Consider the following 252,890-nt stretch of genomic DNA (forward strand, 5'->3'; position numbering starts at 1 on the left):
TCACTGAGAGCCGTGCACAGCAGGGACGGGACAGGGCCAACGGGGATGCTCTAGGGGCGGGGTGGGAGGATGCGTGGCGGGGGTGGGAGTTGGGGTCCACTCCAGGCAGAGTGGGAGGAGAGACCCATCTCCATGTATTGCTGGAGCAGGACCCCCGGCTCTGAATATTAACTCGCCACCCATGGTGCCTGGCACACTTCTGGGTTCAGGGCGCGGGGCCCCTTTAGACGCGGGGCCCCATTCGGGGGAATCAGGTGAATCAGCCTAAGGCTGGCCCTGTATGGGGCTTCTACCTTGTAGCATCCTAGACGCCAGCCTTCAGCCCAAATGTCTACACCCCAATTAAATAACCCCTTAGCCTGTGAGCCTGATTCTATTGGCATGAGCCAGCCAGGATTTGTAATTGCAGTTGATATACCCATTGTGCCTAAGTGCACAGTGCTGGCCTGTCCACAGCATTGGCAAGAACTGCCCCTCCCCCCCCCCCCCCCCCCCCCACACACACACACTACAACCACACTCAGGATCTCTTTTCAGACAGAGTTATAGTTTCCAAACATTGCAAAGCACTTGACAAACTCAGGTCACCAGTCCACCCTGGGCTACAGCCTCCTAGAGATTTTACCCTTCTCCTGTCTTTCCGTAAGACTCTTCCTTGCTCTTTTAGCAGGATTCCCTCTTCTCTCAGCATCCTGCTGCTTCTCCTCCTCCTTCCTTTCTGACATCCCTGGTCCCTCCTCAGTTGCACCCGATTAATAAATGGGCTGGTTGGGCCCAGAACTCGGGCCCTAAAATGGGCACACCGCCATGTGAGGCCAAGTCACCTTGGAAAATGGGACTTAGGCTCCTAAATCACTCAGATGCTTGAAAATATGGCCCTGTATCTCGGGGTGAAGCACTGATCTGAGCAGCAGAGCTGGCTTAAGAAAAGGGCTTCTGGGACTGCAGTCCACTAACCCAGGCTAAAGGAGTCCCTGCAAAGAGATCTCCAAGCTGCTAAATGCCTGTTGCCCAAATCCCCTTTTGCAGAGCCCTGGGCTGAAGGTATTAAAGACCCTGTGTTATCTGGCCTTGCCTGGTTGGGGAAGGAGAGAGAGCTCCATGCATTGCCATTCCCCTTGCTTGGCTAGAGCCACATTGCTGCTTTGTCCCTGTGCTGCCCTTGCCTCTAGCCTCCACCCCTGCAGCTCTGATTGGCCAGGAATTCCAGCCAATGGGAGCTGTGGGGAGCAGTGCCTGCAGGCAAGCGCAGGACAACACAGCCCAAGCTGAGCCACCTGCTTCCTCACCCATCAAAGAAGAGCAGCCCTGGGTAAACATCCTGGACCACAAACTCCTGCCCTGGCCCAGATCCCCTTCCTGCGCCCTAAATCCCTAACTTTCTCTTAGACTCCACATCCCAACCCTGAGCCTGTTCCAGACCCCACATCCCTCCCTAACCACCTGATATGAGTCCTCTCCTGTACTCCAAACCCCTTGGCCCCAGCTTGGAGCCCCATTCTGTACCTCAAATGCCTCATCCCAGCCCCACCCAAGAGCCTGCACCCTCAATCAACATCTTCACCCTCTCCCACAGCCCTTCCTGCAATCTGAACCCTTCATTTTTGGTCCCATCGCAGAGCGTAGGCAACCCCACAAAATCTAATAGCACCTCCTCCCCCCGCCCGAGCTCCTACAAGAGTCAGTCTTGCTGGTCAGTCTATTGGTTCATTTTATTCCATTTGTCATTGATGTTTGATGAATAAATTAATAAATCCCTTGCAAGACTAAATCAGTGCATAGCCCCCAATTAGTTCAAAGAACATTTTTCCCCTCTGCAAAGAAGCACCAATAAAAATAGTGAAATTGGGCTGACAGGAGTTTAATGATTAACTGAATCAAGTGCAGTTTGACCACACTGGCGAGAAGAGGGCAGTAGGTATCTTCAGGATTGCTATAAAGGCTTGGGAATTTCTTGAAACTAGACTTCCTCCATTGTTTGTTTGTCATATGCTCCTGAAACAGAGTAACACTGCTACAGAAATTAGCCAGTCCACAGACACCAGAAAAAGAAAAATCTGCAAACAAGTAAGGACAAATGAATGCATTAATGTACTTATCTTAGAGCCTGGAGAGCTACCTCTGTACCTTAACCTGGTAGCCTCGCCATATAAAGTTGCATAATAAACATTTAACTTGGTGAATACTTGGTAATATAGTTGTTTAAAATTAATACAACTATACGTTTGAAGTTTGATTAATGAAATGTTATTTAAAGTTTTCATGAGTATAGAATAATACTGTAAATAACTAACTTGAAAGCACTATTTGTGAAGTTTGATATAGTTAAAAGCAATTTTACCAGCCTCGTAAAGCATATGGGGTATCCTTGCTGAGTGTCCTTAGCTGACAGGCTAGGATCTTAGAAGGAAATTCTGCCTTCAGAACTACAGTATCTGCTCTTGTCTAGGAATATATGAAGGGATCAGATGTAGGAGTTATGGAAAATCTGGTATATAATTGCAGTCAGTCTGCCAAGTCAGGAAGTAGAAGATTGAAATCCTGTGATTCAGGCAGTAGAAATGACTGTTTCATTGTGGTGAGGGCCCCTTGTGCGTAGTGTTGAGTGACAAAGCAATGCTCATTTTCCACTCTGTCCCACATGGGGGAAGAGGGTGACTAGCAGGCTTTAGACAGCAGCCAGGTCTGACTGCTTTCGGTGGGCAAAACGAGGGAGAACAAAATATTGTTGGGAACTGAATTTCACTCAATGACAAGAGGAGCTTTGTGAATCATTTCAATGCTAATAAGAAAGGGTGCTCACTTTTTTTCTGTGCTCCTGTTTGCATGGTTTCCTGGATCTTGAACAAAACTAAATTTTCCCACGGCTGTATCTCATTATGAAGCTACAGGAGGCAAAATATAGAATAATTAATCTGGGATAGATGGATGGGATCACTTGAAATTGCCCTGTTCTGTTCATTCTCTCTGAAGAACTGGCACAAGTCACTGTGGGTATGTCTACACTACAGCGCTAATTTGAACTTAGTTCGAATTAGTTAATTCGAACTAAGCTAATTTGAATTAGCGCATCTAGACTTAAAAACTAGTTCGAATTAGCGTTTTGCTAATTCGAACTAGCGCGTCCACACTGATTGGACGCTGCGACGCACTTAAGGGCAGCTGAAACCGGTTCTGGCAGGGCATCGGGTCAGTAGTTGCTTTGTGTGGCTGCTGTCTGAGGCTATCTGAGGCTCGTGCTTAAAGGGACCCCCCTGAACAGCCAGTTCTCAGCTTTTCCGCTTGCTTGCCTACCTCGCCGAGGGACAGCAAAGCGTTTTTCTCTGTGCCTGTCTGTGTCGGTGGTTCCCTTTGGGGACACTGCCACAGTTGGCAACATGGAGCCAGAGCTCGCCCTGGACTTTCTGGTGCAGTTTTTGGACTTGCTGCTGCAAGCCTGCCAGCAATGGCTCGAGGGGCCGTGGAGGAGCCACAGCAGCACCCAGACGCCAGTGTGCCCTGCTGCATCTGGCATCTGGACACCAGCAGCGACTGGTGGGACCGCATCGTGTTGGAGCGCTGGGGAGACAGACAGTGGACCCAGAACTTCAGGATGAGGAGGGACACCTTCCTGGAGCTTTGCGAGTGGCTCATCCCTGCTCTGCAGTGATGGGACACTCGCATGAGGCCCGCCATCACCCTCCAGAAGCGTGTGGCCATCGCCCTCTGGAAGCTCTCCACGCCGGACAGCTACCGATCCATCGGGAACCAGTTCGGCGTGGGGAGATCCACCCTCGGAGCAGTGCTCATGCAGGTACAGCACTCACCAGCCACTGGGCCGGGGGGGGAGGAGGGCTGCAAGGAGGGGATGGGCCGCCCCAGGGAAAATGGGGTGGAGGGAGGAGGAGAAAGTGCCCCGCACTGGAGGGGTCGGTCTGTCCCGGCCATACTACATGAGGGGTTGCTTCTGGGAGTGGGGCGCGGGGCAGTGTCAGGGCACGAACACTCCCAGCCACCCGGGCGCCCCAGTGATTTGCGGTTTGCTGTGTCCCTCTGCAGGTGATCAAGGCCATCAACTGGGAGCTGCTCTGCAAGGTGGTCCGCCTCGCCGACCCGGACGCCGTCATCCGTGGGTTTGGCGCCCTCGGCTTCCCCAACTGCGGGGAGGGGGGGCATTGATGGGACACACAACCCCATCCGGGCCCTGGAATACCAGGCCTCCCAGTACGTCAACCGCAAGAGGTACTCCTCCATCCTCCTGCAGGCCGTGTGTGACCACCAGGGCCAGTTCATGGACATTAATGTGGGCTGGTTCGGCAAGGCATATGACGCATGGGTGTACCGGAACTCCTCTGTGAGCCAGAGGCTGCAGGCCGGGACCTTCTTCCCTGACCACCACATCAGGGTCGGGGACGTAGACATGCCCGTTGCCTGGTGGGGGATGCAGCCTACCCCTTACAGCCCTGGCTCATGAAGCCATACACGGGGCACCTCAACTCCTCCTGCCAGGCCTTCAATTCCAGCCTCACCAGGGCCCACATCGTGGTGGAGGGGGCCTTCGGACGATTGAAAGCACGATTTAGGTGCCTCCTCACCCGCATCGACCTTGCCAAGTATGTGGTGGCAGCATGTTGTGTGCGGCACAATTTGTGCAAGAGGAAGGGGGAGGCTTTCCTGCCAGCCTGGATTTCTGAGGCTGAGTGCATGGCTGACCACTACGCTCAGCCCCGCACTGCCGCCATCCGGGAAGCCCAGCGGGGGGACGTCCGGATCCAGGAAGCCCTGCGGGAGAGCTTCCAAGTGGAGGAGGAGGACTGAACTCTTCCTGCATGCCCCACTGGGGCCTTCTTCCACCCTCCCCCCTTCCCCTTCCTAACCCACCTTCCTAATGTCAAATAAAGACACCTGTTTTGCCAACAAAAATCTCTTTTTATTTTACATAACTGGGGTGGGGGGAGGGAGGAGTGAAGGTGGGAGAGGGGAGGGGAAACCTGGGAGGAGGGAGCTGGAAGGGGGTGGAAGGGGAGGAAGGGAAGGGAAAGCTCAGGCTTGGGGGTCCTGCTGGCTCTCCCATCTCACAGCACTGTGGGTGCAGGGGCGTCGGGGGGAGTGGGTATGGCGGGTGGGACAGGAGGGACAGGGGGTGCGGAGGAAGCAGGAGGGGGAGGAGGGGTGGGAGGAGGAGCTGGGACGGCCGCAGGGGTCGGTGCAGGAGGAGGCAGGAACCTGTCCACCAGGGTCTGGAGGTGGCCTCTGAGGGCACAGCCCTGCTCCTCCAGTGCCTCCAAACTCCGCTGCCGCAGCCGCAGGTCCTCCCGGACCCAGTGGTCCTGGGTGCGGAGCTGGTGCTCCAGGAACTGTAGGTGCCGCCGCTGGTACTCCTCCTGGTTCCTGGCGTGCCTGCTGGCCCGGATGCGGGTGGCTGTTTGCAGGTAGGGTGGTGTGCCCTGAAGTCCCAGGTGCTGCGGCTGTGGTGAAACAAGAGCAGCGGTCAATTCTCCCTGGGGACAAGGTGGGTGAAACCCAGCCCCCCTCTGCAAGGCCATGGACCCTGCATAACACCCAGCTGCTGCTCCATGGTGGGCAAGGCCCAGGCGCACGGTCCCTGGGCTCCCTCTCTCCCCATCCCCCCATGCACATAAGGGGAGCATGATAGTACTCACATGTGGAGGCCTCCCCAGCCTCAGACGACACAGGCCTCAGGGGTCCTGGGCAGGCTCCCTTCAGGCTCCTGGCTCTCGGCATCCTCCTCCTCCTCCTCGGTGTCAGGGACGGGGCCCTCTGCCCTGGGGTCGATCACCACCCGGGGGACATGGACGGCTGAGCCCCCAGGATGCGGTCCAGGGTCTCAAAGCAGGGGCAGGCCTCTGGGTCGGCCCCTTGCTGGCAGGCCCTGGAGTAGGACTACCGCAGGTCCTTAATTTTGCAGGGGCCCTGCTCCCGGGTCTGCAGGTGGCCTCTGGCGGCCAGGCTGTCAGCCATGTGGACCACGTTCCTCTGGCCACGTTCCTGTGGCTAGTGCGGAGATCGTGGACATTGGAGGCTTCCCCCCAAACCTCGATGAGTTCCACGATCTCCGCACTTGACCAGGCGGGCGCCTGCCTCTTGCAGCCCCGAGCAGGCTCCTGTGAGCCACCAGCCTGGTCCCGGGAAGAGGCGGAGGGCTGGGTGGCAGCGGGTGGCTGGCTCATCCTGTGCCAGGTGCAGGGTCTGCTGGCTGGGTGCTGGCAGGCTTGCACCTGGCACGGGCACCGTAGCCAGACCGTGCCCCTTTAAGGGCTCTGGCGCCAGGAGGGGGGCATATGAGTTTTCCTGGTTTGGCCAGAGTGGCCACCAGGGCAAGCTGGGAAGGGCTAGCCTCCCACTGGTTCGAATTAAGTGGCTACACAGCCCTTAATTCAAACTACTTAATTCTAACTAGGCATTAGTCCTCGTAGAATGAGGTTTACCTAGTTTGAATTAAGCGCTCCGCTAGTTCGAATTAAGTTCGAACTAGCGGTTTGTATGTGTAGCACCTAGCAAAGTTAATTCGAACTAACGGCTGTTAGTTCAAATTAACTTTGTAGTGTAGACATACCCTGTCAGAAGGTGGGATACTGGGCTAGATGAACCATTGGTCTGACCCAGTATAACCATTTTTACTGTTTGTCAAGATGACTAACCAAAGAATATAAAGATCACCACTAGAATTAAGTACCAAGTAAAAGAGGAAGAGGGTTAGAATCTGTTTGATAACTTTCATTGCATCAGTCTGTTTAAATGTACAAAGGCTATCAGAGACAAAGAGCAAGTGGTTTGTAGCTATAGCCAGTTGGATCAAATTTTGGCTTGCAGCACCAATGTAATTTGAACAAAATGGTTTGTATGGCTCAGGTGTGACACACTAACCAAAGAAAAAGCAGAGCAGACTGCTTTCAAAAAATACATCTTTTAATGGTACTGCAAACATAAAAGCAAAATAGGCAAATTGGAATGTTTGCTTTGGGGATAGGCGATGTACCCAGTTGGTGTCTTGCAGACAAGGAGAGGTTTGGGTTGATTTTAATCTATGGGATATGTCAATTGTATATTGGAACACTCATAAACAGAATAACAAGAAGTTTGGGTCAAACTCTCAAGTATAGATGCCTAAAGTTAGGCATTTTCAAATTTCAATTTTCAAAATGCCTAGGATATTGTGGAGCCTAAATCCCACTAAAAGTGAGACTTGATCTTCCAAGTGACTTAAAGACTTTTGAAAATTTTGCCCTACATCTCCATGTTGGCATCTTGCTAACTTCCAGAAACACTCAGAATAGATCTTCACAGGATGATGTAGCTGAGTTTCCCCCTCTGCCTTATATATGTGCAAAAGTTATAAAATGAGTATTCAGAATTAACTTCCATGTCGAACAGTACCACATTTGTATACATTTCCATGCATGCCTAGTTCAAAAAAGAAAAAAAAAAAAAGGGGGGGGGGGAAGCAGAGAGGCAAGAATAAACCAGAATGGCTAAATGGGGAGGGTTTTTTTAAGAAACCAAATAGATATTTTTGAAAAATGGAAATCCAACCCTAGTAAAGCCAATAAAAAGTAGCATAAACTACAGCAGGTAATATGTATAAAGGAAATCAGGACTATGTACGGGTAAGAGGAATTGAAGAGCAGAAAGCTAACAGTACAACATATATAGCAAGAAGTACTTATAGCGGAAGAAGGAAGTCCACAAGATACTCTATGGGACCTCTGAACCACAAGGGAGGAAGTACATAATATGAGACCTTTGTTGCAAAGCTAAATTATTAATTTGCATCACTTTTCACCACAGAAGAGATTGATGAGCTGCTTACTATAATGGAATGTTACACTGTATTATATAGTTCAGTCAGTAGGTGGTGATGTGTATAAATGAGGTTTTTTAAGCTAACTTTAGCCATACCTGTCAGAGCATTAATGGATCTGATAGTGAAGACATCTGGTTTGTATTTTTTTGACAAGTAATCTCTATATTCAGTCTGTATCTGATTTAAAAGCCTGACTTGCTAGTAGTAACCCTGCATCCAACCACATACAAGAAGTGCATGACATGGTGTCAAAGTGCCAAAGGAGAACAAACAGGTTGCAAGATCTCATCAACATGCCACTTTTCAATGCCCCAGAGAACTTCAACTTCGATAAACCTTAACAATGGACAATCCGGAAACAGTATTTAGCAAGATTTTGACCTGTTACAAAGCTCCACCAAGAAACTTGAGATGTTCAGGTGCTGGGATTTTGTGATACCCAAGAATAACCAAATGATACTGGGCAGAATCAAGGGTCTTCAATACTTCATTCCATTCAATTCAACAAGACTTTATTCAATGTGCACAAAGAGAGAGCCCCTGCTACAAAAATCAGCCAGAGTCCCTTGAACAAAGAGAGAGCCCCTCCTTGTTATTTTATAGCACATGGCAATTATATAACAAGTTACATAACACAAACCTCTGGCCAATCATATTTAATATTTCCAAATATGGATTTGTTCATCACATGCTTATACTTCTCCACTCCACATGTTGAGCTCATCCCCCTCCCCTTGGCCTTTCCTAGAATGTTCCTAGTGTGGTGAGCCACAGCACGCTTCTTTATGCATACATACCTTCTAAATCACAGTTTGTTTAAAGTGAACACAAGCATACCCTTCACAGGTTTCTCCTTTAATTTATACTATGAGGAAATAGACAGGTTTAAACCCTTTGTCATTATTGAAGAAAATCACAAATATATCTATGGTATGATATCTATGAAATTATTTCAGAATAACATGAGTTATTTTTAAATAAGCGTGCAGTGTAGACATAGCTAGAGAGAACAATAACATGACTTAGCTCTCCCCCTAATACTTTGAATCCAAGAGGCTCCAGGCACTTTGAAGTCATGGGATTTTTCTCTCTTATCTGTATAGCCTTCTCTTTTCTCACTCTTGTTGCACTCCTTCCTTGGCTTCCTCGATACTCTCAGCTCTCTCTCTATTGTCCATATGTCTTAAAGCAGTGTCTTAATGAGTCAGGACTCCTGGATTCTGTTTTTAGCTGCACTGTTGCCCCTCTCTATCACTTTGTCTTCAGCACCTGCTAGATGGTTGTAGTGATACTGGTCCACCCTTAGCAAAGAGCTTTGATGTCCTATGATGGGACAAAGCTGCAAGAAGAGCAGGTTAGATCAGCATTTAAGAACCCATTATTCGAATACATCAGAGTGTCTCATTATCTGACCCATCTCTCCTGGTGGCATGTGCTGATGTTCTCTAGTCCTTGCTTCTTCCCAAAGCCATATGAGGGGATGAATCCCTGCACCTATGTTTCATAGAACCTGTAAAGCTCCTCAGGAGTATCCCCTCCATTCTCAACCCCCTTTAACAAGCATTTACAATTACAAGAGCCAAACTTACCCTGTGGACTGAAGGTCCCAGCCATGTGCAGATAATAAAAAATCCATCTCCTAAAGGATTCACCCTGGGTTCCTGGAGGAGCCCACCTCTGTTCATCTTATGTTCATTCTGCTTTGAATCCATTCTTCATTTCCTTCCCTATCAAACTGCTGCCAGGCCAGTAATGGGTGAAGAGATCCTTTTCTATGCCACATCCATCTCACAAGTGGTGAGGGTGAAGTGACAAAACTGCAGGTGGCTGCTTAGAAATCTTTGGAGAGAAAGAGAGTTCATGACCAATGCACACTGGGAAACTCACCAGCCTTTTGAAACCATTTTCATTCTCAGGGACTCATTAAGGATTGGACTCACTCAGCTGGTCCATCCATGGGAGTGGGTGGTGAGTTTTATTCAAATTGGTTTTTGAAAAGAATATTTCATGCCCTTCAAGATAGAGCTGGTCCCCATCCAGCTGTATCAGTGGGAACCACTTTGAATGACAGTCAATGAAAATGAATTCAGTAAATGGCCAATTTCCTTGTGCAGTTGAGCCTGTAAATGTATTTATTTATTGAAATCATTACTCCCTATATTGGCCCTTTTGGATCTGTATACACTGCAACAGAAGACCTAAGACTAGCCCAGGATAGCTAACTCAGGCGCATAGGTCTGGACCATTTAGGGCTATAAAATTTCACTGCAGACACATGGAATCATGTTGGAGTCCAGCTTTGAGCTTCCATGAAGGCAAGAAGTTCAAACTTGAGGCTTAAAGTAACAAGAACCTGAGGGAAGAATTTCCAGGTACAATGGAGGTGTTAGGAGAGCAAGGTAGATGATATTACTGGACAGATGTGATCCAGGTCCTATTAGATTTTTCTCCACAGAAACTCTCATCTCACCCTATCTTGATAACTGCCTTTGGATGGACTGAGAAAGGAGTGCAATGAGAAGATAGATCCAAAGTTGTTGCAGGAGTCAGCCGTTCAGGTATTTGTGTTTCCTTTTATCACACACACAGTGGGGCTATGATGAGAGAGTTCTATGTATGTGTATATATAAGTAGCAAATGGATAAAGTGACAGTAGATAATACTTCAAAGAATGTAGAGGAGCTCCTCTGTTTTTTCTAGAATTATTAAAACTTCTTGTGCCCTCTAAATGGCTTTCTTTGTGTATGTCTTTACATTTTCTTTTAAGCAAAAGGTATGGTATGGCCAAGTGGGTATTGATTCTATTTAGAACAGTATGAGAACATCACTTATGCCATTCAGTAATCTGACACCTCTTCAGACCACTTCTCATGCAGACCTAAACTGTCCAGCTGTCAACACAAGATCGAAATATAACAGGAAGCCCAGCAAAATGTCACACGGAACATTTCTTGACATGTGAAGTTCAAGCTCACTCTTGTTTGAAGTTGCAAGTGAGAAACGTTTTGAATGACTTTCAACATTTCTCAGCTGCCACCTTTCCTCTGAGTCACAAACCCTCATAGACTCCAAATCCACACTTTCCCATGATAGAATTTCCTTGCCTAACATATGAATAACAAGATTATAATCTTTGATTTAAAATGCAGGCAGAAGTTGTACTGCTATAAGAGTGCGCCTGTTGTTCTGATGGGCGAGAGCTCTCATGTTGACATAATAAAATCAGCAGCAGTAGCTATATCAGTGAGAAAATTAATTCCAGAAAAACTTTTGTTGCTCAGCGGTGTGAAAAAACACTCCCTGAGAAAAGTAAATGCTAGTGTAGACATGGTGCTAAGTGGGCCTATTGGTTTGGTCACTGCTGGAAAATGAGAACACTTCACACACAGGAAAAATCAGGTGATATGCCACCAGCAAAGTGTGTGCTCACAGGGATGCAGGAAGTACAATCAATTTCTTTTTCCCATTCAAACAAAATGCAAAGCAAATTGTCAATAAGTGTGTGTGCTCTGAATATTTATACTTGAAAACATACTTGGAGTTGATCATGAAAAAAAGGGTGTAGAACACAGGTGAGCAAGCTGTGGGCTACAGGCAGCCCATAGGGGTTTCACCTGTGGCCTGCACACCCCCTACCTAGCCCTCTCTCCCTTACACCTCTCATGCACTGGGGCACCAGAGGCCCACACTTGCTCCTCTTCCCCCTCCCTCCCTGCACTTTCGGAGCACCATGAATCCCCTGATGTGTGGCTGTTTGAGTTCTGGGGAGGACAGAGAAGAGCAGCAACAGAGCGTGAATCAGCTGATTCGTGGTGCTCTGAAAAGTGGTGAGAGGGAGGGGAAGGAGTAGAAAGTGCGGGGCTCTAGTCCTTCAGTGTGTGAGAGGCACATGGCGGAAGGGAGCAGAAAGGGAGTGCCCAGGCTGCAGGTAGAACCCCAGTCAGCTGCAGGTGGCAGATTGCCCACCGCTGGCAATCATGTGGCCCGCTGACATGAAGGAAGGCCACTCATGCAGCCTACTCATTGGTCTAGGTTGCCCATCACTGGTGTAGAGCTTCCATACATCAGCTGGAGGAGAGGAGGCATTAGCCTATATGTTTCATTAGCCTCGCTGGGAGAACAGATTTGCAACTATCTGACACTTTAAAAAGCACAAGATTGGGTAAAGTTTGTATTTTTTTTCAAGTGTTCAACAGTGTTTTAGATGGGCCCCATGTCTATCTAGACTGATCTAGCAATATCCTAAAGCAGAGCATGAACTCCATCGGAAGCAGGGAACTTGCCATCACCCTTCCTTCACTCTGGTGGTGGAATTTTAACAAGGGGTTGGAGCCGCTCCATGCCACTGCATCACTATTTGCTGCTCTTTCTTGTGAATTAAGAGTGACTTTTTTTTATTGAGTCTATATGTTTCAGAAGTTCTGTTGTTTATCCTGAATTAACATATACACCTCTTCCTCCATGCACACACATTAATAAGGGTATGTCTACACTACAAAGTTAGTTCGAACTAACTTAGTTCGAATTAGTTAATTCGAACTAAGCTAGTTCGAACTAACGCGTCTAGAACTAAAAACTAGTTCGAACTAGCGTTTTGCTAGTTCGAACTAGCAAGTCCACATTGAGTGGACTCTGAACAGGGCTTAAGGATGGCCGGAAGCAGTGCCGGCAGGGCATAAAAGGAGGACTTAGAGCATGGAGATGCTGTCTCAGGCTAGCCGAGGGCTGCGCTTAAAGGGTCCCGACCCCCACCCCGGACACACAGTTCTAAGGGGTGCCCCGCTTGCAAAGAAGTTCTGGCTTGGAGTGCCCTGAGTGCCCACACTGGGCACATCACGCCACTCGGCCATCAGCCCAGCTGCACTTGCCGCTGGCTGCCATCTGGGGAGAGGGAGTAATTGGGGGGCTGCAGGAGAGCTTCCACCCCCAGAAGCCCGCAGAGCCAGCCCAGTCCTCCCCATCGGGGGCTCATACCCCATTCCTCCCTCACCTCCTTCCACTTACCCTTCCTTAGCCCCCCTTCTTATTGATGTACAAAATAAAGATAACGTTTCTTCCAACATTGACTCTGTCTTTATTGAAAAAAAACTGGGGGAGACTGGGAAAAGGAGGTGGGAGAGGGGAAGAGAAAGGCTGGGAGAGGGGAGGGCAACTAACATGATCAGGGGTTGGGAACAGGTCCCAGATGAAGAGAGGCTACAGAGACTGGGACTGTTCAGCTTAGAAAAGAGGAGACGGAGGGGGGACAGGATAGTGGTCTCTAAAAGAAGGGGTTGGGTGGAGAGGGTGCATTCAGAAAAGTTCTTCCTGAGTTCCCATAAAGAAGGACTAGAGGACACCAAAGGAAAGGAATGGGTAGCAGGCTTCAAACTAGTAAGAGAAAGTTGTTCTTCTTGACAAAGCAAATAGTTAACCTGTGGAACTCCTTGCTGCAGGAGGCTGTGAAGGCTACAACTAGAACAGAGTTTAAAGGGAAGTGAGATAAAGTGATGGAGGTTGGGTCCATGGAGTCCTATTAGCCAGAGGGTAGGAGTGGTGTCCCTGCCCAAAGTTTGTGGAAGGCTGGAGAGGGATGGCGCGAGACAAATGGCTTGGTCATTGTCTTCGGTCCATCCCCTCCAGGGTCCCTAGGGTTGGCCTCTGTCGGCAGACAGGCTACTGGGCTAGATGGACCTTTGGTCTGACCCAGGACGGCCATTGTAAGCTCAGGGCTCAGTGTCGGGGGTCTCAGTGGACCCCCTTGATTTTCATGCACACCTGGTCCTGGGTGGCCAGGCTGGCAGCTCTCCTGCCCTAGACGGCCACTTTCCTGTGCCTAGTGCGGAGATCGTGGACGAGGTCCACGATGTCCGCACTAGCCCAGGAAGGTGCCCGCCTCTTGCGGTCCAGGGCAAGCTCCCGGGAGCCGCCAGCCTGGTCCCGGCAAGAGGGGGTGGGCTGGGGGGCATCGGGTGGGTGGCTCTGTGCCGTGCCAGGTGCAGGGTCTGCTAGCTGGGTGCTGGCAGGCTTGCACCTGGCACGGGCACCGTAGCCAGCCCGTGCCCCTTTAAGGGGTCCGGGGCCGGGAGGGGGGCATAGAGTTTCCCTGGTGTTGGCCAGAGTGGCCACCAGGGAAACCTGGGGAGGGCTAGCCTCCCACTAGTTCGAACTAAAGGGCTACACAGCCCTTAGTTCGAACTAGCTAGTTCGAACTAGGCGTTAGTCCTCGTAAAATGAGGTTTTCCTAGTTCGAACTAAGCGCTCCGCTAGTTCGATTCAAATTCGAACTAGCGGAGCGCTAGTGTAGCACCTATTAAAGTTAGTTCGAACTAACGTCCGTTAGTTCGAACTAACTTTGTAGTGTAGACATACCCTAAGATCGCCTTTATCAGTCTCCTGGGGTATGTCTACACTACCCTCCTAGTTCGAACTAGGAGGGTAATGTAGGCATACCGCACTTGCAAATGAAGCCTGGGATTTTAATTTCCCGGGCTTCATTTGCATAAGCGGGGAGCCGCCATTTTTAAAACCCCGCTGGTTCGAACCCCGTGCAGCGCGGCTACACAGGGCACGAACTACCGTTACTCCTCATTTCATGAGGAGTAACGGTAGTTCGAACTAGGAAGCCTAGTTCGAACTACCTAGTTCGTGCCCCGTGTAGCCGCGCTGCACGGGGTTCGAACCAGCGGGGTTTTAAAAATGGCGGCTCCCCGCTTATGCGAATGAAGCCCGGGAAATTCAAATCCCGGGCTTCATGTGCAAGTGCGGTATGCCTACATTACCCCGCTAGTTCAAACTAGCGGGGTAGTGTAGACATACCCCTGTTTTCTAACACTTCTCTAGATTAAATTTTAATAGTGGTGAACATTTTGAAAAGTGACTAAATACCTGATCATATCCTCTAATCCATCAGACCATTGATCCTCTTTTCCCAGAATGGCTTTCTACTGGATACAGCACCTAGAATTCTGGATTTTTGTCATTCTCCTTATTGTTTAGTATCTTGTCACTTCTTCTGGCACGATCCTTTTTTCCTTCAGTATTCTTTCTCCTCCTAGGAAATTTATATTTAATGCTGGCATCTGGTCTCTCATCCATCTTCCTTTGTATTCACAAAGACAAAGATTTCATTTAATTATTTAGTGCTTTATCCCTTGTCAAGCTTGCTGGAGGTATGAAATAGGGCTGTACAGCATGTATTCAGCTGGGTATGTATCAGTCCTAGGACCAATCCTGTTCAACTTATTCATAAATGATCTGGAGAAAGGGGTAAGCAGTGAGGTAGTAAAGTTTGCGGATGATACTAAACTGTTTAAGATAGTGAAGACAAAAGCAGACTGTGAAGAATTTCAAAAAGATCTCACCAAACTGAGTGATTGGGCAACAAAATGGCAAATGAAATTTAATGTGGATAAGTGTAAAGTAATGCACGTTGGAAAAAATAACCCCAACTATACATATAGTATGATGGGGGCTAATTTGGCTACGACAAATCAGGAAAGAGATCTTGGAGTTATCGTGGATAGTTCTCTGAAAACTTCCGCACAGTGTGCAGTGATGGTCAAAAAGGCAAATAGGATGTTAGGAATTACAGTAAACTTCCGATAATCCGGCACCTTTAGGACCCAGGGGGTGCCGGATTATCAGATATGATGGGCTATCGGAAGAGGGGGCTATGAGGAGTCCGGGGGGGGATGCCACACCAGATCCCTCATAGCCCCCCCCCCCCTTCTGATAGTCCGGTACTGCCCCAGGCATCCCAGATTCAGCCGCTGCTGGTCAGTTTCAGCAGCGGCTGAATCCGGGAGGCCTGGGGCAGAGCAGCTGAGGTGCTGCCGGGTTGGCCCCATAGTGCTGCTCCTCGGTGCTGCGGGGCCAACCCGGCAGCTCCCCATTTGCTTTGCCCCAGGCGTCCTCAAGTCAGCCGCTGCTGAAACTGATCAGTGTCTGACTCCAGGAAGCCCAGGGCAAAGCAGCTCTGCCCCGGGCTTCCTGGAGTCAGTTGCTGATCAGTTTCAGTAGAGGCTGACTTGGGGACGCCTGGGGCAGAGCAGCTGGGGTGCTGCCAAGTTGGTCCCGCGCCATCCCTCGGTGCAGAGGGTTGGGGGTTGGTCCCACAGCCCCAAGGGGCAGCACTATGGGCCAAATCAGCATCATCCCAGCTGCTCTGCCCCTGGCTTCACCGATTCAGCTGCTGGTCAGTTTCAGCAGTGGTTGAATTGGGGAAGCCAGGCGCAGAGCAGCTCCAATTGTCCGGCAGCCAGAGCACTTCCGGGTTCCTGATGGTGCCGGACCATCAGGAGTGCCAGAGCATTGGATGCCGGACCAATGGAGTTTTACTGTATTAAGAAAGGGATAGAAAATAAGACACAGAATATCTTACTGCCCCTGTATAAAACTATGGTACGCCCACATCTTGAATACTGTGTACAGATGTGGTCTCCTCACCTCAAAAAAGATATTTTAGCCTTAGAAAGGGTTCAGAAAAGGGCAACTAAAATGATTAGGGGTTTGGAATGGGTCCCATATGAAGAGAGGTTAAAGTGACTGGGACTTTTCGGTTTAGAAAAGAGGAGACTGAGGGGGGATATGATAGAGGTCTATAAAATCATGAGTGATGTGGAAAGGGTGAATAAAGAAAAGTTATGTATTAGTTCCCAATAGAAGAACTAGAGGACACCAACTGAAATTAATGTGTAGCAGGTTTAAAACTAATAAAAGAAAGTTCTTCTTCACACAGAGTGTAGTTAACCTGTGGAACTCCTTGCCAGAGGAGGCTGTGAAGGCTAGGACTATAACAGAGTTTAAAGAGAAGCTAGATAATTTCATGGAGGCTAGGTCCATAAAAGGCTATTAACCAGGGGATAGAAATGGTGTCCCTGGCCTCTGTTTGTCAGAGGCTGGAGAAGGATGGCAGGAGACAAATCGCTTGATCATTGTCTTTGGTCCACCCCCTCTGGAGCACCTGGCACTGGCCACTGTCGGCAAACAGGCTACTGGGTTAGATGGACCTTTGGTCTGACCCAGAACAGCCATTCTTTTGTTCTTATGTTCCTGTTAAACATCTGCCACAAACTACTACTCCAGCTTTACTCAAAGCCCATTATCTGCCTGTTGCTAGCTTCACAAGTGCCCTGAAACCTCACTGCATTCCTGATAGGGAACATGACAGCAATAATGGCACTAGAAAGTGATGCAATCCTTCATCATCCATTGTGAAATCCTCAGCCAGGCAGTCAGTTTCACTTTCTTGCCCAAGGTTGCTTGGGTGGCTCTCTCTCAGGGATCTCAGTAAAAAACTACTAAAATAATGAATGGGTCAATCAATTCCTATTGGTTTGGAGGCACTTTATGAAACAAGAAACATCTGCCTTATAATTTTCTCTTTTCCTGAAAACGAGTTTCTAGAATTAACAGAGCAATAAATGAACACATGTTGAGTTAGAGATCCATCCACCATAGCAATGGTCTCTAACCTTTTTAACCACAAGATCACTTTTTCAATTTAAGTGCAATGTAAGATCTACCTCTAACACAAATACCCTTGCCCCACTTCCTTCCCCCCTTCTTTGAGGCCCCGCACCTGCTCCACCCCTTCCCTGAGGCTTTACCCTGATCACTACATCCCCCTTCCTCCCGCATCCTCACTCACTTTCACCAGGCGCAGGTAGAGGGCTGAGGCGCAAGCTCTGGTCTTGGGCCAAGGAGTTTGGAGTTAGGGAAGGGCTCTGGGCTTAGCCCAAAGCTAGGGGATTGAAGTCCAGAGCGGGCTTCAGGGTGCAAGCTCTGGGAAGGAGTTTGGGTGTAGGGGGATTTACATCTGTGGCAGGAGGTTGGGTGTAGAAGAAGGTTCAGGGCTGGGACAGGAGTTCAGAAAGCAGGATTTGGCTGGGCATCGTTTAACTGAGATGGGTTCTGGGTGGTGGAGCCAGTGGTGTTAAGGCAGCTTATTCCTGAAAGCAACTGGCAGGTACAGCAGTGGCTCCATGACAGCATTTGCTGCCCATCATCTACAGGCACTGATCCCACAGCTTCTACTGGCCACAGTTCCCCATTACTGATCAATGGGAGCTGCAGGAGTGGTGTCTGCAGGCAAGGACAGCATGTGGAGAACCCCAGCACTGCCTTTCTCAGGGACTGCAGGGATATGCCAGCTGCATCCAGGAACAGCAATTACTGCAGCCACGACAGGTTAGGCATGTTAGAACTCCCTACTCAAAGAATTAAATGTAAGCATAAGAGAGAAATGAAAATTAGGAAATGCACAGACCCGTCAGAAACCAAAACTAACCCACTTTTCAAGCAGTAAAAGAAGTATCAACAACCCCCCATGTATGTGTTGGGTCAGGAGATGAGAGTGAAGGACAATGCGTGAAGGACAAAGACACAGTGTATGAGAGTGACAGATTTGAATTGCCAAGCTCCCTCCATCCCTCTCTCTGTGTGGAGATAGGGTACACAAGTGGGGGGCAGGGGGGTGGAGGGACAGCCTGATATAAGCTCCACCCCTCCTCTCTGTGCCACACACTGCACAGCAAGCAGAAGGTTCCTAGAGGGTCAGCTCCAAGGCAGAGGACAGGAGCAGCATGACAGTGCATGAAGGGGCAACTGAAGTGCCAACACTTGGAAGCCTCCTGATCACACTAGTCAGGATCACCTGTCAGAGGCTTCCAGATCTACCGGTAGATTCCGACCTACTGGTTCATGACCACTGCACTATAGTAACTCAAGTGGTCTGGCTCACTGACTGATTTAAGGACTGATCTAGAACTCTATACATGACAGTTTAGTGTTATACTAAAAGACTTCCCTGACGTTGCTCTGGTCCTTCAGGGCAGGGGGCTGGCAGTGTGGAGGGTGCAGAAGTCAAGGCAAAGGGTTGGTTATGTGGGGGCTCAGGGCAGGGAATAGGGGTGCAGGAGTCAGGGCAGGGAGGTGGGGGAACTCGGGACAGAGAGCTGCGAGGGAGGAATCAGGGAAGGGTGTGGGGGTACAGGAGTCAGGGAAGGGGGTGAGCACTCAGGCCTGAGGGCTCTGGCAGGGGGTGGGGGAGGTCTCACCAGGTCCATCTGTGGCAGTGTGGATGGCACTGTAACTGTCAGCCATCTCTACAGCCCAGCCCCTGGTGTGATTCTTGGGGGAGGGAGCAAGGCTGTGAAGCCTGGCCCCCTGTGGTGCTCCTCATGGCTGCCGCCTGGTGCCCCCACACCGATTTGGCTGTGGCCAAGGCCCAGGGGGAGGAGGGGTTTGAGGCAGGAGGCCCACTTACCTGGGCCAGTGGCTAGCAGCATAGAAAATCCTAGGCCCAACTGGCCACTTTCTTCCAGGTGAGCCCCCCAATGGCAGTTTAGTTGTCCCCGTGCTCACTGCTCCCCAATGGTCGCTCTGCAGTATAACTGTCCTTCCTGTCAGCCCCCTCCATTTCTGTGTCATGGAAAACAATCCCATTCCAGGCACATCCTGTTTTCCTGGCACAACCAAACCCTTACCTTACATTAAGTTAGGATACAAGGAAGCTGCATATCAATTTTAGTGGTTCTAGCTCTTACTATTTACAAGGAGTTCTTGAACAGATAGACTCACAGGTGGATAGACTGACCTACAGTCAGACATTCTCTAATATCTATCTATCTATCTATCTATCTATCTATCTATCTATCTATCTATCTATCTATCTATCTATCTATCTATCTATCTATCTATCTATCTATCTATCTATCTATCTACACATATAGATGAAGAGAGTTATTATTCAGACTTCAGTGGGCCTTAGATCATCAATGACAGGAAAGTTATTTCTATCCCAAAAGCTACAAACACATAATTTGATACATGTAAAAACTGATTATGTGGTTGTTCATATCTTTTTTTAAAAAAAAAGACAGATCAAATTGCAGAAAAGATCTGAGAAAACATGTATTCTGTTAGCTAGTTCTTCCTTTTATTTCTTTTTCAGTTCCACTATTATTCAGTATTGTGAGGAGGAATGTACTAGTCAGACCAATAATTATCCCAGAGCAGTTTGAGGTTAAATGACTTTTGGATTAAACAGTAAAGCAATCATTTGCTAATGTGTCTGCCTTTCATATGGCTCCTTGCACAAGGAGAAAAAAATAGTTCTTGTTAAAACATGTTCTTTGATCAGAGGTTCCATTTGCGCAACATTAGCGACATTTAAAGAACACAACGTTCAATCATTCTCCATTACACTGCATGTCTTAAAATAGAACCCATGATTATCCTTGCTTAGAATTAAACTTACTATATGAACCCTCATGGTATTTTTTTTATTATTACCTGTTTTTAATCATTCCCACAAAGAATCTAAGAATTTTGGGAGGAAATTTTCAAAGGAACAAATAGGCATTCCTTTGTGCACCTCTTTACACCTAACCCATTTGCAGTGTGCAACAAGAAGTTTTATTGATCCTACCAAAATTGAGTGCCATCTCCTGGTATCTTGCTGATTAACTATTGACATGTATACAGATGCCTTTTATAATATAAGGCACTCAACTCCTATTAAAAATCAATGCCGTAACTGGCTTTTGTGCGGTTGAAAAGCTGCCTTTGGTCATTAAACTTTAAATTTCAACAACAAACAGTTAAGTTTCAGATGATCAGATATTAAGTATGAAATATGGAGAAAGGGTATGTGGGAAGAGAGGGATAGGGAAGCATCTATGTAAGAAAAATCCCCAAATATAGGAAAATCCCTATAAAATCAGGACATATGGGTACCCTCATTGTTATCACTTAAAAATGAAACCAACAGTTCCAATAATTTTAATGTTTTGGTGATATGAGCAAATATGGTATCTGTTTGCTTTCTCTGTGCTTATTACTTATGGATAATTTAGCCTGTTGTTCAGGTCTTTCTGTTTTCTCTTGCTTGCTCCCAGCACCAAGGTGTTGCCTTTGTTTTCCCTTTTCAAAGAGCTAAATGCAGGCTAAATGCTGCACAATATTTTTTAAGTATTTATTTTATTGCCATATCTATTGGACCACAAAGTATAAACATGTGATTATAATGTACAATATTTACTTCTTATGATTTGATGTTTAACAAGACGATCATATGTAATAAAATTAATTTTGTTGTCAAATTCCAGGTCATCATCATCTCTTTATTTTTTCTTTGTGACACTGAGAATTATAAATGGGACTTATGCTCAGCAGAACTGTGCAAATAACGGATTTTTTTTAATTCTCTGGACAATGCATACATACAAAATTTGGGATGACCCAAAACAAAAAATGTTTTGAATTTTTTGACAAATCAAAACGGAAAAAAAGTGCCCACTCATTTTGGTTGCTTGACATCAGATACCTAACCTCGGAAAGAGGATATATACACCATCTCATTTACCTCAACATGTGACCAATCTCTTCCTTAACTTCTGGTTACCTGTCTATCTTATCTAACCTATTGCCAGGGCACGACAAAGCGCTGTTTCTACTCACTGGAGGAGAGTAGATTTCAGCCGGTCGCCCCATTCACCGGTGGCACGTGCATGAGCAATGTGGGTCTAGCACATGCACGGTGCAGGGCTGGCAAGTAGATTGCACCGCCATTTGTCAAGTCCTGACTATTGCCATATACAAAGTGCTTGTCACTGTGGGTATGTCTACACTATAAAGTTAATTCGAACTAACAGCTGTTAGTTTGAATTAACTTTAATAGAGGCTATACATACAAACAGCTAGTTCGAATTTAAATCGAGCAAGCGGAGCGCTTAATTCGAACTAGGTAAACCTCATTCTACGAGGACTAACGCCTAGTTAGAATTAAGTAGTTTGAATTAAGGGCTGTGTAGCCACTTAATTCGAACTAGTGAGAGGCTAGCCCTCCCCAGCTTGCCCTGGTGGCCATTCTGAGCCAAACCAGGGATACTTTTCTGCCCTCCTCCTGACCCCGGAGCCCTTAAAGGGGCACGGTTTAGCTACAGTGCTGGTGCCAGTTGCAAGCCTGCCAGCACCCATCCAAAAGACCCTGCACCTGGCACGGCATGAGCCAGCCACCCACTGCCACCCAGCCCTCCGCCTCTTCCCGGGACCAGACTGGCAGCTCACAGGAGCCTGCCCAGGGCCACAAGAGGCAGGCGCCCGCCTGGTCTAGTGCGGAGATCGTGGACTTCATTGAGGTTTGGGGGGAGACCTCCGCACTATGCACAGGAATGCAGCTGTCTAGGGCAGAATAGCTGCCAGCCTGGCCACCAAAGGCCACATGCGAACCCAGGAGCAGGTTTGCATGAAAATCAAGTTGGTCCAGTGAGACCCCCGACCCTGAGCTTAGAACATAAGAACGGCCGTACTGGGTCAGACCTCAGGTCCATCTAGCCCAGTAGCCTGTCTAGCCCAGTAGCCTGTCTATAATATGCAGTATTGACTGTAATAGTAATCAGGTAGCTATTAGTTAGTGGAAGGACCATACTTAATCTGACTGACTAGAAAAGTAGAGGATGTCTGAGAGAAACAACTGAAATGCTTATACAGTGAAAGCTTTGTTATCCGGCACTCATGGGGAATGCTGGTTGCCAGTTAATTGAATGAGCCAGATACTCAAGCAAAGGGTTAGGCAGCTTGAGGCAGGCTGAGGGAGAAGGAGGCGCCTGATGATGTTGTCAGCCGGCAGCGCCTCAATGCTGGTTAACAAAGTTTTCTGGTTAACGAAGCGCAGGATAACAAAACTTTCACTTGAATATAAGAAGTCAGCACTAAAATGGAGGATCTGGAACTGCTGATGCAAGATGTCAGTCTGAACGCAAAAAAGGCCCTATGAACTCATCATTTTGATGCCAAAAGCCTGGCATAAACACCTTGGCTATGTCTAGACTTGCATGATTTTCCGCAAATGCTTTTAACGGAAAAGTTTTCCATTAAAATATTTGTGGAAAAGAGCATCTAGATTGGCACGGATGCTTTTCCATGAAAGCACTTTTTGTGGAAAAGCGTCCGTGCCAATCTAGCTGCGCTTTTCCGCAAAAAAGCCCTGATTGCCATTTTCGTGATCGGGGCTTTTTTGCGCAAAACAAATCTGAGCTGTCTACACTGGCCCTTTTGTGCAAAATGGGGGATGTGGAGAGCAAGGTAAGGCTTCTTAAAATTTATTTAGTGTATTTTGTTAATATTTGTTTTTAAAGAACATGTAATTCTCATGGAGATGAGAGTAGGATACACTTGAGTAAATAAAAAAGTACAACTTCATGTTCATTTACAATTGCGCTGCGGTCATGGTTATTGATGCTGCAAGTCACATGTGGAAATCAATTGCTATTGCAGATTCTTTATCTGATATCTGTGTCCTCAGATTCTTTTCTAGTCAATGCATTGAGGAGAGTTTATATGTGCTCTGCCGAGGATGCATTTTAATCCCTGATAAGATAGCATGTTTTGGACGTTAGAAGGCTTTGTTTACCTTTTATTCTATTAAAGGTTTTCTACCCGGCAAGTGTAACTTCCTTTTGCCCAAAAGATCCTTACTCATGCTTCCTTGAACTAACACCTCTGAGGTTATACTCCTGTCATGTAATGAAAGTCTTCCATGTGATACCACTACAGGGGCGGCAGGTTTGTATAATTTTTGGTGGTGTCCAGAATGAGTCTAGTTCCCCACCCCACCCTCCGCCCATCCTGTAAGCCGATATATATTTTATTAAATAATGTAAAAATGGACTGGAAACCATAAGCCTTTAACAGTTTCCTTTTATTGCACAATATCACTATTGTAAGAAAAAATTATTTAACTAAGAATATCAACATTATTGATACTCACTATATGGAAACAACCAAGCACTTTTTGATCAATAACCCTCAAAAGCAAATACTTTCTAAAATTAAAACAAATATAGCCCCTTCTTTTGCAGTGTTCTTCAGGCCCCCACTCTTCTGGGAGCTGTAGGAGGTGGTTTTTCCATATATAACAGATTTTGGAACAATATTTTGTATAACATTTATAATGCAGTCGTTGGAGAAAATTGGTTTTACTAAGTTTTTTTATTGCACTAAATGACAAAGATTGAGTGGGGTCTGGGTGCAGATATTCTTATCTATACCTTTTTTATAAAAAACCAGCAAAACGCTCCCTGAGTATAAGTTAGCGAATTTGGCATGGTTTTTCTTACATAAGAGTTTTGCTATGGCTTGTAGATTGCATGTTGGAATAAGTGCATGTTGGAATAAGATTGAAATATTTATTAAGAACTCCTTGTTCATTTTTTCACTTCTCGTAAATACCTTGACCTCCCATCTTTCTGCTGTTGGGTGAATTATATTATCTACCGCAGCATTTCCCAAACTATGGGTCTGGAAGAAAAAATGAGATGAAATATTTTCAGTAATCATGAGGCTAGAGTTGACCCTGTTTTAACAATAACAATTAGCTGATTCTCCCCCCCCCCTCCGAAATCTAATCAGTTGTGCTCAATTAATGAGTGTAAATCAAAATAATTTGGAGTCCTCAGCAGATTTACTCCATGTATACATTCATTTAAATAAGCAGGACTTGGCCCTGTGTTTATATTTAAGGAAATAAATATTGTCCATAATTGACTCTTTCTATCTCTTTTTGTTCCTTACTCTTTCACAGAATCTCTTTTGTTTACTAGATCTCCCAAAGTTCTTTTACATGAAATAAAGTAACTTTCTTCTGCTTACAGTGATGTCTAATTGATCATGAAAATAATGTCACCATACCATTGTGCCTGCATGGATGTTTCATAATGATGTCTATATTCAAACCAAGGATTTTGTAAAATATTGTCAGGTGATTTTGTAACGCAGTGGATTGGTCAAAATCTTATAATGTACTGGCTTGGTTTTGTTCTAGTGATGCATAGACATTTTTCAAGGTTTTTAATAGTCTTATAACTTTCTCCCTATTTTGTAATAAAGCAATCACTGACACCTCGTGTCAGTTTGATAACTGGCATTAATATGTACATTTCTGAGTGTGAAGGTATTAGCCAGGGCTTCAGTTATTGAGATTTTAAGTTCACTAAGAAAAAGTTCAAAGTTGACTTTGTACAATAATCTTTATTTGAATTAGACCTACTTTAAAACACAAAGACTACTTTTTTCTGATGCTTGCTTTAAAAAAAAAAAAAAAAGAAGAAGAAGAAGCAGCAGCAGCCCTGGCAGCCCAAGCTCCCCTTCAGTTTCTCTTCAACCGCTCTTGGGGTTGGCGATGGAGCTCTGATCTCTCTCATCTCTGGCATTTTGTCTCTTCACACATACTTGTTACTTAATTGCCTTTTTCTTCTGGGCTATTGCCCTTAATTGACTACTACTTACAACATCAAAGAATGAACAGTAAGAATCAGAAAGAACAGATTGTCCTACCCTCAGCCTGCACAGACTGCTCCAGGCAGAACCGGGCGGGAGAGACCCAGCTCCAAATATTGCTGGAGCAGGGCCCCGGCTCTGAATATTGCTGGAGCACGGACACCACGAGCCCATATATCTCACTGCCCATGATACCACAGGACATGCTCAGATCAGGCCCACGAATGTGAGGGAAGGGGGCAACTGCCCTGGGACCTGGTGATTCTAAAGGGCCTGAAGATCCTGGCTGCCATGGTACTGCGGCAGCTGGAGCCCTTGGCCCTTTAAATCATCACCAAAGCACTGCACAGTGCACTCCAGGCAGCACTAAGGTCTGGGAGGCTGGCGTGGCATGCTCCAGGCAGTGCCAAGGGCTGACTGCCTCCAGCCCTGCCCCTTCCGCCCAAAGCGCTGCCCCTTCTGGGAGCATGTTTTCTCTCCCACCCCCTCAGATGGATTGTCTTTCAGCAATGCTATTGCCTCTTCCTCAGACACAGCACTTCTCCTAATACATTAGCAAACCGAAAAGGCCCACTCAGGACAGTGCAAGGTCAATAAATGCCTTGGTGTCGTCATTTTCTGGGGATAGCACCACTTCTTGTCAGAAGAGAAATCTAACTCTGAGTGTGCAATAATGTGCTCAAACTGCTTCTGTTAGATGTGAAGGGTATTTACTCAAACTGATCCTGAACTTGGAACCTTTTAAGATTACCTGTCACTTCTCACACTCTCATAGTTTGTATTTCGAAACAGGTTGGGTTTTTTTAATAAAAGTGAGCTGTGCAATCAATGTGTGATGATGTCATACGCAGTTTTTCTGGTGAAATAGCCAATATTGCTAGGGTGACTTGAATGAACTCACACTGCTGTAGTACTCATAGCAGAACTGATGCATTGTAATAAAAAAGTCAGTTCCCTTTGATGGTGGCTACCACAGCAAAACTTTATTAAGCAACCTTAGTTACATGGACTATCAACAGCTGGGGAGGAGAGTTAAAAAGGGTGAAGTGAGCAAGGGAAGAGCTGTACATCTAAGAAGAGGCATTAAAATGATAAGGGAACTAAACTGGAGTTTGAGTTTAAATTACCAGTGTGGCCATGCTTACATCTTTTGATTTAGTCTTCTTTCACTGTGTTATTTAGTTGCCCTTTGTTCATCTAACTTATTGCACCTCCAATTCTCCTCATCCTGTCTTCTCTCTGGAGATTAATGTAATATTTCAGTTCTGTACCTGACGGTTGATATCCATTTCTTCAGTTCACAAGGCAAGCTAAAGGGATCTAGCGAAAATAAAAAAAAAAATCAAAATAACATTTTTTGGTGTTATTGGAGCACTTCCAATGATTAAAACAAAAATTGCTTTAATACCCCAATTTTAGTTTCACCTTTTATGGAGTTTGTTTATCTTTTAGAACTCAGGCAGCTAACACAGTCACATTAGACTGGCCTGCCTTTCTATTTTTGCTTCAGAGAGCTTTCTTTTTTTTTCTTCTTCTCATGCATGTAATACAAGGTTGTTGCATTTGATTTGTTATCTCTTTAAGGGCACATCTACAGTGCAGCGTTATTTCAAAATAACAAGGGGTATGTCTACACTACCACCCTAGTTCGAACTAGGGTGGTAATGTAGGCAACCGGAGTTGCATATGAAGCCCGGGATTTGAATTTCCCGGGCTTCATTTGCATAAAGCCGGGCGCCACCATTTTTAAATGTCCGCTAGTGCGGACTCCGTGCCGCGTGTAGCCGCGCGGCACGGAGTGCGCACTAGCGGACATTTAAACGAGGAGTAACAGTAGTTCAGACTAGGAAGCCTAGTCCGAACTGCCTAGTCCGTGCCGTGTGTAGCTGCGCGGCACGGAGTCCACACTAGCGGACATTTAAAAATGGCGGCGCCCGGCTTTATGCAAATGAAGCCTGGGAAATTCAAATCCCGGGCTTCATTTGCAACTCTGGTTGCCTACATTACCACCCTAGTTCGAACTAGGGTGGTAGTGTAGACATACCCAAGGTGACTATCTACACAGGAAGACCATTATTTCAAAATTACACTCTTCTTATTGCGGAATAATAAACCCTTATTTCACGAGAAATAACACCTCTTTTGAAATAGCTATTTTGAAATACAGTGTGTGTGGAGGAGCAGCTGTGGTTATTTCGAAATAATTGGCCTCCAGGGCTTCTCACAACTGCCCTGGTGACCACTCTGTCCACGCCCCTCAGAACTCTATTGCTTCCCTTCCCCTGCAGCCTTTAAAGCTGCTGCCACAGGGGAAAGTGCTTGTGGCACAACACAGGCCCTGTTAGCCCTGTGCCACACAGCAGTACCCTGCTCTGCCTTCCCTGCTGCCATGGAAGCCCCCAACACTCCCACTAAGCCCCCCACAGCTGCAATCCAGTCAGCTCTGATGAGGAGGGCCCCTTTCTGGTCTGCTGCGGAGATCCTGGATCTCATTGAGATCTGGGAAGAGAAGGCAAACCTCCTGGATCTCTATACCAGACACAAGAACGCAGATGTCTATGGCTGGATGACTGCAAGCCTGGGTCAGAAGGGCCACATGCACACCCAGAAGCATGTGCCCATGAAAATAAAGGAACTGAGGCAGGCCTACACCAAGGCCAGGGAGCAGAGTTCCCACTCAGGGATGGCAACCCAGTCGTGCTGCTACTTTGACCAGGTGTAGCGCATCCTGGGAAGGGGGTGAGTCTCTTCCCCCACAACCATTGTTGACTCTGGTCTGGAGATGCCTTTTGTCAGCCTCATGAGATGGGGTGGCCCTGTGGATGAGGAGGAGAAGGAGGAGGAAGACATGGAGGAGGAGGAGGCCAGCACTGACACCATGCCCACCAGCCAGGAGCTCATCCTGTCCCTGGAGCTGTGCCCTCCCTTACCAGGATGTCACCCAGGATTCAGACAAATCCAGGGAAGGCCCATCAGGTGAGTTCCATTACTTTCCCTAGTCACACAAATTGGGGGGGGGGGGGGGGGTGAGGGGCTGCACGGTCCTCACTCGGCCTTCTTGGCCTGGGGATCACACAGCTGCCCATGTATGTGGGTGCACATGGACTGCCAGTCCAGAGAAGACAGCCACACAAGGGTGCTACAAAGGAACCTTGCACTCCTGCTCACAGGGTATCTGGAGAGGACTGCCTTACTCCCAGCTCCATGGTGGGAGTCTTCTTCCCACCACAAGCCACCATGAAGGAGGATGGGGTCATGGATGCACACGGCACAGACATATGCCTGTGCTCTTGTGGCAGCATCCACTCCTTGTTGAGTGTGGCGAGGTGAAGGACACCGACACCCTGGGGGAGTGGAGGGAGGAAGTGGAGGGCATCCCAGCAGCACCTTCCCTGGCAAGCAGTGTCTGCCACTCTCTCACACCTCCCCCACCACCTTTGCTCGCTCTCCTCCAGCAGGCAGGGATAGAAGTTCTCTTTCTCCGGGACACTGCCACTGCCAGACACAGCGTGTTTACAGCATGGACGGATGCTGAGCTGCCCCTTCACCCCCCTCCTGCCAGCAAGCTCCCGGCCTGGCCAGCACATTCCCATAGCTGCTTGTCCCCGGAACATGGGGGTAGTGAGGCTTCCCCCAGGGACAACAGTGCCGCTTCAGGAAGGGGCCTGCTGTGTAGGGCACAGATGGCCTTGCTCTAAGCACATTGCCTTCATCTTCGGAAAAGAATGCTTTTTTTATTTGCTCTGCGGGGGAGGGGGGGGCAGGTGGAATGGGTGGGCAGGAGAAGGGAAGGGTGGGGAGGAAAGGTGCACAGGGGTAATGCAGAGTCCCTTGTGGGGATGCTCAGAGAAGAGTGTCACAGCTGACCTTGGCTGACACTCTCCCTCAGGGCCTCCTGGATGCACACAGCCTCCTGATGGGCGTGCCGGATAGCAGCAGCTCAGCCTGTGCTCCCAATCTGGCAGGAACATCTCCCCCTTGTTTTCACACGGGTTGTGCAGGATACAGCAGGCCGCCACCACCTGGGGATGTTCTGCTTACTGAGGTCCAGGCAGATGAGGAGACAGTGGAACTTCCCTTTCAAATGGCCAACAGAGCCCTCTACCGTGATGCAGGCCCTGCTGAGCCTGCTGTTGAAACATTTCTTGGTGGGGTCCAGGTGTCCCATATAGGGCTTTATCAGCTACGAGAGCAAAGGGTGAGCTGTGTCCCCCATGATCCACATTGGCATGTCTACCTCCCCAACCCTGATGTCGTGGTCAGGGAAAAAAGTGCTGGTGTGCATCTTCTGGAACAGGCTGAAGTTCTTGAAGACATGGGTGTCATGTGCCTTCCCTGACCACCCGACACTAATGTTGGCGAAGTGGCCCCGATGGTCCAGGGAGGGTCTGCAGCACCATTGAAAAGTAACCCTTCCAGATGATGTAATCAAAGGCCCAGTGGTCGAGGGCCCGGCTGAGGATTTGCGTGCCGTCAGTGCTCCCCCTCCTGCCCTAGTTGGGGAAGCCCATGGCAGCAAAGCTGACAATGATCGAGTCCATGTTGCCCAGGATGACAGCCCTGCACAGCAGGATGGTGTTGATAGCTCTCACCACTTGTAGAAGGAGACAAAGAGAGAATGACAGGGTTTCTAGAGCCCTCAGGAATTCCCCTTTCCACTACAGGAGCAACCTCAACTTGCCCCATTCCCAGCAGGGCTTTGTGAAGGCAGGATTGCAAAACCTCTAGGGATGGAGAATCCACTCCACCTTCCATAGGCAACCCCATTCCAGTAGTTCACCACCCTCCTAGGACAATAGTAAGAGAGTCAAAGCTGCAGGAGCACAGCCCCAACAGTCAATCTCCCCATGCCAAACTGGTTCCCAATGGAGAGGTAGCTGTCCGATGTGGTGAGCTCCCATATAGCAATGGTGACCTGCTTCTGGAGTGGGATGGTGGGTCACATGGGGGTGTCCTGTTGCTGGAGGGCAAAGGCAAGCCACTTGAACAGCTCTAGGAAAGTATCCCATTGGTGGTCGTCCCACTGCTCCCTGATGATCCGGTCCCACCACTCGGAACTGGTGTCCTGGTGCCCAGAAGGGGTGGTGCACAGTGTTCAGGGGAGGATGGGAAGGACTGTGCTGCATGAGTAGCACGTGGAGAGAGATGAGGGGATGCCCCACCGTGAACTGTGGGTCCTGGTTCTGCAGTGCCACTTGGGCAGCCTGCAGTAACTGCACCAGGAGGTGCAGCAGGAGGTTTAAGAGCCAGCAACTGCTTTGCAGCAGGTCCTGCTCCATGGCAGAAATGCTGTGGCATTCGCAAGGCCAACTAGAGGACAGTGCAAAGGGTTTGCTGGCCTTCAAGGAGGTAGGCAATGGAGAGAGACTGAGACATGGCTATAGAAGGGAGCCCCTTTAAGCATGAGCCTCAGCCTCATGAAGCAGCTCCAGGAAGTGATTACTGTCCTGATGCCCTGCCCAGGGTGCTTCCAGTAGAGTTAAATGCGATTCAGGCTCCAGGCAGTGTGTATGCACTATTTCGATATAGCTCTGCATGTTTTTGATGGGGATTTGTAGTGTGGATGCGCTATTTCAAAATAGCTATTTCGGGAGTTATTTTTCCAAAATAGCTTATTTCAAAATAAGCAGGTAGTGTAGGCATACCTTGAGGCTATGTCTACACTGCCCAATTATTTTGGAATAAACTATTCCAGAAAAAATAATCTGAAATAGCTTATTTTGAAATAGCACATATACACTACATGGAAGCCTGGAAATTAGTCCAAGGCAGGCTCCCCTAATGTGGATGCACTATCTCGATTTAGAGCCCCAGGAAGCACTGGGGAGTAATTATTTTAAATGGCTTGGGGGAGGAGCTATTTTGAAATAGCAGCAGTGAAGCATCCACACTACTGCTATTGTGAAATAGCTATTTCGGAAGAGGTGTTATTCCTTATGGAAAGAAGTTTACAAATGCCGAAATAAGCTGCCCGTTATTTTGAAATTATTTTGAAATAACGGGCTAGCCGTGTAGATGCTCACATAGTTATTCCAGAATAACGGACTTATTCCGAAATAGCGCTGCTGTGTAGACGTACTGTAAGAGAGCAGTTAAGTCCAGAACAAAATACTGTTTCCAATGAATTTAAAGAAAACATTTTGAAAACACTGAGGCTACGTCTACATTGGCAACATGCTGCCTGTCTACACTGACAGGAAGTTCTTGTGCAAGAACACTGACGTTCTAATGTGTGAAATCAGTGCTTCTTGCGCAAGTACTATGATGCTCCTGCTCAGGAAGAAGCCCTCTTGCGCAACTGTTGTTGCACAAGAGGCCAGTGTAGACAGGCAACATGAATTTCTTGCACAAGAAAGCCCGATTGCTAAAATGGCCATCGGAGCTTTCTTGTGCAAAAGAGTGTCTACACTGGCACGGATGCTTTTGCGCAAAAGCACATGCCAGTGTAGACGCTCTCTTGCGCAAATACTTTAACACAAAAACACTTGCGTTAAAAGTATTTGTGCAAAATCTTGCCAATGTAGACGTAGCCTGACTGTTTGTTGGACCAAGTTCTTTGCAACTATAATTCTATTGATTGTCTATCATCTAAATTTTTTTTAGTCTTTAAGGTGCTACTAGACTATTTGTTGTTTTTTAAGTTTTTCTTGTTACAGACTAGCTCAGCTACGCCTCTGAATCTATTGATTTTAGAACTGGATTGCTCTGAACAACTCCTCAAACAATAGGCATGTGAGTGCCTGGGTCCCTGAATGCATGTGATTTTGCAATGGTAAGATTACGATCATATTCCAAGAACTGAAAAAAAACAAAACAAATCAGATTCCAAAATAAAGTCAAACACAGGTGTCAGCAAAATCCTGGTCCCTGTTTGTACATGTATGTTTGTGTTTTAAATAAAAGCATTTTTCATCATTGGCTGTGTCCTCATTAAGCTACAGACATGGACATGAAATCACAGTTTAAAAAGTGTGATCAACTCTTTAAACAATTTTTAACTCGTTTTAAGAGTAATGACTGTAAAATGGAAGTGATGCTGTTGACTTTAGTACAGACTTGTTTGTAGTAGCTCCAGTACAATGGGCTTGAATATAACAATGGCTGTGAGGGGTCCATTGCCTTTTTGAAAGCAAACTATAAAGAAACTTTGAATGACAATTCCCTGTATTCCTCTAAGGAACAGAGCATTACAGAAAATAAGTCTGTAGAAATATAAAGGGGTGTTTTTTTATTTTAATAAATATTTTTGCATGTTGAAAACATGTTAGAGCTTCAAAAATGTATTCAACACACATCTTAAGGTTAATGTAACATCATAGTAATTCCATGTGTGTATAGCTTTATTATCCTGTGTAATTCTCTATCTTTGGCTACCTGGCCTTGAAAAAGGGTATTGATGTATTCTTCAAAACCTCTCTCTCTCTCTCTTACATTAGCATTGCTTCCATGATCGGGGTAATTATTATAGAAAATTTCATGTGTGATAACATTTATTTAAAGAGTGCTAGTAGGGTAACAAATCATGACCATGCCTCATCTAGTACCAAATCCAGTCAACAGTTGTTGCTCAGCTGAATGGGTCTGCTTTGTAGATAGTTCCCCCCTCCCCAAATATATTGAGGATGAAGTGTGGGAGAAGTAGGAGGGGGAGATGCTGCTGCTGAGTGTAAAATGCAAAGCACTTGGCTCTGATAGGCTAAACAGAAGTGGATACTTTGCCTATATAAATGGACAACAGCATCCTCTGTGCTTTAGAACTGTCACAGAGGAGCAAAGAAAGAGGGGGAGAGAGAGAGAGAGAGCAGAGAAGAAAGAATCTCACCAGCTGGCTGTAAGTAACATTCTTTTTCCTTATAGTTTCATGGTTACTAAATCCAAGAAGATAAATGCTTGGATTTATGCAACAGTTTGTTACTTCACAGTGAAGTTTGGTTAATTAATTTTAAACATCCAGCCTATTTTATTTTGGAAACGCAAAAGAAATTTGCATTTTCTAAAATCTCAGTGTGGTCAGTTTAGCGTATGCTTCTTATTTTGTATTTATTTGTGCTCGGATAGAAGAATCCCAGTGTTTTGGTTTACGCACGTGTGTATGTGACAGCTTTAGAGAAAAAATAATAGGCTGACAATCCAACTGCCACAGTGCTGGACAACCACATAGAACTTTAAAAATAAAACAGAGGTTTCTCTTCTGTATTGTCTTAATAAGAAAAATTCAATTTTATTTCTATCTGTGACATTCTATCTGTGAACCTATCGGCCAGAGAAACCAGTAGGGGTTTTTTTTTTTTAGTGGAAAATTAGTACATTGCAAAAGCTGTGCAACTCAGAATGAAAGCTAAATGAGGTAACTTTGTATACTGACAAGGAAAATGAAAAGTACTAAGCAGTGAAAAGTAGGAACTACCTTATTCATGCATAATTCTTGTTAAAGATAATGGGTGCAGAAGCAATTCAGGATCAGATCTGCGGCGTTGACTGTAAATTTAAACATCTAATAAAGGGCCTTCTGCAGGTCTTAGAGAACACTGACTTCAGTGGGAATTTTGCCCCTAAGAGAAGACTGCAAATCAAAGTATAACCTTCCTGCCATTAAATTCAGTGGCTAACATCCCAACAATGACTCCAATGGGGCTATATGCGGAGCTCAAGACTTAAATTTACATCAGATTTTGCCACAATTGGGTAGATAATTAGATAATAAATGCATAAAGTTATCACAATACTTTGAACCTTTGCTGTCCTCGGTTGATGAAATGTGCATACTGTTTTAGGTGTCTAATCAATAGAGTTTTCTGTTTAATGTTGTTTGGGGAGGACTTCCCCCCAAATAATATACAAATACATGTATATATGTCTCCTATATGCATTTAATAATATGCATTCAGTTATTGATGTTAGGTGGTGGTGGTCATTTTGCTTTGTGCTTCAGATTGGGTCTGTTGAATTAGAGACCAAGTAGATGTCCATACAGTTAGAAAGCATTGAATAATTAGTGATTAAAAACCTCCATATTCTTTATCTCTCTAGTATCTATTCTTTCTTTCTGGTCAGAAATTTCCTGGCACTTATTAATAAACTACAAGAGATTAAAAAAAACAACCCTTATCAACCAGAAACAGAATTTTAAAGAAACCACAGAACTATTGTTGATAACTTGTCGTTGTGTACATAAAAATAGCAGGCATATGGTATCTGGAAGCAAACTGATGCAATAATAATTAGAAGCAATAATTTACGTATATAAAAAGTGAATGGTGCTCTTTTTACTGATTTTTTTAAAGGGAAACCAAAACAAATTGTGAATGAACTTCACATAGTACATACAATCTAGGGACTAGACATTTTTTTCCTGCAGTTTCATACATCTGTCATTAAAATAAAATGTAGATTTGTTGTAATGTTCTAGTTATAAAGCAGACAGATACAGCTTGATCAAGGAGGCAAAAGGCAATAATGGCAAATGTATACTACAACATAATATCTAATGATAGACTCATGAGAAATGTAAAAACCAAAGCACTTTAATTTTTATATGTATATATAATGTCAGTGCATGCAGTGACTGACCTTTTTTCTATGTAGGGTACAGTGTCATTGTAGCCCTGTTGATCCCAGGATATTACAGAAGTACAAATTGGGGGAGGTGATGTCTTTTCTTGGACCAAATTCTGTTTGCAAGCAGAGCAAACATTCATGCTTACACAGAGCTCTTTTTCAGATGTCCAGCCACCTAACGTGATTTAAGAGCGTGAGTGCCAAGCTCAGGGCCGACTGTTAGGTAGCAGGAGACAATCCCTAAATTGATTGTGAGCTCCGCATTTGGTTACTTGCACCAAGTACATAACATCGGCACTATCATAGAATCATAGAATCATAGGACTGGAAGGGACCTCGAGAGGTCATCGAGTCCAGCCCCCTGCCCTCAAGGCAGGACCAAGCTCTGTCTAGACCATCCCTGACAGATGTCTATCTAACCTGTTCTTAAATATCTCCAGAGAGGGAGATTCCACCACCTCCCTTGGCAATTTATTCCAATATTTGACCACCCTGACAGTTAGGAATTTTTTATTTAGGAATAACAGCCTAAATGTCGAATCACAGTTCCGTTGGTGACTCTGATCTCTCTCACTACCAGGTGAGCATACCTTTGTGAGAGACGGTCCCTTCCATCAAGAATCACAACAACATTCAGTTACACCCAGTCCGAAAGCACGAGTCATTTATCCTAGGTCAATTGCACCTTGACAGCAAAGACAATGCTTTGTAGCCACTATGAAGATGTATTAAAAAGGAAAATGAAACGAGTTATTTCTAAATAGTTATTTAAAGCAGGTAAACATATGTACATAATAATGCAAAATAATAAACAAGCTCTATATGACTTGTAGGGTCTGTCTAGGTTATACACTGGGAAGCCTCTTGCTCATGCCTAGTAAATCTTGCCCCCACCCGCCCTGCAAAATCCAAGCAGCATAGAGATACTGTTCTTTCTTGTGCCCACTGAAGTCAATAACAAGTCCATTGTCTCAAGTGGAACATGGTTGGGCCCCAACAGCAGATGGTATATGCCGGTGACATCACTGTACACAAATTAAGCTCCGGTAGAACAGTTTGCTAATATTGCTCTGTGAGGGGTATTCTGCCATGAAGGGCTGTAGTGCCTAGTTGTCAGACTTTCCCACCACCTCGCTTGGCTCTTTAAGGGTTCAAAAGGGTTGAGACCTAAATATCCTGGGAATGAATGGTGACTGGGAAAGGAATCTAGAAGGCTGTACCCCCAAGGGTCCAAAACCTAGCAGAGAAGCCACTGGCAAGACCTGTTGGGAAAGGGTTGGGAGAAGGGGAGGAGCGTAAAGACTTTCTTCTCCATCACTGCAGACAGCTTGCTGAACCCTCCACAATGGGAAGCTGAGTGGGAAGTGTATTCAGCTGCTGGGAGCTAACAAAATCTTTGCATCTGATTTCTGTATGTTAAGGGACCTGAAATACAACCCAATTCCCAGAAAGAGGACTGAGGGGGAATTCCTGTCTACAGAGGCAATCTGCTGATTATTTTAAGACAAAGGTCAGAGAACTATTAGCAAGCAGTTCAGTCCAGAAATATTAGTGAGGAATGAATATATCAGGAATGATTGTAATTAGAATATAGTTCAGAGATATGTGGCTATTTTCTAAGGACATTTTGCAAGAACAATTGAAAAGAATCATGCAGATAACTCTCAGAATTAAAAAAAAAAGCAGCTCATGCAGAACTTACAGGCTATGTTTACACTTGCAGCTTCTTGTGCAAGTACAGCCGTTCTTGCGCAAGAATCTGCAGAGCATCCACACTGCCCACCTGCTCTTGCGCAAGGAAATTTACAGTACGGCGTGGTAAGAGAGGGCTCCTTGCGCAAGAGTTACGCTCTTTTTTTATCATGTGTAAGCCCTCTTGCGCAGGGGCTCTTGCGCAAGAGGGCAGTGTGGATGCTTGGCAGGGATTTGTTATGCAAGAAAGTCCTATGGCTAAAATGGCCATCATCGCTTTCTTGCAGAAGACAGCGTCCGCACTGCCATGGGAGCGCTTGCACAAAAGCACAGCGCGCACATGGCAGTGTGGACGTTTTCTTGCACAAGACTTCTTGCACAAGAACCCTTGCGCAAGATGTTCTTGTGCAAGAAACCGCCAGTGGAGACATAGCCACAGTGAAGAAAGATGTTCCCTCAGGACCGAACATTACAGATGATGAGAGCTTCATGAGAAGCATAGGGTAGCATGGACATGACAGAGGTTGGGAGTACTTGAATATCTCCCAACAGCAATTGCACAGGACCGAGCCTTTATTGCTTGTGACCCGAGTAAAAAGAGGGCAGTGTCAGACACAACAAAAAGGACCTGTGTTTGTGAAATTTCCAGCCAAATGATGAAAACTCGAGCCCCAGAACTGCAAGCCATGTGCATTAGGAAGTCCTTTTGGCTTAAAAAATGTGGAAACCATTACTAAAACTTTAAATTTTGGAGTCCTTTTCTATCTTTTTGATTCTGAACTCTGTTGCTTCTGAGATAAGACATGCTTCCACACTTCTCACCAATTCATATCCTATGTATTGAAGCAGTTTTGTGGAAAAGGTTTGTTCTCTTTTGATTGTGGTGTTGAATCCAGAGTACTTTTTGTGTGAGATATCTAGTGCCACTCAGGTAGCTATATCTAAGAGCAAAGTTAATATACTCTAGAGGTGAAATCCTGGCCCCATTGAAATTGACAACAAAACCCCCAATGAGGTCAGGATTTCATCCTAAATCATTATCTTCATTTTAGTAGAAGTGGGCCCCAAGTACAGAGTTTGGATCAGCAATTGGATCCAAGCCTTGCCAAAGTTTGAATCTAATGTCCTACTGATTATTTTGAAATAAGTGTCCTGAACAAAACTAATATTATTAACATAAATGAGAATTAATTCGATCATTAATTCAATAATCTCATATAGAATCGAAAAAGGTGTAGAGATATCTTTGAATGTCAAAGATGTCAGAAAATCCTTTTATAAAGAAAAATTATTTGCAAGATATCACACATTAATAACTATAGTACAGTATTAACATAACTGGTAACAAAAGAAAATATCAAGTTATTTGAGTACACATAGAATGTTGTTGTATTTATGCCTTTTAACTTTCATTTTGGGAAAGACAATGTCATGTGAAAAAAAAAAAGTGTTTTAACCCCACTTTACATTTGTTTGTTACTAAGAAAAAGCAGAAGAATGGAGAACTTGTGACAGATGTTTGTTTAGCCACATATAAATAGTTCACTGAACATATAGATGTTGAATGAAATGTTAAACTGAATGAATCCACATTTAAAAGAACACAAGAAATAATAATGGTCAGTGGTGAATAGTTGTATTCGTACAGGGCTTGATTCTGAAGTTCTTACTCAGATTAGTTGATAAGGACACCCTGACCTTTAAGGGCAAAAACGCTGTGGGGAGCACAGGGCTGGAGGGGACTCAAGCAGTCCCCTGCTGTCCCCATGCTTCCCATGGCATTTCAATGCAGCAGTGCCGCATGGAGCCCAGGATCAGTCGGGGACTCTGAGTCCTCAGCTGACCCTGGGCTTCATGCACCACAGCCACTTTGAAATGCTGTGTGCAGCCTGGGACTTTCAAGGCAGCAGTGACACGTGAAGCCTACGGTCTAGCCCCGGGCTCCATGCTGCTTTGAAGCATCCCCTCTGTTTCCCCCCTCCTTGCTAGAGGAGCACATGGGGGTGGGGAGGAAGGAGTGACTAATCGACTAGTGTGTTGACTATCCGAAAAGCATTTGCTTATCTGATAGTCAACTAGTGGCTCATATCTTTATGAGAGACAATGCTTGCTGTGATGCTACTGAGACCACAGTTGCTGAATCAATAGAGCAGTGGTCCCCAACCTTTGGGGGCTGCTGGGTGCCTGGGGGCGGAGCCACTCATGTGCTGCACGTCTGGGGGCGGGGCCACCCATGCACTGTGCACCCGGTGCAGGGGCTGCCATGTGTCGCGTGCCCGGGGTTAGCATCGCGTGTGCCCAGATTATTCCGCAGGCACACATAAATGCCCCAGCGGGCGCCATGGCACCCACAGGCACTACGTTGGGGACCACTGCAATAGAGTCTACCTCTTTTCAAGATTTCAGCCAATTACGAACAACCAACACAGATAGTTTATATCTAAGTAAGTTTTTTGCATTTGATGCTCAGATTTTTCCTAATTTAGGTTAATCTCTTATAAAGCTAATACCTGACTCTGTGTGATTGAAGCATGGTAGTCACTTGTTTTCACAGTGCATACTTGTGTTTCACCAACCAGCTCCACTCTAGTTATAGAGAAACAACTTTGTGAATACGAACGCGTGATTATAAAGAACTTTGAGAGCACTGAGCAGTGTACAATGAGGTTGACCCAGCAATGTCTGAGAACTCAAAACATACATAGACACTGCATCAGTGAATATGTCATGTGAAAAAATTACAGAATCAGACTCTCTCTTACTATAGCTGATTATTAGCATTATTTATTACAGATCATTATTATTAATTATAAAAATAAACTGTTGTAGTGTCTAGAATTTCTATTAAGACTCAGGGTACAATGGTACTATATGTTACACACACACACACAATGGAAAAGTGGCTCCTCTCCTTAAGGAGTTTAAAATGAGCTGTATGACACGAGACAACAAGTAGATATAACACAGATGGAGGAAGGGAACATAACACTAAAATCATTGTGGTGATTGTGATAAGCACAACACCCTCTCAGTGTAGCCATCGTCTTTTAATATGACCCTCTATCCTATACTTTGTATAACACTGTAACTGAAAGGATGATGTCTTTATGTCATTGGTAACGGGGATTGAACTTCTGTGACCTTGGATCTTAATGCATTAGCCTGCACTGCTTAAGCTAAAAGAGAGAGCTTTGTTAATCCAGGCAGTTAGCAGGCTGGGCAAATCTCTCTGTGTTCCTGCAGATTCAGGGGGACAGAATGCTGTGCTGAATGGGTGTGGATTATAGATGCATACCAGTAAACCAAGATTTTTCCATTGAGGCCAGTTCTTATTGTTTAGACACCTGTATAAGTGGCCAATTTAAGAGATTCTTTAAAAAACAACTTCTTTTTGTTCCCTAGGTTTGTTGACTCTTCAGTTGGCATGGATACCACAGAGTTCCGAAAGAGAGGGAAAGAGATGGTGGACTACATTGCAGATTACTATGAGCAGCTAGAAAAGAGACAGGTCTATCCTAATGTGGAACCGGGATACCTGAGACCCCTCATTCCAGACTCTGCACCTCAGGAACCTGAGAGCTTTGAGGATGTCTTTAAAGACGTTGAAAGGATAATTATGCCAGGGGTAAGAACATCTGGAAAGCAGAGTTATAACACATTATAAAGCCCATGGGTGAAATCTGGCCACAGTGAACTCAATGGCAAAACTCCCATTGACTTTGTAAGGCCAGGATTACACCTTAGCTTTCTAAGCATAGATATGACAACCCATGTGACACAGAACATTATTCTATTCTAATTAGAAATTTTCAGTCCCATATTTATACTTAAAATGGGCCTATTCTTGGGATTAATCTCCATGACCCTAGATGAGACTGCATGTTTCATCACTTTCGTTTTTATGTGACCTAAAGTTGATATGCTTTCTACTCATAAAGAACAGATATTTTATAAACCAGGATTGTTGTCCCCAACATGCAGTGCATAAAACACTGGTTTGAATTTCTTGTTTAAATGTTAAGACTTTCATGTGGCTTTTCTTTTTATCACTAGTTGACTAGAAAAGATTTTTCCACCTATCTGGTCTGTTAACTTACTCCCATAAATAGTGGCATTTTTAATGTCTTGGAACACATGAGGTCCCTATCTAAATATTCTCTTCTAGATCAGAATTTAAACTGTAATGCAAGACCTAGCAATTGTCAGTGACGCAACTAACTCCCTGACTTCCTTTTGCTATTATCCCAGTTAGGATTGGCGATCATTGGTCTTTCAAATTTGAGTTTGTTTCTCAAGGTCTCTGGGCAGGTTCAAAGGTGAGTGAGTGGTTATCAAACACTAAGAACTTGGCTACACTAGAGCTTTTTCAATGGCACAGCTGCCTTGAGGTAGGCTTTTTAATGTAGCCACTGTAAGTTGATGAGAGAGGGTTCACCCTTTGGTGTAACTGCTCCAGCCCCTGCAAGTAGGAGTGGCTCCGTCAATGAGAAAAGCTCTGCCAATAACATAGTACTGTGCGCACCAATGTCAGCGTAACTTGTATCACTCAGGGGAGGAGTTTATTAATACCCTTTTGTTACATAAATTATATTGATATAAGCTGTAGTGTAGACATAGCCTTAAACATGGATTTCCCCTTACTTATGCCATTACACAGGAAGTGAACTGGGGTTGCTTCTGAACCATGCATAGCCTCTTTTGTGGTAGACAAAGTTCTTGTGAAAATTACAATGCTAAACATGGAACCAGTGTAGTGTAAACTTGATTAATCTGTATATTCTTGTGATAAATTTGATCCCTTTTCATCTGCCAATGTAAATATTTGCCCATTTTATATGCTTTATCTTAACTGGTTGCTGTGGCGCAATCCTTGGTTTCCTTTCCTATGCAAAATTTCAACTGAACTCAGAGGGAGTCTTTCCATTAAGTTCAGTGATCAAGACCTAAACTCAGCTGAGATGACCATAGCAAAAGCACTGACTAAGAGAATACTGGCCAAGATGTGGAACCATAGCTCACCATTACCAATGTTGACTGGTCTTTATATGCACCCATATTGAGCAATGAGGTCATGTGGGTGTTTAGGATTAATCCTATATATGTTCTGTGGGGCAAATGCTCAGCTGGTGTGAATAGTCACCATTGATTTGAATGCCAATGGCACTAGCTGTGGCTCTGTCACAGATGATTTTACATAATTAATGACATTTAGGACTGTTCTGAAACAGGAATTTCCATTCCATGAAAAATTTTGAGATTAAAAAAAACTGTTTATTTTCCAGTTTGGAACACAACAACAATCTTTGACATTTTCTGCAAAAAGGAATTTTCTGAAAACATTACTTTGGGTCATTCAGAATGCTAAGTTTTGATAAAGATTTCATTCTGACTTTCAAATTTATTAAAAAAATTAATTTGAATAGCATCATCTAAACACTTAGGAAATGTCATCAAAATCAATATGCTCCTGAAGAAATGACTTTTTCAGATTGAAGAACCCATTTCATAGAATCATAGAATAATAGGACTGGAAGGGACCTCGAGAGGTCATCGAGTCCAGCCCCCCACCCTCAAGGCAGGATCAAGCTCCGTCTACACCATCCCTGACAGATGTCTATCTAACCTGTTCTTAAATATCTCCAGAGAGGGAGATTCCACCACCTCCCTTGGCAATTTATTCCAATATTTGACCACCCTGACAGTTAGGAATTTTTTCCTAATGTCCAATCTAAACCTCCCCTGCTGCACTTTAAGCCCATTACTCCTTGTCCTGTCCTCAGAAACCAAGAGGAACAAATTTTCTCCTTCCTCCTTGTGACACCCTTTTAGATATTTGAAAACCGCTATCATGTCCCCCCTTAATCTTCTTTTTTCCAAACTAAACAAGCCCAGTTCATGAAGCCTGGCTTCATAGGTCATGTTCTCTAAACCTTTAATCATTCTTGTCGCTCTTCTCTGTACCCTTTCCAATTTCTCCACATCTTTCTTGAAATGTGGCGCCCAGAACTGGACACAGTACTCCAGCTGAGGCCTAACTAGTGCAGAGTAGAGCGGCAGAATGACTTCACGAGTTTTGCTTACAACACACCTGTTGATACAACCTAGAATCATATTTGCTTTTTTTGCAACAGCATCACACTGTTGACTCATATTCAACTTGTGGTCCACTATGACCCCTAGATCCCTTTCCGTCATGCTCCTTCCTAGACAGTCGCTTCCCATCTTGTATGTATGGAACTGATTGTTCCTTCCTAAGTGGAGCACTTTGCATTTCTCTTTATTAAACCTCATCCTGTTTACCTCTGACCATTTCTCTAACTTGCTAAGGTCATTTTGAATTATGTCCCTATCCTCCAAAGAAGTTGCAACCCCACCCAGTTTGGTATCATCTGCAAACTTAATAAGCGTACTCTCTATCCCAATATCTACATCATTGATGAAGATATTGAACAGTAAGGGTCCCAAAACAGACCCTTGAGGAACTCCACTTGTTATCCCTTTCCAGCAGGATTTAGAACTGTTAACAACAACTCTCTGACTACGGTTATCCAGCCAATTATGCACCCACCTTATCGTGGCCCTATCTAAGTTATATTTGCCTAGTTTATCAATAAGAATATCATGCGAGACCGTATCAAATGCCTTACTAAAGTCTAGGTATATGACATCCACCGCTTCTCCCTTATCTACAAGGCTCGTTATCTTATCAAAGAAAGCTATCAGATTAGTTTGGCATGACTTGTTCTTCACAAATCCATGCTGGCTATTCCCTATCACTTTATTACCTTCCAAGTGTTTGCATATGATTTCCTTAATTACCTGCTCCATTATCTTCCCTGGGACAGACGGTAAACTGACCAGTCTGTAGTTTCCTGGGTTGTTCTTATTCCCCTTTTTATAGATGGGCACAATATTTGCCCTTTTCCAGTCTTCTGGAATCTCCCCTGTCTGCCATGATTTTTCAAAGATCATAGCTAAAGGCTCAGATACCTCCTCTATCAGCTCCTTGAGTATCCTGGGATGCATTTCATGAAATGTTAATGTTGTTTTTATCACACAAATGCTAGAAAGTCCTGAATAAAGTTTTCCATAGATCAAATTACAGAATAGTAGAAATTGCCTGCACCTTTTTTAAAGACAGAGACATATGTAACATTGTTTATACTCTGGGAAGGTTTGTATCAGTTTATATTTGGTTTTATGATTCTTTTTCATGTGAAGGGAGATAATTTTTATCTTATTTCCCTCCTCTTCTCAGTCCTTCTCTGCCCCAAAATCACTGAAACAGCTTGCAAGAATACTTGGATTATAAATGGTATTTTCCAAGGATAGCACTCAACACACCTTTCAAATCAGTATATATTCATTTTATCCTTGGGGAATTGAGGCACAGAAAAGTAAAATGATGAGGCTGAGGTCACACAATGGGTCAGTGGCAGAGTTAAAAGTGGAACCCAACTGCCCTCACTCACAGTCCCATGAGATAGCCACCATAAGGATAAGACAACTGTATTTTGATGGGTCTCTGTGGAGATCCCTGCCATACAGGCTTTCCCTAGGCAGACACATGGAAATAATGTCCCCTCTGAAGACTTCAGAACAGCAAGAATCAATGGCAGCAGTATCTACTCCTCTCAGCCTCCACACAACAGAACAGTAGCCTTCTGTCAATGAGGGCTAAAGCTTTTTGGAGGAACACTCTTAGATTAGTTAAATTGGAGAGGCAGTTTCAATGGAGTTTTCACTATATGAACATGGCTATTTCTTCCACTTAAAACAAACCCTTCCCTTTGTCGTGACCAAAATGTTGAAGTTCAATAGTAGGTACACCCACACAACAAACAAGGGTTTTAACTTTCCTTGTAGAAAAGATCTTTTGCTGAAGAAAACACATAATGGAAAAACTTGGCAGGGGATAAGGGAAATCTAACAAATATCTCTCATTGGTGTCGATTTAGTGTTGTTGTACCCAAGGCATTGTAGCAATGTTCTTTCCTCAACCCCTCTGTCACGGTTATCTAGCACTATGAGGCTGACAGTAAAACAAACACCAGCTCTACCACATTTTGTGTGATAGCTGCATATTTACTGTGTCAATAACCCTGTGGCAACTTTCATGGCCACCTTTTCCAGGGGTAGCAGCTCCACTGAGGTCTGAACTATTGTCCTTTTTCTTTTTCCTGTGTGGTGCAGTTAAAATCTACTGTGTTTCATCAAGTAAATGGCTCGCAGCTAGTAGGCAGTTTAACTTGATTAACCCAAGATGAATGTCACATCGTTTTAAGGATCACACAGGATTATAGCTCTGGTGATACGCACTTGCATTGCTGGCTGATTATGAATGTCACCATGAATCTGTGCATATGGTTCTGAGATTGGTGTCTGTGGAAGTTTTTTTTAGGAAGGAGTGAGCCTTTCACTGGAGTTTCTATGGCATCCATTCTTCATATGATTCTTTCAGTTTGTAAAAATGTGTGCAAACCACTAGAAAAGAACTTAGTTCAATGCTACACAGAGCTCCTGGGTGTTTTCATGGAAAAGGCTGCAAATGAGCAAAGCAGTTTTGCACATCTCAAATATTTTTGGGAAGGTTTGTGATTCAAGCCCACTCTGGTCCCTCTAAAGACCCTAATCTTACCCATGATGAACTAGAACCTAGGTATTAAGATTTCTATTTTTTTTAATTATTAGATCCTGGAATATTTCAGTGTGTACTGTATATTTAATTAAAGATGTATCTCCTATTGGAAAGGGGTTAGGTGACATCATTGGTCTTTTCTTCTTTAAGTAAGCATATCTATGGCCTGTTGCACAGCTCTTTATCCTTTTTCACAAACCTCCTCCCATGTAGCTGTCAAATTGTATTTTGGGGCATTAATACCCACAAGGTATTGCCAAGGCTATTTCAAAGGTGGGGAATGAAAGGACTAATAGATGGCACCAGGCAACAAGGCACTGTTTTCAAGCGGTAAATGTGGAAAGTACTGCAAGCATATGTTGTGAATGTTCTAAGTGATCACTGTCAGAAAGGCAAAATCCCATCCTTTGCAACAGGTGAGACTAAAAACTTCAGAAAAGGCCACTGACTTTGGATGCTCCAGTTTTACACAACCTGGGTCTCCACCTATAAGCACCCCCAACTCTAACTGAAATTGAAGGAATTCTTAAACACAACTCTATATTATTATTAACTGAAAAGTCAGGCCATAACTCGCTTCGTCACATTTGGGTGCCCATGTGTGACAATGTTTTCAATGACCCTAACGCCTCACAAATTCAGCCAGCTCTTGTCCACCCATGATCATGTCATTAATGACAGGCTGGAGGACTTGGCTGAAGGAAAATGAGATTACACTTCAGATACAGTGAATATTGGAATACTCAAAAGGATCAAGCAAAGGGATTATGGGAAGGGTGAGTCTCTGTTCCCACCATCTCCTGTCTCTGAAATAGAGCCCAGACTTTTTCTGGGAGATCAGGAGTACTTACCAATATTCCCAAAAAACATCCCAGGAAAATATTACAGTACTTACAAAGCACATTAGACTTTGGAATTGCACCTTATGCATGTGTAATTTGAACCTAATATGATTTACAATAGTAGTTCCTTACATCAGATAGATTATTTTAGGAATTCTAGCAGAGTTTTTATAGTGCTGACATAAGTTAATTGTTAATACTGTTACTACAAATTGATATGCTATTGTTTCCATAAACAGCATTGGCTTCTGAGAATGTATATGTTCTGGCAATTGTACAATTAACTTGATTCTGGACTGCAGTTTATTATATTGAGGTATAGTATGTATGCGACCTCAAGAGTTGCTTAATTTTATAGCGAGAAACTGTAGTGCCAGATTTGAAGTTTGAAATGTTTGAGTTTTTATTAGTAACTTTAAGGTTTGGGGGGAGAGTTTTATGGACAGAAACAAATGAAAGAGAATTTTTGCTGCTTAGATTTATACTGGTGCTAACTAGAAACATTACTGATAATCTCAGCAAGGATATCAGGTAATTAATTAACATATAGTATTAATTTTCTCTCACCCCTATGAAGGAGAGCTGAGTCACATTGCTGGGACGGTGTGGGAAATCTCTCATTGCTACTGCTTGTGCTGTTCCTGCCCCATGCTTATAGAAAAGACATCCATTTTCAGGAGCTTTCAGAGGCACTAAATTCACTTGAGATTTTTCTTTCTAAATTAAGGGAGGAGGGAGATTTAAAAAAAAAAAAAGATACGAAAAATCAAACCCTTCTTTTCTAACAGCTGGGAAGGGTGAGGTCCTAGAAGACTGGAGAAGGGCAAGCATAGTACCTATTGTAACGGCGCGATGGGGTTCCCCCATCTCCTGCACCCCAAAATGGCACAAACAGACTGCACCAGCTGGTGTAATGGAGGTTGTTTATTGCCTCTCCAGGATACAGCACAGCACAGATGTAATCTGGTCACAGAGCTGGGCTAAGATGCCTCAGGCCCCCTTGAGATGGGGGAGACTGGGCCCCTAAACTCCAGTCCCTTTCCCTAGGCTGTCTCCTCCATGCTTCCAGCCAACAACTCACTAACCCTCTTCCAGCCCTGCCCCCCAGCCAGGGCAGCATCCACCTTCCTTTGTTCCTCTCCATGGGGGGTGTCTGGTTCAACAAGTTTGGCATTACCTTTGCATAGTGAGGTTTTCCCTGCTGGGTCTTGCTCCAGACAGCAGGGGTCACCACAGCCCAGCAAGTACCCCCACTACGTCACACCTATCTTTGGAAAAAGGAACTCAAAAGACCTGGGAAATTATAAATGAGTCAGCCTAACTGCAGTACCTGGAATGGTACTGTAACAAATTATTAAATAATTTGTAATCACTGATGATCTCGTATAAGATTTTCAGTGTTCTTGCGGAAATACTATGCTGCTCCTGTTCGGGCAAAAGCCCTCTTGCGCAAAAGCATTTGCACAAGAGGGCCAGTGTAGGCAATGCGGTATTGTTTTGCGCAAAAAAGCCCCGATCGCGAAAATGGCGATCGGGGCTTTCTTGCGCAAAACCACGTCTAGATTGGCATGGACACTTTTCCGCAAAAAGTGCTTTTGCGTAAAAGCGTCCGGGCCAATCTAGGTCCTCTTTTCCACAAATATTTTTAACGGAAAAGTTTTCCGTTAAAAGCATTTGCAGAAAATCATGCCAGTCTAGATGTAGCCTAAGAGTGTAAAATTTTATGTATCTCTCTGCAGTCTTTGTGTGTTTAAGAAGGATTCACCAATTATTCTCTGTCTAGCATGGCTGACAGTCTGTTAGTCAGGACCTTCCACAGAAGTATGAGATGATGGTTTCCCTTGTTGTCTTAGGTGAAGGTTAAAGATATACTCTCTATGTGTCCCTTATACTCCAAAGAATTGTCTTTGTTCTCAAGTTACAAAGGTCTCCTGAAGATTCAGTCTTCAGCATCTTCATGGGATGTAGGAGCCTGTTAATTCTCTCTCTCAAGTTCAGGCTCAAGACAATCCCTGCTAGTTTAGCTTGATAGCTTTGTTTATGGCTAATATGTATACTGAGGTAAATACCCATTCCTTTGTCTAGCGCAGACCTGTCCTGTCATATTGCCTTTGCCTTGCCTAGGCTGCCTTAGTGTTAAATATTTTCTGATAACATTCTACAGAGGAAATACATAACTTCACGTATAAGGTTATCACCTGCATTTTATAATGCTGTTAATGACCAAAGTGTTATTTGTTTTCAAGTGATACCTTACAAGCACATCATGTAGAAACAACATTGAAATCATGTGGAAGGTTTTAATACAGAAATGCTTAGAAGCACATCTCACCCCATACACAATTGCTGTAGGATCAAGCCCTAGCTGAAGAATATGCAAGTAGGTCAGAACCCTTCTGTCTAGACAAGGCATCAGCCACAATATTTTCTTTCCATTTAATAGGTACAATCTCCTTGACATACTCTTGGAGTATGATATTCTAGTACAACAGCTCACAGTTAATGCCTTTGGTTCTGTGTACTCAGGCCAGGGGTGAAAGTAGACACCAGAACTTACTGGTGTGCTCTGCACCGGGCCTGGTGTCCTTAACAAGGAGGCAAGGGTGGCTCTAGACACCTCCCCCCCCAAAAAAGGGTGTGGTCTTGGGCAGAAGGGGAAGGTCAGGTGCAGAACCCCCCAGCCAGTACTTCATGGCCAGTGGCTGGGAGCTCTGAGGCTCTGGTGGCAATTAGAAGGGCCCAGGGGTCAGAGTCCTTTTAAATTACCCTTTTAAATCGATGGGCAAGTGCTCCTTTTGCTACCTCACATCAGCAGTCCAAATGGTAGGGTCTGGCAGTAACTTTGCTGCCTGGGCAAAAGGGGCAGCAAAGCGCTGCCACAGAGGCGCAGCCACACCCTGCTGGCAGGGCCACTGTCATAGGGGGAGCAAGAAGTCTCTGTCATAGGGGGAGCACAGACAGGTCCTGCAGCCCGTTCTTTCCCGTGCACCGCACTGGCCCACACTAGCTCACTTCTATCTCTGACTCAGACTAAAGGGGAATGATCAGCCCTATCTTTGTAACAAATTTTCTGTTACAAAGATAGGGCTGTAATGGACTGCCCATACTATGGCATAAAAAGATAGGGATGTAACTATGTCCATGTATGGCATTACATTCCACACAAGCTCATCTGAAGAAATGGGTTTTGCTCATGAAGGCTCATGATATGATACATATATTTTCGTTAGTCTCTAAAGCAGGGGTGGGGAACCTCAGGCCCAATGCAGCCCCTGGCTTGCCTGGATCCTGCACCTGAGGCTCATGGTCCCCCCCACTATTGAGAAGCCTGTGCTTGGTATTCCAGCCTCCCGCTGCCCCACTCTGGAGCTGGAAGAACCCAAAATCTACTAAGCTGGGCCCCCTTAGGCTTTGTTGTGCAAGGAGAGTATGGGGAGTGTTTTCTTTCTCCTCAATCAGGAGCCACGTCAGTGAGGGTATGGCTTCCTCCCTTCTCACTTGTGTGTGGCCCCTGACTGATTTTTCTATGGGCCAGTGGCCACCAACCCAACAAAGGTTCCCCACCTCTGCTCTAAGGTGCCGTAGGACTACTCATTATTCCTTTTCTACCACAAAGTAGTTCTGCTCTGTGTGTGTCCATTTCTCACTTAAGAAAGCAATGGTGTGTTTTGTTACTTCCCGCAACCTGATTTCATTAAAACATCACTTAGCCCAATGGCTGATGCATCTCCATAGAGTTCATACTCTTTGTCAAAATCTGACCTGGCCAGCAGAGTCTTTCAGATAAAATTTTCTTGATCTGAACTTGACACATATAACCTTAAAAAAAAAAGACTCGGAGGAGGAGGGAAATTTGATAATTCTTCAAATATGTTAAGAGCTGTTATAAAGAGCATGTTGATGAATTGGTTTCCATATCCACTGGATGTAGGAAAAGAAGTAATGTGCTTAATCTGCAGTAAGAAAGATGTAGGTTAGATATTAGGAAAAACTAAACTTTCTATCTATAAGCATAACTCTGGCACAGGTGTCCAAGGGGGTGTGTGGAATACCCATCACTGGGATTTTTTAAAACAGGACAGATAAATACCTGTCAGGGATGCTCTAGGTTTACTTGGTCCTGCTTCAGTGCAAGGGGCTGGCTTTTCAAGGTCTCTTCCATTCCTAAATTTCTATCATTCTATGAGTTCAGGTCTCTGAAGTTTAATCCCCATGGTCTTTCATAATCTTTAGCATTTACTGAAAATAGGACAGCTCGCTAGATATCTGGATGTGCCATTATGGCAATTAACATTGGCATTTATTGTCCAACACAGGTGACCCACTGGCAAAGTCCATACTTTTTTGCCTACTTCCCTACAGCCAGTTCCTTCCCAGCTCTTCTTGCTGATATACTGTGTGGTGGCATAGGATGCATTGGCTTCTCCTGGGTAAGTGGATCATGGTAGATGTTGCTATGCATCTCAAAGAACTGTCTTGCAAAGATCGAAGGAATGTGAATAATTTTATTTGGGGTAAGCAGTCAGCCTGGAAGTCAATGGGGCTATGCACTGGGGTTAGGTTAAATTACTCATGAGCATAAATAAATAAATACTAACTATGGAATGACTCTGATAATGACAACCTGCCACCATGAAAACTTTCTATCCAAAAGATGGATGGGTTGGTAGTTATAGGAGGGGGAAAACAATCCACTCTCATTTCCTGAAAGGACACTGACAGTTACAACAGTGAGTTCTCTTACGATCAGGATAAAAACACGTTGTTGCTATATTAAAGCAAAAGGGGACCCAGACTAATTAATTAATAGGAGAAAAGAGTGAAATGACTGTACAGAAAATCCTCTCAGATTCACAATGTAAACAAAAATATTTTTCTTCTAATCTCTTTCATGTATCATCATTGTAGGTGTCACAACTAAGAATTAAAAAAAAAAACCCAAGCTGTTAAGCAAAGTTATTTTTAAACTAAGTGTCCTCCAAAACTATATTTTATTCTGAAGACAAATTTTCCAAGCAGAGTAGATAGAGGGAAATACAGGCTTCCGTGTTAAAATAAAATCATATCTCCATGGATTGCGAATGGTTTATATAGCCTTTCAACTCTAGATCACTTGCTTGAATGCAGCCGAAACCAGGCAGGGACTGGAAGTTGTTATTGGCAAAATGGTTGTTTACTGGCTTACCAAGAGTTGATGAATTCATTCATTTCTATGGGGACCATATTTCCTTCTGCTAAGTATGGGACACCTGCTGAATATGGGATACCTCATAAAATTATTTGTATTCAAGCGAGTTCAATGTCAATCAATCAGAAATATGTAGTACAAACATTCAAATTAATATCAAGTTGATTTAGCCCCACTGAGAAGAAATAGCTGGAATATTTTAATTTACTTTCTTATGTTTGCATGAGGAGAGGTGACAAATACAGGCACACACACTTCCATAACATGAGGATGGGGGTGACCAATTGACCTGACCCAGCCTTCCCTGCCCTGTGCTGTCTGTGGGCTCTGCTAATTAGCTGGGTGGCATTTGAATCTCTTTAGGGTGGTCGCCCAAGTGCTCAACTTATGGAGGTTCCTGCATAAACCCTGGTTCCACAAGCCAACTCTGAGGGTTCCAGAAACATCCCCTCAGAAATTAGTGCTTGGCAACTGTTGATCAATGTTAAATGTTAACAATCAAACCTTTGCGCTTGGTTTATTCCCTTTATTTCATTTCCCACTTTAGGCTGCAAGTCCAGCTTGCACAGAGCTGGAGACAGTCATGATGGATTGGTTGGGAAAGATGATTAATTTGCCTGAAGCGTTTTTAGCTGGGAAGAATGGAGAAGGTGGAGGAGTCATTCAGGTAGGATGGAATGAGAAAACAGACTGTGCAGTGAATGTACAGGTCCTCATTGTTTCAAACCAAAGCATTCATGATGGAAAGAGTGAAATATTCCCACTTTGTGGAACTCCTTCAGATTCAGAAAATGACAAACTATAAGAATGAGCATAAGCCTTTATTTAACATAGCAGTACAATATAGTGAACTATGTGAGTCATATTGTCACTGTTGACTACATGTGGTGCATACGCATGAAGAGTACGTCCACATTGCTGTGGGAGATGTAACTCCCAACTCAGGTGGGTGCACACACGCTTGCTCTGCTAGCTAAAAATGGCAGTGTGGCCATGGCAGTACAGTGACAGCTTGGGCTAGATGCCTGAATACAAATGTCGGATCTCAGATGAGATTGTACATGAATAGCTATCCTGTCACTGCAGTCACACTGTTATGTTTTGTTTTGCTTTTGTTTTAGTGCACTAGTTTGATCAGAGCTAGTCTATGTACACCCATCCAAGAAGGGCATTATACCTCCTGGCTGCCGTATGGATGTGCCCTAGGAACTGATGATTTTAGGATACAGAGTACAGAGTGGACAGGTACACAAGGAAAGGAAGGGGACCTGACTTTTACACTCTTATACAATCTGGTGTTTTCTCATTATCAAGTGTTACCTTTGAACTATACAGCTGTAAAGATTTTTCTTTGTTATGGATTCTATATTTGCACCCTTAACTCCATCTTGTAAGAGGGTTTCTTTTAAGCTGAGACTTTCCTTTATTGTGCTTTATTGTTTTTATTAAACTGTAGCTCAGTGACACCCTATATATATTTCCTAGCTTGGAAACTCTGCTCTGGTCAGTCCTAGAGTTGCTACCTTTCGTTCAAGTGAACATCAAAGCAAAAACTATCCTCAGCCCTCTTTGTCTAGCAATTCTCACTCTTTGCACTAAGTCCTTACCATGTGAAAGGTGACAACATGAGGGTATGAAGTTAGCTCTCCCCATTGCAGTGTTCTCTTTTCCTTCTAGCTGTATATCCTTTCTGATCAGTGACTTCACATTCATGGGGAAACTGAGGCTGAGGGATTAAATGCATAACTTGGTGAAGGGGGAGGCAGTGTGGTTTAGCAGACTGTATATTGAACTGGGAGTTTTAACCAGCCTCTCTCTCTCTCACTGACTTGGGCAAGTCACTTAATCTGCCTGAGTCTCAGTTTTCCCTTCTGTACATTGTATCTGTAAATTTACCTGCTGCAGCAGGCTTTTGAGACAGAATTAATATTTCTACTGAACTTTGAGATCCTTTAGTAAAAGATGCTGTATAAATCTAAGTAATATTTGAATTACACAGTGTGGTGAAGTGGTAACAAAACTCAGACGTCCCTGTTTCCCATCCTTCTCCATCCATTAGAGCAAACACTTCTTCTTTGATGTATATACTCTCCTACAAGATCTGACATATGAAGAAGGATGGTTGGGTCATTAAGGAAGTGAACTGGGATGCAAGAAATTTAGGTTCACTTCCTGTCTCTGACACAGATTCCCTGGATGACCTGGTACAAATTACTTAGGGTATTGCTGTAATGGAGGTAGACTTACTTGCACTAACATGCTAAAACAGCAGTGTAGCTGTGGCAGAATAGGTAGGTGCCAAAATACTCTTCTTGGGTTACACATGGAAATGTAATTAGCCTGTTCACTGCAGCAGCCTCACTTCTATTTTTTAGCATGCTAGCTTGATCAGAGCAAGCATGGCTATCTCTACCTGATCTGAAAATTACCTCTTCAGCTCCAGTGTAGAAATGGTCTTAGCTTCTCTGTGCCTCCCTTTTGTCATCTGTGGGGAAAAAAAAAGGATTCTAGCACTTCAACTCACAGGATACAGCAGCTCCGATATGGGCACTAGCAAACCAACATCCAAGTGATATGAGATTCCTAATGTACAGACAAACTACTTTTAATAACTGACTACAATCCCAGCATATCAAAAGGAAGCAGTTTTCATTGTAACTAAAGAAAAAATGTAAAAAGGAATTTCTTTATCAATTTATTTTTTTGAGATGATATTGCAGTGGGGAAGGGGCAGTAGCCTTTTTCAAAAGAATGAAAAACCCAGGGGCTTTTTGCTTTAGTTTTTAATTCTCCTCTCTCTCAAATACTTCATTCCATCTGACACAGGCTGTCCAGGAACAATCTACTCTGGCATAAGTTCCCACATGTATGCCTGAAAATTAATGTTTACTGCATGAGGTTAGTGTATGGTTAAAAATGTTGCACTGGAAATCTAGCTTCAGTGGAAAGACTTGTACTTCTCCATAATAACCCATATTTTAATCACTTTTTCCATGATTTAAAAATACTCAGCCACCTCTGAGGGAAATTGTGGCTTTTTTGTTGGTGATGATTTTAAATGATAGTGAAATAAGTGCAAGTGAATGCTGATAACTCGTCAGCTCTGGAGGCACACTGATTACAACACTGTGGATAGAGCTGGTTTGGTGTCTTATTTGAAATGTTTTTGAAAGAAATATGATTTCAGCATAATCAAATTTTTTCATGTATGCTTTGTGTCTCTAAGGGGCTTCTCTGTGGGCTGAACTCTGGCTGGACTACATATCCCATGATTCAATGAAATCTTGCCTTCTAGTTGCACAGTCTTGGTCCATCATAGTAGTCATGTGATCCAAAGTACATTATGGGATGCAGTCTGGCCAAGGGATATGGCCCACAGAGGAGAATGGAAGCCTGAGGCACTTGAACTATACTGTCTGTGAAGCACTGAGTCAACTCAAGAGGGACACAGACGACTGTCAAACCAGTATGAAATTAAATCATGTTTTGGTTCAGTCCAACAAACTGGAATAAGTGATTTTGATCCAAGAAGGCTGAAATGTTTTATTTTGGCAGGAAATGTCAAAACAATGTTTTGAATTGAAAATTTCTGGCACTTTTTATTCCCCTTATGCAAGAAAATGAAATATTTATGACTAAAATGAAACAGTTTATCATTAGATCCTAAAAGATATAATGAAATTAAATAATCCACTTAGCAGACTAAAGCTCTAGTGCACCAAAAGGCAAAAATCTATTAAAAAGTTGACCAGCTAAATGAAGGTCAATTGCATTTCCCATGTAACAAACAGAACAAGATTCCGACAGCAGTGAATGCCTCTTCTAGGGAAAGGCCTGCTAGTTTGTATGTGTATGTAACGATATATTGTGTTTCAGAAGCTTCTCCATTCATGCTTGTTTTCACTTCAAGCTCACAAGGTCTTCTCAGTCAAAAATGTATCAAACACAACTACTTAAAGAGAGTCGAGAATTTTGGCTTGGCTTTGTTCAACTTGCTTACACCAGTGTAAATTCAGAGTTATTCCATTCCAACCCCAATGCTGTTAGCTGTGCTAGGAATATTTACATTAGGTTGACTTTGGGTTTTGCATGTATGTGAAACCAACCTTTTTTTTTATGGGTCTCAACAGCATTGATTTTGTTCTGACGACAGCAGGCAATTATGCCTCTTGTTTATCAGCAGGAAATGGCACCCTTCCCAACTGACAATGCTTGATGGCCTGTAATTTTGTAAGATACCAATGATCGTTCAAATTTGGGAATCGAAAGTGAGCTCCGTGCTGCCGCTTGAGATGAGGCAATTTCTGTTGCTGATCCTCTCGCTCTTGAAACAGTAACGATAAAAGTAAGAAGGGTTTGGCAAAGATAACATAAATGTGAGGCTGCCAATCATTCCAAAGGCAAACATTAAATACCTACTGCCGTGTTATATAAACTGGGGCTGTGAAAACTGGCTGTTAATTACATTTGAAAGCCCACATCAATAAAAAGCACTTTCTTGTTGTGTACCAGGTGACACTTGAAAAAGCCAAAAGATGAAAGAAAATTTCATCCCAGGGCTCTGCTGAACATGAGCATCAGCTCTCGCCAATATTTCTTTTGCATCTTGAGCCTGCTCACCATGGCAACCTTTGTTTGCCTGCAGTAAAAGGGAAGGTATCATCACTGTTCACTTAGCATAGAGCACAGCTTTAAAGAAAAGAAAGTACTTTAAACAAGAGCAAGAATAGAAAGCAACCTTTTCACCAGAGCGTGTGTGAATGTGCAACATATGCAACTCAGTTTTGACTTCTGTATAAACAGATGGAAACTTCATTTCCTTTGTGTTCTACAAGGGGTTTCTTCTACAAGGAGAAGAATTTTAATTCTGAAAATAAACAGAGCCCCCAAATAAAAAAAACCTCAATCCACAGTCCTTGGCCAGGCAAAGCAAACCCATAGTTCATGAGTTTACTAGCAACAATCCAAGGAACTTGAGAACAAAGGGAATATTTTTCACAATTGTTGGTAAAAGATTTACGAGCAAAGTGAATGTTAGTTACGCAACCCAGGTTTTGCCAAGCATGAATTTAATTATGAAAAGTGACTATTAGCTAGTTATAAATAGGCTTGGCAAATTTCAATTGTTGGTCTTTTTGTAATTTCAGTGGACAATATTGTTTATTTGTAATAATTTTTTAAATTTAAACTATTTCATTTTTCAGAGTTTATGGAGATTTATGGGGGACGTTAAACCACAGAGGAGTTTAGCAATTATTTCATGACAGTAGTTTGTGATTCAAAAAGTTATTGCTTTCTAATGGTTAAAACACAAATTATCAACATATTATGTGAAAATATACATCATATGTGAAAATATACAAAGTACATAACCTTAAATCATCCTTTAAGTTCTCACACAGCCTCTATCTAGTTGTAAATTTCTGTTCTTGATAGAAATATTTGGGTATGTATGTGTGTGCATATGCATACACAAGTGGTGAAATTAATGTTTACCAACACTTACTGATAAACATAAAATCCTTCTGTGCCCAGTAATAAAATGTATGTAGCGAAACCAGAGTATATTTTAGGATCTCTCTGTTTTAGATATTTATATGACCACTAGCATATTATTGTAGTTCCTTGCAGCCTTTATTATAGTTAACCTCTCAGCACCCCCATTTTACATATGAGAACTGAGGCAAAGAGAAACTAAGTGACTTGCTCAAGTTCACACAGTCATTCTCAGGTTAGATCAGGACTTGTACCTAGGTTGCCAAATCTCCAGCGACTGCTTTAATCATTGGAGCAAGTTCTTATCCATTTTATTGAAGGGGGAAATTGAGGCATAGAGAGGCAAAGGCCAACCCTGCTGTGCTGCACCCACGTTTCAAAATATCCATCTAAGTGACCAAAGATAATGCAAGTGTGGAGTTGAGCCAGGGCTTGAAGCCAGGTTTTTTATGCCTGATTCTGTACTGTTGTTACCACATTGTGCAGAAAACATTGTAATACACTATGGTAAGGTTGTGGGTTTGGAAAATAACGTAAAAACAGGGTAATAGAAAACTGCACATATATCGGGCAACATTGCCTTCTAAAAGCATGTGCCCATTAAACAGGTCAGCCAGTCACATTCTTTGCAAAGGTTTTATATTGATTTTTTAAATTATTTTCTTTTCATAGGGTAGGTATTGTTGATGTTATATGACATTAGGCAAGTCTGCTTGACCTCTTGTCATTGACTAGCTAAAGGTCTGAATTGTCAAACTCTTGCTGACCAGAGCACATTTTACACTCATAAGGAAGTCCCACTTCCTTCTGGCCCACGAAAGCTCATCATCTAATAAACCATCTTGTTAGTCTTTAAAGTGCTATATAGTCCTGTATTTTGTTTCAGCTACACCAGACTAACACTGCTACATTTCTATCACTATTGTGAATATGGTGGGACTTCTCCATCAGTGACTCTGCTCCACAGAGAGGAACGAGTTAATGCATTTCATTGGCATGGCAGCGACCATCACCTTTGCTTTGACAAACATATGCCTTTTGGGAGACTGGTAAGAGAACCAGGCATAAACAGAGAAGGAAGCATGGTTCAACAATTAGGGCAGGTGGGGCTGGTGGAGGGGAACCATACTTTAGAATGAAGAGCAAAGGTCTATTCTGGTATATCTGAGGGTGCAGAAAGATGCCTTAGAATCCTTCATTGGGGAGGCAAGCTACCAGTGGGATTGGGCTCATGAAAGGAGGGTCCTCTATTAGACTAATTAGTTGAGTTTAGCCTCAAAATGGCTGTTATGACTGTACTTTTAATGTAACCCTTTGTTTCCAATATTTCTGATGACTGTCATGTGAATTTCTATTATTTGCTAAATATACTTGTGCTTGCCTTCTCTATAAACAAATCTCCATGCTGTGAGTTGGGTGGAGTTGTGTTCAAAGGTGAAAGTAGCAAGCTGTGGAGTACTACTCATTTGGGGGCAGCAGGTCTGGTAATTATGTGGAGTGGCCAGTGGATAAGGGGCTGGACACTGCAGGCAGTAGCTTAGAGGACTCACTGTCTGGAATGCACCAATTGCTAGGTTGGAACAGTAGAGCCCACCTGGACTGAATGCATGTGTTGCCAGTGCCCGAGAGAGCCAGAGAGCTGACTCCTGGGAGGTACAGACAAGGCATCTCACACTAAAAGCAGCTGGAGCAAGGCATCTCACGGCCCTCAGTGTCTAGGAAGCAACACAGGCAAACTTTGCTCAGATGAATAGTCTGATTGACTGTTCATTTTTGGGAAAGCTGAAATAAGAGCAAGCACTAGGCATAAGCAGACTAAGCAATTGGTTAAGGCCCCCAGCAGCTCAAGCCCCTCCCCCTTTCACTTTTTATTATGAGTTGGGGGGGCGGGATGAGGGCAGAAATAATCTTGCGTAGGGCCCCCAACGGGCTAGCACTGCCTCTGTCTGGAATTGCTTTCATGAATAAGGATTTACTGATGTGTAAGAGTCACAGGCTCAAGTCTCAGAGGGGTAGCCGTGTTAGTCTGAATCTGCAAAAGCGACGAGGAGTCCTGTGGCACCTTATAGACTAACTGAAGTGTAGGAGCATAAGCTTTCGTGGGCAAAGACTTCGTCTTTGCCCACGAAAACTTATGCTCCTACACTTCAGTTAGTCTATAAGGTGCCACAGGACTCCTCGTCGCTTTAGGCTCAAGTCTATATTCAAGAAAGAAAATAGCTTCACAAATGTGTAAATATATGATGTGTTAATTAGCACACTATTTAAGTTTATTTAGCTATTTCTTGAAGCAACTGTACTCGCTGAGAGGATATCTGTGGACAGAACATTCCCAAGGCAACCACTCTGGTTACAATTGACCTTAAAACTATTCCTTGAGCACAAACTTTACAGAACTTCTAAACTTGAGAAAATGTGTTTACAAATTGATGGTAACCAAGAGAAAAAAATGTCAGCATGTTTCTAGTTGCTGTGGGAGGGAAATAATCACACAGCAACCAGTTTCTTCTCCTATGTTTTCTAACTAATAAATTTTTGGCTCCCCCAAACATCTCTCAATAGTCATAAAACATCCAAGGAAAGAACAAAAGCTGCATTACTTATTGTGAATCTAGTTTTTAAGTATCTATTGATGATTCTGTGTTTCATGTGTGCACTTTAGTTAAAGGATGATTATCAAATCATTAGTGAACATTGAATCAGAGTTTTATGCTAGGTTCTCGTCTGGTCAATATATGGCTTATAACAATAAATTTCTTGTCCCAAGAAATTATAATAATTAATAACAGATGATGCCACAGTTTTCATAGTGTTCCACAGAAGTAAGAGATGTGGCCCAGTTTCTGATCTCAGTTACACACATGTAACTCCAAAACAACTTAATGGAAATCAAGTTACTTTGCAGTTATGCTGATGTAATGGAGACGATCAATATCTGGTCTCTGTCCTGAACAGGGACACTTTTCCTGCGATCAGATCCTTGTGCCTACATGGTCACTGATGTCATTGGAGATCTACAAAGGTGCAGGGGTTTGCTTGTAAAGAGGTAGTCCCAAAATCGGAGCCTAAATCACCCAGACATAGAAAACAAAGAGACAAGATAAACTAAAATGTGAGGAAAGGAGGGGCAAAGGTTAAAATAAATAGAGATTTATAACGTGGTCACATATCATTTCTTAAGCATAATATACAGTTTTTCTGTCCCTGTCTTAGGTGCACATTTGTGTCCATCCTGTATCAATGCTTCTTACCATGCACATGGAAACAGTCATATAAGAGTTCTCAAATGATTCCATATTTTACTACTTATTGTTGCATAGCTTTCACTTGGGGCAGATTTTTACCATGAAACATTTTGTTTCTGAGTAATTCTCCTTAAAGTAACAGGTAGCATTGGTTACAAGGGGACCTCTCCCTCTTCAAGCTTCCTTCACTATGTCCCATGCAGTGTCTTCTCTGCACCACAGGGTAGTGCCAGCGAGGCTACCTTGGTTTCCCTGCTTGCTGCCAGAACAAAGACAATCAGACGTGTCCGATCAGAAAACCCAGAACTAACAGAGGCAGACATCATGAACAGGCTGATGGCCTACGCATCTGATCAGGTGAGTGCATCTAAAGTGGCATTGGGGACTATGAGAGTTTTCTCTACTTGAAAAATGTAGTCACCCTGCTATACAGATTACTCAGATTGTAAACTGTTTGGAGTAGGGATTGTCTTTTCATCCCAGTTTTGTACAGCACCTTGCACATTGGTGTCTAGGTTAATAATTTCAGTTCGTACATGCTACCACAATACAAACACTAAATAATAGCAACAGGTTAAAGCACTGCTACTGATTAACAGCCCAATGTTGCCTCCTGATCTCACACTATTTTATTTTAGTCTGCAAAGAATCTCACTGAAGTGAATGGATATATTGTTTGTGATATAAGGTGTTAATCAAAATGAGTAAATGTGGGCCAATAAACTAACTGACTTGAATGTTGACATACAAAAAGATGCACTCCATGAATTATGAACAAACCAGGCTTAGTCCCTGAAAAACTGCAGTCGGTTTAGAAAATAAACCCACTAAAATCTAAGTGTATCAAGCTAAGTTTGCCCAAGATAATCCTATTTTCTTTCTGCAAGCAGTATTAGCACATTTACTTAAACTGAGTTCTCAGCATGGCCAGGATCATGAAAAGCTTCTACCATGCATGAAAGCAAACTTTGTTCTTCCGGTTCAGCCATGCTTGCATTTTAATAACTGCTAATCCTAACAAAGAAGGCCAAACAATGTTACCTCTCCCAATAAATATGACATTTTACTATCTAAATGTCAGTGAGATAGGAGGAATGCTCCCACTACTTGATATTTAATTTGATCTAATCCACTAGTTACACCACATTAAAATGGCCAGACGTCAGGTTTCACTGTATTTTACCTTTACTGTATATTAAGAGATAAACTAATTAAAAAAGGGCACCTGCTTTTGTTGGGAATGGGGAGTATGGTGCAGAGGCCACATGCGAGAACAGTTGGGATATGAGAAGCGGGGAAGGATCGTGACGATTTTTAAAAGCCAAGATACACGTGGTCCTTTTTTTCTTGGGGCTTTAGCGTGTGTGCTGTGCAGATTGCAGACACAGATCCCTAGGTCTCATATACTAATATGCAGAGCCCCACTGTGTGTGTCTTTCTTTTTTTGTTATGAATGGCTGATCTGAAATGGAGACTGACAGTCCTCTGTGCCTGCTGAAGGTCAGGGGATTTTCTGTCTTGCAGAAGGATTCGCCTTAAGACATTGCTGACCTTTCAAAGCAGATCATAGGAGCTACTTCCACATTAAGAATAAACCTGTGTGACCCATGGCTCAGTAATCCAAAAGGAATGAAAAGCTAAAAAAGACTCCAGGGAGGGGGACAATGCATATGTAGACAAACACTGTGTAAGATGGGAATGGAGGGGGACAAAGACCATGTCAACTGCAACCCTGTACAAAATTTTTCACATCTTATCAAACCCACTGTTCTCCAAGAAAATTCCATTGCAGAAATAAGACCACTGCAATAAATGGAAATTTGCCATTTACATGATAAATGTAGGATGTGGACCACAGGAAAAATACTGGGAAATGAATATTGTTACAGCAGGATTTGTAACTATAATGGCTATATAGTTGGGGTAAATTAAGACCTGGTGTAAGAGCACAACTCTCAGCAACTGGATAGTTTAGAATGGACAATCTCAATTCCATTACATTGCGGTTCTCATCAAATATTATGTGTGGTTTCTTAGAATTAAAAACAGCTTTCTGTAGATGGTTCATGTTTTAAGACTCACCCATTTAATTGCAGGCCCATTCATCAGTGGAAAGGGCAGGATTAATTGGCGGAGTGAAGATTAAAAATATCCCTTCAGATGATAAATTTGCTGTTTGCGGATCAGCCCTAGAGAAAGTTTTGCAGGAAGACAGAGCTGCTGGCCTTATCCCATTCTTTGTAAGTACTGGCTTTAACAATGCTGTAGGAACATATAGATCTGCATACTAGTTAGAACAGGAGAGATTATTCCATGAATATTCTGCACTTTACGTGAATTTTGCATAAAGTCTCTCTCTTCTTTTTTAATGGGTGCAAGGGACAGGGGAGAAGAAAAGAAACTAAGGCTATTTCTACACTGCACACTTAATTTTGGAATAAGCTGTGCCAGAAGAAATATTCCGAAATAGCTTATTTCGAAATAGTGCGTCTACACAGCAAATGCCCATTGAAATAGCACCGAGCTATTTTGAAATAGAGTGTCCACTCTCATTGGATGCTGAATTGCATTTAAGGCCACCCAGGCATCAGGACAGCAGTTACTTCCTGGATCTGCTGCTGGAGGCTATCTGAGGCTCAAAATTAAGGGATGCCGCTGTACATCCCTGTCTCAGGTTCTTCCCCTTTGCCTATCTCCTCCAGGAACTGCAAAGCCTTTTTCTCTGCCTGATGTGGTTGCCCTTGAAGAAACCTCAGCTCTCTAGCCATGGAGCCAGACCTTCCTTACAGCAGTTAACAGCTCTTACAGGCTGTGCTGCACCTCCTGCAGCACTTTCAGCGGGTTGCCTTCCAGGCCCTGCAGGAACACAATGCCCACTCAGGCTAGGTCTACACTACAGCTTTTTTTGGAAAAAGCTACGCAAAATGCGTGTGGACAGAGTGGCTAGCAGGGCATGTGTGGGAAGGGCTGGAGGCCAATTATTTAAAAAAAAACTCCAGCCGCCTGTCTACACACACATTATTCCAAACTAGCTATTTCAGAAAAGGTGTTATTCTTCATAGAGAGAGGGTTACAGAATCTGGAATAAGGCACTTGTTACTTCAAAATAACGGGCGTGCTGTGCAGATGCTTGCAAAGTTATTTTGAATAATGTCTGTTATTCTGAAATAATGCTGCTGTGTAGACATGCCCTAACTGGATTCCCTAGGCACTATGGAGGGTTAGGAGACATTTCTTTGCCTTGATAGCAACTTGTGTGTATTGTGGATTCCCAAATAGAGACCATGTATTTGAATAAAAGTATAGCAGACAGAGACGATGCATTTAAAGGGGAGGAAAGGGAAATATTATATTAGATGGGTGGATTGATGTGGATGAGTATCTTGATTTCCTCCTGTTCTGAAATATTATGTTATAATCTTTTACACTGAATTTCCAAACTGCAATTGTCACTAATGTGAGTATTTCTTTTTGAGTTTATGGAGTGCATGTAGGTGTATGTAAAAAAAAAAAAAAAAATCAACACCTGAAATGACACAACGTCAAACTTAAATATCAACAAACAGCCAAAACCTTTACACTCAATGCTACTTTAACAAATAAATAAGTTTCATGGTATTTCCTGAATATCAGCAAGGTGAGGCTATTTCATATAAGGGTGGAAGAGACTGTATCATTTTTCAACAAGATGACAAATGTCAATAATGAGCTGCAAGTCACGTTATTTATTTTAACTTTATTTTCCTTTCCTATGAGAATCCATGTATTATGAAAAGTGTTCATACTACATATCCTTTCAGATTGTGTACAGTTGTCTTTCTAAAGTGTAGACACTTGGAGTGACTAATGAAAAATGCCACCTTCTTATTCATAGAATCTGTTCCTTCCGTGAATTCAGAATATGATGTGGTCACTTAGAACTGCAATAAGTTTTTAGAGCATTTTTTCTTTTGTTGGCCCTGAAGAGTTAATACCATTGAGATCGTAAATTGTAGTTTATTATGTGCATCAACAAAATTGTCTGCTATTTTCCAATAATTTACACCTGTGCAAATCAGCTGAAGACAATGGAGTTGCACCTGTGTATAAGAGAGTGTAAAATGGCCAAGAGAACTTTTATCAGCAGTGATGAGAATGAAGGGGAAAACCCAACTTGGCTCTCCATGTTGAGTTGACAGTTAGAAAAAGCCTTGTCTTGTCATTTAAAGGAATGTTATATGGAAATTATTGGAAGACTGCAGGTGTACAAGTTCAAAATACCATTTTTTACAGAGCTTCTGTTCAGAGGAATCTTATTTGATTCCGAGTACTTTGTACTTTGTCTTCCCTGTTAATTTGAAGAATTTTTTTAAATATGTCATTTAGTTTCTAAATGCCATTATCAAGCGTGATTGAGGAACTTAGGCCTCATTGAAAGTCAGTCTGATGTTGCTTTTGAAAACTGGACTTAAACTTAAATCACTAGACTATGATTTTATGGTGTGTTAAAAGATCATGGCCTGACCATGACAGATATTTCCCAAGTATAGGGAGATGCAGTTTTCCTGCCTTGGAGAAAAGAAATTGAATAATCTTGGAATGATCAAGTGAACTCCACCAATTGCCTTCCAGTAGAAATAAGACTATTTCCCAAAATGAAGGAGGTACTGCTAAAGCTGCTTACATGAGTGTACAAGTGCCACAGAGCCTGCTGCTGAAGAAAAGCATTTGTAATGGAGATCTCTGTTTCCTCTCCTGGGGTAAATACTGTACAGCAAGTCATATAAGCAGCTTTAACATACAGTGTGAAAGTTTGATTTAACCATTACGTGAAGCTGTTCTGTTTTTCTTTAACACCATGCCTTAGTGTTTTGTTTCTGCATTTCGTACGCACCATGCAATTCTGCATCATCCCTCCATGTGCAATCAAAATATTGAGTTGGTTTGTTGCTCAGTCCTCATCTACACAGACACAATGTAACTCTCCTCATAAATATTCACCATCTATTAATTTTGCAGCTGTGGAAAAAGGAAATCAAATAAGCTGTTTACAGATTCAGTGACACTATTACAAAAGGATGCCTTTTGTTTTAACTGTATGTTGTCTCCACTGTTTGCTTTGCTATGCAAAGCAAGCCTTGACAGGAAGCATGGTCTCAGCCTGACCCAGTGACAGCCCTTCCATTTATCTATATATATAAAACATCTCAGCGAGGATTAGATGAGATCTCATTACTCTTATTGCTGGCCTCCTATCTGAAAAGATGTGCTCATTCTCTCTCATATTGAGCATTAGCCCATGTGCTGTGTTGGTGCTCCCTTTTCTGCTCTTCCGGTTCTTTTGTTCTTGAGTAATCTGGGGCTATTTTATCTTTGTCACAGGAACAAAATATACATTTTATTAAGGAACACACCATTTTATTGCTCACCTTTTTTTACTGAGCTTTCTCTCAAGAGAGAGATGCCGCATTAGAGCAGAAAGCTCAGCAAAAGAATCTGTGACTGAAAAGAGTTTGATACAACATATCCATCCTTCTCTGTCTCTAATGACAAGCAGATAGCACACAGCTGCACCAATTGAGCTGTGCCACTGTAAGAGCGCTCGTATAGCCGCATTATGCTGATGGGAGAGAGCTCTCTCGTTGACATAAAACAAGTTCACCACAACATGGTAGTTATGTTGGCACAGAATGTCTCTCGCTGACATAGCACCATGCATGCAAATGTTTATGCTGGCATAAGTCACTTGAGATGTGTTTTCTTCACACACATTCCAGGAGTGACAAAAATTTTGCTGATATAGTGCCAGTGTAGCCATGGATCTGAGTTGTCTCCAAGTTCATGAAGTCTCTTCAGCAAAAATGATTTAATAGGTACTATGGAAGAGGGAAAAAAGAACAACCTTGTGTTGCATGGGCCAGATTCTCCCCTCAAATGTATATGTAAAAATCACAAATAACTCCATTACAATTAATACAAATATGCCAGTGTAAGTGAAGGGGGATTCAGGCTCGTGTGTTTTCTGAGCCTGATGAGAAACAGGAGATCTAATAAAAATAACGTGGTAGCAATGTTACAGCTTTTTCAAATAAATAAGGTTTGGTTACTAGATCATAAACACACACACACACACACACACACACACACACACACACATACACACACTTTGAATTTATATCCACCCACTGGTGTTTTTTAGCACTACCAATGTATTTATTGGTGCAGTTAGCCCAAACTATAGTAAAAGTTTGGAGCAAGTCTAGCGCTCTAGTTTTTATGTGTCTTTTCCATGTGCAAAGCTGTGTATATTTCCATTACAAAAGGTGTTTGCCAAAATCAAAGCACAGCTACAGTTCAACATAGGAAAACAGTTGAATTTCACAGGCTATCGACAAATAATGGGTCAGACGCCATGAGATGCTGAGTAACTCCTGAGAGGAACTGAAGTGGGCAGGAGTAGAAGGTCCTCAGCACCTTGGAGCAAGCTGCAAACTTGGCCAATATGCTAGGATACCCAGCTCTGCAGTAGCGCCCCAGTTTATTAAGGCAGTTTAGTGCATGCTGAGATCCCATTGAATTGGTTAGGACTTAAGCACACGGTGAATGTTAGGTGCTTTGTCTTAGGCTCTTAAACTGAGACAAATGTACCTAAAATAAAGTGTCTGAGTGCTGATATGTGTGTCCAAATGTACAACATGATATATCAATTTAGGCTCTAACAAATTAGAAAATAGGAGTCCATTGCATAAAAAACTATTTTTGCATAGGTGTGTATAAGTAATCTGTGTGTATATTGGCTTTCATAAGCCAGTACAGATACATGGAGCAGTAAGAGTGTAAGTTACAATATACTTCAAAGAGTTAATGAGGTGTGTAGTGCTGCTGCAATACAATCAGCTTCCTGTTGACTAAAGGCCCAGCAGAGACTCTCTGTAACTCTAGCAGAAACAGCTCTTCTGAGTGATGATTTACAGGATATACACAAGCAGATAGTTGGCATCTGGACTGCTTTGGGTGGTGATTGTATCAGAGCTAGATTGCTGGAAGCGACCGCTTTCTGGTGAGTTGCAAAATGGAGGTCCTGACTGCAAATGACCATCAAAACTTATAGATTTCACAAGTGTAAAGATGCTAATGCAGTGCCCTGACTATATTCTAGTTTGTCTAGTTGAATTCCTCCTGCAATTTCAGTTGGATAAGACTTCTGTTCAGAAGGTGGCATTGCAATGTGCTACATTGCACTCCAGAAGTGGCTGCACTACAAAGACAGGCACCGTTATTCTAATTAACTATTTCATTAATACAGACCCCAGTATGGTGAGCATGGTATGGAGAGTAAGCAGAGATAGATAGTGAAATTAATAGCGCTCTAATTTGGCAACTACATAGCAGTGATTCTGAATGGAATGTATAATATCCTGAGGATTTTTGGTTTTTAAATAGGTCTTTTGCAATAAAAGGACAAGATGAGCATCCAAAACTGTGTTAGGTCCAAATCACCTCATGGACTCACCTCACTCTTTTAGAATTTTAGAAGCTGGGAAAAACGAGGCTGAATTTAGCTCAGTGTGCATTGTTCATGTGTTATCATGAATAAATATGACACCTATCTGGAGATCACTGATAATCCAGTTATAAAGTATGTCACATGCTTTAGTATATTTAAATTAAATGTGCTTTCTTGGTGGTTGCTGTTGTTATTATTATATCAATTGCATCAACCAATAATCTCACTACTTCAATGCCTCTGCAGGTTCTGTATGATAATCCCTATTCCTTTACTGAGTCTCATGAAATTTACATCACATTTATAGAAGTTAGCAGCTGCTAGTGGTTGGCAGAGCAATCTGCCTCGTGCATCACTGGAACACTATCTCCTGAAAGTTGTGGAAGGAATACTTCCTGAGGTTTATAATCCAAACCTACAGGACATTATAAATATCTGTGCAGGGTCAGGTCGTGTGCTTGGAGAAATGATACATGAGGTGAGTGACGCAGGCATTTGGCTGCTTCTCATCCAGAGCAAGAGCTATGTTACATTTACATAACATGATCTGAAAACGCCTTGGGCTCTCCGGATCTGTCAGTTCCATTTCTGAGATGCAGCCTGCCCCCTGCACAAATGGGATTATGCTGTTGTAATATGGGTTACAAATTGGGTTAGAGTGATTGTTTAGTCCTGATGCACAGTAATGAGAGCCCTGAAGAAAGCAGATGCTAGGTTAAGTGGTTTCTGGGAATTAATGCAGGTGGCTTTGGGGTTCCTGCACCTACAGAAAAGACAATGAAATTATTTAAACAGCTGAGCCATTTTTTATAGAGCAAGCCATTATTCCAACAAGTGAGCATATATATTGAATGTATACAGTCTCTGATTATAATGGCACATTCCTTAAAGTGATTATAGAGAGTGTGTTTGTAGCTTAGTGTAATCGTATTACGGTGCTGACATAAGTATACCGTATCTTTCAGCGGGGCTGAACTGAGCTCTGCAATTATCTTACTTACCTTTATTGTCCCTCACTAACCACTGACACCTGCACTGCACCCTTTTGGTAAAGGCTAATAACTTAATTATAATACATCTGTACAAAGTAAACAGAGTTATGGTTGTGTGTCACAGTTAGCACTTCCTGACTTAGGTCCATTAGCTGTGTAACTTTATCACGGCAATCATTGTTCTTTATAGCCAACTTTTGTATATGCACTGACACGGCCCCATTTTCAAAAGGGTGCTTTCTCTTTTTAAGGACCAATTTGCAGCTGCACAATTCACATCCCTATTTTTGTACCTACAGTTCAACTGAAGGTGCTGTTCTCATACCTGCACCTTTTTTTTGACTATGGGAGTAAATCAAATACCCAGAAATGCATGTACTCCAGTTCATTTTCAGTTCATCTGTGAGTACAAGATCTGGGTACATACTACCCCAGTATAAAAGAGACCAAGACTCAACCCTTTCTTAAAATGAACCCCATAATTCCTAAAGGCAGGAGTTCATACCTGAGGTGCTTCAACCTAAAGAGGGGCTGTAAATAGGGGAAATAATACTGCAACTACCCTCTCTTTCACATATTTCTGAATGGGAGGGAAACTCAGGCTAGTCCCAATATAGAAAGGGGATGGTGATATGGATAAGGCTAAGAACTCTTACTTCTGATACACCATAGTATCTCAGGGTATCAATAAATCCCCATACCAATGTGTTTGCCACATCCTTTGTTTTCAGAATTTCACTTGTTTCTGAACAAGGATCGCAGTAGTTATACTGAAAACACCTTTTAGATCAGCCTTGCCAAATTTTAATCATCCCTTTGCCTCTGGCAATTTTTTTAGCATTGGCTAAAATATTAATATCCTTAGAATTGTCATTGTCATCATGATCAGATTGAGTTTTATGCCCTGTCTGGTGATTTGTCATGCTATTATAAGGCTGAATGAAGTCATACAAAGGCAGGCTATGGTCCTCTGAGACTTTTAGAGAACTGTTTTACCCCCATATAATTAGGTTAGCCATCACCAGGATACCTTCCTTAAAACATAAACACAAAAAATCTCATACCAGCAGGAATGAACATTAAAGTTATTGTTGGAGATGCATATAATATAGATGCAGATGTGCTTTGAGAGGGCTATTGCCATGTGTTTTTAAAAGCCTACTTATAACATAGTATTTGCTCTCCTTATGTTCAAGCTTTGATAAGCAGTGCGATAGTTTTTACAATTGACATTTAAAGTTTTGTTGCTGGCCTCTGAGGCTATGTTTATACTGCACACTTATTTTGAAATAACTCAGGTTATTTTAAAATAACAGAGTGCGAATCTACACAGGAAGCCTGTTATTTCAAAATAATTTCAAAATAACAGGCTTCTTACCACAACATCTATAACCCTCATTTCCTGCTGTGTAGACAGCGCCAACAGCCGAGTTAAGCTACTTCAACTTCAGCTATGTAATTAACATTTCTGAATTTGCATATCTTTACTCGAAAAGCTTGCCAGCTGTCTACACTGGCCGCTTGAATTTCCACAAGAACACTGACGATCTCATGTAAGAAATTAGTGCTTCTTGCAGAAATACTATGCTGCTCCCGTTCGGGGAAAAGTCCTTTTACGCAAAAGCTTTTGCGCAAAATGGCCAGTGTAGACAGCTCAGATTTGTTTTGCACAAAAAAGCCCCGATCGTGAAAATGGTGATCAGGGCTTTTTTGCGCAAAAGCGCGTCTAGATTGGCCACGGATGCTTTTCCGCAAAAAGTTCTTTTGCGGAAAAGTGTCCGTGCCAATCTAGACGCACGTCTCTGCAAATGCTTTTAACGGAAAACTTTTCCGTTACAAGCATTTGCAGAAAATCAAGCCAGTCTAGACATAGCCTAAATGTTTTAGAAGGTCACATCAGATTAACACCCAAAATGTTAGGTTGTTGTTGTTTTTTTTAATCAGTTCCTAGTCTGCATCTATATGTCTGTTATTCCCAAAGTGGATTCCTAGGTAATGATTAAATATGTATGTTCTATTGATATATATTTATTTATTAGAGCACATACACATTAAAAACTATGATTACGTGTTGGCAAATGTGTGAGGGCATAAATTGATGTAATATATGAACCAAGGCAAGCCAGAAGTACGAGGTTGTAGAAGGGAATCAGTCCATCATAAGAAGGATGACCTTTGGCTCAAGGCACTGGACTGGTAATCAATTTATTTGGATTCAGTCCCTGGCCCTGCCATAGACGTCTTCAGAGAACTAGGAATAAATAATAGTTTAGGCCTCAATTCTCCAGCTACAAAGTAGGACTAATACCTGTAATAGTTCCTTTGTCTAGAATTTATACTTAGACTGAAAACTCTCCATTACACAGACTGTCTCTCATCATGTGTGTGTATATACAGCACCAAGCAGAAAGGGGCCCTCATTTTCATTGGGGTTTCTATATGTTTATACAGATAAAAATAACAGTAGCTTGCACTCTGTAGCTTGCACTCTCCTATCAGTTGCTTTCTCTTCTATAACTCCACATTTTCACCTCTCTCAGGGTAAGATACGACAACTTACATTCACCCACTTATATCTTCTTGCTAATGTGAAACTTCCTCCATTATTTACATCACATCTGCATTTGACCCATTGTGTTCACAGCAGACAGTTCATATATCAGTAGGGAAGAATCGGGGAAGCTGATTTTAAGTGTTCAGAATGACCTGAAAGAGAAAAGCCCCTAAAAAATCTCCAGCCTTTGATAGCACTGATAACTTTTCCTGGAACCACATTCTGAGCTCAGTTATACTGTCATAAATGAGAATTAATGTAATTGATGTTAGTAGAACTATTAGAGATTGACAGCTGTGTAACTGAATTTAGTGTTTGGAGATATACAATATGTGGAATTCTTAATGCAAACCCTCACTAACTTTGGAACAGTCTCACATCCAGAATGGCACATTACAATTAAGTTGTTGGGTAGCTATTGATTAGAAGGGTACAATTATATATGGGTATTCAGATTACCTAAATTACCTGAATTCTATATATTCCCTGAGGTCTTTGTGGCTTGCTGTGTCTCAGTTGGTAATTGGCTTTGCTGGAAATTTGATTTTAAAGTTTTGACTTTTTTTTTCCCCTCCTCAGTTTTGTGCAACACTCGGAACCACACCTTGTTGCTCCTTCGACAATCTGTTAGAACTGGGTCCTATTTGTAAGTCTCTCTCTGCTGTTTTTCTCTAAATTTAAGTATAGGTTATGGCCTCTTGCTGATTCATTTTCTGGGTGTTATGTAGTATCAGTGTACAAATGTAATAATTCTGTCAATAAATCTTTTACTTGCAATTGTTTTCAAAAATTTCTTCAAACAGCAAACTTTCATTTTCAAGCCAGATCGCTAAAGGGTAAGCTTCAAAGATTTTTTTTTTTAAACTCTCTTTTCTGGCAACCTATTTTAGGACTACAGAATGCTTATGGGCTTGCCTTTTTGGATCCTTTCTTTGATCTGTTCTGAATGGGTCAGAAAACTTCCACCTAAAGAAGATGAAAAAAGCTGAATGTTGTGTCCTTCTTTGAGCTCCTCTGCCATTTTGCATCAGGCAGGACACATGTGAATTAGGTGATACACAATGATAGATTTAAGTAGCAGGTTGCAACTTTATTAACTTATCACTGTTATCAGTCTTGTATCCAATATATGAGGTATTTACATGAGCCCAATGCAGGATTACGGGGTTCCCACCATATAGCCAATAACTAGGAGTGGAGTTTTTTCACTCCTTTACTGATCCCGACTACTGTTTCTTAGGCTGGGAGGCAGATCTAGGGGCTCTTCACATCTTCTGGGCTGGGTGATTCAGGGGGAGTAGAGGAGCAGATGCACCATCCTGTCCATATTTCTCACAGGAGGAGTGGGCAGGAAGAGGAAGTGGAGTTTTTCTTGGCTGGGATCTTTCCTACCTCCTCCCCTCCTCTAAGCATGGTGAAGGGAGAGGAAAGAGTCCATCAGCTTCTAGCTGCATAGAAGTTGGAGCGTCTCACATCGTCTCAAGACAGGTTCCAACACCCTCTGAAATCCCTTTACTCGTGATAAAATCTTGAAAGTTGGCAATACTGGATTAATGAATGGGGGGAGGATCAAGGAGCCTCTTGACTCTCATCTTCTTCTGCCTGGCCACAAGGGATAGAGAGCTCACAGAGGAGAAGCCATCCCTGCATTCTTCCAGTGTGTGCCTCACCCCCTTTTCCTTGGGTCCACTCAAGTTTTCCACCATTCAACAGTGTGGATAGAATTTGTCCTCTCTTTGCTTCTTATGGAAACAAAAGAACTAAGAAGCAAAGGGGGAAAAGTATTTTCCTCGCCACCCCTCCCATTTACGCAATAGGGGCTAGAACAGGAGAGTTGCACTGACTAGATTATATCATTGACTGCAATGATAACGTTACCTGACACATTATGGAAAGCTTTGGCCTGGAAAAGTGTTTGATAAACATGTGCTCACTGCATGATCAGAGTGACATGCAGGTATAGATTGCATCTGGAGTAGCAATATATTTAGAATAAACATTTGGTAGTTATACAAAACATGACCTGCATATGGTGTTTGCTGCAATTTTCATTTAACTATTTTGGGCATCCACAAAGAAGAGTTTGGGGCACAAGGATATTGTATGAAAAACCAGAACTTTTGTCTAGTTAAAACTAGGATGAGATCTGATATGTTGTGAATTGATGCCAGGGCAAAACAAAAAATGCATGTTGCCCTGTTTTGAACCCTGTGTTGTAATAATTTGTTTCTGTGTATACAGTACACACAGGCTTTAGTGCTTCAATCTGTTCCTAATCCTGTTCCCCTGGGCTGGTTGTCATCATTTGCTTAGCAGCTAGTAATAAGTATAGTGTTCAGGAAGTAGCTTTCAGACTCAATATCATAAAATAGGGACATATCATATTGAGGTAGAACAACCTATGAAAGTGGGGCTTGTTTCACTTTTGGTGAAAGTGCCTTTGTGCAGAAGTGGTCAGCACAAGACTAATGTGCTGCTTCAATCAACATCACCCTCAACATACATATGTATAAGTCGTAAAATGAGGGACATACCTAAAGCCAGGTAAATTCAGTAATTCAGGCAAAACAGCAATAATAACCTCGAGCATTTATTCAAATAAAAGCTGAGAATTCCTTTTGATGGGATACATATTTTTATGTTTTTACAAAGATTTATGCAAATGAATTTTAGTTCACAAGAAACCAAGCACTTCTGTAATTAATCTTTGCACATGAATGCTGATTTAAACCCTGGAATTAAGTTTTGGACCTTCCTGCTCCATGTCTCTCTCCCTATCTCTCTGGGTATGTCTACACTGCATTCCTCTTTCAAGAGACAACATTGAAACAAACCAACCAAAATCAGTCACAACAGCCACCAAATACTTCTGGTGCACTTTTTACATTATCTATCAATCTATTTATCTCTCTCTCTCACACACACACACACACACACACACACACACACACACACACACACACACACACACAGGGTATGTCTATACTGCATTCCTCTTTCAAGAGAGGAATGCAAATGCAGGCGAGCAAAATTGCAAAGGAAGCACGGATTTGAATTTCCCGTGCTTCATTTGCATAATGGCGTCCAAGCGCTTTTTTGAAATACCCTATTTTGAAAGAATAAACGGAGTCTAGATGGGGTTATTTCAAGAAAAAAACTCTTCTTTCGAAATAACCCTTAAGCCTCATTTTATAAGGAGTAAGGGTTATTTCAAAAGAAGGGTTTTCTTCTGAAATAACCGCATCTACACAGCATTTCTTTTTTTGAAATATAGTATTTCAAAATAGTGCCCGGATGTGATTATGCAAATGAAGCGTGAGAAATTCAAATCCGCGCTTCATTTGCAATTTTGCTCGCCTGCATTTGCATTCCTCTGTTGAAAGAGGAATGCAGTATAGACATACAGTGTGTGTGTGTGTGTGTGTGTGTGTGTGTGTGTGTGTGTGTGTGTGTGTGTGTGTGTGTGTGATAAATAGATTGATAGATAATGTAAAAAGTGCACCAGAAGTATTTGGTGGCTGTTGTGACTGATTTTGGTTCGTTTGTTTCAATGTTGTCCAGTTAGCATCCAGAAATACTACCATGTGACTTACCATCTACAATCAGTTGCATAGGGTAAACAGTGAGATCCATACGCTGAAATAAAAACAACTGATTGAATAATTCAAGGTAACAGATGTGTAATACATCAATTTTTTCTCATGGTTTAATGTCCCAAAATGAATTGGCTGTTGTAAATAGTTTGTTCACTCTAAGACCCTAGAAACTCATGTTGTATAAGAATGGATCATTTAGAGTTCTCTCCATTGCTATAAGGGGCCAGCAAAGTTTTAAAAAAAAAGAATTGAGAGCTTTCTTTATAGAAATTAACTCGTCACTAGATGTTTTTCAAGAAATATATATTTTTAGCATCCTGAACTGATCATAAATTAAGATTTTGTACTGAAAGTTTGTAGTAAATATAACTTGGAGTGTTTAAGGGCTCAATCCTGTTAAGAGAATTGTGGAACTGGGAAGGATCCCTGAGTATGAATTGTTTAGCAGAAGAGAGGTCTATGTCAGCTGATCACCTAGACCTCTGGCCTAGCTGAATTGATAAAATATGAATGACAAAGACTGGGAACCTCTTCAGTAACTTGGTCTAATGCAAATTAAGAAAGTGATATAATGAATAATTCTCTATTTATTTAATTTTCTTCATTTTTTCAGGCAACAAGGAGAACATCTGGATGCATATTGATGCCGCATATGCAGGGAGTGCTTTCGTCTGCCCTGAATTCCGACATCTTCTCAATGGAGTGGAGGTTTGTGATGCTCTCCAAGGGTACCCAGGGTTGTGTGGCACCTCACCATTACCTTCCCTTCATGTGAAGCAGTCTTGTCTGTGTCTGCCATGGATCACTTCCCTGAAACCAGCAGCCTCTGGCAGTACAAGCATTGCTTTCCCAGTCCCTTCAGGCTTCTCTCTCTCTATGCAGGGAGTGATAAGCACACACCAATCCTGGAATACTCAGATAGTTCCTTGAAGTTTCCAGACCCTCACAATATTGCCAGGGCTGCTGTTCCTGAAGGAGAGTACATACCAACTTGTAAGATTTATCGTAGGACCATCAATTTGCTTAACATCATGGAATTAGGGGTGGGAGGTGTACGTGTGAATATACACATATATAGTGAAAACAAGAATAAGTGTATTGTCAAAGAATAGCGATTAATGGAATAGTGAGAGAGATTATCTAAATCAACTGGTAAAAGCTGGGTGCAAGCAAACAATAAGCATTTTAATATGGCTAAGTGTAAATGTTTACATCTGGGAACAAAGGATGTAGGGGACTCTATCCTGGGAAGCAGTGACTCTGAAAAAGATTTGGGGGTTGATAATCAGCTGACCATGTGTGTGAACATGCCATTGTGATTCTGTGACCAAAAATGACAGCCTGGGATGCATAAACAGGGGGATTGCCATATGAGCAGAAAAGTTCTTTTTACCTCTGTATGTGGTACTGGTGTCATTGCTGCCAGAATGCTATAGTCTGTGTCCATTTCTGGTGTCCACAATTTAAGGAGGACATTCATAAGTTGAACCGAACTCCAAGAAGAGTCATGAGAATTATTTGGGAGAAGTTTTATGCTTGTGCTATATAGGTGGTCAGAGTAGATGATCACAGTGGTCCCTTCTGGCCTTACACACTTTGGCTATTGGAAACAAATGGTTACATGCAAAACAGAATCATAACATGCTTTCTAGACACTAAACTTGATTAACAGTTACTTTCACCTAAAAACATTTATCTCATCCAATGTTCTCTCTAGCATACACCCCTTTTCAATAAGAGTCCCTCCTCCTCTTCTCCCCATCCAGTATACTCAAATCTTTTATAGGAACCTCAACATAAGATTCTCTGGTCCTTTTGTATTTACTATCTTGTTGCTTCTATCTTACAAGCCTTTATTTGCATTCAGTTCAGACTGGAGATAGGAGACCCACTGTAAACAAAACAATTCTCAATTTATATGTAAACGGGGGAGTGGCATCCCAGTCTGACAGCAGTTTTTCACTCTTCCTTGTATCTAATACCTTGGTACAAACTTTAAGAACATGTTTACAGTGTATGTCCATAAATCCTTACATAGTATCTGTACATATACTGCATAATGATATTGACCAATGTGACACCAGGATAGTGATACTGACATTGAAATGCTGAGGGAGATTAGAGAGGCTGCCAAAATAAAGAACTCTATAATAATGGGGGATTTTAATTATCCCCATATTGAATGGATACATGTCACCTCAGGAAGAGAAGCAGAGAGAAAATTTCTCAATGGCTTAAATGACTGCTTCTTGGAGCTGCTGGTGCAGGAACCCATAAGGGGAGAGACAATTCTCGATTTAGTCCTGAGTGGAGCGCAGGATCAGGTCCAGGATATAACCGTTACAGGACCGCTTGGGAATAGTGACCATAATATAATAACATTCAACATTCCTGTGGTGGGAAGAACACCTCAGCAGTCCAGCACCCTGGCATTTAATTTCAAAAAGGGGAATTACACAAAAATGAGGTTAGTTAAACAGAAATTAAAAGGCACAGTGACTAGAGCCAAATCCCTGAAAGCTGCATGGAAACTTTTTAAAGACACCATAATAGAGGCCCAACTTAAAGGTATACCCCAAATTAAAAAACATAGCAAGAGAACTAAAAAAGAGTCACCGTGGCTTAACCACCATGTAAAAGAAGCAGTGAGGGACAAAAAGGTATCTTTTAAGAAGTGGAAGTCCAATCCTAGTGAGATAAATAGAAAGGAACATAAACACTGTCAAATCAAGTGTAAAAATGTAATAAGAAAAGCAAAAAAAGATTTTGAGGAACATCTAGCCAAAAACTCAAAAAGAAATAACAAAATGTTTTTAAGTACATTAGAAGCAGGAAGCCTGCTAAAAAACCTGTGGGTCCCTAGATGATGGAGCTATAAAAGGAGCAATCAAGGACGATAAAGCCATTGCGGAGAAACTAAATGATTTCTTTGCTTCAGTCTTCACGGCTGAGGATGTTGGGGAGATTCCTGAATCTGCACCGTCCTTTGTGGGTGATGAATCTGAGGAACTGTCCCGGATTGAAGTGTCATTAAAGGAGGTTTTGGAACAAATAGAAAAACTTAATGTTAACAAATCTCCGGGACCGGATGGCATTCATCCAACGGTTCTAAAAGAACTCAAATGGGAAATTGCTGAGCTATTATCCGTGGTTTGTAACCTATCCTTTAAATTGGCTTCCGTACCTAATGACTGGAAGGTAGCCAACGTGACACCAATATTTAAAAAGGGCTCTAGAGGCGATCCTGGCAATTACAGACTGGTAAGTCTAACTTCAGTACCGGGCAAATTAGTCGAAACAATAGTAAAGAATAAAATTGTGAATCATGTAGAAGAACATAAATTGTTGGGCAAAAGTCAACATGGTTTCTGTAAAGGGAAATCCTGTCTTACTAATCTGTTAGAGTTCTTTGAAGGAGTTAACAAACATGCGGACAAGGGGGATCCAGTAGATATAGTATACTTGGATTTTCAGAAAGCCTTTGACAAGGTCCCTCACCAAAGGCTCTTGTGTAAATTACATGGCCATAGGATAAGGGGGAAGGTCCTTTCTTGGATTGAGAACTGGTTAAAAGACAGGAAACAAAGGGTAGGAATAAATGGTAAATTTTCAGATTGGAGAGGGGTAACTAGTGGTGTACCCCAAGGGTCAGTCCTGGGACCAATCCTTTTCAACTTATTCATAAATGATCTGGAGAAAGGGGTAAGCAGTGAGGTAGTAAAGTTTGCAGATGATACAAAACTGTTTAGGATAGTCAAGACAGAAGCAGACTGTGAGGGACTCCAAGAAGATCTCACCAAACTGAATGACTGGGCAACAAAATGGCAAATGAAATTTAATGTGGATAAGTGTAAAGTAACGCACATTGGGAAAAATAACCCCAACTATACGTACAGTAGGATGGGGGCTAATTTGGCTACAACAAATCAGGAAAGAGATCTTGGAGTTATCGTGGACAGTTCTCTGAGAACTTCCACGCAGTGTGCAGCGGCGGTCAAAAAGGCAAATAGGATGCTAGGAATTATTAGGAAAGGGATAGAAAATAAGACCCACAATATCTTACTGCCCCTGTATAAAACTATGGTATGCCCACATCTTGAATACTGTGTACAGATGTGGTCTCCTCACCTCAAAAAAGATGTTTTGGCCTTGGAAAGGGTTCAGGAAAGGGCAACTAAAATGATTAGGAGTTTGGAACAGGTCCCATATGAGGAGAGGTTAAAGCGTCTGGGACTTTTCAGTTTAGAAAAGAGGAGACTGAGGGGGGATATGATAGAGGTCTATAAAATCATGAGTGGTGTGGAGAGGGCTGATGAAGAAAAATTATTTATTAGTTCCCTAAATAGAAGAACTAGAGGACACCAAATGAAATTAATGGAGAGCAGGTTTAAAACTAATAAAAGAAAGTTCTTCTTCACACAGCGTGTAGTCAACCTGTGGAACTCCTTGCCAGAGGAGGCTGTGAAGGCTAGGACTATAATAGAGTTTAAAGAGGAGCTAGATAATTTCATGGAGGCTAGGTCCATAAAAGGCTATTAACCAGGGGATAAAATGGTGTCGTTGGCCTCTGTGTGTCAGAGGCTGGAGAGGGATGGCAGGAGACAAATTGCTTGATCATTGTTTTTGGTTCACCCTCTCTGGGGCACCTGGTGCTGGCCACTGTCGGCAGACAGGATATTGGGCTAGATGGACCTTTGGTCTGACCCAGTACGGCCGTTCTTATGTTCTTATGATTTGTACATTTCACAATAACATTGATAACTAGTGTTACACCGTCTTTCATTTCAAACCACGTATAACATTCGTTAGTGAACTAGAATGTACATCGCAGAATCAGGAGAGTACTGTAAACTCCCCCTCCCCCACATACATTCTTGTCAGTTGACACTAAGAGGTTCTTGGGTCAAAACCAACAAGGAGAAGCTCCATGGATTCTTAAACCTCTGCTTTCCTCTGACTGTACCCAGAGCTATATCAGTATTCCACACTTCTGTACAATGTATGGATAGTGATGCATAGAAACCAAACTTTGTATAAATCTGGTCATCTGAGCAAACTTATTTCCTTACTGTGGTCCTGAGCACATCCCTCTGGTACTGTGAAAAAGTACAGGAAGAGGAGGCATTGATCTGTGTATTTTATCATAAGCCCTTGCACCCAGCCAGCCCAGTCCCTCTCCCCTTCCCAAAATGACCCCCAAATCAGGTGAAAAGATTTTAAGAGGACTTCCTTTAAATTCCAAGAAGGGCAGGATTATATCAAAATGTTGGATTTTTGATTCGGTCTTCTATTCAGTCAGTTGTTAAATTCGATCCAGATCCAAATTTCCCCTAAAGTTTGGGGAGAGGGCTTTGTGTCCAGTGTTTTAGTTTGGGCCCCTTTTAATCACCATTCAACACATTTGTGCTACAAGCTAAGCTACCAAAGGCAGCAACCTAAACCCACTTCGTAACTGTGATTCTAGGCATATTAGTGAGGAATGTGATAAGGCAACATTAAAAGATGTGAGAACCATAGATTCACTTTTGATATGCTCCTCTTGGGAATCTATCCTCACAGCTGCTTTTAGACCATTAATTGTGTGCAAAAATGGGGACTTGAAGACAGACAAAATTGTTCCACGAAGAAGCAAAAATTAGCTTTGACAACTCACACAATTTTATCATATCAAAAGTGGTTTTAATTTATAATAGTTACTATGTCAGGTAAAACCATTTCTACCATCTTTACACTAGAGTAGATAGAATACCAGTGTATATATAAACGTTTGCCGTTCAGAGCACCTAAGTAACATCAATTTAACCAAGCCTGAGAAAGGGGGACTTTTGCTTAAATATTTATATGTGTTGTTTAACATTTACAAATATAACCACTACTTCCTTATCTGTTTTGAAAGCAAGACATAGAAGTGTTACTATATGCCTCCTAAGGGACATATAATGCCAGGCTGTGGCTGTGTCTACAACTGACTGGGTTTAATATTTGAAAATGAGTCAGTTGAAATTTTCTTCCAATAACTCTCAGGGTTTTTTTTTCCTTTCCTCTCACTGAGTCACTTGACACTCAGTTGCTTAGATAAGGGTACTGCAATTTCCTGATGCTTCCCTCACAGTGTCAGATAAGTCCTTGTCTCCACAGTCAATGGAGAAAATATCACTGTTTGGTAAAGAAAGAAATTTAAACAGAGCAGCTTTGATGGACAGAGTAATAAAAAGAGGAGGAAAAATCTAACAAATGAAACATTTCTCTCGTATACTGTTTTTTTATCAGCAAATAAAGCTTGCTGTAATTTCCTGTGTGGGTTTTATTAATTATTTTTATTGGTTCCTAGAGGAAATGAATCAACATCCATAGCACAGACAGCATCTGTCAGTGTAGCAACTATTCAACAGCTATGAATAGATTCCCTACCTCAGATACTAGAAGGATAAAAAACCTCCTCCAATGTGGGCAACCATTTCCCTTTCACTAAAGATATGGAAGTGAATGAGAAACCAGTGTGAAAAGATAGCTATTAGGTGAAGACTGGTGCTTCAAGATCCCCAGTTCTTTGTGTCCCTGATGTTCAAAATCAATGGCCACCATAGGACCTAAAGGAGAAGATTTTCAACACAAATGTCCTTCATACCTTCAACAGTTTGGGAAGCTACCTTGAATAAATGTACAGTAATGCAAAGTTGATGGTGTTTAATTTAATGTACAGGACCTCCCTGCATTACAACGGCCCGAGTTGCAACCCCCTGCACTTATGACCATTTTTTGTAAGTGCAGAAGGGACTGAAAACCTCTGACTTACGTCCTCAGCCCGCATTTACGACAACACCCGGCGCCTATCGTAAATGCGGGTTTGAGTTACGATGCTCCTGACGTGCGACGCTTCTCCGGGAACCAATTGTGTCGCAAGTCAGGGGCCGCCTGTGTAACCAGGAGTGCGGTGTAGCACTTGTTAAAAGTTGTATCTAAATTTAGTTCAGATGAGAAATGACTTTTAGACTAAATGAAAAAGATTTTAGGGAGAAATGATTTTTGACCAGCTCTAATTCTCTGCCTAGAATTACTGAAACACAGCTCCATATCAAAATCTATTGCCTCTGTATGTGCATGCACATATAAAGTGTATGTACATATTAATAGCATTAATTTCTCACTCTATGAAATAGTGAAATCTGGGAACCTCTGAATAGAAAATGGAATAAAAAACAAAATGTGGGATGTCTTTTGTTTACATTGAGATGGAGATGTTTATATATTATATATATTAAAGTTCAATAAAAGCTATATAAAGAGCACATTATCAATGACACAAGTGAAACATTCAAGATTTAGGAGATGCCATAAGTTAGGTTGTCCAAGCAGAGCCATCTCTAGGGTATAGCAAATCAGTGACTGCTTTGGGATACCCATTTTGGGGGCCCCCACAGGCCAGTGAAATTGGTTGCATGGTTGGCCTCAGAATTATTTGTCACTTCTGCCCTGTGTTCAAGCACCTTGAATTCTGCTCCCTCATGTGTATGCAGAATAGCTGTGAAGAAGCAAAGTGTACTTAAACCTGTGTACTTTGAGCATTCATATAGTCCTGTTGACATCTGAAGACTTACATGAGGCTTAGATGATAAATATTCCTTTTGCTGGTCCTCTGTGCAGGGTGAATTTCACCCTGCGTGCACATGTAACTGTAACTGTAACCGGGCGCATTTAAACTTGGGACCTCTGGAGCTTAGTGTGTAGAGCCTCTACTGCTTGAGCTAAAAGACAGCTGGCTCTTAGCTTAGGCTATAGAGCTCTCTTGATCTTATCTCTTGCTATAAGTGATCTAAGTGCCACTACATGGGACAGTGAACCACACTAGGTGTATGAGTTACATAACCATCATTTACGTTAGATGGAATTACATTGTTATCTTTAAATCCCCAATTCAGGAAAACATCCCTTTTGTTTTAGTGCTTTCCTGAATCTTGGTGCAATTGGGGAAGCTGACAGTGCTTTTATAAGTTAAGGCTTTGAAACTTTTTTTTTCTAATTCTTCCTTTTTTTTTTTTTTTTTTAAACCCTGTCAGTTTGCAGATTCATTTAACTTTAACCCTCACAAATGGCTCCTAGTGAATTTTGACTGCTCTGCTATGTGGTAAGTAGCACAGGATGTGTAAAGTTGTCAGAAATAATGAACTTCAGGGTGAAGCACACTCTTTCTAAATACATATTCCCTTTGTCACATAGAAATATGTAGTTTTGTCTAGTGTTTGCCTGATGTGAATGATTCACAGTAGCATGAAAAATTGTTTGACTGAGGTGGTAGAAAACCAGAGACAAGTCTGAGCCCTGATGTTTGGAACTAGACATGAAAATTCAGGAGATATAGCAAAGAAATGAGTTGTACCTTACACCAAACTTCTTTCTCTATTTTGATAAGGTTTCTCTGAGTCTTGATTGCAGACTTTAAAAGTCTTTGTTTATAGAGACTGGTCTTTTGGTAGATTCAGAGCAGGACAATTTAAAAAAAGCCTTTGTAAATGTTTTTCAATTATTTTCATCATTCATGTGTGAGGATCGAGACTGCATTTTGTATTCTAGGACGCAACATGGAGAAACAAACCTGTAGGTATATCATGTTCACAAACCAAAAGGGCCTAATGAAAACAATCATCATCACAAGAAAAATAATACAAAATTTCCATAGCTGAAAATTCCATAGCTAAGACTTAGGCTATGTCTACACTACAAAGAAAAGTCAGAAAAAGAAACTCAAAATTGTGAACTGCAATTTGCGATCTTTTTCTGCTTTTCTTCCAAAAGAGGCCTACACAGGGCCAAATGTTGGGGGAAAACCCTCTTTCAGAACATCCTTTCTTCCTTGTTAAATGAGGTTTACAGGGATGCCGACAAAACACGTCTGCCCTGTTTTCGAAAGATCCGCGTCTAGACTGCGGTTTCAAATTCGAAATAGTTCTTTTTTGAAAGAGCACTATTATGTGATTATGCAAATGAAGCACAGGATATTTAAACTTCGGCTTCATTTGCAATTGTGAAATGTCCAATTTACATCCCTCTGTCGAAAGAGGGATGTAGTCTAGACACACCCTAGGACCTCCATTATGCACAGTGCTGTGCAAATGAGCAAAAGCTCAATCTGTTTCTAGTGTTCTGATTCTGCCTCATCTATTAGTGGTGGTCACATCTCAGTAAAGAGTATTTTGTGGTGTAACCAAACCCCTAGAGGGTAATTATCTTACAATGAGATGTGTGTCTCTGTAGCCATTAAGAAGAAGGGTAGGATTCTTTTTCTAGCTTCCTCCTCAACTCCCTTTCATGCTTCTTAGAACCAAGTTACAGCCGTTAATGGAAGTGATGAAATAAATCATCATATCTTTATTGTGGCTTTCTCTCTCAATTCACTTCTCATCAATCAGTGGGCCTCATATGGCAACACAAAATGGTAATAAGAAACTCAGTAGCCATTCATGAGCAGTGAAGGTAAACTCTTTGAAAGGAAAGGTTGTGTAAGTCACCAAATAGCTACCAAATGGTGCAATTTCCAGACATTTTAGAATCTGAATTTGCTCTTGATTGCACTGACCTAAATCGATGGCATTATACATGGGTGGTGGGTGAACCTAGGGCTGGGGGAGGCAAGCTCCCAACCCTGCCCTCCTACCCGAGTCCCCACCTCTGCTGCCTTGTTTGAGCCAAGGATCCCTCCCACTTTTAGGGGCAGGCCACCCCTCCCCTAGCTTTCTTAACCCTGGTTAGAGAACAGTATGGGGAAGACAGAGGGACATGCGGCCCCAGACCAAGCACAGACAAAGCAGCCCCAGCATACCCCAGAGCATGAGGAGGGTGGATCCCCGGCCCTGGAAAGTGCATGGCAGGCAGCCCCATGACCTCAGAGTATGGGCAGTGCCCAACCCCAGCCTCCCCAGCCCCAGGAGGGCTGGTGGCATGGCCCCTAACCTCTGCAGCACTGAAGCCCAGACAACCCTGGGAAACTGGGAGAGATGGGCTGAAGAGAGGCAGGAGCTGGGAAAGGAATGTGGGCTGACAGTTTGGGAAGGCATTGTCTTCTCCTACCTCTTATACCTGCTGCTCATGGAGTTTAATGTAAAACTGAGGTAAACTGGAGGAGACTCAAGCGCTTAGGAAGAGATTTTCAAAGTCACAAACAGCAGTGAGACCCCCCATATTCATTGGTGTCTTGAAAAATCTCCCCCTGAATTCATTCCCTTCATAATTCTGTGATGCCACGTTAAAAGCATACAAAAAGAATTACAAAGCTTTTTTTATTGTATTGCTCCTATTCTTCTAAAACCCAGACATTTAAAAATCTGTGTACAGGCAGTCCCCGAGTTACGCGGATCCGACTTATGTCGGATCCACAGTTACGAACGGGGATTTTCTCGCCCCGGAAGACTGGAGCGGCGGGATGCCTGGTCCCGCCGCCCGTCTCCTCTGGGGTGAGAAAAGCTGCTCCCCGTCTCCCTGGTCTGCTCTATTCAGAGGAATGTGTATTGTTCACTTGGGGTTATGAAGTTTTAATGTGCAAATCTCAGCCAGTTTATATACATTACAATGAGTCTATTAGTGTGATATCGCATCTCTAGAAAAACTTCAGCCCCCATAAGGTATCAAAGGAAATTTCTAAAATATGTATAGAGGCCTTAAATCAGGCAATAATATGTACAAATAAAGGTAAGGACATGACTTATATCCACAAATGTATTCGCTGGTAGAAGCTAAAATCCATTTTGGGGAAGTTTAACTATTCAGGGTAAAATATAAACCTTGGTGTGTGCAGATGCAGCTCTATTGATTTATTTTTTAGGATTTTCTTGGGATATTCAATTTTTTTACATAAAGCCCTCTCAAATACATGGTTTCTTATTGTCAGCTAGAATCTTTGAGACTTTTACCTGGGAAAAATTGTATCCCATAGGTAGGCAATAATTTTTGATGAAGGCCACTCCAAGGTTTTGGTAAGTGGTCCAGGGCTGCACTTTTCTATGGATAGGGTACAGGGTCTGGGACAGGGTTTGGGTGCAGAAGGGAGCTTGAGGTCGGTGATTTCAGTGCAGGAGAAGGTGCGGGTCCAAGAGGGGGTTTGGATAAAGGCTGAGGTCATGACCTAGGGCAGGGAATTGGGTGCACAGTCTAGGATGAGGTATTGGTGCAGGAGAGAATTTTGGCTTGAAGGAAGGGTATAGGAGGGGGTACAGGGTCTGGGAGGGAGATATGACCTGGGGCAATGGGTACACAGGGCTTGGGTGGTGACCTGAGGTAGGAGGGGGTGATCACCCAGGGCAGGGCATTGTGGTGCAGGATTGGGTGGGATGTCAAAGACAGGCTCTGGAAGGGAGACACTTACTGAGGTGGCTCTCAGCCAGCAGCTCATCAGGACCCTCAGGCGGACTACCTGCCTGCCACAACCCCAGGCCAATCAAAGCATCTGGCTGCTCCATGTGCCTCTCTGCACCACATGCCCCTTATGAGAGAGGAGGCTTAATGTGCTGCCTCTACCCCCAGTACAATCTCTCAGCTTCCCGGTGTGTGGCACAGAGAGGCACATGGAGCAGCCAGTCACTTTGAGCAGCTTGGGGCTGCTCTGTACCTGAGGGTCCAGGCAGAAAGGGCCACAGGCTGGATTCAAAGGCTTGGCAGGTTGGCCTTCAGGCTGTATCTTTCCCCATCCCTGCAATCCCTTTTACAAACAATAAAATCAGAACTTGTTGGGCTCACCAACACAATAGGTGGTACCAGTCCATATAGCCACTTGTGAGCTAATGAGAGTGGGAGCTGAAAACATTTAGTACTTTTTAGTAGTAATTGCTATATCATACCAAATGTTTAATCAGATTTCCTGTCTCTGATATTGATCAATACAGGATGTTGCAACAGAAGGAGTGGACTTCTAATTCTAGTAGTTCATTGCCTTGTACTTCTATAATATGGTAGCAGTTTCCTCCAGTCCCCACATGACTCATGTAAATAATTAAGTAGGTGTGTAACTTGGTGCACAAGTCCCATTGATTTCAACTGCAGCTAATGCAGTTAAAATTATGCATGCTGCTTGTCTCCCTATATATAAGGAACAAATGTTATTTTTTGGAATATGATACTAAGTGCACATAGAGTGTTTCTCACACATACACACACATGCATACAAAGAGTAAGATACTGGAAATTAGATGTATAAGGTAGAAATTTACAAATAATTCACAAACGAACATGCAGAATACCGTACAATAAATGGGATTGCTGACCATTTTCTCTTCCCTGTCCCATACTACCGATCTTAGTTATTTTATCAAATATTTACAAGCCTAATATGGTGACAAAATAGTCTCTACCTTTGAAGCATCTAGAATCACCTTACTGGGCATGTAGAATGCCCAATGCTTTTTGTATGAATGACTTCCACTATAAATAAACATTATGCATCAAAAGATTTATTATCACTGATCAATATGATGTAGCTTCTTCCCTTTATAAGCAAAAATAAATATCTGTGCTTCTGAAACTTAATCCAGCTACACTTCCCACTAGTTTTACACTCAGTGGAGCTTATCTTTCAGAGATCATTACATTATAAAGGTTGCACTTCTGTAGCATAGCACCCTTGGGACCTGACCGGTTCCAAACCAGAGAATTTGTTGAACTACAGGAGGTCGGTATTGTCTAGAAGCATTACCAGCACTTCCACTGCTTACTGGGGCCTTAGAAGATATTTAGGGGTAAATTAGAGCTAAATAACAGCACAGAACACTGAGAGCCAGCACTGCTGGCTGTAAACAAATAGTAGAGGACTGTGAGAAACTTGACCGCATCCATGATAAGTGAACATCTGGATAACTAAAATCATGCTAGATCACAGATGTTGCCGGACCAGAGTGTGCTGGACTAGAGAGGCTCAACCTTTATCAAGCCTTCAGAGACATGGTAGTTCTTACATTGCAATTGCTTCAACAAATAGCTAGGAATCTTGTATTTACTGCTAATTTTACTGTTGTCTTAATTAGCTTACATGTTCTACTGTGAATGCCTGTTTTTCCTGTGTGTGTTTGTTTCCTGTCTGTTTTTCTAACTATGCAGTTAGAGTTTGATTCTGCAAATCCTAACTTCGGGACTTCATGCTTACCACTGTGAAAGTAGGGTCATTATAGTAAATAAAGATTTACAGGAATTGGGCCCAAAATAAGGACTAGACAGTATATTAGAAATGTGACTGAAATTGATTTTCCTGACCTGGTTTTCATTATCCAATCAACATTTAACCGTCTTTTCTCTTAGATGAGACAATGCTGTGATAATCTAATCCATGTTTGATCTTTTGTGCAGGGTGAAGAAGAGATCAGATTTAACAAATGCCTTTAAATTAGACCCTCTTTACCTGCAGCATTGCCATCAGGACTCTGGTAACATTGCATTTAACTATGATCTGCGTTATCCACACTTCTTTTTTTAAATTGCAAAACGTAGTGAAAGTTTCAGAATAACATTTTTAGGATCATCTAAATCCCATTTTCAAAAATGACTAAGGATCAGATTTTCAACTATATTTAAGTCCCTATAGAGACAAATAATTGCCTAACCCTTATTTAAATCATTCAATATTTTTAAATAAAAAATATTTACTTTTTATACTGCAAAAATAATTATTATTTTGCTTTTTTGCCCAATTCAGGATGAATTCATAATTTTCAAAATATTTGAGTTTCCCACAGGACAAAAATTCTGATTTTTAACCAGCTCTAGTCATAAGCCTACATAAATTAATAGTCCAATTAAAAATATAATGTTTTAACTTGTATTTATGAAGTCCATTCCATTCACAGGGAAGATAGCTATATGCATGGATATGTTTTGCCAGCTTATTTGTGGTTTTCCAGCAAAAAAATCTTTTTAGATTTATCAAAACAGTCTGTATATATTTTAAGTTTAAATACTGAGGGAAATTTTTTGAACAATATAGTGAGAAAGGAGAGTGACTGGTATGTAATGCAGGGCTTTACAGAGTGATGGGATAACTAGCTGCAATCTACAAGAATGCCAAAGTAAATGAAGAAAATTTGATGCTGGTTGATGGAAAACAATTTTATAAAACTGCATCATGATAATATCAGAATATTTGAAGCAATGCACACACACATACACCCCTTTATATAGTGTCTCATTTATTAATTCTCTTACACTACATGGATCAGACTGTTCTTTTGCCCCTCAAGTTCAGCCTTTGGTCCCCTTGATTCAGGAGTTATATTGCCCTCCTTCAAGGTCTGCCCAATAACTCAGGCTGGCTGCAGTCCTTGCTCAGCTTCTCCAAGATGGCCCCTTTCATCTCTATCCTTTGATACCAGATAGACATTTGCATCTCTGGAAGCTTCTCCTTATCTCCAGGCCTCAACCGGTTTAACCACATGATTTACTTGTCATATAGCTACAGTAATTTTCCCTATTTGGAGAGGAGGCCTGAAATAGTCATAGATGGCTCCATTACACTTTAAAGAGACAGGTACCCTAGGACAGGGAGTAAGTCAAGCCTACAAACCTTGTGTAGATTTGAGGGCTTTGTAAAATTCCAGTGAAGATATTGCAATCTTTGGCCATGCATAAGCTGCCTTGATGGGTCAAGGCAGAATGGCTCCAGTTCCGTCATCTGCTGCCCCTCACCCACAGTGCCCCCTATAATTGGTTATAATTGTGTAGGGTCAGATATAGTTGTGCAAGGTACCACTGATCAATGTTATAAGTTGCATAGTAACTTTTACTGCCTTGGAATGGAAACATACTCTGTAGAATGACTGGTCTCTTGACTCCTAATATTTCTGTTGAATATGCTCCCTTTTACCACAAGCACATGAGCCTCTGGGTAGCAACCATGAAGGTGCTAAGGAAACTGCACAAACTGAGTTGCACTTCCATAGCCATTGCCTTTCCCTTCTGTGTATCCCTCCTCTCCCATGGAATTAGGCTGATTTTTGTCTTGCCACTGTGTAATAAAAGGGGGGGAAATTCACAGTGAAATTGCTACATTATAAGGAGTTGGCCCTTGTTAGATACAGTTTAAAATAAATACTTAAATTATTTTTTGCAAATGTAACACAATTACATCTATCAAAAATAGGGTCCTTTACCAGGTCATTACAATGCATGATTTCTATCCTAAAACTACAAGAGGAGGAGTAAACATATGGGCTACGTCTACACTGGCCCCTTCTTCGTAAGAGGCATGCTAATTTCTAACTTTGGAATAGGGAAATGCACGGGGGATTTAAATAAAGATGGCCGCCACTTTTTTTCCGGCTTGGGGAAAAGCCGGAAAAGAGAGTCCAGACTGGTGCGATCCTCCGGAATAAAGCCCTATTCTGGAGGATCTCTTATTCCTACCTGAAGTCTGGACGCTCTTTTCCGGCTTTTCCCCAAGCCGGAAAAAAAGCGGCGGCCATGTTTATTTAAATCCCGTGGGGGATATTTAAATCCCCCGTGCATTTCCCTATTCCAAAGTTAGAAATTAGCATGCCTCTCCCGAAGAAGGGGCCAGTGTAGACGTAGCCATGTTGTTTGGTGTGTATTACTTGTTATAAGAAAAAATGTAGCTGTACGACATTTTCTTGTTGCATCACCATTAATTTTGGCACCCAGACCTGAGATTTTCCAAACCCAAACTCAACAAATATCTCATCCTAATATAAATGAGGCAACCCTGGAGATAGAGAACGAAGTAATCTTTTCTATTCCTGTAACTTTTAAAAGACACAAGTACTAAATGTAAGGAATTTCCTAATTCCCGGCTATGTGGGCTGAACTTTGATTTTAATACAATTCAAATATAAAACAAAGAAATAATCAGAAAATTGCACAGGTTTTGGAGATGAGGTTCCTCCTCTCTGGGTAAAGTGCCCAAGAAACATATATTTTTAGAGCAATGTTTTTCTAAATGAGTATGACTACACATAGATACGGAGAGTTACCTACCTTATATGAAAATAGACTTTCTTTTTTAAAATTTTAAACTGAATATTAGCTGTCATGAAAATAGTGAAACTGGCAACACTAGAATGTGAGATCTTCTGTTTTCACCAGCAGGTAGAGTGACTGCAAGAGAAAAGTAATCCCTGCTTAACATTGTCCACCAAACTGTTTTCTACTTGACCTGGGTGCTCCTCCTAATAGAGCCATTTCCTCTCCTTAATCTGCCAACAAAAGTACCAACTGTGGTGATATTTTTTTCTGATCTGGACATAGTAACCCAGCAAAATGTTCCATGAAGGTCCTCAGATGACAGCATCCCTTGGTCTTTACCAACCTGATCCAGATTTGAACCAGAAGATTAATTGCTTTGTGTCATGTCCTTATTGCCAGTCATTTCCAAGAAATAAAAGAGCCACATTTTTCAAATTCAAGTGCCTAAAGTGGAGCTGTTACATGCATATTTAGGCACCTAAGTAATTGCATGATTTTCGAAGCTGCTGAATGTCTGCAACTCCAGTTGACTTCAATGAGATATATAGGAGCTTAGCTCTTCTGAAAATCACACTACTTTTATTTAGGTGCCTAATGATGGGTGTACGTGCCTAATTGTGTGCACCCCAGTTGGAAAACTTCAGCCAAAAAAAACAGAATGTCAATTTAAACTTCATTCATCTATCGCACAGGAATTTAAATGATTGGCAAAAAAAATCAATCTGTGTGCAATTATTCTTAATAACCTTCTAGCAATTACATACACCCATAAGAGGAAAGTCTTTATTTTGTCAGTAATTATAATTGTGTATGATTTGCTTCCTCGCACTAGAGAAATTATACTAGCCTGCCTGGCAACCCAAGGAATAGGTCAGATTCAAATGGCAGCGTTAGGAGGAAACAGATTTATATTCTATTGTGAATACCACATGTGCTCCCACAATTCAAATTCTCCTGATTAATGTAAGAGTAAGGTGTATAATCACTAGAAGAAGGACTAATCATTGATTGCTTTCTATTGCTCAGCTTATAAAAGGGGCCACTAATAGATTGTTAGACATGGCCCCTCACAGGAACATACGATTAGTTCCCTATCACCTGTTGCCTTAGTCTTTGCTACCGGCCTTACAACTGTTAAATTTTAATAGCTATTAATATATAAAAGGAAAAGAGTGTTATCAAATTGACTTATTCTTGGGACCCAACTGATCCTCTGCTAGTCAATGTGTGCAGTTTACTAGTGCAGAAGGGGCCCAAATGTGGATGAGAGTCCCATTGTCCTAGGTGCTAAATAAACATCTACTGAAGAGACAGTCATTGGCTTGAAGAATTTACAATTCTGATCATCACAAAAAGCAACTTGTTAATGAAGCCAATGAGTATGGGGACGAAGGATGAGATTGTAAAAATAGGAGTATTTTCCCACATAGTGTAGCTCAGTGGTCACCAACCTTTTTCAGCATAAGATCACTTTTTGAATGTAGGTGTAACCCAAGATCTACCCCTAAGACAATGTTGTAGAATAATCAGTCTTTTTTTAATTTATGCTATGTAAATCTAAAATCAAGTGCATATAATTATAGAATAAAGTCTATTTTTAATTTATGCTATATAAATATATTTGGGCATATAATTGTTGTTATTGCACAAGCAAGCAGATGTAGACATATAAGCCAGTGCAGCTTTAACATCGGTTTACTAGCGTGCACAAATAAATTGTGAAAGCAAGGGGTAAAATAAAGGCAAATGTACACTTCTCCCTGCCAATCAGTGTATGGTCCACCAGAGCCAGGTGGATGTGGCATTCTGTCCACTGAGGCTGCCCCAGAAGGGACAGCGTCACTGCACTCTGGCTTTAGCTGGAGCAAAGCAGGACAGCTGCCTGCCCACCACACGACCCAGCCGGAACCCACCAAGTCACCACCACTGCTCACCTTCCATTCCAGCAGTAAGTGTGAATGAGCAAAGTAAGGTGATCAACAGCATAAAATCTTTCTGGAAGAGATTTCCAGTTCCCCCAAGTGAAGACTATGGCAGTTTTATAACAGAGAGCCTGCGATGAGCTGGTGACCTGTTACTGCTCATTCTCCATATTCTACTTTTCAGGACAAATTTACTGAAAGGTGTTTTATTCGATATTTGCCAGACAAGTGCCCCTTTATAACGGGAAGATAAAAAGGGTATTTGGTATGTCATCATTCACATGATCCCAAATATAACAAAAAGGGGAGCCTCATTTCTCCTTTTGAAATCTGTATGGTTAATTGTGCCAGCTGTTTGCTTAATTCCATGCCTTCAGCTGCCACTGTACTCAACACCGCAGAAAACCTTGCAGCATCATGGCCACATGTATGGTGGCACTGAAATATAAAGATGTAATTTAGCACACTGGTTTTTGCTATCACAGTAAACAGATTTATATTTTTTTCCTTATTTTACAGGACTTGTTACAGATTACAGGGTAAGTACAGTGCCCTCAGTAATAATAAAAATATTGATTTTTACGTGGTAACTTTTTTTAAAATAGGCTTTCCTTTATTTGTCCCTATTGTAACTCACAGTTAGCTTTTTTTTTTCTGTGAAAGAGGCTCAGCATGCTATTCCCTTGATAATTTCCCAAAGAAGGAAAATCTAAAACTCCAGTCCCAATTTATTTTTAAACTTTTTGTTTACAAGTTATATAGATTTATACCAATTAACAACAAGGGATAAGGAATACAACCCATAATAGGGAAATAACTAATTAAAGAATATACAGATAAATTAGCTGTATTCAAGTTGGCAGGGTCAGATGAAATTCATTCTTGGACACCTAATGAACTATCTGAAGTGATCTTAGAACTGTTAGCAATTTCTCTGAGAACTCCTGAAGGCAGCTGAGGTCCTAGAAGAGTAGAGAAGGTACCTATCTTTAAAAAGGAAAACAAAAAGGGTACAGGGAATTATAGTCCAGTCTGCCTAATTTCAATACCTGGAAAGATATTGGAACAAATAATTAAACAATCAGTTTGCAAGCACCTCGAGGACATTAGGAGTAGAAAGAATAACCAGCAAGGTTTTTGTGTCAAAACAAATCATCCTAAGCCAACCTAATTTCCATTTTCTGACACAATCACAAGTGACATTCTCATAAGCAAACTAGGGAAATGTGGTCTAGATGAAATTACTACACAGTGGGTGCACACCTGATTGAAGGATCATACTCAAAGAGTAGTTATCAAGTGTTACTATCAAACTGAGGCAGGGGGCAGATCCAGTGGCATCACTCAGAGGTCAGCCATAGGTCCAGCACTTCTCATTAATGAGGTGAATAATTGAGTGGAAAGAATGCTTATAAAATCTCCAGATGACACCCAGTTGCAAGTGGTGAGGACAGGATTGGAACACAAAACAACTTTGACAAACTGGTCTGAATTCAACATGATTAAGTTCAAAAAGGCAAATGCAAAGTACTTCACTTAGGAAAGAAAAATCAAATGTGCAACTAACAAAAATTGAGGAATAAATAGGTAGGTGTTAGTACTGCTGAAAGGGATGTGGAGGTTATAGTGGATCACAAACTAAATATGAGTCAACATGTGAAGCCACTGTGAAAAAGTTTAATGTCATTCTGATTCTGTGTCTGATAGCTAGACTTGGCCAACAGAAGGAATCTAATTTAAGATATTTTCATCAGACCATAATGCATATGTTATTTTGAAAACAATTGTAAATGTATTTTCTCCTAAAATGAAAATCTATTTATTAAAACTATTTTAAAACTCTTCCTGGACTTTTCCTGGTAAGTTTATGTTTATGTGCCCTATCTTGCAAGATGCTGAGCACCTTGTGGAGACTTTAATAGGAGTTGTGGGTGTAAAAGCAATATATGCTCTGCCTCGTGAATCATTAACTTTTGACACCTCTTCTTTGCTTTTTGATCAATTGGGTGTGGACCATGCCAGTGTATTTTCTAGTTTGTACCAGAATATTCTTTCATGATTTGACCTGCCTCTAAAGTTGTTATACAGTGAGCCTCTAGAAGTTTGAACTGTGATCGTGACAAAACTGGATGTATAAACTGCACTGTACATGGACTTATATTTTCAGGCATGCAGACCCTTCCTTCTCAAATGCTTTACTCCTTCTACTTGCAGCATTGGCAGATCCCCCTCGGCCGAAGGTTTCGTTCCCTGAAAATGTGGTTTGTGTTTAGAATGTATGGAGTGAAGGGACTACAAGAGTATATCCGTAAGGTGAACTTCTTTTACTTTATGGGAAAATTTGTATTGTGGAGGAAGAGGGAAGAGGGGCTTAATAAAAATCCACATCTATGTGCCTTCTACATATGTATATCTGCATGCATAATCAAAGCTTGTTGCACATCCCAGTTCATCCAAGGGCCTGCCTCTCATCCTATATCCTATCACAGCAGTTTTGATCATTGGGGTCACAACAATTGACCATATTGTGGCACAATCTTGAGAGAATGTGAGGTTTTTTTCACCATCAGAGCTCCCCCCCACCCGACCCCCTGAAATGATGTCAGAGCACATTAGTGGCATCATAAAAACAAAGCCAAGACTTTCCATTGCTGCCTGAGTTCGTCAGTGGCTATGTGTTTATTATAAACTAGAAGCATGTTAATATTCAAAAGGTTAGGAAGAGTGAAAACAAAGCAAGAGTAGCCATCTGTGACCTTTTTTATTTATAATATAAAATAACGAATTCTGTGACCGTCCTCACATCTGTATGGCATCTGTAACGAGTGCTAACCATGATAATAAACCACATACATGGAAACGGAAGTGTAGGGAAACTATCACATTGAGCATATCTTCATCTTTTAGCATCATGAATGCTGCACGGGGAACCAAAAATATTTAATTGCCTATAATGTTAAAAACTGGAAAGTATGTCTCAAATCTGTGGGCTATTCCAGAGTCACATGCAGGGGGCTGTAAAAATCCCAGGAATTGTTACTATTTCCTTACTTACGTGAATTTCATTGAATACAAAATAGGATCTTAAGTTGCTTGGTTACACTTACGCAGTGCCACTGACTATATAGTTGGTCTGCATGGGCATAAAAAGGGGGAAGCATTTGACCTCAACTATATGTAGTCCTCAAATATAGGGAACTAGCTAGAGTTACCCGCCATTGCTCGGTCTCGCTCCCCGCCAGCCGATTCGCTTCCCCCCCTCAGCCGCTTCTCCTCCTCCCGCTCTCTGCCGGCCAGCCCCGCTCCCACTGGCCGCCCCCCCATCTCTCCCTTCCAGCCCCACTGCCCCCTGACTCCCCCCACCAGCTATGCTTCCCACCGGCCGCCTCCCCGATCTCCCCTGGCCAGCCCCGCTGCCCCCGATTCCCCCGCAGCTCTGCTTCCTGCCAGCCGCCACGCCCCCGATATCTCCCGGTCAGCCCCCCCGACCAGCCCTGCTTCCTAAACCCTTCCTTCCTCCCGGCTAGCCCCACTCCTCTCCTGGCTGGTACCTCCCCCCCATCAAGTGTGGCCTTTTTTTTTTTTTTTTTTTTTTTTTAAAGACTACCTGGTAACCATAGCCACGGGGGGCAGAGCAGATGCCCAAGCCATTGTGTGCGTGGGGGTGGGGCGAGTCCCGGACAGCGCTTTGGGGCCGCAGGTGGCAGGCACGTGACCTAGGGTGGGCAGGATGCCCCTGCAGTGCAGTGGGTTACTTTTTATTTTTGGTTGAGATTGGGCCTGATTGGGACCAAAAGTACCTTAAAACCTTCTCCTGGAGGAAAGGTCATCCCAAGGAAAGTTTGGTTGCGGTAGGTCTTATAGTGTCCCAGTTGTTAGAGCACAAACATACAAACATTCTTCTTTATATATTAGATTAGGGTTTTTGGAATTGTGTATGCTCCCATGATTTACTAGGCATGTTACCTAGTTTGACCGAAGCTACAGTTTCAGGTGTGTCTTGCATGAAAGTGCATTTAGGATATGGTTGCCTGCAAATTACAGTTTATCCTGATTATGAATAAGTACTGGGAACATTCCTGCTTTGGCTTCAGTGTATTTTGCCATCACTGTAAATGCAGTCACTATTGTCCTATCTGATGTGCACACTTCTATTGCAAACATAAAGTAAAACTGCAAAATACCAGATATATTTCAAAACTCAAGTGAAATTTCTATCAAAGATAAAAAAAATATATAGGGTCAGATCCTGCAGTTACTCTTGCTGAGTTTCTGGTCCAGTGTCTAGAGCAGTAAAGATTTATATTTAATTTGCTATCTACCCTGTGATTCTGCTCATTCTTGGTTAGCAGTGTCTCTAGGCACAGAAGGACTGGTACCACAGTTTTCTTCTAAAAGAATCCTATGCAGATTATAAGAGGAAGTTGTTCCCTGATCATGTGCCTAAAATGCCTAGAGAACTACTTCCAGCATCAGATGAAGGATAAATGTAAGTTGTATGCTGTTTTGTTTTGTTTTTTTATTTTCTTTTGCATAGCTGCCTTGTAATTTCTATCTGGCCCCTTGGACAACAATCTAAATCTAAACATATTTTGGGAGAAACAATGAGATTGACTTTTTTATCACCTCTGGTTTGTTATATTTCAGTCATTATTACAACTTTCACTGGTCTCGCAGGCCAGGTTTTGCAGATGGCAATTAATTCAATTTACTGGCTAGGTTTTAAGTAGCACTAAATCTCATGTTCTTCTGATGACAGAGTTGAAGTCCTCATGTTGACTGCATTTACTTTATTGGATTAGTGTTAATAACTTATTAGTAACATTCAAGAAACTTGTCTGGCCTTTCTCTTTTGTCCCAAATATTTCCCTATGTGCTCAGAGAGCAAATCCTTTTTAAGAGTCCCATATATACCTTTTGAAGGCAGGATTTCTCATAATATCTGGAAATACACTTCTAGCAGACACAGAAATATCAGTGCAAATGCATCACTTTTGTAAAACTACTAAGCTCAGTTAGGTGAACCAGGGATGAATACTGCTGTCCTTGTTCCTGAATAGACTCTTTCCTTGCTTCTAATTTAACTGCATTTTAACATTTTAGATTAGGTCTTTACAGATGTGCTGGTGTGTGTAATTTTATTTTCTTGAGTGCTAGAAAGACATGTGTGATATAGTTCTCCAAAAAAACCCAAAAACAAAAAAACAAAAAACACCCATCCCCCCCAAAAAACCACAACAAACAAACAAGCAAAAAAACCCATGGCCGAATTATGACCTCACACTTGTGACTTGAGTAGCGTTACATAGACATAATGGAAGGTAGAATCTTGTGTCAAACTGTACCAGTGCCCATTGACAGCAGTTGAGATGTGGTTCATACCTCTTTTCCCTGTTTCCCTCTCCTCCCCTTTCCAAGAAGCATTCTTTATTTGTGAAAATACTGTGGTGAATTTTCTTTTAGTGGTTTTAGTAAAAAGGAATTTTATAAATTTTGGTAATGGTTTATGTTGCAAAGTGTAAAGAGTTTCCCAAATGAAAACTCTCTTGAAATGTAATCTCACTTTCCCATCTCTTGTCAATCTGTAAGGATTTGTATATTAATCTAGGCCTTAGAAAGTTTTTTCTATTTAAACATACAGTAACATCTCAAAAATAATAGTTTTCATACTCCCAGTGCTGGTCAGGACAGCCCTTCTGAGAAGAACAGCTAGTACTAGCTTGGTGCTTCATTTATTTGTGCCACAAGATGATCCCTGAAGCCAGGGCCTTCCTTAGGATTTATGGTGCCCTATGCGAGATTATTAAACTAGTGCCCCTATGACTAACTTGCTCTTCTACCCCTACTCCCTCCCCTTCCCAGAAACCCCAGCAGCCAATCTCTCCCCTCAGACTGTGCTGCAAGCTCTCTAGGACCCAGCCCTGCTGTTACTGCTTCCTGTCATTGGCATGCGAAGCATATTTCATTAGGGTGTGCACCCAAATAATTTTTTTTAAATGTACTCTTTGACTCCTCCCCCCATTAGCCACACCTCTGACTCCCGTTAGCCACGCCTCTGGAGGCAACGCTCTTGGGGCAAGGTAGACACATGACCAAAAGTAAAAGGTGTCATGTGACACCAGACTCCCAAGGATTTTTCCCACCATCCTCCTACCAATAGGGATTAGTTTGGCCCTCACCAACCCCCCCTCATGTAACTATCCTGCAATTTCATTAACCCAATGTGTGTGACATTAACTCAGGGGGCGGAGAGACTGGGGGAAGTGTTCGATCTCAGGCTGTGTCTACATTGGTGCCAAAACTTGCTGCCTCTCTACACTGGCCACGAGTTCTTGAGCAAGAACACTGACGTTCTAATGTATGAAATCAGTGCTCCTTGCACAAGAACTCTGATGCGCCCACTCAGGAATAAGCCCTCTTGCGCAACTGTTCTTGCGCAAGAGGCCAGTGTAGACAGGCAACATGAATTTCTTGCACAAGAAAGCCCTATGGTTAAAATGGCCATCAGAGCTTTCTTGCGCAAAAGAGAGTCTACACTGACATGGATGCTCTTGCGCAAAAGCACATCTCTTGTGCAAAGTCACATGCCAGTGTAGATGCTCTCTTCTGGAAGAGTTTTTGCACAAGAACTCTTCTGCAAAAATGTTCTTGCGCAAGATCATGCCAGTGTAGACGTATCTTAAGAGTTTCCTCCCATGAGCAAAATGAATTTTGTGTTGTGCACCAGTACATGTGGCTTGTTTGGATGTGCCATGGTGGCACCCAAGTTATTAATAAATATCTTACAAACCTCTACCTTTTCCCTCTGCTGCCATGTCTCCTCCCCTTGCTCCATCAGCTCCCCTGGTACCTGCTGCCCTCAACCCCCCACCCTCCTCTGCTGTCCTGACTCCTGCCCTTCTCATTGCCCTCAGCCTTCCTGAGACCCACCCCCTCCACCAGCCCTTCTGTCCCCCCTGTGCCCACTCCTCCAGCCCCACTCTTATCATGTGAGCTACCCCTCCTCATCCCCTCTTCTAACACCTCCATCTACACACTTGTCCTGCCTCTCTCCTCTGGTGCTGGTCTCTCCCCTGCAGCTGTCTGCCATTCTGCTTCACCTCCAGAATCCCCTGGCACCTGCATCCTCTTGGTGCTTCCCCCTTCCCTTACTGCCCCTGCCCCCTTTTTCCCCTGATGCCCACCCCCTCACCACTCTCTGCCCCCATTCCCCTCTTGCCGCTCTGTGCCCTCACACATGACTTGCTCCATTCCCACATTTCTCATGCCCACCCCTGATTTCAAGCTTTCTCCCATCACCTTCCCCTCCCCCTATAGACCTCAATGCCCTTCCCCTCTCCTCTCCTCTCCTCTCCTCTCCTCTCCTCTCCTCTCCTCTCCCAGTATCACCCTGTCCTCCCTCCCACTGACACCTCCCCTCCTGCCCTTTTCTTCATTGTTTCCACTTGCCACGCCCCCTGCATTAGTCTCTCCTGCATCCCTGCCGCTTGGTGTCTTCCCATTTCTTCTCCTGACCTGCCCCCCTCCCCTCAGCACAAGCCCCTTCCTCTCCCACTCCTCCCCCTCACCTTGCCTCACCTCACCTACCTTCTGCCTTCCTGTTTGCAGGGCTGGAGTCTGCTGCGATTGGGCCCCAGAAGTCCCCGCAGCCCGGGCTCCAGACCATGTGCTGGAGTCAGAGCCGGAGCTAAGCCGCTCAGCGTTTGCAGCCCCAGCCCATCACAGCACAGCCGGTCCCGCCTCTAGCGAGGCTCTGCTCCCCCACGTCCCACTCAGCGCATCTCCTTCCAAGGCATGGCTTGACTGTTTTTAAAAATGGTGCCACAGTGCCATGCCACGTGTGACCCCACCCCTGGTACAGCCCCAGCTCCTACCAATGCTGCCACCTGGGCTGATAGCTTCCCTTCTCCAGCCGGGGTCAGCTTGCCAGCCTCCTCGCTGGGGTCCCTCGGCCTGGTGGGGTCTTCTGGAGGGGCCGTAAGTGCTGGCAGCGCCCTTACTGGCTCCGGTGCAGAGCGCACGCATATGCTTCCCCTCTGTGCCAGGCTGGCAGAGTGGTGCCCCAGAAAGTGTGGTGCCCTACGTGACTGCGTACTCCATGTATGCCTAAGGATGGCCCTGCCTGAAGCTGCCAGCACTATTTCTCAATCAGCATTTAAAGAGACAAGAATTAGTTTTTGTCTTTGTTATACTTGGTCATACAGTGCAGTGAAAAAAGACATGAATAAATGCTGCAGACTTCTGTGGGTATTTCTGCACTGAGAAGAAACACATACAGTGCCAAGTCTCTGAGCTTGGGTCAACTGACTCAGGCTCCTGGAGCTTGGGCTGCAGGGCTAAACATGGCAGTGTAGTGTAGACCTTTCTGCTTGAGGTGGAGCCTGGGCTCTGAAACCCAGCAAACGGGGAGGTCTGACAATTTAATTCTTTGCTATAGTTTCAACTAATTTGCCCAGTACTGACATTAGATTTACTTGTCTGTAATTGCCAAGATCACTTCTAAAGCCCTTTTTAAATATTGGTGTCACATTAGCTATCTTCCAATCATTATGTACAGAAGCTGATTTAAAGGATCGGTTACAAATCATAGTTAATAGTTCTGCAATTTCACATTTGAGTTCCTTCAAAACTCTTGGGAGAATGTCATCTGGTCCCAGTGACTTGTTACTGTTAAGTTTATCCGTTTGTTCTAAAACCTCCTCTAATAACACCTCAGTCTGGGACAATTCCTCAGATTTGTCATCATATATATATTAGCCCAATGTCTGAGAATCTGTAACGCTGAAACACTGGGGAGAGAAGCCTGTACTCCAAAATCTCTTGGGTGTTGTGGATTTTAAAGTTCAAATCCCAATAACGTTTGACTCTTTTGTATTTGCTACACTTTGGATTATTAGCGCTTCAACAGTCTTTGTGAAGCAATCATGAGCCATTCTTCCTAGTTCAGCAATGACGGCCTTGGGCAGCTGTGATTAGTTCAATTGCTCAGTATGCTGAAAGTTTTGGGAAATAAACAGTAGTCTCTCCTTTTCAGTTGTATAAAACTGAAAGCGCTTGGCGCCCCCCAATGTCTTTACTGATTACTGATGTTATTAAAGTTCTCCCTCGGTTAAGCATCAATTGTACTGGAACTTTCCTTACTACTTCCATAGTATCCATTCAGGAATGGGAAAACTTCAACCATTTTGATTTTATTTTACTTTGTGCTTATTTTCTTTAACCGATTTTATTTTTATTGTCTAGCAAACGTTGTAGTGCAAAATTGGACAGAGATGTCTTCCAGAAAAATGTATAGCAACTATTTGGGGTTTTCTCTACAAGCCTACAAATGAGCTAAATCCTGAATGTTTATTAAGTTTTTGTTCAGTTCTTACTTAAACAAAATACCTATAGTGTTCAGTGAGAACTTTGTCCAAAGACTAAGTAAAAAAATAAAGGCTTCAAGATTCCCCCACTAAGTTTAATTACCACACCTAAATAAAGCACATACAACACAAAACAGGTGAAATTCTTTCTCCATTAAAGTCAAGAAATTTTGTATAGTACCGTATACTCATAAAGAACCCAGTTGTGCCCTGATGCCTATTCTATTCCCATAGGTTTTGTGGAATATAACTGGGGCAACAGATATAGAATATGTGGTTTTAGGAGGATATAGATGTATGTTAGAATATAAGATATAATGTGAATATATTTGTATATTCATTATATCTTTCACAGTCATGAACCCATTTCTATTTATATTTGATTTACCAATATGGCTCAAACAAGATTGGGGTCTTATTGTTCTACAAGACTTGATATCTTGCCAGAACAGCATCCAGTCTATTTTAAGCCAAGATGCAACAAATGAATGTAATAAACAATGGGGAGGTAGTGGTAACAGCAATAAGAATATCTGGTTTCATAGGCTAGCAGTGTGCATAATCTGGAAGTTCTAAATTAGATTAAGTTTCTCTATTTTAAGAAACTAGGCTACACCTCCTGCTTGCAATGCTTGCCAACCCCTCTCTCTCCGGGGGTAGGTGTCTGGCCTGGGGGAGGGGGCAGAAATGGGCTGGGAATGCCAGGTCTCAGTGGAAGAGGTAAGGGGGCTGATGAGGTCAGGCTTGGACGGCAGAGGGAATGCCAGGTTCAGGCTTGGATAGCGGAGGGGATGTGGGATGGATGGTTGGGGGCAGGGAGTCAGGCTAGAATGGCGGAGGGAACATGGGGTGGTCCATGGGCAGTCAGGCTCAGATGGCGGAGAAGACCCAGCACAGCCTGGTGGAGTTGGGCTTGGCTGGTGGAGGGGACCCAGGAGAGGCAGGGGATGGCAATGGCGATGGGGACCCAGCACAGCTTGAGGTGAGTCAGGCTCAGATGGCAGAGAGGACCTAGCCTCGGAAGCTCCTCCCTGGTGACACAGCTGGAGCAGCACATGTCCAGAGGGGACAGTGCTGAGGCTGGCCACAACAAGCAGCTGAGGATGAAGGCGCAGCCAGGGGATGGCGGTATGAGGCTGCAGATGATGTGATTACATCACTCTGTTGTCCCGCAGGAATTTTTTTTTTTATTTATAGAGAGAGACAAGCACAAAAAGCTATAATTAAGACCGCAAGATGTCTTTCACTATAATTTCTGTTTTCTGACTTTTGGAAAATCTCCTTATGAGCTGAAACATTCCACATTTAACTTCAGCCAAAAGCAATATTTTGTTTTATATTTTCCTTGAACTTTGAAAAACAAAGTATGGAAGGCAAAAATACACAATTATTTTGTGGCGTGGATACTTAACACATTTAAGGCACTTTAAAAACTCTTCCTCCACATGTGCCTAACCATCCTCATTGAGGAGTAGACATAGCATGCAAAAAACCTGTAACTTCAAAGGTCCATTGAAGGTGGTTGAAAGGGAATTGGGTGAGGAAACTGCACTTCAAGTAAAACAAGCAGAATGAGAATACCTATTCTTCTTCTTCAAGTGCTGTCCCCGTGGGTGCTCCACTTCAGGTGTCGGTACATTCTTGTGCCAGTCAATAAGACAATTTTCTTAGCAATGCCTGGATGTGCCACACGTATGCAGCAGCCACCTCATGGTGCTTTTCGCTGTGTGCTCGGCACAACTTCCCCCTCCCTCCTTCCATTCATTCTCTACCATGGAATCAAGAAATTTGACTACAGAGTAGAGGGGAGGAGAGAGGGTAAAGAACACCTACAGGAACAGACATCTCAAAGAACCATTTTTACTGCACAAGATGTGTAACTTCTTATTTTCCTGTCAAATGCTGCTGCTGCTGCTCCATCTACTGGCAGAAAAAAACAGTGTAGTTCATATGACTCCCTAATGAGGAACAGACTACTTTTCTCCTCCTCCTTCAGATTCCTATACCTCCCTTAAAAGATGAATTAGAAGGATAGGAAAGCCAATGGGTAGCTATGCTTCTACAAACTGTTTCATACTCAATCTCTGTTCTTTAGGCTGCTAAATATATATTTTCATATATAGAGCTTTCATAGTATCAGTGGTGATGTTGCTCTAAAAACCTTAATTTTGTGATAGCCTGAATTCTATGTGTTTTCAGTTTGCAACCTTAATACAAGATTTCCCAGATCATTACTGATGTACATACTGGTATTTTTCTTTACATGCCTTATTTCTAAATTCTTCTTCTTCTTCTCCTTCTCCTCCTCCCCAGTACTTGTCAGAAAATGGAGTATGTGTGGGGGCGTATTTGTACCTCATTTTAGCTCAGGATAAATAAAAAAGTTGTTACTTGAAATTATTTGTTATTATAAACATGACGCTGTAAATCAGTATATTTTACAATTTTGTCTAGATACTACTCTGACATGCTCATTAGAAATGCCTTAATATATTCAGTGGGCCAGCAGTGCCAGACAAGTAAGAAGATCTCTGAACTATGAAGTCTCTAAACCATGGGTTCTGAAACTGGGGTGTGTGAAGAAATTCCAATGGGGGAGCGCAAGGTGACCCAGCCTCCCCCCCATCAAGTTTTGCTGCCCTATTCAGTTCTCCCCCCCCCTTTTTTTTTTTGCTCAACAATTTTTGCTGTTATTTTGGGGGGGAAGGGGCATGAGGATTTTTCAAAAATCAGAAAGGGGGGCGTGATGCCAAAGAGTTTGGGAACCACTGCTCTAAACGCTATGAACAAGATGTAAATTAATATGAGCAGAGTGTTAATAAGTAGCTTCTTATGTTTTTGTAAAGAGCTGGGGGCAAATTGTGTGAAGAGATTGGCAACCGTTATCCTTTGATTAATCTGCTACAATGTAGACTTTGTTTTCTTTTTCTTTCTCTAGCATGTAAAACTGTCGCATGAATTTGAAAAATTGGTACTTCAGGATAAACGATTTGAGATCTGTGCTGAAGTCATACTGGGACTGGTGTGCTTCCGACTAAAGGTAAAATAGCAATGGCTTATAATGTTCCTCTTGTTTTTTTAAGATATTGATACAATTTATTGCACTGGTAACACGGCAGGACTCACTGCCACAGCATCTCCTGCTGTTCACTCTGGGAATTAGCTCTTCAATGCTGGTGCACCCCTTTCTGGCCAGTGTCTCACCTGATATTATCTTTTATTCTCCACCATTTTGTGTTAAGACCCATGGCCCTCCAAGACTGTGGTGTCCTCCCTTCTGGTACTGCCCTGCTGCAGTGTCCCCAAACTCTGGGGTCCTCCCCTTCAGGGAACCCCCAACCCCTTAAGCCCACCTTGCCTCAATGACCCACTGCCAGTCTTCATCTAGCCCCTTATCTCAGGGGCAAACTGCAGTCTGAAATGGCCACTCATCATTGGCAAAGGGGTGGGGACCCACTGTATTTGTCTACTCTGGCTGCCTCTTTGCACCCCTAGTACTCTCAGGCCTTGCTTTCTGCCCTGCAGCCTGGAAGCTTGCCTGTCCAGAGCTTCCCCAGCCCTGCTCTAAGTCAGGAAGCCTCTAGCTTCCCTGGCAGCCAGGTCCCTTCTGCTCCACAGCTGGAGCAAGAGCGAGTCTGAGTGTCCTCCCATCCAGAAGCTTTTAATTACACTGCCCTCAGCTGGGCCCTAATTGGCTGTCTCTGCCTCAGCTGCTGGATCCACTGCTCCATCCCTCTCCCAGGGCTGGGTTTTAACCCTTACAGGGCCAGTGCAGGGCAGATGCCCCATCACACATTGGATTACATATTGTTATCGTTAACCTATTTATTATTTTAAATTGTAGAAAACTCTTGATATGTGACACAAACCAAAGAGGGTCAAAGAAATAATCTAGAGCCAGATTTTCTTTGTAACGTAAGATTTAAAGAAGTCCTACCATGATACGGTATGAAAATGCAGTTAAAAGGTACATGAACAATCATAACACTTGCTTCATACTGGCACTATGCAGTAGTCATATGATTAATGCATTTTAGGATTTAGTTTAAACTGTTTTTAATAACAGTATGACCAAAAATAGGTTTTATAGAGCCTGGTTAAGATGGTTTGGGTGCCTAAACTGTGTTTTCTCATACCTTAACATAACAGGATTTCTTTTCAGTTTAAGTTTAACTCTAAATTTATGATACTCTTTTTGGGGAGAATTGCAACATTCCAGTAATGTGTTTTGTTTTCATTTTAAATTCTTGAATGTACTGTTGATTCTTAGTGCCATCTTCATATGTGGGGGAGGGAGAATATTCTGAGAACTTCTTTTGTGTAGGATTGTTTTAGGTTTTTTATAATTATTAAAATGTCATTCATGAACACCAGACCAGAAACCCCCAAAAGTTATATGTTATATTTTTATAATTTCAAGATAAGTATCAAAAATAAATTTTTCATTTTTATTTTTTTAACTTTTAGAGCCAAGTTCATCGGTATGCTCTGGGTAGCCCTGGAGCAGCACAATGCAACCAGTGCACATTGACCTATTAAGTTAGGCTTATAGTTGCTTTGCATCACCAGATCAGCACATATGAGCCAGAATACATTGGTGAATCTGGTCTTTAACTTGCAGTTGGCTTAGATATTCAGGATACAGGACATTAAAAAAAATCCTTTACAATATTTTTAAAACATACTAGGGGGCTGCGCCCCCTGCTCACTATGCTTGCCAACACCCCTCTCTCATGGAGTAAGTGTCTGGCCAAGGGGGAGGGTGCAGAAGCAGGCTAGGGATAGGTGTCTGGCTGGGGGAAAGGCGGCAGGAGCAGGCTGAGGGTGTGGGGTCTCAGATGGCAGAGGGGACCCTTCACGGCCTGGGGAGTTGGGGCTTGGATGGCAGAGGGGACCTGTTGCAGCCAGGGGGTTGGGGTAGGGCTCGGATAGAGGAGGGGACTTAAGGTGGGCTGGGGGTAAAAGGTTGAGCTCAGATGGCAGAGGGGACACAGGGAAGCCTGGAGTGGAGGGGTGAAGCTCGGATGGTGGAGGGTAGAAGGAAAGAAAACCAGGGATATGCATGAAAGATGAGAGATAGGTGGGAATAAGGTTATGTTCAAGGGAGTCCGGTATTGAGTAGAACAGCACTATTGAGTAGAACAGCATTGGGAAGAGGCTTGAGTTGGGGAGCTAATGTCATGCAAATCAGATGGGGAAGAAGACTGATGATTTGTTAAGTCTGAGACCATAGTAACATCACTTCAGAATGACCATAGCTGTTGACCAGAACTGTTTATACTCTATATAATTATAATAAGCTACAAAGTAGTAAATAACGTAGCTTAATTACAACCTAATTTATTCAAATGTAGCTTATGCACAATGAATTTTAACTATATGTAAAGTTTAAAGAGTCTGCATTGTTCTATTAATATCATTCAAAAACAAAATCTGAGTGTTAAATTTCTTAAAAAGGCCTATTTTAAACTATTGTTATTCATAAATCAATTAGCAGATTTACTTGTAAACACACAAAATTAATTCTATACTCAGAGTAAATGCTGTACATCTGCTGTACAGAGTAAATTCTGTACGTTGGGGAGGATACATAGTGTTCTTCAGACATCGTAAAAAAGACCAAATCCCTGTTTCAAATGCAAAACTCAATCCAGTGTTAACTAACTATGGAACTGGAATGCTGAACCTAAACAACACTAAGATTCTTTTTAAGAGCACTTAAATGTGCCGTTAGCTTTTCTTAAGACTTTTAAGCAAATCCAGGCTTCTTTTGATGACATGATGGGATTTTTGCTGACACTCCTTTCCAGATTCTCAATTGTCCCAGTTACCTGGGTCTAATGCTGCTGGTTGAGGAGTCAAGATGAATGTCTAACCCAGGAGTGTTTCAGTGAAAGCTGGACTGAGCCAGGGTAGTAAAGTAGTTTGTTTTGTGTTCCTGCTGTCAATAGAAAAGGACACCCTGTCTCCCCACTGACAGAACAGCTGCAACATGTATTGTTGGTTTTTTCTGTAATTAGAATAGGCCTCTTAACAGTTCTGAATACCATTTTCCCCAAAAGCTTGATGGAAGGTTTTGAGCATGTGGATGTTATTGCTGACATGAAAAATATTTTTAGATCTATTTTCTCACATGGAACAAGCAGACACAGAGATTTTTGTAGGGCTTGTGACAGCTGTTAGTGCTTTCTGTACTTTCAAAGAGCATTCCTGGTGAAATGGAGCATGGCAACAAAGGAATTGTCATATTTGATCAGACCAATGATCCATTTAAGTCCAGTCTCCTGTCCCTAATGCCTCAAAGGAAGGTGTAAGACCCTCATGACAAACAATTATGAAATAGTGGGCAGATGCTGAATGTCCTTGATACTATGCAGAATGTAGTCTTGGCTCTAGCAACACTAGATTCTTTAGCAACCTGAAGACAGAAATGCCTTCATGTCCCTTTCCCTCTCTTTTTGGATTTTACCATTTTTGCACAAACCTTTTGCATTAACAGATGCCTACTGTTGTGTCTGTGGCCTTGCTCTCTGAATCATTTAAAAAAATCAAGTTTAATATTTATTCAGTAAATCTCCTTTAGATCTAATGCATCCACAGTTCTTCTGTATTGCTTGCAACACAGGGATAAGAAGATAATGCATAAAAGCAGTATACTTGGGAAGAAAACTTGATGCAATATCTAGAGATACTGAATAAATATTTGTACACTTTTGTTTTTATTCAACTTTTTGTTCACTGTCTCACTTAATTAAAACTCTTAATTCTCTGCACTTTTCCTTTCACATTGTTGAGCAGATGTGCTAGTAATGCCTAGTAAGTGATATGTGATCTAAAGGCCAAAGACAAAACTGAGGGCTAATGGGTCGATTTTGGGGTAATTTTTGGTCTGTTTGTCATGACTGCAGATTATTATGAGAAAAGTTGGTAATTTCTCTAAGGAGCAGGAAGAACAGTGTATTTTTAAAACTGACATGCTTGTCCAGAGCTGACTACTTGCCTCCCAAAGCTCTGGGATGGGACTAGTCATCACTAACTTCAATTTGATGTGACACCGGAGCGTCAAAGCAGCCCCTAAGTGCTTCTGTGGGAATATAAGAGAAGAAAGATGTGCACAACTATTTTTCCAGTAAGCAGTAGCTTAACCTGAAATAACTGCACCTAAATGTTACTTCTGTGCTGTTGAACTACATGTTTAATATAGACTGAAAGGATCATCAGATTTATGATGGATTATCAACCAGACCAAAGAGATGTATATTTCACTGTCACTATCAAAGCGTTCAGGACAAAAGCTCACCAACACAAGATTCAGTGTGTGTGGTTCATTGTCATGGTGAGCAGTGGTCAAAACATAGTTGAAGTTTCATGGCGATTTTTTATAGAGATAAGGGCCTTCCAAGAGTTAAAGTACAGGATAAATTACATTCAGGATTTTGATTTGGGACCATTTATATTGTGACATATTAAAGGGTGTATAGAAAAAAATCATTTCCCACACATGACAGTAAGGAAGCTGTCAATTGCCTTCAGACCTTTTTGTTTCCATAAGGACAAGATAGGCATTCTACTGTGTATAGTACTGAAAGAACAATAGTGTGTATTCTAAAGGGAAGGTTATCAAAAGTACCTAAGGGAGTTAGGATTACAGGTCCCATCAGACTTGTGTACTAAATTCGTTATGTTCTATTGCAAATCTGCTGAAAGCTTTGCAGGTTGATTAAGTGCATTTCTGAACTGCTTGATGCAGTGCTCTGACACCAGCAATATTTTCCTACCATGTAAACCTCTTTCACCTATTTATTGGGTAGTATAACGGAAGCGACTGAGGCATTGTTGCATTACCTCAGACGTATTGGTGAAGAATAACTACCAACATTTGAGATTAACCAGGGCTACCCTGAAAAAGTTCTGCAAACTGTGTACAGTACTCAAAGAGCAATAGCATATGTTCTAAGGGGCAGCGCGGCTCAAGTGTCACTTCCAGCCTGCTGCTATAAGAGTTAGGTAGATTCCCCTAAAATGACATGATAAAAAGACAAAGGGTATGTCTAGACTACCGCATTTTGTCAACGGAAGTTTTGTCGACAGATACTGTCGACAAAACTTCCGTCGACAAAGAGCGTCCAGACACATTGAGTTCTGTCGACAAAGCAAGCTGCTTTGTTGACAGAACTCGGTAGTCTGGACTCAGTGTTACAGGCAATAACACCTTCTGTCGACAGAGTTCTGTCGACAGAAGGTGTTATGCTTCGTAAAATGAGGTATACCAGCGTCGACAAAACTGCTGAGTTCTGTCGACGTTATGTCGACAGAACTCAGCGGTAGTATAGACGCTGGTATAGTTTTGTCGACAAAAGTCCACTTTTGTCGACAAAACTAGGTAGTCTAGACACACCCTTAGAAAAGTAGGTACATTGGTCTTATCCTGCAGTGCTAATAGAGAAAAAACTCTCAGGAATGGGTCCCTCTGAATAGGTTGTACATGAGAGTACATGTTTTGTTTTGTTTTAAATTAAAAGGATCAATTTAAAACAATTTCTTTCTCTTTTGGAAAATCAATAAACTTTGTTTCAATTCTAACCCCTAACTTATAAAGATGACCTTTTGAGATGTTGGCCTGGGAGAAAGATTAATATGACTCTAGGTGAATCCAAGTGGGGGGTTCAAGCCGCTCAAAAGCCCTACTGGGGACATTAGGAATTGGGAGTGGCCCCACACTGGCCACTCTCAAAAAGAAATCATACCACTTAGCAATGGAGAGTAAAGAAATCACTTCAAGGTATCACTTTAATGAAAGGGGGCATAATTTAATGTTTCATTATGTAGACTCCCTGGCTGCGTCTAGACTACAAGGCTCTTTCGAAAGAGCGTCTAGATTGCACCACTTCTTTCGAAAAAGCGAGCACCTCGGCAGTCTGGATGCTCGCTTTCGAAAAAACTGTTTGCATTCAAGAATGCCTTTTTTCAAAAGAACACTTTCAAAAAAAAGCGTTCTTCCTCGTAAAATGAGGTTTTCTTTGGTCCAAAAAACTGCCACATTCTTTTGATTTAATTTCGAAAGAATGCGGCAGCAGTCTAGATGCAGGGGAAGTTTTTTTGAAAAAAGGCCACTTTTTTTTCGAAGAAACCCTATAGTCTAGACACCCACCCACCCCCACTATGACTGTCAGCGCATAATTTTATTCTCCCTGACTCAGTTTATCCATCTATAGATAGTAGATACTGCCTATGTAACAGTTGGGAGAATTAATTTACTCTCATTTCTAAAGCTGCCTGTTTGATTACATGATCTGCAGAAGGTTCCAGCATTGTCATTTGTCTATGTGTTGTTACTCTGAAGCCTAGAATGTCTGTAGAGTCATTTGACATGATGGAAACAGATATATGTTGGTTGAAGGCTTTTTCTTTAGAATATCACTAGGTTGAATCATGACAGGGGTTCGTGGTCTCCGACTGTCCAACTTTTAAATTCTCAGACATTTTTACTTTACTAAATGCAGCTATGCACTGCAATATAATGTATCTGTACCATGACGAGTTCTAGACCATTGTGATATGAAAGAAAATTCATTCAATATCACCCTCACTCTACAGCTAATTTACATGCAACAATTTATTTGGTCGTGTGAAGACTGAAAAGATGGTGGATTACTTGGACTAACTACCACACACATTGTACACAGTATACCCCAAATACATCTACCCTGTCTTTGCCTCATACCCCTTATCCAACACTCTTGCAAATCAGTATGAAATCTCCAGCACCATGTACACACTCTCCCACCTCTTTAATATATACCATAAACCCCATAAACTTGAGGGGCAAAGCTGCAGGCCATCACTAGTAGAAGAACTATATGGAAGAACAAGTTCTCCAACAGTGTAGAACTTGAGAAAGGCTTAGTTTAGGATTTCTGCTAATATAAGCGGGATTCATTCCTTCACTTTAAGCCGTGCATGAATTCAACTCAGTTGCCTCCCCCTTTCTTCAGTCCTATCTTTCTGTTCAAACAAGTAAGGAGTGTAGGATTTAATTCACAAATATAGGTCGAACCTCTCTAGTTCAGCACTCTCTGGTATGGCAACATCTGGTATCTGGCATTATTTTAGAGAGCTGGATGTACATTTTTCATGGGTGTGGCCAAGTTTCCTGCGGTCCCATAAAGTTTGTTTACAGACACCAGTCTTCTGTACTATTATTTAGCTCTAATTTACTCCTAAATGTCATCTAGGAACCCAGTAAACAGTGGAAGTGTGGTAATGCTACTTGACGATATTGACCTCACATGGTTGGCAAATTCTCTTGTTTGGCACCAGTCAGGTCCCATGTTGGACTAGGGAGGGTCAACTTGTATTAATATTTCATTGCAAAATGTCTTATCAATTGTCTGTGATTAGCTCTTAAAATATTGGAAAGGTAGCTAAAATAACATTTTCATATAAAGTTGCAGATACTGATGACCCTGGCTCCGCCAAAAGTTGTGTGCCCTATACCACTGCTTCTCAACCATTTGGAGTCCATAATTCACAAAATAACAAAAATTATCCCATGATCCACTATATTCCGACAAACCTTTGGGGTGCGTCTACACTGCACCGTTATTTCAAGATAATTAGCATTATTTTGAAATAACAATGTGAGTGTCTACACAGCCATTCCATTATTTCAAAATAATTTTGAAATAAAGGATGGCTTATTCCAAAATCTGTAAACCTCATTCAGCAAGGAATAATGCCTTTTCTAAATAGCTATTTCGAAATAAGGCATGCGTAGACGCTCCACAGTTGCTATTTCGAAATAGCTCCTCACCAGGGCCATTCTAAGTTATTCTTCCCCAGTGACTCCTGGGGCTCTAAATCAAGATAGCATATCTACATTAGGGAAGCCTGCCTCTGACTAATTTTAAGGCTTTCCTGCAGTGTAGATGTGCTATTTTGAAATAAGCTGTTTCGGAACAACTATTCCAGAATAGCTTACTTCAAAATAGCTGTGCAGTGCAGACATACCCCGATGAGAAAGGACTGAGGAATTTGGATCCTGGGAAGAAATAGTGGGTGCAGGCCGCTGGTGGTGTTATAGTTAGGTAGACAGTGCTGGTTGGTGGGACCAAAACTTAAAGTTGATATTTATTGGTTTACAATTTTTTCAGGGCTCCAATGAACTGAACGAGGCACTTCTTAAAAGCATAAATGATGCCAAGAAAATCCATCTGGTTCCATGTCACCTCAGAGAAAAGTTTGTGCTACGCTTTGCCATTTGTTCCCGCACAGTGGATTCAGTTCATATCCATGTTGCCTGGAAGCACATCTCAACACTAGCAACTGAGCTTCTGAAAGCACAACAGCAGCAGCAGTGAAGATTAGGGGTGGTAGGAGGGGTGTTAATGATTTTTTCCATGCTGCTAAGTTTTCTTTAGTGGGAAAGGGAGTAGAGGGTGGGGAATGTGACAATTGATATTCTATGGCCCATCTACACTAACAAAACTACTGTCAGCAAATTGTGTTGTAACATGGTCTCCTGACTGCATCATACCATGATTTTGACTTAGTGGTTGTGCTGTAGCCCCGTTACTAAGCGATATTATGGTCCTGTAAAAATCAGGGTTGTATGGAGTTCTATAACATAGTTTTAACTCTATTTGTTCTTACCTATGGAGACAGGACCAAACTTACCTTATTATAACAAGGAGCACTATCATGTTACAGTTCTATTTGTTACCATATTTTATTTGTTTTGCAAGTGGCACTTGGAGACATCTGCTTTCCTAGAAGGGAGAGCCAGCAGCATGAGCGAAATTAGAAAAATCAAATAGCTCTTGATGTAATAGTTTACTGTGGCTATTCCCCTAGCTTTCCTTCAAAAAAGGCAGCTGCCCTCTTAAAATGCAATCTTCTGCATATTGCTAATTCTGTCTGCCTACATTGGTACTTATGTGGCCTGCATCAGTGTAGTATCTGCTTAACTAGTGCTGCAAGTAACTAGGGAGGACGCTCACCCTCTCAAACCCAGTCCTCAACCCACCTAAACCACTGGATCTGCTACAGAATGAGCGTCCCTACCCAACCACCCATTCACTGGACAACCCCTCACCACCCCACTTCCCAACTTCATCTGGGGCCCCACACACTCCCCATTATTCTCTTCGGGCTCCCCATAAGCCATGCTCCAATCCCCCCCCCCCCGCCCCGCCGTCCTGCGGAATCCACTTATTCTCTGCTCCCCCCACTGAAGGGTCTTGAATGATATTCCAGAGGATGAGGGCGCTCCACCAGCGGGCCCCATCCGCGGGCCACGCCTAACGCTTCGCCACGGGCCATACAACCAGGCTTCCATGTGCAAGACTCCCCCTTACCCTAAACCCAAACCGGCTCCCGGATGTACTTATTCACTTAACTACACTTGTATCAAAATGTATACTGTGCTGCTTGTACTGTTTGTTCGCAAACATTCTCTCAATAAACGTCAATCTGCTTAACTAGTGCTGCAAGAAACTAGGGAAGCAGAAACACTTTTAAACTAAGGAATGCACATATTTTATTTGTATTTGATTCCCTAATAAAATGTTTGTAGGCGTATTGGCACTGGAATCAAGTGCCAACCTTTTGGCATATAGAAGAACCAACTCAATTCTTAAAATAATGAAAACAGTTTAAATGTAAAGGGTTTTGTTCTCCCGACTACCTGCATAGAGCAAAGGGAAAATGGACTCTTTCTTCGCCCTACCTTCCCCAGATACCACCACTTCCCACAGTGTAATTCTTTGAACATTTAAGAATCCACTCCACTTAAAAGAAAAAATTGACCTAATAGGGTACTGGGCCAAAGAAGGTGTGGAGGTAATTAGCAATATGCAGAATTAGCAATATGCAGAACATTGCTCCTGGAGAACAGGAGAATCTGCAAGGCCTGAGTTGATTTGGCCCCTTCCCGAGGCACTCCATTTCCTGTTCTCATTTGCTCCTTGGAGGTACATCTCCCTTCCTCACTTTGCTCACTCTCTCCCTGCACTTTGCTTGGGCTGCCAATCATCCTACAGTGGTCATGTTTTAAATGTTTCTGTTGATTTGATAAATTTTACATTGAGGGATTTCTTACAAATTGATAGACATATTTTAAGTGAGCGATATTATATATAAAATAATTTTAAACTTGAGAATTTTTGAACAGCAAAATTAATATATTAATTTATTTTTATCATCTCTACCATTTAAGTGCATGTCAAAATTGGACAATGAAAATAGCCTTATCAATTTTGTTCTCATTTTCTCATGTACCAGCCTAATGCTACTATTCTGGGATTTCTCAAACATCAAGCACGTTTACTACCAAAGCTATTTTCGTTCATTAAAAAGAAAAAAATTAAATTTTGAAAACAGATGTTAGATTGACAAACACTTTTTCTTTTCGAGCCTAACCTGCTTAAATCTATATTGCACTTACAGCAATATAAACTTCAAGCATTCTCTTGCTCTGAAGATGTAAGAGAGCATTAATTACTATAGTGCCTTTGAGGCAGTGTTCATCAACTAACTGAATACTAATTATTAAAAGGGAATAGGGCTTTCTTTGGATTATATTTTATGTTGATTTAAAACAAATCAGTCTGTTCCATAATGATCCATCTTGAAATGTTATGTGAGGATTTAATCTATAATTGTAATCTGTGCACTACGGCTATGTCTACACTACAGAGGTTTTCTTTCGGAAAAATGGCTGTTTTCAAAAAAAAAGTCACTTATATCCACACTGCAATCGTGTTCTTTCAAAAAAAAAAATCAAAAGAACAGAGGGGTTTTCCCAACAGTGGTAAACCTCTTTCTACAAGGAAGAACGCCTTTTCTAAAAGGTCTTTTGGAAAAAGGCGTATGTGGAAAGGGAAGGAGGGGTTTTATTTATTTATTTATTTTGGAAAGAAGAGGCCTCCAGGAAAAAGCACAGGAGCCCTGGTGGCCACTCCGTCCATAATAATCACAACTTAAATGCGAGATAGCGTCCATGGACTCTATCTTTAGAAAAAGCAGATCGCTTTTTTGATGCGCTTTTGCAGTGTGAATGCTCTCTTTTGGAAGAAGCGTTTTCAGAAGATCTCTTCCAGAAGAGCTTTTTCCGAAAGAAACCTGCAGGCTAGACATAGCCTACCTGACACTTATCATTAAATCCTCACATTTCCTCTGTATTTCTAAATTCCTTTATGAGGAAACGGTTTACTTGGAAAATGATCTGTGAATTATGTTGCATGACATGGCACTCAGTGGTCTTTAACGCCGCGAATTTCTGTGGTGTAATGTGTAACAAACCTCTTTGATGTAATATCAGTGTAACTGTGACCATAAAATGTTCCTTCGGTACCCACCTTAGTCAAAGAAAATATATTGTTGCATCAGTCAGTTTTTGTTCCATCCTTAGTAACTTTGGAGTATAAAATGTTACTTTAAAAAATGTAGACCATAAATATAATTCAAGTTCCATGTTGAAAATATGTCCGAATGATTCTGATAAACCCACAGACTGAAGGAAATGTATAATTTAAGCACTCTGTCATTATGTTACCCAATAAAATTTAGATACTGAAGAGAATGGTGCCTAGAACCAATGATCTTACTAAGTCGCATTTAAAATATAAATTCCAGACTGTCATTTCCAAGGTAATCTAAAAGAATAAATGGATATCGAAGGAGCTAGGATTCCCTGTATCTAGACATTTTTAAAAAATGATTTCAACAGCAAGGAAGCAAGATGTGATAAATCAATCTGAAGAGCCAGACAACTTTCAAGCAGATGACAGCCACTGTGGAAAACACTGCTCTTGGCTACACTATTATAAATTCAGAGTAACTTCATTGATTTAAATGGAGTTCAAGTGAAATGTTAGGAATATATGTAAGCACAAAATGTGGTGTACTGCATACAGATGATCAGTAGACTTGAGTGAAGCTGAGGATTTTAGCTGTCATTTTGCTCCTTTTAAGATTTAATATTTAAAAAAATTATTCTGTCTCAAAACAAAGGAAGACATTTTGTCTCCTGGCTTCCTAGCCAATAGGTTTCCCATACTGAAATAATTTTTGAAAGGATTCACATTAAAAAACACTCATGTCTGGCAACCAGAGAAGAATTACAGTTTCTCCACCAACTGAACAAATATTAGTGTGCAGTATGTAAATGAACGGCTCTGTGCAGGATGAGAAGAGTCAGATTCTGATTTCATTGATAGTACTGTATATCAAGGATAATTCCACAGAAATCAATGGCATTTCTCAGGGATTACTCTGGAACAGAAATTAAAACTTGTTTCATAATAGTTGTATAGGAAATGCTTAATGGAAAGGAATACTTTAGAAGAACCGGTAGGAAAATTTCTGACAAAATGAAATTTTGTGAAACAAATGTTTACCAGAAAGTTGTTTCCATGCTATTATAATCCAAACACTAAGTGATCATTTTGGAAAAGAATAGCCTTTTATGTCTGAAATTATTCTAAATGTAGTAAAAATGTGCAAAAAATTAATGAGATTTTGCTCTAATTGCTTTTTAAAAAATTAAAGAAATAAAAGGTCTGTAGATTTACATTGCCCCTGATTTAGCACCAACAAAATCTGTATTTCATATTTACTTGCTTCTAAATGCATGGATGATTTGACTTTTATAATTGCTAAGGAAACAGTAAAGGTTTTTTCACACCTTTCTGCATCCTATTTTCCCTGGAAAGGGAGAGTGGGAAGTTAAGGAAGATATATTTGTTGCCTTCAAGTGTTGACATTGCTACATTGAAAATAAAATACTCAGCCATGTAATCAATTCAAGAACAAAAGCATCATTTGAGAAAAGTAAGTGATTAGAAGAAAAATCATAGGAATGGTGTTACTTATATAGCTATAAAATGAATCTGTGGGTGAAATGGCTTCTAGAAACTAATGTTGGGTCAGTGTGTTAACCCAGATCCATTGTGCCTTTTGTTCACAAGCTAAAACAATCTGTGCTGATTCTTGTTTAAAATTAATGACTGTGAAGCCTAATAAGAGCACGTTAGCAGAATATCCAAATTCCAGAGCATATAAGGAAGCTGCTAGATCAGGGGTGGGAAACCTCAGGCTCAGGGGCCAGATACAGCCATCTGTTTGCTTGGATCTGCCCCAAGGCTCACAGTCCTCCCCCCCATCATTGGGGAGCCCGCGCTGGTGATCCATTCCCCCTACTGCCTCCCTGTGGGGCTAGAGCACAAAATCTATTAGGCTGGGCTCCCCAAGCTCTGGTGTGTGAGGGGAATGTGGGGAGTGTCTTTCTCCTCATTCAGAGGCAACAGTGAGGGTTTTTTCCCTGCTTCTCACTTGTGGGCAGCCCCCAACTGATTTTCCTGTGGCTCAGCAGCCCCTGACTTAAAGAAAAAAAGAAAATTAAGCAATTTTGAATACCCTTGCAGAATGTTCTTATCTAGTATAATATGTACATTCTTGTGATCACAGATTAAAATGTTTATCACTGATAATACATTCTAAACATTGATTATTATCAATATATAATACACGAGACAGCATTAAAAATTACTACAGTTCCCCTCTGGCTTTTAGTACTGGATTCTGTTTATCATTTATTATTCTATGTTGTAAACTGCAAAGGTACAATATTTTGTGAGTGTTACCAATATTATTTTCTGTCCAGCTACCCATTTGTCTTCTATAACGGTGTTCTAAACCAGTCTTACATTTGAAATGGTCAAAGATGGGAACTGAAATGCACAAGTGAGAACAAAATAAATTGAAAACTTGGGGATAAGAGGGAAAAAAATCTCACTAAATCACAAAAATTATGGTTAGTGCCTAACTAGAATTTCTGACATTGCTTGACTTTGCTTGGAAAATGTTTAGATTCTCAATGTCTTTTGTAGTATGGATATAAAGCCTCTTGTACTTGAAATCTGTGTTCGAAGCCTGTTAACCAAATATGCAGGGTTTATTGATAATATTAATAAACAAAAATGAAGCCATTTGCATTATCTACTTTTGTTATTAATCCATTTTATGTATATCATAAATAGTTTAAGGGGCCATGTGACGGACCCGACGGGGTCCGCACTAGCCGCGGGGGGGAGGCCCCCCCCGTCCCAGGGAAGCGGTGGCCGGAGGAGGCGGCGGCGCTGAATCCAGCCGCCAGGGACTTAGGCGCCGGGCAGCACGGGCGCACGCACACCATGGGAGGCGGAGGCAGGGCCAGGCCGCGGAGCAACGCCCAGCCAGGGTGCCGCGGTTCGGCCCGGGGGCGGAGCCCCGCGGGGGTCGCCAGCGAGGCGCGGGCCGAAAGACGTCGGGGGGACGGGGCTAAAAGCCCTGACGTCAGCCACCGGGGACGTTAAAAGCGGCGGCCAGACGCTGAGACAGGGGGAAACCCGCCGGAGTCCACCCTGGCGCTCCGGAGTACCCGGCCGCCGGGCCTCCGAGCTACGAGGAAGGACAGCGTTGGCAGCTGGAGGGCCTCGTTGGGACGGACCAGACGCCTCCAACGGGGTGAGTGACCGGGGGCACGCTCGGCAGGGGGAGTGGAAGCAGCCCGGGGCGGGGCCGTTCTGGCGCCCGTGGGCAGATGGGTTTAGGGCACCGGCCCCGTCTGCCGTGGAGGGCTGCCTTTAGGCGCCACATTCCACTTAGGGCCCCGGGCTGGGACTCAGAGGAGAGGGCGGGCCCGGGTCCCCCACTCCCTTCGCACCCACCCCTAAAGTAAAGCCCCTCCCCCGAAGCCGCAGTATTTACGGACGCCCAGCTTGGGCGAGACAAAGGGGGTAGGGACCCCAGGGCCCGTGTTGGGCCGGACCCCTCCCAGCCGCTCGGACACGGGGCGGGCTGTGGTGGTGGGTCCGCTGAGCCCCTCCCGCTGCCTAGAGCGGGGGGGTGATTGCACTCCACTTACGCACCACATACAGACCCGCATAGGGACCATCTGAACGGACTAAAGGCGGAGGGTACGCGGAGCCCCGCCCCCTCAGCCAAGTGGGAAACCGAAAGGGGGGGCGCGAGGAGCTCGCACCCGTAAACCCACCACAGGCCAAATTTCCCACTGCCTTAAGCAGCGACAGCTTCACTGTTAGTTAATGTACTTATTTTCAGCAGCTCTTTCTTCAGTCCATTCTGAAAAATCCTGACAAAAACCACTCTCTTAATGAATTTGGACATGACTTACACACTGCCCACAGATACAGAGACCACAGATAGAGACCCAGGATCAGGAAAGGATCTAATGACAGCACGATGGATAGAGATGATCTAATCAAACTACAAGGTAGAGTGATGGGTGGTATCTAAAGTGTCAGAGGGTGGTAACCTGATGTCAGGAGTGATGTGTAACATGTTTGTACCTATATATAAAATGGTGTGTTGGAGGGGGGGAGGCACACTCTTTGTATGATTGGGGGGCAATGGGACCTCCTACTGATTGAGTCATTCCATTGTTATGAATGACATTTGCGTAGTGGATCTGTAGAGTCTACTGACAGCTATTAGTGAACTTTGCTTTACAATAAACCTGGCCGGGAACCTTTGATCCTTATCTGATTTGTAGTCTTCGGTGGCTTTCTTGAGGTCTACTGTGGAGACTTAAGTGCACAAGTTGAAACAGCACACATCACTGAGTACACACGCAAGCAGCCTTCTGGTTATCATCATCATCTTCAGTTTCAAACTGCAGAGCTACAATTCATCTGCAAATTTGATACTATCAGTTTAGGATTAAACAAAGACTGTGAATGGCTAGCCAACTACAAAAGTAGTTTCTCCTCTCTTGGGCTGCATCTACACTGGCATGATTTTGCGCAAATACTTTTAACTGAAAAGTTTTTCAGTTAAAAGTATTTGCGCAAGAGAGCATCTACACTGGCATGTGCTTTTGCACAAAAGAAGTGCTTTTGTGCAAAAGCATCTGTGCCATTGTAGACACTCTCTTGCGCAAGAAAGCTCAGATGGCCATTTTAGCCATCGGGCTTTCTTACACAAGAAATTAACATTGCCTGTCTAACCTGGCCTCTAGCGCAAGAATACTTGCGCAAGAGGGCTTATCCCTGAGCGGGCGCGTCAGAGTATTTGCGCAAAGAAGCACTGATTTTGTACATTACAACGTCAGTATTCTTGCGCAAATACTCGCGGCCAGTGTAGACAGGAGGCAGGATTTTGCGCAAAAGCAATTGCTTCTGCGCAAAATCTTGCCAATGTAGACACAGCCTTGGGGGTATGTCTAGACTGCATCCCTCTGTCAGCAGAGGGATGCAGATTAGGCACGTCGACATTGCAAATCAGGCAGGAATTTAAATGTCCTGTGCCTAATTTGCATTAAAATGGCTTCCATGTTTTTCCGACTCAGCACTTTGTCGGCAAAAAGCGGCAGTCTAGAGGGGGATCTGTCGAGAAAGAAAGCCTTTTTTGACAGATCCCTTATGCCTCCTGCAAGGGATCTGTCAAAAAGGCTTTCTTTCTCAACAGATCCCCCTCTAGACTGCTGCTTTTTGCCGACAAAGTGCTGAATTGGCAAAACACAGTGGCCATTTTTATGCAAATTAGGCACAGGATATTTAAATCCCTGCCTCATTTGCAATGTCGACGTGCCTAATCTACATCCCTCTGCCAAGAGAGGGATGTAGTCTAGACATACCCTTGGTGTTACACCTCCACAGCAGCTGCTAGAAGTGGGCCTCATCCTCCCTGACTGAATTAACCTTGTTACCTCTAGCCTTCCTCTTGATTAGAACTCTTTTCTTATGCCTGTATATTTATATCTGCCTCTGGAATTTCCACTACATGCATGTGACGAAGTGAGTCTTTGCCCACAAAAGCTTATGCTCCAATAAATCTGTTAGTCTATAAGGTGCCACAGGACTTCTAGTTGTTCTTCCAGATTCAGACTAACACGGCTACTCCACTGATACTTAAATACTGTGGTGTACCTACATACCAGTGATTTAAATCACTACATTTATTAAACTGAGGGCAAAGGAAATTGTGGATGGAACACTTCACCCTTGAAAATACTATCTGAAAGCTTTTGCCAAAATACTGGAAAATGAGGAACATTACAGTTCAAACTATGGAAATAAACAGTTAAGGCAACATAGATATTTAGCATAGCAAGTTGAAAATAGGATTTTTTTTTAAATTCAGCATTGTCCATTTCTATTTTAAATATTCTTATAGTTCACAGATGCTCTTAAAGAGTGTGTAATTAACTTTTTTGTACACCTATTTATATGGTCTTTGAGGCCACCTGAATATTTATTTATACTTCCATAGCTGTTCACTTAAGGGTTTGGCTTTTGTCATTATATATATATATATATATATATATATGTGTGTAAAAGTGAGGCTCAAAGCAGAATTTTTGAAATATGCTCTCAACCATTCACATGAGCCCTGATCCTGGAAGGTGGGCCATACAGAACTTATAGGGGGATTAGGGCAATATGTCTTTTACAAGGATGATCTCTTGTTGCCTGACAGAAGATGACCTCAAATAAAGTGGCAGAGCTTGGTTGCAAGGTTTCCCAAAATTCCTACGGTTCCCCTGGTTCATGAATCTTATGGAATACATGATGAAGGTTCACTCTCTCCAAAAGTTTGACTACGTTAACTGTTTTAAAACAAAAACAAGCTGTTAATGCTTTGCAACCATGCTTTAGGTGGAGTATAACTTAGTAGTTGTCCAGTTTTAACAACAGATTTTGTTCTTAAGAAAATGCATTCTGGCCTCATTAGCACAAGTGGGCTAACCTAAGATCTGATGGGAGGCCTTCTAATGTAGAGAAAGCTTAGGGGACACATCTTAAAAGCACATGCCACACCCAGTAGCATTGCGAATTCTTGCAGTTTCATTCTGTGTCTTAAAATATGGAGCTCCAGGTGCAAAAAAAGGGATTTCAAGTTCCTAACTTTCACAGGAGAACAGGAACTGAAATCGCTTTGTGGCTCTGCCCGTTGATGAGAAGTGAAATCTCTAGGATTCGGGTTTGCGGGTTTTCCAGCTGCTCCCCGTGGTTGCTGAAGCCTGAAGAAAGGAAAGCGACCCGAGATACACAGCAACAAATTCAAAAACCCGGAAGGGCAAAGAATCCGCTTTTCAGCCGTGATTTTCCTAAAGCCCACGGGGCTGTGTGGGGGCAGGGCACGTGCTGGTTTCCAGCCTGAGCCTGCTGAAAGCTGCCGGGACGGGGCAATGGCTGCGCAGGCGAGGGCCGCACGCTGCAAAGAGCCGCCCGCCCGCGCGCAAGAGGCGGGGAGGAGAGCGGGGTTCCATGGGGAAAAAAAGCTGCTCCCGCTAAGCCCCGCCCCTCAACGGCTGGGACCGCGCCACGCTTGTTCGGGCGCCGCCCCCGCCGAGCGGACCCTGTTTCTATTGGAAGGCAGCGCCGGCCGAGTATCCCAGAGCCAGTGGCGTCATTTTCCCGTCTCTTTATCCCTCCCTTTCTCGCTCTGCCCCGCCCCCGGATTCTGATTGGTTGTGCCTCTGTCGCTTCCATTGTCCCCCTCCCGCCGATCTCGGACGCCGAGCTGGTTGGCTGGCTAAGGTAGGGCGGGCTTGGAGACGCGCGCGCGCGCGCGCCGGGAGACGCTTTGTAGCCGCGTGAGGCGAATGTTTCGGGGAGACGCGCGCCCTCAGGGTATGACTGGCAACGATCCCCCGCCCCCCCCCCAAGCGCCCGCGCGGAGCCTGTTGCGCGCGCTGCAAGTCGCTACGAGAGCGCTGGGCCGCGCCCATTGCCCTCCGTTGCGCGTGGGGATCTTGCCTGGCATGTGCCCGGGCCGAACCCTGCTACGTCACCAGCCTCTGAGTTAAATCGGTGTAACCCCTCCCCCGTGTGGACACACTGATACCGGTGGGAAGCTGCGTGCTTTGCAGCGGGGAGGCCAGACAGCGCCTCAAGGGGAAATAAGGAGGCACTAGGCAAGGGGGCACCCCCGCCTGGGCCCCACAAAACACGATTGAACAAGGGTCCAAGTTTCTTGCCGTGGGTGTGGGCAACTGCTCCCCTCTCCCCCATGTTGTAGCGATTGCAAAGTAATAAGGCAAACAAGGAGTGTGGCATGGCAATGGCTCCTCTCCCTTCATTGGAAGCAGATAAATCCAGTCATGTTGTGGAAATACTCACCCAAGCGATACTAAAACGTTTTTATTTGATTTATAACTCTTCCCCGCCTCCCTTCAAAGAAAAGTTATGCACACCCTGATTAGTAATATCTGTTACCAATTTAATATGGGACCCCAGGCCTGTCCTTGAGCCCTGCCAGCATTCACCTAGGTACTTTAACTTCAAGAACCTGAGCAATCAGGTGGTGGCCCTTTCCAGTTGCTAACATAAGAACAGCTGTACTGGGTCAGACCAAAGGTCCATCTAGCCCAGTAGCTTGTCTGCTTCTAGTTAAGGTGAGTGTCTTTGCAAGGTCAGGGCCTAATTGGTGAGGAGCCCTTCTATGATTTCTTCTTGCAGTTTTAAAGATGCCCATTTATCTTGCTAATGGTGAAATTTTAAACATGAAGCAATAATTAGGATTGGTGTGGTTTTCTTATTTTCTTCCCTACAGGCTGATATCTGAGAGTTGACTTTCATGGTGTCCTAAATGAACGTATACACTGGTAAGTGACTGGATGGATAAGATGATATGTAGCGTGGAGGTTGTCAAGTAGTTGCATATCTTTGATTTTCCTCAGGGTGACTAGCTTTAATTAATCACTCACAGTGAAATTGTGCATGTCATGGATTTATTATTGGTTTATTAAATAGACTCCTATAAATATTAATATCTATATACATATATGTAATTAAACATTCAGTAGCATTGCATGGGGAAATACTTTTTCAAGTTCACATGTCTATTAGAAAGCTTCATTGGCAGCTCTTTAAAGTTTGCGTTTAGCTTTTTGATGAGGGACAAAAAATCTAAAATTTGAAAATGGTTTTGGTTCTAGTACACTGAACAACAGTTTGTAGATATTGGCTAGATAAAATTAGGAGGTAGTGTTGAACAAGAGCCTTGGTTTTCTGAAAGTATACTGATTGTCAAATACTGAGCTGGTTGGGCCTTTTTGTTGTAAATTAGGGATGTGAGTACTTGACTACTCGCTCCTCCCGCCCTGTTGCCTCTGTATCAGGAGTTGTCTTAAAAGCTGGTTTTCCCCCTCCCTCCCCCAGTACAGTTGCTTCCTGCCCCCTCCCCTCACTGCTGCCTCTATTAGAAGTAGCAGGGTGAAAGTGGGTGGGTAGAGGAGGCTGCTGTGAAGCAGCTTGTGCACCTGGCTCTTCCTATATTTAAACTGAAGAGCCACAGCGGAGTTAGCTCCTAGAGCAGCGCAAGCCAGGACAGAGCACCTTCCCTTATTGACTAATCTTGTACAGGCAGTCCCCGGGTTACGTACAAGATAGGGACTTGTAGCTTTGTTCTTAAATTCAATCTGTATGTAAGTCGGAACTGGCATCAGCCGCTGCTGAAACTGATCAGCGGCTGATTCCAGGAAGCCCTGGGCAGAGCAACTCTGCCTCGGGCTTCGTGTAGTCAGCCCCTGGTCAGTTTCAGCAGCGGCTGACTTGGGGATGCCTGGGGCAGAGCAGCTGGGGCGCTGCTGGGTTGCTCCAGTAGTGCCGCTCCTCGGCGCTACTGGAGCAACCCAGCAGCACCCCAGCTGCTCTGCCCCAGGCGTCCTGATTCAGCCGCTGCTGAAACTGACCAGCAGCGGCTGAATCAGGACGCCTGGGGCAGAGCAGCTGGGGTGCTGCCGGGTTGGTACAGTAGCGCCGAGGAGCGGCACTGGGGGACCAACCCAGCAGCGCCACAGCTGCTCTACCCCAGGCATAGGCAAGAAAAGCCTGGTCTGCTGGGGGAGAGCGGGGGCACTAGCTGCACCCCCCACTCGCAGCCGACCAGGGAGACGTGGGTGGCGGGAGCGCCCGCGTCCTCCACGGCTTTGCTCCATCTCCCTGGTCTGCAGGGAGACGGGGAGCAAAGCCTTGGAGCACGCCCACAGCGGGACAGCCCAGGCTGTCCCGCTGCAGGTGTGCTCCGCGGCTTTGCTCTGCGTCTCCCTGGTCTGCAGGGAGATGGGGAGCAAAACCTTGGAGCACGCCCGCAGCGGGACAGCCCGGGCGCGCCTGGGCTTTCCCACTGCGGGCGTGCTCCGTGGCTTTGCTCCCGGTCTCCCTGGTCTGCTGGGGGGGGCCCCCCCCCCAGCAGACCAGGGAGACGTGGAGCAGCTTTTCTCGCCCCAGAGGACGGGAGCGGCGGGACTGCAGTGCATCTGGGCATCCCACCGCTCCAGTCCTCCGGGGCGAGAAAAGCCCCGCTCGTAACTGCGGATCCGACGTAAGTCGGATCCGCGTAACTCAGGGACTGCCTGTAGTCGATACAAATTATATCGGCTATACAATTAGTCAGTTACCTGCCTCGTAATGTCCCTATTGTAAATGCCTGATGGGCTAATAAAATTGGCCTGATCAAATTGACAATCAGTGTAGCCCATGGGTAGCAAAATTTCAGGTATACTTGCTACATGAGCACTTTATTATTCATTTGACTTATTTCCCTGTTCATTCTTTCATCTTGCTCAAAATTTAAAATGTTTTTCTTGGCATCACGGAAACAAAAATGAGCTTTATTTTAAGATTGGGACTTTCATGTGTAGGGCAAGGTGCACTTACTTGGGCAGTATTTTTGAGAAACTCAGTGGAAGCATGTAGCTGGCAGTAAATGAATTTATAGTATGAATTTGCACCACTGAACTGCAGGCAAACTGTAACATATTGTATTTTATAAAATGTTCCTAAAATCTTATTTTAAAGTAATGTGCATTCATTTAACAAGAAGTATAATCTGATCTTTTAGTTATATCCTGTCTGTAAATCTTTTGTTTATGTTACTCATAGGAAACAAATTAGCTTTAAGCAATCTAGTTATATTTGTGAATTGTATTTGTGATATTAACATTTTTTAGCACATATGTATCATCGTTGTTTTAATCTCATTTATATTGTAAATTTGAGTGGTGTTTGGATAGAGCCATACAAGTCAATGGATTAAGGATGTAAGCGAGAAGTCAACTACCCAGTAAGCAGGAGCTTATTGGTTAGTGCTATTTACTACTCGCTCACCATCACCGTCACACCGCTGTGGCTCGGCAATATTAAGGGGACTGGTTCTTGTGTCATCTCCCCTGTCCCTAATAATGCAGAGCAGCAGCAGGGGTGTGTGTGTGTGTGCTGAGACATGGTGGGACCAGGGATTGAGCACGCATCTTTGAACGTCAACTCCCCTATCCCTTTAATAATATGGGGGGGATAGGGGTGTGGCGGTGGCTGAGACGCAGAACAGGCTAGGACTAAGCACTGTAATTGCCCTTCCTTATCAACTGAGTAGTCTATGGAAATTCCATCAGATACTCAATTAACCGGTTAACTGCTACTCAACATTTTTACCGTGCATATCTGCTTTATATCTGTTGGTTTCTGATGTGAATATCTGCAGCTTGTTTTTATGAATGTAGATACAAATTTTGTGTCTAGAACCCTGCAAATTTGTGGATATCCGCTTTATATCTGTATCCGGGGGTATGGATACGGATATCCACAGATCATTTTTGCGGATGCCAATTTTGTATCTGCACAGGGCTGTATCTATGGGCTTCCCTCTGAAAGATGTCTATAAAAATGGCATTGTGAATTCCATTCTAGATATGCTGAGTTTGCGTATTTTCTAAATGCCAGGTTTTCAAACTTAGGGTAGGATGGGAGACTTGGGTAAGTCTGTTTCCATCTTATGTATCATTACCAGTGACACACATTCTGGAGCCTGAATTAAATGTACGGTTATAAGTATACTCCACTGTCATTGTGTTAAACTTATTGAAAGTCACAATGCACTCTGAGGCCAAAGACCTAGAACCAGATCAATCTGAAACTATAACACGTGAAACAAACACAGTTTGTGGGCAGACTGAAGCACTGGAATTACTAGGGAGAAGGTATACTGGTGCAGGTTAAGAGCTTTTTATGAAGTCTTAAGATAATTTTGGATTTTCAAAACTGAGCATGCACATGTGCCTGTACTAATACTGTTAAATATAGGCTTTGCAAAAAGTAGTGTTGCATGCATTAGGGATGTGAACGACTAGAGAGTATTCAAATGAGCAAATGCTTGTCAGAAAGAGATATCAACGGGGGGGGAGGGGGAAGGTGGGAGAAGAGGGGGTGCCTCAAACTGGCAGTGCTGCATGAAACCCAGGGTCAACTGGGGGGGACTCCGCTGACCCTGGGCTCCATGCGGTGCTGCCGCTTTGAAATGCTGTGGGGAGCAAAGGACCAGAGGGAACTTCTTGAGTCCCCTGCTGGTCCCGTGCTCCCTGCAGCACTTTTGCCTTTTAAGTGCAGCAATAGCTTTGTGACTGTTGCTACTCTTCAAAGGCGGAGGCACCCTTATCGACTAATCGAATAGTCAGTGCAAATTGCATTAATTGGCTAATGAACATCCCTAGCATGCACCTGATAGGTACACTTGAAAGAGAGGATACATTTGAAAGTCAATCAAATGTAACATATATAATTTCAAACTTAATGAAAAACTCATTTCATCTTTCAAGCTTCAGCCACTTTTGCTGTAAAATGAAGTGCTTTCTCAATTTTAAATAAAAAAAAAATAGCTGAAGGAATTTCTAAAGCTAAAAAGTTCACAAATGGTCAGAAGCAAAGCAATGGGAATTTTAATATGAAAAGGTGACTTATTAGAAGGTTTTAACTGAAATGATGATGTAACTTTAAAGTGTTACACATGCTCTTCATTTTAATTTTTTTTAAATTACTAAACCCTGCTATGCTTTCCAGTCTCTTCCCACACTTCTCCAGCCCACAAACTTTTGTATTTTCTTGATTTCTACTAGCAGCATTGTAACAGATTCTGCATTCAGACAACTAAATGCTTCTCTTTAGTACTGTGTAGTCTTCTCTCCAATACGGGTTAATCATTGCTGACTTGTGTTCAACCAGTCCACCTCATCTGGCCATCTGTTACCCTGCAGTTCTCCCATTAAGCCTGCTCCCCCTAGGTGACCTAGTATAAGGAACAGTCTGCAAGGACAGAGAGAAAAGCCTACATCCTGATAGATTTATGGCACAAATTTTGCTGATTTTTAGGAATAGTAAAGTGCACAACCCAGGTATTTGTCATGCAGTCTGCTGAGTTCCCTCTGACTTAAAATAGTTAGCAATTAATTTAACTTTATAATATATGAATTTATAAGGGCGAAGGCAGCAAAAAATAATTGCTAAAATTAACTTTTTTCTTTGTATCTTAATGCTAAATGTTTGTTTGTTTCAGCGTAGATGATGCAGACACCTGCCTCTAATTCTGTACACCTGAATGAATGGCAGAAGAATTACTTTGCTATTACCTCTGACACCTGTACACCAGGACAGAAGGCAGATGGATATCGTGCACAGATTCTGTACATTCAGTATGCATGGGCAAACTCTGAGATCTCCCAGGTCTGTGCTACCAACCTGTTCAAAAAATATGCAGAGAAATACTCAGCCATTATTGACTCTGACAACATAGAGACTGGCTTGAATAACTATGCTGAAAATATTTTGACTTTGGCAAGATGTCAGCAAAATGACAGTGATAAGTGGCAGTCCTCCTTGACAACAAGCAATGTGTTTGAATTAAAGAGTGTTCAAGAGTTGATGCAAGCTGGCAAAAAGTTTCAAAGCTCTCTGATGGCACCAGCAGATGCCTTTGTGGTAGTTAAGGAGGTCAGTGCCTCTGTTACTCCAGGTCTGCCTAAACTCAATGTGTGTGACAGTGCTGTAGATACTGGCCTCTATGATAGCTCATCAAAATGTGTAAGTCAGGGGCCAGATATTCTTAAGAGTCTCTCATCTTTGAAATGTCTTCAAAGTAGTGTGCCTCCTGTGACCAGAACTACAGATATACTTCCAGGCTCCACTGCCTCTTTAAATGAATGGCCTAATGCAGGTTTCTGTACAAGTCCATTACCTGGTAATAACAGAGCAGCAAGTAGCAGTTCTGTGAAACCCCCAAGTCATTTTGAGATTGGACAAAATTTGTCTTTTTCTAATCAGTCCGCTGTTCCAGCTGGATCTGGAAATCCAGGAAAAAGGAAAACATTTTATAGCTCCATTGATGAAAGCAGTAATACAATCTCCAGCCTTAATTCTTACAAGCCCTTCATTAGTACAGAAGCCAAGAACTTTTTTGGAAGTGGAAATGGGAGTGAAGAGAGCAATGTAACTGGTTTTAAAACCGCAAAAGAACAGCTATGGGTAGACCAGCAAAAGAAATATCAGTGTCAGCCTCAACGCACACCAGTCTCATCCTATGGAATTAAAAAATCTTTGGGTGCTGGAAGGTCTCGGGGTCCATTTGGAAAGTTTGTCCCTCCAGTGCCAAGACAAGATGGAAATGAAAATGGAGGGCCACAGTATAAACTTCATGGTGCTGGACCAACCGAATCTTCATTTCCAGTGGATGAACGTTTGAAGAACATAGAACCAAAAATGATTGAACTCATTATGCACGAGATCATGGACCATGGACCTCCAGTGAACTGGGATGACATTGCTGGAGTAGACTTTGCTAAAGCAACTATAAAGGAAATAGTAGTCTGGCCTATGCTGAGACCAGATATCTTTACGGGATTACGTGGTCCTCCCAAAGGAATTCTTCTCTTTGGCCCTCCTGGGACAGGTAAAACTCTTATAGGCAAATGCATTGCGTGTCAATCAGGAGCTACTTTTTTTAGCATCAGTGCTTCTTCTTTGACCTCTAAGTGGGTAGGCGAGGGGGAAAAGATGGTCCGTGCGCTGTTTGCTGTGGCACGATGTCAGCAGCCTGCTGTGATTTTCATTGATGAAATAGATTCTCTCTTGTCTCAGCGTGGAGATGGGGAACATGAATCTTCTAGAAGAATAAAAACTGAATTTTTAGTCCAGTTGGATGGAGCAACAACCTCATCTGAAGATCGTATTCTAGTGGTGGGAGCAACAAATAGGCCACAAGAAATTGATGAGGCTGCCCGAAGAAGATTGGTAAAAAGGCTGTACATCCCTCTTCCTGAAGCTTCAGCTAGGAAGCAGATTGTAACTCGTCTGATGTCAAATGAGCACTGTTGTCTAAGAGAAGAGGAAATTGATCTCATAGTTAAAAAATCTGATGGATTTTCTGGGGCAGACATGACACAACTCTGTCGAGAAGCTTCTTTAGGTCCCATCCGTAGCCTTCAGAACATGGACATTGCAACCATCACACCTGAACAAGTTCGGCCTATTTCTTTTCTTGACTTTGACAATGCTTTCAAAACTGTACGACCCAGTGTGTCTTCAAAGGATCTGGAACTGTATGAACACTGGAACCAGACTTTTGGCTGTGGAAGATAACTGCATCTGAATTGTGCATAAGTTTCTCACTTTCTCTCACAAGAACACACATTAAGCTCAATGGTAACTTGCAATGTTTCCGTTTATTTTTCTTTAATAATTTTTTGTAATAATGTTTAATAAATGTGGAGAAATTAATGATTGGATAATATGCTACTTCCTTCCTCCGAGTTCTTAGAATAAAATGCACTTCTGTGCAGAGCTCTTGCAGCAGGCTATCATATCATTTAACCTCCACAATGGCTGGGAAGAACAGCTCATCACTAACCAACCAGTAGAGAGCACCCACAAAACAAAAAGACCCAATACTATTTATATACAATGCTAATGATTTCTTTAATAATTTTATGCAGTTCAGTATATGAATCTGAGTCATTGAACTTGCATGCTTTAACCATAACAAACGGTAATTTTATTATATCTGTCACATACATTACCGTTTTCTCTGGTCCTCAGCTTATAAACACTTCCCATAGTTCAAACCCTTCACCCATGCAGAATGACTTTTAAGTGAGGACTCCACACAGGTATAGGATCCATACTAGCTCACCATTTGCAGGACTTTACTATGCTGAAGAATTCTGTCCAATAATATACTTTGTGGTCATTGAACACAAAGGTGTTATTCTCATGTTTGAGTGTGCTTATCACACATACGTGTTGTCTCCAAGCAAAAGGTATCCATTGGAATTTAAAAAAAATGCAGTGCTGGTAAATGATTTTTAAAAGGAGCATTTCTCTTGCATAAAGTTTACAGTATCTGATTTAGCTTCACTTGTTCTGGTATGAATGTAAATTTAAGTTGCAAATTGTTTTAACAAAGGAATAAAATGTAAAGCTCTTGAAACTGAGTGTTTCTTCAACATCAATATGATAGTAGAAATTTTCTAAATTTGAATAAATTAATATGCTTAGATATTTTTTTAAAGACCGCCTGGGAACTTAATTATGCAGAGGTACGAGAATATAGAAAACACTGATATCAGAACAATTTGGATTATTAGAGCATTTTAGAGTTTCTTCAGGCTTATCTACTGTTAAAATACTATAGCAGCACAGCTGCACCAGTGTAGTACTTCAGTGCACTCATTACTACATCAACAAGGGGTATTCTCTGGTAGGTGTAGATTATTCAGTTCCCTGAGGCCACGTCTTCACTACTGCTGTAATAGATCTTCCAGAGTTCTATTTAGCGAGTCTAGTTGAGACTTACTAAATCAAACTCAGAGGTCACCCTTGCTGCCATCCAGTACTCCTGCTCTTGCCAGGAGCAAGGGCAGCCAACAGGAGTGTTTGCTCCCATCAGCCTCCCACTGTAGGGAGGCTGCCAAACTCAGCTTAAGGCAAGCTGACTGTAGCTACATATGCTACGTAGCTGGAGTTGCGTACCTTAAGTTGAGCTGTTGGGTCTAGTGTAGGGATGTGAGCGATGAGTCGACTATCCAAATGCTTATTGGATAGTTAACAGGCTAATCAACTACTAGTCGCTCCCCTGCCCCCTTATTGCCTCTATCAGAAAGAGGTAGCAAGTGGTAAGAAGAGAAAGGGGTACTTCAAAGTGGCAGCACTGTGTGAAGCCTGGGTCCAGACTCCGGGCTCCACACAGCGCTGCTGCTTTGAAATGCTACATGCTGCCTGGAGCCAGCTGGGGTGTTCCAAGACTGCATGTAGCATTTCAAAGCAGCAGCACCGCGTGGAGCCCAGGATCAGCTGGGGACTCCCTCGTTGACCCCGGGCTCCATGCTGTTCTGCCGCTTTGAAACGCCATGTGCAGTATGACACTGCTCCCTGTGGCATTTCAACGTGGCAGTGCTGCATGGAGCCTGAGGTCAGCAGAGGAGTCAGCAGCTGATCCCGGGCTCCAAAGGGTGCTGCTGCTTTGAAATGTCGTAAGGAGCCTGACGCTGAGCTCCCCACGGCATTTCAAAGCGGCAGTGCCATATGGAGCCCGGAGTCAGTGGGGAAGTCCCCAGCTGACTCCAGGCTCCAAAGGCAAAAACACCGCATGAAGTGGGCCTTGAACAGCCCTAGGGCTGTTGCCACATTTCAAAGGCAGAGGCACCCTATCAACTAATTGAATAGTCAATGCAAAATGCATCAATTATTCAATTAGTCTATTACTCGATATCTAACATCTCTAGTCAGTGGGATGTGATCTAAGAAATGGAAGCTAGGTTGACAGAGGAATTCTTCCTTCAATCTAGGGCTGTGTACATTTGGACTTAGATTGGCGTAACTATTCTATTTGGATGCATTTAAATGGACCTAATTTTCTATTGTAGACTACTGTTCATTGCAACGTTAAAATAGTTTTAAAGAGAATATACTATTTGTGATTTTTTTTTTTTGGTAGATGTGTTCATGGTTATAAACGGCTCGCCAAGCGGCGGCGAGCCCTGCTCGCCAGCCGCGCAGTTCTGCGGTCTGTGCATTTGCAGATTGTTCTGAGCAGGCACAGATCGCTCTGTGCCGGCTCTTCCGGGTGTAATATACTCGCCACAGGCGAGTAGATTGTATTATTTGTTGAGCTCTGAACATCTGTATAATTATAAAAATACATTAATTTCAAAATGCCCAGGTTCAGTTGCATACACTTGCAATCATAAAATCATCCAGATCTTTTTAATCTGTAGACCAAAGTTCAAGATCTCTGTTCTATCATATGTAACAAGAATTTGCCAAGAGCTTAGTCTCATCAACGAAGTTTAAATTAATCTTTTAAAAAAATAGTGCTTCTCTATATATCATACATCTAATAAAGCTTCCAGGAGGACCCCTCTTCAAGAACTGTTCATTTGCTCTGTTTTGCAAAGATTCTACTTCCTTTTGTGCAGGAAAAGTAAATGGAAGTAAAATTTACAATTGTCCTTTTGAAGTACCTGTTAGTTTTTGCAAGTAACATGAAAAAGTGTTTCTACATTTGTCACTTTGAACACGTATAAAACCTTTAAAAAGTCTGCATTGAGGAACTGTAGCTGGGTTTCAATGTTCCATTTAATTTAGCGTAAATGTCCTTTTTTAATATTACTTTCAAAAGTACTTTGTTGTGGCTCTTCCTATTCCACTGAAACAGCATACATCATGTAGCGGTACCTGTGGGTTTTTGGTGGAACAGCTGTGTAAATGGCTTCATAAAACTTTCATTGCTGTTTTGTGTGCATAAACAGATCTTATGCCCTGTCATGAGGCTAGTCTTGGGTTTTATTTTTTTCATAGTAGGGAAGAAGAGAAATGTATACATTACATGATTTAAATAGTTGATTTTTATGTGTACTTAGTGTGCTAGAGCAAAGCTGAACATTGTCTAACTTAACAGTTATCAACTAAGTAATGGAGAAATTGCATAAGGCAGAAGTTTTTTAATACTTAACATTGATCAGCTAACTTAGTTCTTTTCCTACAGCTAATTCAAAATATGCATAAATGTATTCTGTCTCCATTAATTCAACCCATTTAAGTTTTTGAAAATGCAACCCACCACAATGACAACAAAGGAATGGGCATATTTGAGTAGATCATTGCAATATGAAAGTCTTCCAGTTGTCTCCTGGACTTCTCGTTCAGTAGGCAATTCCTGGCCAGCAGCCCAGCAAATTCCTCAGCCAAGCTCCTAGCCTTCCATGCCCCTAAGCCAGCTGTGCGGGCTAGGTGTGGCTCTGAACGCTGCAAGCCCTGAAAGGGAGGGGTGTTTTAAGGGCTGCCTGTCCTGCAAACAGACAACTTCCATTGGCTGGAAACTGGCCAGTGGGAGCTATGAGGTTTGGGTAGGGCAGGCAGGGAGCATGGCTGAGGCTTCTATGGTCCAGATCCAGTGGCTTAGTGTGCTAGATCTGGTCCATGGGCCGTATTTTGCCTGCGCCTATGCTATATAGAATTCATCTTAAACTGAATTTATTAGTGTCCCCTTGTGCATCAAGGAACAAGGTTAAAATCCTCAGAATATGAGTGTAAAGGTTATGCACTGCACTGTAGATATTTGTGTGTGAACTAGCTAAATTTCTGTACTGTCACATCTTGGAGTTGCTTTGATGATTTGTCCATGTGATTGAAAACTTAGTTTGAGCTCCAAAAGCTGCCCTTCAATACTATCATTGACCTATATGGTGTCTGACTCAGTACATAAAGGTGTTCATGTCAGATGGGATTGAAAATGCTACTTGTCATGGGTACATTTATTTTTCTGTTTCGGCTCAAGGTTGGGGTCGGCCTTTTGAAAGGAATATATTCAGCTCATAGGCCTGTCTACCCATATCCTAGTTGAATATCCTGATCTATGATTCACTGGAATAATTCAGCAGCTTTGCACTGCTCCTGGAAGATCGAGATGGTTATGGATCGACAGGTTTGGCCTGATCTGTAATTCTCAGATTTTAGCCTTGGTGCCCCACCCATACACCCCCACACAGAGATTCTGCTGGGCTCTGTTGATACCCATTTGCTTCTGGATTAAAAATCAAGTGTCTATGCTGATTCTTTTAGAACTGCCAGGTACTTTGTTGTCATTGTCTCTCAAGATTACTGACTTGTCCCTGACTTTTGCAGACACAGATGGAATTGTAGCTAGGTGAGCAGAAGAGATGTAAAAATGTGGTTGAAAATTTAACTGTGTAACCATTAAATATTGTTAGCAGAATTGTATAAAATTGCTTAATGAACATCAATGTAATGCTTGTAATTATATCTGACCAGTGCATTGTAATGAATATGTAGGGAGCCATGTAAAATCAATGTATGTATTCGTCATCACATATATTTTAAAAGATTGCTGAGTCTGCTGACATGCTTGAATTTAAATTACACCAACTGTAAATGAATACTCATGGGTCTAAACGTTGACCACATGAATATTCATAGAAAGGACGGTTTCTCATGATTATGTAATAATATTGTGTATGGACCAATGTTTTAAACTTATGCAAATATCGCATCTTTATCAACCAAACATTTTAAAGTAAAACCCTCATGAATATGCATGAGCGTGATCCATATAAGCCCATGCCACGCCAGTTAAGCTGTTGCATCAGGCATCGGGCTTAGGCTTAGGTCAGGCTTAGCGTATGAGCGAGAGGGTGTGAGAGAGGTCTAGAGTCTTGGTCCCGGGTGTATTGGTATGAGAGAGGTCTAGAGTCTTATGGAAAGAAGATGAACGGAAGGTTCATTTCTTTCTTTCTTTAGGTTTAGTTTAGTTTAGTTTAGCTTAGTTTAGTATTTTAGTTAGATTAGTGTTCGTCGTCGTGTCTGTTCATCAGGCTTGCGTTGGTCCACGCACGTTGGCCGTCATCGAGACTGTTCGTTGGGCGTGTCACAAATTAGTTAAGGTTTTTACTTTTAGGTTAAGCTTAGAGTAGTATTAGAATAGAGAGTCTAGCTTCCATCGCCGTCCAGCTGCTCCGAAACACAGGAAGAAGGACGAGGACCGTGCGGAAGGCCAGTCGTCACACCCTATTCCGACTTTGTTGAGGGATGCCTGGTTGTTCCTCTCCAAAGGCCCAGTAGGACCTGAGGTTCGAGGTCGCCAGCATCGGCGCCATCTACCACCGAGGGACTCCTGGCAGGTCTTCTCTCGAGGCTTTAAATTAGCCAGAGGATTGAGGTCGCCAGCAACTCATCCATCACCCTCTGCACCTCTAGACTCTGGTAAAGTTATTTTGTTTCAGAGGGGACTGCCCCCATGTTCGCTTGAGGTATTGTGTTTTGTTTTTGTTACAATATAGTCTTGTTGTTGTAAACTTTACCTAAATTGTCAGTTTTTATTTACACGCGCCATATCTTTGGGTAAGAACAAAACCGGTGATTAGATATGACATTGGAGTTGCACCTTTAACTTCTTAATAATTTAATAATTAGGCTAATTGGTAATAGTTAATATACACAGTCACCCCTTACGGGTTACAATATCGTAATAGTTACGTGTGCTGCAGGCTCTGCAGTATAAAACTTATTAAAGCTTTATGTTGTAGAGCCCACAGAGAAGTCACCTTCCCAGGAACGGGGCAGGCAAGGACTGCTACTGCTGGCCCTGCTCCCAGGGGAAGTCTTTGCTGTGGAAGCAAAGCTGCCTCCCCAAGAGCAGGGCCAGCAAGGGTTGCTGGCCTCATTCCCAGGGAGCCAGCATGTAGCCTGTCGTGGGGAGGCTGGACAGGGCTTGTCATGGACAGGGGCTCTGTGGGCCTGGAGCAGCTCCCTGTCCAGGGCAGACGGAGAGATGCTCCAGCTCCTACTGGTAAACCAGAACCGGTAAGTCTAATCTGTTGAAAGTGGGGGTTTCTGATTAACCAGTTAAGCTTTTACATCCTTAGTGCACAGATCTATTCTTTTTTGGGAGGACTCAGAGGTAGGAATATATGATTTATCTGCCCTTACTGCTGTCTTGTGACACACTGCAGGAGTTTGTTGTTACCCCCTTCCTGTTCAGCCTAAAGAAAGATCATAAAGGTGAATTGTTCTTTAAAATGATTCGGAGAGATAGCCGAGTTAGTCTGTAACAGGAAAAACTTAAACAAGTAGTCTCTTAGTAACATGATGATAAAGTAGATTGTGTGCTGTGCTTTCGTTTGGCAGGTGGATGTGGGCAGGAAAGGTATTTAAAAGGAAATCCTGTTTTTATATTCCTTTGCTCCATTTTCACGTTTTAAGTTTCTGGATGAAAAGAACTGGTCTCTTTTTCCCCCTCTCTCAGATGGCTTTACAAGAGTTCATTATCTTAGCACTTGAATTTCTGTACAGTCTTCCCATGAAAAATCTCAACAGCTACATAGATGAAGCATCAGATGTGCTCACGGAGCTATAGAAAAGACTGCCTAGGAAGAACCACTGTGGATAGGGATTGGGGGATCATAGTGAATCACAAGTTAAATATTAGTTAACAGTGGAACGCTGTTGTAAATAAAAGCAAACATCTCAGAATGGAGTGTTGTAAGCAAGACATGAGATGTGCTTCTCCCAATGTGCTGAGGGGGCTTCAGCTGGAATATTGTGTCAAGTTCTGCGCACCACACTTAAGGAAAGATGTGGAGAATTTGAGAAACTCTGGAGGTGACAGAACAGTATTTAAGTACATGAAAAGGAGGAGGATGAAAAAAATTGTTCTCATTAACCATTAAGGGGTAGAACAAGAAGCAAAGGGCTTAAATGAAACAGGGGGTGTGGTGGGGTTAGCTTGGACGTTACCAAAAACTTCCTGTCAGGATAGCAAAACACCAGAACAATTGAGAGGTTGTGGAATCTCCATCGTTGGGGGTTTCTAAGAAAAGGTTAGACACATCTGTCAGGAGTGGTCTAGTTGTTACTTAGTCTTTCCTTGAGTGTGGGGGGTCTTGACCTAATGAGGTCTTACAGTCTTACACGTCTATAATTTTATATATAACACAGGTGGAATGGAAGTCCTATATATGCCTCTTTCAACACATGGCCTTGAGATATCTTTGTATAAAATGAAAAATTAAGCTACCAGTAACATAATTTCTTTCATGAAATACAGAAAATGGCAAGAAAGTAGGACATGATTGCAATTTAAGGGAAATGGTGCAGATAAATCCACTTTAATGGATCTGTTTAGCAGAAACCTTAATACCCCATTATTTATTCCTGTTGGCTGGTTGACCTTAGTGAGAAGAAATGCAGGACTCTTTTGGTTTGTGGTTCAGTAACATGAAGTGCCCAGTCTTTTTATTTTTCTTAAATTGAAGTAAATGATTTCCACAGTCTTGGAAAGGTGAGCTCTAATAATTAATTAAGGCAATTCATTTTTTTTCTTCATTTTCTGTGTTTCTTGTGTTTGAGTTAAAAACTAAATTGTTTTGGAGTATTTTGAAGTCCTGGGCTGCATTTTCATGAAGAGGCATTTATACCAAATAGTAAGGGGAGAAAGCTGATTAAGCAAACATGGTCACTATGATTTAATGGCAGGTGGGAGAAAAATTGAAGCTGGACTTGAACCATGAAGATTATTATTCAAATGAGACTTACTTTGTTTTTAATCAAAATCACAGACATAAGCCATTTGTTTTTTAGTTCCAATAAAACTGTAGTTCCAGAGAATTTTGTAGTTTAATGTAGCCTATTTATAGACTTCCTCTCAATCAAAATAAATATATATGTATTCATATTAATAATGGATTCCTCTGACCTTTTGCAATGTGGAAGTGCCAATGTGAGCTGCATATGTAAGGGATTTAATAAATGCTGAAATTTTGTAAAACTATAAAAAGACGTAATAAATTATAGCTTTTTAACTGTATGGACATTTTTCTTTCTTTTGTGTGACGTGCTGCTTATTAGAGGAGTGTTAGCCTGATGGAGCTGATACTGAATTCCATTATGGAAGCATGTGCAATGTCAGTGCGTGCTTGCATGATGCTGCTACTTGTGTATCAACCCTGACCTCCAAGAACAACAATGTGGGGTTTTTTTTTTAAAAAAAAATCTTTTGTTTCTTATCCATTTATGGCTGCCAAGTTATTTCTTTCTTTTGCTTTTAATTTTTCTGCAGTTTTTCTTGGTGTGTGCATTTATTTTTTTTTATTCCTGTGGATCCTGCAAAAAAAAAAAAAAAAGTATTTACCTCAGGGACTTCTCTACCTTAGTTCTTCTGTCTCCTTCTGGAGTGTCCCTGTGTTTTAGTTTGGAAATGGTAATGGGGGTTGGGAGAGTAACAGGACCCTGCTGGGCTCATGGAATCATATGTAATGTGGGCAGTCCAGGAATATAGTGGATATTGTAGGTGAGGTGTAATTTGGGCTGCTGTTTTGTGCATGCACACCTCAGCCCTCATTCAATCTCCAGACAGAAACCAGCTAAAGGGAAGAATTTGAAGTTCTGTTCCTGGTCCATGTGCAGCAGACACTCCTCCTGACTTTTCTGTACCTATTCCAGTCTTCCAGGTAAAAGGCTGAAGGTGGGGGAAAGAATGAGTGTTAGCTGCCGAGGTTGGAGTGGGAGGGAGCAGAACTGCACAACCTGCTCCTTATCTGGCTTCTGTGATAAGGAATCTGCTTTTAGTCAGAGGGTTGCCTCATCATCTTTGAGTAAGGTCACTAAAGGGAAGGGGAACAAGTTCCTGTCCAAAATGTGGACATAAACAGAGTCGTTAACTGGGTGCATGGAAAGTATCAGTAGAGAGGAGTATCCAGTTAGGCAATCCTGAATACGGGTCAAGATGTCTTGCTTACCTGATTCTCTCCACAGAGGTTTTCTGTGCCTCTAGAATGTCCACTGATGTTGAGAAGGCATGTTTTTGTTTTTGTTTGTTTGTTTGTTTTTATTCACCAGAGAGTTGTCAGTTATGCACATTAATTCCTTCACTGTGAAATGTTTTCGAACTTACTGCAAGTTATTTTGAGTAATTGCATATTTGGGCACAGTCAGACAACTATCAGAGCAGGATATCCAGCCTAAGTACCTGGTACATTCTGGGGACAGAGAATGAGACACCTGGTGCTTTGTCCTAGGGTAAAAGATTGTGGGAAGAAGTCCCACAGAACCCTAAAATTTTCCTCAGTCTCTGTCACCATTGGAGAACTCCAGAGTTGAATGTGGGTTGTTTTGGGGGTTTGGTTTTGTTGGTTGGTTTGTTTTTTAAAGTTGTGAGGACTACAAAATGAATTAAGCTTCCTTTTAGATTTCCTTGTAACTCAAGAGGAGCTGGACACAGCCCAATGCTGAATCAGCAGAGGGACAACACTGCTGTGAAAGAATCTCTGAATAATTGTAAAATACAGATTTTTTTCAGGCATAGATGGCAAAACTGACAACTTGGGAACACTGCAACTGACATCTTGCAGGGTTTATTCACAGATTATTTGGGTTAAAATGTAAAATTCTTCTTCGAGTGATTGCTCATGTCCATTCCAATATAGGTGTGTGCGTGCAGCGTGCACACGTTGTCGGAAGCTTTTCCCTCAGCAGTACCCTTAGGGCCAGCAGGGAGCCCCCTGTAGTGGCGCCAGTATATCAGTGCATATATACCCCCGCTGGCCCCTTCCCCACTCAGTTCCTTCTTACCACTGTGACGGTCATTGGAACAACCTCAGCTCCCTTTGAGTTGTGCTCTCACTTGCTAATTCCTTGATTATTTATCTCTGCTTCAGTTAAGTACCTATGAACTTACTTTCAAGACTCTCCTTTGTGTTTGTCCTCTTCACCCTGCCGCGGCGCTCGGTGCGCGGCAGGGCATGCCCGGCCATCAGGGCTTCAAACTCTGCAAGAAGTGCGGCAAGTCTGTGTTCTGCAGCAATCCGCACTCATCTTGTTTGAAGTGCTTGGGAGAATTGCACATAACATCAGTGTGCAAAATCTGCAAGGCTTTTAAACCCAGGACTAAGCGAGAATGCAAGTCTTGCCTCCGTGCACGCCTAATGGAGTCAGCTCTATGGCCAGTACCGAGCATGGGCAGTGCACTGGTCTTGGTGCAGGTCGCCTCGATGCACCGCCCTTCCCCGGTACCACACAGGGCCAGGTGCCGCTCCCACACACTGGCACCGCCTAGAAAGAGGCGGCTGGACAGGTCGGTCCCCGCTTGGGCAGGCAACCTCCATGCGCCCCTCAGTGGGGCACATGGCACCTGACAGCCCACGTCCCGGGCCTTCAAGGCCGGGCGATTATCCCGGCTGTGGGGTGATAGCTCCCCAGAGGGTCTTCTCGGCCCATCCACCCCAGAGGCACTGGAGGCGGTTAGGATGCTCATCAAGTTGTTCCCCTCGCCTACCCCTGCCGCAACACCGCCTAGATGGCACTGGGACTCCTGGCACCACTTGCCACGGGCTGCCCGAGAGCAGCAGCATGAGGCGCGTAGCCTCAGGCCGCAGTTGGCACCGCCCTCAGCACCGGCCTCTAAGACAACACCGGCACTGGCAACAGACAAGCCCCTCACCCAGGTGCCGTGGCGCCTGCCCCGCCTGAGGAACCGGCATTAGTCATGCCTCCTCCTCCGCCCCGGCACCACGGCAAACCTGAGGTTATGTCTCCGCCACACTTCATGTCGGCGCCTCCGTGGTCCGCATCGGATTACTCTTCCGACTCCAACGCGGAATCTGCATGGTCGTCTAGGGGCACTTAAGTCACGCTCCCGGCACCGGTCCCGATCATGGTACCACTCCCGGCACCTGTCTCCTTCACACCAGCAGCAATGGGGGCAGCCAATCTTGGTGCCGCTGCTGCAACAAACCTGGCCTCCCCAGCCATCTGGCCACTGGCTTTTTTGGACTCTCTGGGCTTATCACCAGAGTCAGGGCTCCGTGCCTCCCCAGGCGATTCATCCCCGGGCCCAGCAGGTAGTATTGGACAGGCAAGCCAACTGGCTCCCCCTCCTCCCTCTGTGACCACCTCTGAGGGTCCGGAGCACAGGGGTGCCTCCATGGGGGACATTGCAAAGGGGTCATCATTGTCCTCTCTGGATGAAGTGTTGGATAACGCGGCGTCCCCTATGTCCTCTATGGATGCCAGGGCCCATTAGGACCTCCGCTGCCGCCTGGCCCAAAACCGAGGGGTTTGGGTGGACAAGCTGGTCGAGGACTCTGACCCAAATGTTGACATTCTACAAGCCAACACCCCCTCTAGAGTGGCACTGCCTATAAATAAGACTGTTGCCAAGATCTTGGCCACCCTCTGGCAAACACCGGCTTCCATTCCACCAACCAATAAGCGAGCCGAGCATAGGTACTTTGTTCCCCTGGAGGCTAATGAACACCTTTTTTCGCACCGTTCCCCCCCCCCCCACCCCATGGTGGTCCAGGCAGTCAACCAGAGGGAGAGGTAGGGGCAACCGGCGGCCACACCTAACACCAAGGATGCCAAAAAGGCGGATTTACTGGGCAGGAAGGTCTATGCTTCTGGGGGCATCCAGTACCAGATTGCTAACCAGCAGGTCCTCCATTCCCAGGACGGCTATAATACCTGGGTGTTAATGGCCAAGGTCGCGGACTTTCTCCCCCGGGATTCCTCGGCAGAGTTTAGAGCCCTGCAAGAGGAGGGACGCACGATTTCCAGTGCGGCTCTGCAAGCAGTGCTCGATGTGGCCGACGCCACATTATGAGTCATGGCCACAGGAGTAGTGCTGGGACACAGCTCCTGGCTGCAGGGTTCTGGGGTGCCTCCCAAGGTCCAAAACACCCTCCAGGAACTCCCCTTTGAGAGTACCTCACTCTTTTCAGAGCAAACGGACCAGCGCCTCCACAGGCTGAAAGACACAAGGGCCATGCTCAAGTCTTTGGGCCTGCACACCCCAGCCACGCAGAGGCGTTCCTTCACTAGTAGGAGTGCTCCCAGGATGCCTCCTCAAGGCCTGTGGCCCAACTTCACATGCCGCCAGGGCAGGGGCAATAACGGCTGGAACAACCGCCGTCACTCCTGCCCACCCTCTGACTCCAACCGGGGCCCTCCAACAAGCCCCCTGGATCCTGCCAGGGGTTTTGACGGGACCCTCAAGGGCCTCGTACCAGCCTCCCTATTCCCCCTCCAGGACCATTTATTCCACTTTATCGAGGCCTGGAGGTCAATTACATCAGACCACTGGGTCCTGGAGATAGTGGAATCGGGCTACTCCATTCCCTTCCTATCGCCCCCCAGCCTCCCACTACGTCCCTTTTCAGGAACCCATCTCATGAATCCCTACTGCGGGAGGAAGTGAGCCACGCCCTTGAGATGGGGAGCCGTGGAACCTGTCCCTCACGAACATTGGTGCAGGGGTGTTTACTCACGGTTCTTTCTAGTTTCCAAAGCAAAAGGTGGTCTTCGCCCGATCCTAGGCCTTAGGGCTCTGAACTGCTTCATCGTGAAGTGGAAGTTCAAAATGGTGATCATCATCTGTTATCCCTTCCCTAGTATCCGGAGACTGGTACGCCACCCTCGATCTAAAGGATGCCTATTTTCACGTCTCAATTGCCCCCTCCCATCGCAGGTTCCTGTGTTGTACGGTGGGCCCAGACCACTACCAATTTACCTCCCCTTTGGTATCTCTACGGCCCCTCAGGTCTTCACCAAATGCATGGCGGTAGTGGCCGCAGAACTCAGGAGAAGGGGTGTCCAAGTCTTCCCTTACTTGGACGACTGGCTCCTCCGAGGGGGGTCTGACGCCCAGGTGAGGAATCATATTGCCACGGTCCGAGACCTTTTTCTAGAACTAGGTCTCCTGTTAAACCTGGACAAGTCCCCACTGAAACTATAGAGTTCATGGGTGCCACCCTGGACTCCCGGTCCCAGAGAGCCTCCCTACCCAACTCCTGCTTCCTCATGCTGAAGGTGGAGGTTACGTCGCTTCAGAGCTTCCCGATGACTACCGCTCGGACTTGCATGCATCTGCTAGACCTCATGGCCGCTTGCACTTACGTAGTGCAACATGCCAGACTGTGTATGCGTCCTCTGCAAATGTGGCTCTCATGGGTGCACAGGCCGACCGCCCACTCCTGGGACAGGGTTCTGACCGTCCCTACGAGTGTCCTCCTTACGCTACAGGGGTGGACTCACCAAGAGGAGGTCTGTTCAGGAGTCCTGTTCTCCAGACCAGCCCCGTCACTCCGGCTCATAACGGACGCGTCAGATACGAGCTGGGGAGCTTACCTCGGGGAACTGCACACTCAAGGTACGTGGTCCCTGCACGACGCCTCCCTACATATTGTGTTGTCTGACAGAATGAGGACCGACTTGCCCCTCAAGTCCAGCTCACGTGTGCAGTTTTCCTTCCCCACTTGAGGGGCAAGTCGGTCCTCATTCTGTCGGACAACATGACAGCCGTAGCATATATAAACAAACAGGATGGGACTCGCTCCCCCTGCCTGTGCTCCGAGGCACTCCACCTGTGGGAGCTCTGTATTGGGGCGGATATCCACCTGGCGGTCTCGTACCTCCCGGGCTCCCAGAACATCCTGGCGGACAGGTTGAGCAGGTCATTCGCTAGTCACGAGTGGTCCCTATGTTGGGACATAGCCCAATCCATTTTCCATGCATGGGGGTGTCCCCATCTGGACCTGTTTGCCACAACCCAGAACGCCGAGTGTCCCCGCTATTGCTCCCTCCTGGGACAGGGACAGGCTTCCCTAGGGGATGCTCTCTTCGTTCATTGGCCGCAGGGCCCGCTCTACGCCTTCCCACCGTTTCTTCTAATCAACAGGGTTTTGCCTAAGGTAAGGGAATTCAGGTCCCTACTAGTCTTAATTGCCCCAGCATGGCTGCAACAGCATTGGTACTCAACGCTCCTCAACCTCAACCTCTCGTGCGAGAGGCCCGTAGCCCTCCCATTAGTCCCAGACCTCATATCACAGGACTCGGGCAGGCTGCACCACCCAGACCTGCAGTCCCTCCACCTGACAGCGTGGAAGCTCCATGGCTAACGGCTCAGGAGCTCCAGTGCTCTCAACGGGTCCAGGAGTTCCTGCTAGGCAGCAGGAAACTGTCCACTAGATCCACTTACCTGGCTAAATGGAAACACTTCTGTTCCTGGGCATCCCAACAGGGGGTACACCCAAGATGGGTACTGGTTCCCAGGATTCTAGACTACTTACTAGATCTTAGGCTCCAACACCAGTCCTCCTCATCCATTAAGGTCCACCTGGCAGCCATATTGGCCTTTCACCCAGGGGAAGGGGGCAAAACGCTGTTTGCCAACCTGATGGTTAATAGATTTTTTTAAAGACCTGGATAGACTCTACTCACATATATGGCTCCCTGTCCCCCAGTGGTATCTAAACCTGGTCCTCTCTAAGCTTATGGGACCCCCATTTGAGTCGATGGCTACGTGTTCGCTCTTCGACCTATTATATATGGAGCGATCACATAGCCATTGGCTCAAATGGGGGTCCCATAAGTTACTCTCCTGGTAGCAATCACATCTGCGAGGCGGGTATCCGAGCTTAGGACACTCACGTGTGATCCCCCTTACAATGTCTTTTTTAAAGACAGTCAGACTTCGCCCCCATCTGGCTTTTCTGCCGAAGGTGGTTTCCTCTTTTCACACTTCCCAAGATACTTTCCTCCAAGTTTCCTTCCCTAAACCGCAGGCATCTGGGAAAGAACAGGTTCTGCACATGTTAGCTGTTCGGAGGGCATTAGCTTTTTATTTAGACAGAACTAAACCCTTCCGTAAGTCATAACAACTCTTTGTAACCATTGCAGAATGTATGAAGGGTCAGCCCAAATCCACTCAGAGGATTGCTTCCTGGATAACCGCTTGCATTAGGGAGCGCTACTCTTTAGCGGGCACACCAGCCCCGCCCCTCAAGGCGCACTCTACGAGGGCGATGGTGACATCCACTGCTTTCGCTGCGTAGGTCCCCATTTCGGACATCTGTAGGGCTGCCACGTGGTCTTCGGTCAATGTGTTTGCTAACCATTATGCCCTTTCGCAACAGGCCAGGGAGGACACTGCCTTAGGTATGGCAGTCCTTAGCTCAGGGGCAATTTCTTCCTCTGGCCCCCTGCCTAGTTAGGTTCTGCTTTGGAATCACCTATATTGGAATGCACGTGAGCAATCACTCAAAGAAGAAAGAACGGTTACTTACCTCATAACTGTGATTCTTTGAGATGTGTTGCTCATGTCCATTCCAAATTCCCACCCACCCTTCTTCTCTGCTGATACCATACTGGTAAGAAGGAACAGAGTGGGGAAGGGGCCAGCAGGGGTATATATGCACTTATATACTAGTGCCAATGCAGGGGGCTCCCTGCTGGCCCTAAGGGTACTGCTGAGGGAAAATCTTCCGATGACGTGTGTGTTATACCAAATAAAAGCAAGCAGGATCTTATGAGGGGGATAAGGCAAAAAGCCACATTTATTGTAAAGATAATAATAAAAAATAAAGAAAAGATAGAAGCAAACAACATTGTTTAACTACTTATTCCTATCACTACTTAACCCTTATACACTTTTATATATATGTATATATAACCATTCATTCATACATCCATTCATTCAAGTTCTGTGTATAGTTACCAGCCTGGAAGTTGCTTGTGACAAAATACTGGCCAGGTACTCTGTACACAAGTGATGGTAGTGGGGAGCGAAGTCCTGATCAGATGCGCATCTGAAGCTCCTGGTGGGCTGGCAGCAGAACCTTGGACTCTGACTCCATAGTTTTTTAGTCCAGTTCTTATAGGAATTTCTTCCCATGCCAGTCTATGGAAATTGCTGCATCATGCTGATGTCTCCAGGGTGGCTGCCAGGTGCTCGTCAGTGATCTCATCGGGTGGACCTCCAGTACTTGGTTTTCTCCACTTGACACCTTTTGGTTGCACTGGCACCTGACGCCTTCTTCAGCCCTTTGTTGCTGTATTCTCAGGCTGGCACCTCTCAGAACCATTCATTCATCGTTCAAGCACTCTCTCATACATTCATACAGTATTTTGTATAATAATAAAAGTTGTAGTTACAAAAGTTTCTGGGTGGTATTGCTTAAAACATTCTCTGAGTGCTGAGTAAAGTTACAATGTTTTAAAGAGAACAGGCGTCAATTAAATAACAATGCCCTTAGTCAATTACAGGGCTTGGCTCTCTGCAATGTCAATTTCAAGCAGCTCCTTGCACAAGCTTGAGCATGCCCTGGAGCACGGGGGGGGGGGGGGGGGGGGGGGGGGCTGTTTCTGGCTACATAGGATTATATTCTTAACAGTTCTAAGTTACATGACCTAATACATTATATTCTAAAGGGGCAATAATAATAATAAATCTTAACATTTAACAATCTTAACAAATAATAATAATAATAAGAATTAATAATAAATCTAAAACACTTTAAGTTGTGGGGAACAAATTATGGGGAGTCACTTCCATTTGGGGGAATCACATTTTTAATACATTAATATGTTATCCCTACACGTGCACACTGCGCGCACACACCTATATTGGAATGGACGTGAGCAACACATCTCGAAGAATCACAGTTATGAGGTAAGTAACCGTTCTTTACTATGTATTAGGATTTAGCTTTTAGTTCTTGACTAATGGGGTAGTATCTATATTTTATCATTTTACTGTGTCTATTATAGCAAAAATGTAGTATGTTAGTATTGATGTAAAAATATGTCTGATGTACAGTATATGATTTGCTTATAAGTTCTGAATGCTTCTATTTCACCCCCGTCTCTCATGATTAGATAATGTTTACTGTAAGATCTTGCTTCCTGCTAGCATTACAAATTAAGCTGTACCTCTTGTCTGTTCCACAAACTAAGTTGTGGAAGATCCCTTTCTTTTTGTTGTTCTTTTAGTCAACAAAGGAAATCTTGTCTGAAACACTGCAAAATTGTTTGGTGTGAGTGCAGGATGTGTAAGTGTAAAAGCCATCACAAATGCCCACTTGGTCAAGAAGAAGTGGAAACCTTGAAGCTAACCAGGAAACATCCATTGTTTCTGAGGCTGAATTAAATTAGCAGAATTGACAAACCCTGGACACAGGCAGACACCCCACAGAGTGGGATAGAAACAGACGACAGTGGGCGGTCTGAAAATAACCATAGAAGAATAACTGGAAAAACCTTAAGATTAACACCATTTAAGGATGCATGATTGCAGCATGACACTGCAAAACCCAATTCCAATGGAATTTACACAGATAAAGTGGGGGGTGGGACTTTTGCCGTTAGACTCTGGGTTTGGTCCTGCGAGCCAAGCCTTAGAGGAGCCTCAAATTGTGATTGAAAGACCCTGATTCCTCACTAAGTCAACCTTGCCTGGCCAACAAGACGGACTTGAACCATGACAGACTGGTAACTATACACCATATGCAGGACCTGTGTGTGTATGTGCACGTGGGCTTGTCTTTGTGAAACATATGCTAGCTGCTTTGATACTGTATTCTTAATAAACACAGCGTTTTGCCTTTTCCCCTAAAAAGAGCCCGTGTGCTTCTTATAAGCATAACACTATTACACATAGACCTTTCTTTTTACTCAATGTGGCCAGAACCAAGGAATGCAGTTTGTAAGTGAGGGGTGCCTTTCCATCCAAACCTATTAAACCAAAGATGACCTCTCTTACATGATTTTCTCCATCTTTTAATTGATGAGCAAGTTTTAAGAGTCTGTTTCCTCCTCTTAGTAAATGTTTTTAAAAGTCTGCAAATAGAACAGTTTGTGTGGTATAGATACCAACTTACAAGTTCTTATCTCTGCAAACCTGGCACATTCAGTAATGCTCCTTACACAAACCTACACTAATAGCACATGATAATGTGCTTAAAGACTTCTTTATAAAGGGTCAGAATTAAGTTTGTGCATGTACCCTTAATTTTGGCCTTTTGTAACCTCTGGATGCTTTAACCACATTGCCTTAATTTGTTAACTAAGCTTTTTTGCATGGAAATACCTATTAATTTTTTTTAAATATTGGAAAAAGGCTGGAGGGGGGGTTGGGTTCATTTTCCAGTATGCCAACATTCTGTTGGCTTGCAACAAACTGGCAATAGTGAGTATGAATTCCAGAACTGTATGGCTAGATATCACCAAAGACCAAGAAATAGTGTGCAACAGAGCATTTCAATGGTGTCCTGTCATACAGTTGTAGATTATAGAAGTTAAACCTTATAGGAAAGGCCACTTGAGTGCTGATCTATATCAAAACAGCATTTTGAAGCCTCTTTGCACCCCTAAAATCTCCATCAATCCTGCCTAATTACTTTCAACTTTACAAGGGCTTAAAGACTTTTCTTGATGCCCTGGCTGTACTTTCTAATTCAGTTGGATCTCCCTGGTCTGGCATCCTGACCAGTCCCAAATGAGGGAGTTTCCCAGACCAAGGGAGGTCAATGCTGGCCCCTCTGCAGCTGGCCACTGGACTCTCCCAAGGAGCTGCCAGTCTCCTGGCTGGGCTTCCCTCCTGGCCACTGGGCTCAGCTCCCAGGTTCCTGTCCCAGTTACTGAGTTCAGAAGAGAAGAATGGTGGGGGGGGAAGGGGGCGGGATTTGATAGCAGCCTTCAGCTACCTGAAAGGGAGTGCAGTTCCAAGGAAGGTGGAGCTAGGTTGTTTTTGTGATGACAGATGACAGAACAAGAAGCAATGGCCTCACATTATAGTGATGAGGACTAGGTTGAATATTAGGAAAAAATATTTCTATAGGCAAGTGGTGAAGCACTGGAAATGGTTGCCTAGGGAGGTGATAGAATCTCCCATCTTTAAAAGATTTTTAAGGCCACGCTTGACAAAGCCCTGGCTGGGAGATTTAGTTGGGATTGGTCCTGCCTTGAGGAGGGAGTTGGGCTAGCTGACCACCTGAGGTCTCTTCCTACCCTAATCTTCTATGATTCTAAGTTGAAGATATCTCAAATAACTAGTTACAGAAAAGATGATAATCATTTTATATAGAATTCTTGAACTCCTCTGACTATATCAGTTTAGCTAAAATAGCACAACTTGCATGTGTAGATGAGCCCTTGCAAGATGCTGGGGAGGTCACTTTAATAACCCCTATTTTCTGTCCCAGCTTTCCCCGTCTATAACTTAATGGCTTGCCCTATATTGCATATAGAAGTCTTGGGTATTTGCAGTCCTGTGCTTTCACCACAAGATTATTCTTCCCCTTTCCAGTCCCTTACTTAGCCCTTTTCAGACATGGTGGTAAGGATTGAATGACACTAAATAAAGAACTCAGTACACCAAAATGAATTAATGAATTTGTATGAAACTACTCATTCATTTACAGTGGGATTTTTTTTGGTAACTCTTCTTAATGACTATTTATAAGGTGATTGGATTACATCTAGTACTTTTTTTGTAATGGTACTGCCTGGTACGCAGTACCGGCACCTCTAGATGCAGTACTGACACCTCCAGTCAGAGCTCAACAACTTTTCCCCTGAAATACAGGCACTTTGCTTTTGCTGTTAAAAAAACACAACAACAACAACAAAAAACCCTGATACATCTGGGCTGTGTCTACATTGGCATCCCTTTCCGGAAAAGGGATGCTAATGAGACACATCGCAATTGCAAATCCGCGGGGGATTTAAATATCCCCCGCGGCATTTGCATGTATATGGCTGCCGCTTTTTTCCGGCTCGGGGTTTTTGCCGGCGAAAAGCACCAGTGTAGACGTGATTCTCCGGAAAATAAGCCCTTTTCCGGAAGATCCCTTATTCCTTGAAAGTAGGAGTAAGGGATCTTCCGGAAAAGAGCTTATTTTCCGGAGAATCGCGTCTACACTGGCGCTTTTCTCTGGCAAAAACTCCGAGCCGGAAAAAAGCGGCAGCCATGTAAATGCGAATGCCGTGGGGGATATTTAAATCCCCCGCGGATTTGCAATTGCAATGTGTCTCATTAGCATCCCTTTTCCGGAAAGGGATGCCAATGTAGACACAGCCCTGATGTAGAAACTGATTTCTCTAGAAAGGCCTGCTCAAATTTACAGAGGGTTAGAACATTTCAGATTAATCTTATTTATGATAACTTTTTCTCCCCTTTGGCAACAGTATCTATGTTTTGCTCTTCTTGGCATAAGTACCATCTATATTATTTTTTTTTCCTTTTGGTTTTGTTTTTTTGCAACCTGCCACCAGATGGAGTTGTCTTCTCAAAGAAGTTTCTTATTAGTACTTAAGACCCAGAGAAGCCAAAATGAATTCCTCTGTTCTGGAATCTGAACATTATTTCATATTAATGACTTTGAATACTTGTCCGCAGCATTTTATTTAGTCTTAGTTTTTTAAAAGGTAATCCAGAGGCTATATTTTGGTTTTGAGATGTTGATTGGTGACAGTTTTGTTAAACAATCTTGACATTACCTGGAACATATAAAGGTAGGAATTTTTCCCTATTAATTTGTACATTGTCCACTGAAGTGTAATTTTAGATTAAGATTGGGCAAATAATTCAGGTGAAAAATCCCAGCATACTACATTTGTAAGTGCTGAACTGATCCCTGGCCTTAGTTTTATTCCGACTTCAGAATTGTGACACCAAAGCTAGTTTCAGGGGAAGGTGGCTGAAGAGCATGTGCACGCCAAGATTACAGTTCCTTGAATTTATGCAATGAGATTTGGATACATATCCACAATCCATGGACTTCTGCACAGCTCTAACTAAACTTGCAAAGTCATCAACTGTGAGCAGAGTGGGTTCACTCAGCATGGATTCCTTGGGTAGCAATTTCTTCTTCAGCTGTTCCAAACAGTACATCAGGAATCTGGAGAGGAGACCTCCAAAATCTGCACACACTGGCTACGGCTATACTATAGCTACATCTACACTGCTTCCCTCTTCCGCAAGAGCCTATGCAAATGAAGCGTGGATTAGCATATTGCTGCACTGCATTATTAATTAGGAGCTGTTTATGCGCAAAAAGGCGCTGTCTACAGAGCGCCTTTTTGCACAAAAAACCCTCTTGTGCAAGAGCCGTTCTTCCTCATTTTTTCAGGAAGAACGGCTCTTGTGCAAGAGGGGGTTTTTGTGCAAAAAGGTGCTCTGTAGATGGTGCCTCTGCACAAAAACGTCTTGTGCAAAACCGGTGCCTACTTAATTATGTAAATGAAGTGCGGCAATATGCTAATCTGTGCTTCATTTGCATAGGCTCTTGCAGAAGAGTGAAGCAGTGTAGACGTAGGCTTCGAGTTTTGCCAAAGAGGCAATGCCAATGAAGTGCGGATTAGCATTTTCTCATGCTTGATTTACATAATCTCTTTTGGTCCGTTTTTGCACAAGGGGGTTTTGCAGAAAAACAAGCAGTGTGGACGTTTCCTTTTGCATAGCATCAGGCTCTTGTGCAAAGAAGGAAATGTCCACACTGCTAGTTTTTGCACAAAACACCCTTGCGCAAGAACGGGCTGAAAGATTATTCCAATGAAGCACGAGAAAATCTAATCTATGCTTCATTTGCATTGCCTCTTTTGGCAAAACTCATAGTGTAGGCAAAGCCCCTAAGAACCAATACTTAGTGCAGAAGCAGGATCAGAGGATAGCTGCAGAAAAGAAGCCAGCCAAGAAGACTGGTTCAATTCTGCTCCCTTTGAAGTTAACACTCTCATTAAGAAATGAGAGCAGGCTCAGTAGACTCTTATTCTCAGCTATTTTAGAGCTATAAGACCCTACTTCCAGAGCACAGACAGAAGTATAGTGTGGATTTGGGTTCTGCACATTTTGAAGTTTGGTAATTTAAAAATCTTGGTTGTATACATCACTTTTTCCATGTATCTCATTCCCTTATATTGTCAGGTTTAAAATTGCAATAAATCAGTTGGACACGTGTGTACGCTTTTCTGGTCAGCAGCAAAACTCCTGATTCTCTTCCTTGTAGTTTTGATTGAATGGATAGGTACACACACACGTTTGCTTTTGTTTTGTTTTGTTATGGTTTAGGTACTTCATATTAAAGCAGCATGGTGAAGTATTCTGTAACTTCTGAATATTAAATGAGACAAAATTGGTAGCTGCAAACATTACAATAAATGTGGATGACAAATGATTAAATGAATTGGTGAGGGGATCTGAAGCTTTTTCTAAATCACTAGTCTGATTCCAGCTTAGGTTGGTAGTGACTGATGTTCATTGCCATCTCACAGCTGTTTCACTCATGTGAAATGAGTGGATGATTTCTATCTGTTACCTCCATACAGTAGTTTTCTGCAGGCCCCTGGAAGTCAGCACACTATAAAAGGTTGCCAAAGGGGTTTGCATCTCCATTTGAAATGTTTGTAGGATTCTTCAACTGGAAAAAAAAAAGTTGAATACCAACATACTGGTAGATATGGGCCTTGAGCATGAAATCAGCCATCACAGTGCTTACTGGGATTCCTTTTAACAATCTGAGCAAAAATCCCAGAGACGACAAAATCAGGGAGACTGAGGTACTGTTGGAATTTTACAGTTCAAGCAGCAACTCCTAATAACTTTGAGTCAGGTTTGCTGAACAGTGTTGGCATGCAATGTTGTGGCCAGTGATGTATCTATTCTCTGGGTTAAGAGAGAGGTTTAGTCTTCAGGGCTGTCAACCTGCTAGTTTTCATTAACATCAAAATCACCTGAAAATTTGAATAAAATATGAACCTGACTCTTTGAGATGGAGAAAGGATCTTTAGCGCTTATCTGAAAGGTGAGCATGTAATTTTAAAAATAGACAGGAATAATATACAATTTGCATCTGCAAAGGACATGCTGTATACCACAAAGCACGCATACTCGAGGGCTACATCTAGACTGGCATGATTTTCCGGAAATGCTTTTAACGGAAAACTTTTCCGTTAAAAGCATTTTCGGAACAAAGCGTCTAGATTGGCACGGACGCTTTTCCGCAAAAGCACTTTTTGCGGAAAAGCGTCCGTGCCAATCTAGACGCGCTTTTCCACAAAAAAGCCCCGATTGCCATTTTCGTGATCGGGGCTTTTTTGCGGAAAACAAATCTGAGCTGTCTACACTGGCCCTTTTGCGCAAAACTTTTGTGCAAAAGGACTTTTGCCCGAACGGGAGCAGCATAGTATTTCCGCAAAAAGCACTGATTTTTTACAGTAGGAAGTCAGTGCTTTTGTGGAAATTCAGGCAGCCAGTGTAGACAGCTGGCAAGTTTTTCCGGCAAAGCGGCTGATTTTCCGGAAAAACTGGCCAGTCTAGACACAGCCAAGTGGTAAAGAATACAAATTCAGTTTTCTTAAGGAAAATGAAGAAACATGAGGAGGGATATTTCTTTTTACCATACTATATTCATAGGCAATAAAGAGGTAACATTTTAATTTAAAATCTTACATCGGCTTTGTTGGAGCAGTACCTATGGCTTTTTCCAAAGTGACTGGTGATTCTGAGCACCTCAGTATTTAGTACCTAATTTAAGACACCTTTATGTAGTGTGCATAAATGAAGAAGGTGCTGAGGACTGGTTTAAAATAAGGCCCCCTGAAAGTGTCTGTAAATTGAACATTCAATAACTGAAGCACCCAAAATCATAAGTAATTTTTTTTAAAATGGAGGCAGGCAACAGCACGTTATACTCTTCTAAAATCTTAGTAGCTCATTTCCTTGCCTTGTCAGAGGCTTTTCAGTCAGTATCAGGAAATTTACATCAATTCTTGGCACTGTTTTTAAAGGGAGAAAGGGGGAACACCATAAAGTCTCACTTTCTGCCAACAACAGGAAGTATATTTCATTGACTCAGATAGCTTAATAGTTCCAGAGATGTCTTCTGTTGAGTCACCAAATGATTGGGCTCCAGAATTAATATTCAGCCATTTGTACTCCAATTGTACTATGGAGTGCAGGCACTGAACTAAACTGTATTTGGCATATGTAGTTTGTGTTTCCAAACTGATGCCCAATTCCCACATGTTTAAAGACTGATCACCTGAGAGGTGAGTGAGACACCTTCTCAGGCTGAAATTATAGCTTGGTGTATTTTTGCACTATAAACTTGAACCTGATCCCAGGGAAGACTTTCCAATGATTAGCATAGGAGTAGGACTGGACTGAGTTACTCATTATCTCCTACTTACATGTCTGACAGAGACATTGTCATTTAGTCAAACAGTTTCCCAGGTCAATGTGTTCATGAACATTCTTAGATGTACACTTTTTCTGATACTGTTACAGCTGATGGCCCCCATAATTGCTCTAATATGTTATAACATCACTATGATTGAATTGTCTTCTAATTCACCCTGCTTTCTAGGGACCAATGTTTGGCTGCTCATTCTATTTCATTTGTTTTCTTATTTAATTTAGGGTTGTCAGCTTTCTAAGCGGCGGTAACCACCCTGGTCTGCCTCTTCCTTTAAGGCCACACTTCCTTCTCTGTTTCTTTCTCTCTCTCCCCCCACAGTCCTGCCACTGTTGCTTACTCCTCTCCTGCCATCACTCTCTGGGTCTTCTCCAGGTGCCTGCCTGCAGGTAGGAGGCAGCTCAAACTGAACAGAAGCAGGTGTGGGTTGTTGACCTAGCACTCCCTCCATCATGCCCCATAGTACCCAGGCTTTGGTTTGGATGCCATTTAGGGTTTTCAGGTCCCTATTGTGGACTGGAATTTTTGGTTGAAAACTAAGTATCTACAATCCTAAAATATGTCTGGACACAAACTAAAAACTAGACTGTCCACATAGTGTTGCCCTTGCCACCTATCTAAGTTCTAATTTAATTACAATTTCAGGAGCATAACTTCAAAGACCAGTGTTTCCTGTGCTAAATTTTGAGGGTTCCTTTATCTTCCTGTTGCACAGGTAGGTTTTTTTAAAGCCAGCATAGAGCAATTTGCAGAAAAGGGGCTATTTCTGATCTTTTTCTACTGCCTAACAAAAAACCTAAAATGTACAGCTAGCAGTAAAACTCTTTTTATCTTGATGCAAATGTGATCATTTTCTCTAGAAAATAGAGCCATAGCTGGTCAGCTGTTCCCGCTCTTTATTCCCATCCTGGCTAATCCTAATCCACTGCCTGTGATGTCATGACTGTACACAGTGAAGGACTGGCGCTTCAATTGGGAAACATAGAATAGGAGCAAGTGAATTTATATGAGAATTGTCTCATGGGAAAAATCCCATTGACTTCAGTAGGTTTTGGATCAAACCCAGGATATTTTGTGTAACTGCACTGTTGCAAACATTTACAAATGTATAATTCTATGCACTTGGGTAAAACTTGTTTTTGCATTAGCATAAGTGTTTGTGTTAAAAGGGGAGTCAGTGGAAAGGGAATAGTTGGTGAGGGTGTTGTACCCCTCCTGCCTAAAAAACAAACCAACCTCACACATACCACAAAAAGATCTTTATTCAACAGTTTTGTTTTTTCGGAATTTTACATGGTGGCAACTATTGCACATGGACTGTGATGATTAAAAGTTACAAAAATGTCTTTCAGAAATGTAAGCAGAATATGCAGCAATAAAGGCTGAATTTATGCCAGGTGCAAAAGGCCAGTGAATGAAGTGAGATTACACACAAGAAGAATCTGGCCCCGCTTTGCTGAACATAAATGATTTTGGATGGTATTTTTTCAGATCTGCTAAATGACAAAGAACTACACACACACACACACACACACTAACTTAGTTAAGTTTGTTACTTAAATTTTGACACACACTTAGAAAAGCAAAATGTTCATTTAATAATATTATCCCAAACTGTGCAAGTTTCCAGCATGCTGTGTAGAAAATGTGCATGACCCAGTAGCATGTGGAAATAATGGTTTTCAAAAGGAACATTTCTCTAATTGCAAAGGAAATTAGGCAAGCAGTTTATTTAGGAGAAGCAGAAGCAAAAGGAAAGCTGTTAGCTTTCCCTCCACCCCTTTTTCTCCAGAGAAGCTGTGGTGATCCTGCAAAACTTGACAAGCAGGGTGTAGCAAGTCCTTCTCTATTTTCTGGAAATCCCACCCTCTTTCCACAGCTTATCTTGAGTTTCTATTTTGCATATTGATAGTTCTGCAGACTTTTTTTTTTCAGCAACCCTGATGTACTGTAGTGCAAGTCAGCACGTTAACCAAATTCAGGAAACAGTTCCTTTTCTTTGGGTCTGATTCACTTATGCTATGTAGCTTTACTGACTTCTGTTGAGTTACTCCCAAATTCTGCTGGAATAATTGAGAGGTGAATCAGCCCCCTTAGTTTTGTTTCAGGCTGGGGGCAATATGTCTAATTTAATTTATTGCTTTAAAAATGTGTTTTGCCAATATCATACATCCACAGCTGGACCAAAGTGGGTCTTCAACACCATGAGGCACTTTTTCTTGCTTTTTTTATATACCTATCTTGTTATAAGCACTTAAAAGCTTGATTGTCAGCAAGGAGTAGAAGATCATGTGGGTTGCTGAGAGCCATAATAACAACCTGAAGTTTTTGGGCAATGTTACTATGAAATCTTGTGTGAGGAAATGAGAGGGAAGTAAGTAATTGCCCTTCCTCAAATTATATACATGGTGAAACATTTTGAATTTTGTATCCTAAAATAATGTGGTCTGGTGGCTAACTCAGGTTAAAGGCAGTCAGAATTTGTCCTTTTCCAGGTGTTGGAGCAAGGCAGGGAGAGTGAAGACTCACGAGTTTTCTTCTTGCTTTTGGGCGAGAGGTTGTGTACTTGTTCTGCCCACGAGACTAAAGAATCAAAGGGTCTTGGTGCCAGTCCCAATCCTGCTCTGTGACAGTCAGTAAGTAAATAAATGAGCACTACCCCAGTTTCCCTCTCAGTAAAATGAAGATAACAGTCTTATCAAGATGTTGCCTTTTGAATGTCATGCACCTGGCTTTAAAAAATAATCATGATATATCTTTAAATTTGAGTGTTTGCCTTCTTCTTTTTCAGCTGGTAGGTGGTACTCAAGTGATGTTTTCAAGCTTTTTTCCACATCCATTAGGGTTAGAAATTTCTTTTTACTGAGAACCTCATCTGTCTCTTTTTTTTTTTTTTTTAAATCACTAGTAACTGGGAGTTTGGGGGGAAAAAACTGAAATTTTGTGAGATTCATGGTAAAATTACAAGAACTGGCAATGCTGGTGGTATATTTATTCATTAATGCAGCGTTTCCCAAAGTGTAGTCCGCAGCCCGGTACCGGTCCTTAGAAAAAAAAATACTGGTCCTCAAAAAATTTTTTGCGCACGATTCTTGGGAGAGAGCCCACCTCCGTCACGTCTCTGCTGGGCATGCTCCTGGGCGGCGGGGCTAGCTCCAGCGAGCGCTAGGACCCAGGGGAAGGCCATGCGCACCGATGCAGAACACCCAGCGCTGGATTCAGCTGGGGGAGCCGGCGCCAGCTGATAAAGTGGCTGGGATTGGGGCCAGGAGGGGAGGCAGAACAACCCACTGGACAAGTAGAGCTAGCAACACGCCCCAGGGCAGGGTGCGGCCCGCAGTTTCACCCACGAACGCAGGCGCGACTGAGGGAGAGGACACAGGGCTACTCACCCGACCGCCAGGGCGCATACGAGCCGAGTCACCCGGCAGGCCTGAGAGGGACCTTTTAACCTTTTAACAGGGGTGAAGTAGATACCTCGGGGTTGGGGTCGGGGAACTGCCCAGGGCAGTTGACCGGACCCACTCCTGTTGGCACTGGGGGCTTTGGGAGGACCAGAAACAATTTCTTTGCATATTCATCATTTGCTTAATGAATATGCAAATATCTAAAAAAATGTTACTGGTCCTCCAAAAGCTCATGATGGGTTTACTGGTCCCTAGTATCAAGAAGATTGGGAACCACAGCATTAATGAATATTTGTAAAGTGCTTTTTGATTCTCTGTTGGCAGATGCTATAGAAGTACGAAAGACTTAATATGTGGGAGAAAGGCACCTGCATTTGTTTTTTAAATCCACACAAAAGCAGTTTGTCATAAAGTCATCTCTTTTTTTTTTTTTTTTTTTTTTTGTTAATTAGGCTAATAAAGACAAGTGACCAAATTCATCCTTATATAAACTGCCAAGGAAGTGCACTGGTTTTGGCTTTGGCTAATTCAGTGGTAATAATCCCTTTATGGCAAAGGAGTAATTACCTTCTTCACCACAGCTGAATCTGATGTGTAATTTTTTCCATCCAATTTTCCACCACTCTTCATTTTCCTTCTGACTTCCTTATCATTTCCAGTACGTTTCCCCCTACCTTCAATGACTGAATTATTGCTGAACCTATAAAAGAGGCAGTCTATAAAACTCAAACAGCTATTTAGTTTCCTTAGAGTGGTTTGGGGGATGAGAATCAAAGTAAAAGTCCTTTATTTAAAATACTTTTGTGTGTGTCCTTTAATACTTGTCTTTGGTTGTCCGCATAACATCTTGATGTTTTTCACATGCACATTTCTAGAATATAAAGCAAGATTGATTCTTTATCAAAAGGACTTTTAAATACAGTGAACTTGAAACTGCAGCTCCAGATATAGAATGTTGCAAACGGTCATTGTTAAATTGCCTGAGCATGGTCACAAACTCAGGTTTATACTTGTGATTTCAATGGATTTTTCCTTGATAAGCACCAAAATAAGTGAGATCTGGATGAGTCCTTTTCTATCTATTGTTATCTAATTTTCACATCAGCATCTCTGCCTATATTTTACATTTACAAAAAGAGAGTAAGACAGATGTTCCCAAAGCAGAAGTAATATTTCTTCTTTGTACCAATTTTTAGTGAGTCCAAAAACCACTTACGTGTGTCAGTGAACTTTCACATGTGTTACATAAATCTCTGTAGACTATGCAAATAACATACTATTTATATGTTAGCTGTGTATTCATATACTTTTTGTTTTCTCTGGTTATGAGGGTTTGTTATAAAGTGGAATTTTTGCTTTGGGAAAATCTTTCAAATATGTCATGCTAAACTATCAGAAAAAGAAAATATATTTAATTCTTGTTTGTTAACTACTGCAAATGTATGTTTTGGTCAATGATTTGCTCCTTCTTCTCTTAGTGTCAAACAGTTATCTAACACCACAATTGTTTCCATACTCTCACACACATCATCCAATCAGATGCCTCCCTTTAGAAGTAAATTTTATTTATTCTAAACTGAGATCAGACCAAGCCATGATGTATGGCTCCAGATCTGAAGTTTCACAATATCTAAAGGCTCCTGACGTTCAGAGCTAAAATGCATGAAGCCTGCAGCAATGCAGAGTAATATTATTCACTGCAAACTAAACATTTCAGGCAATAGACCTGTTATTAGAAGTGAGGAAGGTGAAAGAAGAAAACTCCTTGACCTACAGTAAATTGAAAGCAGCAGAGAATATTATCTTCATTCAGCTGTAACACTCATCTGGGATCTGTTATGTCCCAAATTCCTTTTCACATGGTGTCACTATATTAGAAGACACAGATCTTCAGGACTGTGGTGTCCCCTGGAATTCTCTGTGTTAGCTTCCCAGTACTTTCTCTGACGTACCAGAGCAGTAAGTAAGGCGTATCCTAGCCTAAATGGGTTCTTTTATTTTCTTTTCATATTATGGGCCACCTTTTTAACATCCCAGGAACCACGTTTTTAACATCCCATGAATACCTCCCCTGCCATTCAGAATCATCCCTGAGTGAGCACAGCAATTGCTTATACGGATAAAATATTTAATGTGGTTCTTTAAATGTATTTTAGCAGCTTGAAACAAGGATGAAGAGCCAGCACCACAAGCCCCTCTCTCCCAGCCTGTTTTCCACAGATCTACCAACAGCCCTACAGCCTGCAGTCTGGGAATTGCTGCTATATCAGAACTCTAATGTTCTGGCTGCAGCTCAACAGGAAACTAGGTTTGTAGCCATTGCAGTTTACAGATAAAAAAAAATAGGAGGCACAATTGTACTTCTTCAAAAAACAAAATATAAGTGAACAGAGAGGAAGAGGATTGGTCTCTACCCCTTAAACAAAGAACATAATAATCTAGTTGTCTGAAATAGACTCGTGTAACCTAGTTTACCCTGTTGCTGTTGCTTCATAGGTTTTGGTGTGAAAACCTACTGCTCCTTCATAAGGCCCTTACATACTCTGGCCAACACTCCAGATCGGGTTGCCAGGTGTCCTGTTTTGAACCGGACAGTCTGGTATTGGAAGCTTTCTGTTCGGGAAACAAATTGAGAAAATAGAAATGTCCAGTATTTTCTAAACAAGATGTAATGTAGATTGTGATGTAATGTCAAGTGTGTCTGGTATTTTTGTTGAAACCATCTGGCAACGCTAACTCCAAATAAATTATCCATCAAAGAAAACTACATATTTGTTAGAGATGGACCAAAGCCGAACAATTCAGATCTGGATGAAAACTTTACAATGTTTTGCTTCAGCCCTGTGTCCATACCAAAGTTCAAAATGTGACCATCATAAACCTGAAAGACCTTAAAATACAGGCTATTCGCTCAGATTTATTGTTTCAGCATTGCATTTATATTGTTTGCAGCAGATTCTGAAGTTGAAATCCAGATGCCACAAAAACTTGCATTGACTTTAATCGGGTCAGGATTTCATCATGCAAGTTTTAGTGCCAACTTGCTGTTGCTCTGATTGCACAGTTGCGTTCCCTAGCAGTTAGCTAAGAAAAGACTTGGACAAACTATACATTCAGAATTAAAATTTAATCTGGTTGAACAATGACTGGGAAACAAGAAGTGAAAATTGTCAACTGTGCCTGGATCCAGGCAGATCATTTCAAGGGACAGTTTTGCTACCAAATTATCCTTGTTATGCAAATTTCCTCACCAACTGGCTGGTTCCCAGTTATGCATGGGGAGAAGCGGTGGCCACATCTGCTTCCCGTTTTGCCGTTTCAGAGACTAACCATCTGTTTGGCCTCATCCCGAACAGCCTGCTCAGTGCTGATTAACTTCCTCACCCAGCCAGCCCAGGGCCCACCGTCTGCTGCAAGGTGTAGATTTATTTTTTTCTAACTGCTTACAAACCAGAACCTTCACTTCTCTCCCAAGGGACAGGAAGGCGTTGGTTTGTGTGATTTGCAGCCGGTGGTGGCAGCAGAAACAGCACCAGCAGCTGCCCTCTATCATTCACATGTTTAATATGTGTGGTTGGGACAGATAAAACTGGGAATCGTTCCATGACCTGGGACATTCTTTAAAGCAGTGAGATCTTATTTTTTTTTAAAATAAACATTAGAATACAAGGCCAAATACCATAGTCCTTAATTCAGCAAAACTCCCACTGAAATATTTGCAGTCAGATATTAAGGACCACAGAATATTGATCCATATTCACTACCATTGCACACATGCCGTATAAATATGGTCAATCAGGACTCAAATTTCCGCATTCTAACCCCAGCTTTTAAAGTTGCTCTGTTTTCTTAACTTGGCTTTATTTATTTATTTAGTACCTAAAAGGGTACTAAAAGGAAGAGGGAGAAAAATTATTCTTCTTAGCTTCTGATGATGGGACAAGAAGCAAAGGGCTTACTCTGCAGCAAGGGAGGTTTAGGTTGGACATTAGGAAAACTTCCTGTCAGGGTGGTTAAACACTGGAATAAATTGCCTAGGGAAGCTGTGGAATCTCCATCACTGGAGATATTTAAGAGCAGATTAGACAAACAAGATGGTGCGTGGTTGGTCCTGCTATTAAGACAGGGGACTGGACTTGATGACCTCTTGAGGTCACTTCCAATTCTAGTATTTTATGATTCTAAGAAAAATATCCTTAATTTTGGTGCTTCGGGTTTTGAATGCCCCGCTTCAGACAAATCAGATTTTCAGAGGTGCTGAGCTTCTGCAGCCCCCATTGATTTCAGTTAGGTTAGTTAGCATCTCTGAAAAGCAAGCTTTCGTTCTTTCATGCTGTGTGCCCCAAAAAAGACAACGACCTTGGGCCTTACAGTCTCTGTACTTAAGTCATCAGCTATGTCAACACTCGCGGCTTCTTGCGCAAGTAATACGCAAATGAGGCTAAGCATGGAATATCGCTGAGCCTCATTTGCATACCTAATGAGCCACCATTTTTTTCAGAAGAGGCTCTTGCGCAAGAAGGAGCTGTCTACTCTGCCCCTTCTTGTGCACGAAAAACCCTCTTGCGCAACGCTGTTACACCTATTACTTTTCAGGAAGAACGGCGTTGCGCAAGAGGGTTTTTCTTGTGCAAGACGGGGTAGTGTAGATGCTCCTTCTTGCGCAATAGCCTCTTCTGAAAAAAATGGTGGCTCATTAGGTATGCAAGTGAGGCTCGGCAATATTCCACGCTTAGCCTCATTTGCATATTACTTGCGCAAGAAGCCGCAAGTGAAGACACAGCCGTCCTGTTTGTGACATGGGATAATAGTATTGCCATGCTCTCCTACCAGGCATGGTGGGAGTTTTAACACTTATAATGTGTTTTAAACACAAAACTACTGATGTCTGCTGTCACGCAGAGCACTGGTCACTGGAGAGGTGCTACGTGCTCATCCACCAAGACATCTATGCGTGAGCATGTCTATGTAAATCAGTGGATGGCATGCAGATTCAAAACAGCAATACCAGACATCATTGAGTAGCTTGAGCTTCCATTGTCCTTTGTGGTCTGCTCTCCCATGATGCAGTGTAGCCAGGCAACTGCCTCCCTTTGCTGAGAGAGGGTATTGTGGTGTATCATAGGAGATGGAGTCCAGCCAAGACAATTGGAGAATGGAGGCACTGCTATAGCATTTCAGAATAAAAATATTTGGGTTTTCAGCCGAAAAAAAATTACAGGTTGGCAGGTTTGGTTTTTGCTTTTTGTTGAAAATGCCTTTTTTTTTCAGCTGGCATACCGGTAGTTTCTGACTAGCTCAAGGGAAGGGTAAAGAATAAATAAGATTTTTCTAGCTAATTTGAATATGTATTTTTATCATAATAAAAAGATGGTGATAGCCAATGCTCTCTGACGTGAGTGCCTAAAGTTAGATTTCTAAATATACATTTTGATACTTAAGTAAAAGTGGCCTGACTTCTGAAGGTGCTCAGAAGCCACAGCGCCAACTGGTTTCAATGTGGGCACTGAGCACTTCTGAAATGACCTTTTGACTTTTAGTTGCCTGAATGTAAAGTTACCCAAGGGTGAAAATATTGGGCAGTGTTAATTGTGCTTTGCATATCTATGGCACTTATAGCTGATCAGTTTCTAACTTAGATACCACTGTAGGTGCAATCAGTCCATAAGCTCAACAAAGCAAAAGATGCAATGAAGTATTTTGTGTGCTCACACCGGGCCCTGAGGTCCTTGCACAGGTTGTAGTCTCACAATCGCCCACATATGTCAATGGTTGTTCTTTGGCTTTGTGCAAGGATTCATAATACTGCAGAAAGCGATCAATATTGCTCCAGTGCCGGTGAGTGGAAGTTCCTAAAATAGCCCATGTTTGTTTCCAGAAGTGCTGCCTAATGACATTTAAAACTCAAATGTAATTTTGATATCTGTATATTACAGTAAATAAGACAACAAAGCTGTGTAGGTGTGGCTTATTATGGCTAGCAAAATCATAAATTTACCTGACCAAATTTGGATTTGAGGTACACAAACTGGTGTGCGCACACTCAGGTTTTTTCCTTCATCACAACGTATGCTCACACATCAACAGCTATACAAAATATTTACAAACTTCTTCGAAACAAAACCAGCTGGATTCTCATTTGCCATTGTTTATGTAGGTTTGAAAGGAACAGTAGTGATGAAGAGTCTGCTAAAAGATCCAAAGGCAAAATAATTGTGATACTAAATTATAGTGGAAATAATTTCCAGAGTGCTGTGAGCTAATTACCATGACCCTTCAAGCAGGACAATTGTGTTCTTTGTAGCTATCCTTGGCGGTGAAAGAGTGGAGAGAGGGCTGAATAGAAACCAACAACTAAAATCAAATAGCACTCAGTTGAATTGATAGCAGTAGGACCAGGGCATGATCCCCAGTTTGTCCCTAAGGACTGAGTCACAAAATAACATAGATGTGGCAGTTCTGAGTGTGACCACACCTAAATTATAGATGCCTAGAAATCACTGGAATTCATAAACACTCAGTTGAGTTGCCTTGGCTCCCTAATGAGAAAAGGGGAGAAATGGATGCTTTGAATGTGATTCACAAAATCCAGTAGATTAGGCAGGAACTAGCCAATAGGAGAAGTCACGATGAGGGTTTGTGATAAGCCCTGCCCCTTTCTTAGGAAATAGGTGCCTAAATTTGGGCTGGGGGAAGAAATGCCTTTTGCAAGAATTCTAGTGGTGGAGTGAGGTACCTAGATTATTTTTGCAAGAAACCAGGGAGGAGGTGCTCCTTCATAACTTTCAGCTTAATGGTTAGGATAGGCAGCTAGGCTGTGGGAGACACCACCCCCCTCCCAACTCAGTTTAGTCCCCCTCCTGTCTAGCAGAAGGGACTAGAACGGGGCTTTGCCACCTCTCAAAGCACCAGTCCAAAGTACTAGCTTATGGGATTGTCACAAGTGGGGCTCCTGCAGTTTCACCTGCTGAAATTGTGTTGCTGTGATAAACAAAGAATGAATCATTGGGTACATGTGCAAGAGAGTGGCTGTAGCTAGGTTAGAGCACTCGCTAGAAGACCCAGCTCCCTCATCCCCATTCATCTGACTTTTTTAAACATGTATGTCCACAGTGGAACCACTTTTACATCAGCGACTGAGAGAAACCCTCTTGCCCCCCAGGACAATAGCCCACAGCCTAGTGCTTAAGGCACCTGCCTAGATACCTGGTCAAATCCCTTCTCCCATGCAGGTGGCAGATATATTTGAAGGTGAGGGGTTAGCATAGGGTTTCCCAGACGATTAGCCCACACGCAGGAATTAGTGTTCTGAGAGAGCTCTTCTCCTTTGCCGTGGCCATTTTGTGTGAACCTGGCTATAGTGGTATGATATGGTAGGCAAACTCTGAACTTACTGTGTTGCGATTTGTAGGAGTGTTAGCTGGAATAATACCCTTCTTGTCTTACTTCATGAATCACTCTGAGGCTCAGGCAGCTGGACATGATTTTCCGGAAATACTTTTAATGGAAAAGTTTTCCGTTAAAAGCATTTTCGGAACAGAGCATCTAGCTTGGCACGGATGCTTTTCCGCAAAAGCACTTTTTGCGGAAAAGCGTCCGTGCCAATCTAGACGCGCTTTTGTGCAAAAAGCCCCGATCGCCATTTTCGCCATCGGGGCTTTTTTGCAGAAAACAAAGCTGGGCTGTCTACAGTGGCCCTTTTGCACAAAAGTTTTGCACAAAAGGACTTTTGCCCGAACGGGAGCAGCATAGTATTTCCGCAAGAACACTGACAATCTTACATGAGATCATCAGTGCTTTTGCGGAAATTCAAGCGGCCAGTGTAGACAGCTGGCAAGTTTTTCTGGAAAAGCGGCTGATTTTCTGGAAAAACTGGCCAGTCTAGACACAGCCCTGGTGTGGAGTCTACACTCTTCTTATGCAGAAGCAGGTGCCCAAAGAACTTTTTTACTTCAAAAGTTGAGAGAGTCAAAGGAGTTGAAGTGGCTGATGAGCAGAGGTCATGAAAGACCACAAAGCCTAACTTAAATGTGGAGAACAGGACTCAGATGTGGGTGCACAGGAGCTTCAAATTCTCATTTGCACTGGCTGGGTCCTTTTACTCGCTGCATGCCTTCCTCTTTATGTAGTGGTCAAGAGGAGTGAGGTATTCCTAAATTAGGCTGCATTGTGAAAGCCAAAAGCACTTAGCCTCCCTTTCTCTTCCCCTATAAGCTGGCAGCATAGGAAGTTGTTAGTGGTTTATAAACCCTTGTGTAGGCTGACAAAACTGCAGGATTTTCCACAGCCCTGCCCTCCCTCACATGACTCAGAGAGGACCCCTCTCTTGGGATTTTATGGTCAAAATACATCAATGCTGTGGAATAATGAATATCCAATCCCTGACTGTAAAGATTAAGGGTCTGATTACCTCTCACTTGCATGAGGTTGGTTTAACTTTACTGACTTCCATATGGTTATACTAGTGAGGATGAGATCAGAAAATCAGGCTACATGATGCCACACTCAACTTCATGCTCTCTTCCTTGCTCCATTTTGCCCCTCACACACGCGCTCATGCTGTTAGAGGTGCATGCAGAATCACTCATGCACAAAAGGGTTTAAACTGTGCAGAATGTCACTCTAGCAATTAGAAGACAAGTCTTTTGCCACGCTGTCTCTCTTACAAGCTGTGTCTCACCTTCCACACATAATTTAATTAAAAAAACAAGCAAATTTCATAAAAAATTTGAAATGTAAATACAACAGTCTTAAAGTCACAACAAAATGTGTAAATACAACTTGCTTATATAGCAGATAGAAAAGGCAGTGGCAGGCTGGAGAAACAGCTGTGGAAGAAATTCTGAAAAGCAGTTCTTACTATGTTACTATTTACACCTTTTTTTAAACATAGTTATCAACTTAACTTAAAGCCATTCAACATGTTTACTCCCTTTTTTTCCTGGTAGAGGTGAACCATGATAGGCTATTACACCAGAGCATAGGAGGAAAAAAGGGAGATTACACTAACAGTTATCTACAGGCACAATTTGTTTAGCTGCAGACAGACAAGCGCCTAGTACATGGATCATTTTCCCTCCTGTGTTCATCCCCATAAATAAAATTACCAATACATTTATTTCCAAACAAATAGAGGCTGATTTTGTGCAAATAATGTAAAACAAAAGCCCCTCTACAAACAAGGAATGCTGCTGCTACTGCTGTTATGCTACTCCTTCTGATACACTGTATCTTATTAATAAACTAAAGTATATCACTGTATTTATTGTACAACATTCACATACTCTTATATAAATAGGAAAAGCCTAGAGCCAAGACACACATCCACTGTGAAAATTATCACGATACATAACCATACAGTTATGTATGAGCCACACTCTTGTGTGTGCACATCGACAAAACAAGTGACATACACGAACCCCCATTTAAATGCAGAGAAATCCTTGGAGTCAAATCATATAACTTTACTATCATAAATTTTATTTCGCTCTAAGGGCCAGAATCAACACAGATCTAAGCAGGCACTGCTCTTGTAGCGATGTCCCTACTTACATCCATAGTGATTTTGGCCCCCTTATGGTTGGGCTTTGGCAAAGAAATGCCTTAAAAGAGAGTTTCCCTTTGACCTGAGCTTTAATAAGAAAAAGATCATTTCAGAAGCTAAAAATAACTTGTTTATAGATTGTATAACACTTTAAACAGTAAGCAGGCCATGGATATCAGTAACAGAACCAGCTCCCTGTTTCCAGGAGATTAAGGTACATTCCTCAGCTGTCTAGTTAGCTGTGAGTGATGCAGAGAGTTCACTGAAGAGACTCTCAGAAACGACCATGTACCTCTGTGGTCAGAACAGCAGGGAGAACAGCCTGCAATGAAGCTGTGAGGATGAAGAACAGGTGAATTAGGCCCTGTAAAAGCATAAACATTAAAAAGAAATCATATAGAATCTGTGAATTAAAAAATGAACTAATCTTAGTGTAAGTTATTTCTGCCCTTCCCTTGCAGTTTAATATCAGCTTCTTCTCAGAAGCATGATTAAATGCTGTTGGCTCACCAATGTGTGCAGTCGTTGTTGACACAGAATATGCAACAGACTCAAGGTACATCTACACAGCAGGGCTAAAGTCAACTTAAGCTATGCAACTTCAGCTACATTAATTGAGTAGCTTAAGTCGAAATAGCTTAATTCGGCTTTTGGCGCTGTCTACACAGCAAGAAGTCGAAGAAAGAACACTCCTCCTTCAACTTCCCTTACTCCTCGTGAAATGAGGGGTACCATAAGTTGGAGTAAGAAGTCCTCCAGCTTGACATTATTTCCAAATAAAGGGTTGTAGTGTAGACGCGCACGCTATGTTATTTCGGAATAACGTTAGTTATTCCAAAATAACTTGCTCGGTAGACATACCCTCGGTGAGGAAATCTTTTCGGCACAAAAAATGGATAGCAGCGCCTTTCTTGGCTTTTTTCCTGCCTGATATATATGGGCCAGATTCTAACCAAGAATAGCTTCACTTAAGACAATGACATTTAACCAGTGTGAGAGCACAATCAGAGATATAGTTTATATTGCTATCTTTTTTCTTATAGCGTACCTGCAATTTAAGATGTTTTTGTTCATAATGTTGTTTCAATGTGCATAAGTGTGTTTGCATGTGTTTATACTGTCCATGCTTTGTATACATTCTTTCCGTGTAATATCACTCTTGTGATCCAAGGAGTTTGGCTTTTGCAAAGTAAATTTCTTATAGTGAGGAATGAATGTACAATTTAATAAAGTAATGGAAGGGGAGGTATAAAGCATACTCAAATCTCACATACGCCACTATCATTCTGTTGCCTCAGTGGAGTTGCTTTTGATTTACAACAATGTAAGTGAAAGCAGAACGAGGCTGCCTCTGTTCTGTTTACATGTAATATACATATGTAGAATACTATACCCAGTTGGCCAAATTCATCCGTAGTGCAAGTGCGCTCAGTTTGATTGAATTTGGCTCATAATATGAATAAGTAATCAGATGTGTGTGTGTACATATAACAGTATTACAGGACCTAAGAAATGGTCTTGTTGCAATATATGATTTTTGTTTATGGAGTAGTACCAATCTCTTGAATACAGTGGAAATGTTTGTACATTCAGAGGGCTGAGTAACTCCATTAATTAATTATAACCTGTATTGTTGTGGAAATATTCAATTTCTGAAGGGAGACTCTTAACCAAGTTGCATAAATATCATTATGACCCAGTCTTAAAGACAGCAGGTTGTTTGGGAAGAGGAATGATCTATCTGGAAGAGGAACTAGAGAAGAGACAAACAGATTGACAGTTTTTAGTATCAAATATCTTTGTGATTCAGATGTCTTTTTATTTACAGGAACTTAAACAGTTAGTTGGGAGGGTCTTGCAGAGAGAGACAGAAAGAGACCCTCTGTATATGTGTGTGTGTGTAGGGAGATAGAATAAATGTGTTTGGTTTCATAGGACTTGAGCCCTGCTCTGGTCTCAGTCCAGTAAAAAACAAACCAACCAAACAAAAAACCCTTAAATATGGGATTATCTTTACACGTAAGAACAGCTCCATTTACGTTCATGTGACTGCTCAGGTAAATGGGGAAGTGCTTTGCTAGACTGGGACCAGAGTGCTCAGTTTCTTGCAGGATGGAGCCCACAATAAATAGTTAATTTTGAGGAAAGGGGATTGTAAGTTTTTGTTTTTTTAATGGCTGTTGAATTTATCTCGGTGCTTTAAAAAAACATAATGGGCTCAATTTTCAAGATACAGCTCACAAAAGTTAGCCAGAGGACTTGCTAGGCAAATCGAATGAGCATTTTCATATACAAAGTGGATGAGAGTAGAAATTTTGTATCCAATATTAAAAATTGCCCTCAAAATGAAAGAAGGGTGCATAAAAATTCTCTCTCTCCTACTGAATGTAATTTTTTTTTATAAATAATTAAAACTTCTTCAGAAAAATACTACATTAATGTCTGTCTTACGCAGAAAGATTTTTAAACCTTATTTTAAAGGAAAGGGTGTGTTTTTATTGGATAGGGAGGGAAAACTTTTATTTTAAAAAGTCAACAAAGCACTTTTCCCACTCCAGAGTATGTATTAAAATGTTGTTTCTTATGTCCTTCAAACAACTGGCCTTATGGCTCACAGTACAAATAATGTATGCCTTGCTGGCAAAAAAAAATAAAAATAAAAATAAAAAATAAAAACAATTAAAAAAATCCACATCTTTGTGTGTGATATTGTGCTATTTTACTTTACAACTAAAATAGTGCCACCTGTGGATCTAGGCTTTCAATACCATTCCAGGTCCACATGACACCACCCACAGGTCCCACTTTATCTTATTTTAATTAAGTCTTCCCAATTAGCCAAGCAATAATGGGAAGTTTAAAAAAAATGTCTGGTATAAGAGCCCTACTCTCAGCATGTTAGCACAAGGCCTTTCTAGACCTCAGCCAAATTTGTGTGCGTTGTGCACATGCTTAACTGTGTTGGGGAGAGAGGTCTGTGGAAAGCAATAGCTAGAAGGAAGTGGATTCAACTACCTCACTACAAAAGCTCCTACTTACTAAAGGTTTGGTGATCCAAATATTTGTAATAAAAACATCAATATTTGTTTTATAAAACTGAGTTGCAATGCATGCTACCAAGAAGAGAAAAATCCTGGGCCAGGTCTTCTAATTTTCTTTTCTGGATGCCTTTGCCGTCCAGCAAACTGGTGTGTTTTGTCCTTGTCTTTCATACAGCTTCAGTATCAGTATTACAGCTAATAAGGTTGAATCTGTGTGGGAATGGGGTTTTAACTCATGTGGAAACGGTGCTCCCCTCGTGTTATGTGAGAAGAGAATTCGTATCTGTCCTGGCTGTGGTAGCCACACATGTTGCATTCAAAAGGATCACGGAACCCATGACAGCCCATGTGGATGGTGTACATCACATGATCCAAGAAAAGGACTCGACAGTGTTCGCACTTGTAAACTTTTACTTGCTCTCCATTGCTGGTGATCACTTTGAAAGCATCATGGGAATTGTCAGTACCTGCCCTCAGGACATCATATTGCCTCTGTTCTTCTTTTATAGACAGGCCATTTCTTGCATGGGGAACGATGTGATTCGTCAGGTAAATTAAACCACTGCGCTCCTCATTATTACTCTCTGTATCTGTTGAGTCTTGGCAGCTGTTGCTGGGGGAGGCATCCCTTTCTGAGGAGATGGATTTGGCTTTGGAAAGCAGTAACAAGTTTTCCACTGCAGTATCCTGAGCTGTATGATTGGAACGAGCGTGATTGTCCCCAAGAGGTTTGTGGAGCTGATACATGGAACTGATAGGAGGTGCGACTTCGGAGCTGCCGGGAGGTGTCTGCACAAGGGGACGCAAAGATTCTGCCCCTAGGTAGCTGATGGCATTGTTAATGGCCTGGTCTATAACATGAGTCTGCATCATCTCGCTTTCCTTCTCATAATTAGTGGTAGCATCATATGGTACATCAGACAAGCATTTCTCACCTGCATTCCAAAACAAGGAGGAGTTAGACATGTGGGATTCAATGTGTCTAAGCACTTAGACTTCCTATGTCACTAACATTGTAATAGAAAGAAGCAATGCAGCACACAAATCTGCATCTGAAATTCAGAACTGCTCAGAAGAGCTCTCAATTTCCTAGTGCACTAGATCAGAACTGACTAGAAAGTATTTTCTGGCAAAAAAAATCAAAAAATGATATTCTGGCCAAGCACAAAAAAACCCTGATTTTGAAATACTGAGATGGTGCCTCATAAGGGTTGTAGTTCAGCTGCCTCAAACTCCCATTCTTCTCCACAGGCTGGGCCCCTTGACTGGACTCTGATGTGCCATGACCTCCCTCTATTGGTGTATGTAGGTGCAATATCATGGCGGTTACATGGCCATGGTGCATCATGGGAGATAAAGGCTGTCAAAGTTCCTGGTCCATAGAAGAGAATGGGAGTTTCTGTCAGAAATACTTAGTTTCATTTTTCGACCATTCAGCTTATTGACAAAAAAATAAAAAAAAAATCTGGGAGAGCAAATGCTTCTCATAAAATAATTAATCAAAAATTAATTTTCCATCAAATACTTCAAATAAGATTTTTTCTGACCAACTGTAGGCTTAGTTTTGAAAAGAAAGTTCACAAGTTTTCTGTAATGAAAAGTATAACTTGCAGGAGCAGCATTAGGCAATGCTCCCTAAATAAATAATTCCAATAAACTTAAAATTAGTATTCTGCAGGGACTGAGACTTTATTTGAGCTTGCTGCACAGTCCTTTTTTGCCAGCTAAATCTAAGCGTGAATATGACCTTACAAGTATGCAATAAGGTGCACTGGAAAATGTTAAAACTGTACATTTATCAGATAGCAGATAATTTACTGACAACCAAAGAAACAATATAAGGAGCAGTTTCCAAACATATAAACTAAAATTTCCAAAAGTTACTGTGTCCCCAACTTCTGATGGCTAAAAATGGGTGCTCCTTGCTTTTAGAAGTCAAGACCTTGTAAGGTGCCTCAAATTGGGCACCCAAAAACTTAAGTCCCTGTTATCAGTAATCGCTTTTGAAAATCTTGGCTATAGAGAAACAAATTGTTGAATTTCATTAACAGATAGCTTTGAATTGCCAAAAAATCTTTCCCGAGGTTTTTGTAATACATGTGTAATATTACCAGTTCTATAAAGGAAGGGCAAGAAAGAAGGAAAAGTCCATCAGGTTCCCAGATAGTGTACCCCACATCCTGTGAACAACATGGGTCTGTCAGATCTCAAGGGATCCAGTGGAAGTGAGGCCCTTCTATGCACAGCCTGCTGCTGTCACCCATTCCTTAAGATATGAGGGTCGAGGGTGGGGTGTCTCCTCTATAGTTAATACCACCCTGCCCTCAGGCCACACTAATAATTTTCCCATTAGTTTGCAGCATGTAAAATATTGCCCTGAATGAAGCCCAATTGTCCCTTCCTATAGAAAAGCCTCTAAAGAGCACGAGAAAAATCAGCTGGAAATTACACAAGAAAAACTAGGCAGAATTCCTCTCTCCAATGGGAGGGATTTTTAGACTCCATGAAGAGGCAAGACTGCAGCTTGGAAATCATTTGTTTTATTCCTGCAAAACATAGTCCTATAGTGCAGAAAGTGCTGCTGCCCATCTGACACATCCTGAACCTCTGTTCTCTCTGGAAATGTGACTCCTCCCTGCTGTAGCCTACCCTCACTCCATAGCAGGGGAGATAGCAAGTACTGACAGGGAGCCAATTAGAGCTGGTCAGGAATTTTTCCACAAAACATCTTTTTGCAGAATCTTCTCTTTTTTGACTAAACCTCCACAGGTCCTGGATGGAATCTCACCCTCCTCCCAGGATGCTCCTAGTCACCTGGAATGTAGGAGACCCAGGTTCAAGTCACTGCTCTGAATCAAGCAGAACAGGAGTTTGATCCTGGGCCTTCCCTCACCCCCACTTGAGTACCCTAATCACTGGGCTAAAGATTAATGGGGGGTGGGGGCTCTCACTTTTTGTGAATAATTTCTAATTAATATTTGCTTAATGATTATGTACTATAACTAGCGTATAGCTGGCCAATATGCTAAATAGCTCCTCATAAGGAAAAATCTCTCACAGAGCAAGACCATTTCAAATGCATGCAAGCTTAAGGTAGGCAGGTATCATTTTATAGATAGACATTGCAGATGACACTCATAAAAAACAATCACCTGTTTTAGGGTTCTCAGAGAGTCGGAAAAGATCTTCAGAAGCTTTGTGAGGTTCAGGGCTCTTGCCAGAGGTAGCTAAGTGCTAACAGGCAACTGACACGCTTTAGCTCTGATAGCCCTCTTTAAAAAAAAAAAGTTCTGGTTGATGTTTTAACATGTCCGACACATTTCAGCCTGAACTGTCACTAGTCCAACCTCAGTTTGGAAGATCAAATTCAGCTTTCAGTCCTGGCATTTACTCACATGGGTGGTCAGTGAAGGTAGGGTTGGGGGAGACAGGCCCCCCCAGCTCCACCTACAGCTCCACCCTTTCTGCTTAGGCCCTTCCTCCCCGCTACCGGGAGTGGGGGAGGCAGTGCGCACCCACCACCACCACAGCGAGGAGGCGAGTGAGCATGCTCCAGCCTCCCTGGACCAGAGCGCTGGGGAGTGAGGAGGGCACATGGCACAGGGACAGCAGGCATTCTGGAGCAGCAACACTCTGCCCCCAGGACACCTACAGTTAGGTGTTCTAGGGGTAGAGTTGGGCGGGGCCATGCTTGGCCATTTGGGAAAGCTGTGCTTTCCCCTGCCTAGGTTACCAGAAGCCCATGTCTACTCCTGTTTCAAAGCAAAGTGAAAGGGCTGTGTCTAGACTGGCCAGTTTTTCCGGAAAATCAGCCGCTTTTCCGGAAAAACTTGCCAGCTGTCTACACTGGCCGCTTGAATTTCTGCAAAAGCACTGACTTCCTACTGTAAGAAATCAGTGCTTTTGGCGGAAATACTATTTTGCTCCCGTTCGGGCAAAAGTCCCTTTTGCGCAAAAGGGCCAGTGTAGACAGCTGAGATTTGTTTTGTGCAAAAAAGCCCCAATTGCGAAAATGGCGATCGGGGCTTTTTTGCGCAAAAGCGCGTCTAGATTGGCCATGGATGCTTTTCCGCAAAAAGTGCTTTTGCGGAAAAGCGTCCATGCCAATCTAGACGCTCTTTTCCAAAAATGCTTTTAACGGAAAACTTTTCCGTTAAAAGCATTTCCCGAAAATCATGCCAGTCTAGACGTAGCCAAGTGCTGCAATGGCACGACTGCTGCCAAAAAAATTCACACCTAATTAATTTGAACTGGTGAATGAGCTCAGCTTTATAAAATACCCAGTTTTACCTGGTGAATAGTTTGCTTCAGTGAGACCTTTGTAATGTGGAGGTCACAACTACTACTTTCTGGAGTTTGGTACTGGATCATGACTTAGCTATAATACTGTGTTCTTTGAACCAGTGGCTTGTTTTTCCTGCTTTGTTAATTAAACTTAAAGTTTATATTTGACTGGCTTAGCTGAAAAAAACTATGCCTTCTCTGGCACTTCTAACCAATGCTGCTTCTGGGCCTGATTCTCCACTCATTTAGTTCTATCTACTTGAGGAATGACACCATTGATGTCAATAGTGACACACTAGTTTAAACTCAGTGGCTGTGTCTAGACTGCATCCCTTTTCCGTAAAAGGGATGCAAATTAGACACATCGCAATTGCAAATGAAGCGGGGATTTAAATCCCCCCCGCTTCATTTGCATAAAAATGGCTGCCGCTTTTTTCCGACTCAGAGCTTTGCCGGAAAAAAGCGCCAGTCTAGACGCGGATCTTTTGGAAAATAAAGCCTTTTCCAAAAGATCCCTTATTCCTTATTTTAAGAGGAATAAGGGATCTTTCGGAAAAGGCTTTATTTTCCGAAAGAGCCACGTCTAGACTGGCACTTTTTTCCGGCAAACCTCCGAGCCGGAAAAAAGTGGCAGCCATTTTTATGCAAATGAAGCAGGGGGGATTTAAATCCCCGCTTCATTTGCAATTGTGATGTGTCTAATTTGCATCCCTTTTACGGAAAAGGGATGCAGTCTAGACACAGCCAGTGTAAGTGAGGAGAATCAGAACAGGTGTCTTTTTAAAGTAGTTAAATGATAGCTTTCTTATGTTAGAGGGATGGGGAAAAATGGTTCCGTGTTTGGTATATTTAATCCATTAATTCAATATCCATTCTCTTCTTACCAAAATGGACATTGAACAAGGAAGCCAGATTTGGAGTTTGGGCAACTTGCAGTGTACTTCATATTAAGCAGGATGAGGATTGGGGAAAGAAAGGAGAAGATTTGGGGGTCTTTGATAAGTCTCTTTTTTAAAAAGGGCATTTTTTGGCAGCACGGTCTTTGTAACTATTTCCTGTCTTTATGGTGTCGGCTTATACCAACTCTGAATAAATGACAGGAATCTCTGCCTTTCATGTCTCTCATTTGACTGGCTTTCACTATTGTTTGTCAGCATAAGGGTGGTAAAAACATTACAAAAAAAGTTGGTGCCCACCTGCTCCAAATAGGATATTTATTTGTGTTAAAATCTAAACCAAATTAATCTCTATGGTCTTCCTGGTGTCTTCACAGCTGATAGATTTTTCCTTATGCAAAAAGCCTAAGAGACAAATTTGGTCTAGAACCTTCAGAAGAATTGCATCAACTTATTCCAGTAACTGAATCTGGTCCTTAATCATCAAGCAATTTGAAGTTCTTTATCTCAGAATTCCTCACACATTTTCAGTATTACCTTCACTACAACTTTGTCATCAACTCTGCCATCATACTTCGTGAGCGGCTGCATTGCCTGCTCCGATTAAGTCCTGCTCTTACAATCACTGCCGCCTTTTCCCCATCCTTGACTGCCTCATTAAACCTGCTATTGTACCTCCTGATACAATGACACACATTCAGGCATGAGATTCCTCCTCCCCTCTCCTACAATATCTTCTCTACTCCTTCACCCCAGTTTCTGACTCGGGTATGTATCTCCTACCATCTTTCACTAGTCCCTCAATCTACTCTCTTGTTCAGTTCCTGTTCTCTCCAACTCCTGACTTCCGTTATTTTCTCCCTTTTATAATCGGTGTCTCTCCATTTCAGCCTCTTTCCTCTCTGGCTCACACATCTCTGCCTTCAAAAATGCCATTATTTCCCATAGCCCAACATCCCTCCCTTGAATCTATCTCCTTCCTTTATCGACCACTCTTCTCTTCCGTAATACTAAAAATGTATTTTCTACCTTTGTGACCCAAACTTCTCCAAGTTAACTCATTCCTTGATCATCTTCAACCAGGCCAGATACATTCCACAGAAGCTGTCCAATGACCTCTTCCTGAACAAACCACATTTATCTCCATAATTCTCAGCTCTCACCCATTTTAGGTAACGTTTGCTTCTGCCCTCTTCCTAAAGCCTCTTTGTGCTAGGCTTCAGAGACTCTTGGTTCTTCTAGATCCCCTCCTACCTCTCAAGCTACATCAGCAATATCTTCTTTGGTGATGCCTCTTTCCTGCCTCTCTTTACCAAGGTCTCTCAGGAATCTGTGTTGGCCCTCTCTTCTCCTTTTACAATCTTATTTGGTGTTTTCAGTGATGCCTCTCTGCCTCTTCTCCTCTCACTTAACCCCACTCTATTCACACTTGTACTTCTGTCTGTCTCTTTCTGTATGTCCTCACAGCTCAAATTTTACTCCTTAAACACTGAATGCCTACTGCTTTACCAGTATTATTTCCTGCCTCAAATCCTTCCACTGGCTTCCTGAACCTACTCCATCACATTTAGGCTGCTTCTTCTCTTAATGGGCATACACAACTTAAATCCCTACTACTCCCCTGCTTGTCCCTCTGTGGCACACTTAAGAACATAAGAATGGCCGTACTGAGTCAGACCAAAGGTCCATCTAGCTCAGTAGCCTGTCTGCCAACAGTGGCCAGCGCCAGGTGCCCCAGAGGGGGTGGACTGAAGACAACGATCAAGCGATTTGTCTCGTGCCATCCATCTCCAGCCTCTGACAAACAGAGGCCAGGGTCACCATTTCTATCCCCTGGCTAATAGCTTTTTATGGGCCTAACCTCCATGAAATTATCTAGCTTCTCTTTAAACTATGTTATAGTCCTAGCATTCACAGCCTCCTCTGGCAAGGAGTTCCACAGGTTGACTATGCGCTGTATGAAGAAGAACTTTCTTTTATTAGTTTTAAACCTGCTACCCATTAATTTCATTTGGTGTCCTCTAGTTCTTCTATTACGGGAACTAATAAATAACTTTTCTTTATTCAACTTCTCTACACCACGCATGATTTCTAACCCCTTTTGCTCCATACGAGTTACTGCTGATACCACCTACATCTTTTGTTAGTCTCTGAGGTGCTGCAAGACTATTTGTTGTTTTTTAGGTTGCTCCCTTTGTGTTTTCCACTCTTGCAATCAAGTATCCTTCCCTGTGGCTTCTTATATTTTGGAATCCCCTTCCCTCACCAGGTCTGTCATGATTTCACCTTGTCTTTAAAACCACTCATGCAATTTCATCTGAAGAAGTGGGTTTTGCCCACAAAAGCTCATGATACTATACATACATACATACAATTTGTTAGTCTTTAAGGTACCACAGGACATTGTTTTTAAAGTTACAGACTAACATGGCTACCCTTCTGAGCCATTCTTACAATGTACTCCTTCCAAATGATTTTTATCTTCTCCTCAAGCAAGTGATAAAAAACTAGAGAGGTCTAAATATTCTGTCTATTATAAGAAGCTCAGGCTTTCTTTTGAGTTTCCATGCTTTTGAGAGTTTAAGTCTGAACCTAAACATTATTGCATACTCTCTCATTGTATTCAATTTCCTTTGACTGATTTTGCTACAGGCCTGATCCTGCCATTACTCTGCACACTGTGTACCAACTAGAAGAAAATGTATACAAGCTCCTACTTAAGTCACCAGGGCAAGAAAATGTCTACTAGTAAAAGCAGGAAGCATGTTATGGAAGCTCACATTTCTTACAGTATTATATGCAGAAGTATATCTTGATCTTGGATTTTTCTTTTACCATTCCCAACAACTGGGCGAACATTTCCAGGTTTACAAATGATACTAAACCAAAGAAATGAGCTAATCAAGTATTTGACCTTTCTGAAGGACTGAAAGAGTATTAAACTCTTATGTTCAGCCCATCTTCACCTACGTACACCTGCGTCAACACAAAGAGTCTGGCCCTGATATGGAAAGTTAACGAAACGTAACCTCCATCTGTTTAAGTGCTTTCCTGAATAGGAGCCTCAATTCCCAGGACGATAATAGAGAAAACCTAGGTCATCATCAGTGGAAAGGCAAGAATACTGAAATCTCTAGGAAAACTGTAAGATGGAAATCTAAACATGCAGGAAATATTCCTTTTCAATGCACCCTTATAGGGAATCCCATATAGTTACATATTGTTAATTTAATGATAACAAATTAAAACCATAATGCAAGACTGAAAACCCTATAAGGCTTTTTTTAGGAGACAGCAAACGTTTAACTCTTACCAACAAATTTCTGAGGCATAGAGCTCTTACGTTTGGCGACGTTACTTGCTAGTCTATCCAGCACGAGCGATCTCTCTGACCCTATCTTGCACAAGTCTTCAGCCATTTCACTCTGGTTAGTTTCCTCTTTTATGACTGAAATCAAATGACATCAGAAGGGTTAGGCACGCATGCTCCATTCTAATGGAACTATCATTTTAGTATCGTGCTAGTCAGACTTTTCCATTCTTAATGCAACCAACTAAAACCTGGAACTTACAGGCACAGACTGACTCTATGTGTTTGTACCATTGTCCCTGAGGCAGACTAGATCAGTAACCATGTTCCCCTCAAACAAGATGTACAAAGTACAACTACATCTTTGGGGAGTTGATCCTCTGTTGCTCTGTGACTTGTCTAGTTATTTGCACTGATGCAAAATGGATGCCTAACATGATCATTCTGTAGTTTTACATCCACTTTATAATGGTCAAACTGATGACACATAGTGCAGGAGGCCGGAGAACCAAGCTCGAAGATCTTTGGCTGCATCTAGATTGGCATGATTTTCTGGAAATGCTTTTAACGGAAAAGTTTTCTGTTAAAAGCATTTTCGGAACAGAGCGTCTAGATTGGCACGGACGCTTTTCCGCAAAAGCACTTTTTGCGGAAAAGCGTCCGTGCCAATCTATACGCGCTTTTCCGCAAAAAAGCCCCGATCGCCATTTTCGCAATCGGGGCTTTTTTGCGCAAAACAAATCTGAGCTGTCTACACTGGCCCTTTTGCGCAAAAGCTTTGCGCAAAAGGAACTTTTGCCTGAACGGGAGCAAAACAGTATTTCTGCAAGAAGCACTGATTTCTTACAGTAGGAAGTCAGTGCTTTTGCGGAAATTCAAGCGGCCAGTGTAGACAGCTGGCAAGCTTTTCCGGAAAAGCGGCTGATTTTCCGGAAAAACTGGCCAGTCTGGACACAGCCTTTTAGTATTACATCTGATAGGAAGTACTCTACCACTTACCCTCCCCCTACGACCTTTTAAAAACAGAAAATCCCAGCACAATATCCATTGCCTCAATAGAAATGGGACATGGCTATCATTTTGTACAGAAGACTACTGTATCTATAATTTATGCACAAAACAACTTCTCTGACAGTTCCCTATTACTCTACTTCCCTGATATAGTGTTAGTCATTAAAATCCAATTTTAGCTAATCCAGTGGCTAAACATATTTATCATAGAGCATTGACCTTCTGCACTCAGACTGCTTTCTGACTTCCTGCTGCTGCAAAGAAGTATTACGTTTAAGAAAGGAAGCCCAGCAAAGAGATTCTGAGCTATGAGCCACTAGGAAAAAGGTTCCAGTGATGTCACTTTGCTGAAATTGCCTATGGAAGTTGAAGGGGGAAGATGAGAATAAAAAGCCACAATACCAGCTCTGTGAGGACGAACTATATCTATTCTGAGCATCCAACGTGTGAAGGAGACGAAGATTATCAAGTGTGTGTAACACATACTAAGTGATTGTTTTCTGGGGGGAAGATGGGGTGGTAGGTTTAGTTTTATTTTTTACGAGAAGATGAAATTATAAGGCAGATATCTGATCATCAAGTAATAAAGCATGAATGATTTAGGTATTTATTCTGCAAGCTATCTTATGTTCTATGTATGCTGGTGACACATGTTATCCTCTCAATAATTGTGCCGACGTATTTATGGATGCTTATATGGTTGTGTTAACTGGGCACCTAAAAGAAAATATCTGTTGCCAACATAAAAGGAATAAGCAAAACCAATTGACTGCCATGCTAGCAATATCTATGTATCAATTCAAGAATATTAGACACACCCAAAGTGGGTGAGGTAATATCTTTTATTGGACCAACTTCTGTTGCTGTGTAAGCTTGAAAAACCTGTCTCTGTCACCCATAGAAGTTGGTCCAAAAAAGATATTACCTCATCCACCTTGTCTCTCTAACGTTAACAATATGTCATTTAAATGGCAGCCTGGTAGAAGAGGCTAGGCTATATTGTGCCTGGAGGTTAACAGGCTAGTGGGGCGGATCAGGAGAGGGCACTGTTAAGTGCTCTCAGAGAAGAGTGCCCCCATGGAAGCAACTAGGAACCAACAGCAGGAGCAGCCTAGCAGGTCTCAAACCACTGCTGCAGAATAACACTGCTCACTTATTGAAGTGCTCACTGTAGTGACTGGATCCTAAACCATTTATGATTTTAAAGACTGTGACCTACACCTTCAATAGCATCTGGAGGTGATCAGTCAGTCAGCACAGGGCACTGCTGTTGCATCCTTATTACAATGCACTCTATTAAAGAGGAAAGCTCTTGATGTTTTCCAAGAATACCTTAAAGCGTATGTTCTACCAATCCAATTTAGAAGACTCTAAAGGGTAGAAATCTTTGATAAAGGCCCAAAGTAACAAATACTCATTGCTTCTAAAGGAGACAATGACAAATAGCAGTTCCTATATTGCCATCACAAGGCAAACACATCCATGGTATCCAGCAATGCAGCACAATATATTTCCAAAGAATTAAAGGAAGGCTAGCACATGATTTCAGTGTTTTGGGGGGTTTTAATGAAAAATGGCAAGCAAACTTTTAAGCCAAAAAAACAGTATTTTTTTCAGTTTTTGGAAATTGACATTCATAACTCCCACATCTTCCTCAAAAAAAAATGGGTGGAGGGTTTTGGTTACTAACACCTGAAAATTGATTCTGTTTTCATGTTTTCACTGAATTTTTTGTGGGAACAAAAAAATTAACCCACTTTGATATCCAGAGGTGAATGCCATACTGCCAAGAAAGAGGACAGCAAGATGCGTTATGCCATACCAGCTATTTATAGCCAGTATGGCATACTGAAAAGTCACCGAACTGCCCCTAACACCTACATGGAGCTGCCTCTCCTCCAGCTCTGTCTGTTACACCAGCAGCCCTGCAGCCAGAGGAGCTGCCTGCATTCTGCTCCTTTCCTCACTACCTTCCCCTCCCTCCCACCAAGGAAAGGAGCAGAACTCCAAGCCCTGTTCTCTCCCTCCATCCCCAACCTGCCTCCAGCCCTGTCCTCCAGCAGGACTGCTGCTGTACAGAGGGAGCTGGAGAAGAGGCAGCTCTGTGGAAGGACAGTGGGTGTGGCTGTGGCTTCTCCCATTTTCCTGGCTGGCAAAGGGCAGAGCAGGAAAAATAGCAGGGGTGGAGTCACATGAAGAGGTCACATGATCCCCTTAGTTGGACTGCCCCCTTCACAGGGAAGAAATTTATTTTAATTTCATCCTGCTAATATTTGTATATGTCTACAACATCTATCTGTGTGACTTCATGGCTGTACTAGGCCATATCTTCACTGACTGATGCTGTTCACATACTAAACCACAAGAGTACAGCTTAGTCAATTAAGTTTTCATAGTTTGTCTTTTCTGATATCCTACATATTACTTGGAGGGTCTCATTTGTTCCTATTGAAATCAACAGCAAAACTCGCACTTAGGTCTGTAGAAATAATAGCAGATACTAAGATGACATTCTAGCCCCACTGAAGTTACTTGGAGCTTTGCCATTGACTGCAATGGGGCCAGCATTTCACCCCAAATTTCCTTCAAATTCAGACAAAATGAAAGAAAATATGTGGTTCCCCTCATTCTTCCCTTCTCTTTTGGATCTGCCTGAATTAAGTACGGTTCCCAGTGAGATCTATCATGCTCCTAAAAAGCATTTTAGAAATCGATTGCTTAATACTTCTTCATTTAGTCTAGACAAAATACTAGGAATTATGCTGTGGAGAATAAGCTTGCAGTAACAAGGAGATGGACCCGATGACCTTACTCCTCATTTCTATGATTCTAGTATCAATACAACAATCAGTGGGACTTTATTACCATTGTAATAGCTCCATAATGCATTCTGAAAAGCTGTATGAACAGCAGTTGTTGCATATAAGACTGACTTTTCTGAATATGAAAACATGCATTTAAAACTATCTTTAAATTCCAAAAAGACCTTGCCCCATTCTGACTGCTTTGTTGCATATTTACTATTTTAGAGCTACAATATTTTTAAAATTGAAAAATGGCATCTGTAATCAAACTGTTTGTGATGAGCTAGGGAGCCTTTCAACACTTTTTTTTAAAATGAAAATCAGGTTTATCAATTGAGAAATAATACCAATTTTTGTTAAAGTAGAATCCCTGGCAAAATACAGCAGTTAGAATATATGCTAATCCTTCCATTTTACTCCTGGTTTCTAAAATCAAAGTCATAGTAAATATAATAGGTATCTGTATGACATTTTTTCTTAAGAGCTACTTATGATCATGCCAAATTTCAATCTGATTCAGATATTAAATATTGAGCTGAACAACCCTAACTGCTGTGAACATATAAGCTTTGGGTTTATAATAAGCACAGTCCCATAAATCTATGTTATTTTTTATTAAAGTTTCTGGTTAGTGATTGGAGCTTCATCTGCATATTTTTCTTTATTAATAATATTTTATTTTCAGCAAGTAACTGGAAAGCTAACACAGATTTTGGCTTTATTTTGCCACAGATGTTTTGAACCTTTCTGCCAGGCACTGGAAATTTTAAACCCCAAGAGACTATTTGCTTCTAAATCCTATCACCACATTACGGAATAAAAATCACTGCCTGAAATATGTTAGTTTCAGCTTTCCTCCTATTAATACATTTTCCAATCCCTCAATAAAATTAGGAGTGCTGATTTAACATGCTGTCTGTCAGAAGAATCTCAGCTACATTCAGTGATATTATTATGTGCATATACTTTACATTTTCTTGTAACATGTAAAAACATATTCAAGTGCTGTACAGATACACAATGTTAAATAAGGCATCATTGAAAATAGGTCAGAGATAATGTACCATTTTGTCATTTAATGAAATGAATAATATATATTTACAAGATCAAAAAGGTAAGCAAGGAATGTATTTTATCAGATGGACTGTAACCTTAAATTCCTCTGTACATTGATACTATACTCTCCACCTGAACTAATGCCTACAAACATGTATGGTATAATCACCTCTGATGATCAGTCTCAGTTTGAGCAAGACTGCTCAATTTCAGGCACAATTTCAGATTCAGTATTCTCGTAGGGATAGATTATGGCCCTGCCACATGCCCTAAGCACGGGATCAAGTGTTGGTGCACAGGGCCCAAGGGAAAAAAGTGTGTTGCAGAGTGGCATGATTTCCTTCCCTACTTCCTCTTTGGTTAGGATGGGTGCCTACCAACAGCAAATTATCACTCTCTCCAAATTGGCTCTTCTGGGTTAGTCAGTGCATTGTGGGGCAGAGCTAAGGTTCATCTCTCTTTCGCCTCACCTGCTTGGCCTGGGAGGAATAGTTGGCACTGAGCACCTACTCATTGCTGTGCACTAAGACCCAAGGTTGAGAAAGAATGTGAGTGTGTGTGTTCCCCCCTCCCTTATACCAAAGGTGCACATTCTGGAGTAAATCTTATTGGCGGTGCAAATTACTTTTTTAACAAGAGTTTATATCTCTGAGTATTGAAATCTGTAGGACTCAAAATAAAGAGGGAAGTTTCAGTCCTATGAATTCTTTAGGCTGAACAGCTGGTGAGCTAAGGAGTTCCAAGTCATGTAGCTGGTTACTGGAAGGTGATGTTTCTATCTGACAGTCAAAATTGGCCTTCATACCTTAGCTTGATTGTTTTAGATTGGAGCCAAGAAAATGAAATATGAATTAAGTATAGAAATAACTCTGTATAATTATCTGACTAGCCCCACTAGACCATTCCTTGACAATTAATAAGTTAGAGGAGGTTACAGGTTCCCGGCACACCCTTACTGCTTTTGACTCCTACCTGGATACAAGCTGCCTGAAAGGCTCATGGTTTGCAAATAATTGTGGCAGCGTTCCTTATGTTCTTCTAAAGAGCTGCGCTGTTTATAGCTTCGGCCACAGTATCCACATTTGTGAGGTTTGCCAACTGCAGAAAACACAATTAGCAAATGAGTTAAGTTAAATATCTGACAATAACAATGATAACAACAAGAAATCATTCATGCTATCACCATACACAGCCAACAATCAATGGAGTTTTGGGGACTCTAAAAACAATGAGAATGTAGTTATCTATTTATTTATTTTAGAAATGTCTGTCTGTTCAAGAACTCGTTAAGTGGTAAGAGCTAAGACCACCAAATTTGGTATGCAGCTTCTTTTTATCTTAAATCAAAGCAGGGTTAAGGTTTGTTTATGCCAAGGAAATGGGAAGAGCTGGGAATAGGACTGTTTTCCATAACATGGAAAGGGAAGGGATGGAGAGAGGAGGGCCCATAGAGGAGGGGCGTGATACTGAAAGTGTCCACTGAGGGCAGTCAGCACAGGGGAGAGCTATAATGCAAAGAGTTCACTGGAGACAAGCACAACACCAAGAGAGTGGCCAGTAGGGCTGGGGCTCCACTATCTTACCTGCCACCAGACCATGTAAGTAGCCTCCCTGCCCCAAATCCTTTCCCTGCTTCAGCCCTTGGCTGCAATATCAGAGGGGAGGGAGAGCCAAGGCCCCTGGCATCTGGTTGGGAGAGAAAGTTCTGACGAATGGGACCCCCTAACCTGAGCCCCCACTTCGCCTTCAGCCCTCACTCTCACATTCCCCACATTCCCAACCTCCTACCCTGTCGCTCCTCCACATTCCCAAGGCCCTGCCCTGACTCCTGCACCCCATACACCATCAGCCCCCCTGTCCTGAAGGACCCCAGCAACACTGGATAAGTCTTCTAGTAGCCTCTAATTTAAAGACCAGCTGATACAAATAGGCATAGCTCAATTGAAATCAACAGAATTATCCTGATTTACATCAGCCAAAGAATCTAGCCTTAAATCTTCAAAACAAGGACAATCTCAGTTTCCCCACACATTCGGTGTGTCATTTGTCCTGACTGGTTTCCTTCTCTGCTTTGGAACTGACCCAAATATCTGGGGCAAATATAGTATCATAATTTTGTCTTGGTGACTCATGATAAGCAACTGCACAATCAGAGAACCACAGAGGCACCAAATACCTCAAAGGATGTTGGCAAATATGTTTAAGTATTGTTTGCCAGGTTTTGTAAAATGAAGATGAGGGTATTGATAACTGTTTCTTTAAAGTTAAAGGCTTTGCAAAATTCTAGGACTGATGATGTTAAAATCCTGGGTTCTCAATTTGAAAATTACCTCAGGATGCTGGGATCCCACTTTCTGTAATTTCAGAACCTTGGACGCTACCCCTTAGAATGTATTATATTGGGCAACTGCCAGTTTGGCAGAAAAGATCGCAGCACTACAAACCTTCCTTCATTCTTTGCCTATGTGCCTCTGCTTTGGAGTGGGGCAGAATTCTCAGTTTGATGAGTAAAGAACTGTACGGAGGAGAAGACAGTTCAGGTTCAAAGTCCAGAGACTGCCAACTGTGATGACTGTTTTTGTGGGGGTAGACAACTCTCCACCAGTTCTGATGAAATAAGAACCATCTTTATCCTTTACTTAAAACTGAAGCCCAATCCAAGCAGAGCCTTTTTTAAGGTTCAAATAAGTCTTGGATAATTTTTATAAAAATATTTTTATTTTCTTGGCTTTGTCAGAATCCAGAAAGAAAAGCATTGAAATTTCAAGACAGAGGCTCTGCTTGTGGTGTTTCTACCATGATGACCATGAAAGTACTGGGGAATTTTACAACCATGACCGTTCACATGAGATTTCTGGCCCAAAATCTGTAGACTTGTAAGACTGGCTAGTTTTGCTAAGGAGCTATACTTTTGGATGGTTATACAACCTTCATGTTTGAGTTTCACTTACCATCACTGTCAGCTAGGAACTGGATTGGGATCACCAATATACTTGCATGCCTTGATGTCACTTTGCTAATAATAATATTGTGTATTTATATAGTGTCTCATGTCCTACAGAATCTCAAAATTTTATTCAAACTGTACAGAAAACACTTCACCTACATTTGGAGTAGAATGCTACAGCGGCTAAATAGCATAAAGCACAACACAATACTTGTTTAGGTAGGAAGTGAAGAGGAATACTGTATCACCTTGAAATAGCAATTCTAAATAAGCAGAATGCATTTATACCCAGTTCAGAAAAAAATCTATATGCAGGACATTATTTAAGTGCATGCTTAAGTCCCACTGAAATCAATGAGCTTAAGCACAAGTTTAACATTAAGCTTCTGTTTCAATTGTTTTCTGAATTAGGAACTGATATAAGCAAAATCCAAAGAGAATTTTATTTAGACACTTGGGAGAACACCACTGTTTTTACAAACAGAGCAATCTTTAGTGAGCACTTGTGGCCTCGTATTAAAAAAATGGTAAGTCCAGAGCCTGCTACCACCAGACAAGGTCATTGGCTCCATGCTAAACTTCAAAGAGCAAATGACCAACATCACTACAGGAAGCATAAGGGGATTCCCTTGGAAGCCTCCTGCCCAAATACTCAGCAGGCTTATTCCAGCTTGATTTGTGAAAAATGATGAAATCACAGCCCCAGTTGGCATGGTTACTGGCTACTTTTATTGGTGAAGGTACTATTTTGGATTTGCTTCTCAGTAGGACCATGATGCTGTGAACTTTTTAAACACTAAGAAGCCTTATTCAGTGAAATACTCATGCACAAGCATGAGTATTTTAGAAAATATTTATCCATAAGACTCCATTAGAGTCGTTTTAATTTAAGAAATACCAACCCCTATCTGAAACATCTAACAGTAAAATTTAGTACAAATCATGTGTTGTCCACAATGGGTGGAAATAATCTCATATTCAGACCCAACATTAAACCTGTGCATTACTCATACCTTCATTTGAGGGATTAAGTGGGATTTAACTGGTCCAGAGGCCTCAAGCAGCCTCTACACCACGGTACATTTCACTCTGACTACATCTAGACTACAGGCTTCTTGCGCAAAAAGCTTTTTTGGAAGAGATCTTCTGAAAAAACTTTTTCGAAATAGAGCGTTCACACTGCAACAGCGCATAGAAAAAGTGATCTTTTTTGAAAGATAGCATCAGACGCTCTCTCGCATGTAAGCAGTGATTGTTGTGAATGGAATGGCCACCAGGGCACCTGCGCTTTTTCCTCTTTCCTCTTCTTCCGAAAAAACCTCGCTCTTCCCCATCCACACACACATTTTTGTAAAAGAACGCTTTCGCAAAAGGCTTCTTCCTCATAGAATGAGGGTTACCAATTGCTCAAAAAGCCCTCTGTTCTTTCGATTTACTGTCGAAAGAATGCACTTGCAGTGTGGACATAACAAGTTTTGTTGGAAAAATGGCCATTTTTCCGAGAAAACTCTGGACTAAACATAGCCTCAGATGCAATCCTTATTCATGCAAGTAGTCCCATTAAAGGGGTTGTTCCCCTAAGGGTTGAAACATCAGAACCCAACATGGAAATTTCCAACCAGCCTGGGGCCAAGAAATAAAGAAAAGATGATTATTTGGGGTTGCTAAAATAAATAGAATTGTGACGAGGCTTTCTCACTGTTCAACGTTTGCAGCTAATCACTTTTTGTTTATATCCCAAGCTGGTTAAGCCTGAAATGAGACCACTTGCACCCTAACCTAAGCAGTCTTTGCAGACTTAGTGGCAGTGAGCATGAACATTACACCTCGCCCTGACCAGGAAGTAAGCAAACTTTGTCCAAAAAGTGCTTGGATGTGGTTACTTACCAGAATGAGTCCTCAGGTGGCCCGTGAGGGCATCCCTGCGTCGGCAGGCATAGTTGCACAAGTGACATTTGAAGGGTTTTTCGCCCGAATGCAACTTTATGTGGCGGAGGAGATTGCCTTTCTGAGTAAACGAGGCTCCACACTGACTGCAGTGGAAAGGGCGTTCCCCTACAAGGAAAAGGAGAAATATGTGAGAACAAAAATCTTACATAGGAACAAGAGAAAGATTTCAGTGAGAAAGTTGTTTTCTCACTGGTGCTCTATGACTTCCACCGGCTGCAGGTTTGATATAACATGAGGCTTTCAGACTAAACCTGCCAGTTTCTTAACGCTTCACTGGCTGGGTCAATTTGATCTGAAAATCTAATTTTTTTTTTCTAAATCAGAATGGCACATCACAATGCAAATTCAAACTCATTTAAATAAAGTGACTGCAACATTTTGTGTTGAAGAGCCACTCTTCCTGATCAGCAGTTTTGGAATAAACCAATATCCAATTTTGCATGTTGTGGCATTTGGTGGGGTTTTTAATGTGGCTTTTTTCAAAGGGTCTTTAAAATATGCCACTGAAGCAGCAAAATAAAAAGGAAACTCATTAAAAATGCATTTCAGGATCACAAGTTCATTTCAGCGTTACATTCTTATATTTAAATGAAAGGCACTTCATTATAACAGTTATAATAACTTCTTTTCATTTACATTTTCCCTGTATTTTCCCTTTCAATTTCTTCTCCATTACCTGTCTGTCCCTAAGCAGCCAAATCAGGAAAGAGACAGAAAAAAGAGAGAGAAAAATAAAATGAGAAGTTAAGACAGTGTAAAGGAAACCCAGCACCTTCCATACAAAAGTCCTGACCTCCCCTAGACAGGATATGAACATAAGAGTTATATTAATGTGCTGTGCTTTTCTCCACTTCAGATAAAAAAAATCCAACCATTTAAGGAAGCACAGTCATTTGTCTAAATTGGTACACTTTATCAAGGGAGAAAGTGAGAATGCCAAACCAAAGATGTAAATATAGCTTTAGGCTGCATCTAGATTGGCATGATTTTCCGGAAATGCTTTTAACAGAAAAGTTTTCCATTAAAAGCATTTTCGGAACAGAGCATCTAGATTGGGACGGATGGTTTTCCGCAAAAGCACTTTGTGCGGAAAAGCGTCCGTGCCAATCTAGACGCGTCCTCAAAAAAGCCCCTATCGCCATTTTCACCATTGGGGCTTTTTTGCGGAAAACAAATCTGAGCTGTCTACACTGGCTCTTTTGCGCAAAAGCTTTGCGCAAAAGGAACTTTTGCCTGAACGGGAGCAGAATAGTATTTCCACAAGAAGCACTGATTTCTTACAGTAGGAAGTCAGTGCTTTTGCGGAAATTCAAGCAGCCAGTGTAGACAGCTGGCAAGTTTTTCTGGAAAAGTGGCTGATTTTCCAGAAAAACTGGCCAGTCTAGACACAGCCTTTTGTTTGGGGTTTTGGCTTTTTCGTATTGCTTTTTGAAATTGCTATGCTCTTTTGAGGTACCTGATATTTTAAAATTTCTGCAAAGTGGCATATGTGTTTAAAGTTGCACCAAATGCGACAATTTACATAAAAAAGGAATCATGTGTATCATCTTCCCCAAATCCTTCTATCATTCCTGTTAGCCATAAGAAATCCCAGAGTGTGTCATCAAGCCAACCTTTGAAACTAATTTTCTCACATTTGTTTGTCCTAAAGGAAAACTAAAATAATTTAAACTCAGCTAATGTTTTACTGATAAAATTGATCTTTTTTTTAGTAAAGATATGTACAATGCAAAAGAATAATACATGTTTAACAAAATCTAATCAGTAAATACTTCCTTTTCCCCCCAACCCATATGAACATCTCTTCTTATCTTGCACATTTAGAAATACCTAGCTTGTGTGTGAAAGCATACAAAAACAAGCTATAACCATTCTCGCTACTGCATAATATGGCTAGATAGCTCAGCAACAAACAGATAGAAGCGAAGCTCACTCTGATCTATGAAGAATCCTTTGCTTGGGTGATCTCTATAATCAGGGTCAGATTCCTTAACATTCAAAACTGTGCTAATGGGAAACTATTCTGTGAAAAGGAGCATTTGACCAAATGTCCTCAGGAAAGTCTGAATCTCCCGTTTTAGGAAACGTGTTCCTGTCTTCATCACGGCCCACATATTATTTAGGCACTTAAACTCCTGTTGGAATTAATGAGAGTTTGGTGCCTAAATACCATTGAAGATCTGGTTCCCAAAAAAGAAACAGATTCTCTTGGCTAGTGTAAAATGGTGCAGCTCTACTGAAGTCTGATGAACAAGCCCCAGGGTTGTACAAAATGATCATTTGAGAAGAGGTTATTTACAATATGGGTTGCAAAGATCTGAGTGGTTAATGGAGTCTGCCTCTCGTTTGTACTCTCTACATCTCTGTAGCAATTAATAGAAGAGATATTTTTGAGGGTGGAGTGAAACAGTAACTGAGAAGCCAGTTCACATTGACCATCACAAATACAGAGGAAACAGTTAATTCTTACTAAGCAGCTTTTCTGTCATCATTTCAATTAGCTTTACTTTGAGAAGCAAAAGAAGAAAAAATAAGGATGATAAAAGCATGCAGGGAGAGGCATGCAGAGTAAGACTGAAAAGCTGTGTACTCTCTAATGCTATATAATTCACAATAAGAGCATTTATTAGGGAACGAATACTTCAGTCACTGTATTGCAACAACTGAAAATACCTCTGCACTAAAAGAGAGTCCATCCATGTAAATTTGCTCCCACTACCCAAACTGTCCACTCTACAGCTATGGGGATGTAAAAGCATGTACTCACTATGGGACCTAATGGACCAAATAACCTTCAACAAGAATGGCAAGTCAGTCCAGGATCTATCTAGGAATACCACTGGCCATGAGAACCTCACACAGAATGAAAGACACTAGTTCGCAGAAAGTAAATTTTGTCTTTTTATATGAGAAATCTGGTTTAACTGTTTTATTGATTTCCTGTCTAGGCACTATTTAATTTCCTCTTAAGTGTCAGTGGCCCTAGCTAGGTCTTAACATAGAGATGAATTTCAATCCCCCTTGAGCAAAGTTTATCACATCCTCCTTACTTGCATGTTTTTCATCCCTACTAAAACATTTCTTATTGCAAGTGCACTCACATACACATTCACATGTGTAGGTGGACTATTTTTAGAGGTCCACATTGCCATTTGAAAATTTTAGGGGTCCACAATGGTTTTCAATTTTTTTTTCATTTGTGGACCCCTAAAAATTTCAAATGGAAGTGCAGACCCCATTATAAATTTTAGATATAGTTGGTGGACTTCAGGTTGAAAACAGGTGCTATATGGTAATGACAAGCTTTTATGGACCTCTTAGACATAGTTTGCAGACCCTCGGGGTCTGCAGCCACAGGTTGAAAATCACTGCTTTAACCACTGACACAAACCAGATACACAGGACCCTCAAAGCATGTCAATCTTGACCTGCAACAAGTCCTCTCCAAAACATTCTGCCAATCACATGATATTATGGGGATTATTCTGAAAGGTGTGGAACACTAGCATCTCCGTTTGGCTTCAATGAGTATTGTGGATGCTCAAGCAACCTTCAACATCAAGCCATATATGTTATTTTCATAAGCTGGAAAAATAAGGACGATGTTGAGATGGCCAGAGCCCTCTCCATTAGTGATTTTAGCTAAGTGTCCCCCTATAGCTAGGTGTCAGATGCACACAGCCATCACTATATCTGATGGCTCCTAATATGGTGCATTAGTGCACTCAGGTCCTGACAGGTGAAAATATACCACCCTACCTGCTTACTGGAGAATGTGTATGAATTCTTCAAATGATCAATAGCAGAAGGCTATTGGTGACTTTGGCTAATGGATCCCATGCTCAGAGGTCTGAGAATCAGTAAGCATGCCTTTTTCATTTTAAAAGTGCTTTCTGAAAAATTTAACATGAAAGGAACAATAGGCTGAATATCATCAACCGGATAACAGATTGGGGGCCAGATAGTCATGAATGCATTCCTCTAGTACAATAAGGAGAAGCTGGTAACAATATTGGTGTGCAGTCTGGGTCTTATAGCTACTCACAGACTGGAGTGGGCAGAAAATATCAGGTGCTACTCTGCATATCTACACTTGGCAGGTGTTTTCATTAAATGTAATTATGTCTTTTTATCAGGTCAGGCAGTCATTATATTTTGGCGTTTTAGTGTGCCAGGGTTTTATTCATTTATCAAATATTTATTTAAGAGCCCTTCACTGTATATGCAGGTTTTACATGAATTAGCAGCAAAGTAATTCATTTGCAAGGCTTATTCCCTCATCAGGCACATATTGAAATGGGCTTCGGCATAGTCAGTTAAATGTCTTTAATAGCGTATCCCATTTCCACTTTAATTTTCACAACAGACCTGAAAGGGAACCAGTTACTGCTATTTCCCTCTGACATCCCTTTAATTTAGAATAGCTGATCCTGATCCTGAGCGCCTTCTCCAATCCCTGCACAAGATGAGCTCCAATGGACTTCAGCAAAGATTTTCTCACAAAAGGAGTTCAGTATCAGACCCTGTTCAAAGCACTGACTTGATCAGACAAGCTCACAGGACAATTAAGGAACCTAACTTAGGACTTGTGGTTTCATTTATAATAAAAAAATGATGTGGATTCTAATGAGTGCACTAAAGCATGCATGGTGTTTTCCGCACCATTCTACATGCTATATACTTTAATTGCATCCTGTGGGCCAAATTAATAATCCTAAAGGTTGCTGTGAAGAGGACCAACACTTCACTAGGACTTCTTGAAGGTCTTGGGCCTAATGCTCCATCGCTCTTCATGTTGTGTATCCATTTACACCTGTGCTAAAAAGTGAGTACAAATTTGTCAGTCTAGGTTAGTAACATTTTATACTCACTCTGCGCAGATATAAATGACTCCACCTGCTTCAAAGCAGAGGAAATTTGGGCTCAGGGTATACTTCCATGGGTACCGAGAGTGAGGAATGTTCACAAGTGGATTCTGCTATGCCATTTTGAAAGATGTTGCATACAGTCCACCCAGAACTGCTTACCACTCTTTGGTATATGGAGATAGGGAGAGTTGTGTCCAGGTATGCCCCCATGTAAATTATTCACCACTGCCATTAGTATCATCTCCATGAACATCTCTGCTTTACAGAAACTTCTATGAGAGAAATCTCTCTTCTGTGAGGAAATGCTAGAGAGATAAGGGGTCTCCACCTCCCCTCATCCCCAAATCCTGCCATGCAACCACACTGGAACACACACAACTTGACCCCTCTAGGTATTGTTACCACCCCTCTTCTGTGATCATCACAGAAATTTGCAGAGGGACTATACAAGGCCTAGTTCAGTGGTGGGGAATGTTAGGCCCGGGGCTGGATGTGGCCCCTGGCTTGCCTGGATGTGACCCCCAAGGCTCAGGACTCCCCCCCCCCCCAGGCACTGGGGAGCCTGTGCTGGCACTCCAGCCCTCCTGAAACCGCACCATGGGGCTGGAGCACAGAGAATCTACTACCTAGGCCCTCCTAGGTTCTGGTGTGCAAGGGGAATAGGGGGAGTGTCATTCTCCTTAGTCAGGGGCCATATCAGTGAGGTTTTTTTGTTTTGTTGTTGTTTGTTTCTCACTTGTATGCGGTCCCCGACTGAGTTTTCTCTGAGTCAGAAGCCCCTGACCCAAAAGAGGTTCACTTGGCCAAGTTCAATGCAAGTATTGCTGAAACTCTGTTCTGAAGACTTAGGGCCTCATTCTACCTCTATGGACAAGCAGGAATTTTACCCAGGATTCATTCACAGGTCTGAGAAGCTCTGAAACACTTTTAGAGGGCTTTTTGTTTTCTTTTCTTTGTCTGTTTTGTTTTTCAAACATGGAAGTATCTTTCCTCCCTGTTCATTGTATCAGACTTTTTGCAAATAATAAATTAGCTTCATCATGCAAGTAGCTTAATACTACAGCCAGAAGCTTTGGGCTGACCAAAAACACAGCTTCTTGCATATTATTATATCTTCCTAAAAATAACTCTCTGGCTAAACAAGAGTTTCCATATTAAGTCTATTTCAATTCATGCAACTCTATTATCTTTATACCATTATATGTTGAGCCAACTGGGCCTGTCAAAAGAACTCTTGTGGACATTTTATCAGCTTTCAAAGAAGTACACTAACATTCAATGAAAGAAAAACCACCAAACCCTTTACTATAGCTCTCAAGTACATAGCAGTATCACACTTTCAATAACTTTTCATTGCGTTTTTCAATAAAGATGCAAAATATCTGCTTTTCTCATGAAGGATACATGGTATTTTGAAAAAGATTTCTAAACATCACCATGATCATTGCTTATCACTACTCAATGTTCTGTTATTGTAGCTTGGGCAGTTGCATTTAAAATGATAAACACCAGAGTTGGAAAGGTTGTTCTGGGTCATTTCATGCATCTTCACCAGTTAGTGCATTACTGGTCTCTACATTAAAACCCATAACTATTTTATTTAGCCTGCTCCTGAATGACTCTAGGGCTTCATCTAGACTACAGGATTCTTTCGGAAGAAGCTTTTCTGGAAGAGATCTTCCGAAAAAACTTCTTCCGAAAGAGAGCATCCACACTGCAAAAGTGCACAGAAAAAGCATTCTGCTTTTTGAAAGAGAGAGTACAGACTGAATGGACACTCTCTCCCACGTAAGCTGTGATTGCAATGGACGGAATGGCCACCAGGGCACCTGTGCTTTTTTTTTTTTCCTCTTCTTCCGAAATAATTCTCTCTTCCCCATCCACACATGCCTTTCTGTGAAAGAGCTTTTTCACAAAAGGGCTTCTTCCTCGTAGAATGAGGATTACCAATGCCGGAAAAACAACAAATGTTTTCTCGATTTTCTTGTGGAAGAACACAATTGCAGTGTGGACGTTCCTCAAATTTTGTCGGAAAAACAACAAATGGAAACTCTAGGTGAATTCTTCCCTTTCATACCCAACAATCTGGGCTACAATTTTAGGCTCTGATCCTGCAACTGGCTATATACAGCTCAGCCCTATGCCTGTGACAAGTTTCAGCACTAAGTTCAGAGTGACCCATCCTCAGGCACAGTCAATGGCAGGATCATGTTTTTAGGCCTTACTATGTGGTGTTATGATCATTAGTTCCTATGTTCTATGAGGCTCATTAGAACAAGAGAATCCAAAGAGAAGAGCTGCAGCATCGTGATAATGAAAAGCTACCATATGTGAAAAAACAACTTCCTTCCATGACTCTTTGAAGTCCTGCTGAGGAGTTTCAGATGATCATTAAAATGGGCTTTTATTCTGTAAAGTGTTTGCCATGAAATCAATTATGGTTGTTTACAGAAATTATGAAAAAAGATTCTTAGATTTGCAATTTAATTAATTTGTGACATTTGAATAACATGATCTTTATGCAGTGAAGGAAATATGAGAACAATATTTTCTTAATAGTGCAAAACAATTCAAAAAATGTTCATGTAATTTTGTCTTCATTAAAAAAAACCATGCCAATGGAATGCCTTTGGAATCAATGTAACTAGGATAATTTACTATTGTTGATGGTATAAAGGAATAAATGATATATTTATGTATGTCTCATTGTGGTTATACAAAGGGGTCTCAACCATTTCTTTCTGAGACCCTCCCCCAAAATGTTATCAAAGCTGCATGCCCATCTGTGCCACAGTGGTTTTTCTGCACATAAAAGCAAGGACCAGCATTAAGGAGTAGAAAGCAGGGCAATCACCTCGTAGACCTTACACCACAGGGGGCTCTCAAAGTTAAATTACTTAGGCTTTAGCCCTATGTGATGGGGTTTCAGGTTTTTCTCTGGGCCCCAAGAAGTCTAATGCCACCCTTGCTTCGCAGACCCCCCCCCCCAGAAGCCTGCTTACAGTCTCCGTGCCGCCCCGAATGGATAGTCAAGTATCACTGAGTTATACAATAGCACATTAGAGCTGTAACCTTAAATCATGGGTTCCTTTTCAATTTAGGACTCTCTGGGTTGGAGCCAATTAACTTTAGGAGGAATCTTGCTTCATTTCAAATTCAGAATGGAACGGCTCAGTAACACAGTTTCAAATGCTTAAGGAAGCAGCAATGTTATTATAAAAGGGAACATGGTTCTAACACTCACAAAATAAATCTTTTCCTATTTATGTGGCCAATTCTTGGCCCTAAAGGAAAAACTATGCCAGGCCTTACCAGTGTGGCTTCGTTTGTGAACCATGAGCACATTGGGACCGATGCAAATTATCCCACAGATATCACATTTTAGCTTTCCGTTAGGAAGTCGAATGCCTCCAACTCCTGACATAGCTTTGCTGCCTGGGCCATTGTGTGAGCCATTCATTTTCTCTCCAGAGGCATCAAGCATTCGTAAATCCTCTGCACATTCTTCCCCATTCATTTCACAGGCACGCCCATTCTCTTCATCACTCTGAGTCTCTATTTTAATATTACTGGCTGAAAAAAAAATACAGGATGCCACTCAGTTTTGTTACAAAATAAACATAGGTGGCAAAGAAACAATCAAATCAAAGGAGAAAACTTCTAAAGAGAATGTACAATATACCTTAGCACAGAAGCAACTTATATGGAGACATTTTTATGTGCAACGAAGTGAGTTCAGTGACATATGGAATAATGGGCAATGGATACCAGTAACCAAGCTGATAAAGTCTTTCATATTTTTGTAGTAGTAACATCTGCATTGTCAATCCAAATGAACTGGTAGGAGACTAATAATGAATTCATATTGTTTGAGTTTGTCTGACACCAAATAGTGAAAATAAGTACCCATCAAAGACAATGGGTGTCATTAAAAATACATTTGACGTTCTCCAGTGACAGCCTTACCAGGACATCATTTCCTAAGAGTAGGATGAGACCGAGGGTTGCACTGCTGTTGAATTCACATATTGATTGATTTGTCAATATAAAAGGAGAAAGCATGGCAGTGGGAAGGGAAGAGGACTTAGGGCTTGCTTACACGAGACAGTGGATCGAAGCTGCAGCGATCGATTCACCAGAGGTCGACTTATGTCTGCTTAGATACGATAAATCAACTTCTGAGTGCTCTCCTGTCAACTCCCATACTCCACCAGGATGAGAAGAGGAGCCAGAGTTGAGGGAGAGCAGCCCCTGTTGACCTTACAATGTTGAAAACACCAACAGTAAACACCAACAGTTGACTTCAGCTACACTATTTATGTAGGTTATATCTACTGTGGGAGTATGCACTGTGGAGTAGACCACAGCCAAAGAGCGAGAAGGAAGAGGGTGAGATTTCTGGGGTTGGAATTGTGGTTGAAGTAAAAGGAGCAGAACTCATGCACTTGGGATGGCATGACTGGAGGTTACTGGGTTATAGGTCAAAGCCTCAGGAAACACGGACAAGTGATGGGAAGAGGGTCAAGTCAGCAGGAGGGAACTGGAGAATGGTTTAGACTGAATAAAGGAACTGGATGAACTAGTGTTGAATAAACTAGTGGTTGAATAGAGCTATCTAAAATACCCCCACATTATACTTAAATAGGCATTTTATTTCTTAAGCAGTCTGAGTAGATGAGAGAATGGAGCCGGTATTAGACACCTTTAAAAGGACCGCATCAGAAAATTTGCTTTTTCCTGAAGTCCCTTTTTAATGCATATGATGCTGTATAATTAGTCAAGTAATATAGGTAAAATGGTACTACTAGTTGAATTACATCAATTAATTTTTCTCTTTCAAATATGAATAAACTATATGGTAAAAATTTTGTATGTGATAATTGCCTTTCATAGCTGCTGCATAGGTGACTGTTATCCTGTGTGAACACAGCAAAGACCTGAAACCTTTGAGAATTAACCAACTATGGGAGGCCTATTGTCAATTATGATAATTCCATTATTCAGTCTATGCCTTCACAGGGGTTGTATTATATTACCTTTCCATCCGTCTCCTTTATATTACAGCTGGTCAACATTTTTCCATTTTTATTGTTGAAAAACAGTCTTTTCTAATTGAAAATGATTGTTACAATTGAAGTTTTTCCCCCAAAAAACTTTCATTTTTATCAGCAAAATCAGAACAATGACAAATTTATTTATTTATATTTATTTAAATATTTTTACCCCACCTCTCTATTATTTAAAATATTCGAGATGGCTTACAACATTTTTTAAACACAATACAAATATATATAAAAATTTAAAATAAGAGCCCCCAGAGGGACATAAAAGCTCCTAAAAAACATCGAGAAGAGGAACATACACATATAGACTCAAACCCCAGTAAAAGTATGAGTAAAAAGGATGGCTTTAGCCTGACGCCGAAACAATGCTAGTGTTGGCGCCATGCGAATATCCCGGCAAGACTGGGATATAAATTATTGTCTTAGCACATACCTATTTTCATCCAGTCCAGACCTAAGATTTTCTTCCATTGTAGTAACAATGATTTTATATTGATCAGCAACATAAAAGATGATGCAATATTGACATATATTAAACCAAGGTCCATAAGGGATATAGTAGGTCTGGATGTTCTTCTAAATATGAAATCGGTTCATCAAACTCTTACCTCTATTACACCCAACAATCACACAAAAATCAAATGATCCAGTGGAATTGCACAGATGTAATTGATGTTAGAATTTGGCCCAATATACGCATTGCTATAGGATAAAAGTTGAGGACAAAGAAGGTTAGTGTTAACATTGGGGGGGCTGAACTTCTTCTATAGGTCCATAGGGTCAATCTAGATATTTTAATGTGTTTTTAAGATAAAGTATTTCTATGCAACCTAAGCCTGGGACAAGTTCCTCTCCAGCTTCCTTCCTAAAGAGGAGAATAATTCAGAGTTCCAGAAAAAAAATACTATTAATCTCTTAGCAATTTAAAAAAAAGCATGACATTTTTATATACTACATGGCTGGCTAATCAGAAGTGATTAGTAATTTTCTCTAAATTCAGTGGCAGTCAGAAAGCACACATTTGAAAATGTAACCTGGTTGGTTAATAGAAATGTACTGCCTTGTCACATGATAGTTTCCAGCCAATCTTGCATCAGCCTGTCTTTCTCACTTGTAGAAATAAATTATTGAACAAGTTAGTCTTATTTATCAAAAATTACTAATACTTCTGTTTTAGCAGACCCAGCCAAATGTGACTTTCAAAACATTTATATTCATTAAGAGAAAAACTTAATGTGGGGATAACAAAAAAGGATTAGATTGTTTATGTCCTTATGTAGCTCTTGTAATTAAATGCAGACAAATGTAAATTACTGAGCACTGAAGTGACGAAAAAAATAAAAGTGCCAGATGGACATGCCCTTCAGTGAATTGACAGCACACTGTATACTTACGGGAAAAAGATTTGGGAATTATTGCGTGAAAATCTCTAAAGCCTTCAGCCCCATATGTAGCTGCAACAGAGAAGGCAAACAGAATGCTGGGTTGTGGTATTGCTAGCAGTAAAAGTAAAAGAAGATGAATTTATTATTACAAAAGATGTTGCTTACCTAAAAGAGAGGCAGACATAGCACAGAAAAGATGCAATATAAAGCAAGGTCAGCAGAATGATAGCTAGGAGGAGAATGCTCGTGTATATGCATAGTAATTTCCCTATGAAACATTCTGTTTTCCCAGAGTTCCGTAAGTTTTATGATGTTTTGTGAGAGCCCAACAATTCTCTCAATTCTTCCTTCCTAGATAGGGCCAGTTTCTGCAGGTAAAATTCCCACTGAAGCCAAAAGGAGCTGTGAATAGAATTTTCAAGGGAAAATCTTTGGAAGGAGAGGAATGTGTAAGTCTGCGAGCCCCTTTGCAAGCCTCTGCTTTTGTCTTCAAGGGAACTATATTTTAGAGGCCTAATCCAACTGTTTTTTCTTTAGAGAGCTGTTCCTTGTATCTATGCAATCATCTCTATTTGCTTTAGTGACAAAAATGTGATTTGGCTGCTTTTTTTTCCACTTCTGTTAGCCCAGTGCAGTTAATTGAGGGCTTGTATACATGGTGCATTAGATTACACTTAAAGGGTGACACCAGCATGTCATGCTCTAACTGGACCATATTTTTAATTATCAAAAATAGCCATGGAGGTAAGGAGCAGTAAAGTTCTCAAAAGGAGCCTGGCTATAGCACCGCAGGAAATGGGAATAAAACCAGTGGAAATGGAAACATGTTTAACATGATGGAAGGAAGAAAAGATAATTAGCTGAAATGTATTCAAGTACATTTTTGTAACTGTAATCGTGATCAGGGCGTGGCATCAGCAATAACTTGCAGATATAAAGTTTTGTCTAAAACTTTATACTTGGATTAGGTTAGGTATCAACATTTTCGGTTTCAGGTGGAAGAAGAGACTTGTATGATCTCCTTCCAGTCTATAGAGGTTCTGACAAGTCTTTTAGGGAGCAGGATTTCAGATTTCAGATTTACTGATGCAGCAATAAATACCTGATACTTTGTATTTTCCAAACAACAAAATATTATTTGCCTACTGTACAAATAAGACACTATATATATAAAATCTGTTGTTATTATTATTATTATTATTATTATGAAGACCTAGCCCTTCTAATTCAGTAAAGCCATTACTCTTTTAATTAAAATATGCTTAAATTTGGTTAGAGACAATCTTGAAAGCTCCTGAACAGTTGGGCTTGATTCATCACAGTGATACTTCATTTTTACATTGATGCAATGCCACTGAATTACACCACCAAAACACTGGACTAATGTGGTGGTGAATCAGGCTACAGATACACAGGAGGTTAAATCATAAGCCACGTTCATTGTGATGAATGCATATATTGGTCCCAATGAGACTGAGTTACCAAGTCTTCGAATTAATTATGTGATGAATGCCGAAAGCCAATTGCAGGAGATTTTTAAGAGATCATTATATTATGAGAGCCATCTATCTAATGTACATCTCCTACAATCCTCCAGCTTCCTCTCATGATTTCTCATGTGTCCAAAGCCCCTCTGTATCCTAACCACATACCAAATCCTTCATCTGCCTAACCCTGACTATTTCCACAATACAGGAAGGTAATATCAGTCTGCTGTACATTGGAAACTCGAATAAAGTTTAAAATTCTGTTTAAAATCAAAATATATGAGCAAGGCTAATGCACTGATTATTCTACTACTAGTCACACGTGTTTCAGTAAAGCCTCCATTTTTATATGGAAAAGATGTTGCTGCAAGATTTCTAGTCTGCTGCACCAGAGTTCTGCAGAAATCCAGGAAGCTAGCGGCAGAAGTTACAGACCCAACTTCCTGTGCAGTGCCTTACCACGACTAACATGTATCTACAGCATAGTAAGTATTAAGTCTGTCAGATGATAGGGTTCTGATTTGTATTTCTTGGTGTGTGTGCGTGCAGAGTGCTGTTCAGGATTCTTGTTGGTTTGGAGAAGGAAATCATGGCTTTCGCTACACAGACACCATTTCATACTGTTACAGTGAAGAAGGAGCTGAGAGAGAGGCTGGGTTATTTTTGGCTCCTCGAGGAAAGGATTTGGGCCAAGATACTCAAAGATATTCAAGTTCCTAACTCATCCCCATGATCTCCTGGGAGGAGCAAAGCAAGATGGAGTGAGAATTGAGGGGCTTTGTCATAAAGATCTGACAGCTGGGAAGAAGTGGGAGAAACCACAATGGGTTGCTTGGGAAGCAGAATGTTCTAATTGGCTGGTAGAGGATTTGGCAGTTGAGTAGAGTGTTCTGTCACAGAAAGGGAAAGGAAACATCACCCTTACCCTCCTCCTTCATTTATTTCTCTCCTTCTCTTCCCCCATCCAAGCCATGAAGCTACAGAATCACAACAGGCACAGTGCCTCAGCACTAAGCATCCTTACTGTGCAAGCTACTTGCTTTATAAGGAACCGACTCAGAAATCTTGACTCGATATTCATGAGATGCGGTCTAATTTAATAGGCAGAAATCTGAGGCAAAAAGCATTCTGATTGAACAATGAAAAAGCCTTTGCTGAAATACTGTCAGGTGAGATAAACAGGACATTTGTCAGAGAGCTTAACTGACTTCTAGTGAAACAGTAAATCCTGCTCTTTATATACTGTGACTGTCTCAATTCAGTAAACACCTCTTTTACCACACACTAGTTTCTAGTCTATCTCAAGACTCTTTATGCAACACACAAATATAGAAAGCTACTTTTTTTTTTGGCTAGGAAAAGGAACTGCTTTTTTCTATACTATCTTCTCTCTGGGTGTTTGTGCATCAATTCTTACAACAGCTTGACTCTAGCCTAAAAATACAAGGTAAACTTTTCAAGAAACCCTAGGTGACTTAGGAGTCTAGGAGCCTAAAGAGTCACTGAAAATCAAAGGGTCTTATGGGCCATTAATTCAAAACTATTTGGGAGAGTTAGGGAGAATTATTCAATGGAAATTAGGCACCTATCTGCATCTTTGTACCTAAATAGATTTGAAAATCTAGCACAAAATATTCAAGTAACTTTTGAAAATGGGACTAAGCCTCCTAAATCACTTAAGAACATGGCGGAATTTTTACCTTATTCTCTTCAGCTGGCATTTTCCAAAGAGTTTATGACTGTAGGGCCAGATTTGCAATGGTATTTAAGTGCCTAAAGATGCAGACAGATACCTAGTGAGATACTCAAAAGCATGTAAGCAAGTTAGATGCTTAACCTGCACTGATTTCAATAGGATTTAAGTGCTTTCCTTGCTTAGGCCCTTTTGAAAATCCCACTAGGGAATCTTCATAATCAAGGGTATGTTTATAGTGCAATTAAAACCCCACAGCTGGCCCATCACTGGAGCTTGGCATAGGTGGTGTTTAAGTGCAGTGTAGACATTGGACTTGGGTTGCAGTCCAGATTCTGCTTTCACCTATCAGGATCCTAGAAATCAGCAGCAAAGGAAAGGCCCTTCTGAGTATTTGGATTAATTTTTGTGAATGCTTGTTTTGTTTTAATGTGAATGGGTGTGTCTAGACTGGCAAGATTTTGCACAAAAGCAATTGCCACTTGAATTTGTGCAAGAGCACTGACTTTGTAATGTACAAAATCAGTGCTTCTTGTGCAAATAGTTTCACGCTCCTGCTCAGGAAAAAGCCCTCTTGTGCAAAAATACTTGCTCAAGAGGGCCAGTGTAGACAGGGAAGAACTGTTTTACACAAAAAAGCCCCGATGGCTAAAATGACGATCAGGGCTTTCTTGAGCAAAACCATGTCTAGATTGGCACGGACGCTTTTCCGCAAAAAGTGCTTTTGCGCAAAAGCGTCCGTGCCAATCTAGATGCTCTTTTCCGCAAATGCTTTAACGGAAAAACTTTTCCGTTAAAAGCATTTGCGGAAAATCATGCTAGTCTAGACGCAGCCATATTGTAAAGGAAGTTGGAAGAATTCTGCTGCTATCAATTGATGTTTTAAAGATAGCTTTAAAGTACAGCATGGTTTTATAGGAAGGGTAATATAACTGTTCGAGCAGTAGACAGATGAAAGCTGCAATGAGAGCCAATTGATTTGAATACTGGATTTAAATGTTGTGCTGAAGAGAATAAAATCTGTAATACCATCCCTGCTAGCAAATTACAGACAACATTGCTAAAAGACAGAAACAGATTATTATTTATTATTTTAAAAATAAACAGGAAAATCAACCCAAGCTTTGAGACAACACATGGAATCAGATTTTATTCTCATTTACACTAATAAAAGTCTGCCTGCATATATGATTTTCAGTAATCCCCACGTATTTTTTTTATAAAGACTTTTAAATAAAATCAGACATAGTGGGTTTTGGGGGAATTGTTTTTAAGTGGGGAGTTTTTGACTCACATTGTGATGCAAATTACCCACCTGAAGTAACAATCCCTTAGTCTGTGACATCACAATTAGTTGCCATGAAAACAATGTTGCTGTCACCAAGGGCATGTCTACGCCAGGAAATTATTTTGAAATAACTTATTTTGAAATAACAACTCCCAAAATACTATTTTGAAATAGCATGTCCACACTGTGGGGGGGCCTCAAAATTAGTCTAAGGCAAGCTCTGTTATTATGGACATGCTACCTTGACTTAGGGTACGTCTACACTTGCTCCCTAGTTCGAACTAGGGATGCAAATGTAGCCGACCGAAATTGCTAATGAAGCGAGAATTTAAATATCCCACGCTTCATTAGCATAATCTCGCCCGCGCGATATTCCACTCGCCATCTGATTCAAACCAGGAAGCACACTCTGGGACGTGTTAGTTCGAATCAAACCCCTTGGTTCAAACTAACGTTACTCCTCAAAAAGTAACGTTAGTTCGAACCAAGGAGTTTGATTTGAACTAACACGTCCTGGAGCACACTTCCTGGTTTGAATCAGCTAGCGAGCGGAATAGCACGCGGGCGAGATTATGCTAATGAAGTGCAGGATATTTAAATCCCCGCTTCATTCGCAAATCTGGTCGGCTACATTTGCATCTCTAGTTCGAACAAGGGAGGAAGTGTAGACGTACCCCTAGAGCCCCAAGAAACACTGGGGAGTAATTTGAATGACTCTGGGGAGTAGTTATTTCGAAAGAGCAGCAGTGGAGCATCCAAACTAATGCTATTTCAAAACCTCTATTTTGAAATAAGCATTATTCCTCGTGGAAAGCAGGAGTTATTATTTCGAAATAACCAGCCCATTATGTCATTTCATTATTTGGTACTGTGGATACTCCACTGGTTATTTCGAAATAAGTATAGACCAAGGCAAAGAGGAGTAGTGCAATAGGTGAGGAAGAAGCAGTTGGGTTTATGAATGCCTCAAAAATATTCTGAGTATTCAAGACCAACAGGAGGAAACTGTTCTCAGAAATACAAGACATACAGGCAAGGCGTTTCTCCACAGAAGATCTCCAAAAATATACAAAATTCATGGACTCCCTTGTAAAATAATGAATAAAGTTTATTCACTAGCTTGATATTTTTATTAATAACTCTTGCCTAATCCATCCCCCCATGCCTTTTTAAAACTTTCTCTATGGAGTTCTGAAATATATTTTCAAAGGCTTGGGCAGAAGATAATAGTGAGATTAACAGCAATAATTAATAACTGCTTCCGCCATTCACTTCAAGGAGGAAGTAAAGAAATTTATGAGTTTGCTCATCTGGCCCATTTTTTATGCGGTTGGGCCATGTTACCAGTTCAAGGGACGTGATATAGCCTACCTAGACTTATCCAAACTGACTGATTCTTGAACTCCAGAAAAAAAAAGGAGATGAGGCCAAATTGTTTAAAAAGTTGCCTGTGATTTTGCATGTGCAGTTGTTGTATTTGCATGTACAAATGCCTATTGGCACATGCATAAATCATATTTACTTGTGTGCAGTGTTTAATGAACGAGGTGCAGGAGCTCAAGCAATTTTGTTTACTTTCATAACTGATGCAGCAAGCCCAGAGGTGCAGAGCTACGAACCGCCAAGTGTCAAGGTGCTGGGGCTCAGCCTTGGCAAAGCCTGGCACAAATTAAATATTGTATATGTGAAATAACAATACAAAACCTAGACACCATTTAAGATTGTCTAAAACTGTGGCCCTTAAAATATATTATTCATATAGCTAAAAACTATTTTAAAAGCCCCCCAACTCAAAAAGCAACAAATTCCTTGCTACAAACCAACCTGAACAGATGCCAGTACAGTACATTCATCAAAAAATGAGTCTTAAAGGAGTTCAATGAGCCAAGGAAGAGCAGAACTAGTAAGACAAATATAAGTTTAGCTAACCCTGAAATAAATGATTAAACCTGGTGACAGAACGGGCTGACTTCCTTTCACAACCACCTGTTTGAGAGTCGTTTACCACAAATTCCAAAAGAGCAAAAAAGAGACTATGGGTGAAACTGCAGGCAGCTGCTTAGAATCTAGTTCTCAGATGGATTTTAAAAGAAAAAAAAAAGAAGAATTAGAGCTAAGATTCACCAGTGCTCTGAGACCCTGCAACTGCAGCAAACTGGCCATGTGGGATAAAAAATTCCTGATGCATCCTTCTGAAGTAACTCAACCATTCCTTGTACTCAAGTTCCTAGACAATCAGCCTTTGGAATAAATTTCTTCCCTACAATTTTAGCTTTTACTCAAATATATATGATTCCCAACACACAGTCTCCTGCAGATAAGCTATCTCCCACAGGACAACCACTTTTGTGAGCTCCACCCTTCTGGTGATCTGAGGCTGCCATTTCCTTCCACTGCAAATGCAAAACCTGAGCTAGTGTACATAGAAGCAGCATGTCAGTATGATAGCTAATGGGCAAAATACCCCTGCTTCCACATTCTCTTACCAGATGAAACAAGTTGCCCTTTGCTGTTTGTGTTATGCAAACAGACTGGTGTTTTATTGAGAAACTGTAATTATAACATGCAAGTCAGTGAATGTAAATGAGTGGACATAAAAAAACCCACACCTTTCTGTGGCTATGTCTAGACTTCAAGACTCTTTTGAAAGAGGCTTTTCGGAAGATACTTTCAAAAAAGCCTCTTTTGAAAAAGAGCATCTAGACTACAACCAGTACTTTCGAAAAAGCACAGTTTGCATTACATAGTGCCTTTTTTGAAAGTGCTCTTTCGAAAAAAAGGCGTTATTCCTTGTAAAATGAGGTTTTCCACGATCGAAAAAACTGCCATGTTCTTTCGATTTACTTTCAAAAGAACACAGCAGCAGTCTAGATGCAGGGGAAGTTTCTTTGAAAAAGGCCACTTGTCCTGTTCGTCCACAAAAGGGATCTCTATTCCTTTAGGCCTGTGGGATTTATGCACAGCCTCCTGTTAATATTCCATTATCTAAGAAATTCCCACCACACCACATGGAGAAAAATGCCTAAGAAATCTGTTGCAGCAGTGTAGGTGGTCTGGTTATATCCAACAAAAGTGGGAGGGAGCTAAAAGGTGGGAACCTATTCTGCACATTCTTGATGCAACAATCAAACCTAAGGTCTTGATTCAAAATGGTACTTAGGTATATGAGTATTCCCATTTAAATCTATTAAACATGCATTCAGCTGTCAGCAAGTGAAGTATCATGCTGAATCAGGGCCTAAATAGCTAGATCCTACAGGCTTTAAAACATTTCAGTGGGCCTGATCTTCACAGTTCTGCTCTGGAGCGAAACTAGGAGTGTTGGAATTCAAGTAGTTTCTCTGGCCCTTCTCTATTAATTAGCTGCCTGTTTGATATTCACCTGAAGTATCAATAACAGTATGAGCTGTGGAAAGGAGAAAAGCTTTATTAGACAGAGACATTTATCAAGTGCCATTTATAAGTGTTAACTGACCTGAACTTTATAAGAGAGAAGGTGGGAGAGGCAGTAACTTTTATTGGACCAATGTCCTTTGGTAGTAGAGAGAAGCTTTCACGTTTATGCAGAGTGCTTCCTCTGGTCTGGGAAAGGCACACGGAATGTCACAGATGAATACAAGATTGAACGCATAGCTTAGGACAGTGTTTCTCAAACTGTGCTCCACAGAGCCCCAGGGATCTGCAAGACATATCCAGGGGCTCCTCGAGGTTGACAAACTGGAAACATCGATAAGTACAACATATACAATCAGTGGACCGCTGGGGCTCCGCATACATTTTTACGCATGTAAAGGACTCCGGAGCCCAAAAAGTATGAGACCCGCTGGCTTAGGACAAGTAATTAGCACATATTCTAAGGAACCATTCAGGATGAGATTTCTAAAGCTTGGACAATATACTATAGAGTTTGGTAGACTAAAGGCAGGTTACATCGACCTAAAGATGACAGTTTCTACACTAGAATGCTGCTGGTGCTGAAGTAAGTGCCCCCCTACATTGACATAGCCACTCCAGGTCCATGAGAGATACAGCACTTATGCCAGTGTAGTTAGTGCGTATAGTAGACATTGGCATGCAGGATGACAGTTCCCAAAATGGGACTGATAGCTGGAGCCCTCTGGCACAGGCTCTGACAGCTGCGGGGGAACAGATATGAGCTGTACATGTATAGTTGAGACTGTCAGCCTCAGGGCTGCTGGGGACCAGTTGTCAGTGCCCCACAATGCTCCAGTCAGTGGAAGTGCTCCGCGTCGGGATGTGCACCGCCAACAAATGGAGCTTAGGGTGAATGTGAATGACCACTCTAATTACTGCAGTAGCTGTATACTGACTTAACTTAAATCAACTTAATTTTGTAGTGTAAACATAATGCACCCCTGAAGAGGTACTAGTTAGGTTGTTAGAAGTATTAGCTACACTAGGGGTTAGGTTGATTTAGCTACATTGCTCAGAGGGGTGAATTTTTAACATCCCTGAGCAGCACAGCTGGGTTGGCCTAATTTATAACTGCAGCTCGTGCCTAATGCTAACAATGACCTCTCCTGATAGGGGAGGCATCCACTCTGTGTCATATCTTTCCTTAAAGAAGATGTATCAGTGTTAAGCTGCACTCTAGGATGTGCTGTGTTAACAACATCAAAATCTACTGCCTTCCTGTGAGTGGACTCCACTTTCTGATTTAGGTGTGACAATATCAGAGAATTTTAAGGTGAGCGATATGCAATCATAAAGAAAGACTGTAGCAGTGTGATAAAAGGGCTGACTAATGAAGAACCAGTATTTGGAGAAGAGGGGAGGTTTACTGAGGTAAGGAATTAATGGGGGAAGAGAGGCAGTGAAAACTACCAACCCTGAGAGACAAGTGGGTTCACAAATGAGCATTCTAGTAATATGGGTAAAAGCTCACTGCTGAGTTACAAGAATAGACCACAAAGGAGAGACTCCCAGCTGAAAGGTGGTCACAATGAGGTGGGGATCCAGAAACACAGCTAGTGGGTGGGTTGGTGGTCAGGTATCTATAAGTGAAGTGAAGCATAATTAGGGAAGGAATTTAAGACCACTGGGGGAAAAAAAACCCTCTGTAAAATCCCTGTACATGCTGAATACATTATGAATGGTCATTTATAAGATTAATATGATTTAGGTGTGAAGAGATCACACCTAAAGACACTGTATTCATTACTCTGCAAAAAAGAATGTAAATATTTTCATTGATCAACCTTGATGAACAATTTACATGTCTATAGCGACTTCTATTGAACAATGCAACTGATTTGTTTAAATAACATCACTACTAAGCAAACTCCTTTTTCTCCTCTGTCGGCAGAATACCAGCTCAGTGCAGAATCATTACCAGAGATTCTTCAGCTAACGTACTATATATTAAGAGACTGTTGATGGTTCCCTAGCTGTCTTAACGGTTGATAGGCCTAAAATGAGATCTCCCAGCCACACTTTGGTTTGTGTTTGTGTGTGTGTGTATAAATCATATCATCCCTCTCGGTTGCCATTTGTTCTGCTCTTGAGAACAGATCAAAGGTTGAAATAGACAAGCATCTTGTCACCCCATCTTTTGTAGGCACATCACTGAACAGAGAAACTGACTTTTTATAATGTCCTAGTCCTCATTTTGTAGAAATGATCAACCCCCTTCCCAGGCTTAGATCAACTGGGAAAATAATTCTGAGATTGGTTAAGTATCAGGTTTATCATGATTTGTCTATGCTGAAGTAAAATCCTGAATCCACGGCAGTGAGTTTCAGATCAACTGACTGGGTGGGGTTTGTGGGGTTCATGCTATGGGGTTCATTCTGAAAACAGCAGTGCAGAAGTTCCTGCTTCAGCTGGAGACCTTGCTCTGAGATCAGGCAAGGACTTCACCCAGGAGCTGAGACTTGCTGTTGTGGGTTTGGAGTTTTTTGCACCATAGACAAGCCCTTAGCATACCTTTATCTTGTTAGAAGTCTTTATCTGATTCTTTTGATGCTTTTTCTTTTCAGATTTTAGAACCAATACAGAATTCTGATAATAATTTGCCAAATCACCAGTGCAGCCAACAGTTGTGATGACATCTACATGTTTGGGGAGGACACTTAAGACTATTGCACAGAAATCTTGTATCAGTTTTTTGGATCTTACTGATAGTGACAGACCTTGAGCAAGTGTCTTTACAAAATGATTTCTTTCCCCTTTTGAATTGCAGCTAATTGTTTGCAAATGTGGGGATCATATATCTGATATTGTGGTCAAGGAAAATGTCCAGTATGTGCTAAAAGTAACTGGATGTTTTGAAAAGTAATGTAAGAACCTCAAATGGCTCACAAGTTTGGACCAGGCTGAAAATGTCTTAAACCATCTACATTAGTCCCATTCTTTTAAAGTCTCTTTTTTTACCTCACTCTCTGATCCACTTTTCCACAACTCTAACTTCTTTATCCTCATTTTAGGAAAAAATAGATCCTTTTTCCTTTCCATGGACACAGTCAGATCCCAAATATTATTGGGACTGGGGGAAGGGGAGGAAGTCTCAGAAGTAATTTTCTCTTCTGTGCTGCAGCCAACCAAATATTGCTTATTGCAGGCTTCCCTTGTGTCTGAGATATCTCAGAACACAATGCTAAAACAAATCTACAATTTGTGGGAGTTTAAGGTAACAGATGACCGAGCAGGGATTGCTAAAAGTCCTCTAATCCCCAGTGACAACATTAAAAAAAAAAGACAGAGGTTCAGAAATGCCAGCCATCTGCCTCAACAGCTAAGGGAACTTAATGAGATCAGTGGTGAAAGGGGACAGTTCAAATAGCGAAGGAGGGAAACATTTGTTTAGGGAGGCTCAATAGGTGTCTCTGGCACCTATTGGCAGTTGAGGGGGAGTAATATTGAGCAGTATTTCTCAGCTCCCAGGATTCACCTGGAGCGGGGCCACATGATGCCTCTTTTGGCTCTGCTCCAGCATCTGCACCCTACCCACTCAAATTAGGAACAGGAACCCAATCTGAACGATGTTGCATGTCTAGCTAATCTCCCATTTGGGGGATCAGAAGGGTTTTTTTTCTTTCGTGAGCTAACTGGCAGAGAACTAAGGAGTTCTTCACCTTTCTTGCAGCACCTTCAAGTCTCTGTGGATTAAGCTGGGATGTGCTTGGTACCTACCTGAAAAGATAGTTCATCACAACTTGGGAGTCAGCTTCCAGTGTAAAAATGAGATGAGATGATTGCCTTGTTTTTGTGGGCTGAGGTCCCTACCGTTCTATACCTTGTATGTGACTCACAGGTTGTATGTGTGTGGTGGTGATAGGACCCAGAACCAGGAGAGTCCTAGGGGGCTGAGGACAGCCTATCAAGTTATGGGTTTTATGGTAGAAGCCCTATAACCCCCACTCTTTAAATACCTGCTATAGAGAAACATGGGTGATGGGCAGGGATTGTTTCTCTTCTGGGTTTAAGTTTAATAAAACTTGTAGCCTGCCACTTAAAATCCACCCCATGTGTCTGTCCTCATTTCATCACTGTGTCCACATCAAAGGGGGTTCTTGAACTGCAGGGGACATTATACTGATTTGTGACAAAAAGGAAGAGGGACTTACAAGTCAGTAACCACTTTAGGGGAGATGAACTTTTACAACCTAAGCAGTGATTGACATAAAATAGCTTTGAGATTTGGGCCTGTTCTAAACTTTCCCTCAAGCTATTAGTACTGAAATTAGATTTATACTTTTAGAATGTGTTGGTCTCTTTTACTTAGCTGTGCTATTAAGTAATGTCAATATATGATGTAATTTTATTTTAACTATACAATGCTGCCTTAGCACTGAATTCTGTTTCTTTTATTCCAGGCTATACAAAACCCTCAGTTTGGCACCATGGACCTGAGGTTTCTGTTTAAAGGGTTCACTACTGCCTCAGATATTTGCGAGTACAGTATCTACTGTATGTTACTGGAAAAAGCTGGTGCTCAAAGAAAACTGTTGTCACCGTATTAGACACCAGTAGTTTACCATCAAATTGTCCAAGCTGATGATTTGAAGTGGCAATTTTTAATTTGAACTTTTTGAGCCGGATTCTGATGTCACTGATACCAGTTTGACTCCACTGACACCAACTCCAGAATTATACTGGTACAAATGAGATCAGAATCAAGTCTCTTCACACCTGATGTAAGGTGGTATAACAACTGAAGTCTGCCCTGTAATTCTGAATACCTCTCATGTGCATGTGAAAGACAGCATAGGATTGGCCAGGCATAATGAATAATATTGTACTTTCACAGATGCCAATGTCAGTATAAGAGTAATACGATTAAAGTCGGTGGAATTCCACTAATGTACAAATAGTGTGAAAGGGATATCAGACCTAGTGTGAGCAATGTTGGGACAAGCCTTCCTGTTCTACTCTTCAAATGCATGTCAGTCATTACTTCCTAGCTAATCAATTCCTGAACCCCTCTTGAGATAAGATAGACAGTCACACTAAACAAGACACTCATTCTCACTTTTGAGCTAAGGCCTCAACCCAGTTTCCACTGAAGTCAATGCTAAGGATTATGCCTACTTCAGTGGAAGCTGAAGTGAGTCCTAAATAAGATTCTGAATTCAGGATTCTCGATGTCAAAGGCTAGTGTGCTAAACTCTGAAACTTAGTCCTGATTTAGAAACAGAAAAATATCAGCACTACTTTTAGGGTGGCGAACAGACCAGGAGAGCATAGTGCTCAGTGGTGATCACTCTATTATGCAGCAAATTTTACTTTTAATACTGTCTAGGAGTTGCTGAGGTCATGCCCTTACTATATATGATAACTAACAAAGCATTCATTATTTTCAGAGTGCCAGCATCTTTAATTATAATGATTTGTCTCTACCCACAAGAGAGGTTAACTTAGGCACTAAAAACAACTCTCAACCAGCAAGAAACCTCCAGAACAGAATCCATTTGATACACTGGCCCTCATAAATGCCAAATTTAATAGCTTCATAGATTTTTTTAAGGCCAGAAGGGATCAATTATGATCTGGTTTGTCCTCCTCCATAACACAGGACATAGAATTTCACCCAGTAAGTTCTGCATCAAGACCATAATTTCTGATTGAACCATTGTATCTTTTAGAAAGCCACTCAGCCTTGAGTTAGAAGCTCCTAGTGATTGAATATCTACTACAGCCCTAAGTAAGTTATTCCAGTGGTTAATTACCATCGCTGATAAAAATCTGCACTTTATTTCTAGTCTGAATTTTTCTGATGTCAGCTTTCATTCCTTTGGACAGGCCCAATACATTTTTTTTTTTGCTCACCTATTCCTGTAACAAAAATAATTTTAAAAGTGACTAGTGATTTTAGGTGCCTCCACTTTTGGGTGCCCACTTTTAAGGGCCCTGGTTTTCAGAAAGCCTGTGTGCTCACCTGTGCCCTTTTAAGGTATCTCAAGTTCAGCACCCAAAAACATCCACCAAAAATCATCACTTTTGAAAATTGTGGCCATGTCCCTTTTATATGTGAATGTGCACACATGCATTCTAGTAGCTTCTCACATATGTCTGGTCTATCCAAACCAACAGGTGGCCTGTGGAAAGCTAAAATATATTCTGAGACAAGTTACCCTGACTTTTGCAACAGACTAAAACATCTGCAGGCTGCAGCAGTTTCATTCCACATTCAAAACTGGAGGGAGTCTAATGAATTAAATATGAAAATGAGTCATCTAATCAGCACAGCAGCCCCTGTGTTATTTACTCAGTCTTAATTTCAGTTTACTTCATGCTTGTTTTTAACTTACTGTAGATTTTTGGTCTGGCAACACAGAACTGCACCATATACGATCTCTAGGTTTTATGGCGGTGTGTGTAGAGTACAGGTATAAATAGCAGTGTGGACAGTGAGGCATCATGGGTGAGTAGAGAAAGCAGAGCGCCCTACAGGCTTTAAGCACCAGGGTGTGCAGGCGACACAGCTGTCTACATGCCCAAGCACTGCCTCCCAAGTCTACCTTGCTATTTACAAGAAGTGCAGTGTCTTGCTGCCTCCTTGCTGACAGAGCTTTCACACCTCTGCCTGAAATGAGAGGTAGTAGGGAAAGGCTCCAGGCCAGGCTTTCCCTGCTACTTCTCCACTCACTGAGCCTTTCACTGTGGAGTATAGCGACTTGTGCAGTGCCTGTGCTTTACATGCTGCTGTAGGTGGACCCATAGTCACGGAAGTTGTCAGAGGGCAAGCTGGAGGGCTTGTCAGTTGGGTTGTGGTTAGTTGGTATTTTCAGCACCTGGGGAGGAGTAGAAGGCACCTTGGGACTGTGGGATACACACAGTAGGTGGGTTCTTCGGCTAATACAATCAGCAGGGAAACAGTTAATGTGCATTGTCCTCTTTAGGTGTCAGAGTTCATAACCAGAGCTTTTTTCAGGCATTGCTTCCAATTTTGCAGCTGCAGGAGCCTCCATCTGATCAATGTCCCTTGCTGAACAGCCTGGAGTACAAGCTGGTTTGTGGGGCAGAAGGTACGTGTTTTAAACACAGCATTGACTTTCAATGGGGCTTAGGCTTCTAAACCAACAACAGGAGCTTTTGAAAATCCCACCCAGAGAATGCTATGGAACTTGAGTCCCTAGGGAGTTAGGATGTCTCTTCTGCTGCTGCAGCCATAGCTGAGGCATATCACAGCTTCCCCCTTGTCGGGGTTGACAGGAAACCTCCAGCTGCTGTTCCGCTAACTGCTCCCACAAACATACCCAGCAGTCTGGACATGTTACCTATTTCCTCTCACCCCACATTGTATGTCTCTTTAGCTGCCCCCCTCCTCTCTGTGGGTCATGCAACAAAAGTTTGGACCAAGTCCTACACAAGTTCTCAGGCCTCGTATCCAGGCAGCCCAGTTGAAAGACTTCAGAAAGCCTCTATGTGCTTCCTGAAAATGCCTTTCTGAAGTGGCTGAGGGCAGTACACATCTCTTGAGACAAGCCAACTATCTCGGAAGACCACACTGCACCACTGACATTCATCACACTTTTGAAGGGTTTGCTTCCCAAAGAAGAGGTCTGGTTCCATACTTCCATATTTAAGGAGAAAAGCACAGATTCTGCAGCAAATTCTGTGGCCAAGAAATCACTTAATGCAGAGGCCCCTGATCACAGCAAAGCCTAGAGAGTGGCATTATTCATTAAAATATAGTACAAGAGTTGCACACAGCTTTGTGAGTCTCTCAGCTGCCTGGTAAATTAAGCAGTACTGAAAGTGTTAGGGTATGTCTACACTACCCCCCTAGTTCGAACTAGGGGGGGTAATGTAGTCATACGGAGTTGCAAATGAAGCCCGGGATTTGAATTTCCTGGGCTTCATTTGCATAAAGCTGGCCGGCGCCATTTTTAAATGCCGGCTAGGTCGGACCCCGTGCCACACGGCTACACGCGGCACGGGGTCCGACCTAGCCGGCATTTAAAAATGGCGCCGGCCGGCTTTATGCAAATGAAGCCCGGGAAATTCAAATCCCGGGCTTCATTTGCAACTCCGTATGACTACATTACCCCCCCTAGTTCAAACTAGGGGGGTAGTGTAGACATACCTCTAGATACTTACAGCAGCTAGTTTAATCTTTAGTGGATCCAGGCCAATAGTGCTTTAATACAATGGGGCAGATCCTCGGCCGGTGTAAATAATCATAGTGCCACTAACACCATTGGACCTATGATCATTTACACCAGCTGAGGATCTGCCCTCAGATTTTTTTCACCTTCACACAACACAGGGGTCAGGTTTACACCAAGGGAGAAAGTGATGTACCTTAGCTTGACTTACCATGGCGTCCCCACTGTGGGAGGTCTACGGGAGAAACTCCCCTGTCTTGCCTTACTCCTTGAGAGTCCTTACTGAGGTCAATAGGGGTGCCATCAGCAGTTGATTTATCAGGTCCTTACTAGACCCACTAAATGGAACCCTGGAAGCGCGATCTCCAGAGCATGGACCTTTGTGTAAGTACAGACAAGACCTTAAACAAATATATTAAGAACGCCACCACAAACCCCTGCTATAGAATTCTAGACTTGGACAATCAGTCTCCCCTGCTTGTAGGTCTTTTTTTTACCTTTCCACTGCCTCACCCTTCATCTCCACACTCCAAGAGGTGAAACCAAATACCAGCAATTGTGACTCTGCAGTTTTTATGTCATATTGTAACTGGGTTTCCACATCCTCCTCGCGCTGTTGTAAAAGCACTCGAAGAGGAAGAAGTGCAAAGAATGAAATATAGGAATGCAGGAAAAGAGGAACCAGCAGAAACTTAGCAGCCTAACCGAAATGTGAAGAATTATGGAGAAGTGACAGAAAGGGAAGCACAGACCAGGAATTGCACTTGGTGGCTTAGCAAAAAAACAAAACAAAACAAAAAAAACACCAAAACAACAAAAACAACAAAAAATAAGCACTGGATTGGCTTTTCTTACTCTAAATCAACCTCTTAAATTAAGATTCTTGTTTGTCTTTCTCTGGCTTTACTTTTTTCATTGTAAGCAGTTAACAAAATGTGAAACTTCTGCACAGATGCAGTTACACAAATTATAGATATTGATGGAAAGATGCATTTTAAAAATCTTCAACTGGGGGAAGAACAATTCAAGGAGGGCATACCAAGAAGGAATAGAAAAAAACTCAAAAGAAACTCTCAGAATGTCTAGATTATTTTTTTCTAAGGGTAAGAAGGGTTGATTAGATAATGGGTTTGTTTGCCAGAGGTGGCCATTAAAGAGATGGTAGCAAAGGAGTTTAGGAGTTAAAACACTGAAGAGATGGGCTAAATGGGCACTCATGCACTTGTGCCAGTGGATAGAATGGACAACTTAAGTAGTCATTCCAATGCGAAAATGTATTATTCTGTTCCAATACTTCAGAATGAAATTTAGTGACAACAGAGTTTTAAAATGCATATGAAGTGTTTTCTCTTCTCCATTTGCAGGCAGAAGAGTCACAGAATAAAATATAAACTTCCTTTACAACCAGCTCCACTTGCCCATGCTCGATTTTACTCCCTCTAGTTCCCACTGACTTGAATAGGAGTCTGTCTGACTCAGGGTGGAGTAGAACTTCAGGACCTGACTAAAGCCAACTAACTTTCCCATAGGAATACAGTGGTGAAACACTACCTGTAAATGAAGACAGGATGTGGCTTGACAAAAGTATACTAAAAACATATGAGGGCATATTTAGATGCTCTTTACTGGATAAAAAGCCACTTTGCTGGGGCACGCTCTCTCAAAGCCATCAGTGACCAGCTCTCTCTGAGGGGGTGAGGAGAAATGGACAAAACAGATGTATGGGGGAGTGAGAGTTGTATACTGCAGAAATGTGTGAGAACAGGTTGGCATGAAGGGATAAAGTGGAGGTGGCACAGGATCTCTGCTTTCTTGGATCTGATAGCCAAGAGCTCCTGTACAGGGAATGTCAAGAAGCAATGACTGGATTTCAGTCCTATGACTTGCTTGTGTCTTGGGGGAACCCAGTTAGGTCCAGGTATAAAGCTCATTCTGCACTTGTACAGGCATAGGAATGAATATCACCCAATGGATATTAGGTAAGGGAGGGACTTGGAATTGTATTTTATTTCACCTGTTTATTTATCTACTTTGTTCTGTCAGCCTATTCCTTTAGCTTTTAAGATCAGTTGGAGATCTGACCTGTTTCTGCAATGCTGTCTGCCCTTATCTTTATCAGCAACAAGAGAAACATCAAAACAATAAACAGAGATGATAGCCATATGAATCATTACTTATAGACTGGCATACAGGCTCTTTAGTCATTATATCTCTTAGTAGAGATGGCAGATGTGACAATGCCAAATAAAAAAGTAAGTAATGCTTTGTGAGAGTGGGAGTGAGTTTTACAGGTTTCTGGCAGCTCATTGTCACTTAGGGTATGTCTACACTGCACGCTTATTTTGAAATAAGCTATTCCAGAAGAAATTCTCCAAAATAGCTTATTTCAAAATAGTATAAAATAACACCAGGCCTGATCATAGGGCAAAGCAAGCAAGGCAGTTGCCTTGGGCCCCGCGCCTTCAGAGCCCCATGCTGCCCAGCGCCCACCTGCCCAGCTACTCACTCACTGCCCTGGCTGGGAGTCACCTGGCCACGTGGTGCAGCCAACCACAACATGCTGCTTTGGGCCCCGCAAACTCTTTGGCCGGCCCTGAATAATACTACAGGGAAGCCTCAAAATTAGTCTTCCCTAATGAGGACATGCTACCACGATTTAGAGCCCCACGAGGCACTGGGGAGTAATTAGTTTGAATGGCCCTGGAAGGAGCTGTTTTGAAATAGGAGCAGTGGAGTGTCCATACTACTGCTATTCCGAAATAGCTGTTCTGGAATAGGCATTATTCCTCGTGGAATGAGATTTACAGAAGTCGGAATAAGCCACCCATTATTTCAAATTTATTTCAAAATAACAGAATTGCTGTGTAGACACATGTTATTTTGAAATAATGGCCATTATTCCGAAATAACACTGCTGTGCGGATGCACTCTTAGACATTACAAAAAGGGGTTGGTATAGCTTTGGCCTGGAAGCATAGGGCCTGAGTCTGCTATCAGTTTCTCCAGTTCTACATCAGTTTTGACTTCAGTGGCATTACTCCTGGTTTGCATCAATGTATATGAAAGAAAGACAAAGCAAGCCTATATCTGTTTTAAACACAATCTTTGGGGGGGGGGGAGAAATAGTGCTATATTATGTAACTAAACTATCAATATTCTCCACAGTGAAAGGTTAGCAAGCACAGGATATTTTTGCTCTCCTGCGAGGACAGTCCTAACACCACTTATCTTTAGAATGGTAGAGCTGTTAAATTTAATTTAGAAAATGGAATTTGGGACTCTGCCGGGAAAGGCCAAGAGGTTCCTGATGACACATGAAGGAATCAGTGGCTCTGTGCCCTATCACTGTGGGTTATTTGGTCAAGGAAAAACATTGCAGGGGAATTTTCACACTGAAGCAAACCCAGAAAAGGAGAACACTATTGCTTCAATCAAAATGGGCGTTCAGGAAGCAGGGGCTGTCTTCACTTCTTTTTGTGTTGTTATCACTACTTACCTTTCAACGAAGAGCTTTTTTCTCATAGCCCACAGTCTCTTTCTTGATTCTGCAATGAACTTTGCTATGTGCTAAGCTTTGACTTCAGGGAGGAAGGAGTCTAGGTAATAGGGCAATACACTTGGACTCAGACTCAGGACATCTATGTTTAGTTCTTAGCTCAGCCACAGACTTCCTGTGTGATCATGGGAAAGTCACTTAACCTATCATGTGTCTCACTTCCCCATCTCTAAAAAATGGGGAATATTGTTCCTCCTGTGAAACTCAGTGGGTTCTGGGTTCCAAAATCACTTAAATATTTTTGAATATTTGGGCGTAAGTGCTTAACTCCCATTGAAATCAACAGATAAATGCTTAAATAGCTTTGAGGATCTTGGCCATATGCACTTTTGAAAAGTTCAGTTATAATCTTTTGAGGGCTAGACAGCATCTTACACTACAAAGCAGCACAAAGGCAAAATCACACACTTTTTACTCCCATTTGCACATGCACAGTCCTCCTACATTGCTTATCTGTGTGCCAGGGAATAAAGTGAGTAGTGCCATTCACCACAAAGCACCAGTGGACCTTTACTCTAGGAGGAGGTGTAATCCATTAAAGACAATAACCAGTTTACTTCTCCCTTGGAGCACTGGGGGAAGTAGGGAAGGAAATACAACTTTTTGATTTGTAATTTCTTCTCAATGCTTCTCCAGCACTGCCTTCTGCACAGGGAAACATGTAAAGTCTAAACTTTAACCCACGGTTTACATAAATGAAACAAAACTGAAGTGTTGTGAGAAAAATTTGCAGAGTGCACTCCGTCTCCAAAATGTATTTTTACTGTCTTTGTGCTTTGCAGTAGCCATGGCAGATCTTCTTAGCAGTCAGAGAGAGAAAAAAAAAGAGAGAGACAGGTTCAAACGGTACCTTTATTGTAAGAAATGACTAACCACTGAAGTGCATGTTGTCTCCAGGTTGGCTCTTAAAGTTTTCTCATACTGAAACATGCACGTTTAAAATTCAGTTATGAGATGTGAAATCTCACTCAAAAAACGAATGGCCAATTTGTTTTCATTGTGTAAGCAACTTTCATACCCTCCCTTAGCTCTCAAAAGCACAGTAGCAAACTTAGGCCTAGACCTAAGCATGCTCTGCCAACTTCCACCAATTTGGGTCTATATCAAAAACTTCACAACTCAGAACTATCTGTGCATAATGGGCCTGTTTCATCTTTGCACTGTGCCTCCTTTATGAGTGTCTCCATTGATTACCCAGGCATAACATTAGAATACGGCAGTGGCAAATCAGGCACAAGAGCTGTTAACATTCCTCTTCTCCTCCATAAGTTAGAGTGTGTTAGGGCTAGGGTTGCCAAGTGTCCGGTATTGACCTGGACAGTCCAGTATTTTCCCCTCCTGACGGGTAAAAAAAATTCAGAAAATACCGGACACCTAAGATGTCCGGTATTTTCTGATTTTTTTCCCCAGCCAAGAGGCGAAAATGCCGGGCACCTGGCAACTCTGCGAACACTCAGCACCCGGCCTCCCCTCCCCCACCCCCAACCCCATGCTTACCTGGTTCCGCAAGGCTGCCGGCACAAAATGGCTGCCAGCAAAAAGACCAAGGGGAAGCAATGACTCTCCTGGGTCTTAGTGCTCAACCACTCCTCTGTTCCTATCCCTGCACTCACTCTTAAAAGGGACATGCCGTTTTAATGCTGGTTTATTTTTTGCTTAATAGGTCTTGGAGTCCTTTTTTTTTTTTTTGCTCAACAACTTTGGTCTCCCCCCCCCCCCCTTTTTTTTTCTTCAACAGAATTTTTTCCTGGTTTTTTTTTTTTTTTTGGAGGGGGGGGGGTGTTCAGTATTTTTGTTTCAACCATCTGGCAACCCTAGTTAGGGCCAGAAAAGACTGTTGTGATAATGTAGTCTGAGCTCTTGTAAAACACAGGCCATCGAACTTCCCCCAAATAATCCACATATAATGAAATTTGATATTTGTGCTATATTTTTATATCAAGGATATTCTCACTCTCTGAATTTTTAGGCCATGTAGTTTTAAACAAAACTAAATTATTGTAATATCTAATGCCAAACCAGTGCTGCTGCAAACTGGAATGGAGAGTCAAGGTTCTTTTATTGCCTCTGTTGGAGAAACAGACTTGATCTCTCAATCCTGCAGGGCTTGAGTCTAAAGCCTGATCTAATAGTTGGACCACTGACTGGTGAAATGTGCATTCAGTTCCTGGGCTCTATTGTTATTGCAGTCACTCAAACCTCTCTATCCCAGGGCTGTGACCCACCGATGTGGGGAGGGGAGAGGGATGGGGACAGTTGCCCTGGGGCCGGGTGATTCTAAATGACCCAGGCCTTCCAGCTGCCACTGCTGCTACTTCAGGATCTGGGTGACCAGAGACCTTGGCCCATTAAATTGCTGCCTGAGCACTTGACGGTGCCTCTGAGGGCTGGTGAGGGGCAGGGGGAGGGAGGCAGGGAGCCATGACACAGTGCACTGGAGGCAGCATGGATGGATGGCTGTCCCAGCCCCACCCCTTCCAGGACCATGGAGTCACGCCCCACACCATGCTTGGGTGCCTAAATATTTTTGGGGATTTGTGCCTCTGTTTTCCCACCTGTAAAACTGAGATAATGTTACCTACGTCTGACACAGGTGTCATGAGGCCTAATCAAATTAAGCTTGTAAAACATCAATTAGATTGTAAGATCTTTTGGGGAAGGACAGTCTTTGTGTGGTGTGCATGCACAGGGCCTAATACAATGAAGCCCTGATCCACCACAGGGGCTCCTATATGTCACTGTAATAGAAATAAATAAAACAATTTTAGGCAAAAGGTATTATCAACATCTTAATCTATCCCAACAATTGTTTGGGGCTGAGATATTAAAGTGATCAAGGGGAGTAATTTTATCCAGCTAATGAGCATATTGGATATGCAACTATGCAACACAAAAACAAGTACTGTAATTGTGGCAAGCATAAAGGGAGTGACCAAAATTTGGCCATTTACCTTTTGCAAGTGTTCATGATGTGTTAAGATGATCAGCAAAGGCATTTCCTGCTCTCCTAGCTTTTATGGAATCTTCAAAAATGTCTAGTAGACAAAGATGTGGTCAAACTTCCTGTCAGCCCTTAGTTGCATGCTTCATCTAGTATATGGGAGACATTAACTTGCCTTAGTCTTTTTTATGACTATTTAAAGCATCGGTTTAGTGTATTTTAAGGGAAATTACACAAAATATGAAACATCATGTATCAATTTCAGGAAATGTAAGATTTTTTACATCAGCTGTCAATTTAACTACCTTCAGTTTGGACCTTGATCAAATTTATTCCTACAATAATACAGATTATTGGTGTAACTGACAATAGAATGCTTTCTTATACATCTAAAATATTGAGGTCATGATTCTGCAAACACAAACCAGGTGAGTAAAATGCAGTGGAGCAGCACCATTAGAAGTCAAGATCTGAGAACTGATAGAATATGATCCTGTACAATTCTTACATCATGTGAGACTCACTTTTGCTGCTCCAAAAGGACAGCTTGCATTTCATTGTTTTTCTCCTTGAACAGTGTTTCTAAATCCATACTGTGTAAGAGAAGCTATTTGTTTGGAAAGTCGGAAACTTTCCAGTACCATACAGGTAAAGTAAACTCTTAGGGTACGTCTACACTAGCCCCCTAGTCCAAACTATGGAGGCTAATGGGGATGACCGAAATTGCGGGATTTAAATATCCCGCGCTTCATTAGCATGTTCCCGGGCGGTCGCCATTTTGGAAACTGACTAACGCAGAGTAACTGCCTGCGTCTACATGTGGCAGAGAAGCGCGATTCTGAGATAAACCCCTTAGTTTGAATTAACAGTTAAACCTCATGGAATGGGGAAAGCCTCACCTAGGCTATGTCTACACTATAGTGTTGTTTCTTTAAAGGTGCGCAAATTGTGCTCCGCAATTTGCGTTGCTTTTTCTGATAGTGTTTTCGGAAGAGGCTTTTCTGCAATTTGGCCTACACTGGGCCAAATTTTGGAACAGCCGCCTCTTTCGGATTAGCCCTTCTTCCTCATGAAATGAGATTTACAGGGCTTCTAGAAGAGTATGTCTGCTCTTCCGCAAAAAATGTCAGAAGAGCAGACGCGTTTCCTGGATGCGGTGGAGTTTTTCCGGGATACCTCTGGTATCCGGGAAAAACTCCATAGTCAAGACATAGGCCTAGTCAAGTTCCCTGTGCTAAAGCATAACGAGATAAACCTAGATTATTCCTGACAGGTGTTTTTCGAACCTGTTTTTAAACACCTTCAATGATAGGGATTCCACAATCCTCCTCACAAGCCTTTCCCAGAGCTTAACTATCCTTGTAGTTAGAAAATCGAATATATTTCCTAATATCTAACCTTCGCTGCAAATTAAAGTCATTATTTTTGTCCAATCATCAGTGAATATGGAGAACAATTGATCACTTTGCTCTTTAAAACAGCATTTAACATACTTAATTCCCATTTCGTAGTGCATTTAATTTTTTCTGCCTAAGTATAGTATTTTGCAGTTCCCCTTACTGAATTTCATCTTGTTGATTTCACACCAATTCTCCTACTTATCAGGGTCATTTTGAATTCTAATCCTGTCTTTCAACTTGCTTGCAATACCTCCCAGTTTAGTGTCAGCTGCAAATTTTATAAGAATAGTCTCCATTCCACTACCCTCATAATTAATGAAGATATTGACTAGGCCTAGGACCCAAGATTTCCCCCTGTGGCACCCCACTTGATAAATCTCCAAATCTGACACCAAATTCTTTGAATATTGTGTTTCAACTAGTTGTGCACCCACCTTACAGTACTTTAAATCACATTTCCATAGTCAGTTTATGAGAATATCGTGTGGGCTTGTGTCAAAAACCTTACTAAGTTTAAGATATAGCATGTCTCTCTATCCCCCCCCCCCTCCTATCCACTATGCCAGTAAACCTTTTAAAAAAGGGAATTAAGTTCATTTAGTATGATTTATTTTTGACAAATCCACACTAGTCATTATTTATCTTCTTATTATCCTCTAGGTTTTACTTTTTAATAATTTATTCCAATATCTTTCCTGATATCAAAGTTAAGCTGATAGGTCTGGCTTTCCGCAGATCCTCTTTGTTCCCCCTTTTAAAGGCATGTATTACATCTGCCCTTTTTCAGTTCCCAGCGGCCTCGTGATTATCTTAGAGAATTATCCATTCTCTAATCACTAATGGTTCCCAACTCACTTTAGCTAGTTCCTTATATATCTTAGGGAGAATTTCATAAGTCCCTGCCCACTTGAAAACATTTAACTTATCTAAATATTCTTTTCCTATTGAGCCTTGCATCCTTTCCCCTTGCTGTTAAAATTAATTGTGCTAAAATATGATTACAACAAACTGTTTGTAGAGAAGAATAAATCAAAATAGGCATTAAAACACCTCCAACTTCTTCATGTCATCAGTTATTAGCTCTCCTTTCCTTCTAAGAAATGAACCTACACTGTTGTTCATCTTTCTCTTACTCCCAATGTATTTGCTTTTCTTATTCTTTTTATGTCCCTAGCTAGTTGTAACTCATTTTTGTGGCTTACCCTTTCTGACTTTGACTTCAAATGCTAGTGCTAGTCTTTTGTAGTCATCCTTAGCAATATGTACATGTTTCCACTTTTTACTGGACTCCTTTTGGATTTTTAGATCATTAAAAAGCTCCTGATGGAGTCATACTGCTCCTTTACTATTCTTCCTCATGGCATAAGAGAGTTGTAATGAGGATTTGAAGGAGAGGAGTAAAGTGGCTTTATGAATGTTTATGCTCAGTTGCGCCAAAGAGTGAGGGACAGCACTGGAGAAAGCACAAAAGTTGGTAGTTTTAAAATCTGACAAGTGGGCAATAGATGTTGGCATCACAGGCCAGTTGAAGACAGAAGTTGACCTTTCTGAATAAGAGATGATAGATACAGTGGGGCCATGAAAGGCCTTGAAAGTGAAGACAAGCAGCTTATGTTTGATTAAAAAAAAAGGTGTGATACGGGTAAAATGACAAGCTAGGAGAATGATCTTTACAGTACCATTCTGAACTGATATGAGCAGGGCAAGACTGCATTTGTCAAGGCCAGAGAAAAGGATGTTGCAGTAATCAAGTGGGTTTAGCTGAACAGGAACAAAGTATTCTTGTTCCGGAATATACGTTTCCATACATGGAGTTATTTAGGAACAATGCTGTGTGTAGACAACCTCAAAGCCAGAAACAACCCACTTGGATTCTCAGAGTCCAAAGTAAGTGTTTGGGGGCTGGCCATTACAAAATATCTTTTTAATTGGAAATTAAGCAAATTTGATCTGGTAGTCAAAAACAAAAATATGAAACATCTATCTTTATTCAGACACTTTATCTTGTGCTAGAACTGCATTTTAAGGCCGTATTTTCACATGCGCCTTTGCGATTAGATGCCTGACTCCCATTCACTTTCAGTGGCATTTGGCATCTAATTCCTTTAGGCTCCTGTGAAAGTCCCAGTCATTATTATTTTTATAGTATCGCAGAAGGACCTGGAGTCCATTGTGCTAGACACTATATAAGCAACACAAAAATTCTTAGCCTGAAGAGCTTGCCATCTGAGGGTATGTCTACACTGCAGAGTCCACATTAACTACACTTACATCCACACAGCAATTGTGTTCTTTTGAAAAAAAATTGAAAGAACATAGGGGTTTTTCCAACATTGGTAAACCTCTTTCTACGAGGAAGAAGCCTTTTTCCAAAAGAGTCCTTTTGGAAAGTGTAAGTGGACAGGGAAGAGGGAGTTCTTTTGAAAGAAGAGGAAAGAGGAAAAAGCACAGGTGCCCTGGTGGCCATTCCGTCATAGTAATTACAGCTTACATGTGAGATAGCATCCAATCAGTGCGGACGCTATCTTTCGAAAAACCACGTCGCTTTTGCTGTGTAGATGCTCTCTTTTGGAAGAAGTTTTTTCAGAAGATCTCTTCCAGAAAAGCTTCTTCCGAAAGAAGCCTACAGTCTAGACATAGCCTAAATGAACAAAAGATGGGTCACTCATTTCTTCAAAATTGTACCATAATTGCAAACCAAGTTCCCAGCATCTAAAGGTAAAATGTGGTTCTCGCATGGTTCCAGAGGGCAGAGAGAAGAAAACGTTAAAGGTTTCATTTTCTCTGGCTCATCTTTTACATCAAACAAATGTGCAGTGCCTGTTAGTGCTGCAGGAGCACAGCCCGCTGTGGCAAATCTTCCCAGCAGGTCTTGTGAAATTGCTTCTGCTGATGCAAATGTGCTATTTGCTAGAGACGCCCATAAGCTATCTGATGAACTCCCATCGTATGCCTGAATGTGAAAAACATAACCCACAGCCCAGAATGTGTGGATCACTGTGTTCTCAGGAAATACGCAAGTAACATAAGTACTTGCACTCTGTCTCACTGGCGCGGGGGAGGGGGCGGGGGTGGGGGCGGGGGGAGATCACACAGCAAACACCGGGCCTCACACAGGAAGGCTGGGGTCTGCTTTCTGCTCACACTAGCCCAGGCTTTGTGAAATGCTGCATTTTGCACTAACCTGTAGATCCCCTGCACATGTTGGAGGTGGTTCCTTAAATATCACACTCATTTCCTGGGACTGCAGGATAGAAATGTTAACTACTTCTATTTGGAGTTATTCTTTATATTAATTGCTCCTCCACATTTAATTGTTCAATCTATTATTGAAACATCTCTTAGGTTATCAAGCTGGAAGGCATGTATCAGCTTTCAGTGTATATGAAGAAAGAGGTACAAGATATTGTATTTGTATTTTATATGATTGTGGAAATGCTACTGTTTTAGGGACAAGAAGCCTCAAAGGGTACAAGTGTGCATTGCTAAATTTGCTATCACATGATAAAAAAAAGTAAAAATTAGATCTAAAAGAAATATGTTAAGAGCTGAATATTATGAACTAACCTTTTAAAGTTTCATTAACAGCTCTTCTGTCTCTACTTGATCAACACCCAGTGTAACTGCTTTAAGAAATAAAGCACATACATCAGTCAGTGACTTAGCATCTGAGGTTCTGTGCACCTAATGGATAATCCTGCTCTCACTGAAAAAAACCTGCCTTCACTTCAGTTGGGTCCAATACTAATAGCATAGGCGAGTAGCATTGCGTCAGACAGAGGACTGCAACTTGCCCTTCCACCCATAAACCCTATCTGTGAAAAGGGAACAGGGAGTCCAGGAAACCAAGTACAGCGTCCACCTAAAACTACTATTTGGGGCCTTAGAGATTGCAAGGGCTAAACCTATGGAGTCACAGTATCCATGGTCAACTCTGTTCCCACTCCTTTGGATCCTAAGGGATACTTGCTGTTCTGCAAGCTTCTACCTTCAACAGCTAAACTCCCTTGGCATTCATGCTGCTGTTGGATGCCCTCTATCCTCTACTGTGCAGTAGATGCTGCTGAGAGGACTGTGATGGCCTGGATGTCCCCTCACTTACTCTAGCATGGCTTCACTGACTTCAACAGAGTCACTCACTCCTGATATACACCACTGTGAGTGGGAGGAGAATTTGGCCCTAAGAGCTGATGCCTCCTCTAATGACTGTCTCAAACCCATGCAGCAGAGTACGGTGCTCAGCGGCAGGAAGAAACAGGGACCTGTGGGGTTCTAAAGAAAGGGTGGGGAGGGAGGCAAGGGTGTGCAGCATGCTTTGTTGATTTTGTTCCTTTCTTTAAAAGAAAGACTTTTCTGGTCCATTTTACTTTCATATTCCCTTCCTCTTCTCACAGCACAGCGCTCATGGGCACACTGCTTTCACACAAACTGTAAGAGATGCAGTGAATATAAAACTAAAAAGTAAGTGTATTCTCCCCAGCTCCTGCCCACTTCCCACAAGAATTTACAATGCTACCTTTGTCAGGTTAGAAGGGACACTGTTAAATTAGCAGCAACTAATCTTTTCCTCTTTGGTGTTTGAAACCATCTGTTTTGATATTTGTATTTCTTTTGCAAAATGCACACCTCAGTGCCCTTGGTTCTTTAAAAAATTGCGAGAAGCTCTGCCTTCAAGAGGAACTCTACACCAATAAATCTGTGGATGAGTGATATGATTTTAAAATGTGTGTAATGTATGATTTTGTGTTGGCATTGGGTGTATTTACATATATTTACACAAAACACCAAATAATGTTACTAAACATAAGTGTGTGTGTACTTACACTGGAAACACTGTCATTTCAAGCTTCCAGGTGGGCAACATAAAAAATTAAATTAAAAAAATAAATTAAGACAAGGATTTCTAAATTAAAAATCTCTCAGCAATGGCTTGGAGGGAGGCACATTAATGTGTAATCACAGAACTAACAAAATAAGACATTTCCTGCACTGTATTGCAGGGAGCAAAAAATTCAAGTTAACCACAATAATCCCATTATAGGACTCCAATTTTACTAGGATCTACTTGCAATGCTATGGTAAGATTAAGCAAATGTGTCCATAACACCAGTAATACCTCTTTACCATTATTTATTCCTTGCTTTCTGCATGTGATGGGCTTCACAGTCATTGTGCACTCTAGCTAGTGTATTAAGATTTGTTGTATTTACTTCCTGTGTGTTCAAACAGGCACCAACAAGACAAAACAGGGAAGTCCAATTCCCACTTCATTTTCTAGAACAGTATGGTCCTAGACCTGCTGTATAAAAAAGTTCCAGCAATCCCTTTAGTTCAATAACTCTTTTCTAACTCCAACCAAGTCATATTTCATTGATAAAATTGTTCAGTCTGAGAGAAAGGTTCAATACAGCTACAAAAAGGAAAGTGTGAGTGTCCTTGTGATACCATAGTACAAACTAATGAGGGGGGAAGTCTGCAGTATTAGTCAAAATTCCCATGCTAGTCAATGCTTATGTTGGCTTCCAATGGAAACCTGAGCTGTGCACCTACAGTAACCAACATATGGTAGAATCATGAGCAAAGGAGAGAGTACGTGGGGAGGGAGGGCAAAAGGTTCTATGATGAAGCAGAGTGATTGGCATTTGGCTGGTTCAGGCAAGGCTGGCTAAGGTGGGGACATGGCCAATACAATACATTCCCCAGAGAGCCTGTACCATCAAGGCTCCTATGAAACACAGCTGCAAATCAAAGTTGTTCTCCACAGCTAAATGCCTACTCTCTCCCAATGGTAAATCATCTCAGGAAGCAGGAGCAGCAGTTTAAAGAATCCAACCCAATAACCTCACAGGCAGAAGAGTAGGATTCAACTTGTCAGTTGACTTCTAGCGGAGGCCTCTTAACATGCACAGGAAGAAAGACACACATATCGGTCTTCTCTGAAAAGACTGTCATGTAGGCAGACAAAATTTGTTCACAGGCTGTTCAACCATGAATTTTGCTGTGTTGCTCAAAGTATCTTACCCAGACATGAAGAAGAGCTCTCAGTGACTCAAATGATTGTTTCTCTCATCAACAGAAGTTGGTCCAATAAAAGTTGTTACCTCACCCACCTTGTTTTTGCAAAAAAGAGAGGAAGAGAGAGAGACTGTCCACTATGAATGGATGAGGCTTAGCAATGTTCCTTTGCCAACAATGCTCATTTCAGTGCAAATGAAGACTTTCCTTTTTAACATCAACTACTGATACCATTGCAAGCACTAAAATGTATCTATACCAAGCAATTACATGCCCGTTACCCTGCTCACACCATGTTGAGATGCAAATGTATCTTGAAAGACAAAGGACCAATCTTTTGCTCCCCAAAATTGCATCAGGATTCAAAATTAAGACACAGAACCACTGGCTTTCAAAAAAGACAACAAAAAGAAGCAAACACTTCACATCCATCCAAGTGGGGATGTTTGCTATCACAGCCTGTTGCAAACACTATGATGAAATACGGTCAATTAATATTTCCTCTTATATAAATTACAACACATGCTAAAAATGCTAAAAACCTCTCCAAATTCACTTAAAACATTCCTTTAAATTCACTAGAAATTTCTGTTAGATTATTCCCTCAAATTCTAATTGTCCAGAAGGGCTAAAAGCTTGTACAGTTATTCTCTGATCATTTGCGGGACACAGTTTCTGTTAAAACTCCTCTCCCCCCCCCCCCCAAAAAGGAAGGCTTATCTCCTTCATATAATAGTTCAGAGCAAACAAGGTTACTGAAAACTCTGTAAGAGCAACTTCCTCAAAAATAATATATTTTCCAGGGCAGAAAATTTGGCTTACAATTTTAAGTTCTACTTACATGTTTTAGTGAGTACACAAGTTTCTTCTGTTTTTAAAACTCTCTGCTAATTCACTTTAGAGAGTGGAAGAAAAATTCTGCCTAACTGGTCTAAGGGGCAGGAGAGGAACAAAGGTGACAGTCAGCAACTACAAATAAATCTGTTCAGTAGGAAATTAATGGCAAGTTAGCAGTCTGGTTTATAGACAGAATTGTCTACACATCCAGGGTAACATTATCAAAAGCTCCTAAGGTCAAGATCCTCAAAGGTATTTAGGTACTTAACTCCCAGTGACTTCGATGGGGGTTAAATGCCTAAATATTTTTGAGAATCTGGGCCTAATTGTCTCAGGCACCTACCTCCCATTTTCAGAAAAAGACAGTTTGGAATCTAAATCTCATTGCTTTCAATAGGAGTTAGGCCACTAGGTACTTCAGAATATCCCACTAGGCATGTTTAGGCACCTAAATATCTTTAAAATTTCAAAATTTCACCCTAAGTCACTTTTGAAAATGTTATCTCTATCCTAAAGATGTAAACAAAACAAGGAAATAAAAGCAAACTGTAAAAAAAAAAAAAAAAAAAAAAAAAAAAAAAAAAAAGCACTATCCCTAATATTTGGTTCTCTCACATGTGCATCTTTTACAGCATACAAGTTTTTCATTATAGGTAAGGGCGGAAGGGGCAGGGATTTTCTAATGTCGTGTACAGCCTGTGCAGCTTTTCCTGCTTCTTCCTCTGTCTTACTCACTTGGGAGCATATACAATTGAGATCTAAGCTGGACTTTCTACAAGTCATTTCCTTAGGACATGACTTTGGTGAAGAGGTTCCTTCTAGCTCACAAGTCAACTGCCTGTTCTCCTCACCCTATCTCCATAAATAAAAGCCTCATGAGTTTGCAATGAAAAGTGATCCCGAACAAAAGGTGTGCTGCTAGGAATTCAACCTTCTGCATTTGGTGCGCAATTTTTCTACAGGGATCCATCTTGATTAGGATTGGAGGGGACTTCAGTTAATAGAATTGGAAAGATACAGGGACACATCTCTTTCCCACTGACCACAGTGGGGTTTTGTCATGGACTTTAAGGGATCAAGGATTTAGAAAAGGAAACTGGAATAAATAAACTTTTCTTTTCCCCCTTCCTGATCAGAAATGTAAAGCCTGCCCAAATTAGGGAAATTTGCCCTGGTGCAGCTACACTGACATGATGTATTGGTGCAACTTATTGTAGTACTGGTGCAAGTGCAAGCTCCATTTTGCTCTGGATACGCACATCGATATTAGGGGTTTGAATCAGTGCAAGCACACCAGTGCTAAAGCCCCTAATTAGAAACAAGGTCAAATATTCAAAGGTATTCAGGCCCCTAATGATGCAGACACACGCCTAGTGGGATTCTCAAAAGCAATGGTACTTCCATTCCTAGGCACTTTTGAAAATCCCACTCGGTGCCTATCTGAACTTTCAGAGGCCTGATTATCTTTGAAAATCTGTCCCTAAGTCACGCAGTCCAACCTTAGTCAAAGTGATACATGTGCAACAGTAAGATAATATGCCACGAGAAATAGGAGAGTGAGCAGCTTACTCCAAAGCTCAGGCAACAGTTGCTCTTTGCATTACAGCTCAGACCAATCATTTTCTCGCCTTGCGACAACCCTACTTACTGTTTGCTCAGGTTTAGTCAGAACTTGTACAGGCTAGAGAGAGCAAGGCTGAGCCAAATGGTAAACAACAAATAATAAATATAAAAGTGGGTGGACCCAAGACCCATCCAAGCTTTCTATACACAGTCAATCCCTTAAAATAACCTGAGGTTTAACTATCTACTGTCACAAAGATCCTCGCCAGTCTAAAATCTGCTCCCCCACATCCAGCAAAAGCTCTACATGTTTGAGCTCTGCTGCAGCCATGGCTGAGATCCTGCTAGATAATTTTAACTCCCCAGCTAGAATGGGGCTTATCAGAGCAGAAGAGATGTGCTTCGCAGATTAAAAAAAAACAACTTCCTTTAACCGTAGATTAGATCAGCAGGCGCAGTATCCGTACTTACAAGCCACATAGCTGTTTATTTCCAGTTTAGCCAAAGCTCACTGCTCTCTTGCTTTCCACTGTGAAGAAGTAACACTCAGTTTGTTTCTTCCCTTGCAGAGTAATGAAATTTGCCAGTGGGCATTTGTACTGTGCTCAGCAATGCTTCAACACCCTTAAAATGGCATTAGTTCTACTAATTACACCACTTTCATAAAAAAAAAATACCTCCACCACCCAGAATGGTTCTTGTGTTCTGAGTAAATAAGTCATTCCTCTACTTAAAGGATTATCCTATTTAAGATAAATTACAGTCTCAAGGAGGTCCTTGAAGACAAGAGGGCCACTTGTTTATAATTAGAGAACAGACTTTGACACAGGTTCTATGGTAGGTTCCAGATTTACTGTCCACAGGGTCCTGTGTTATGGTAGGAATATGGCAAAACCGTATGTTAAATGTCCTAACATTTGCCATTATAGACAATTCCTGCAATTTTGCAAAGTTGTCACTCCTCCATTATTTGCAGCAGGATTTGAAATTTGGCAGGGTTCGGGGAAGTATTTTTCACTGGCTTCATGGAAATCTGTACCTATGAGTCTGCATTATAAGCTACTGAAAATACCCATCACCTGTCTGTATTGCACATGCACAGCAGCACAGCAAAATCCTTCAGAATTTCATCAGTTTTCCACAACCATCACATCAGTACATGGACTGCTGGAGTGAAGCAAATACATATGTAGTACACTGATTCATTCTATCCAATGGGAAAATACCATTTTGCAAGCCTAGTGCATAACTATACATCACACAAACACCCCCCCCCGCCACTTCCGTGGTAATAATATTTGTGTAATTTATCATGCACCTTTAACAGTCTTTTTTGTACTTTGCCCACTAACCCAGCTCCACCCTATTTTCTCTAATATACAAAAACTCTGAGCTGTTTCATTCAGACATATTTTAAAAATAAGAACCAACTCTACAAAAATATTTCCAACTTTCTTCCCAAATGTGAAATGTTTCAAACATTTATACTGTCAAGGTACCCACTCAAGGCAATATTCAGATGTGCATCAGTGACCTTTTAAAGTCTAGTGTCTCTTGCCTCTTCAGGGGAAGAAACGGAAGCTTTATCCTTGATGAGAGGGGAGATTCCCAGCTTCCCTATTTTAAAAAGTTTCTAAAACATACTGGTTTCCCACTCTGTCAGAAACCACTTCAGCTGGATTCATGATACTGCAGAAATTTGGCACTGGTGTGGAGATTTAACAGAGAACTTCCCAAAACATTTCTGAAGTTGCTTTTATTTTACATCTTTGGTGCCCTGAAAATATACGAGGCTTTACCAGCACTAATTTGGGATGATCACACAGTTCCCTCAGTGCTTTGTCACTCATGTGAGCAATGCGGCCATCCCAAACTGATGGAAGTGAACCCGTTACACCATACTGCAGCTTTGTATTCATTCTCTTTCTCTCTGAGCTATTACACACAACAAAAGTATTTTATTATACATACACAGCACACACCCTTATGGGACACCAAAGTCTAGCTGGATGAGACATATTGGGTGACCGTAAAGAGTTTAGTTCTGTTGCTTTCCTAAATGCTTTATAGCTTTGGGCCCACAGTTCCACTGTCAAAATAGCAATTAACTGGACAGAGTGATATGAACTTATCTTAACCAATTGGCCTGTGCACTTACCCTTTGGTTTTCCTGCCTTGCCTCCCTCTTTTCGTAGCATCCTTCCCTCACTTTTTTCTTTGCCTGCACTCACCTATTTGTGGGTTGCCACAGAACTATTTTAAAGTTGAGCTGCAGTAGAAAGCACCTTCAGACACCTATGTACCTTGGTATCCTTTTTGCCAGGTGCTGAAGTGTTCTAGAACAAACAAAACACCATGGCATCCTGGAGTAAAAATCCTGGTATTGACCAGTTCTAATAAGGCAGTGATACAAGTGTCTGAATTGTCAAGGTGGCTGGAAAAAAAGGATACCAGAGATGTGTCCCAGCAGTGCCAGGTGCTGAGGTTCAGTATCTAAGCAGGCTCCTACTGCAAATTGTGCATTGTTGTGCAAGAAGATATACAAATGAGGTGCAGTGACGAATATTGCCGTGCCTCATTTGCATACCTAATGAGCCATCATTTTTGCGGAAGGGACTTTTGTGCAAGAAGGAGCTGTCTGCACTGCTCCTTCTTGCGCAAAATACCCCTCTTGCACAGGACCTGTTCTTCCTGAAAATAAGCGGCAGAATGGCTCCTGTGCAAGAGAGGTTTTTTACACAAGAAGGATATTCATCGCCGCGCCTCATTTGCATATCTTCTTGCACAACAATGAACAGTGTAGACGTAGCCTAGGTGTCTGGCAGGGAGATAATGTACAAACTCATATTAGAGGGATAGATATTACTCTACCCTTCCCATCCACATCCCCCCTTTTTGTTTTTTTTAAAAGGATTGAGAAAACTGACTGGAGTTTTTAGTTTATAGTAAAATCCATCATGCTTTGGGTTAAAAGAGTGATCCCCCAGTGACCTCTAAAACCTATTACTTTGGGCATTTTATTTCACAGTCTGTCAGCATTTCAACATGCGGGGGAGGCGTTTTCTCCCACTTTCTTTGGCAAGTAAAAAGGGGTCTTGTGGTCTATGAATTCCAAACCCATAGCAATCACCTGCTACTGGGATAGAGGCCATTTTTATCTTTTGTTTACAAAGCCACTGGTTCTCTTCATTGCCCCCATTTGATTCTGAAATGAATGTTTAATGCCGCTGCTGTGAGTAAGCAACATGAATACCCACCTTTAACAGGCAGCAGATCAGAAAATTAGTGAATTTTGGGCCCACAGTTTCTTTCTGGAGCCTCATCTGAGTTTGGAATATACCTTCCATTGTAGCCATCAGTGACCAGTCATTGATGTAGCTGCACCTATGTAAACTAACATAGGCAAAGGAAGATTTATTTTGCACCGGTGGAAAGGAAGGTAAGTTACACCAATGCAAACGGGGGCTTGACTAGTGGTCTGCACATCAATGGCTGACTACAGATGGCTCAAATTAGGGCAGAGAAGCTCTAAAACCGTAACTGCCTATCAAATGCAAGTTCAATGGTGACAGTGCACAGCAGCTGCTCTAAATTCTTATTACAAACCCAGAATGAGGGCAAGTGGGGACCAAATGTCGCAGGTCAGCTTTTTAATTAACAGTTAAACAGGGGAAGCTGGACTATGCATCTATACAAGGTTACAAAACACTTATCTCCAAAGGGCAGGATTTTCAAAAGGGCCCAAGGCTCAGACCCTCAAACTCTCATTGAAGTGAGACACCTGAGTGGGCATTATGTGACTTAGCACAAGTTAGTGGCTTTCTATGGAACTTGTGCTCCTACATCATCTTGGCGTTTTTAAATCTCACCTTTGGTTTCTAGGAGTAAAGATCCTGAAACTCAAGAGTAGATGGTTATTGGTGAGAAAGAAAGAAAGAAAGAAAGAAAGAAAGAAAGAAAGAAAGAAAGAAAGAAAGAAAGTTAGTTAGTTAGTTAGTTAGTTAGTTAGTTAGTTAGTTAGTTAGTTAGTTACAGGTGCCAGATCAACACAAGAAGGAAATCTAGGGTGGAGAAGAAAGGCAGGAAGGAGATTTGGTAGACAGGGCAGCAGAAATAGAAGTGGAGGGAGGAAGCTATTCAATATCACAGTGATCCAGAAGTTATAACATAAAGAAGCTGGCAAGCTAATGAAGGAAATAAAATGACATCTTTGAGAGTCCCCAGACTCTCTTTATTAGTGCTTTGCTCTGCTGGTTTAGGGTATTCTCAGAGGCCAGTGATCTGTTTACTTCTGCATAGAGTATTTTCAAAGCTGCCCTACCATTTTCACAATGGCCAAAAGTGAAAGAGATTTTAGTTGTCTCCATTTTTGAGTGTTCATCTTGAGATACTTTAAAAGAGGCCTGAAGTTTTTTATGAACTGCTGAGCACTAACACTTTAAAATCTGGGTCCCTTCAAGCTGATTCAAGTTGGGCATACAAAAACTGACAGACACATACCCCCATCACTCCTCACTAAAGAAAAGCTTAGCTGGTGAATTTTGTTCTGCTGCTTACGGCTATCAAGGAACCAACCATACCTTCACTTCTGTTTGAGTTGGTGACATATAAACAAGAATGTTTTGTGTATAGGCAAAAGTACCTGCACAGTGTTCACCAAAGAAAAGAAGCGCTTATGTGGGGCATTTCCCAGGCATGTAGGCTCATGTTTACTGATCTATTGTTCTTTTTCCCCATTCTTGACACTATCTGCTACTATTCACACATATGCCCAGAACAGTCTAGTAAGCATTGGCCAATCAATGCAGCAAGCACTTCCTGTCAAGGGAAGAGAGTTCAGTATATTCCTTTTTTAGCAGGTCTGCAGCATAAGGTTCCACTCTCAGATTAGCACAGGAGCGCTTGGGAGAGGAGATTTTCATAAGCACAAAGGGAGTAAGGTGCCTATCGTTCTGTCTAAAGCTTGATCTTTTGAACTTTAACATGCTAAATGGACAAATAAAGATAACTAACTTTCTGAGTATGGGATTACATGTTTCAACTACAAATCTGACTAAGCAAATAGTCCATTTGGAACATGTCAACCTTAGAGGTATGTCATCCCTTTAAAGTTCCTCATCTAATGTTCCTAGTTCATGGGGGACACAAGTGGAAGGGATGGTGCCCCAGGTAGAGGGGTATGACTGAGGGCAATCAGCCCTTAGTTCCACCTGGAGTGTAGCACTGGGTCCCCCCACCAGCTCTCACAGCCACAAGGAGCACCTGGCACGGAGCACCAGCAGCAATTCAAAGGGGCCAGGGGATTCCAGCTGCTGCCGTGGTCACAGTAGCAGCAGCGATGGCTGGGAGCTCCTGGCCCTTTGAAACACCAGGCCCTGGGGCAACTGCCCATTTTGCTCCCGCTGAGCCTCAGCAGGCTTGAGGAGCCACCTTATAAAACCAAAGTGCCTGTGGAGGCCATATTTCACTGACTATGAAAATGGATGCTGCATGCCAAGCCTTGCTAATGGGAAATGAAAGTCATGTACTTAACTCTGACAAAGATGGAATGATAAACAAAATGCCTCTCTCTGCAGCTGGAGGGACCCTGAAACATGCACTGATAAGTGTTATGAAAGCAGAACTAGAGTCCCCCTTATTATGAATGCCATCTTAAAAAAAAAGGCAGCACTAAGATTGTATGGAATATGGGGTAGTTATTATGAAACAGAGGTCTTTTAAATGAGAAACTATAATTTTCAAAGAAAATCTATGGTTAGTTCCAGGAGAAAAGATTGGAAAGGATAAAAGCAAATCCATCTCTGGAGTCTAGAGAAACAACGTAAGGGTTGGATTCAGTGCCTATCACGAATAGCGCACAGACAGCAGAGTATTGCAAATTGTCTTTGTTGTTATATAGGGCAATGAGACTTTTCCTTGCAAGAATGTAACCCCTGATACCCAACAGTCATAGATGAAACATGCAACTAACTGTACAAAGATATGCTGTAGTTAAGATGATGAACTGTTTTTCTATTGGGACTCTATGAGGACAAGAGATATATTTGATTGTTTAGGGAACCCCAAGAACAATGCTTGGGTTTAAAAAAAAAACCTTCCCTGTAGCTATGTGCTGCTTTTCAATCTTACCACAGGCATGCGGAGAAGCCTATAAGACAGTTGCACCACCCCCAAAAGGTAGGTGTCAGCATGGCCCATTTTGCATCCTCCATGTGCGGTTGCAGACATTCTATGTCATAAAATATTAGCTAGTTTAGTTATCTATATATGCCAGTTATTTGATTAGGAGGTTTTGAATCAAAATTTGAATGAGTTGCAATAGCAGGTTATCATGGGGGAGTGATAGGTCCAGTTTATTGATCATGTGAACAAAGATATAAAGGCCAACATTTTCAAAAATAGGTACCTAAAGTTAAACTCCTCAGTTAATAAGTGACTTGATTTTCAAAGTTGCTGAGCATAGGGCTGCCAACCTTTTCAATCATGGAGACTAGTGAAAGCAATCCTGGAGATTTGGTTAGGATATTTTAAGAAAAAGACATGATGTCATGTTGGGAAAAAAATTCTCCAGGAATAGCTTCAGTTAGAGTAGGAAAACCTAGCTGAGCACTTGTATTTTAGGTGCCTAATTATGGCTTTAGAAGCCTAAGTTTATGCTCCAACTTTTGAGAATATTTGCTTAATCACCAAACAAAATGAAAAATATTGCATCAGTATTGGGTTGGTGGTTCTGCTCATTGCTCTGCCACTGCCTGCTGGGTCAGCTTCAATAAACCATTTTACCTTTGTGTGAATCCTTTTCCCCTCCCACCCGGTCTTCTTTATTTAGATTCTAAATTCTTCTTGGCAGGGACTCTCTCAAAATTCAGTCTATATAGCCTCTAGTACAATGGAGCCATGATCTCTATTGGGGTATTCTATAAGTGTTACCATAAAATAAACCCATCTTCAGGCACCTCGGTAAAAATCAAGGGGGTTTTACTAACCCCCAGGGGCTGGCTGAGAGGCAAGGAGGGTAATTTAATATTTGTTGACTTTTGCTACCCAAAGAAACATTTCAGCTTTTCCTGGTATAAATCCCAAGTCTGGAGACAGAGGAAATATTGATTTCATGGCTCTGTAAATTCCTCCTCTGTTTGTCACCCTATTGGAGACAAGCATTAGCACAGGCATCTGCGAGTATTTTACTCTATCAGGCTGTGTCTACACTGCACCCCTTTTCCAGAAAAGGGATGCAGATTAGACACTTTGGAATAGGCAAATCCGCGGGGGATTTAAATATCTCCCGCGGCATTTGCATTAACATGGCTGCCGCTTTTTTCCGGCCTGGGGATAAGCCGGAGAAAAGCGCCAGTCTAGACGTGATTCTCCGGAAAATAAACCGGAGAATTCCTCTTAGTAGGAATAAGAGATCCTCCGGAAAAGGGTTTATTTTCCGGAGAATCACGTCTAGACTGGCGCTTTTCTCCGGCTTATCCCCAGGCCGGAAAAAAGCGGCAGCCATGTTAATGCAAATGCCGCGGCGGATATTTAAATCCCCCGCGGATTTGCCTATTCCAAAGTGTCTAATCTGCATCCCTTTTCCGGAAAAGGGGTGCAGTGTAGACACAGCCTCACGGTAAACATAGGCATATACCTGGAACAGGCAGCAGCAGGCCCAATCCTATACCCTGGGCTGTGAGTTAATGATTCTGGGCTTGCCTACACATGGCATTAGTGCAAATCAGACACACGTAAATTCTGTGTGCACTGGCGAGTTGCACACTAACTGTGGACTCTACTAGCAGGCACTAAAGACTTCATTCATGCATGTTAACATTGCTCCATTTCAAACAGTGCTACATTAATAATGAACACTGGGGGACTTGCAGTGCACACCAGTAGGCTCCACACAGACTAGTTAGTGTGCAACATGCTACTGCTCACTAGGATTCGCTTTCTTTTTATGTGGACTAAAGCAACATGTAGACCAGCCCTTAGTACCAGCACTTTGCAAAGCAGTCTGATTTATGATTAATGGTGAGTTTATGGATTTGGCCATTTTGCAGATTACACAGGAAAAAGAAACTCAAGTGATTGTCAGTGTATTCTCAATAGACACAACAAGTCTTACTGCCAAGCAGTCTGTAAAAAGGTTGGACATAAATAGCCAACAAATGTGAAAGTTATGAGCAAACTGTATTATGTAATGTGAAGAGTTTGAAGAAATCCACAGAGCACAGAGTTAAGGTGCTCATGGCCAACCTAATGTTCAGAGCAGAAAAATGAGTGTTCCTTCCACATGTTAACAAAATTGGAGTATGTTTTATTTTGCCCTGGAACCACATGCTGCATAATCTACTACTGATCGCTACAGCGCAACAGTTTCCTGTGCAGAATGAGAAGGGTGTCAGCTCCTCCAGGGCGAGGCACGCCACCAGTCATGCTTAGAGAAATGAGACAAAGTGGCAGGATGTTTCTAATTCCTTTTTTCAGATGGCATTCCCCTGTGTGATGGCTGGGGGAAAAGCAGGGAACAACCTCATTGAATTACCATCTGCTGAAGGGGATGAAGAGACTCAAGACTTCCTAGTATACCAGTCAACTATACAATGATTTGTTTCAATATTATACTGAACTAATATTTCTAAACACAGCAGATCAACCATCTTACCCAAAGCTCTATCATTCTTCTGTTGTCCTCCTGTACTGGTTGAAAGGTCTTCTGGTACAGGCATGGGCTCATCTGCATCATCTGGGACATCACTTATTGGAGGACTTTCCTTTCCTAAATCACAAAAGAATGTTTCTTAGATTAATAATATTGGTGGGAATAGATAAAAAACTTTATAAGGACCTTAGCCTGCTCTCCTCCTGCATGAAAAACTCCTCCTGCAGTGGGAGTTATATGCATGGAAGAAGTGTATATTAGGGAACACCCTTGCTAGATTTATTTTAGCTATACTAAGCTTGTTAGCTTCATTTCTGGTACTCATGACATGTACTGCTAAACTCAAAAGATCCAGTCTAGAAAACAATCAATTACAGATTATAAAGGTAACTATTTGATGCTGTTTACCAAAAACTTTCCTTTTTTCTATGGGTGCTACATGAAGGTAAGTAGATTTTTGCTCTGGTGCCACACCTACTAACATCAAAGCTATACTGTCAAATGCTCTAACCCAGCAAAGGGCAGCCTAGGCTTGTGAGTGGGTTCAATAAGTGGCCCTCTTTCATCTCAGTGGGCTGCAACATTCTCGTAACCAAGATGGTCTCTCGGTATAGGGTAATTTTGCTAAGTGCACATGTGTACCTACAATTTGCAGGGTGTGTCAACTGAACTGTAGCAGTGCTTTGATTGGCCGCAGAGGGAGCACATGCCTCACACTATCAACGTTGTGTGCAATCAGTACGCACTTCATGCCACGGGCACTGGCTTTACATGCTTTTCATTTTAGTAATACTAGTAGGAAAAAAACTACCTGGATGGAAACCAGCAAAATCTGGCAACCCTGCATGTGGGCAACAGTAAACAAAAAGCCTGGTGGGCCACACATAGAACCATGATGGGCCACATGCAGCCTGTGGGCGGCAGGCTGCATTCCACCATTCTAAAAGCTCTCCTTGCAAATGACTAGGGGCTATGGCTTGGCTTCACTCTTGGCCAGAGCTTTTACTGGCTGGCTCAAAATACCGCCTCAAGCCTTAAAAATGGCTTCACCCTATAACATACTTAATTCCCTCAGTTCCCAGTGACTTTTCTCATTCATTCCAGTGCACTGCACCAGGATCAAGTATCACCCAACAGGATACTACCGTATTTTCCGGCGTATAGGGCGACTGGGCGTATAAGACGACCCCCTATCTTTTTAATTAAAAGATAGGGTTTCATCTTATACCCCAGCGCCCTTCCGCCTCCTTTGCTCCCGGTGTCCCTGGTCTGCTGGAGATGGTCCCCAGCAGACCAGAGGCACCGGGAGCAAAGCCGCCAGGAGCGCCTGGGCTCCCCCCCGCCAGAGCCCCTCCGCGGCTTTGAAAGCCTCGGGGGAAGCCGGCGGGGGGGCATCCCAGGCGCGCATGGGCTGCCCGCCCGCCGGAGCCCCTCCGCGGCTTTGAAAGCCTCGGGGGAAGCCGGCGGGGGGGCATCCCAGGCGCGCATGGGCTGCCCGCCCGCCGGAGCCCCTCCGCGGCTTTGAAAGCCTCGGGGGAAGCCGGCGGGGGGGCATCCCAGGCGCGCATGGGCTGCCCCCCCTCCGGAGCCCCTCCGCGGCGGCGCGGAGGGGCTGCGGAGGGGGGGCAGCCCATGCGCGCCTGGGATGCCCCCCCGCCGGCTTCCCCCGAGGCTTTCAAAGCCGCGGAGGGGCTCCGGAGGGGGGGCAGCCCATGCGCGCCTGGGATGCCCCCCCGCCGGCTTCCCCCGAGGCTTTCAAAGCCGCGGAGGGGCTCCGGCGGGCGGGCAGCCCATGCGCGCCTGGGATGCCCCCCCGCCGGCTTCCCCCGAGGCTTTCAAAGCCGCGGAGGGGCTCCGGCGGGCGGGCAGCCCATGCGCGCCTGGGATGCCCCCCCGCCGGCTTCCCCCGAGGCTTTCAAAGCCGCGGAGGGGCTCCGGCGGGCGGGCAGCCCATGCGCGCCTGGGATGCCCCCCCGCCGGCTTCCCCCGAGGCTTTCAAAGCCGCGGAGGGGCTCCGGCGGGCGGGCAGCCCATGCGCGCCTGGGATGCCCCCCCGCCGGCTTCCCCCGAGGCTTTCAAAGCCGCGGAGGGGCTCCGGCGGGGGGGCAGCCCATGCGCGCCTGGGATGCCCCCCCGCCGGCTTCCCCCGAGGCTTTCAAAGCCGCGGAGGGGCTCCGGCGGGCGGGCAGCCCATGCGCGCCTGGGATGCCCCCCCGCCGGCTTCCCCCGAGGCTTTCAAAGCCGCGGAGGGGCTCCGGCGGGGGGGCAGCCCATGCGCGCCTGGGATGCCCCCCCGCCGGCTTCCCCCGAGGCTTTCAAAGCCGCGGAGGGGCTCCGGCGGGCGGGCAGCCCATGCGCGCCTGGGATGCCCCCCCGCCGGCTTCCCCCGAGGCTTTCAAAGCCGCGGAGGGGCTCCGGCGGGCGGGCAGCCCATGCGCGCCTGGGATGCCCCGCCGCCGGCTTCCCCCGAGGCTTTCAAAGCCGCGGAGGGGCTCCGGCGGCGGGGCATCCGGCGTACAAGACGACCCCCGATTTTTGGGGGATGTTTTTTAACTTCAGAGGTCGTCTTGTACGCCGGAATATACGGTACTTTGTGTTTTGGGATCTCCTGTTGACAAAGTGAAAGCCATCCAATAGCCTGAATGCAAGCTTTTTGTAGTATAAGCAAATCAAGTTCCATAGCCATTTTTTAAATAAAAAAAAAATAACATTTCAGTTCCAAATGCAATGCATTTAAAAATTTATATTTCTACCCCTAATTACTACACTATCAGATGGTGAGTTTCCTCTGTTAGTTTTCATTCATTTTAGATACTAGAATTGACTGTCCCCTTGTGACAGACATACACGTGGCCTCCTCCCTCCCTACTGCTCCCAGAGGCAGGGAGGTTCAAGCCGTGTGGCCTCTTCCCTCTCCCCTGCTCCGGGAGTACTGGTGCGCACACATTCTTCCCTTCCCCCTAGTGGGGGGAAAGAGGGGCGTGTGAGCTCGGCATGCTGCTCCTCCTCCTTCCCTCCCTGTGGTGGGAGCAGGGCCTCAGTGGAGGGAGTGGGGCTGTAGATGGGTCCTGCCTTCCCCTAGAAACTTCTCAAGTCTTCACAAATGTTCTGTGTGACAGACAGCGTGATGGACACTTCTCCTTTTATAATAGTATAAATAACAGTATCTGGTAGTCTAGCATGCATAATCTTGCCAAAGTCCTTCTTATAATGGTTTTAAACACTATTGGACAAATCCAGGCCTGGTTCAACTCTGCTGTAGCCAATTGAGTTATCTGGGAGATTAATTTAGACCACCATTATTAAAAGACAATTCTCTGATGAAACAAAGAACAAGAAAGACAATGGGCTGGATTCTGATCTCTCTTATGCTAGTGTAACGCTGGTAACTTTACCAGCTTTAATTGCTTAAGGCCTTTTATGAAGATCATCTACAAGTATTTAAAGGTGGTGAGGAAAGGATTTTGTGGCTACATAATTAGGTGTAAGGGAATAAAAGTGAGAATGAGAAAAAAAGTTGATAATTTCTTGATGAATTTATCAGATTATGCAACAGTCTCTCAATGGAAGCAGCTGGAGCAGCATCCAATGAATCATTTAAAGCTACAGTGGATAAAAAACTTCAAGATAAACCATACGGACTAATCCTCGCATTGGCAGAGGGACAGACTATCTAAGATAAAATGTCTTCCACATCTCTAATTTCTGTCATGGTATTTACAGAAAGAGACAAATAATAGTGACTGGATGTGGCCGCCCAAGTGAAGATGGGTTAGATGAGGGAAAAGAAGCATGGGCTCAAAGCAAAAAAGAACAAAAGCAGGAAGTAAGCTAATTAAAATGTTGTTTCAATTATTATTTGCTCAGCCCTTTTGTTCAGTTAGCCCTGTGATTTCCTTCACTGCTTTACAGGATTTAAGGAACTTAAGAACTGCCAACCACTCTTCCACTGCAAGTCACAACTTGCCAAGCTGAGCTGCATCTTATGGAGTGAAGGCAGAGAGTGAGGCAATGTGGCTTACACATTTGAGCTATTTCAAATAAGAATAATAAAACAAAGAAATTTAGCTTATGGGCAAGGGTCATTCCAATGAGAACCATCTCCCCCAGTCTTAGATTTTCCTTCACAAAACAGCTTAAAAATAAATAAATTAAAAGCCACTTGCAAGTCCAAGGCCCTATTGTACTCTCAGGTGCATGAGCTTAAGCCCACATATACCAGGTTACTATATATTTGGGAGAAGAGTTACCATAAAAAGCATCAGGCTTGTGTTTCTAAACACCAGTTTAAATAGATAGCTGGCATTGCAGGTCACCACATTCTATTATAATAGAAAGCATAAAACTTTATTCCTCTCCCCCACTCCCAATTTAGGCACCTACTTCTCACATCTTTAGAAGACTCTTTCTGGGATTCCAAAAAAATTTAAATGGGCAAGCATGCTGGTAGTTCACAGCATTTAACCAGGTTTGTAAGATGGATATGGGTACTGGCGTGTTTCGTTTTATTAAAAGATTAGACACTCAATTGGTGTAAATCAGTGGTCTGTAGTGGAGCTGTTTACACAAATAGCACACTGCTTTGCTTGAGAGATTGGAGTGAAGGAAATTCCACTTTGCTAATTTTAATAACTCTTGCCACAGAAGCCTGGCTTTTTTCCTACTGCACATGACAGAGCAATCCTTGTATATGAAAAGACTAGGTAAAAATACTAGTTTAATAATTACTGTGTTTTTAGAGCTTTTTCTCTTGAATTCTAGAGCATGATATTCTTATTTCATGCCTTAACTACATCTAAATTGTCACACTCTGATAAAATCACTACTGCATGGTAATCTTACAGATATGCAATCTCACAAACATTTCTTGCAGATGAATTTAAAAATGGAAAGGGGGAAAAGAAACAGTTCTCCATTTAATTTCTATCAGGCATGTCCAGAATAACAACAGATGTAAGGGATTCAATTGTAGTACAAGTAGTGGGCACTGGGGCTATTAAAACGTCACAAACATCCAAATCCCACACGTTTTCTCTACTCCTATATGTAGCTTTGCTCAAAGTGTGTGAAACACACACACGCTTCAGTCTAGCATTTGGGTGTGAATTTTTTTAAAAAGTCTTAAAACACACCTTTATTTATAAAAATGTTACAAGACTTTTGGAAATGTTGAGGTCTATTCCTGGCTTTGCCACTGAGTCATTGGATGGCCTTGGATAAGTTACTTAGGCCAAAAATTTTAAACTTGGGTATCTAAAATTAGGTATCCAAATCCAAATGTAGCTCTGCAGATAGGATCTCAAATGCCTAGCCCTAAATACCTGTGCAAATACTGCAAATTGTTTATTTTGCAGAATCAGGCCCACAACATCTGTACTTGTTTTTCCATCTGTATCATAGGAATGATAGCACTGACCTACCAAACAGGAGTTTCTGGACACTTGCAGAACCAATCCAAGTAGCATGTGGATGTTTTTTCATCTCAATGAAGGCAATAAACACAGAGCACCTCCACAGAATGTTTTGACATCTCAGATGTTCAGGCCAGAAAGGTGCTTTAGAAGCCCAAAGTATTATTAAAAAGACAGTGAATGTTTTCTTTTAGAAATACTGGTCTTTATTTTTCTAGAAATCAATATCAGTTAAAGGTTTCTGAAGATTTACAGTTATTTGAATGGTAACTATATTGTTACTTACACAAAAATGCAAGACAAAAGAAAAAAGTTTGTCTTACATATTAACATAAGAACGGCCATAATGGGTCAGACCAAAGGTCCATCTAGCCCAGCATCCTGTCTGCCAACAGTGGTCAATGTTGATGCCCCAGAGGGAGTGAACACAACAGGTAATCATCACGTGATCCCTCTCCTGTCATCCATTTCCAGACAAACAGGTTAAGGACACCATTCCTATCTATCCTGACTCATAGCCATTGATGGAGCTAACCTTCATGACTTTATCTAGCTGTTTTTTTAACCCTGTTAAAAAGTCCTAGTCTTCACAACATCCTCTGGCAAGGAGTTCTACAAGTTGACTGTATGCTGCATGAAGAAAAACATACTTTTGTTTGTTTTAAACCTGCTACCTATTAATTTCATTTGGTGCCCCCTAGTTCTTATATTACAGGAACAAGTAAATAACTTTTCCTTATTCATTTTTTCCATACCAGTCATGATTTTATAGACCTCTATGATATCCCTCCTTAGTCTCCTCTTTTCTTAGGCTATGTCTAGACTGCAGGCCTCTTTCGAAAGAGAGCGTCTAGACTGCACGGAGAAATTTCGAAAAAGCAGCTTGCTTTTTCGAAAGAAAGCATCCAGTGAGTCTGGATGCTCTCTTTTGAAGAAGCCCTATTTACATTGAAGAACGCCTTCTTTCGAAAGAGGAACTTTCGAAAGAAGGCATTCTTCCTCGTGAAATGAGGTTTACCACCATCGAAAGAAAAGCCGCGTTCTTTCGAATTAATTTCGAAAGAACGCTGCTTGAGTCTGGACGCAGGGGAAGTTTTTTCGAAAAAAGGCTACTTTTTTCGAAAAAAACCCTGAGTCTGGACACAGCCTAAGATGAAAAGTCCAAGTCTTCATATGAGACCTGTTCCAAGCCCCTAATCATTTTTGTAGCCCTTCTCTGAACTTTTTCCAATGCCAATATTTTTTTTTAGATGAGATGACCACATCTGGATGCAGTATTCAAGATGTGGGCAGAAATGGTTTTATATAGAGGAAATAAGATATTCTCTATCCTTTTTTAATGATTCCTGACATTCTGTTTGCTTTTTTTGACTGCTGCTGTACACTGAGTGGATGTTTTCAGAGAATTATCCACAATGACTCCAAGATCTCTCTTCCTGAGTAGTTGTAGCTAAATTAGTCCCCATCATATTGTATGTATAGGTGGGATTATTTTTTCCAATGTGCATTACTTTACATTTATTAGCATTATATTTCATTTGCCATGTCGTTTCCCAATCACTTAGTTTGGTGAGATCTTTTTGATGCTCTTCACAGTCTACTTTGGTCTTAACTATCTTGAGCAGGTTAGTATCATCTGCAAATTTTGCCACCTCCCTGTTTACCCCTTTCTCCAGATCATTTATAAATAAGTTGATTAGGATAATTCCCAGGACAGATGCTTGGGGGACACCACTAGTTATCTCTCCCCATTCTGAAAAACATACCATTTATTCCTACCCTTTGTTTCCTGTCTTTTAACCAATTATCAATCCATAAAAGGACCTTCCCTCTTATCCCATGACAACTTATTTTACTTAAGAGCCTTTGGTGAGAGAACTTGTCAAAAGCTTTCTGGAAATCTAAGTACACTATATCCACTGGACCCTCCTTGTCCACATGTTTGTTGACCCCCTCAAAGAACTCTAAGGGTATGTCTACACTACCCTCCTAGTTCGAACTAGGAGGGTAATGTAGGCATACCACACTTGCAAATGAAGCCCGGGATTTGAATTTCCCGGGCTTCATTTGCATAAGCGGGGCGCCGCCATTTTTAAAACCCCGCTCGTTCGAACCCCGTGCAGCGCGGCTACACGGGGCACGAACTAGGTAGTTCGAACTAGGCTTCCTAGTTCGAACTACCGTTACTCCTCATTCCACGAGGAGTAACGGTAGTTTGAACTAGGAAGCTTAGTTTGAACTACCTAGTTCGTGCCCCGTGTAGCCGCGCTGCACGGGGTTCAAACGAGCGGGGTTTTAAAAATGGCAGCGCCCAGCTTATGCAAATGAAGCCCGGGAAATTCAAATCCCGGGCTTCATTTGCAAGTGCGGTATGCCTACATTACCCCGCTAGTTCGAACTAGCGGGGTAGTGTAGACATACCCTAATAGATTAGTAAGGCATGATTTCCCTTTACAGAAATCATGTTGACGTTCCCCCAACAAATCATGTTCATTTATGGGTCTGACAATCTTATTCTTTAGTTTCAACTCATTTGCCCAGTACTGACATTAGACTGTAATTGCCAGGATGACCACAAGAGCCCTTTTTAAATATTGGCGTCACAGTAGCTCTCTTCCAGGCATTAGGTACAGAAGTTGATTTAAAGCAGCGGTCCCCAACCTTTTGGGGCTGCCGGGTGCCCGGGAGCGGGGCTGCTCACACGCCGGGCACCCAGGGGCAGGGCCACACATGCGCCCAGGGGCAAGGCTATGCACGTTCCTGGGGGTGGGGTCACCCATACGCTGCGTGCCTGGAGCTGGCGCCACCCATGCGCCGCACTCCCGGGGCTGGCGCCACAACTGTGCTGCACGCCCAGAGGTGGGTCCGCCCATAGGCCACGCGCCCGGGGCTGGAACAGACCATGTCCCGTGCTCCCAGGGGCGGGGCCGCCACCGCCCATGCGCTGCGTGCCCAGAGGCAGAGTCTGTGCCTCATGCCCTGGTGCTGGCAGTGCCCATGCACCATGCGCCTGGTGTCAGGGCCACCCATGTGCTGCGCGCCCGGGTCGGCGCCGCCCGTATGCTGCAAGCCCAAGGCCGGCACGGCCCTCGCGCCGCTCATCCAGGGGCGGGGCAGCCCATGTGCTGCGCACCCGGGGCCGGCACAGACCTCACGCCGCGCACCCGGGGGTGGGGCCGCCTAAACGCCACATGCCCGGGGCCGGCACCAACCATGTGCTGCGTACCCGGGGCCGGTGCTGCTCATGTGCCATGGGGCTGGCACCGCCCATGCACCGCATGCCCGAGGGCGGGGCCGGCCCCTATCACTTGGCAGGCGCACAGAAATGGCCCAGTGGACCCGCGGCCACCGCATTGGGGACCACTAATTTAAAGGATAGGTTGCATGACCAATAGTTCCACAATTTCATATTCATGTCCTTTAAGAACTCTTGGGTGAATGTAATCTGGTCCCGGTGACTTGTTACTGTTAAGTTTATCAATTTGTTCCAAAACCTCCTCTTATGACACCTCAATCTGGGACAATTCCTCAGATTTGTCACTTAAAAAGAATGGCTCAGGTTTGGGAATCTCCCTAACATCCTCAGTCATGAAGACTGAAGCTAAGAATTAATTTAGTTTCTCTGCAATGACTTTATCATCTTTGAGTGCTCCGTTAGCATCTTGATCGTCAAAAGGCCCCACTGGTTGTTTAACAAGCTTCCAGATTCTGATGTACTTAAAAAACATTTTGCTTTTAATTTTTCTTTTCCATATGCCACTTTTAAAAACTGGTATAAAGTCACTTACATTGATGGAGTTATTCCCAATTTACACTGTTTTAATAAGAGAACCAGACCCAGGAACTGGAGCTACATGTAGCAATGCCTGTTTACACTAGCTTTGAATCTAGCCTATAGTATCAAAAGCAAAACCTTTTCCCCTGTTTTCTCAACAAATGGCAAAAATGGAGAACTACAGAGGTTCCTTAGAGAGATCTTTGTGTGATAGTGGTGATAACATTCACACTGGCTTTCATTCTCCCTCAACTGTTAGACCCAAACTAGACCTGAAAAAACAGCAGGATTTACACTGCTGGTTAAGTGAGATATTATCTGTGTTTTCTGATTCTCTTGCCTGAGTGCCGGATACAGTACGGTTAAATGTACGTCAGCTCTCTCTTCATTTCAGAACTGCAACTGCTTGTCTCATGAAATATCACTTTCAGGAGAAAAAAAGGTGCACTCTGAGCTTACTATAGTTTTGGTTCCTTTAGGAGCTAACCGTCACCGAATTCCAAGAAGTGGGCACATTTGTGTTTTAAACAGAAAGGGCCTGACTCTGATCTCACTTATGCCCATTTTATATTCTGTGGGCCTGATTCTGTAGGCCTGAGTCACTGACACGCCTTGTGCCAATTACCACTATGCAAAGTAAATAGCTTCCAAATGCAACCATTCTGATTTGAATGGGACTTTATACCTACTTTTCACAGCATAAATACTGACACCAGTCAAAAATCAGTGGCACAGCAGGCCACCTGGCTGTGGCTCAGCTTTGATAGTTCAGGAGCAGTAGGTACACTTCAGGAAAAGAGAACCAAGGCAATTTACAGCTGCATTTATGATCCCCTCAATTCCGGGACTGTACAACAGCCAAGCTTGTCCCCAACATATATTACAGCACCCTTGCCCTGCAATTATGTACCTGGAGGCATATGGAACCTGAATAGGGCATGATTCCCTTCAGCTCATGCCCACTGGCCAGCAGAACTTGCCAACCCTATGGGAAGGAAATAAGTAGCACCCATTCAAGGGATATAGCAGCATCCAACTGCTTTAGTGAGCTCAGGAGAACATTCCATACCGCAAGCTACTCTGCGTGGCATTAAAACTAGGCCATGCTGCTATATGCAGCAAATATATACTAATACCACAAGGAAAAATAAGGTATCGAAATGATTTATGGAATCAATGGTTGATCTATGGATGATGTCAACACCATCATCAGAATACTTGCCCCTTTCACTTCAAATGAGCTGTCTTACCTAGACCAACTAATTTGAACCCTGCAAGATCGACAGAGGTAGCTTCGATCTTTCTCTTTAATGTAGACGTACCCTTAGAAATTTTACTGGAGTTTCTTTCAAATCTTCCCATCAAGGAATAAGGAAGAGAATGTGGCCTCCTAACCCATAAGCAAAAGTGGTCCATTCCATGGAGAACAAGCCCATCACACTGCTCCTCCTCACAGCAGGAGTTTGCCTCGGAGTGATGCTGCCTCTGACCAGCCATTGCAAGAAGGGGTGAATGTAGAGTTCAAGTTAATGCAATTTTAAGCACCAAGACATTGAGTGTGGCTCTCCACTGGGATATATGCTGCCACGGAGGTGGAGAATGACACAACTGTTTCCAGCACCCCTGGGGCCCAGTAGAACCCAATCCCTATGAGGCACCCATAAACGCAATTCTGCAGCACACAGAATCGTTGAATTTGAATCACAACACAACTAAAAGCTCTAGTCTAAACAGATCT

General features: G+C 42.4%; 3 protein-coding genes across 24 annotated transcripts in view; 2 read left to right on the plus strand and 1 right to left on the minus strand.

Moving 5' to 3' along the window:
• The first annotated feature begins 1,812 nt into the window (after positions 1-1,812).
• DDC (dopa decarboxylase) lies at positions 1,813-118,580 on the plus strand. 2 transcript variants are annotated; one of them, XM_075921669.1, is made up of 14 exons: positions 1,813-2,067; positions 39,719-39,941; positions 50,113-50,226; positions 51,532-51,651; positions 59,948-60,082; positions 61,822-61,965; positions 71,337-71,403; positions 74,967-75,061; positions 82,411-82,478; positions 87,680-87,756; positions 92,746-92,765; positions 94,441-94,539; positions 104,530-104,631; positions 112,745-118,580. In XM_075921669.1, the coding sequence occupies exons 2-14, from the start codon at positions 39,741-39,743 to the stop codon at positions 112,949-112,951; spliced, it is 1,449 nt and encodes a 482-aa protein (XP_075777784.1). In that variant the 5' UTR covers positions 1,813-2,067; positions 39,719-39,740; the 3' UTR covers positions 112,952-118,580. The 2 variants fall into 2 exon arrangements, with proteins under 2 accessions (XP_075777784.1, XP_025033878.2); XM_025178093.2 differs by lacking the exon at positions 1,813-2,067 and adding an exon at positions 32,799-32,897.
• Positions 118,581-123,040: 4,460 nt separating this feature from the next.
• On the plus strand, positions 123,041-131,849 carry FIGNL1 (fidgetin like 1). Of its 7 annotated transcripts, none has more exons than XM_075921671.1 (3): positions 123,041-123,133; positions 124,149-124,200; positions 128,930-131,849. In XM_075921671.1, the coding sequence occupies exon 3, from the start codon at positions 128,930-128,932 to the stop codon at positions 131,000-131,002; it is 2,073 nt and encodes a 690-aa protein (XP_075777786.1). In that variant the 5' UTR covers positions 123,041-123,133; positions 124,149-124,200; the 3' UTR covers positions 131,003-131,849. The 7 variants fall into 7 exon arrangements, with proteins under 7 accessions (XP_075777786.1, XP_075777785.1, XP_006136423.2 ...); XM_075921670.1 differs by having other exon boundaries at positions 123,052-123,133; positions 128,925-131,849; XM_006136361.4 differs by lacking the exon at positions 123,041-123,133 and adding an exon at positions 123,139-123,226 and having other exon boundaries at positions 128,925-131,849.
• Positions 131,850-163,500: 31,651 nt separating this feature from the next.
• Positions 163,501-252,890, minus strand: part of IKZF1 (IKAROS family zinc finger 1) — a 128,843-nt gene continuing 39,453 nt past the window's right edge. For 2 of the 15 annotated variants that reach the window (XM_075921677.1, XM_075921673.1), the window contains exons 3-9: positions 241,970-242,083; positions 200,976-201,035; positions 197,831-198,091; positions 189,588-189,755; positions 185,726-185,851; positions 179,886-180,020; positions 163,504-172,327 (exon numbers count right to left, since the gene is read on the minus strand). In XM_075921677.1, coding sequence (XP_075777792.1) covers positions 171,621-172,327; positions 179,886-180,020; positions 185,726-185,851; positions 189,588-189,755; positions 197,831-198,091; positions 200,976-201,035; positions 241,970-242,083 — 1,571 coding nt within the window. In that variant the 3' untranslated portion in view covers positions 163,504-171,620. Of the gene's footprint in view, positions 172,328-179,885; positions 180,021-185,725; positions 185,852-189,587; positions 189,756-197,830; positions 198,092-200,975; positions 201,036-223,142; positions 223,651-241,969; positions 242,084-252,890 lie in introns of those variants that run through there. The other 13 variants (XM_075921684.1, XM_075921674.1, XM_075921681.1 and 10 more) reach the window with 13 other exon arrangements.

This window comes from Pelodiscus sinensis, chromosome 2 (assembly GCF_049634645.1).
Source record: "Pelodiscus sinensis isolate JC-2024 chromosome 2, ASM4963464v1, whole genome shotgun sequence".
Taxonomy (NCBI): Eukaryota; Metazoa; Chordata; order Testudines; family Trionychidae; genus Pelodiscus; species Pelodiscus sinensis.

Bases quoted from the DNA above. Each gene is read 5' to 3' on its own strand.
- DDC (XM_075921669.1), top strand. From the start codon at position 39,741: ATGGATACCACAGAGTTCCGAAAGAGAGGGAAAGAGATGGTGGACTAC. The intron at 75,062-82,410 runs GTTTGTGATGCT...AAACCCTGTCAG, and splicing joins ATCTTCTCAATGGAGTGGAG to TTTGCAGATTCATTTAACTT. The intron at 92,766-94,440 runs GTAAGTACAGTG...TTCTACTTGCAG, and splicing joins GACTTGTTACAGATTACAGG to CATTGGCAGATCCCCCTCGG.
- FIGNL1 (XM_075921671.1), top strand. From the start codon at position 128,930: ATGATGCAGACACCTGCCTCTAATTCTGTACACCTGAATGAATGGCAG.